Raw genomic sequence first — 245,317 nt, forward strand, 5'->3', positions numbered from 1 at the left:
CTCCTGGGGCTGTCAGCCCCCCTGCACTGTGTGAGTTTGCCCCCAGAGGAAACTGCTTTTTTGTTTAGGGAAGTTCATTAAGTGGCCTGTCAGGTCTGGGAGGAGAATCTCAGGGCACAAGCCGGACCTGAAACCAAACGGAGTCTAAGTGGCCTGGGTGGAGGAGGGGCAGTTCTGAAGGTGCAGCTGTTAGACCTCCCCGCACCCCAAAATGGGCCCTGAGGGCAGCGGGGTGAGGGGTTTGACAATGTGGGGAGGGGTGATTTATACCTACTTTGTGTTTCATTTCTCTAATGACTAAGATGTTAAACATGTTCACTTTAAGAATTTGATTTATTTTACTTACATTGCTTTATCCTAGTGTTTCCCCATTTTCCATCTTATAAATTAATTTTGGAGCTCTTCTGTTGTTGCATATATCTTTTCCTGTTTGTCTTTGGCTTTTAATTTATTGAACATATTTTTATATATAAATGCTAAATGGTATACACTGATTTATCCCTATTTGCCTTTGATGATTCTACCTGTTTCTGCTCAGAAAGTTCTTGTCAAACTGAGAATTGGGACAATATGTACACGTGTCTTTTTTATCAATAGCATGAATCTTTTTGTTTCTCCAATCCCTCTGGGATTAATTTATAGAGATACTTGGCTGTGGATATAACTTAATTTTTTTCTCTGAATAAGTAACCAATTCATCAAGTAGCAGAGTTCTCGGTTGGTACTTGGAGTAGGGTGGACACAGGGTCTGCTCAACGGTGTGGGCGGGGTTTGGAGGAATCTAGGAGGGCTGAGCATTTGCCAGCTGGTGTGCGCCTTGCGACCTGCGGGGGGCATAGAGTGCCCCCAGCCCCAGAGGGCAGCTGCTTGCAGAGAGAGCCCTGGGTAGCACACACAGCCTGCCCGGAGCAGCCTGGCAGGAGAGGACATGAACTCTCCCCGACCTGGCCCACCCCTGCCAGCTCCTCCCTTTACCAGACATGACCTGAAGCGAGAGCTTGGAGCTGATGGAGCCGCTGTAGAGGTGGGCAGGGCGCCCCCTGGCACAAGAGAGGATGATGTCACATCCTAATAACTAAGGCAATGGGGCTCCAACGTGGCGGAGCAATGTCCTCAAAATTCTGAGCCAGAGTTCTTTACCACATTGCCAACAAGAGGCAAGTTGGGTGCCGCATGTATGTCTCCAGCAGTCACCGAGGAGAGGCCATCAGGGGAAAGCAACACACTCTCAGGGATCCAGAGTATGAACTGGCAACAGGTCCCAGAAAACCAAGCCAGCAGAGACTCCACTTCCAAGTCGCAGCCGCTGCCCAGCAGAGCCCCGTGCACGTGGGAGGAAGGGCCTTCCCATGCGTGGCTGTGGCCCGCCATCCCCCAGGACGTTTCCCAGGACGATCCCACACTGGCTCTGGCTGATCATTGAGCCCAGCAGAGAGGCCACTCTGGGAAAAGAGAAACCAGCGAAGGTTCGGAGCCTGCAGGAGGTAAAGGCCAGCCTCCTCGCTAAGCGGCCACCCAAATCCGCTGGCCTTTCTGGGCACATCCACTGAGCTCCGTGGCTCCAGGATGGGACACTGGGCCTCCCGTCGGCTGTCTGCTGGCCAGTGGTCTGACCTTCCAGAGGGCACGTCTCCAGCTGCTGCTCTGAGCTCTTTAGGTTTCTGTTCACTCCTGCCAGCGATCAATAAGCCATTTACAGCTGCAGAAAGAGGGGTGCTCGCGAGTCTGGCCGCCCCTGTGGCATTTTGACAGAGAAGAATTAATCAGCAGCAAACTTTGCGTCTGTCAGCTGCCCGGCCCTCCGTGTGCTCCTCTGGCTGGGCCCTGGCACCATGTCAGAGCAGCCCGCAGGTCCTCATCGGCCGGGAGGTGCTTGGGGTTGCCATCACCCACGGACAGGTCCCCGGCCCACCCCTGTGCAGACAGGCACTCGGGGTCGCCCGCTGCCCACCGCCATGCCTCAGGCCCTCGGGACACGGGGAGCCTGGTTTCAGGGTCCTCCTCGACACCCGCCCTCCTGCTGGCAGCCAGTCCTCGCATGGCTTCCGCTCCTTGCCCGCCCCCAGCCTCCCTCCTCCTGTGGTCCAGGCCTCCTGGGCTGCCGTGCTTCTGCCCTGAGGTACAGCAGCCCCACCCACTTAGCCCTTCCAGCTTCCCCCCGTTCATGTGCCTCTGATCCTGCAGTCCAGTGTCCCTGAGGCCCGCTCCTCCTGGTTCAAGGGGTTGCAGGCTTCACCTCCTCCAGAAAGCCTTCCCCAGCCATCCGGGCCCCCTATCCGCCGGCTTCCCGCACTAGTGTGGGCTCCAGAGCGCACACCTCATCTGGGCACTAGGGACCTGGCACAGTGGAGTGTCCCCCCTGGTGTCCCCCTGGGGTCCTGTGCACTGGGCAGTCCTGCTAGTGTGGACTGACCCTCTCCATCAGAGGTGACCTGGGAGACCCCTGCCCCTCCCAGGGCCCGAGTCCTCTGAGGGGTCAGAAGAAAGCCCACAATCCGGAAAGGACCTGGACCCCCCACTGCCCAGGGGCCCTCCCAGCAGAGGCCGCTCCAGAGCGTGTGGGACCCCATGGACACCAGGCTGCCGAGCAGGGACTGGTGGGTGCTGACGGCCGTGTGGCTAGGGAGGTGTTGGGACGTGCTCGTTCATGAATGCAACAGCCCTAGTAGCCCGGACCGCAGGGCTGTTGCTCAGGGGCAATCGGGGGCAGAATCACAAGGCCAGCCTGGTAGTCCCTGGAGCACAGCAGGCCCCAGACGGCCCCTGGTCATATTTAGGCCTGGAGTGCTCACTGGGGCAGAAGACACCATGACTGCTGTGGCGCGGGGTCCTGGGGACACCCTGGCTTCACACTTCCTGGGCAAGAGGCAGGAGAACCCACTGTACAGCCTCCTCAGCCTCTGGGTCTGAGTGGGGCTGAGGGGTCACCAGTCAAGGGGCCACAGGACCTGAGCTTGTCCAGCTGGGGGTAAGGTGAGCAGAGAGGGCAGGTAACAAGAAGGCAGGTCCCTTCCCTGTCCCCACTTCACTCTCAGGAGGCCCAGATGGCCCTGCAGCCGAGCAGAGAGGCCCCTGGGGAAGGCTGCCCCAGGAGAGCCCTGGGGCCAGACCACCGGGCCAGGGAGGCCACCCTGGAGCCAGCTGCGCCTCTGACCCCAACTTAGGCTCCGGGTCTTGAGCCTCCACTGCTGGCGGAGGGAAGAAGTGGGGGGCTAGAGGGAGGGCAGTGGGCACTCAGCCTCTTCAGGGACTTACTCCTCTGCTGAAAGGGAGGTAAGACCAGCTGCCTGGTGCAGAGCAGCTCTGTGGCCTCATGACCTCATGTGCACACTGCCTTACCCCACAAGCAAATGTCCCCAACCCTAAAATAAGGACGCGCTTGGTGCTGCCTGGCCGGTCAGGCACAAGGCTCATGGCTGTTGAGCATCAGCAGAGGAGGGAGAGCCCGGGCCCACTCCTGGCAGGAGCTGGGCCTTGTCAGCTGATTTGGAGGCTTCCTGGTGAGGGGCCAAGGTGGGCAGGGCCCTCTGGGGGTGGCAGGGGGTTGGCCGTCGCACTGACAAAGATGACAGCTATCCCGAGCCAGTGCGGGTGCCGGGAACGCTCTGTGAAGGACAGAGGAGAACCTTGGTGGAAATGCCCACCACGGGGTTCACACAGAGGTAACCCGAAGCCTGGCAAAGTGTAGATCAGACTAGACCCAAGACAGCCCTCCCCAGGGCTCCAGGTGCCGGGGGTGGGGGCGGGGGGGTGCCCGGGACCCATCCAAAGCCTCATGCAGTGGTGGCCGAGCCGTGACAACTGCCCGTGATGCCCACGTTACACCGACACGAGAGGGAGGGACGCCCGCTCCTGCTGTTGCAGACAGGCTCCTGGAGGGGCCTTCCTGTCGCCCCCAAGCGAGTGTGCACAGAACGCACGAAAAATAACTGATGTCACAACGCGAACCAAAACAGCCAATTTCAGTGAATTGACAATGTACGAATTACATTTTCTGACCAAAGGGAAATTAGAAGTCAAAACAAGATTTTAAAAATAATCTTAATAATTTAAGAAAATAAAAAGTCTTTAAAACTTTTTATTTGGAACATAAAATATGCTCTTCCAAATGATGCATGAGTCACAGAATATATGATGGAAATTAGAAGTACTTGGAACTGGCCTATTATGAACTTCCCATGTCAAGTTTATAGCACTGGAAACACATGTAGACAGAACGCCACAAACATTGCAAAGCGGCACCTGAGGAAATGGAGCTTCAAGAAGAAAAGAGTGAGTGTCCGTGTGGCAAGGATCCGACTTAATCAGAAAAAGAAAAAGGGGCTGAGACCAATACAAGTAGAAAAAGGGTTCAGATATGAGCAGAAGTTACCGAAATAAAAAATGGAAGGCACAGGAGGGAGGATTTGGGAAGACAAGAAATCAATAGCCATCTCTGACGACCGATCAGAGCGGGAAGAGAGCCAGACCAGGGTGAGGCATGGGCAGGGGAGACCATCCAACATGCACAGGGGTTTCAAAAGGAAGCGATCAATTTGGAATCTTACTCAAGATGAACGAATTCCCATAAAATTATGAGTCTAAAAAAATTTGGTTTAAGAGGGAAGAGAAGACCTAATATTTGATGGCCACGAAGGACATTTAACCAGCAGACAAATGTTCCAACGAGAAAACTCAGGCGAGGCCACCGGTTGCACAGACGTGTCCCTCCAAACCCCCAGGAACAGGACACCCCAGCCGCCCACCAACCTCCTCGGAGCGCACGCAGAGGGAGACCTACCCGACGTACTCTGAGGCCGGGGTGACCTTTACATAAAACCAGACAAGAATAGTGCAAAAAAGAATATTTTAGTTCACGCTTGCTCTGAAGTAAGGATGTAAAAACCCTAAACAAATCATTAGCAAGCTGCATCCATAGTGTAGGTTTTTCAAATGTGAGGCTGTGAAATAATTTTATATATATATATATATTAGAACTTGGGAATAAAAATATCTGATTCTTATTTTTCTGACCTTGTAGAAAGGAAGGATTTAAGTGAGACTTGAAAAGGTTAGCCATGAAAGAGAATATTTAATAAAGTGACTGTATTTGCATTTAAAACTCCAACTCACTAAAAGCACCATGTGAAAATACCAGCCACTCATCAGAAGATAGTCTTTGTTATCAGTTTTATTGGGATATAATTAATGTATAACCTTACAGGAAAACGCCCCACTTTATCCTATGGGAAACATAATTAGCAACCCCATTAGCTGGACGGGAATCCGGAGGTCAGACAGACACCGGAAGGCTCCGTCCCTGGGGAGCTGTGTGCCATTGATGGGAGTGTCACCTGGCTCAGCCCAGGGCATTTTCCCATACAGCTGAATAGTCATGAAAGTTTGACCCCAAAAATCGACTCCTGGACACACGTGGCTTTCCCCGAGGCACCCAAGGGCGGCCTCCCTCCCCTCTGGCCTTTGTAAGGCCCTTCTCAGGGAGGGGCCCTGACGCCCTCCGATCCCACCGGCCTCCTGCTCCCCCAGAGCTGCGTCACCACCCAGCAGCCCGCGTTTCCTGTTACTTCTTCAGTCTGACAGTTCCCCCATAATGGAAGCCCTCGCAGGGTCTTGTCTGCCGGGTTGCTGTGGCATCCCAGAGTCTAGGACGGTGCTGGCATGTGGCAGAGCCCTGGTGCATGTGTGGTGAGGGGTGGACAGAATGATGCAATGCCAGGCGCTGGCCAGGCCTCCTGAACCAGGCAGGCCCACCTGTAGTGCCCACCGCAGTATTTTGGGGTTCAGGGCAAGGTACAGCTCACACAACATGTGCCCAAAGCTTAGGGATCGGTCATTCTCGTGCTGCCTCCATGAAGTGACTTAACGGGCATGTGTGGGGAGGTCCCAGCCCCGCTGTCCACAGGTCCCGCCCACCCCTGGAGCCCGGGGGGGCCACTTGGGCAGATGCAGCGCTGGGAGGACAGTCCCAGGGCAGGGCCCCACACAGCCCCTGGTGGGCTCAGGACCACGGGGGCAGGCTTTTGGGGTCCTGGCTGCGGGCACAAGGACTGGAGCTGGGACACAGCTCTGTAAGGGCCATTGCTTGGCCTTGGGCTCTCCATCCAAGGGAAGGGTTGTCACAGGAGGAGGGTCCTTCCAAAGAGGCACTTCTGGGCTGCACCGTGCATGGGATCTCCTGAGGACCTTGTTGAAAGGTGACCCTGGCCTGTCCATCCGCAGAGCCCCTCGCAGGGCCCAGCAAAGGTGGGCACCCCTGCCCATCACTGGGGAACAGGGCAGCCCAACACAGACAGTCTGAGGGCTCTGTGGTCAGCTCCTGAGGGCCCTAGGGGGGTCTGCTGAGTGAGGAGGAAACCCCTTTCCACCCCCAAGCCCCTGTGTCTGCTAGGCTGGGCACAGGGCTGAGCCTAGCTGGGCTGAGGTCTCTCCGTGGGAGCCTCTGGGCCCTGCCCTCCACCTCTGGGCTCTCAGACCCTTCATGTCCACCCCTGAGGGCCACCCCTCAAAGGGCCGCCTGAATGTCCCCCACCCCAGGCCCCAGCCCCAATCAGTCATTGCCCCCCCAACTCTGTGTCCCCTCCTCCAGTGAGTGTCACCCACCCCCACAGCAGCCACAGCTGCTGCCTGGTGAGAAGGACAGAGCCAGGCGCTCGCTGCCCCTGTGCACCAGCGTGGCCTGCGGGCAGCCACTCCACCGGGCCTCCAGGTCGGGGGAGCAGCGGGGGGAGAGGAGACCGGGAGGCGGAGAGGGAAGGAGCCCTCGGGGCGCTGGCAGCTGCTTGGGGTCTCCTGCCCCATCTTCCCTGGCAGGGGTGGGCCACTTTGGACTGTCCCCTAGAGGACCCAGGGGGAGTCCTGAGGGGGCCCCAGGGTGGGCCCGGGTGGGGCTGCAGCGTTCGGAACTTCCTTCCCAGGACTCACGCTTTCCTGGCAGAGCCTGGCATGTGGCCACTCGGCCAGTGAGCAGTACCATGCTTTGCCCATCATGTGCTTTACTGGAGGTCCACTGTGGGGCCCGGGGAGCCCCTCCCCTCCTCAGGGGAGGCCTTCACTGCCACCCCAGCTGCTGCCCAGGCCCCGGTGAGGACACCGACAGCAGGCTGTGACTCACCCCTTTACGATTCCTGGCATCGCGGGGCCTGGAGAGACTGGAGGACTGGGTGGTCTGGGGGCACAAGCGCTGTGTCCAGCAGGCGGGCTCCCTGTTGTCAGAAAGCTGCCACCTGCCCACATCCAGGGGTGAGTGCGCTTGGGCCCCATCAGCCTGTGGGAGCTGCGGGTGGCAGCCCAGTGGGACTTCCCAATGTGGGCAGGGGGCCTGCAGACTCACCCTTCTGCCAGGCATGCAGACTGCCCCACCCCGGCTCCTGGACCTGCCTCCCTCTGGCCCACTGACCTTGGACTGGCTCTGAGCAGCAGCAGGGCCCCTCTGCACCTCCACACTGCTTGAGCACACGTGCCCCGGCCTACGTGAGCCAGGTGCCCTCTGGACCCAGCTTGGCCTGGCCTTGGGTCCTACTGGCACACTAGTTTCTTATCAAAGTGGTGTCCTGGAGGTCCCCCTCAAGGCTCCCTGCTCCCTGGCGTGCCCCTCGAGTCTCTGCTGCCCATGTCCGCCCCTCCCCTCCAAGCCTGGCACTGGAGCTCAGTCGTGTCCCCACACACCCATTCAGCTGGGGAAGCGGCGTGCCCACCCCGCACCACTGCCCCAGCCTCCCACTCGGCCTCACTGTAGCCCCCGAGGCCCCCACAGCAGGCACCTGACTGTCTTTAACCTGCTGTTTACTGGCCCCCACCCAGGCTGGGCTGTCTAAGCCACAAGGCTAGAAGGTGTTTCCCCCGATGGCTATCGGGCTGCTGTTTCTGGAATGGGGCCTTGCTCTGGCTGTCTTCATTTGCTGTTAAGTTTTATATTAAAATGATTTCTGCTTAAAAGTGGTACACCGTACTATAGACAACTCAGAAAATACAACAGGGGGAAGGGAAATCCCTGTGGACTATCCCATGCACACTGAGGTGCCCAGCAGTGCTTCGTGCGAATGTGTGCTGCATGCAGCCCAGCGGCCTGGTGCTTGGACCACAGCGGTCACTGCCAGGTGCCCTTTCCGGTCTTGAGGGTAAAACGTGCACACTGCAGAGGACCAGTGGGCTCCAGGGGGGAGGGGGACTGGGCTCGCTGTGCGGGAGCCCACCACCTGCTGCCGGCTCCCAGGCAGCTCTCCCAGGTCCTCCCAGGGGCCGGGCCCTTCAGACCACCCCCAGGGCGCTGGCTTTAGAGGCAGATCAGCGTAAAAGCATCCATTGCTCCTGGTTGGGGATGAGATAGCGGAGCTGGGAGTCAGATAACCCGACAGTCACGGCCTTTTATTCTTTATAATAAAAATAAGAAATGAGTCACTATCAGGTGTTACAAGCAGGAAACCTCATCAGTCTTTCGCAAGGAGTGCGGACGCTGGCGTTACACGGCAGGGCTGCCGAGGACGGGGCTGTCTGCTGGCTCGGTGTCTCTGCCATGTGGGGTCTCAGTGTGCAGAACGTTGTGCTCGTGCTGGATTCAAGTCCGGCCCTGAGTTGCATAGTCGTCCGAGGGCAGGAGAGGAGTCTGAGGTCTGGGAGCCGTGACCCCGGAGCCGGGCCAAGCGGGGGGCCACGCTGTTTGGGCCACGGGGTCTGCGCCACGCAGGGCAGCAGAGCCCTCAGGGTGGGGGCCTGACTTTATTCACTTTTCAGTGGCCAAGGGCGCTCGGTTAGCATTGGGTCCACATTCCTAGAGTTATTATCACCACTGACATCCTTTGCAAACTAAGACCTAACAAATACATCATTTGGTTTTATCAACAATGAGGCATCATTTTTTACATATCATGTATCAGATAATGACTGTATTTGCGTATTGAATGTGCGATGAGCAATGTTCGCCGAGGAAATACTGGGTCCAGAAGCTCGTTCCAGGGCGTCCCTGGTCCTTCCGCGGCAGAAAGGTGCATCTGGCAGCGTCTGCGGGCAGCTGGCCCCCTGCCCCCGTGGTGGGGCGCTGTCTCCTCGGCTGCTGCGTTCCCACTGCCGGGCTCCGTGCAGTGGGTGCCTGCCTTCCACCCTGGTGTCATTTGGTTTTCCCCAGCCTGGCCTCCATAGCCGTGCCCACATAGCCCCCGCTCCTGCCCTGAGGCTCTGCCTCCTGTTGGTCCTGCTGTCTGCAGTCTCTCTCACCTCCTGTGGACCCTCTGTCACTGTCACGTCATCATGGCGATCCCTGATCACACCCAGTCCCCCGCACAGCTCCTGTCTTTCAGGGGTCTGTCTCCAAGGCCCCTCCTCCCAGTGCGCGGGCCAAGCCTCCTACGTTCTGTTGTAGATGTCACAGGGTTTTCCTCTGTCTCCAAAGATCATCTTCAGAGACAGCTGTTCTAAATCGTCAGAATGATGCTCTTTCTTCCTTATCAATACGCTTTTCCATGATCCCTCTGAATCCCTCACCCTGCAGGGGCAGGCTGTCCACCCAGACTACCGGCGCGGGGCACGGGTTACTAGGGGTCAACCTCTCCTGCCTCCACGCCCCACACACGTCACTGGCATGCCCTGCGTGATAGTCCAGACCCCGCTGGCCCCAGGTCTGCTAAGCTCATGGCCCCACACCTGTCCTGTCCTGGCGGCCGAACCCACGGCAGAGGCAGTGGCCGGCTTCAGGAAGGCTTGGGCTCCCTTTCTGCGGGGTGCATAGGTGTTCCTGACAGTGTGCACACACTCACATGCACACACACACAGTCACATGCACAGAGTCACACACAGTCACACACATGCAGTCACATGCACAGTCACACACAGTCATATGTACACAGTCATATACAGTCATGCACACATACATGCACAGTCACATGCACACACACACAGCCACCTGCTGGGTGATGACTGGGGAGGAACGGGATTCCCTGTGGAGCTCTGATGGCTCCCAGACCCCTCAGGGTCCGAGTTGGTGCACATGGTCCCAGGGGAGGGAAGCAAACCCCTAGAAATTCCTGGGACCAAACGTGCAGCCAGATTTGGAAGCAGCCCAGGTCCATGCTTCCAGCCATGGGAGACCATGTGGTCGCCATGGAGGCCGCATGTCCAAAGGGGGTTCAGAAACCCTGGGAGCAGCCAGGGTGGCCCAGCAAGGGCACCTGCCCCCCTCTCCACAGTCCCAGGTCACAGCCACTGTGGTCTCGCACAGCTGGCTTTAAATCCTTCCGCACAGAAATTCTGAGAAATGTTCTACAGAAAGAACTGGGACATTGAGCTTCAGGTATAAAGTGAAATCCTCAGTGGGGCCAATGCTTGTTCATCCAAGTAACATCCAAATAAAAGGGCTGGTGTGAGAGGCTGAGCCTAAATTTAGCCACAGCCTCCTGAAAGCGCTGCATGAACCCAGAGGAGCCACCTGTCAAAGCCCTATGCACAGAGACCCCAGCTGCTCCAGGGGCCTAAGCTGACCCCACGCACCAGGTGAGCTTGGCACCACAAGCAGGTGGGGACAGGGACCAGGACAGGCACGCCACCCACAGGCCTGGCCCTTGTGAAGTGGCATCACGAGCCAGGACCCCCCAGACAGGCCCTGCAGTGGGGACACACCCCCCAGGAAGCCCTGGTCCATCCTACTGTCCATCCTGAGCTGAGCCCATGTCTACTGAGGTTGGTTGGTTCCCTTCAAATCCCTCCCCTAAACTCCCACATATTGCCCCCAGCTAGCCCTGCGGTGTCCTTCCCCCCACTGGGCAACAGGACCTTTCCAATGTTTCTTTCATCTGAGGACCCTCTTCTTCCAGCCTTGGTTAGAGCGTGTCCACTCCAGGTGTGAAAGTTCCCAGGGGACTGGCCGCCAGCCCAGAGCACAACTGCCCTTGGGAGTGACACCTTGCTGCAGGCCATGACTCCCTCGAAGCCAGGAACGGGCAGGAGTGAGCAGCCAGACATCTGTCCGTCTGTCCTCAGAAGTGTTTTGGCTGAGATCAACAAATTATCAAAATAAATAAATAAAAGGTGGGATGGGTAAGTTTTGCTGGAGAATTCCAGCTTCATTTTCTGAGTCAAGTCTGTCGGCCCACGGACCTTTGCAGATGCCAGAGCTTCCATCACCCCAGCTGCATCTCACTTGCTGGATGGAGGGCGGTAAGCATCTCACGCGCGTTCTTTCTCTAACGCGCCGGCAGTCTGGAGCCTCGGTGCCTGCTGGACGTGGAGCTCTGGGGCCGCTCACAGCCATTGCCCGGCTCCCTCCTAAGGGCCAGGGTGTTTTGGCAGAGGCTCATGAGCACCTGCCTTGATGGGCGGGTCACCCAGGGGTGCAGGAGGAGCACATGCAGACCAGGGGTGCAGTGCTGGCTAGCCGGAGCCCACCCTGCTGCTGAGCTCCTGGCACATTCCTGAGACACAACCGCCTGAACCCAGGACCTGGCCGCCCTGCACAGGGACGGCAGCAGCAGGAGCCAGGGGAGAGGCAGGAGCTGGTCCCAGTGGCTAAATCAGACATTTTTTTAAAGAGCCTTCTCCTGTTCTCTGTCTCCCAGGCAACCAGGACCCATTTCCAAAGGGCATCCTGGTCAGCGTCTGCCCTTTGAGGGGCCACTGGGTGTGGCTCGGGCCGAGCCCTGCAAGACACTGTGGTTTTATAGCCAAATGCACAGCTTGCCCCACAGGATGGCCGCTGCCAAAATAATAAATAACAAGAAGCAGCAAGTTCTGACGAGGATGTGGAGAGCCTGGAGCGCTTGTGCACCTGTAAGATGGAACAGCCGCTGTGGCTAACGGGGCAGCAGCTCCTCAAAAATAATACAGCTGTGACACAGCACAGCACTTCCGCGTCTGGGTGTGCACCCCAAAGAACTGAAAGCAGGGTCTCAAAGAGATCCTTGCACACCCATGTTCACAAGCAGGGTTCACAGGGGCCAAAATGTGGTAGCAACCCCGGTGTGCATTGAACTGGGTGTTGGTTTAGTGAATAAGATGGTGAATTTTATGTTCTATGCATTTTATCACAATTAAAAGAATTTTAAAAAGCAGAAAAATCATGAATGTAAGTTTATTTAAATAAAAAAGGCAAAACTCTGGCTCTTAAGGTTTAAGCTCATACACACCTTGGTATTCTGCCCTAAACCTAGCACACGTCAACACTTTTGAGAGGCGCCTTTGATTATTTGTTCCCATTTGTAAACCTATTTAAACTTCTTTAAACAGTTTAAATGGAAATCATAAAATGTTAAAGTTCCATTTCATTTTGAAATGTTCTATTTTTTGAGAGACAAACCTTCCTAAATACTTACGAGCCCTATCACTCTTAGTAAGCATGCACATGTGACGCCCCTTATGTTTTCTGAAGTGTCCAGAACCATATATCAATTTGGTAAGCTATCTACTTACTAACTGTGTGCTGATGGGCTCACAGTTCTGTCAGGGTCTGTTACCAATCGCCCTGTTTGAGCTGGAATCCCAGGTGACCTGTTACTTAAATAAGCCGAATTCTCTGCAGTACTGCAAAATGAGAAAACCCCAAATATGTACAAAACCCTTAACAAGTATTAAGACTTCGGGTCTGAGTCTCTGAAAACGTGTCTACACTTGGCGGTGCACCTCCCGCGCAGGCACTAACTGTGCACTGCGTGGCCGCAGGGCTGCCTGTCGGGGAGGCCGGCCACGGGCCCTGCACAGCCTGCACCCTTGGGACCCGCCTGCTCTCCCAGCCTGGGGAGGACGGCCTGTCCGGACTCAGGCTGTGCTTTGCAGCCCCTTGGTTTTTAAGTCATTTAAATTACCTCCGGTCTGACTCTAAAGCCTTTGTTAAAACAGCTTTTTTCCTGTGTTTGGACCCCACAATTCAGAGCTGCCAGAGGGCCTGGGCTTGCAGTCTGACTCTCCACTGGGTTTGTGGGTCGTGTGGAGGAGCAGAGACCAGGGGAGAGGCCCAGGGGGGGCGGGCAGAGTCAGGCTTGGTGGGGAGGAAGCCAGCTTGACACAGGCCCACCCCAGCGGGGCACTGCCCACAGCAGGCAGCTGCTGCCTCTTCAGGGCCTGGGAACCAGTGGACCAGGTGTCCAGTGCCCCTCGGGCCTCTGAACCTGTCACAGAAACAGGTCTTTTGTGACATTCTTAACATGAACCTTACTCTCCTTGAAACTCACACAAGGACTCAGTGAGCACAGGAGAGACCAGGCTGTGTTCAGGGACAAAGGCAAAAAAGGCACATAGCCGCAGGGCGTGCGGGTGCGAAAAGCACTGGACAGGCCGCCACAGAGACCAAAGTGCACCAGGGGCTGCTCAGGCCGCAGGAGAGGCAGAGCGGAGCGTGGCTCCTGGGTGCTGGTGCCTCGTGTGCTTACAAGGTGCCCTAAGGTTGACCGTGCTGATGGGCACGCGGTTCTGTGAGCACACCGGACCTGTGGCATGGTACGTTTTGCATTGGCGAAGCGTGCCGCATGTGAACTATGGCTCAAGGAAGCTGTTCTTAAAACAAGATAATGTTCCAGGAGCGTTTCCTCAGCGTGCATTTATCCCTAAGGCAAAGGTGGCGAGGACTGGACCCCAGGTCTTGGCGCTGCGTGCAGCGGGTCTGCTCCACACACCTCTGTGCTCTCACCAGCCTCTCCTGCCACGGAGGGTCCCCCAAACTCCCTTTCCCTTGGCGGGCACAGTGAGGACATGCGGGAGGCCCCACACCACGCTGCGCCCTGGTCTCATCGGGAGGACGCTGATGCCTCCGGCCCGGCCTCCTCGCCCTCTGTGCCATTCTCCATTCCAGTGTGCGGGGCTGTGGACACTAGGCGTGTGAGATATAAGCAGTCGTGGAAATTTCCCACAGTATTTAGGCCAAGATGAGTCAATGACAAAGGAAATCTTTTTTTAGATTTATCTCTTGTAATGATGACTTGAAAAGGTCAGTTTATTAAGGATCTACACAGGTAATGCTTTTAATGAGTCTTTCAATCAGAGTGAGCTTGTTCTCAATGTCAGTACACGGTTGTAACGGGAGAGACCAGGGTGGAAGTTAATCCTTCATTTTCTAAAAAAAAGTTGTCTCAGGAGTACTTCTGAGGCTTCCGGTTTTTCCAGCAGGACTAGCACCCACACTCCTCAGTCACTGGGGAAGCTTCCAGAAAGCAGCCTCTCTGACAAGGGTGCTGTCAGATACTGGGGGGTGCTGGGGGCAGCCTGCCTGTCAGTGGGCATCCCCCAGAGGCAAGGCTGGAGGACACAGGCAGGTCTGTGGTCAGGGGCTCCAAGGCCCTGGGCCCCACAAGTGGGCCCCTGCAGGGTCTCTCGCCAGGTCCAAGGGGTCCTCACTGTGACCTTGAAGACCATCTCTTCATTCGTCTGCCCCTGGTCCCTGGCCCAGGCCCTCCCCAAGGGTCCTGTGGGCTCTAGGAAGGGCCCAGCCCAGGCCCAGGTCTGGGGGACAGACGGCACACCCCACTTGTTGGCCGAGCCAAGCACTAGGAGCTGTTCCAGCCAAAGGGCGCCATGGCCCACGGGGCCGGAGAGCTCAGGGAGGGGAGCCTCCGAGCCTGTGCCCAGCTGACGGCCCTGTTCTGCAGCCACAGCTCCCGGCCCGAGGGCAGCTGCTTCTGCCCCGTGGACTGAGGAGGTGTGCTTCCCGGAGGCGGAGGCTGCCCGTGTCCATGAGCTCAGACCTGGGGGGCTGGCCCCAGCGAAGCCCCCTGCCCAGTGTCCCTGCCAGAAGGATGAGGGGCTGCACAGTGCGGTGGCAGAGACCCCTCAGTTCCCCAGAGTGGAGTCCCAGGTCTTCTTAGGCACTTTCTGAAGGCAGCCGGGCCTCCTGGCTCTCCCACACCCCTGGGGCGCCAGCGAAGGGCCACTCTCCCCAGCCTCCAGTGCCTGCAGGGCACAGGACGGACAGGCCCTACCGAACAGCCGCGAAGGCATGCGTGGGGCTCCAGGGGGCCCTGGCCTGTGTCCCCTCCCCTGTGGTTCACACAGAGGGCTGTCAGCCTGCCCTCCCACCATGCATTTGGGGCTCAGAGGTTAGCGCTCCTGCTGTGGCCCCCCAAGGGCTACCAGCCTTTCCTGACACAGAGACAGGAGTGGCTGCAAGCTTAGGGGTGACATGAATGCCAGGGACCATTCTGGGCCCAGGGAGCTGGTCCTGGGGCAGAGCGTCCTGACTGTAAGTAGGTGGCCCACATTTCAATTTAGTGAGGATATTTAAAAGCCTCCCGGAGGAGGCCAGTGGATGCTGGGCAGGGCGTGGAGGCTCCCTGGGAAACCCTCAGAAAGAGGGCATTTAGGGCCTGCCTCTGCCAAGTGCTACTGCTCCCTGGGGCCTGGGCAGGGGACTCTGGGAGGGGCAGGGGCCCTGGCCTGTGCACCCAGGAGGCCGCTGACGTGGCAACGAGGGGGCTTGAGCCTGTGGCCCAGCACTGGCCTCCCTCCTGGCTGCACTGGACAGGACTTCTGAGTCGTTGGAAGGCACGCTCCCCACACCGTCACGTACCTGCCCAGGTCACACCTCCACCACACCTGGCTGCCAAGGTCACTCTCCTGTCCCCACCCTGACGTGCCTGCCTGGGAGATGCTCCCCCCACCCTGAGGCTCTGGTGCCTGCATCACGGACGACCTGCCTCTCCTCTGTCAAAGAGACTGTGGTCCATGTGATGCCTGAAGCGATGTGAACCGACACTTGCCAGGCCAAGGCAGGAGCCCCCAGGGCCCCTCAGAGCGAGACACAACCCAGCAGGTCCAAGGGCCGAGCCTGGCGATGACCCACGGCTTAGGCCTCAATAGCAGTAGATTCTCAGCCACTGGGCTCCTGGCCCCCAAAACCAGGAACCATGTCAGTGTATGTGCTCAGAACCGACACCGGCAGAGCCACCCCACCTTCCCACCCAGCCATCCCTGGCCGTCCCAGGGGGGTCTGCTGGAGTTTCTGGTTCGCTCTGCCAACTCAGCCTCCCAAGCACACAGAGAACCAGCAGGCCCCCAAGTCAGGCCCCATGGGAAGCAAGCCCCCACCCAGCGCTACCCCTGCCTCACGACAGTCTGCACGGACCGTGCCTCTCCAGGAGACAGGAAGTGGTCACATTCTGGACGGAGCAATGGAAAAAAGCCATTCTTTGCAGAAGTGTCATGCACAGGGCGGAACACACGAGAGCACTTGGCATGCTTGCTTCTCTGTGCCTGTGGAGCTGAGACAGCCACAGGCTGAGTGAAGGCTCCTAGGAAACCCTCAGGAAGAGGGCATTAGGAACCCTGTGCGGGACCGTGCTGGGCCCAGGGGACCCCTCGGCGGGGCTGGGTGCATTCCCAGAGACAGGACTTGGCAGTCACTGACTTTGCAGGACATCGGGGGGACAGCCTCTGCCTTCTCCACGTGGGGAGGGAGCTCGGAGGCTGGTGAGCATGGAGGCCGGGGTGGGTGCATGTGGAGCTACCCTGCTCCAGGCAGGGGAGGAGCCTCTGCCATCTGAAGGATGCCCATGGCTGCGGACACACACCCTCCTCTGAGCCATGCTTTCAACCCTTCCCAGCCCCCAAATGCTCAGCCCTTCCAGCAGGATAGCTCACTGCCCACTGAGCCCCCAGCCCTGCCCTCCTGCCCGCCCCATGGGCACCAGTGGGAAAGTCGTGACCCCTGCAGACACAGACAGCCCACTGTGCCAGCACCAATGCTCAGAGGCCCGGCCCTGGCCACTCAGTCAACTCCTAGGCCCTCTGGGACTCCAGACCTTCTCGGCAAACAGGGATCCAGCCAGCAGCTGTCAACTGCAGGGAGCTGGTTCTCTGTCCCATAGCTGCCAGGAGGGTCCCTGTCCCCATGTGCTCCACCGCAAAGGGCAGGACACCAGGCGTGTGCACAGGGCAGGAGGGGACGTTCTCTCCTGAGCAGCATCTGCTCCTGGCAGCTGGGAAGGCAGTGGCAGGGCCGGGTGGGCATGGGGCGCCAGCGCTGATGCCCCAGGCTCATGGATGAAGACTATTGTCCTTTGGGAACAGACCCCCTCTGGTTCCTAATGTCGACCTGCAAGCCAGCCAGGTTAGGAAGGAGAGGTTCTGGGCCAGGACAGATCCGGGCCCTGCAGGCTTGCTACCCCAGGGGGGTAGGAATCTGCGCTGCTGGGTTCCTTTAGCCCCTGGGGCTGGGGCCCCCGCTCTTCCCCTGCCCCAGGCCCTCACCACAGCAGCCTCTTGTCCCAAGGTCAGGGTCTCCCGAGCAAGGAGACATCCCTCTATCACAGAGACATGTCCCCCCCACCACTCCTGTCGGCCCAGGCGTGGCCCAACCGATCAGGTGACCTACCGCTGTACCCTGACCTTCTGGCCACACCTCTTCTGTGTCCCCACGACTGGGTGGGGCCCTGTCTCATCATTCCCCGCCCCATCACCTGCCTCCTGCCAAGGTCCATCTGTCTCCTGGAGCCCTGCCCTGGGCCCCACCTGGCCCTCTGTGTGGGGTCCGTCTTCATCCAGCAGATAGGCTTGCCAGGCACCTGCCAGCCCCTCTGCCCCCCACCCCCCAGGGTACCTGCCAGTGCTCTGTCCCTCCAGGGCTCCTGCCTGCCCCTCTGCCCCCCACTCCTCCAGGGCATCTACCAGCCCTCTGCACTCCCATCCCCAGGGCACCTGCCAGCCCCTCTGTCCCACCTACCCCCCAGGGCCAGGCACCACCAGTGTCCTGGGTCACACCCCGAGGTGGTAGCAGAGAGGAGGCAGGGGTGGGACACAGGCTGCTGGCCCAGACCTGCTTCACTCTTCCTGTTTTGGAGAAAAACAGGACATGAGCCCCAGGCCAAGGACCCCAGAGTAGAGATCGGCAGGTCAGCGAAGCCAAACATGTCAGGCAGCACTGCCCATGACCTTCTCCCCAGCATCTCCTTGTCCCAGAATCTATGCTGCCTCAGGCTCTCGGTCAGACCCAGGGCTTCAAAGGCACCAAACAATGCCCATTGTACCCTGCCGGGCAGGACCCCTCCCCTGAGACCCCCCAGTGCCCTCTCCTGTGCTCATGCCAGGCCAGAAGCAGGCCCCAGCCAGCCCACCCCCAGGGCTTCCCAGCCTCGGTCGGGCATGATCCCCCCGCTCCAGCAGGTCCCCACCGCCGGAGTGCCTTTACCCTGCAAGAGATGCTGCCCGGCCCACCAGCCACTGCTGGCCAGTGCCTTTCCCCAGACGGCCTCCCTGTGCTCCTCCTGCCCCAGCCTGCTGCCCGGCCCAGCCCCCCAGGCAGACCTCTGGGGCAGGGCTGTGAGGGGGCCCCCTTCATTGTCCTCCACATCCCAGGTGGGCGCCCACCGCTCCGTGACCGTGTTGTAGGTGCCGCACCTGGCCACTTGCTGGGAACTGGGCACTCGGCCCGGCTGTCCAGTCCCAGACGATGCCTAGAGACATCTTTCTCCTTCGAAAAGCTGTCCTGAAGGAGCTGTGGGGGCAGGTCTGGGACTCGGCACAGCCCCGGTACCACCCATTCTCCTGCCGTGAGCAAGTGCACAGAAACCGTCAAGGGCCTCGCTGGGCCGCACATGCCCTGGGGCTGGCTGCCTCACCTCCCTAGGCCTGGGGCACTACTCGGGCAGGGGGGTGCTTCAGGCCCACTGGACAGGAGCAGTGAGGCAACCCCCAAAGCCCTTGTCATGGCCCACAGCACCCAGTGAACACCCCAGGGTGTCAGCAGGGTGTGGTTTGATTTGGGATCTGCCGAGTCAAGCTGGGGGCTTGCTGATCCTTCAAGAATGAAATAATGGTGTCATCACATAGACATAAAAATGGTCAGAATTTTCAGGACAATTTTAGATAAAAGTGGCAAAGCAGACACATCTGTCATGACAAAAGTCTATCACTCTAGACTCTTAATTATAAAAGACAAAAACAACCAAATTAACTTCAAGGGCATTCATTAATTCACATGGCTTAAGATTCAGGTGTGGCTTGATCAAGCAACCAAGTCTGGTTTCTCAGTGTGTGTATCCGGTCTAGCTCACCTTCCTTCTTTGTCACAAGAAGGCTGCAACACCTCCAGGCCATACGTCCCCTCAGGTACAAACTCAGGTGAGGAAGGAGCATTTTTTCTCAGAATTCCCAGCAAAAATCTCTTCATTCTTCACTGTCTATCACTGGGTCACTTGCCCACCTGCAGGGTGGACTGGAGAGGGGAGAAAAGCAGAACACTCCGGGTGCCCTCAAACATTCAAGGTCCACATGGGGCCCCCGCCAGCCAGCCTTCCCAGGGTGGCTCACACAGCAGCATTTTGGCTGCGCAATCCTGCCTTCCGGTCCAGCCTGGCAGGCCGGCAGCTACGCCAAAGGAAGTCCCCTAGCTGACTGTTAGTGGCAGAACTCCACAGGAAGAGCCCCTGACTCCCAGCCACACGGGCCTTCAGCTCTGCCTTGGCGTGTGTGAGATGCCAAGAGCCTTCTGGTATATTCCCTGCCCAGCTCAAGCTGCCTGGAGAACCTGCATGTTAGTGGGGTAACCTCCAGTCTGAGGTCCCAGCACCAACCAGGACAGTCGTCACGGATAGCTACTCTGTGTTGCTCTGTCTCATTCTGCTCAGTGTACTCACGAGTTTGGAATTTAGTGAAAGGATAAGTTTTCTTCTTTGACCTTTGACTCCCAAAGAACTTGTACATTTCTTAAAATTAAGCCATCTTTGCATTCCTGGGACAAACTCTACTTAGACACCATAGGTTATTCTTTCCAAAGTTTCCTGAGTTTGATTTGCTCATGTTCCACTTAGAATTTTTGCATCTGGTGGTCAATAATTTTCTTCCTTGAATTACTGTCAACTTCGTGATCAGAGTGATTGTCTAGCCTCATCAGCTGAATTGGAAAGTATCCAGTCTTTTTACCAGAAATGTGTATATGGCTTGGGAATTGCTCGTTCCTTAAATGTTTGAAAGGATTACCAGTGGAACCTTTATTGAGTGGTAACTCTTAGACAATGTTTTTAAAAAATCTTCTATAGCTTTTGGCCCATCTAGTCTTCCCCATGCTTCTTGAGGCCATTTTGTTAATTTATATTTTTATAAAACAATTTTTGTTGGGTTTTTATATTTTAACTGCATGTCTGTTGTTATATGATCTTACTTATTTACATCTCGGTTCTTTTTCTGGATCCTATTTGCTGTGGATTTCTTTATTTGTTGCTGTTTTTCCCACAGACCAGCAGGTAGATGTATTGAACCACTCGGATAGTTTCTCTGATTTCTTAGTTCTGCCTTCAAGGTGATCGGCTCTTTCCCCAAGTTCACTTTGTATCCCCTCAACTAGTATTGTAGATGACAATTCATAGACTTCATTCTTATTTACAGTGACAACATTTTGGTCATCGCTTTGCCTCTAGGGAGAGTCGTGGGTACATCCCAGAATTCTGACAAGTACCATTTCCAATTTCATTGTGTCCTCAATACTCTGCGATTGTGGGTTTACAAGCCTCTTTGACCCAATAGCCATTTTGGGAGATTTGTTTCAATTCCCAAAGGCTGGGGTCTCCTCGTAAGCCACGAGGCGGTGGGGAGGCCCTCAGCATCCTGGTCTGGAGCCAGGTCTCCCCCCGGAGCGCCACCATGCTTCCCTTGCCACCAGTGCCGGATGCATGAGCCACTTGAGGATCCGCATCACATGGTTGTTAATCGTTTCTAGTGTATTTCATCGAGATGAAAAAATGTGGTCTCCATAAAAATCCTTTCTTGGAATTACTGAGGTTTTATGAGGTCTACTACATGAACAAATTTTAGAAAGATCGAACATGGGCCTGCAAACAAGTGTATTCTTTCTATGACACACAGCATTTTGTAAAAAAATCAGTTCAGCCTTGCTGTTTGCAGCCTTCACCACCGTCTGTCAGAAGCAGGCCCCACATGACCACTGCCCTCACACAGCGGCCTTCGTGAGTGCATCTCAGTGCTGCAGGGTCTGGGCTGCATGCGCGCTGCCTTTTGTGGCTTGAAGTTCAGGACTCCAGGACCAGCCCCTGCTCGTGCTGTCCTCTCCGGTCTGCCCTGTCGGAGGGGTGGGTCCCCTCTCCCACCACGGTCCTCCTTAGTCATGCTGACCCCGGGCTTTCTTCCGTTTGCTTTGTCTCCCAAGAGCGGTTCTAATCTAATTATCAGAAAGATACTTGGTTTCCCTGCCCCCGGACTTGATGGACGAGTTCTGTGCTGTGTGTGCATGGGTAGGGATCCACCCGTGTTTGCTTCCTTGCAAGTCCACCTGGGAGCTGGCAGCACCTCCCCCCCCAGACCCACATCTAGGGGCTCCTCTGTTCTCCTGCCCCCTGTGTCTCCGGCCCTGTGTTCACAGGCCCCTGCCCACCTGCTGGGAGTCTGAAGGGACAGAGCCTTGACGGTGAGAAGCTTGGGACCACACAGCTCCTCAGAAGGCAGTGTCCTTCGGGTTTCTGATGGACGCAGGCTGGGGGCCTGAGTGGGCGGCTGAGAGCGGGCTGGCACGGGGTCGCCCACCTTCCTGGCCTGCAGTCCCCCCATGCACAGCAAAAGGTGGGCTGGCAGACATTTTCCATCCATTTCTGCCACCGGCCATGTCCTGCCAGATCCTCACAATAGCATGTAAGTCTGGTGTCCCAGGGGTTGTGGGTTTCTGGGTTTCTCTCTGTGGCCGGGGCGGGCAGGCAGATATTTTAAATGGAAACCTTTTTCTAAGTGATTTTCAAGTTAATGAAAAACAGTGTAATGCTTTCATTTTACAAAGTGGCTTTTCTGAATCTTTTCATTTTCCCTTACTTTGTTAAAGACAGACTTTAAGAAAGGCACAGGATCAACAAGGTATAATTTACTGTTATTATCCATCTGCAGGAGGCAATTTCTTCTCTAAATATAACAGCTTCCTAGCACTTGAAGCAGAGAAAACAAAGAAAGCCCATCTGAAGGCTGCGATGCCAGGTCCACACCAGATGTGCTGCCTCTCGCGGTGACTTCATTCTGGGGAGAAAGTGACAATGTGCAGCCACCCCTGGGAGGCACTGGACACTCTGTGGGGGAGTCGGGAAGGTGGCGGGGGGACAGATAGGGCACCTGCGGCCTCCCAGAGCGCAGCAGGGTCAGCTCGGGCCACACCCCTTCCTGGTGTCTGCGGCTTGTGTGCGGAGGCCCCGAGGCCCAGAGCCACAGAAGCTTCCGGGAGAGCTGGGCAGGGGGCTTGTAAGAATTGCCCTTCCAAGGGCTTCCGCACAACCAGAATATGCTGAAGAAATGGCGGTTCACCCCAAGGGGACACAGCTCCCACACATACATGTGCATATACACACATTTGTGTACATGTGTGCATAGGAGCACACGTGCACATATATGTGCCCATGTGTGCACTCACACACGTACACCCTGCAAAGCCCTGTGTGCACACATGTTCACACACGTATGCATGTATTTGTATGTGTGCGCACACAGCAACACACAGGCACACATGTGTGCACATGTATATACACAGCTCCCTTGCTGATCCCACACCCCCCACTGACGTCCTGCAGGCACTTCCTCCAGGAGGTGACGACGAAGGGCTTCCGTACTGCCAGGCTGTCTCGTGTTGCAGAGCTGGGACAGGGATCCGCCTGCGCTGCATGCCGTCTCCCCCACCCCAACCCCATGACCCACTCCAGAAAGCCTTCCAGTAACAAAGGGCCCGGCCAGCAGCTCAAAAAACTGGGCTGCTGGGGGCAGGACCACATGGGACATGCTGGGGGCACCTTCAGGGTGGGACCACCTGAGCCAGCCAGGCCTGGAGAAGGGAGAAGGGTGGGTGGCACCAGGGGCACCTACAGGAAAGGGGGACATCCAGGCCCAGCCCTCTGGGGCCTCAGAGCTGCAGCTCCCTGGAAGGTGAAGGTCGGGCCACATTCTTTGCCCACACTGGAATTCTGACATCAGATTTTCCATGCTCGGCTAGGGGAGGGGCTGGGTGCTGCCGGGAGGGAGCAGTAGGGCTGGCGGCGGCAGCGTGTCTGAGGCTGTCCAGGGCGTCACGGTCAGAGGCCTGAGGCAAGAGGGTTCCCCTGCTCCTGGCCTGGCCGCAGCCCTGGGCCCAGGCTGCCAGCACGCAGCCAGCAGGAGCATCCTATCCACCGGCACCGTGTGACTTTCTCAACTCGGCTGAGACGGGGCCCTGCTGAGTCACACCGGGGCTGGGTTAGGGAGTCTAAAAATAGCCTGGCAGCTGGGGCCAGCGCCAGGAGTTATTATTAGGCTGGGACAGAGACCCTGTGCGGGGAGTGCCCCCTCTCGGGGCCCCCGGACAAGTCAGGGATGTGGCCAGAGCCAACAATGCCACCTGGCACTCCAGTCCTGAACACTGGAGCCCATCTCTCCCTCCTCGGGCTGGGACCTGGCCCTTCACTGAGGTCAGAGTGTCCCCCCAGAGAGGCCTCAGACACGGGGGCAACACGAAAACGCGGCCTCTTGCTCCAAAGTGATTAAGAATTTTAAGACAAATAGGGGTCCTTCTGAGCTTGGTGTCCTGTGGGACTGCCTAGGTCACGGCCCACAAAGCGGGCCCTGCACCCCGTTCCTAGAGGTCATTTGCTTACCGGAAGAGAGAAATCATGGCTATGGGCCTGCAGGAGCTTGAGCCACACCAGGGTGCCTGGAGCTCTGAGACACCCACGCCTGCAGCTTGTTTCCATGGGAAAAGCAGCTGCCCGCCAGTACCTCTCAGGGTTACCTCAAGCCTTTCACATAATGCCATGGACTTTGGGATGGCATTGCTTGCCAGTGAAGGAGCAGGTGGCCCCCAGATCAGCTTTCTGTGAGCCAGACGCTGGGTAAGTAAGAGGCCTGTACTCTGGGGCCTCTGGCTCAGAAACTCTTCAGTTAACCTCTGAGCTCCCGGCCCCAGGGCGTGCTTGCTGGAACAGAAGGGTCACCCCAGGGCTCACCCACTGCCATCTCCAGCTTGGCCCTGAGCTTCTGCAACCGGAAGCCTGGTAACTGTGAAAACCCCAGTCCACACTCAGCCCCCACAGCCTGCAGCCCAGCCTGAACCAGCCCCAAGGGCCTCCGGCGCCAGAGTCCCTCGGAGGAGAGCCGGCCAGACAGGCAGCCTCGCACCTGCCCCACTTTGCCCACGTGGGGTCACCTCTGATGTTAGATTTGAGTCCGAAGCAGCGCAAGGAAGCCTTCATGTGCCAGAGTTAACTTCTGGACTCAGAGAGAAAGTGAGCAGGACACTGCCGGGCAAAGCCAACAGGAAGTAGTGAGGCTGGGGCTGGTGGCCAAGGCCTGCCCAGCTCATGCTCCTCAGGGGTCCCCTGGAAACAGGAGGAGACAGGAGCTCTGAGGCCCTGGCCAGGACTTACAGAACCCTCCTGGGACTCACCCACGAGGGCCCGAGTCCAGTTGCAGGAAGGTGCTTCAGCTGTGCTGTCCCCAGTGCTGGGGTGGCTGCTGCCAGGGAGTCAAGACAGCGGCCTCATGGCCACAGACAGCAGGAGTCCCAGAGCACCAGACGGCCCACCGAGTCACCGTCTCTCAGAGCCAGGAGCCCAGGGAGGGGCAGGCAGGGAGCTAGGCGGGTTCTGAGTTGGGCATGGGGCAGGAGGACACGGGAAAGGGGTGCCTGCCACACTTGCCCACACCGCCCCTATGGGGACATGAAAACCCACATTTGCCTTGTGCTCAAAGTGAATGCCGACCTCAGAGGAGAGCTCTGCTCTCCAGCAGAGTGAGAACTGACAAGGGAAGGTGTGCTGCATTTATGCAGCCAAGATTCAGGTCGCAGCTGACACATCGCAGTCCCAGGCGAAGGAGGCTGCCAAGAGGGGAGAGCAGGATGGGGCCAGAGCCACCGCTGCCCGAGAGCCAGGAGGCCTGGGCACCGAGCAGGCCTTGGCACTGCCGAGCAGCCGCGGCATCGTCTGTGCACACGTCCTGCAACTCAGTGACCCCGGGGGTGCCGGCACGCGACGTGGTGAGCACAGGCTCTGGGCCACATCTGGGGCGGCAAGAGCAGGTGGCTGGGCCCCTGGAGCTGGGCTTCTCCTCAAACTGCCCAGGAAAGGGGGGCTTGCACAGTGGCCTCGGGAGCAGGAAGGGTATAGACACGCCTAACACGATGACTGGGGGTTGTGTTCACATGCCGATCTTCCTCCTCAAAGGGCTGGATCATTTTTCAGAAATTCCACGTGTGGACCAGAGCTCCGGGTGGCTGTGTCTCCACCTACATGGACAGCTTCCCCCCTTCCCGAGTACGAGAACCACCACCCCTCTAGGCCCTGAGGGACCGGATAGAGCCCACAGGTGTGGGCGGCAGGAGAGGCGGGACACGGGCCTGTGGTGTCCCTGGACGCCCAGGAAGTAAGGGACCAGAGGTGGCCCACCGAGGAGTGACTGTGGCACGTCCCTCCCAGGAGAGAGGCTGGGTCCCTAGAGCAGGTGACATCCAGACCCCTGTGGGCGCTCTGGGAGGGAGCCGGGCAGATGGGTGCTCAGGCAGAGCCTTCTCCCCACTGGGAGACAAGAGGCCAACAGTCAAGCCCTGACGGGGGGCATTTGATGTTGCGGCAGGTGGTCCCTGGGACAAGCATCAGGGTCCACGGTCCATCCCCGTGTGTCCACTTCGTGAGCACAACCAATGGGAGCATCTGGGTTCGCACCTGCAGGAGCCCCTCAGAAACCAGAGATGGGGCCCTCAGCACGGCCCCGTATCTGGACACGGGTGAGGGTGGTCCTGTGACGTGGTGCCGGGGTCTGCACTGGGAGGGGTTTCTTACCCTGAGCCCCATGTGTCTAGGTGCTCAGCCCCACTGACACTGAACATGGTGAGGCCAACCCGGGGACGCCACTGACCCAACCGGGGACACAAAGGAGGAGAGGGAGGCAGGGGACTCGGACTCCACCTGCCCCACGCACAGACCAGGAGGTGGGGACCTGCCTCTGGGACCGCACAGCTGGCCCCTCCCCAGCACAGGCTGTGGGGTCCGGAGTGGGCTCAGCCCCAGGACAATAGCAGGCCCCAAGCCTCAGCCAGGCAGGCAGGCCAGTGTGGGGCCCACGGGCCCCGCAGAGGCCCATGGCAGCCTGGACTCCCTGAGGCCTGGCTGTGCTCTGCGCGGGAGGCTGGGCTGGGGTGAGGCAGCACCCCGGGTTCCCATGGAGGGCCGCCCAGCCTCCCCACTTGCGGTCACCATGGAAGAAGCCTGTCCTTGTTGAATGCCTCATTGTCAGGGGTGGCATTTAGGGAGTCCCAGCTCAGTCTCTGGGTGCAAACCGCCAGTGCAGAAACTGTTAACTCTGGGTCCACTGGCTCAGCTGCTTGGTCTGCAGGCTGTTGAGAGTTGGGGTGCATCCCAGCAGATTCGCCCCTTCAGCCTGCTCCCCGAATCCTGCCAGAGGCCTCCAGGGCAGGCACCTCGGGTGGCAATGGAATGCTGTAAGGGCCTCCTAGGGCCCTAGTAAGACTCTGGCATGGGGTGGCTGGGGCCACCTGGGCGCCACCGGGCTGGCGCTGAGCAGGGCAGGGCAGGGCTGTCCTCTCCTCTCTGACCGGCCTGTGGTGGCGCCCTGCTGACACACAGCCTTGACCCCAGCCCTGCACCCCCACCCCCGATGAATCACTGTGTCTCAGCACTTACACGGGCCCGCCAGCCCGGGCTGCCTGCCTGAGGCCAGAACGCGCCCACCATGCACAGAGTGGGCCTGGCTGGTGGCAGCCTGGACGCCTAGCTCTGCCAGCAGAGGATTCCGGCTGCTGGCTTCCCATTCCATCACTCCAGGAAATGGAAATGTTCCTAAAACTTTTCACTTTACAGCTGCTTTTACTTTTTAAGTCCCTGCTTAAAATAGCCTGGAGCCGGGCCCTCTGGTCTGCTTTTCCAAGGTTAAAGGCAGTTGGCTGTGCCCCGCAGGCGGCTGGGAATTCAGCAAGGAGGACACTCAGCCTCTTTATGTAATGTTGGGCTGTGATGCTCATATTTTGAGATTCAAGTAAATCCTGGGTTGGTTCCATGAAGTTACTGTCCCATGTGTGGGCCTGAGGGCTGCATGTGAGGGGGCTTGGGCAGGGCACATGGCTGCTTCTCCCTCAGAACCTTCTACCCCAGCTGCTGGCCCAGGCTGGGGACTGCAGCCCCCGGTGCCCCAGCCAGGATCCGGCTGAGACCCTTGTCTGGTGCTGCTTTCCCCTCCACAGCCCTGGGGGCTGAACCTACTGTGGTGCATTGCTCCCCAGTCTGGGAGGTGCTGTTGTTTGTCCAGGGCCGCTCTGGAGCTGAGGGGAAATGCCTGGAGCCCCCACCCGCCGGGCCAGGACCGCATCCTCTGTGAAAAGCCCCCGAAAGAGGAGCGTGGCCGGTCTTCCTGTGGACCTGCAGAGAGCCCCCGTGGCCCCCTCCACCCCACAGAGCTCACTCCCAGGGAGGGCAGTGTCCAGGGCCAGCTCTGCCTTTCTGTCCACAGTAACTGGACAAGACTACATGTGGGGTTCAGAAGGGCACCCAGCACAGCTCCCTGTTGCCCCTCAGACGACACCCTGATCTGGGCAGCCCGGGAAGAGGACCCCTGGGCTCTGCAGGCACAGACCGGCTTCCCAGGGGCAACAGTGAGCACCAACCCCTACCTGCTGGTCACAGCTGCCCCTAGACAATGCCAGGGGAGCTCCTGGGCTGCCTGCAAGTGGATGACCCTGAGGCCCAGGTTAGAGTGGATGTGAGGGGTCAAACAACACTCTGGCCAGCTGGGGGCATGGGGACACCTATGAGGCCTGTGCAGGCCTCACCAGATGCCCTTATGCTACCTGCCACATGGGGCTGAGAGTCTGGTCAGGGTGTCCAAGCGTCTGCAGGCTGGTGTCTTACAAGACCTCGGGGTCCAGGGCCTGGCTGCCCTCCCTTCCTTCCGCAGCCAGAGGCAGACAGCAGCCCGGGTCTGTGCCAGGAAGTTCCTGAGCCCCTCCCCACCTCAGCCCACTTCCCCTTCCTCCCCTGGCCACTCAGTGGCTGTGGGGCTGACCGCACTGAGGTCCTCCCAGGTCATTCTCTGAGCCTGGTCCCTCTGGGCTCTGTGGCGTCACCAGCCATGCTGGGAGCTGCCGACCCTGTGGGGCTGCCCTCTGTGTACACACTGTTCTGCCCTGGCAGCTGTCCCACCTGGCCATGACTGACTATCTCACTGCCCGTGGCCCCAGACTCCCCACTGTGGGCAGTGATCCTGGGCCTGCTGGGAGGAGGCCGTGCTGACCAGGAGCTTGGGAGGTCCCTCCTCTGACCCAGCTGAGGGCACACTGTTGGGGCTGTTGAAAGGTGCCCCAAGGAACAGGATGTCAGAGCGCTGCCAGTGGGCCCCATGACGGGCAGCGCTGTGCAAACCCAGATCCTAGGGAGGGGGGTGTAGCCCCCCAGCTGAGGGAGCTTCTGCCCAGCAAGCAGGGAAGCTGAGGAAGGGCTCGGCTCCAACCCAGGCTCAGCAGGCTGGGGCCAGTGGGGCTGCCGGGACCTGACCCCCGAGGGCCAGGCCATCGCACACCCCATGCCACGGGGACACTCCTGGGCCAGTCCTGGCAAGGTCCCCACTCTCTGGCTTCCTGGTGGAAGGGTCTGTGGGGAAATGACTACACAGACCCTTGTGCATGGAGTTTATCCATCACTGTCCCCTCCGGGCCAACTCAGAGGCTGCTGACCCCAGTGACTCCTGGGAGGAAGGGGGGCCTCCCCAGCAAGGGTGTAGCCTGGCTACCTGCCCCCATGCGAGCCAGACAACTGGGACCCACCTCATTCTGTGAATGCTGGTGAGTGGGTGTCCCCTCCTGGCCTGATCTTAGGGGCCACATAACAGCTTTAGGACCTTGGGGGACAGTGATGCCCATTCTCCATCTGCCCCACCCCTGTGCACCCTCCCACCTCTGAGCCCAGGCTTGCCTGCGGACCTCTACGTGGGCCCAGCCCACAGAGGTCCAATGAGAGAATGGCCCCGGCATTTCCTCCCCGCCTCCCTGCCCTGGGCTGCGTGACATGGCTGTGCAGGCGGTCCCCTCTTCTCACCTTGAAGGGCTGGCCACCTGCACCTGGGGGGCGCCTTGAAGGACCCGAGCTGACATCCCCACTGTGTTGGCCCTGGTGTGGCTCACACGTGGCTCCCCATGGGGAACATCTCCCCTCTTGATTCAAATTCTATTCTCAGGGAGGTTTTCTTTCTGCTCTCCTGCCTATTTAATTAACATCAGTCCTTTGCTTCTGGCTGAAAAGAATCGCACTGCAGCTCACTTGACAGCCACTGGCCCCTGACCCCAGGCCCTCATTCTAGTCCTGATTCTGGTCATCACTAGGAACTCCAGTCACATCACCACTCAGGCGAATGGCCAAGGTCCCTGTCCCCATGCTCTGACTGGCACAAGGAGCCCCCGTGCGCCGAGGGTCACCCCTTACCCCGGGTTGTGTCTTCTGCGGAGGGCTGGGCGTGTGTCTCAGCCCAGAGCTGATGTGCAGGGGCTGCAGGTGAGCCGGCTCAGGAAGCCAGGGTTGCAGGCAGGGCTCCGTGATGTCTTCAGACCCGGGCCTTGGTCTCTGTCTCTGAGACCCCAGCTTTCTAGCCCTGGGCCTGTCTCTCTGACTCCTGCTCTGCAGTCTTTGCAGGCGGCCTCTTCCTTCCTTCTGCAGGCAGCTTCCTCCGTATTGTGGGGAGGTCGGCTGAGGGGCTCCAGGTCCTCTCATTCCCACAGCTCGCCACCCAGAGGCAACACCATCCTGCCATTCAGCTCCCAGCCTGGGCAGCCAAGTGCCTGTACCCTGTACAGCCCTGTAAAGGAAGAGGTCAGTCTCTGCGGAACCAGTAGGTGGGGAGAGGGGCCCTGAGGGAAGAAGTCTGATAGGGTCGGGGTCCCCCCGGCCTTGAGGGGAAGGGTCAAGTGGACCCGCCCCCATTGAGGCTGCAGGCAGAGAGCACAAGGGGGCCCAGCGCCTCCCCCGAAGGAACCCAGGAACCCAGAGGTGCCCTGCCCTGGCTTTGCCCCACTTGGTAGTTGCACTTATCAGGACACCAGCCAGGAAAGGGAGGTGGGCATCCCAGACCCTGCTGTGTGGCCACCGCCACGTCCTGGAGGAGCCCAGTCGCCTCTGAAAGATGAAGGACAGATGCGTCAAGGGGCTGGGCTCCTGAGCCTCTCTCCCCAGGATCAGCAGGAGGTAGAGCCCTGCATGCGTCCCTGGTGTGGGGAGCTCCCTTCCAACTACACCCCAGGGACACAGCTCCGATGCGCCCATGGAGGGCCGGGAACAGCCCCAGGGACTGTCGTCTGTGCTCTGCCACGGGGATGATGAGCTCCATCCGGAACGTCATACTGCAGAGTTGGCGGTTGACCCGCGACAGGACCATGGGCCTCTCTAGTGGTCGTGCGTTCAGAAGTGCAGCCATGGGAACATCCTCAGGATCGTCTGTGGGCTCAGAAGACCCCAGTCCACCCCAATCCTGCCCTATTTGCTCCCTAAGTTTGCCCCAGGCTGAGTCTGTCTGCCTAGCATCTACCACTGGCCCCCTGTCATACAGGTGTGGCCTCCTTGCCAAGGTGCTGGCTGTCCTCAGGTGTCCAGAAGGAAGAAGACGGGGTCCTGGCAACCCCAAGCCCACCCATACCCCATGGAGGGGAGGGGAGGGGGCCGCCTTCTCCCCTGGGCTGGTCAAGCATCACAGAGCAGGGGGCATGGCAGAAAGCAGCTGGTCCAAAGGGAGGCCAGGAGCCCAAGTGCCATGATGGGCCAGGCCGTGGTTCCCTTCCCCCTGAAGTTGCAGGGTCTCCTGTTTCTTTTTTCCCTGGGCTTTGGCTGGAAAAGGCAGAATCTGCCATTACTAAGCAGGCTTTGAGTTTTGAATGAGTCTTTTAATCAGCACGACTCTCCCACCAATTGATCCCAGGCTTATTTTAAGGTTGAAAGGTGAGGGTCCTATTTGCAATTCCACTGTTAAGTTTTGGGCAATTTACTCCCAATCTTGGGTATATCTTAATTTAGCTTTACATAGTCTTAAAACCTTCATTTCAGACATGTTAATGTGATTGTCTGTCTGAAAACTCCAGGAGAGTGGCTAATAAATAATTACATAGAGAAAATCAGAAGTGATGGTTTTCAAATGTTAAATATGTGCTTAGGTTAGTAGCATTTCCATTTGCAACCCACACTAGCTTTGAATATGTGATAGATGACAGTTATTCCTAACAACAATACAAAAGATTAAAATACACAGAAATAAATTTATAAGTACAAATGGCATTAAACAAAAAGGACTTGCACTGAAAGATATTAGAATCCTTGCTTAATAGAAAGGCCTGTTCTTTACATTATGTTTTAATTTTATAATGAAAAGCTAATAAAAACTGCCTATCAAGTAAAAGAATGTATCATATACTATCAGAAACTCTTGTTTAATTGAGGGACTGAAAATCCAGAAATGTGTATAATGAAAAAACAAGATATTTTATTTTTAGTGATTTTCCTTATTAGACTTGAATTACCCTTAGATACGAACAACAGGCAAATTGAAGTAGCCAGTGTAACTGAGTGAAAACATATTCCTGTCTTACTTATAGTTACACCCAAGATATTCTTGTTTTTAGGAGTGAACCTGTCTTAATGAGGTATTACTGGCTAGATAATAAGGAAATACTTTAAATGGAAAGAGATTTGAGAACTGCCTTTGTAATAAAGGTGAGGCCCTGCATCTCGGATCACCCGGAAAGGACAGCCCACCCAGGGGTGACGCTGGGGAGGTCAGCCACGCAGATGGGGTTGAGTAGTGATTCAGGACTTGTCTTTGAGCATGTGAGCCATCATTTCCAAGCTCATGGTGGCCAATCTTTTTCCTCCCTCCCTTCCTTTCTTCCTTCTTAACCCAAAAAACTAGGTCTAAAATAGAGTCAGAGTGACTTGAGTCTGAACACAGAGCACATCTGGGGCCATCATCTGTTGGTAGACATGACAAGGGCAGCCCCGAAAGGACCCGTGTTCCCTTCCCCAAAGGACCGATTTCGTCCCACAGACGTTTCCCACTTGGATTTGGTCACCAGGCAGGAGCCATCGTGACCTTGATGGGCAGCTGATTTGGCGTGTTGACAAGTCTGCCCCCCACGACGGCTTATTTCTCCCGTGACCCCGGGACACTGCCCACCACCTGGACGCTCAGCTGCCCTTTGTGACTCGCCCCCAGGAAGCGGGATCCCTCCCCCAGCGCCCCCGGCTTGCTCTCAGCTGACCTGCCAGTTTCATACTCTCCAAGATCGCCTCCAGCCAGGCACGCCTCCCCACCGCTCCGCAGGGCCTCCTTCCCATCCTCTCAGGGGCCCCAGTTCCCGAGGCACCCGCTACCCGGTCCCCCTGACGCTGCTCTCAACGGACAGAGGAAAGGTCATGAGCTGCCCAAGCTACTGCGTGAAAGTCCTGCCCTGGCCAGGCTGGTCACAGCGCTCGAGCCGTCGCTGACCGCCAAGCCACCGACCCCAACACAGTGTGATTTCTACCACTGTCCTTTAAAACAAAGAAATAAGGACGCTGATGAGTTATTTACGAGGATCCACCAAAGCAAAAATGTAGCTGGTTGGCAAAAACAAATCATTAAAAAACAAACTTTAATATAAATATGTAATGTATGTAAGCAGTGAGATTTAATTTTGAACAGGTCACTGCTTAAAATGATGTAAAAATGTAATAGAATGGTATCTTCTCAGTGAGCCCCTCAGCTCATTTGTGTGTTCACTTGCCTATCATCCATTTGCTACCACTTCGGGCAGAGTCTTCCCCTGTGCAAAGACACTTCGTGCTCTTACACACCAACAGAGAAAGCCACAGACCCACCCTGCGGAGACCCCAGAAAAGAGAAGAGACCTTGGCTCACAAAATACTGTGCATTAAGGGTTGTTTATATACTTGTCGGGGGTTTTCTTTCAAAACAATGTTAGGATAGTTTTGAGGTCATCTGAAGCTTCCGACAACAGACAATGAAGATGAGTGTTTTTTAAAGCTGATTTCATAAATACAAAGTTGCAAAATAGAAATCACAGTTGAGTTGAGAATCTTTGAAAGATGGAGGCTACCGATTGCCAACACCATCAATGATGATACTGGAGCAAGAAGCCACCCTTCTTCAAAACTTGGTTGGTCATCAGGAGAAAATAAAAGCCTCTCGCTCTGCCCTCAAAACCAGCTGGCACAACCCTGGAAACTTTGACAACTTTAGAAGAACACTGCCAACTCAGAGATTTTCCTCGTATCATCTTCCTGTCATTGTGTGTGGTTTGGGATTCTTGGTGATTCTGGAACCTATTTGTCCTTCTGGCCACGAAGGGCCAGTGCCTGGTGTCACCTCAGAGGACACACTGTGGACAGGCCACGGTGATATGGTGGCACTTGCTTGCCTCTGTCATAGTACGTGTCCACACTTGCTGCCTGTATGATTTTCTGTAAACAAATTGCCTGCGTCAACCATCTGCTTCTGACGAAGGAGGGGTGTTAGCTGCCGTTCAGGAAGGGCAGGCTGCCCGTGTTCTCACGTGCATCTGTTTGGAGAGGCAACCAAGACTTTGCAGTGGGAAACCAAAAATCACTTCCTAATCACCTCCAAAGCCAGACATAATGAAACCCCGCAGACGCCCTCACTCCCTGGAAAGGACGCTAGAATGGCCAGCACTCTCAGAGCGGAGGTCCAGAGGTCCAGACTGCCGGCTCAGGCTGGGTGGGTCTGCCTCAGACCTGTTGGGAACAGTTATGGGTGCTATTAGTTTTATGGGGTTGATTAAAAACAAGAAGAGGAGACTTTGAGTCAGGTGAAAGCAGATGGGTGGCCCTGCAGGCTGAGGGCGTGGCCACCCACAAAGGCCCTCTCCCAAACTGCACCTTCTCACCCTATGTGTGTGGTAACAGCACCACAGCTCAGCTCCACGGAATGACCGATTCACTTTCATGCAGGATTATGTCTCACTTGCTACCACCACCCCTAGGTGCCTGGGAGACATGCTGGCTGCTGCTGGAAGGCGCACTGTTTCCAGGCACAGCCCCCTCCCAGGGTGGGTAAGGACCCAGGGTGCCTGCTGCATGCCACGAACTGCCCCAGTGCCCAGTGTGGGCAGGTTCTGATGAAGAAAAGCATGTCAGTCCCCCCAGGGGCCAGGGAAGGATGAAGGGCAGCCCCTTCTTTTGTTTTAAGATGTGCTTTTTCTGAAGAATAATACGTGCATATCTGAATGCTGTCGGCTTTCTCATGCACCCTTACAATTAAAGCTCCACAATCTTTTTCCTAAACCCCTCGGGACCAGATGTAATTTAGGATTCAGAAAGTTTCCCATGGATTTTAGAAAGATGACAGCCCACAGAGCCCATATATTCCATGGCACAACCAGCAGGCCTGGGGGAGACCCTGTATCCAACCTCACATCCAAACATGTCAGTGTTGGGGGACAACACCAAGCTGAGTGAAAGAAACCAGACACAAAAGAGTACATAGCATATGATTCCATTTATGCAATGTTCTGAAAAAGGCCGCTGTGCTCTGTGGACAGAAAGTGGGTCACTGGTTGCCAGGCTGGGTGGGTGGTGGGACTGAGTGTAAGGAGCCCAAGGGAACTTTCCAGAGGGAAGGAAAAATTCCACACCTTGGCTGGGGAGGTGACAGATGGATGTATACATTTGTCAAAGCTCCTGGAATGGCCTGCTTAACACAGGTGCACATTATTGTATGAAAGTTGTCCTTTAATAAGGTTGATCCTGAATGTTTGAAAAAGGAAATGAATTCGTAATGTTTATGAACCATTTCTTATGCACAGTAACATAAGCCAATCCTCTAAAACGGGAAAGTTGTTTTTAAATTCATCTGTTGGCATAACCTGAACTGAAGTGATGAGTGCCGACTTGGTGTGACCTTGTCAAATCCACTGATTCGGCAGCATGTCGTGCACATCCCTCCAGATGCTCACGTCGCCCGAAACCAGAGGCAGTTCTAGTCCTTCCTTTCCTCACTGTGTGCTTTTTATTCCTCCTCTTATTTTATCACCCAGATGGATCTTTGGTCTGACATTGAATAGAGGGAACGAGAGTGGATGCTCTTGCCTGTTTCCAAAACTCGGGCAGCAAGTCGTAAGTCTGCCAGCATGAAATATGACGTTAGCTGTACATTTTCTGTAGGTGCGCTTTATCTGATTTAGGAAGTTCCCTTTGTTTTTAGTTTGTGGAGAGCTTTTAATCATAAAAAGGATGGTTAACTTTTGTCAAATCCATTTTCTGTAACCATTGACCTGCTCACGCAAAATTGGCAAGAACCTGAATTCATAGCAGGAGGGAGGGTGTCTCCAGTTAGGTGAGCTGCATGTATCTTACTGGGGACTGCTGAACAGGCCCCAGACACATTTAGGGAGCTTCCAGTTATACCAGAAAGCACCTACATTACAATGCAGGGTTTTAAAAAAAGGAGTCAAAACTGTGTACAGCATGAAGAGAGGGCGGGATGTGGGGCTGAGCACAGACACTGGGCAGAGGCGCCGTCCTTTACAACCATGCTGGGTTTATCCGGGGTGAAAGTGGCAGTGAGGGTGCCTCCTTGCCATACTCTGTGTACAGTTCAGAGTGCTCCAACATGCTGTGGTGTGCATGCAACTTATAAGGGAAGCTTCAGTAAGCTGGCAGGATGCCCCTGAGTCCGAGTGACCCATGAAGTGCACTCATTTCTTGCCTGGCCTCCTGCTGGAATCTCAGCTTCATGAGGTCACTTACCATCTTGTCTCTGGTGTCTAGAATAGTGCACAGTACAGAGAAGGTGCAGGGTGAATATTTGCTAGATGAACAGATGAATGAGGAGGGGAATGAGGGAATGGATGGAGGCTGAGGCCAGTGCCTTGGGGGCCAGCTGGGCTTGGTGCCCAGGTCCTGTACCTACTGGTTGTGTGAAGTTGTCCAGCTTGGTCACCCTGAAGCCTCCATTTTCCCATCTATGAAACAAAGATACATACCTTGTCAGACCTCTGTGAGGACTAGAAATAAGAATCTTAACACACTTCCTACACAACTGGCACCTTCCAGGTAATAGCTATTACTAAGCTGATGATGGAGGAAAGTACCCAAATAGGTCAGAGGGACAGAGTCCTCCTCTTCCCAGATGATCCTGGGGTCAAGCAATGAGCTGCCATTAATTTACTAACTGCAAAGATGCCTCTGGCTAAAGTGGCCGAGTCCAGCCCCTGACGAAGAGCACAGGGCCCTGGATGCCCATGTGCCCAGCCAGGCTCTGCCTACAGAAAAGTAACTTAAGTCATTTAATGCAGCATTCTTCTACAGTGGAATAAGGCACCTGGCAGGAGTGATGAAAATTGATTATTAATTCCATCCATCTATCTGCTGACTTTTAAGCTGTTGGGGAGGAGGAATCCCAGCTGTGGATCTCTCAACTGTTGGATAATCTGAATCCATAAATAAATTGGTTACTATGTTAACAAAGTAATGATGTGATATTTAGAGGCTAATGCAGAGTCCTTTTTCAAAAAAGCTCACAGCATATTGTTTACCAGATGCTTGGAGAGCACCTGGCCAGGCTGGCTGGACGGGAGCCGACCGGTCCCTCCCGAGGAATCCACGTCACAGCTCCGGCTGTCCCCAGCACTCCTTCTGGGCCCTCACACACTGAGGGCTTGCATCTAGATGCCAGGTGGGCCAGGCCTCCTCTTGAAGTCCTGTAAGTGGGCTTTGCAGAACTTATTTTGGCAAAGGAAGCATAGACATGGGTCAATGATCCAAAGGTGAAGGTCGTTCAGGGGAGGCAAGCCTTCCTCTTGTTTTGGGTTTATGAACATGGCTTTTAACATAGGTGATGTCAGCATCCAAGATCTCTCTGAAAGTTGGGTAGCCCTGGCCCCAGGCTTGCTGACGGCTCTGACATGTCACTGGTTCACATGATTCATATTCGCTGAGTGTTCTGTGTGGCTCTGTCACCCTCCGTCAGACCGCAGAAGGCCTGCCTGCCTTTAGACTGCATCCCTGTGGTGGGGAAGGGGAGGCAGTCAGCACGAGAGGGGAAAGGCCTACTTTCCACAGTGAGATGGGCCGTGTGCGGGGGCGCAGGGAGGCGGTGGGTGGGCCAGGGGGTCTGACAGAGGAAGGGGCAGGTGAGAGGCCTCAAGAGGTACATGCAGGAGGGAGGATCCAGGATTTTGGGTGGAGCCCAGGGAGGAGTCGGCATAGGAGGCTGAGGGGTGCGCTGTGAGGGAGAAAAGTGTGAATGTCGTGGTTGCCAGGGCAGCCCGTTTTGGGGGGTCATTTGGGTCAACCTCATCGGAACGTCTCTGGGGGACTGCACGCTGAATTAGAAGGGAGGCAAAAGAGGAGGATTTACAGTGAGACACTGCAGGGTAACTGCGCTGAGGGCGAGACCCCGGCAGGGGAGGCTCGAGAGGGGATCGGGGAGGCCCAGCGGTGGGGTGCGGCTGGCTCAGCCGGAGACTGCGGGCCGCAGATCCTTCCTTGGAGGGCCCCAGGGTGTCCGCCAGGCAGGAAGGCCTGCTGGTGGTATGGAGAGAGCTCAGAGGGGCAAAGTAGCCCCTGGGTGGTGAGAAGCCAGGAAGGCCCGGGGGCAGGGATGCCCTGCGGTCTGAGGGACGCCGGGAGAGCAGGCCAGGCTCCCCAGTTTCGTTTTCCCTAATTTAGGGGCCGTCTCGGAGGGAGTGGCTTGTGTGTGTGCCTGCCTGGGTGCTGGGCGGGGGTGGGGGTGGGGGGGGTGGGCAGGGAGGTGAGGCGGCAAGGCCACATCCCATAGCTTCCCAGCCTCCAGATGCTCCTGTGGTTGTTTCTACTAAGGGACTGACTGAGGAAGAGGAAAATGAGATGCGGTCGTATGCAGGTTTGGGCTGCCACGAGGAAGCTCTCCCAGACAGGGCAGCCTGAACAGCAGACATTTATTTCTCAGCTCTGAAGACTGACGTCCCAGATCCAGTCCCTGCGGGGTTCTGTGTCCACAGTCCTCTCGCCTGGCTTGCAGAAGCAGCCTTCTTCCTGTGTGTTCACAGGGCCTCTTTTTTGTCTTTTGTCGGGGTGGAGGATGAGGGGAGACAGTGAATGCTCTGGGGTCTCTTCTTATAAGGACACTGATGCTACAGGAAGAGGGCTCCACCTTTATGACCTTCTTAGAGGCCCCATCTCCACATACAGACACACTGGGGGCTGGGGCTTCAAGCTATGAATTTAGGGGTGGTACAATTTCAGCCCATTGCCCACACCTGCTGAATTACTTGGTCATTGGTTTCTAGGTCAGATGCATTTTGGTGGTCTAAGAGGCTGCTGTGGGCAGGACCCCGAGATGGATTAACACCGAGACGTGATGGCCCCCTTAGGGGAACCCCCAAAGCCTGCCAGGATGTCCGTCCCCAGTGCCGCCGCCGGCGGTGGCTGCTGGCCGGGGACACAGGCTGTGTCTTCTCCGTGGCACCCTCTGTACTAGACTGAGCCCGCAACCCCACGTGCCCGGCGTGGCCGCAGCTCCAGACCGGGGTGATGTGACACTGGACAGGACCCCAGCCTCTGCGCGAAACGCTCCCTAGGAAGGTCCGCTGTCGGTGACGCCGCATGAAACATACTCTTCAAGTTCAGCTTGGCGGTCACGTGCTACCTTTGAAAGGTAGCCATCAGGACGTGCGGCCTTTCCAGTGGGGTCCCCGCGGGCCTGGCTCCCAGCTCCGCCTCCGCCCCCGATTCCCCCTAGGCCGGCCGGCCGGCCGCGCGGTCCTGGGACACGTAAGGAAACTTTCCGGTCGCGCCTCCCACTGTCGAGGGTCCAGCGCGGGTCACGCGTTCAGTCCGCTAGCCGCTCCTCGCTGAAGACGTCTGGGTCGAGCAGCGCACCGCCCCTTTAAGACGGGCTTCCCGAGCCGGGCCGTGACGTCACATCAAAGGGCGGAGTCAGAGAGCCGCCTCGGCGCGGGGCGGGGAGGCGCGGGGCCGGTCAGCCTCTGACTGACGGGAGCGCGTCCTGGGAGCCGCCCCGGCCGACGCAGGAGCGCCGGGGGCAGGCCCCGCCCCCAGCGCATGCCCCGCCCCGGCCCGCGCAGGCGTCCTTCCCCAGGCCCCGCCTTCCCCGCCCCGCGCAAGCCCCGCCCCCCGGCTCCGGGCTGGACTCGCCTCGGCTGCGCGGCGGCGGCGGCGGTGGCGGCAGCGGCTGCGGGAACTTTGGCGGCGGTGATCCTAATGGCTGCGCGCGGGCCGCGGTGAGCGCGGGCCCAGAGGACGGGCGCGGGGCGCGGAGCAACAACAGCGAGAGCGCGCGGCCCGACCCGGCCAGGCCCGCCCCGACCCGCCGAGCCCGCGATGCGCCCCGGGGCCGCCCCCCGGCGCAGCTGACGCCGCGGCCCGCAGAGACCCCGGACGGCCGTCCGCGAGCGAGCGCCGCCGCCGGCCGGGCCACGATGGCGGGGAAGGCGGCCGCCTCTGGCACCGCGGTGCTGCTGGTCACGGCCAACGTGGGCTCACTCTTCGACGACGTAAGTGCGGCGGCTCGGCCGACCCGACCCCGGACCCTGGGATCCGGCCCCGGCCGAACCCCGGGACCCCCGACCCTGGCCCTGAACTCCGGGATCTGGACCCGGACACTGACCCCGGTCCCGAACCCTGGGACCCGGACCCCGACCTGTGCCCTGAACCCCGGGACATGGACCCTGACCCCCGGCCCTGAATCTCAGGACTTGGACCCCGACCCCAATCCTGAACCCCTGACTCCAGACCCGGATCCTGTGCCTGAGCCTTGAGATCTGTTCTCGAACCCCAGCCCTGTACTACGGACCCTGGGACCTGGAGGGACCCGGACCAGAACCCAGGCCCTGAACCCCAAGATCCTAAACTTGAACCCGGAATGCCGGGACCCTTGATTCTAGAACCTAGATGCAGACTTCTGGGCCCTGAAACTCAGCCCTGGCCTTGACTCCTGGCCCCCTGGACCTCAGCCTACACTGAGCCCTGGGACCCCGGAACCCAGACCTTGATCCCCATCCCTGACTCCTAAGCCCTGGGATCTGGACTGGCGTCCTGAACCCCAAACCCTGGACCATGAACCCCAAACTCTGGACCCAGACCTTGAACCTTGGTCTTCCAAATCCCAGGACCCCAAACCACAGTCCCCTGAACTTTTTCTCTGAATCCTGAAATCCCAGTCCCTAGCCTTGGCCTCCAAACTCTAGGCTGAATCCCAAACCCCAGACAAGCCCTGAACCCAGGTCCTTAAACTTCAGTCCTAATCCCTGTCCAAGGTCCCCAAATCCTGACCCCAGATCCCTAGTCCGTAGGCCCCGAACCCCAAAGCTGGCCACAACCCTGGTCCCTAAAGCCTAACTCCTGACTTCAGATTCCTGACTCTGACCTTCTGTGGCCCTGGCCCCACTGCTGGCCTCATCTGTGGTCACTACCCAGGAGGTGTAGGCACCCTCATTTTATCTGGTGACTTAGTATCTTTCTAGTTCTCTAAAAAGGACTTCTGTCAAAAAGACCTGGAGGTCTTTAAAGAGAAAGGTGCCCAAAACTCTTCAAGGCCAGAAAAGGGATGTGACTACCTAAGGCCTTTACCTTCTAGGGATGCCCCATCTAGGCGCCCGAGGCGGCCCTTGGGAGATGAGGACCAGGCCCTGGTGCTCGAGGCAGGACAAGGCTGACCTAGTTGGGCACTGCAGCCACAGTGCCACCCCACTGTTGGTACTTACACTGCCAACCCAAATACAGCAGAATGCAGCTCCAAGTGGCGTGCTTGTTTAAGAAAAAAGGGAGATGGCACAGAGGGAGCCTGTGGCAGCCTTGAGCTTCCTGCCCCTTGCCTCACCAGGTGGGCAGCGGGCATGGGCCAGCTTCAAGGTGTCAGGCATTGATACCCAGGGGCCCTAGGTTCCGGAGAAGGCTCTTCTCACGGAGCCTGCCTTGTTGGCAGCGAGTGTGAGTGAAGGGTCTCAGTAGCTAAGTTCACTCTTAAAGACTAGGTTTGATTTTGTTAATACACGGAAGGCGCTATTTTTGTGTTTTTATATTTTAACTTCCAGGCGCCCATGTATTATACTTCCCTGCTGGAGGTGGACTGCTTTTCCTCTGACTTTGTTATGGACAACGTTATCTAGTTTCATGTTTGATCATTTTGTACAAAAGTGCCCAGTATGGGTGAGTGTCTGTATATTTAGCATTCTATTCTCGGCTTTCCAGTAACATGCCTCTGTAACATGGTTTTGCTCAGATGATTCAGATCTGTTAGCTGTGGCTTCAGAGCCTCAGAAATGTCAGGAAAATTAAGCATGGTGGAGCATTTGAGTCTCAAAGGGAAAAGAATTTTGCTGTGCAAACATTCTTTCCAGTAATCTTTGATTCTGAGTTGTAGCATTTTTGTTGTTTCAGGTACATACATTTCTCTCTGTTGACATTAAAATGGGTAACTTAATTACCTGGGTTCAGCAACCTGTTCTCTGAACTTTCCTTTTTCTTAAAGGTGTGTGGGGTTTTTCATTAGGTTTACCTCTGGGGGGAACATTTGTTGAGGTCTGCAGTGCCCATGTGAATTCTGCAAGATGTCTTTTGACTTAAGGGCTGGTAGGGAAGCATCTGTCTATAACCCCCAGGTTTCTTGACGTGTGGGTCCCAGTGTTGAGAGGCGGGGGCCGCCCTCCTGCAGTGGCATATGGGAAAGTAGCTGGGCTGGCGTTTACCAGCTCGCCGTGTTCAGGTGCTGCCTCGCTTGTTGGGGAGAAGCCTGGCTGTTGAGCAGCGGGTTCTGGAGTGAAGGAAGTTTTAATTCCTTGGTTTATAGTAGTTTTTGGAAGGCCTGCTTGGTGACTGCACAACACCTGCCAGTGCTGACTGACCCACTGTCCGCTGGCCAGGGCCTTGGAAGGGGGGCTTTCTTGCCCAGTGTCATCATCACGGAAGCTGGACTCTAAGATGTGGCCAGGGCACTGGCTTCTTCCGGGAGGGTCACAAATCAGAGAAGGAAGGGCGTGTGAGTGGGAAACAGCCCGGTGTGCTGGGAAGACGCTGTCTTCCTTTTGTGTGTCGGGGGAGGGGCACACTTTTGCTTGTGCAGACCTGTGGACCCCCTTGTTCCCCCCACTCCCCGAGGTGGCCACCATCCGGACGCTGGACATGGCTGGAGCACTGGTGGCCGCACAGCCTGCACGCGGGCCACCTCTTGGCAGGCTGCTCTTTTCTTATCAGTGTACCTGAAGGGCTGAGCTGCCTTCATCCCCACCTGGGCCTCCGACGGCTCCCCTGGCGTGGCGTTAGAGGGGCTGTGCCACGTAGCTGCTTCTCACACTTACTCCCTAAATTATTCAGAATCATGGAGGAGCCCAAGGAGTCTCAGATATGTGAGTTATAAGCACCAGTAGGAACCATACCAAGAGGCAGAAACTGAGCAAAGCTGAAACCCAGAAAGTCACCTAAGCTGTCGCATCGGTGCCCCCTCATACATCAGACACCCTCTGGAAAGCTGTCCTGGTCACTCAGGAGACAGCAAGAATGGGGAAGGGAAATCTCGCCTCGTGTTTTGAACATAGCTGTGACCTAGCGAACCCCTGACCAGACAGACCTGGGCCCGCACTCCGAGGCCCTCCGTCCTGGCTGGCGGCCCTTTCTGAACCTGAATGCACATCCTCCTGGCTGGGGGCCTGGACCCGGCCGGGGTCACCGTGGCTTCTCCAGGTTGCCCTCAAAGAGCCCCCGACTGTTCTTTAATCCCCACTGCTCCTGCTGTCACTGCCCATGTGCCTGGTAAAGAGGTGGCTGGAGCTACTTACCTGTTCTGCTCGAGACGGCTGGATTTTTGACCAGTGAGTTTCTGCTTTTGGTTCTTCGCATTGCTGCTAGAAGGGCGCCGTGAAGGTGAATTCTTGCAGCCAGTGGTTTCCGAGCTGGGTCCCACCCTTACATGGTAAGGCTGTTTCTTGGGAAAGAGACTCAGCCAAGTGGTAGGATTCTGAGAGCACAGCCTGCTCTTGGGTGTCTGCCTGCAGGGCCTTTGTCCGGCTGCTCATTCGGAGCTAAATGTCAGTTTCTAGCTGGCTTCCCTTTTTGTTTGGTCAACTCCTGAGCAGCCCTCTCCCCAGGGATTGCAGAACAGTTGTGCAAGTGGGCTCTGCAGACAGTCTGCAGTGAGGCCTGCCATCCAGATGGCAGGTGCCTGCCTGCCACCCGCCCCTCCCCTTCAAGCCGAGCGGGAGGGACGGGAGCTGTGGGTGTGTGCCCCTCTCTCTCCTGTGCGGCCAGGTTTGCGCCCTCTGTCCTCGTTCCTGTCCCACCCTGAAAGCTCCCCGAGCCCTGCGTCCCACTGTGGCTGCTGTGGGGCTTCCTGGCCGTCCACTGCCATGCTGCGCAGGGACTGGTCTGCAGGCTCCCTCCCCCTTCTCCTGCCTGCCAACTCCGAGGCCCTGCTGGAGGGCACAGGGTCGGTTCTGGTACTTCCCACTGTGCGTGGCCTCTGGCCCCGTGGATCCCTCTAATCCTTCAAGGGCTTGTTTGGTGGTGGTTTTATTGAGACGGTGTTCACATGCTGCGTTTCCCCCACTTAAAGTGTTCTCGTTGTATTAACAGAGCTGTGCGGCTGTTACCACAGCCAACTTGGAGCATTTTTGTACCTGAAGAAGACACTGTGCCTTAGCTTCGCCCTCCCCTGGTGACTCTGCGTCCACCTCCCCTGAGGCCCCTAGTCCCCGGTGGCCCAACCTCCATCTCAGGGGTTTGCCTTTAATGGACGTTTCATCGGAGTGGACCCCCCGGCCTCCTGGGTCTGGCCCCCCTCACTCGGCCTGGTGCTTGTGGTGCCTGGTGTGCGGTGGAGCCTTGCTCTGCCCCCTCGTGACCAAGTGCAGTTGTGCGCGCAGGACACACCGTAGTGGGTTATGCGGTCCCCAGTTGATGGACATTTGGGCAGTTCCCCCTCTGGCTGTTGAGAGTGGCGGGGCTGTGAGCATTCCTGGATGGGTCCTTTCCTCCCAGGCACATACCTAGGAGGGGAACTCCTGTCTGACCTTTTGAGGAACTGCGGACCCTGTCGCGTGGTGTCTGCCCTGCCCCTCTAGCCTGCTGGGGCTGTGCTTCCTCCACGCTCTCTCGGAACTCATTGTTGTCTTTGCTCAAACCCTCCTTGGATTCAGACTTCTAAGTACGGGTTCCCTACAACGCCCAGGAGGCAGGGGGCAGGCAGACCCGGAGCCTGGCCTGCAGCGCCAGTGGGCCTGCAGCGCGGGGGGTCGGAGGCCAGCCTGATCGCTCCAGCTGTGCCTGGGAAAGCCCGGTGCGGGAGGCCAGTGCCCTGAAGCTGTGGGGAGTCCCTTCCGTGAGGTCCGGATTTCTGAAAAGCAGTGTCTGCTGTCCCCCCCTGCCCCCAGAGCGGGCCTGCTGTGCCGGGTGCAGGGGTCGGGGCCAGCCGGGCTGGGCCTCTGCACATTTGCCTCTGTGCACCCCCAGAACCCTTGTCCCACAGGTGGCCTGTGTCTCAGCTGTCTTTAGGGGGGCATCAGTGCCTCTGACCTGAGGTCTCCACACACCCTCTTTGTGGGAATTGGGTCTGTTTGCCCGAGTCTGGGGCTCTAGACGGGGACCCACCCATTCCCACAGCAGGAGGATGAAATGAGTCCGTGGTCCAGAGCCCAGCATGGTTACGCGCCGCTTCCTCTGCGTCAGGGCACCATGTGTGCCCCCTGCGTGCCTCCTTTCAGCCCTCACAAACACCATGTCAGGCCTGCCTTTGATGTGGTTTGGAATTTGGAGTGCACGTGGCAGATACCTGTTTGCAAGCCACGTGTGCTGCCCTGTCCCTTGCCCGGGTCCTGGGTCCCGGCAGGCCATATGTCAGTGCCCATCAGCCTGCTCAGCACGGCGCCCTCTGCCCATCCTCATCCTCATCCTCGTTGTTTCCTGTTTTCATCTCTCAAGAGTTGCTGAGGGAGGCTTTAGATGACTAGGGGAGGCCCTTCTTCAGTTCCAAGTGTCCGACCGCCCCGGAGGGCATCACTGCCTCTCCGCCTGGGGTCTCTGAGACGCTGGGTTCTCGGGGATGTGCTGAGAACAGCTCCCCACTGGAGTCCGAGGCCTGTGTGCCAGCACCACGCACACGCCAGCACTTGGCCTGCTGCCCTTTGGGGGCGAGAGAGCAGAGCAGGAGGGGCCTTCGCTGCCCCCTGGGGCCCGTCCCTGGTGGGGAGGGACATATGCTGGGGTGGTTCGTGACAATGGTGGGTCTGATTCGGAAGTTGCAGAAATCAGCCCGACTGCCTCCTGGCCGCTTGCCCTTACAGAGCCCACTCTGCCCAGAGCGGGAGGTACCTGGGGGTATGGCAGGGCTCGCGGAGGGGCTGCAGTGCAATGGCTCCTTCGACGGTGACTGTCCTGGTGGCTGCCCTCCTGGGCGGGTGAGCAGCGAGGTCCCTGTTGGAAGGTGGGCTTGGTTCAGGAATGTGGTCTGGTAGGTGGAGGGTCAGCACAGGGCTGGGGGGCCAGTCAGAAAAGCAGTGGAGAGTCTCAGCCCCCCATCCTTGTCCCTGTCCTCCGTGCCACATGAGTGAATGTGGTCACCTGGGGAGAGGCCGCAGGAGGGTGGCGTGCGTCCAAGGTGAGTGCAGGGGCACTTAACAGGTCTGCCTTCTGTTGCTGCTTCAGTTGCTGGGGGCTCCAGAGACCCCTGCTCCCTGCTCCCCAGAGGTGGGCATGAGGACGTGGGCCAGAGGCTCGAGGCCTAGTTCCTGCCTGGCCAGGCCCTGGGGTACCCTGTGGTGGCTTCCTCTGCGCCGAGGACAGACCCGGGTTGGCCTTTCACTCCCCTCCTCTCTGAGGAGTGCAGGCAGGGAGCTCCGAGGCCATGGCCCCCTCCCCAGGGCCTCCTTTTGGGGGATTAGACGACGTGTCAGTGTGTGTTTGAGCCTGAGAGGTGTTCACACACTGAACCCTTCGGTAGGGGCAGGGGGCTGAGCGGGACTGCTCCCTGGATGGCCTTGAGCTTGTGGGGGCGCTCGGACGCTCAACACATCCTGACACAGGCACTGACGAGAAGCCATTGGGGTTTCTGAGCTTGACTCATGAGTGAGGATAGAGCAACGGTTCATCCAGTGACGTCTGACACATGGAGGCGGCACAAGGGCTGCTGGCTTTCTTCGGGGAGGAGAGCATTGATCCAGAAGCGTGACCGCCTGACGGTCCACCTGACCCTGGCATGGGAGGACCTGGGCAGGTCGGGCTGCACACCCAGGCCTCTGTCTGGGAGGACGTTTCGGGACTTCTGCGATCTCCAGCTCTGCTCGTGGTCTCTGCCTCCGCTCGGCCCCTGGTGGTGAGAGCCGCGGGTACACGTGTGTTCTCTACAATTTCAAATTCGAATCATAAATTTGGTTTGGGAGATGGACTGGCACTGGCATAGCACGTTCACGTGGACCTGCGCCCGTGCAGGCAGCTGGCCTTGGTTGTGGGGGGGCGGCTCAGCAGCCTGCAGGGCTGTGGGGGGCCTGTCTTTGGAGGCCACACAGTCGGGCAGTGTGGGACCTGAGATGCTGTGGGAGCAGCTGGTGCCCTGGCTTGGCTCAGAATCGTGGCCGTCTAGAGTAGATCAGGGAGTGCGGTGCCCACCAGGGCCACTGCCGGCACTCACACAGAGGGGATTTCTGCACGATGTGCCCATCCATCAGGGAGGCACGCCAGTGGGTCAGGCTCAAGGAAAGCCCTGTGCCTGCCATTTTGGGTGTGCATTTATCTGGTAAGAACAAGTGAACCCCATGTGTGGGAGTGTGGCCGTGGGGTCGGCCCGTTGCTCATCCTGACCCACTGACCTCGGCCCTGTTGTCCTCCTGGTCCTCTGCCCTGACAGGGGCCTCAGGCCTTGCTTCCAGGTGGTCATGGATGTGGCCCGCCCTCATGTGAGGGTCGCTCTCTGGCCCCTGCCCTGTTTGAATCCCTTGGCACCGTGGAGCCTTTGCTGAGTCTGTGCCCCTCGTCCGTCTGCATGCCCCCTGCCCCGGTCCCTCAGCCCCACGGGCCTGCCCGGCTCATCTGCTAGCACAGGAGCCAGAGGCTGGGGCTGTTGCTCCCTTGGCAGAGTGCTCCTGGGCTCTGGGTTCACAGCCTGCTGGCTTGGGCTCAGACCACCCTCTTTTTCTGCCCACCTCTCTGGGCCTCTGAACAAGCAGCAGTTACTCCAGAACGGGAGGGGGTTGAAAGCAGAAGGTGGCTTGGGGCCTGGGTCTTGAGGGGGTCCCACCTGCGGTGCTCTGTGTGAGGTCACGCTCCCAGGTCTGGGAGGACACATGGTGACAGGAAAGGGCGGATGCTGCAGTGGCTCTGCCTTGGATCACATGGGACCGTGGGCATGTGACTTCACCTCCTTAGCCTGTCTGTGCATCAGGAAGACAGGAATGACATGTGGCACTGTGGCTGCGGCAGGTGCAGGAGGCAGCAGATGCCCTCGCAGGTGTGAGGCAGGGGCTGGGGCTGCCGGTGTCCCTGGGCACCTTCCTTGCATGGTCTCTGTCCCCTTCCTGCAGCCCTAGGCTTCCCTGGGGTGGCACCTTGTCCTTACCTGTGTCTAGGTCGGTTGGTCAGCCGCCTCCTGAGCGTGGGCTCATGTGTCTGGCTGATGGGGCAGCTTTGCCATGCAGCCTAGCACTGCTGCCAGTTGGCACACCCGCTGTGCCCGCCGCTCCCCTGCCAGGGGCCTGGAGTGCGTGGCACCAGCCCCTTGGTCACCGTCCACTCACCTTGACCCCAGCCCCGTCCTCTGTGGCCTGGACGAGACGTGCTGTTCTGTCTCTGAGCTTCTGCCCTAGCCGCTCCTTCTCTCGCCCAGGCTGCAGGGCTTCACTCTCCTCCTGGGCACAGCTCCTTCCTCCGAGTTAATCACAGGCTTTGTGCTTCCGGCACGGTCTCACCTTTCCTGTCGCTTCCATTGCATTCCATCCGGTTCAGGTGCCCTGGCTTCTGGGCAGCAGCTTTGGGGTGGGACTTGGGGTCCTGCTCGGCAGAGTGGCCCCAGGGCGTCAGGGCTGTGACCCTACTGGATTCCTGGGCTGTGACTGTTCAGGGCCACAGGTGCCCCCTGTCAGAGGGTGGGGGGCCAGGGTCCCTTCAAGTTCTCGGGAAAGGTGAGCACCTGGAATCACGTGTCAAAGCCGCTGCCCATGGTGGGGGCAGGTCTGCAGGCTGCTGGGCTTTCTTTTTCCTCCTGAGTGTCCCGTTGAGGGTGGCAGGCACCACACAGCTCAGTGGATTCAGGACATGCCCGCAGCTGTGTAGTCATGCCTGCTGCACACACGCGGCTCCCGGCCCTCCGGTCCTCAGCCCCAGGAGGCTGCTTTGTCTCTGGAATCCTGCCTTTACATGGACTTGGCTTGGAGGACCTGTGTTCCTGGGTCAGCTTCTGCTGCCTGTGTGGTTTTCCACAGCGGGAGGTGCTGCCGTGCGTCCACTCACCAGGTGGCAGGTATGGGCTGTTTCCAGCTGGGCTGCCGCGAGTGATTGTGTGCATCTGTGTGGACATGGTGCTCATGGCTCTTGGGTCCATGCCCGAGAGGGCAGGGCTGGTCATGTGGTCAGTGAACGTTTGTTTTTTCTGGGACCTGCCCACCTGCTCTCCCGAGCAGCTGCACGTGTCCCATCTCTGCGGGAGCTTGGGGCCCAGCTTGCGGCTGTCCATTTGATTTTGGGTGCAGTGGAGTCTTGTGGTTGTCCTTTGCTTCTTTTCTGCCTTTGCTTTTAAATAATAGGCATCTCACCAAGACGGATAGTCTGTCATACTGATAATAGATTTTGCAAACTCTTGACTGTATCCACAGGGGTGGCTGCTTGGGGCCGGCACACTTCTGCCCTCTCTCTTGCAGTGGCCCACAGGATGCCAGCACTGCCCACAAGGGGAGAGGCCCCTTTGCCTGGACCAGAGCACTGTGCCTTCAGGCGTGGCTGTGCGGTGGGGCGGGAGCAAGGACACTGGTGCTGAGGCCCCCCTGGCTCCCGCTGACCCACCTCTCCCCCCGCAGAGGGCCTGGGCAGCTTTGCAGGGCCGGTGTGATGGCTGAGTCGCAGGCACTGGTGTGCGAGGACCAGCCTGTCGGTATCAGTCCTTCTGAGCGGGGCGGCAGTGTGTGGGCTCCCTGGAGGGGACGCTGGTGCTGCAGCTTCCCCTCCCCTGCCCCTGGATGTGACAGGCGTGCGCCTGACTGAGGGCAGAGAGTGCCTCTCTCAGGGGAATTCTCCGCTCCAGGCCTCTGCGGGATGGTGGCTGGGAGGGGCCTGTCTTCGTCCCCTCCCATTTGCGTTTCTTGTGCCACCACTGCCACTGTCCACACTGCCCCCACCCAGGCACACACCTGTGGGCTGTCATCTCACGGTGCACTCACCTGGCCAGCAAAGGCTGTCGGGTGCAGCAGCCCCATGAACTGGCAGCTATGTCCCGTGTGAGGACACCTGCCTGGGGACAGGAGGTTCAGGCCTCAGGGCTGGTGGGTCTGTCACCCTCCTGACAGCCTCCTGGTCTGGGCTCGCTGGTGCAGGATGTCCAGGGAGAATGATGCCACCACACAGCGGGTACGGGTGTCAGGTGCCCCGTCCCTGACCACTTCATATGAGAAGAGCCAGAGGAGGTGCAGGCCTGGCCCTGCTTCTCCCTTTGGGGAAGGCTGTGTCTCTCGAGAGTGTACGATGCGAGGCTGTGCTCACTGGCCTGGCTGCCCTCCCTCCGCATTGCGTTTGGCGTTGCGGGGATTGTTTGCCAGACCCGCTGGGTCTCTTTGCCTGTCTCGCCGGTCCCTGTGGCATTGGCTTTCAGGAGGCCTTTGGGTGCGTGGCCCTCCTTGCTTGGGCCTGGCCAAGCCAGGTGAGGGGGGGCCGTGTACTCAGGGTCCTTTTGGGCCAGTGCTTTGTTAGCCTTGCTGCTCAGGAGTCCCCGGGGGCTTCCTGGGGCCCACAAAGCAGATGCAGGCGGGCGGGGTTCTGCGGGCGCCTGTGGGGACAGCTGTCCGGTCCCTGTGCGGACCTGGCTCTGCGCACCCTGCCTCACCCACCCAGGCTTTCGGCGACCATCAGTGGGTGCCTGCAGGCTCTGTAAGACGCTGGGGTGGGGAGGCCAGTCAGGACAGCTCTGGCTCGTTGGAGCCTGCGTGTGGGACGAGCACTGGGTCAGTGGCCTTTGGACCATGGCGAGGCCTCCGCCTGCAGAGTCCTGGGAGCCATTACACTGAGAGGCAGCCACAGGCCTGAGGAGTGGACAGACCCCGTCCTCATTTGCCCGAGATGCCCTCTGGATGCCCTCGGAGTCTGTGCTGATTCGAGGCCCCAGGCCTCACTGGGATGCATCCGTGGGTGCTTGCGCTGTCAGCTCAGCCCGAGTGCAGAGCACGCCCTGTGCCTGCTCGGTTGTAATTTGGGGTGCCTGGCATGACTTTCAGATGCGTTTGTACTATGTTCAGGTAGCAAACACATTTGTGAGGACGCAAGCTTTGCTTTTATTTTCTCCTTCATCACTGCGACGGTTTTCAGATCTGTTGCAACTTCCTGTTTTTGCCGTGAGGCGGCGTGGCAGGTAGTCATGCTGTGTGTCCAGGTGGAGGCAGAAGGCTGGGCTGCGTGGGAGGGCCTGTGGTCATCAGTGCTGCCGGCAGAACACGGGCGAGTGGCGGGACCTGACCAGCGGGACCAGCGGCAGCGCCTGGTGGCCAGTCCCCAGTCACCAGGCTGGCGGCTCATCTGCCTCTGAAGCCCCAGAGCTCTGTTCTCCCAGTGTATTGAGGGAGTCCCTGGGGCAGGAGGCCCAGGCCTGGTGGCCTCATGGTTCTGCTGTGCTGTCCAGGGGCAGCCGCAGCCAGACCTGCAGTTGTGTGGGTGACAAGAGCTTGTTGTTAGGGCCCAGCAGCACGGTCCTGGTGGCCTGGCTTTCTGTTCACTTGTATTTAGTGAGTGCCTCCCTGGAGCCAGGTCCCTTCCACGGGGGAGCCCCCAGGCTTGGGGGGCATTCTTGGGATTGGTGCGGGTAGCGGCCAAGTCCTGGGAGCAGCTTGTGGGCCCCTGTGGGGAAGTACACGGGGGGAGGCTCCCCATTTCACACGCCTGCCCTGTCAGTCCTAGTGTAAGATGGGAGGGGTCTGCAGGACAGAGCCTGGAGAGCAGGTGAGCTCAGGGACTGAGAACAGGCAGGGCACTCAGGCTGAGGCCAGGGGGTGAGGGGGCAGGAAGGGCCGGGGAGGGCAGCCTCCTGGGAGACCAGGAGGAGGAGTTGAAGAGGGGCTGCTGAGGGTGTGCGTGTGTGGGGGCCCGGAGCCAGCAGGCCAGCCGGTGGTCTGCCTGGATGTTGTCTGAGGCGCCTCTTGCGTCCTCAGGCCTTCACCCTCTGAGGCAGAGGCTACAGCTCACCTGGTCTGACGGGGGCCAGGCACAGCCCGCCTTCAGGGCAGGGGGCCGTGCCAGGGGGCCTGGCTCACAGCTCAGGCTCTGGTCTCCAGGCCTCCCTGGCTGGCAGGTGCAACAGGAGGTGGACGCAAGGCTGGTGTAGGACACGCAGAGGTACTCTGGGCCTGGAGTCCATAGACAGCCCTCTGGGGCCACTGCGGGGCAGAGGCAGCTGTGTGGCTGGTGAGGGTGTGAGAGGCAGAAGCAGGCACTGCAGGCCCAGGCGGTGAGGGTCGGCGTGTGCGCGAGTCCCTGGGCCAGCAGCACAGGTGGGTGGCCCCACCTCTGTGCCTGTGGGGACACGCGGTGGGGCGCACGGTAGCACTGCCTTGGCCCCGGGGCAGGGGCCTCGAATAGGGCTTAGTCCCCGGCTGGAGCCCCACCCCCACCCATATTTCTTCAACTGCTGATAAGTGAGTCAGTCCGGAAGGGGAAGGGGGGGCTCCCAGCAGCCCCGGGAAACGGGCAGGAGCAGACTGTGCCCTGCAGGTGTGCTGGGGGGAGGCGTGGGCGTCGGGGTGGGCCTGGCCCGGGGCCCTCGGGGATGGTCCCGAGGAGCCAAGGATGGCAGAGGGGCGAGTGCAGGAGCACATAAGCGCCCGCTTCAGTTTTCTCTGTGTAACAGCTCTGCGTGGGGACAAGGTCAGGAACTTACCCTAGTTTCTAGGAGAAAATTGATGTCTGTGAACTTGACTGTCTCAAGAGTTTCAGTTTTTTGTAATGAAAAAGTCACATAGGGCACCCCAGCACAGCCTCCCGAAATGCCTCGTGTTCTGCAGGCCTTTTGAGTGCCCCTGGCACAGCGGACCACAGGATGATTTCAGCGGCTGGGGCAGTTGGTACTGTGAGGGTGGAATCTGTACTGTGGACCAAGAATAAAGTTTTAACATTTTGTGAGAGAAGAGACACACAGTTTCCTACTGGAATTTATAACTTGACTCCAGCAGCTTCTTGCTATTCATGGAGAAAGTCCAGTTCCCAAGTTGGGTGGGGCTGACCTGGGGTCTGCGTGTGCCCTTGGGCCAGTGGGGCTGCCAGGCCTGGGCAGGTGCGCTGGGTCTGCTCCTTCCCCAGCGGGGAGCAATGCCCCCCACCCAGGGAGCTGCCCCAGCATCACGGCGTCCAGGGGCACAGTGGAGCCGGGAGGGGGACCCCAGGAAGACAGTCCGACCCTGTCCCCTGTGCCAGTGTCACTACACGCAGAGGTCCTAGTGGGCAGCGTGCTCATGGGCCAGCGTTGCTGCTCCTTCCCCACCCCAGCACCTTGAGGCCCACTTGGCAGTCCGAGGGCTGTGGAATCTGACACCCAGCACCCTTGGGGAGCCTCTGTGGGCAGTGGCAGTGCCCTGCCTCTTGCTGTCACAGCCCTGAGCCCAGAGTGCACCGTCTCTGGCCCCTGGGCGGGACCCCTGGGCACTGCGTCAGGGCTTGCTCAGGGCTGCTTGTGAGCTGCTGCAGTGTGCCCAGAGGGAGGGCTGAACATGTGCATTCTGTGTGCACCCCTCCTTTGGCACACGCATGACACCACAGACGTTCAGCCACTCCTGCCGCTCCCACCTCCATGACTTTGGGCATCGTCAGACTTCGACACATGGCCACTCATGGGTAAAGTGTGACATCTGTCATGGTTTCATTTGTGTCTTACTGGTTACTTGTAGCGCCATGTTTGAGACTTTTTTCTTGTGTTTTCTAGGATTTTTCCTTTAGAATTATGCAGCCCTTGTGGTCTCGTGTCTAGATTATTGACAGAGCTCTCCTGATAAGGGCTGATCAGGGGCTCAGAGCATAGCTTCTTCTGTTGGCTGCTGACGCGAGTTCCTTAGGGCCCCGTGCCGCTCAGGGTGGCGTTCACACACAGGCATGACCTGCCCGCTTGGCTGGTCCCTCGTGTTCTTGCACACTCCCACACCCTGAGCAAGTTCTGAGGGCTGGTCTGTGCTTCCTGCCTGGAAGCACTTGGATTTCCATGTGATCCTTCCTCCTGGGTCCCGGGCGTGTCGCTGTGCCCCCAGACTCATGCCCCTTGTGCCTCCCATGTCCCCTGTGCTCCCCTGTTTGCCCCTGTGCCTCCATGCTCCGCTGTGCTCCTGTTTGTGCCCCGTGTCCTCCCCCTGTGCTCCCCTGTGTACCTCCATATACCCCCGTGCTCCCTCATGCCCCTCATGCTGCTCTGTGCCCTCTCTGTGCTCCCCCTTGCGCCCCCTGCCTCCCCTGGCTCTGCTGTGCTCTGCGTGGGCTGAGGACTCACCATGGGTTGCCTGCTCCTGGGTCTTGTCGGGTGGGCAGGTGAATGTGCTGGAGCCAGGCTGACTGGGGCTGGCAGCCGCCTCGGGCCCCACCGTGGGGCAGGAGCCGACCCATCCTGGGCTGCAGGGCATGCAGCCTCCCGTTGGCTCGCCTTTAGCTGGGCCTTTCTGCTCCGGGCAGAAATCTGGGCAAAACGGCACCGGTGATTTTCCCAGTCACTCTCCTGTTCAGTGTAGGGCCAGCATTGCCCTCTGCTTGCCTCTTTTCCGAGCTGGTGAGGCTCAGGTGGTGGTGGGGCAGGAGGCCACTCTGCTGGCTTCCACCACTCTTCAGTTCAGAGGTGACCGTGAGTTTGGCTGGTGGGTGGGTGAGGGTGCCTGGCTGTCTGACACGGGCGGGTGTGTGCAGGGTCACAGCCTAAGGTGGGCTTTCAACTCGGGTCTCTGCCCCACCTGGTCCCCCAGGGCCAGCTTGTGGGGCTTGGAGCTGGGCGCCTGGGGCGCAGGCCCTCCGTGCACCTCTTCTCTCCACCCTTCTTAGGGAGTTCCAGGGTCTGCTCTGCTGGTGAGCCTGGTGCTGTCTCTTCAAGGCTGCCTCTCACATTGCAAGGCAGCGGGCACTTGCCCAGGAGTTGCTGAAGCTTAGTTGTGAGCTGGTGGGGCCTGTTAGAGGGTCATCAAGGCAGCCTGGCAGGGGTCGGGAGGCTCCATGCGCTCATCCCTGCGGCATGCATGCCAGGCAGCGCGCTCCTGCTGCGGCTCCCTGATCCCTGGGGGTCGGTGCTCCCCCATACTGGCCGTTGGAGCACCTGCCTCCGGAGGTGGATGCCCTCGCCACTCCTGTGCCCCAGAGGCCCCAGTCCGTCTCAGAGGGTGGTGTCCCACTGTCCGCTCCGTCCTCCCCACTGGCTCTGGTGAGGCACAGGGGTGCCGTGATGTGGCAGCAGCAGCGCTGGTGTTGGGAACATACCTGAGGCACCTGTTTTCTTCCCTTTGCAGCTAGGGAGGGGAGTGAAATGCGACTGTGCTGCATGTCACACGCACGCCCTGCAGGGGATACGCTGGCTGAGCATCTGGACCTCCTCTGCCAGGCTGTGCAGAGTCAGAGCCGGCTGGCTTTTCCAAGCAGCCTGTGGAGCCAGAGGCCGCCTCACTGTGCTCTCCCAGGGCTGCCCCATGCGGGCAGACCTTTGGGGCACATGCTCGCTCCTGTGTGGGAGCAGGCTCCCTCCCAGGCACCCAGTCAGGGTTCTGCCTGCACCCCACATCCAGGAGGCACCTGCCTGTGGACATAGGAGGAATGGTCACTGCAGCCTCCCTGACGTGAGCTCTGTGTGCTGCATCCGTGCCCACCAGCCCCTTCCCACCCAGCACTCCCCACCAGACATGCCCCCGCACCCTGGTGCCGTTGCGAGTGCCCTTCCTCCCAGCTGGTGCACTGAGCTGGCCTCTCACCGTCTCGTGCTCTTCTGACCACAAACTGATGAAGCTACCAAGCTGGTGGGGGGAGTCCCTTCTGGCCTCAGAGGAAGGCCCTCTCCCCACACGTGGGCAGGGCGTTCTCTCCTTTGTACCCTAGGCCAGTGTTGTCACTATGGCTCCTTCCTGAATCTTCTTTAGGACCAGACTTTCTCTCAGGCACCTCCCCGCTGACTGCAGCCACTTGTTGTAAAAACCCCACACTGGGGAATCGGGCATTCTACTTGCAAGTCTGCGTGGGCTCGTTTATTGTTGTTATTTGAAAATTGAGACAAAACGCAGATAGCATGAGGTTCACCCTTTTAGTGTGTACAGTTCAGGGGTTTAGTGAATTCACAAGGTTGTGCAGCCATCATTGCCCAATTCCAGAACATTCCATCACCCCAAAGCAGTTCCCATTAGCAGTCACTCCCCATTCCTTCCCTCGGCCAGACCCCAGCAACCACTGCTGTACTTTCTGCCTCTGGATTTCCTATTCCAGATGCTTCACCTAAGCGGAATCCAGCAGTATGTGTCCTTTTGTGCTTGGCCGCTGCTCAGCATGTGTTCAGGGCCCGCCCACACCGCTGTGTGCGTCAGAGCTTCATCCCCAGGACTGGGCAGCACTGTGTTGTGTGGACAGACCGCCTTTTGTTGGTTCGTCAGTTGGTGGGCACTTGGATCATGAATACTGCCTTTAGGAGTATTCATATACAAGTTTTAGTATGAATGCACATTTTAATTCCCTTGGGCATATACCTGGTGTGGAGTTGCTGGGTCATACAATAGCTTAACCTTTAGACAACCTGCCAGGCTGTTTTCCTAGATGGCTGGCGCATTCCCTCAGTGCGTGAGGGCCCCGACTTCTCCACATCCCAAATCAGTGCTGTTGTGGGTCTGTTTGATTCTAGCCATCGTGGGGGTGTGAGGAGGCTCTGATCTGCATCCCCTGATGGCTAATGATGTGGCGTGTTTTTTATGTGCTTATTGGGTATTTGTGTATCTGCTTTGGGGGAGTGTTTATTCATATCCTTTGCCCACATAAATTTTTCTTTTTAATTATCGAGTTTTAAAAAATGTATTCTGGATACTAGATTCTTATCAGATGTGTGACTTGCAAATATTTTTTTTCCATTCTGTGTTTCACACTCTTGGTGTCCTTTGAAGCACAAACATTTTTAATTTTGATAAAGTCCAACTTACTGTTTTTTTCTTTTTTTGTTGTGCTTCAAATGTCATACCTAAGAAACCATTGCCCAATCTAAGGTCACAAAGATTTATCACAATCTTTTTCCTAAGACTTGTAGTTTGGCTTTTACCTTTTCAGCCTTTGCTGCACCCCGAGTCAGCTTTCACGCGTGGTGTGAGGCACGGGCCCCACGCCGTCCTTCTGCAGGTGGATGCCCTGTCGCCCCAGCCCCTCTTGTCGGGAACACTGTTCTTCCCTGCTGAATGGCCTTGGCACCCTTTTGGAAAACTAATTGACCATAAAGATATAGATTTATTTCAGGTCTCTCGGTCCTGTTCTTTCATCTGTACGTCTGTCCTTGTGCCAGGCCCACGGTCCTGGTGACTGTAGCTTTGTACTAAGTTCTGAGATCAGAATGTGTGAGGCTCTGACTTCGTTGTCCTTTTCCAGGATTGTTGTGACTGTTCCAAGTCTCTCCGTTTCCCCGTGAATTCTGGGATCAGCTTGTCCGTTTCTGCAGAGGAGCTGGCTGGGATTCTGGCAGGACTGCGCCGACTGTGGCTGCTTCCAGGCGCTTCAGCATTGTGTCTTCCGGTCGTGGGCGCGGGATGCTCTCCGTTGACTTCTGTCCTCTGCTCTTTCTTTCAGTCATGTTTTCTCGTTTTCAGCATAGGTCTTGAACTTCTTTCGTTTGTTACTGATCTTTTTACTTGTTATTGGTCTATTTAGATTTTCTGTTTCTTTTGAGTTAGTTGTGGTAAGTTTGTACATTTCTAGGAGTTCATCTTTAACTGAGGTTAGCCAGTGTGTTGGCACACAGTTGTTTACATATAGTAACCCTAGTAACCCCTTACAAGCTTTTTATTTCTCCCAGGGTGTAGTCATGCTGCCGCTTTTGGTCCCAGTCTTAGTAATCTGTGGCTTCCATTGCTGACTGACCCGGCTAAAGGTTCGCCTGCTCTGTCCGTCTCAGAGCGCTACTTTTGGTTTCATTGGTTTTCTCGGTTGTTTTTCTCTTCTTTGTATTGACTACATTTAGGATTAAATCACGCAGAAGCCTTTCTTGAAAATCATGCTGCTGTAACTCCTGGTGAGGGAGTTTCATTCTCTGCTTTCTGCCTTGTCTGTCCTTGTTTTGGGGGACGTTAAACCATCCTTTTGCGGGTTCCTGAGCAGAGGCTGTGGTCTGCAGGCCTGCGTGGCTGCCCTTCTCCTCTGGCAGTGCAGTGATGTGTGGCCCTGGGGTCGGGTCTGTCCTGCAGCACCAGGCTTGGGCAGTTTTCCTCTGCACCAGGCGAGGGGCCCATGCTGCAGATCTGCTGACTTTTCTTGCTGCTCAAATGAATACACAGCAGGTACGAGTCAGCCTCTGGCCAGATGCTCCTCTGGGTGCTCTGGCGTTTCTGAGCATGGTGCGGGCAGCTCCGAGAGCCTCAGGGATGTGGCCGCCAGCAGCCGGAGCCCGTGGCACCGCCTCAGGTCTCACATGCTCACGTGGGTGCTCTTCTCTGACTGCTTGCATCCGACAGTGCTTGAATAGCCTTCAAAGGTGGGGCTGGGAAGGAGTGGCCTTTACAACCTCTCCACTTAGCAGCTCTTTCCTGTAGGCCGTGTCTGTTTGCAGGTGCTCCCGGTTGGCCCGGGGAAGCCACAACTTGGATTCTCTGCACAGTGCCAGCTGGGGTTTACTGTCTGACTGGAGAAGATGACCCAGTGGTCCGTCCTGGTCCTTAGGGAGTGTGGACACTTCCTGCCTTCAGGGCAGTTTCCCTAAAGCTCCTTAGGACCAGAGGTGGCTGCAAGCCCTGGTATCCCCCCGTGTGTCTGCCCGTGTCCCCCACTGCCCTGGTGCGCCGCCTCTCTCGTCTGCTTCCCCGGCAGGTCTGTGGGCCCGAGACTGACTTGAACTCAGTGAGAAGTGTGGCCTCTTGTGGGAAGCACTGACCCCACAGTGCCCCACCCCTTTCTTCCCACGAGGCTGTAGTGACCCCAGTGGCTGGGAGCCCTGGAAGGGCAAGGTCATCTCTCCTGGCACAGAATACCTTTTGGGGGTGGCCTGAGACAGCCTCATCTGTGAGTGGAAGGCTGTGGCTGACACGACACGGCCGCTACACTCCTGGGGCTCGCTGCAGTGGAGGGCTGGTCCCTGCGGAGGCGCACAGCCCCACCTCGCATGCTGAGGTTTCAGAGGGGCACATCTTGGCACTCATGGCAGGCCCAGCATGTCCGTCTGGGACTTGAAGTCCTTACTGGGAGGCCCGCGCTGTGGTGAGGGGTGCGCCCCAGGGAGTGGTAGTCCTTATTGAACCCAGGCTTATTTAACCCGGGAGAGCTGAGGGTGAGCCTTGCCCTTGGGAAGGGAAAGGTCGTGGTGACAGGATTTTATAGCCGTCTTTTCCTGTTTTCTAGCTGCAAGTAAGCAGAACTCCTCTTGTGCGTGTTCATCCAGAAAAGGAAGTTTTAACAACAGGTGGCTCCTCGGAAGGGCCAGGAGTCCAGCTTGGTGAGCCCAGGAGAGGTGTGGCTGGGAGTGTGCCTGCCCCGCGGGGCCTTGGTGCTGCTGTCCAGCAGAGGACCCGCATGGCGCCCTGGCAGCCAGTGTCCCTCCGCCTGCCCCCTCTTGCGGACAGGCGTCCGGATGGCCCCCTGTCACTGGTGCCTGGGCTGGCCGTGCGGGTGGGTCAGGGCTGGGGCCCGGGGGCTCCACAGTGACTTGGGTCCCACTGCCTCGAGGTGCATGCTGGGGGCACCAAGTGTTGTCGCCAGGGGTGAGTCTGCATCCTGCAGCCCTGCCAAGGCCTCCAAGTGCCCCAGTTTGGACTCTGCTTACATGGACGACAACTCTTCTGCCTGAAGTGTTCTTTTCCAGCAGCTTATCATTAATAGTGTCCTTCATGGACATTTTCATCAAAGATGTTACAAAGTCGGGTACGTGCCTCTGCCCAGGAGCTGGGGCAGCTGGGCGGCTGCAGCTGCTCACGGTCTCCTCCACCACCCAAGTCGTCTGCAGCTGGTTTGCCGCGGCACGCGGAATGTGTCTATGTTCCTTGAGACTTTTAAAATTGGTGTTTGTCAGAATGCTTCCAGCTGCAAGTAGACCAAATGAGTGTGTCTGGAGCGTCTGTGTGTGAGTTCAGCACGTGTCAACAGGCATTTTGGTGTGAACTGCGTTACGGTCGTTGCTCCCCAGTGCGCACCGGTTCAAGAGCTGAGGGAGCAGTGGGCTTTGTTTCTGTGCCACGAGGCACGCAGGGCATGTGTTCACCTAGAGGGGCCTCACCTCTGGGCGTTCTGGGACCTGGTGGCAGTGCTGGCCTTCTTCCTGGGGTCCCGTTCTGAGCCCTTGTCCCTGGAGGGAGCGCATCTGGGGCCTCGAGGGGTCGTTAATTCTGGGCTAAATGCGGGCGTGGACTGTCGTGGGTGGCACTGCCCTGGGCTTTTTGCTCAGGCCGTTGATCTGAGCACGGAAGGTCCTGGCTCTGGGCTGCAGGAGCAGGCCCTTCACGATTGTCTGGCCAGTGTCTGCAGGGTGTCAGGCTCCAGGAGGAGGGGTGGAGCTCCTGGTACCCCTGTTCCTCCTCTGTGTCTGGGCTTGTCCCAGAGGCCACCCCAGCCTCGGTAACCCACTCAGCTCCCTGCCCCGTGCCCTGTCTTCTGTACCCCCCCGTGTGCACACCAGCAGACCTTTCCCCAGGGCCCTGCCTGACTCTTCCCACCCTGTCCCCAGCAAGGCACCCTGGGGTGGCCTGACCAGCTCAGAGGCTACAGAAGTCCCACTTAGCTCCTTGGGGATCCTGTGCCCACCCTGGAACTGATTGGGGGGTACAGAGGAGGGTGCATGTGCACTGGCTGGCCTGGCCAGTCCACTGCCCTCCCTTCAAGCAGAGGCAGTGACGCCCACTGCAGAGGAGGGGACAGGACACACCATCCCGAGGAAAGGGCTCTCCACACGGCCATCCCGGCGGCCAGCGTGCTGTCTTGCCCATGCACGCCTCTGTCGCTGACCCTGGGCCTTTCTTCCTGCGCTCTGCCCAGCTGTGAGGCACAGCCTGTGGGCTGGACCTGAGGGTCTGTGGCCCTGGTATCTGGCTGTGTGTGGTGGCCGGTAGGCTGGAGAGCCAGCTGGGAGTCCCCAGAGTTTGGCTGGAGAGGCCGCTGTGGAGATCCTGAAGTCGGGCACGTTGCTTTGTGTGCAAAGAGGATGTGCACCTGACATTGGGACGAGCAGTTGGGGGGGCGGACCTGTGCTTCGCGCGGCCGGCACTCGGGTCCCCTGTGGCTAGACGCACAGTCTGGGGAGGCGCAGGGATCTGGCGTGCCTCCAGGCTGGGGAGGGCGGCTGGGCCGGCCTGGGCACCTCAGCGCTGGCTTCTCCCTAACGTCACTGGGTCAGTTGGCTAGTTTTCCTGCTGCAGGAATCCCGGAGTCGCTGCCGGCCGGCTTGTCTGGCTGCGCCCTTTCTCTTAGCGGACACGTTGGGTGTCCTCAGTTCCGCCTACCTAGCACGCCATCCTGTGGGAGCCCTTCTGACCCCGGGCCAGTGCACAGCCCCCTGCTTACCAGGCCTGGGCCCCTCTGCCTCCTGAGTGTGGCTCTCCCTGCCACCCGTCTCCTGTCCTTAGGCCCTTCTGCAGGGGGTGCAGGGGCTCGTGCCAGGCAGTCCCACCCTGACCCACCACTCCTGGCCTGCACACACCCACGATGCCTGCCTGTAGGCGCTGGCTGACCTCCCACGCGGAAGTCAGCTCACGACCAGCACCACAGTGTGTGCAGGCCGAGTGGTGTCCCTGCATGGGTATCATAGTGCCTTCATCTGCTGGGACCATGGGCTGCCTGGCTCTGGTGCCCGCTGAGACATGGCCGTGCCCTCGGGCCTTTGTGCTCTGTGATAGAACGAAGCAGAACCTGCTGGGATGTTTTCAGAGCAGTTGCTGGCAGAACAACATGCCATGTCATGTGGCGCTGGCCGTGCTGGTCGGGCCCCTTGCGGTGGCATCACTGTGGGCCCAGCTCGAATGCTCAGTCGGGAACTCAGAAAGCATGGGACTGGTTCCAGAGTCACACAGGGGTGAGAACCACCATGGGAGGGCTTAGGGGTGTCCCCACCCACCCAAGGTAGAGGCTGCAGGGTGGAGGGCAGGGTGCGAGGGTGGTTGGAGCGAATGGAGGATGGATGGAGCACGTGGGGTGGCATGTTTACCCTGAATGGGGGGTGGTCGGGAGAGGTGGACTGGGCTGCCCACACCTCGTGCTGATGGCTCCTGTGCACACCCTGGGCATGGGGAAGGGGCTTCTGGAAGGCTCACTCCTGACCTTTGGGCCTTGTGGGGTGCCCAAGTCAGGTCATCTTGTGCCTCCTGGCCCGACCTGGGGCAGCCGCTTCTCCGAGGAGCCTAGTGTTAGAAACAGGGTCTGGGTGCCAGTGTGCGTGTTTGCAGAGGTGTCGCGGCCACTGCCTTCTCAGGGAGGTCCCAGAAGGCACACTGGGTTTCCTGGGTCTTGTCCCCTCTGTCTATTGATCCTCTGATTTCACTATTTCAGTAACAGTTACTTAAAATACATTATTTTATTTTCTTTAAATACAAACTTTCTTGAGGAAAGATTTAACGTGAGTTATGCCTCTACTTGTTTTGAATCATCATCTGGTAAGTTAGTGCTCATTTATAACATCTGGAAAAAAGTTAAGTTTTAGCTGAAATCGTAGTGTCCCTCTGGGGCCATGGTCTGGTGCCCCATCCAGCTAAGGTTCCTGTGTGTGCACATTTGCACAAGCGCTGATAGTAAAGTTTGTTCTAATGTTTCAGAAGCTGTTCCCAGCAGCTCTTTGAGATCAGCACAATTATTAAACTACTTTAATTGAGCTTGGAGCTTTCCATTTCAGAAAAATTGTTAAGAATTTTTGTGGAACAGTTGAAGGTTAGTTAATAAGGATGGAGATTTTATTCCCCAAAAATGTAAGTTCACTATGTATATTTGCAAAAAGGGAGGCAATAAATCAGATTGCATACTATGTTCTTATTTGTATTCTGTTTTTGAAATTCTTCGGAATTTTGGGCATCTGAAAACACATGATTAATTCTAACCACACAGTGGGTAGAGCTAAATCTGATACATCTTTTTCTTTTGGATTCTTACTGATTCTCGCTGGTTAAAAACAATTTGCTTTATTTAAAAATGTTAGGTTATGTGAGGTTAACTCATTAGGAAGCCCTCAACACATCCTCACTGAGGAGCACATTTGCTTGCAGGCCTGGACCCCACCTGACCCAGCAGTTGTGGGACCCCTCTGGGTGCGTGGTGCGAGCTCCAACTCAGGCAACCCTGTGCACAGGCAGGATGGGCTGCAGGGTCCCCCGGGGTGGAGGGAGGGTCTTCCTTCCAGTTTCTGTTGGTGGAGCCTTCCTGTTATCCTGCTCTTCTGTCCCGTGCCACAGGATGGGCAGGGGCTGAGACGCGGCTCTGGGTGTCTCTCTGATCCCTGCCGACCCGGCGCTGCTGGGGAGGGTCGGCTTGGTCCTCCCAAGGAGCAGCTACCACTGACTCTGCATTTTGGGCATTCGCTTTTAATACTCTATTGTATATTCTTATGCTCCTAAGTTCCAACTTCCTTTCATTTATTTTCCCAAGAATTCCAGTGCACCAACAAGAAAACCAAGGGACCAGATAAGCCATTTGGAAGTGGCAGTAACTGCAGTTTGGGGACACCAGGTGGGCAGACCTTGGTGCACAGATCCGGGTGGGCAGACCCAGGTGGGCAGACCCTGGTGCAGAGATCCGAGTGGGCAGACCCAGGTGGGCAGACCTGGGTGGGCAGAACCTGGTGCACAAATCGGGGTGGGCTGACCTGGGTGGGCAGACCTTGGTGTGCAGATCCGAGTGGGCAGACCCAGGAGGGCAGACCTTGGTGCGCAGATCCGAGTGGGCAGACCCAGGTGGGCAGACCCTGGTGCACAGATCCGAGTGGGCAGACCCAGGTGGGCAGACCCTGGTGCACAGATCCGAGTGGGCAGACCCAGGTGGGCAGACCCTGGTGCACAGATCCGAGTGGGCAGACCCAGGTGGGCAGAACCTGGTGCACAAATCGGGGTGGGCTGACCCAGGTGGGCAGACCCTGGTGCGCAGATCCGAGTGGGCCTGGAGGCTGGCCATGAGTATATGTGAGCTGAGGGCGGCTCCCGCACAAGCCTGAAGTCTTCAGCCGAGGAGTTTGCCGACAGGAATATGCTCTAGGTGCAGTGGTGTGCCCTCAGAAGAATATTGTTTTTCTCAGCTGGCGTGGGGTCACAGGTGACATGGGGGAGTTGGTTTACTTCTCGACTGAGGGTTTTTCCCTGAAGTTTCTCTTTGACAGAGAGAGATGTTCGTGTCCTGGAGGAAGCCGAGTTTCTGGGGTCGTCACAGAGAGGGCCAAAGGGTCATGGTTGGAGGGTGGGATTGCGCAGGGCCCGCGGAACTGCTTCTCCCCGGAGCCCACAGGCCTGCAGGGCATTGCATCTCCTAGGCTCTTACTGGTGATTCTGGCCTTGACAAGGCATTTTAATGTTGCTTGCTCTTCTCGAGTTCGTGTGAATTGGCTCATGTATCACCCCTGGCTTTGTTGCTTCCATAACCAGGATGGAATTCAGGCATGGAATTCTCTGTGGAGAGAGCCGAGCTCCGGTAAACTCCCAGCCTGTTGCCCACCTTCCCTGTGGGCCATCTTCCCTCGGCCGTCCATTTGCAGCGGGCCCTGGAGTTCCTCCAAGCTCTGCTGAGGGTTGACCTGTGGAGACCTGATCATAGTACCTTTTGGAAGAAATGCCAGCTGAGCATATTTCATATATGGCTGCTTTTTGCTGAGGCTTGGGCTTTATTGAGCTGCCCTGTGAGGATGTTGTTTCTATTTATGATGTACCCAGGGCTGCACAGGGCAAGTGAATAGAGGCTGGGAAGGTGGTTTTACTCCCTTTCATTTAAGGGGTCCCTGAAGGGGTCTGTAGGGGTGGCTGCTGTGAGGTGCCACCGGAAGCTCTGGGGAGAGCGCAGAGCCCTTGTTCCTGGGCTCGGGCGGGAGGCAGTGCGACACTGTGATTTTCCCTTGGTGAGGTGACTAGTTCAGGAGCCTTTCAGCTCAACAGAAATGGAGTGCAAAGTGTGACTGTGCTTTTGGGGCTCCTGGAAACAAAACGGCGTTCAGCCTGTAGGATGACCGACGGTCTCCCTCGAGTGTGTGTCAGGTAGCAGTTCTGTTCCCTGGAAACCTAAAACCCCATTAAGCAGTTTTAATGATAACCCGAGGGCCACGGAGGTGAGGAATAAGAAGAGCCTGGCTGCGCTGGGGCCCAGGTGCACAGCTGGCTGCTTGGGTTCTTCAGCGTGTTGGGTGGACACCTGCGTCCTTCCTGGCAGCCTGGCGTCTGCGAGTCTCTGAGGTGTTGCCCAGATTGCCTGCTTGCCGGTGGCAGTCCGCTGACCTGCAGCCCCGGGAGAGGCCTGTGCACAGCCCAGGGGCTCATGGTGGGCTGTGCCTGTCCCAGGCGGGATGCTAGGTGGCGAGTGGCATACTTCCCATGAGCTCGCTCGGGTCCCCATGGGTGGGCAGGGGCTGCACAGGCCAAGGTACCATAGGACTTGCGGGAAGGTGCGCCCGCGGGCATCGACAGCATCAGTCGGACCAGCAGTTATAATGTTGGTCACCAAGCAGTCTGACCACCTGCACAGCCATTTGGAGGCCAGAGGGAAGGGGGAGGGCTGGCATCGGTGCACCTCCCTGGAGGGCTTGGCCCTTGGCTGGCTTGCCTCTGGGCTTTTCCTGGAAGAAATTGTTTGTTCGAAGTCTGTACAGGGTTGACTTGGAGGAGGGGCTGGGGTGAGCTTAAACTCGGCCCCTGTGGCCTGGTGGGTCAGGCTCCCTGTGGGCAGGCTGCCGAAGGACTGCCTGACGGGTGACGGTGTGGCTGCTCTCGCACTGCCCCGCGTGCTTTCTGGGGAGACGGTTTCTCCCTGCACCAGCACCCCTGCCCTGCCCCGCTGGCTCTCCAGGCATCCGGTGTCTGCCCTTCTGTGCAGATCCTTGGCCACACTGGCAGAGGCTGGGCTGCATGCACAGCTGTGATGCAGGGCCAGGCTGCGGGGCAGAGGCGGGTGCCCATGGCCCTGTGCTGGTGAAATGGCTCTTTTCCAGGGACAGAGTGGACGGAACCCCTGGTTTGGGGGTTTGGCTGTATTTGAGGGTGAAGGGTGGGTTCAGAGGAGGGGCTCTGTAAGCTCCGAACTGTGCCCTCAGACTCTAGGACCCAGGCCCCTGGGAGCTGTGGGTCCAGCCCTGGGTGCAAAGGAGGAGAGAACCTCACTTCGGCTCCCTGGTGGGCGGTAGCTTCCCAGTGCCTCGGTGGCTGAAGAGGGTCCAGGCTGGGGCACGGTGCTCCCCGCCCTCCACCCGGCCTGCACTCTGCCCTGCCACGATGCAGATATTTACCAGTGTGCATGTTAGGCTATCCTAGATCATCCTGGAGCACAAACCTGTACACGGTACTTTCAGCATCTAGTGTTGGACTTTTAAGTTAGGCGGGTGTCTGGATGAACTCATGGCTCCCCTCTGCTGACTGGAGCACATGCTGTCTGAGAGTCTGGGTTCTGTCCTGAGACCAGAACTGCAGAAGGTGGCTGCCTCCTTTGTGGTGTGGATCACTTACTTGTTTCAGAGCGGCCCTCTGACTGTCCCAGGAGCTAGCTTGGGTTACTCCAGTGTGCATCCAAGATTAAAGTTATGTGAGGTACATGAGGTCAGGAGGTGCCGGGCAGGCCATCTCTGGGTTTAACTCTGCATGCCCTATGTTTATCTGGGGCTGCAGCGTGCCTGGCCTGAGCCCCGTGGCGGATGTGACCGTGGGGAGCCTGAGTTTCAGCAGGTAGAGTGCATGTGACTAAGGGGCCTCAGGAGCAGGTGACAAGAGACACCTCTGAGGAGGGGACCCAGGAGGGGCTGTGGGGCCATGGAGGTATGGCTGGGTGGGCAGGAATGAGCATGGCCAGGACCTGGGAGAGGCCAAGGCCTGGATGGGCACATGGTGGCTGACCGGTGCAGGCACATCTGTCTTGGAGAAGGCCCAGTGTCTGCAGGTGGGGCCGCACGGCGTCCTGAATGCCTCTCCTGGGCCCAGGGGGGCACTGTCTGCCCTCCTCAGGCCCTGCTCACTTGCTCTCTGGCTCCGGTCAGGTTTGTTCCTGGGCAGCCATCGAACTGACTTGAGAGAGAAGCATGGACTCCCGTCCCGAGCAGCTCAAGGGCTGCTCTTAGGGCCATGCTCCCAAGAGCAGGTGGCAGAGTAGCCCTGACACTGAGAGTCCTGTCATATTAGTTGCAGGTGGACTTGCTAAATGTGAGCGGTTTGGCTTCACCAAAAGCTTGTTTTGACATTAGGCCCAGTATTGAACTTGCATTGAAAGAAGAAAGCCAGGATTCTATGATTAAAATATTAGGGAAAGAGTTATTTAACCCTCGGGAGATTTCTGTACCCCTGAAAAAATTGCCAGACTTTGATTTAGCCTTAGTAAAAAAGATAAGAACCCTCACTGTTCTGTGTCTGAAATACTGTGGAGTGTAACCCTGTACGTGACTAGGATTGAGGGGCTCTGCCCATGCCTCCCTCCCCAAAATGTGGCTGTAGAGTGTATGTTATGTTCTGTGGTGTCTTGTAGTGCAAACAGAGCCAGATGAAATGCACATCAGCGCTTCAGCAAGAGCCGGGTGACCAGCCACATGCTCTTCGTCCACTGCGGGTCCTCGGGGGGGACACTGAAGGTGCATGAGGCCCCTGGCTGCAGGCCCTCTGTCGGGGGCAAAGTGGAGGCCCCAGAGGCGGAGGATGGGGTGTGACCAGCACCTAGGAATATGTGGGGGGTGGGGGTGGAGAGCGGGGTGAGGCTTGTTGCCTGGGTGTGCAGGGCTGGGGGCGCTTGGGGGACCAGTGGGGAGGACTGGCATTAGGCTTGGCATCGGCAGCAGTGGGGATGTGTCTGGTTAGGGCAGCCTGGCCTTGGGGCCCACAGGAGGGTCTCAGAGGCCTGCTAAGGAGCTGGGACCCGCCTCCGGCCACAGTGTGTGTGAGGACACCCAGGGGGCTTCCCTGGCCGGCCTGCCATCTCTGTCCCCGTGGTCCTTGTCGCCCTGTGCCACGTGACCCCACGTCCCCTCCCATCCCCACCCAGCCCCCGTCCTGCCTCTGCGTGGTGGAATGCCAGTGTCCATGAGCACAGCAGCCACACGCATCACTCACGCGTTCAGTAGGCACCGTTCTGAGTGCTTCACACCAGTTTGCTCTCTGTGGGAGAGGCGCAGAACTTGGCTTGCTGAGGCGGCCGGACTTGCATGACTAGCCGCACGGGCCCTTGTGCTTTACAGCCCAGAATGGACGGTGGCCTCTTGGTCGTGCTGCACGTCCTTCCTCTTGTAGCTGTCTGAGAGTTTCTTCCTTGCAGGGCCCCCCATATATGCATGAGTTCCTGCCAGCTCGAGCACTGTCCAGCCTGGGCAGTGTCTGACTCCACACCCTGCAGGCCAGGTGACAGTGACCCCATGTCCTATAGGCACAAGTGGGACCAACCCTGGGTTCCTCTTCTAGGCCCCCAGCCTGGGTGCAGGCTATCCACATGCTCACCCCTCGCCTCTCTTCTGTCGCTTCCATACTCTCAGGGTCTGTGCCTGTAGCACGCCCCCATGGGCACCACGTGCCAGGTCAGTCGGCAGCTTCAGGTGAGAGTGGCTGAAGCGGCCACTGGGAGAGGCTGGAGCCCCAGCGGGATCAGCTGGCTCGTGTAACTGTCCCCACGCTGGCTTGGCGAGGGCCCAGGCCGACTTCCTCATGGCTGCAGTCTTGGGAAGCTGAGGCACAGCCCCCACATTACCTGTGGGGGTGGGGGGTGGGGGCAGGGAGGCCGTGGCCCCCAAGTTCCCCTGGCTGGATGGCATAGAGCTGGTCTGTGTGAGCAGCCCAGGGCTCAGGGCGATCGGCTAGCACCCAGGACCCACCCCGCCACAGGGCCCAGGGCTACCCGCAGGCACTCGCACCTCCCGTCCCAGAGCACGGCCATCCCTGCAGCGGGGCACTCTTTTGGGGCTGGGGCCTGCCTCGGGCATCTTGTGTTTCCCGGCATCCTTTGCGGGGATGGCCCGTGGCGTGTGGCACTGAAGCAGGCTGTCCTGCGGGGCCAGCTGCCCCCACCCCCCTGCCTGCAGGCCCTGCCTCTTCCTGCGCCTGAGGTTGGCCGTCCGCCTGATGCACCCTATGCCCCTCCCGTGCTCAGGCTGTGGGGGACGGGTGGCAGAGCTGCCCTGGCGTGGTGGTATGGGGTGGCAGCGAGGTGCCCCCCCAGGAATAGTCACTCGGATGGGCTACAGGGCTGGGGCATGCGGGCCGGCCAGATGCTCTGGGGCCTGACATGTTTTCTGAGTGTGAACGTTGCAGGACACAGATTTGGGACGAGAGGGCCTGCGGTGCGCTCAGGGGTGATGGCACTCTGCTCCCAGTCTGCACCCCTCCCCCCCCAGTCCGTACCTCCTCCTGCTCCCTGTCTACACCATCTATCTGCCCAGAGGTCCCGGGGCTGTCTAGTTGGTCTGACAGGGGAGTTCCATGACCACTTGCAGCGGAAGGAAACCAGAATCTGCTGCCTCTGGGAGCTGGTCGTGCTTCATGGAGAACTCCATAGAAAGGGCCTCAGAGAGTGTCACCTTCAGCCTTTTTAAACTCTTTCCAACGTTTTATTATAAAAACTCAATGTACAGTAAAATTGGAAGAATTTTCTTGTTACCGCTTACTAGCCGCTGCCTTGATTCTGTCACTGATTCTGACTTGTCTTATCTCATACTTGCTGTTCATCCACCAGCCCTTGTTTTCTCCCGTGCATTTCAGACATCAGTGTATTTCCTCCTAAATACTTAGGTAGGAATATCATTAGCTGCAGTTCAGTGTTAGTCTAGATTTCTCTTTAGATTCTTTAGATTTTGATTTAAGATTTACATACAGTGAAATGTACACATTTAAGTATACCTTTGCTGAGTTTTGAAATCAAATGTTGTCAGCGCACAGAACATGACCGTCTACCAGAAGGTTCCTCTGCAGTCAGCCCACCAGCCCCGGGCCCGCAGGCCAGCTCGGCCTGTGCTGGGACCTCTGCCCCGGGGTCCTCCGTCCCAGCAGATGCTTTTGAGATTGGCTCATGTTGTTGCCCGTGGCTGTCTGTTCCTGTTCGTTACCGCTGGTATTCACCAGCATGGCTTTCTGACTGCATCACCATTTGCGGAGCTATTTCCCGCTGATGCACACCTGGGCCATTACCTCGTTTCGGCTATTACGAGCAGAGACACTGAACGTTCTTGTGCGCATCTTGTGCATGGAAAGCCATGGACGTGTTTTCACTTCTCTTAGGTAATGCCACCTGGGCTTGGGATTGGGGGTCGCGGGGTGGAACTTTTTCTGAAGTGGTGATGCAGCTTACATCCCCCCAGCAGCGTCTGGGACCTCAGTGGCCCCCTTGTTCTGTGTCTGGTGTTCTGGTCTCTGTGATCTCAGCCTCCTGGTGGGTGTGGTGTGGCATCTTTGTGTTTTCGGTGTGTATCTCCCTGAGGATTTTTTTTTTTCCCTGAGGATTTTAAGGATCTTTTCCTTTGGCTATTTGTGTGTCTTTTTTGTGTGTGAAGTATTTCTTCCTGTTGCACCAGTTTTTGCTAGGCTGTTTGCTTTTTTATTGCTGAGTTACAGAGTCTCTTTGTACATCCTAGGCCCTGGTCCTTGTGAGGTACCTGCTCTTCCCCAAGGCACGGTTGCCGGCCCATTTTCTCCGTGGTGATTTCAGTAACCAGCCTTCAGTTAGGATCCTTTATGATTCCTGCTCTCCGTGCCCTAGAAATCTGCCTGTTGCTGAGTCCTGAAAACTCTTCCCTCTTGGTAGCATTAGCTTCATGGCTGTACTTTTTATGTTTGCCTCAAATTGATTTTCACAGATGGTGTGAGGTTTGCTCCTGATGTGGACATCGGCTTGTCTCCCGCCGAGTTGATGAGATTTCGTGTTCCCCAGTGGGCTTCTGTGGCACCTTTGTGGACAGTCAGGCTCTGTTCCATCCTGCTGGGGGCTCGCTGATGGTCACCGCAGGGCCACCTGCCTTGAACTGCTGCTTTGTAGTGAGGCTCGACGCCTCCCTGTTCTGGGGATTCCTGTTGCATTTTCACGGTTGTCAGTTTCTACAGAAATCCCGCTGAGATCACTGCCCAGTTGCCCTGGACCCACAGACCAGCGTGGGGAGAATTGGGCCCTCACCCCTCCGAGTCTTCTTGTCACGCCCCAGGCCCCCTGGCAGTGCCGCTGTGCCTGGCTGTCAGAGTGTAGGTCTGCGCATCTCTTGTCAAGCATGTTCCTGTGTTGCATGTGTTTTTAATGCTACTGTAAATGGCACTTTTAGGTTTTGTTTTAATCTCGTGTCCTGTGGCCTTGCTGACGGGGAGCTTTGTAAGGTTGCTGGGGCTGTGTTGTCAGCTGTTGTAAGTGCAGTCGTGTCCTTTCTCTCCAGGCCCTAGGCCTTCTTTTTCTCTGCCCCCTACACAGCCAGGGCCTTCCACACAATAGTTAGTGGTGTGGTGAGCGTGGTGAGTGGGTGGTGAGCAGTGTGAGTGGGTGGTGAGCAGGTGGTAAGTGGGATGTGAACAGGTTGTGAGCAGAGTGTTCAGGGTGGTGAGTGGAGTGTAAGCGGGTGTGAGCAGGGGTGGTGAGCGGGGTATGAGTGGGTTGTGAGCAGATGTGAGCAGTTGTGGTTAGTGGGTGGTGAGCAGGGTGTGAGTGGGTGGTGAGCAGGGTGTGAGAGGGAGGTGAGTGGGGTATGAGTGGGTGTGAATTGGGTTGGTGAGCGGGTGGTAAGCAGGGTGTGAGCGGCTTCTGCTCTTCAGGGGAAAGTGTTCCTAGTTCACCAATAAAGCTGGTGGTAACTAGAGGTTGTTTTTTTCCCTTTGTTTTTAAGATGTCTGTTACTAAACTGAGGAAGTTCCCTTTGACTTCTATAACACTTTGCTGCGAGGTCTTTATTTTTTTACCATGAAATAGTGTTGAATGTTGTCAGGTGCATTTTCTGCATTTAGTGAAGTGATCCCACAGTTCTCTCCTTTAGTGTGTAAATTTGGTGAATTCTATTGGTTTTTTTGATTGTTCATCCAAACTCGTGTTCCTGGGCTAAACCTGTATTTTGTGGGAAGGTTTTTGATACAGATTCTGTTTCCTCAGCAGATGAAAGTTTCCTGTTTCATTTGTTTTCTTTATTTTTTAAGGAATCCATTCACTTCATCTGAATTGTCAAATTTATTGGCATGATGTTCGTATATTCCCTTATTCTTGTAACGTCTGTGTTGATAACCTTTGACTTGTGGCAGGTCGTCTGTGGCCTTCTCCCTTGCTCGTTCTACCTACTTTATTTTACTCATCTGCCCAAGAGCTCCTTGAGGTTTGGCTGATGTCCTCTCGTCCGCCTGCAAGTCCGCCCATCTCCTCCCTGCCTGTGACACGTGCTCGAAGTTGGGCTGGGCTGGGGCTTCTCCCTGTCACTGCGGAGTCCGGGCTGCGGCAGGGAGGCGGTGCTTCAGGGTCACCCCCAGAGCCCGGGAACTGCCTCATTCCTCAGCGTCAAGGCCGGGGCCTGGGCGCGTGCCCCTGAAGCCTGGCTTCACTTGTGTGGGGACCAGTGGTGATGCAGAGTATGGAAGCCTGTCCCCTGAGGAATCGAGCCCGTCGCCCAGGAAGCTGGCAGAGGAGGCCTTGCCTCGTGAGCAGCTGGGCCTGTGTTCTCCCTCCGGGTCCTCCGTAGGGGTGACCTCCAGGGAAGAAACAGGATTCCGACTGCTGTCCTGCTAGTGTCCACGGCCCCACTCTTACTGCATTTGGGTTCATGTCCAGCAGAAACAAGTGTCCTCCGTGAAGGCAGGCAGGGCATGCGCTTGGCTTCTCAGGACCACTGAGGGGGCTGCTGGTGGACACCTCCTTGTGGGGGACATGGGGCGGGCCAGGGGATCCTTGGTGAGCCGCATGCCTTTCCCGAGAAATCCCACTGGGGCCTCATCCTCGAGACACTGTCAGCAAACACCAGACTCTGTGGCTCGTCACGTGGCCCCGGAGCCGCTGCAGTCAGGGTGATGTGGTTGTTGCCCACGTTTGAAGGGGAGTGAGAACCTCAGGGTGAGGGCAGTGTAGGCAGCTGGAATTTCATTTTTGTGCTTCCTCCCGCTGAATTTCCCAAAATGTCTGAAACGAGTATGACTCACTTTTGACATCTGGTGACATGGACCGAGGGCGTGTACAGGCGTTCAGAGGCAGTGCTGCCCAAACCCTAGTGGGAGCCCGTCATCCCATTTCCCCAGCACTGCTTACCATTCCAGAGTTTTCCTCTGGTTTCCCAGTACAAGCTCCTTTCGGGTTTGGGGTTTTGTCTGTGCACGTCTGTACACATCTGTGCAATGTCCTGCCACAAACTCTTGCACTCCCTGCCCCTGCCCCACCTCTGAAGCCCACAGTCTCTGCAGGCCTGACACCCTTAGGACCACCTGCATGTTCCCAGCTGAGCGTGGGGTGGGCACCCACTTGGAGGGAACCAGTGAGAAGGCGGGTGTGGGGACCGTGGGCAGATTTGGAGGGTGGGTGGGAGGGAGGCAATGGCTGGGGTGAAGGCAGCAGGACAAGGAGGGGGAGGGGCTAGACCTCTGTGCAGGGCCACCTGCCTCTGCGCCAGCTCTGGGTGCTGGGCCCTGGCCAGTTTGCTGCTCCAGCCCGCAGTGCTGCAGAGGGAGGAGGCAGTGGTGCCTAGGGAAGCCTGTGTCTGCAGGGAGGGCCATGGGAGTGTGGCTCTGACGGCAGGTGCCAGGTCCCAGGAGGAGGCATGCTTCCATGCTGTGTAGGCTGGCGCCAGATTCCCAGCCTTATTCTCTTGTGTTCGGCATCTGGTGCTGGGAATCCGGCTGGACGGGTCTGCTGAGAAGCGGGCCTGCTGGTTGGCCTTAGCCCGGCTGGGTGGCCTGCACAGGATGTGTCCACATGGCGGGTGATTTCATTTCTTAAAGGCTGTTATTTCAAGTTCAACTTGCTTTGTTTCTTAGAATTTGATCCTGTCTGATGGTAAGTTGTCGTTCTAACTAGATTATGTTCAGGGCTCCCTTTAGGGGAAAATGTTTATTGTGTCATAAAATTCACCAAGCCCTTCTTCCCCATGGATTGAGGTCCCCGGACCATACATTTTCTTGAGAGGGTTCGATGTTCAGTGGAGATGCAAGCCAGCTTTCTCTCTAGTTAGAACGGCCCCTAGGTGCCCTCCCTGGGAAGGGGTCTTGATCTCAATGCCCATTCTCTTTCTAACCGTCTTGCTGTGCCAGGCCAGCCAAGGGAATAACATGTGGAGGGAGAGGTGAGCGGGGACACGCACGCTGCAGGCTGGTCCTTCCCCGCAGCCCCTCCAGCACCAGCCAAGCCTCCCGGCTCTGCTGTGCACCCAGCCAGACGCGCTCTTGGCGCCTGTCATTTTGCTGGGAGGCCCGATCATAACTTCCTTTTACAAGACTATTTTTAGCCTGGGTGTATTTATGACTGCACAGACTCGATTTCCTTGCTCATGAAAGGAAAGGGCTTTCTGCTGGGATAAGCTTGTGTCATGGGGCAGGATTTCCTGAGGAATCAGGCAGCAGGAACTTGTGTCCACCTTGTGGGGGCGTCCCTGAGAGGCCGCACCCTCACTGTGTCTGCAGGGTGAGGGAGCTCTGGGTGCTCATCTGTTTTAAATGGCTCGAGTCTGAAAGCTTGAAGGAAGGGCTTGAGAACAAGAGTTTGTCTCCTAGCAGCCCTTGTCCTCAGCCCCTGGATGCTTCCTCCAGGGCTCCAGAGCTCTGGGTCCACACCTGCCTGGGGTCCAGGCTCTGGCCCAGTCTTTCCTGGAGTCTTTTTCCTGGAAGTGACCCGGTGCCTCCCTGCTGAGGGATGGTGGCTTGGTCTGATGGACGACAGCCCCTGTGTGCTGAGTTGGTGCATAGGCTGGGGAGGCACCATTGGCTTCCTTCCCCTGCCTGCAGGTCTGGGGGCGAAGGGGTCACAGGGAGGGGAGGGTCAGACCGGGGCTCCCTGGTCCCCACCTCTGGCCGCAGGGGCAGTCATCTATAGCAGGTGGTTCTGGGGGCAGGCTTTCCGCTGCCTTTCGCTTCGTGGGCTCCTTCCCCTCCAGCAGCTGCCTCGATGCCTCCCATGGGGTCCTTCACCTGCCTGAGCACCGTCCCTTCCCAGCAGCTGTGCGCCCCAGAGGGGTCATGTGCTGCTCCCCGCATGGGGGTGGTGTCTCTGCATCCAGCATCCCCTCTCTCTGGGGTGCACTCTCCCAGCTGGGGCTGTTGGCCTCCTTACGATGCTGGTCCTTCTAGACCTTTCTCTGGGCTGTACCTACAAACCTGCATCCAGGGGCATACGTCTGAGAACCTGCTGTGTCCCGGGCAGAAAGGTGAAGCGGGCCCCATGTCTTACCCCTCACTGCCGGCATCCCACGTGAGATGGCAGGCCGGAGGGGCCCCTGGTTCTGGCGGTGCTGACCCCTCACCTCCCTGTGCAGCCTGGGTGAGCGCGCAGTTCTTAGGTGCAGGGGGTACTCATCCCGCCGCCTGGGTGCCCTGCAGCCTCCACTGCTGCTGGCACGAGGGGAGTCAGAGTGGGTCAGGCCCTCCAAAGCCCGTCTCCAGATGCTGCAGCACATGCATGCTGACATGCACGCTTTTTACCTTATCTAATGGATTCCAACACCTTTACCACATTTCGTGGATTCTAAGATGTGCACTTCCCACATTTTCAGTATCTCTGAATTGAGAAGGCCCTTCTCAGGTCAAGGTGGCACGTGGCTGGCATAAGCACATTGGGATTCGGGGAGATGGGACTGCCCTCCCTGGGAATGTGGTCTGGATCAGACCTGTGGGAAGAGGGTGCCGTTGCCCCTGTCCCTCACTGAGATGGGTAAGAAGGGGCTGTGCCTCTCTGAGGCCCCTGCAGGGGGAATGGGTACTTGAATCCTGGCCCCCTCGGAGCTGCACTCCCAGTGTACCACTTGCACTCCAAGATTCGTCCCTTCTCTGTAGTGTGGCCCAGCCAGCTGGCCACGGACCCGGTGTTGGGGTGGAGTGCCAGGGAGGGTGCTGCTGGAGCCGGCGGCCACTGTGGCGGCAGGGAGCTGGGGCACGGGTGGCCTGTGGCCTGAGTTCAGCTGGAGGCAGGGAGCAAGGATGGGTGGCCACTTGGACTGTCGGCGTAGGGCAGGGGAAGGGGAGGCAGGAGGTGCCGCCAGCACAGTACTGTCCTGCAGGCTGGCCCCGCCATTGGCCGGGCACCCCTGGGGAGTTGGGTGGGGGCCCAGCCTCTGCTGAGGGTCCAGGCAGCACTCCGGGCACCAGGCAGCTGGGGGCTGGTCAGGGCCACTGATGGGCCCACTGGGGCAGAGTGGGCTGCTGAGGGCTGGCTCTGTCCCAGGACTCCACGGGAAGCCCCCAACCTGAGCATGGCTCCCCAGGCGCCCCCGCCTGCCTTCCCCTCTCCGGCCCTTGGCGACCTGAGCATGCATCTGCCCGCTGTGCTCTAAAGCTGGCGGCCAGGCCTGGCCCACTGGTGGAACGTGGGCAGAGCCCCTGTTTTGCAGCTGTGCGTGGATCTCCATGGGCTGTGGTGAGCGCGGGGAGGCCGTTCCGCCCCCAGGCCTCTGCCCCTCGGGTGGGCAAGGTCACTGCGAATGTCAGACTGCTCCTGTGTGTCTACACACATTTTTCTTTCAGATTTTCTGCCAGTTTTCTTCTACTTTTGTAAGTTCTTCAAATGTTAGCTCTTCCTGTGTGATTCGGTTTCAAGGATGTTCAGTCAGCTCAACATTTGTCTTTTGACTTTGCTTATGTTTTTTTTGCCCTGTTTTTTTCTTAATTGTAGTTGAATATCATTCTTTGTAAAAATGGCATCTGAATTTTGAGTCACAGTTTATTTTTCCACATGAACCTAGAGTCGGCTTACCCAGTTCGGGCCGGCGGCCCTGGGGCTGGGTCTCCCCCTGCGTCAGGAATGCCGCGTTTTCTCTTACTGCAGAATGTTCACACTTTGAAACTTATTCCCAGCTTTTACCTTGTTTTGGACTGCCGCTGTAGGGCGGGTGTTCTGCTCCCCCCACACGCCACCTGGCTGGCGGATGGCTGTCTGCTGGCATCTTCCTCTTTGTCCTGCTCTGCCACCTGCACGCCTTTGCTGCTCTGCCCGCCTGCCCGTGCCCGGGGTGATCTGATGTGCTCTGTGCCACCTGCAGGTGTGGGCTGCTCAGTTCCTCCTCCCCTGGTCCTGCCTCCATCCCTCGGTGACTGTTCCCTAGTGTCTTTGGTATGCGTCGTGGGAAATAACAGCATCTCTTCCTTGTCCTGGCCTGACGCCCCAGTGAGGAAGGGTGAGGTGTGAGTGTGTGTGGTTGCATTTTCAATACAAGCATTCTGTGATAGTCACACTTGTTGCTATTAAATAAATAATTAAAGTAAAACATTTCACTCAAAAAGCTAAAATACAGAACTTTGCCAAAAACTGAAGGAATATAGGAAGATAAAATAAAATATCATTAAATAAAAAAGCAGGAAAAAAACCAGAAAAACGTAAGTTAAGGAAATGTTAAGAGTTACTTGTTTGAATACATAAATGAAATAAATATTTGATAAGACTAATTATTTGAGGAAGGAAGGGACAGTGGGTGGATTGACCTTACAGTAACCCCAGGAACAAGGATCGCTCGTACAGGTTAACAGCTGTAAGATGGGGGCTACCGTTTGGGTAAGGTTTTAAAATTAGATCCTTACTGTGGGCTTTATACCAAAATAAAATCTGGAGCAAAAAGATTTACAATAATATTTATTTTATTTTATTATACACACATACACATATTTCTAGTATTAAGGATATGGACGAGTTTTCTATGCTGTGTAGCAAATTACCACAAAGCTAATGGTTTTAAACAAGCACCCATTATTGTCCCAGCCCCTGGGGGGCGTCTTCCACTCAGGGTCTCTGGACTGCATCTTCGTTGGGGAGCCGCCAGGAGGGGGTCTGCCGCTGCGCTCCCGGGATGTGTGGCACGAGTCATTTCCTTGAGCCTGTAGGGTCCCGGGCAGCCTGCCCGGCGGGGCGGGGCAGCCTCTTCTGCATCTGGACCCTGACCTTTAGATCTTCTTTGGAATGGCTCGCCTGCTCTCTGATAAGGGCAGACCTGCCCCAGATAATGCCTCTTTCTTTATTACCTTAAGATCGGTTGATTTTAGAACTTAATTACATCTGAACAGTTCTTCGATCTTTGCCATGAAATGTCACCTGATCGCAGGAGTGGCGTGCGTCTTCTCCTGCCGACGGGTCCGCGGGGGCGCCTGCAGGGCAGCAGCACCAGGCAGGGCAGGTGGCGGCCCCTTGGAAGCCTGCCTCCCAACGGGCCCCTGTCAGTTTTGGCCTCTTAACGTTTTATCACCAGTGGTTGCTGACTTACTGAAGAGCTTTTCAGTTAACTTTTAACTTCCTTTTTTTTTTTCTCCATTGTTCGTCCTTCTTTATGTAAATCCAAAATTTTGGCCTGTGTGATTTTCCTCCTCCTGAAGAACTTTTTAAAGCACTCCTTGCAGGGCAGGTCTCCTATTGATGAATTTCCTCAGTTCTGTCTGACAAGGTCTTTATTTCTCCTTCACTTTGAAAGGTGGTTTTGCTGGACACATTATCCTAGGTTGGTGGTGTTTTTCTCCTTCGTTTCGCCACTGGGGAGGTTCGCTTCACGCCCCCGCTGCCTGTGCGGCTGTCGGGAGGTTCCCTGGGCCTCCTGTCCTCGTTCCTCGGTAGATGAGGTGCATTTTCTCGGAAGATGTTCTCTGTCTGTGGTTCTCCGCACTTTGAATACTATATGCCACGTGTGGATTTTCACCATGTATCGCACTGGTGTTCTGTAGCCCCCCCGTTTCTCTGCTTTGGGCCTTTGTCACTCGTTCGACAGGTCCTCAGCTCTAGTGCTTCTCCTCTGCTCTTTCTCCACGTCTGGAATTCCCATCATGCGGGTGCTCTGGCTTTTGAAGGCGTCTCACAGTTCTCAGATGTTCTGTAAATTTTTCAGTCTTCTCTGCATTTCGGTTTTGGCTCACCGATTGTTTGCTTGGCTGCGTCCTGGCTGCTGGTGAGCCCGTCGGAGGCCGTCTCCCTCCTGCACGGGGTCACTGATCTGTAGCGTCTCCTTCCGATTCTCTCCCGGAGTTCCCGCCTCTGTGCCCGCTAGTCCTGTTGTTGTGTGCCATCCATGTTTTCCTCTAGCAACTGTAGCATAGTAATCTCAGTTATTTTAAATTCCCTTTCTGATAATTCCAAAATCTGTGTCTTAACAGCATGATGCATTTTTAATGTCTTCAGACCTTCTTGCCTTTTAGTATGCTTTGTCATTTTGTTTGGCAGCTGGGTGGCGGGAGCTGAGGTAGCCTGGCTTTCAGTGTGAGGTCTCATGCTCATCTGTGAGGAGCAGGGCTGCGTCTGCGTGCGCTGTGTCTGGGTGTCACAGGCTCCACAGTCCCTTAGCACCCTCATGTTGTCTCCAGGACCCCTCCTCAGCTCTCCTCTCCCCTTGCAGCTGGAATCCACTGCATTACAGTGGAGCCCTGTTGGGGTGGAGGAAGGTGTGTGGGAAGTGGGGGTGGGGGGCGGGGAAGGCCTGGCGGGGAGACCCTGGAGGTGGGGTGGGGGAGGGCACAGGGCAGGGTGTGTTCTGCCATCTGATAATCACATCTTAGTCTTAGTGGCCTGTATCCCTGGGCTGTGGCCTTCACAGGTGTTTCTCAGCACCCATTGCACCCATCCTCAGGTGCAGAGGAAGGCCACCCTCCCACAGATGGCGAGGCTAGGTGGCCTCTGCACAGGAGCTCTGCTGTGGACAGCACTATGGCAGTAGTTCTGTGCCAGATCCTCCTTCTCAAAGGGGGCCTGATGTCAGTCTTCATAGTCAGCACCTGGGGGGATGCCTGGAGGCAAAACCTGCACAGTGTGGGGTCCCCCTTAAAACTGCGTGCTGAGGGGCTCCTTGCACTCATGCTTGTCTGCCCTGGGCGTCCAACAGTTCATTGACACTATCACTGATGTCTTCCTGCCAGGTCATGGCTCCTGCAGCCTGTCTCCCAGGTGAGCAGATTTGGGCTGAACCCTGTTCATCTCTCTCCAGGGTTCAGGGTTCAGGGTTCAGAACTGGCCACTTCAGTTTTCTGATGGGTCCAAGAAAAGTCACTGTGGAGATGGGGGTGAGGCCTGCAAACTCTTTGCCTGCTTCAGCTGTAACTGGAAGTTGTTTGTTAACTTTTCAGTTAAAGACAATCATTTGATTTTCTTAGCCTTAGTATGATCAGTTGTATTAGTGGTTTTCCTAATAGTGAACCATCCGCACATTCGTGGAAAAGTCCACTTGGTTATGATGTGTGGGTTTTTAGAGTATGGTTGCATCCCTTAATTTGGGGTGTTTGCCCTGATAGTATAAGTGAGATGGGTGTGAAGTCTCCCCCTTCTTATATATGCTGCCTTTATCATGTTTATATGTCAATGTTATGTTTGGCCCATAATAGACACGTTGTTTCCCTTCTTTTTCTATCATCTAGCTGTGCTAATAATGTAGTCACTAACCACAAGTGCCTGTTTAAACTTTAATTAATTAAATTAAATTAAGAACTCAGTTACTTAGTCCCAGCAGCCACATTTCAAGTGCAGGTTTGGTTTCTGCGGAGACAGAGCATTGCCGTCATCATCACAGAAAGTGCTGCCAGCAGTGCTGACCTCAGGCCAGAGACCCTTCCGTTGTTGATGGCAGTGTTCCATAGTTGGTGCTGTCCAATCCAGTGGCCACTAGCACGGGGGCTGTTGGGCAGGTGCATATGTGTGGTGTGTTCTAGTGTGTCAGGCAATGTGTGTGGTGTGTGGTGTGTGTGGGGGGGGCGGGTGGCATGTGTATGTGGTGGTGGCAGACCGTGTGGTGGGTGGCGGACTGTGTGGTGGGTGTTGGGTGTGTGTGGCAGAGTGGTGGACTGTGTGGTGTGTGTGGCATGTGTGTGTATGGTGAGTGGCAGACTGTGTGACAGGTGTGTGTGGCAAGTGGCATGTGTGTGTGACAGGTGGTGGACCATGTGGTGGGTGGCATGTGTGTGTGGCAGGTGGCATGTGTGTGTGGTGAGTGGTGGACCGTGTGGTGGGTGGCATGTGTGTGTGGCAGGTGGTGGACCGTGTGGTGGGTGACGTGTGTGTGTGGCAGGTGGCATGTGTGTTTGTGGTGGGTGGTGGACTGTGTGGCAGGTGGCGTGTTTGTGTGGCGGGTGGCGGACCGTGTGGTGGGTGGCACGTTGGTTCACTGGCTTATTAGCTGCTTCTCGTGCAGCAGACCTATTAGCCCAGTGACTTTCATAGAAGCTGCAGGTAGTTTCCCTGTTTGTGGCTGGCCTTTTATTGTTGCTTATAGTGACTAGTGGTATTTAAAACATTGCTGACGTGTTCTGAGAACTTCCCTTGATTTTCTCTTCCTGGAGCTTTTAAAATTAAGAATTACAAATGGTGAAAGTAATGCATGGTAATTATGAATGCATATTAAGAATGAAGAAAATAGAGGAAAAAATAACCATGGCCTCAAATACAACCACTCTAACATGTTACTGTTTTTTTTTCTCATCTTTTTTTCTGTCCCCCTGGTAACAACGCTTTTGAGAGGGTTCAAGTCAGCTAACCACTCTGGGTGCTGAGTCACACAGGGCTCTGCCATGCGGTCCTGGGGACCCACGTGGGGTGGCTTCTGCCAGTGTGGGTTCCTGGGTGTGGAAAGGGACGCTGGGTGGCCAGTTTCTGCAGGGCTGCCTCTGGTCCGCATGTTGGGGCTGGAGTGTGTGCATATGGCTTATTTTGTGTCCACCCATCTCTAAGGTATAAACTGCTTCCATGTGTCATCATGTGTCTCGGTTTTTTTGTAAACTATGCCCAGTGTAACGCTGATCCCTTTAGCTGTTTGTAAGTGTACACACAGTTCAGCGGCATTTCATGTGTTAGTGGTAGGTACGACTGTCAGGTGACCGTCAGCATGTCTGTGCCCAGACCTCATCACCTGCTCCTTCTGGCTGCTTCCCTCCTCTGTTTTCTTCTGCACACAGACTGTGTAACTTTATGGATGAGCCCTCTGTACTTTTCTGGAGTATTCCATTTGTAGTTCTCCTACAAATGGTGTTGTTATGAACTTTGTGTACAGAGCATTTTTGCTATTTAGAATTGTTCCTTGGAGGATTGACTTCCAGAAATAGAATTCCACATTTGGGAGGAATGAGTATTTTTAACATTTGCTGCCCACATTTTGATCGTTTTGCATTTTTCTGCATAATCATAAGAGCAAACGTGGGGTGTTTAGGAGATAAATAAGGTGAGTACTTTCTGTAAAGCTGGTGGCTGAATATATGCAGAGCCTGGTACGGCCCACACTTTGGGCTGAAATGAGTATCTCTTCAAGATCTAGTTAGGTTTGTGTGTTTAGCTTTTATTCCTACTTTAGTGGATTTAGAAATATCTCTGCATTAGCCGAGCGTAGGCTGTAAGTCGGGAGGCCTCGGGGCCTTGCCTGAGCCGCCCCTGGGGCAGAGCCGTCACTGCAGCTCACGCCACAGGAGTGGACGGTGTGGACAGCAGGGCTGCAGTCGGAATGGCTGTGGGGGTGGTAGGCTGGTGTCGGGAGCACTGGGACACACCTCACAGGCCAGCTCTGGCTCTGGCCTCGGCAGAGGGCCTGCCAGGTCCGTGTGTGAGCGCGTCCACATGCCTGGGTTTCGGTGATTGAGACTGTGTCTTGGATCTGGGACTCTGTTTAGTATCCCATTGTTTCTGCCCTTGTCTTTCTCCCTTTCTTCTCCCAGCGCATCGGGGGATGTGCTCAGGCTCATATTTGTTCTGGCTGTTGGGGGCCCGTCCTGAGATACCCTCCTTGAGGAGCAGGACCCTCGGTAGCCCCACTTTCCTCATGGAGGATGCAGTGGTTTGTGTTGGACTCCCTGCACTCAGTGGGGTGAGATTTGAGGCAAACCCTAGGATGTCACACTGCAATTACAAGTTCAGGAGATCATGTTTTCCACACATCTTCAGGACTACATTCAGAAAGTTAAACTGGAAGGTTATAGGTTGGGTGGGAATATTTTTATATGCTAAGTTTATATAAAAATTACGTGTACACCCTCATTTTGCTGGCATTGAAGAGCATCATCTCTTTGCTGTTTTTATTTCCAGTGTTTTGTGCTTTTGGTGTGTGTTTTCTTCATCAGCTAATAAAATAAGAGGAAAATGTAATAACATACTGAGCAAGCCCGTGGGCATGCCAAGGCACGTGCATGGTCGCACTGCCAGCTTAGTTTAGGTCTGTCCCCTCTTTCACTGTGGGAAAAGGCACAGAACATAAAGTCACCATTATGACCAAGTGCACAGCGCAGGGGTCAGGCGCGTTCACGTGTCGTGTGGCCGTTGCCGCTGTCTGCCCCAGGGCTTTCCCGTCCTCTCAGGCTGAATCCAGCACTCTGGACGCTGGCTCCCCACCGACACCCCGCTCATACCTGCTGTCGCTGTGACTGTCCTCGGCCCCTCATATTCGTGGGGTCACGCAATGTCTGTGCTTCCGTGACGGCTCATGTCATCCAGCGTGACGTCCTCCAGGGCTGTCTGCATCATGGCTCGTGTCAGACCTTTAACACGTGTTCTGGGTACTAGACCTTCATCAGGCGTGAGTCGCCTGAGTTTTCTTACCTCTGCGGGTCGCCTTTTCACTCTATCAGTAGTGCCTTTTGAGGCATAGAAGTTCGTAATTCTGATGTAGTCTGGTAACATAGACTTTTTCGTTGTTGCCTCTGCTTTGGGTGTCCCATCGAAGAGGAAATCATCGCCAATCCCGAGTCCCGAAGCCCCTGTGTTTTCTTCTAAGAGCTCTGTAGATTAGGTCTGTGATGCGTTTGGAACTGACCTGAGTATATGGTGCTGAGCCGAGGGCCCGACTTGATCCGTGAGACCCCCAGTCTTACCACCCCTGTTCTGGGAAAGACTGTTGCCTTTCCCTGGGGGCGGTCTTGGCACCGTCATCAGAAGTCCTATGACCGTGTGTGTGGGCCTGTGGGCCTGTGTGGGTACCAGCGCCATGCTGTCTGGACAACTGTAGGCTTGTAGTAAGTCTGCGTTCAGGAAGCATGAGGCCTCCAGTTTGCTCCTTTTCAGGACTGTTTTTGGCTGCTTGTGGTCCCTTGAATTCAAAATCCCACATGAATTTCAGGGCAGACTTCTCTGTTTCTGCACAAGTGTCTGGACGTTGATGGGGATGACGCTGACTCTGCAGGGGGCCTGGGCAGTGTGGGCCCGGCCCTGGGGCCTCCTGTCAGAGCCACTGCGTCTCCATCGGGCGGAGGCCTTCCCTCCCTCCAGCGGGTCCTGCAGTGCTCAGTGTACAGGCCTCTCTCGCATCCTTGGCTAATGTTATTCCTCGATATTTTATTCTCTTTGATGCTTTTGTAAAACGGAATTTTCTCAATCTTTTTCAGATCGTTAATGTATAGAAACATCACTGATGTGTGTGTGTTGATTTTGTGACCTACCACTTTTCAGAATTTATTAATTATAAGATTTTTTGGTGTGGCGTCTTTAGGGTTTTCTACGTATAAGATCGTGTCACCTCTGAACAGAGACAGTTTTTTCCTTCCGATGGGGATATGGTTTATTTTTCTTTGGCCAGTTGCTCTGGCTGGGACTCACGGGTGATGCTGAGTGGAGGTGGTGAGTGGGGCATCCGTGCCCTGCTCCTGGTCTCAGCGGAAGCCGCAGGTGTGCCAGTATTGGGGACAGTGCTGGCTGCGGGTCATTCGGGTTCTGGGTATTAAGGTCTGTAAGTATTTCCCCCTCAGCTTGCTTTCTTTGCTTTTATGTCTAGGAAGCCTTTCTTTCTACCACAAGGACAGCTATGTGCTTATGTTCTCTTGTGATTATGGTTTCAAGTTTTGTGTTTATCTTCTGATGCCACCTGGAGTGTATTTGTTTGTAAAATAGAGGGTCTCTGGTAGCGGCTCTGGGTAAGTATGGAACTGGTCCTGGTGCTCCTTGTCAGTCAGCACCTGTGCCCTCACCCACCAAGTCCCCCTCTCCTGTGCCTGCCCCGTGCTCCGGAGCAGGAGGGAGGCCCTGGGAGGTCGAGGCGCCTGTCAGCTCGCCTCGGGCATCTCTGGCTTTCCCGGTTTGGATGTCGTCTGTTAGGGGCTCCACCGCAGTGTTCACACCTCCTGCTGAAGTGGACTTGTTTCACAGGGGCACCTTGTTTTTCTTAAAGAATAAGTGTCACGGGAAGGCACAGATCACCCCAGACCCCCCAAACAGGGGCACTGTCCACATGTGTTAGCTGTGTTCCCAGGCGGCCCTTGGGGCCAAGGGAGCTTCTGTGGATGGGACGGGCTGGGTAGCGAGGTTTGCAGCCTCTGCCAACTTAGCCAGACCATTAAATCAAGCCCCAATGAATTGAAACTGAAGGCACTTCTGAACTTGAGAAAAATGTTTCATTGATGCAAAAAGTATGATCTCTCTAAAATCCTTCTAAGAATAAGAAAACTTAAAAAAAGTCTTTAAGAATTTGGTGTTTACAAATGCATTTGAACTTCAGCCTGTGCTTATGAGTCCTGGGCTCTGGGCCTCTTGTCTCCACATCTCCTGACCTTGTGGGCCTGCCGTTTGCCTTTGCAGGGTTTCTCTTGTGCTCTGTCGCCGCGCCCCTCCACGCGCGGCCCCGGCTCTGAACACGACCGGTGCCGCGGCCTCCTGTTTGAGCCCCATGCCTTGACCTGCACCTGTGGCTCTGCCTGGCGTCGCGGAGCCCCGTCTCCATGTGTCCCTTGGGGTTGGGTGTGGCGGGCTGCCAACGCTCTTGCATCAGTTTTCCTGGAATGCTATACTGTCCCCAGCGTGGCCATGTTCCTCCCTTTCGGGGTCTCTGCCCCAGTGTGTGGGGGCTCTCTGCCTCCCTGGCACCTCCTTGCCACCTGGCAGGGCTGAGGTGTGAGGTTGGTACTACCTGGGAACCCCTCACTATGCTTTCTTTATCATTGTGTTAAATTTGGGGTCCAGCTTCCCTTCGCCACCCATGCCCCAGTGTTCACATGGCCCCACGGTGTGCGGGCTGGGACGTGAGGCGTCCTTCTGGAGACAGCGCTGAGGGAAGAGAGAAGCGGTGTGACGCAGCTCACAGCTCAGGGTGGGAACAGGCTGGCCTGGGGTCCCTCTGCCTGGGGCCAGAAGGCCCGGTGACCTGAGAGCAGTGGAGGCGGGAGCACCGGTATCGTGGGAGGGCATGTGCAAAGGCCCTGAGGCCAAGGATGGAAGAAGGCCGGCCTCCCAGAGCCAGTCAGGTGGGTGCAGGCAGAGGTCTCAGCTGGGGCCCTGGGTGCCATCAGCCCTGGGAAGGACTGGCTGTCCTGGCCAGGGCAGTGGGGGGTGTTGGCTGCAGAGAGGAGGAGTCGCGGGCTGGTGGGGGCATAGCAGGGAGCTTCTTAGGAGGAAGAGCGAGGGAGGTGGGCTGGGCAGTGGGGTTTACTCAGCAGGTGTGGGGCACACAGAGCTCACATTTCAGTCTCTGCAGGTGGGATTCACATGCCATTGACAGAGATGCATGTGGAGGGGCTGGGGATAGTGAGCACACAGGTGTGCAACAGAGTGTGTGAGAGCGGGTCAGGGAGAGGAGCATGTTGCCCTTGGTCTCAATGGCGTCTGGAGGCTGTGTTGCTGTGCCTGCTAAGTGCCAGCAGTCCCCAGGTGTGGAGGGTTGAGGCAGGTGAGGTGGGCAGGGTGTGCTCCTGATGGGAGAGGGGCATCCTCTGAATGGAGGCTGGGAGGTGGTGACAGACAGCAGTGAGGACCGAGTGGGGCAGGTGCGGGCGTGCCAGGAGGGGCATTGGGGCCAGTGGTCAGCCAGGCAGGCACGGCCCTCAAGCCAGAGAAATGCCAGCTGGGAACGGCTCCTGGACGGGGGCACTGCACAGGTTGCCACGGCTGTCACAGTGACCCCGACAGGCAGGCCGGCCTGGGCCTGGGGTTCTCTCCAGGGTTGCGGTCCTTTCCAGCGGATTTCCCCTCTGGCCGCTCCAAGGGCGTCTGGCCTTTGCGCTGCTTATTTCGATTTGAGTGTGATTATTCCGCGGCCTCCCAGAGGCCTCTTTCTAAACAGTAAACAGCCACAGATACATCTTTGTTTACAGCACTGTTTTAGGACTGTTTGGGTTTATTCCAGTGTCTGTGCAGTCAGAGTGGGTCACAAACCATATTAGTGGCCTAAATGAGATGCTGGCCCCAGAACTGGGCTCTAGGAACATGAAGTTCCTAAAGCCGCTTCCAAGTCACGACCAGCTGTTCAGTGTTTCCGTGCACGTCTGTGCATCTGGTGGTCCTTAGAGGGTCCCTGGTGGGCCGCCGTCGGTGCGCGGAGCAGGCTGGGCAGCATTGCCCCCAGATCTTGAGGCATGTTGCCGACGGGCCGGGACCTGCAGTTCCCCACAATGGCTTGAGTGGGGTGTGGGGCCAAGGGCCACCGGAGCAGGGGGATGCCTGGTCAGTGTGGGGCTGGTGGCAGCCTGGGTCACAGAGGCTTTGTGGTGGGGCTCCTCTGCCCCTCCTCCTGAGTGGTTGTGCAGGGCTGCCAGGAGGGGGGAGCAGGGCCACGCAGAGTGGCCGTGGTGGGCAGCAGTGAGCTGGGCCTCCTTTCCTCCAAGACAGGGACATGGGCAAGAGGGGTGGCCGTCGCAGGCCGTGGCGTGTACTAGGAGGCCCTGCTCAGCTTCTGTTTGCTGAAGGAGGTCATGGGGTGTCGTGCGGAGGCATCAGAACCAGGCAGAGGATGCCAGCGGGACCTCCCTGTGGGGGCCGAAACACAAGCCGGCATGCTGGGTCAGCTGCCCTGCAGGACACACAGGAAGGGATGCGTGTGGCTTCGCAGGGACACCCGGACACACCAGTGTCACCAGCCTGTCCCCAATGTCCCTGAATCAACCCCTGTCATCGCCATCCAGGGTCATGCAGGGAAACCTGCGTTGTCAGACACAAACCCCAGGCCTGAACAGCAAACAGCAGGACCGGCCCTGCTGGAGGGGCCCTGGGGTCCAGTGATTGCCTCTTGTCTTACTCACATTAGTGCAGAGTCACCGCCAGCCCCCTTTTGTTTAAGTGGAAACCAGTCCTGAGCATGTGCTCAGTTCTGTGAAGTCCGGTTCTCTCTGGAAGGTCACTGTGCATGCTGGTGGGCCCCAGGGTCTTTGCATGCATGAGCAGTGCTGGACGGCCGTGGGGGTGGCCCTCCCACGCCCTCTGTCCTTGTTGGCTGGTGCCTGGGACCCCTGCACCTGAAGTCCTCTTTCTTTATAACCTTAGTGCCAGAGCCAGTTGACGGAGCTGGCGCCTGCTCTCTCCTGGCCATATGCGCCCGGGTCCAGGCGGCGCAGGGATGGGGCTGGCGGGAGGGGGGTACCCATTCCCATGGTTTCGGTGCGCTCGGAACCGTGCGGCCACCCCTGCAGTCTGCTTAGAACATGATCATCATACCCCAGAGAGGCCTGGGGCCGTGGTGTCCACACCTATGCCCCCGCCTTGGCCACAGTCTGCTTTCAGCCTCTGGGATTCCCTTCGCCTGGACACCCCAGGCCTGGGCATGGTGACTGAAGGCCTGTCTCCTGCCCTGTGCCCCAGGGGCCCCTCTGCATTCGTTCACCTAAGGTTCAGCCACCCTGCTTGTCAGGACCCTCAGCAGCGCCTGTGGGCCCGGAGAGCCTGCCCGTGTGGCCAGCGTGTGAGCCACGTGGCTTTGGGGTGCGACGTGTCCCCAGCTCTGGTCAGCCTGGGCTGGAGCTCTGCTCGGGCGGGGTCAGAGGTCAGGCAGCACCTTTGTCCTTGGGGGAGAGTGGCGTTCGCTTCCAGTTGTGGTAAAAACCCAGAACCTTAGCCTCGCTGTCCTGGCATGAGTGCTCACTCAGTGGTGTCAGGGACACTCACGTGGGCAGGCGGCAGGCCCCCCGAACCTCCCCCTCCGCATCCTGAAGCATGGAGCCCGCTTCATGGAGCCCCCCCTCAAGTGGCCCAGTGTCCGCGTCCACGTCCAGGGCTGCCGCCCCCTCCCCGTGCCCTGTCCCTTTGCGTTTGGGCCACGTACCCCTCGGCTGGCCAGCCTGGCCACCGAGGACCCCAGCAGGGCCGCAGTGCAGGGCGGTGCCCCTCCTTGCTGAGGCCCGTGCGCCCCGCACTCCACCCGGTGTTCCCGAGGCCTGTTGGAGGGCGGCAGCCCCTTGGTGCCCCGAGGACAGAGCTCAGCTGGCCCTGCCGCCCTGCGGCTCCACCCCGCCTGCCTGCAGGCGGCCTGTGGGGACACAGTGGGGCTGAGGGTTCGTGCGGGGACCTGCTGCTGCTGGGCTGCCTTGTCTGTGATGACCTGCGGGTCAGCGGCCTGCCCCGTGCCCAGCAGCTGCCCTCCCCCCACACAGTGAGGCCAACGTGGGGCTTCAACCACACTTATCTTCCGCTCGTGGCAGCTTGGGGCCTAGTCAGTGGTCTGACCGTCTTTTCTTTCTTCTTAATTTACAGCCAGAAAACCTTCAGAAGAACTGGCTTCGGGAGTTTTATCAGGTAAGGAGTGCGGTGGCCACGTGATCTTCCGGACGCCTGGCTCCGGCGAGGCGCCGTTTACTTCCGTGGGAGTCCCGTGTCTCCCAGGCGACAGCAGGGCGCACTGCCCGTCCCCCAGGAGGGCCTGGGCGCAGGCTCTGCGTTATCAGAAGGGGGGCCGCTGACAGGTTGGGGGGGCATGAGGATGCCCTTCAGGGGTGCCCTGTGGTTGCCGTGTGGAGGTGGTGGGGCCATCTTGGGTCCCGAGCAGGAAGTGTGGGTGAGGGGCTGGGGGGCATGGGTTAGAGACTTCGGGGGCATGCTCTCAGGACCAGCTGCCCAGCTCCTGCCCGTCCATGGGCAGATGTTGGCTGAGCCCCTCATTGGTGGTGAATTCTGTTTGGGGTGCTGAGGACTGGCCTGAGGCCGGCAGAGGGCCCTCCTGGGGCCTTGCCCTCCAGGAGGTGCAAGCACAGCCAGGAGCAGCAGGTCTGTGGTCCTGGGCCCAGGGTGGGAAATGGGCCTGCAGGTTCCTCAGGCTCCCGCACCTGCGCTGGGCACCGAGGGCGGCCATGTGTTGGGTCTGTGTTCCTCTAGAGGCTCAGGCCCCATGGCAGGACATGGGGGGTGTTCCTCTTCTGGGGTGGTAGGGGGGCCGAAGGAGCAGCCTCGGGCAGCCTTCCTGTCCCTCGTTATCTAGTGCGGGTGTCCCGCCCTCACCCATCTGACCTGTGTGGTCTGCCAGGGATGGGGGTGCTCCCTGGGGCATAGCTCAGGGCAGGGGACAGGGCACCAGGACATCCCTGGAGGAGCCTCCCCTGGGTGGGCCCGTGAGAGTCCGCCAGCGGGGGCTTCTGGCAAGGGGTGGGCTCTTGGCCCTTCCCTGAATTCCGTCCTGCCTGGGTGCAACCCGACGTTAGGGCCCCCTGGGCCTGGCGGGGCTGCTCCAGCGTCAGCTCCAAGTGGGAAGCTGACCGACTGGGGACAGGCGAGGGGCTCCTCCTGCTTGTGTGCTGGCCTGACCCCAGGCTGGCCTGACCCCGCGCCCTCTGGCCCAGCTCCTTGGCCCCGAGTCTGAGCCATCTGGGGCCATAAGAGCTGCCGTCGAGTCAGTGTGTCTGCTGGTTTGCGTCGTGGTTTGTTTCCAAGGATGGGCTTTGGGAGGAGCATGTGGGGCTCGGGCTTGAGGTCATGCAGGGCACACCTAGGGGCCTGGCAGCAAGGGCCTAGGGAGCATGCAGGGGGCCTGTCCGGCGTGGAGCCCCTGGGGCAGTTGTGGGGAGTGGGCGGCGAGAACCCAGACTGAACAGGCAGGACTTGCCGGATCTCAGAGCCGCTTCCGACCTTTCTGCCTGTCACACCGATCCCCTTTGTCCCCAGTGCGGTTTGGGACAGCAATCTGGAATGGGCTCAGAGCGAGGTAGCTGGGCTTTTTGTGAGCTCTGGCCCCTGGAAACCACAGGCCCCCGGCCTTCGCTCCTCCCTGAGCCCCCTCACTGCTCACGAAGCTGTCGGGCTGTTTCCGGAACCCAGAACCTAGAGCCCTGGGGCCGCCTCTCCCCCAAGGTCTCTGTTCCTTTCTGGGACCCTGAGCCTTTGCAGAGAGAATGGAAGCGAGGGAGGCAATGTGCTGGGTGAACATGCAGCTTTTCCTGGTTCGTGAGCAAAAGGAAGAAATTACAGGACACTTAGAGAATTTTCAGTCACAATTTTTAAAAGTTAGATTTTAATGCAAGTGCGCCCTCTGACACTTACAGGCTGACTTGGTCAGCAAGGTGCTCAGCCAGCCCGTGCAGAGGGGACGGTGCCACCCAGAGCCAGGGCTGGCATGCGGGGCCCAGTGCCAGGTGTGGGGAGGCCTCTGGGCAGGGCGACACTGGGACGCTGTCCTTTTTTTTTTAAGGCCCAGAGTGTCTATTACGAAGTTATTTTACTTTGCAAACTAACCTTTAACAAGCTGCTTTTATAAACAGAACTGATCTGACCTTCATGGTTTTTGGAATTCTTGGAGTAATTCAGGCTTTTTTGTAAAACCCAATTACTGTAAAAATGTGAGAAGCAGGGGAAGGTGTCAGTGGTGTTTCCATCCTCAGTTCTGACTAGTGCCTGAGGCCGTCACAAGTGGGATTCTGACGTGTTCGATACTGAACATGGCCGTGGGCCCAGAGCGAGTCTGCCTTCCAGGAGATGCAGGGCCTGGTGTCGCCCTGGCCGCCTCCCGCCGCCCTGGCCTGTGTGCCTTTCCTAGCACCAACTTCTCCCTGAGGGTCAGGCTCCCAGACCCACCACCCCCAACACCACGTCTTCCCCCTGTGGGGAGCCCAGGCCTCAAGGTGGGGCCGGTCCCAGCCCTCCCTCCCCTTCACAGCCCGCACACCGTCTCCTGGGGCCCGGCCACGTCCCATCCTACTCTGTGTCACAGCGGGTGGCTCTCTGGGAAGTCCTGCTGCAGCCCCCAGCCCTGCCCCATGGCCTCGGTCTCTGCTCTGTCCCCAGTGCACCGGGCCTTCGCCCTCGCCCTTCCCTGGGCACCTCCCGCTCTCGCTGGCCCAGCCCTTGTCTGTGCGGCTCTCCCTCGAGGCCCCTCCTGGGCGCCTTCTCAGCCTCTGCCATATTCATACTGTGCCCTGTGGACTCATCACTGTCTGAACCTGTGTTCTGTGTCTGTCGGGCACTTACCTAATCTCTCCCACTGGAAATGCAAGCGCCACGTCTGTGTGGATGGAGTGTTTGTGTCCCAGGCCCACCCGCTGAAGCCCACCCCCCAGTGCGGTGGTATTAGGACCTGGGGCCTTCGGGAGTGATCGGGGTTAGACGAGGCTGTGAGAGTGGGTCCATGGTGGATTCGTGCCCTTACAAGAACAGGAAGAGACCCTGGCTTGGGAGGTGCCAGCGGCCATGCCAGGCATTGGGGGCCAGCAGTGACTGTGCCAGACACCCCCTGCCCTTGGGAGCTTCCCTTGCACTGTAGAGACAGCTGGAAGCTCCCTAGGGTAGCCCAGGGGGCAGTGCTGGGAAGGAAATGAACCTGCTTGGGGCTGGGGGTACAGTGTGCGTGGGGTGTTGGAGGGCTTCTGAGGAGGCTGCACCCAGACCCGAAGGACAGACTTGATGTAATCTCAGTTCTTTCAACTGTGGGCCAGGTGCCAGGATAGCAAGCCTGCCCCAAGTGCAGACTTCACAGATGCACACTTGCGGGCCAGCTCTCGGGGCAGGGCCTGTCCTACCCTGGCTGGGTCCTGAGTGCTAGGGTGCGCCTGCACAGAGCGTGTGCTTAGCACTTCCTGGCTGGATGACAGCCTGAGGAAATTGCACAACAGAGAAGTATAAGTGTCCCACCCCATTCTGCCTCTAGGTGGGTGTGCATGCTGTCTAGCTGTGCCCCTGGTGGAGAAGGACCCCTTCTTTACAAGACTCTGTGAATGTACCTTTACAGCGTCATAGTATTTCACTAAGGGATAAGCCATTGTTTTTCAAAGTTATTTTTCTGTTGGTAGACTGTTAGGGTGTTTCAAGTTTGTTTATAGTAATGCTATAGAATACATTTTAAAATAGATATAATATTGCTTCTCATGCAAATATAAAAAGAGCAATTACTAAAGATGTTTTCACTGAGATAGTACTTACTACTTTTTAGTGAGGGGACCAGGGTGCTGTCAGAACTGTTCAAAGCAGACTCCGAGAGCAAACAGAGCCTCCCGTCAATACTGCTGGTGAATCGGCTTAGGAGTTGCCAGGTGACCGGCAGCCGCTTGCCTCCCAGCAGGCACAGTGCACCGTGGCCAGGAATCCTGTGCTTCGCTGTCCCGTTACGGAGTCATAAGCAGCTCTGGGACAGGTGAAGGTAGAGACAGTAGGGTGGCTGAACAGGACATTCATCCTTTGTGCCCATTTAAGTCTGTCACAATTTTTCCTGTCAATTATTTTGAAAATGTGGGATGAGCAGTATCTGCTTCCAGCTAACATGGAGAAGCAGGTTCCAAATTCACCCTCCTGCCTTAAACACATTAAAACCAGAAGTGTATGTGAAACAGTGGTTTTCAGACAGGAGAGAAGAGGCCGCCCCGAGAGAGGGAGCAGGCAGGCCCTGGGCCACCCTGCTGCCGGCCCGAGAGGACAAGGTCCCTGTTCTCGTGTGCTCAGGACTTACCAGGCCAGCTTGGAGGCAAGGAGGTGAGGCCCGGAGTGAGGAGAGTAAGTCGGCATCACGGCCAGAATCTCATGGATCTCAGTCTCATGGATCTTGGAGAGCCTGCTTCTGGTCTGACAGGTGTCCTGTCTCTCCGTGTTCTCTTTCACAGATCTCTGCTCTGTAGTTTGCCCTTTCTTTTGATTCCTTTGGGTTTAATTTGCTCTTCTATATCTAACTTCTTAAAGTAGGAAACAAATTGTTAATTTCAGGAATTTGACATGAGCCATCATCCCTAAAAATCCTGTAGGCATTAAAAAATAAGGGGCATGTCATGAACAGCCTTCTGCTAATGCATTTGAAAACATATTTCTGGAAAAATAGAGTGTCAAAGCTTCATCAAGAAGAAATAAAGGAACTCCGTAGTCCTCTATCTGTAGATTGAAATTTCCCCAACACTTTCCCACAAAAATCTGTCCGAGGTAGCATTGATGAATTCTGTCAAGCATTTAAGCAGGAAACAATAACACTTCCATGGAAATTTTTCAGGAACATGGCAAATAGGTGGTGCTTCCTGACTTAGCCTGTGGACTCAGCATTTCCGTGGCATCCAAGACAGAGACGTTACGTGGTACAAATAGAGATCAATATCCCCGTGAAATTAATGCAGTTTCATAAAACTTCAGCAAATCAAATACATAAAGCAGTATACACAAACATATGTGACACATGATGCACACATGCATGTGCACACGTGATATACACACAAGCACATAAACAATATATCCCAGAGTTGATGCATCATCACCAAGGAATGCAAGTCTGGCTTAACATCCAAAATCAGTAAATGGAATTTACCGTGCCTACAGATGAGGAAGAAAACCGTATGATCATCTTCATAGGTATAGAAAAGGCATCTGACAGAACTGTAATGCCATGTCTTGAGCGCTCTCAGCTCTCAGCAAACTTAGAACAGAAAGGCGCCCCGCAGTCCAGAAGGGACATCGGCAAGCAGCCGGGCCCCGGCTGAAGGGGATGGACGGAAGCTCAGCTGCCTGGAGGTTGGGCTAGGGCAGCGACTCTCTGGGCTCCCTCCCCTGTTCCCTGCGGCACCAAGGGCCACGCCAGCGCAATGAGGCAAGAACAGAAATCACAGCCCTATAGACTGGAAAGGAGCAAAAAGACTGTCTACTGGGAGGAGACATGATGGGTTGTTTAGAAAATCATGAAGAATCCACAGAAACTTTACTAATATAGGGGATTTACTTAGTTTGCAACATGCAAGGTCAGTGTGAAAACATCTTTTTTTATGTTAGCTATGAACAATTGGAAACCTAAGAAATAACATTTGCAGTAGCGCTAAAATGAAATACGTGGGTATAAAGCTAATATCTGTACACTGAAAACCCTGGAACACTGATGAAGTCAGAGCAGACGGAAGGAAATCGAGAGGTAAGTCACGTCTGTGGGCCGGGAGACTCCATCGTGTCGGTGTGTGACTGTCCACTGGCTGACAGATCGATTCCATGCGGTTCCAGTGATACTTTCATAGAAGTCTACAAGATGGTTCTCAGATGCATATGGGAAAGCAGAGGCACTAGAGTCAGCCGGACAGCTTAGGGCCTGTCTGATTTCAGGATTTATTGCCAAGTTGCAGCAGTCAAGCAGTGTTCTCTCAGCAAAAGGCGGAGAAACAGATCAGTGAAGCAGGAGAGATACAGAAATAAGCCTAGAAGTCTGGGCAGATGACTGACCGAGGCTGACAGCAGTTCATTAGAGAGACAGTGCTGGGCGATTGGACGTCCATATGCAAAAACAGATTTTCCATACTTTGCACCATACACAAAAGTTAAAATAGGCCATACTCCTAAGTGTAAAACTTAAAATTATAAAAGTTTTGTAAGAAAACGTAAGGGAGAGTCTTGGTGACTTTGAGTTAGGCAAAGACTATTTAGGTGCAACACCAGAAGCACATTTCATAAAAGGGAAAAATTGATAAATAGTTCACTGCAGTCAGTAAGTACTTCTCTTTGTAAGACACTGTTAAGGAGAGAAGACGTGTCGGGCTAGAGGGGCAGTGGGGTCTGCAGGTCGTGAGTCTGGTGAGGGGCTGGCATCCAGAACATATAACGGATCCTCCAGGACAATGATAAGAAACCAAAGAGCCCAGTTCCAAAGCAAGCAGAAGATTTGAGCCAACACTTTGCCAAAGATGATGCACAAATGGTGAATAAGCACACGGAAAGATGCTCAGCACCACGGGCTTGTGGGAGACGCTGATCAAAACCGCAGGACAGATCAGTACATAGCCACTAGGTAGGCTGAAATGAACACACACCCAGTGCAGGGAGCCCTCCCGCCCTGCTAGGGGGCTGCACCGTGGCATGGCCACCAAGAAAGCAATCTGTTTTTATAAAGTTGAACACATTCCCACAACATGACCCAAGAATCCCACCCTGTTGACCCAGTTGACACAGAAATGTATGTTGACACAGAAACCTGAAGCAAATCTCCCCGCGCAGGAGCCCAGACTCGAAGGCTGCGTGTGGTCCGATCCCATGGGTCTGACGCCTTGGGCATGGCGTGTGGGACAGGCCAGATGTGGGGTGGGAAGGCCCACTGCTGCCGAGCAGGGTCCTGGGGAAGGCTGCTGCCCTCGGCCCGCTTCCCCTGTGCTGGCGGCGCCAGGCCCTGCAGCCGGGGCCCTGCGGCAACGAGCCTCTCCTCGGAGGCCCCAGCTGACCTGCCCTGGGCTGTGGTGCCAGGGCTCTGCTGGGGTCTCTCCAGATCCCAGCCCCGGGAACTTGGAGCTACCCAGGTCTTTATTTCAAGCCTGTCCTCTCCTCTCCTTCCACACCCTTGGTCCCAGCTGCCAGCCTTACTTGGGACTCTCAGGCCCTCCTCCATCCCCAGCCCCATACCCACGCCAGCATCTCCATTCAGGACAGTGTGGTTCCGGTTTGCGCTCCAGCTGAGGCTTTCCGGAATCTGACTCTCCCCCGTCCCTGCTGCCACCCTGCCCAGGCCTCTGTCCCCTCTCCCTGGCTGCCTGCAGGGTCTTGGCTTCCTGCTTTTGCCCCTGCATCCTTGCAGCGTTTGCACAGAGCAGCCCCAAACAAGGCCTTGTGGAGCCTCTGCGTCCTGCTTGAGCTCCCCACTTGCCCCTGACGGTGGTTGCTGGCTGGCTCGTGTGGTGGCCGTCTCCCCTGCGGGAGCAGGCACTTCCAGGCTGGGAGGCGCACCGTCTGTCCTCCATTGCCCTGTCCCCTGCTGATGGCCTGAGGTCTGTTAGCTCGGTAGCTGCGTGCTAATGGTTGGAAGTGGTGGGTGAGGGAAGCCAGAAGACATGCACCTGCAGGAATCCCGGTGGCGCACGTGCAGGCCGGGGCTCTGGGAAGGCTGAGAGGACGGCGGGCGGGTGCACAGGGCCTGCCCCACCCCCACCCTCACGCCCACCCCCATCAGGAGCTTCAGGCTTTCCTGGACTTGGTGGGGACCACTGCAGTCTGCAAGGGGTGGCGTGGTCCGGTTGGTGAAGCCTGTGGGCTGGGGTACAGTTGATGTGTGGGGAAGGCTGGTGGGTGTGGGCGAGCAGCTCGGGAGGATCCCTGGGCCAGAACAGCACCAGTGCAGGGGAGGTGGGGACCTGCGGGCCAGCAGTGCGGCCCAGAGACGCGCAGTTGACCTGGGTGAGCTCTGGCCTTGTGGACTGGCACCCCCGGCACTGTGCTGTGGCGGGAGAGCTCACTCCTGGGAGCGCCTCCAGCGTGGACGAGAAATTGACCTCAAACCGGAAGCCCTGAAAGCAGAGCTGCCCACAGTGTCTTCCCTTCTGTGAGGCCAGTGTGGCCCTCACATCCTGACGACACGTCCTCTCTTTAGGCAAAGTCTGTTGGCATTGCCTGAAGCTCAGACCCTGTCTTACCAAGACAGTAAGGCGGCGTGGCAGAAAGCCCGTTGTGGGCCAGGGGCCCTGGTGCCGCCCCTCCCGGCCGGGTGCTCCAGGCGAGCCACTTACCTCTCCATGGCGATGACGCTGGAGCCTCCACTGGACATTCTGACAAGGAAAGGCCCTGTTGCTGGTGAATGGCCATGCGCTGCCTGGTGGCGGTGCCACCCAGGACGTCCAGCCTGTGTGCACAGTGGGCGTCTCGAGGTGCCTGCTCGCTGGGGAGGGGCTTGAGCTGCCCTCCCGCCACCCGCCTTGCTGGCCGTGCCTTGGGCATCGGGACGCCGGGGAGCCACCACCTGCCGCTTTCTGTGGGGGGGTGGGGGGGCTTCTCTACGCTGCAGACAGCTGGAGGGTTCATGGAGGAAAGGACTGAGGGATTTAACTCGATAAGAGTGCAGTTTCAAAACTTTATTATAAAGAGCTCTTAAGAATGAGAGAATATGTAAAATTCTATTAGAAAAACAGTCAAAGGCCTGTCTTCTAGAATATCCTAGGAAATACATATGTAATTTAACTTTCTAGGAGCCATTTAAAAAGTAAAAAGAAATAGGTAAAATTCATTTAAATAATACCATGCAATCCAGTATATCCAGAATATCACCATCTCAGCATGTGATCAGTGTGGAACTCGGTGGTGTTCATGTCTTCATCCCGCCTCTGACCCCGATGTCCCGCCCCAGCGTGGGGCCACCTGCCAGGGCACCTCCTGAGCACCCAGCAGCCGCGCGTCTCTGGACAGACAGGAGGGCGTGCAGCTGGCTGAGGGTTTCCAGGACGGGCCCCTTCCGACTCCGCCAAAGCCACGCAGCCGAGTCCCCTCCTGTGCCTCCGAAACAAGAGGGCGGCCCCCTCAGGCTGCTTGCCTGCAGACAGGTCGGCGGGCAGGTCCGGGCTGCAGGGTGGTAGCGCCTTCTGGTCTTTCTCGGGAGCCTCACGGTAGCTCGTGACCCCAGCGCTCGCCCCCGTCCCGGGTGGGTGATCAGGAGTGTACACTCTCTTTCCCAGACCCCGCAGCAGCCCCAGCATTATGTGACCCTCTGCTTAGCTTCAGGCCTGTAGTGCACACTCTCACATCCGTGGGGAGCGGCTGTGGTGCAGCCATAACGATCGTGCTCTTGTGGGCTTTTAATGATCTGGGGGACAAGTGTGCAGTATACGCCCATCACAGGCATTTGGAGGCGGTTCAGGTGGGTGGTGGAGGAAGCGGTGGCTGCAGGACCTCAGGACTGTGGCCCTGTCCCTGCACCTTCCTGTCTCCTTCAGTCTCACACTGTCTAGAGCCAGGGTGTCTGCTGAGCAGCAGAAGCTTGCTGCCGGTTAGGCCCGCCCACCACCCAAACCCACCATCTGGGGGTGTCTGCACGGCCTGACATGAGGTCACTCTGAACCCTTCATTTTACACAGAAAGTCGAGGTGTGAAGAGGTGCAGAGAGGTGGCCCAGGGCCATGTGGCCAAGCCTTGCAGCCACAGCGGGGGAGTCCAGCCAGTGCAGCCCCTGAGGCTGAGCTGGCCGCTGAGTGGGGAAGCAGGGGCTGCTGGGGTCTGTCCTCGCAGGCTGGGTGGGCAGGTCCGTTGGTGGAGAGGAGACTGTGAGAGGGGAGGGCTGGCAGGACTCTGAGAGTCACCAGCAGTGGGATGAAGTCAGAAGGGGCCGAAGGTGCAGGACACTGAGCCCGGAGGGGCCCCTGGCGATGGGGCGGAGGGGCAGCCATCTGCTGCGGGGCAGAGAGTGCCATCAGCGGGCCTCCTGGAGGACGGGGAGCACCCTGGGTTGGCCTGGCAGGCAGGTGGGGCCCGAGGGCCTAGGTGGTCACCTGGGCACTGTGGGGTCTGCGTTGGTGGCCCAACGGGCTGGAATGGCTCCAGGAACTCTTGAAAGGCTGGAAGCCGCCACTCCCTTGGAGAGATCTTGGGACCAGGCAGGGGACGAGGTGGCGTCGTCTGCTGGGGACACTGATGTGAGGTCCAGGGGGGCCCTTTGGAATGTGGGACTGGATGGGGGGTGGGGAAGAGGCAACTGTAGGGGGCCAGAGGGCAGGGCTGGGGCCAGGAGACACTGGGCTCAAGGGCAGGGAGCCAGGTGTGGGCCTCACGGGGCCCTTTAGGTCGGGTGGTCGCAGTCGCTGCAGCGTGGAGTGGCCCCGAGCAGGAAAGGTGGCTTCGGGGAGGCTCAGAGGTGTTGCCTGGTGTCCTGTGCCATGGCTGTGGGGCTGTGGCTGCCTGCTGGCCTGTGCGGTCAGTGTGGGGAAGCAGGTGAGCGGGTGACCAGGCAGAGGCCTCGCCGTGCCTGCTGAGCACCTGACTGATCTGCTCTCCCCTCGGTTGGGGGAAAGCACTTCTTAAATTGGAATGGGTCTGTCCATGAAGAGCGAGGGCGCCCCTGAGCATCAGGTTCTGTTAGAATCGAGCAAAGCTCTGCACCTCCGCCTCTTGGAGAGGAGCAGCATCCTGTCCTGTTCCGCTGTCTGGGTGCCGGCAGGGCAGTCGGTGGCTTTGCGGCCTTGCGGCCGCTGTCTATACCTAGACTCTGGAGCACTCAGCCGGGCCTGCAGCCATCCCGACGGCACACAGCAGTGGCCCTGCCCCACACCGGGCCAGGGAAGCCTGCCCCACGTGGCTGGCTGGCCCTACCTGCTGTTAAGGCCACAGAAGCCTGTGACATCTGACGTGCCGGGCACGAGGAGACATGCCTGCTGCTCACACAGCTGGCTCTGTGCCCAGCCGGCCGGCTGCAGGGCGTGGCCTCAGGGGCGCCTGATCTGGGTTGTGAGGGCTGAGTCTGGGCTTCCTGTTGGGGGCAGGCACCCCATCCTGGCCCCGGGACTTGGGGAGGGCAGTGGGTTTCCAGAGGAGGAGCCCCTGCCTGCCCTCAGAAGGGTGGGTGGGGGTCTTTTAATGTGGGATGTTTTAAGAGCACAGCTGGTAAATAGCAGCACTCTTTTCCACTTCAAGGAATTCTCTGTCCCTTCTGCTCCTTCTCTGTGGCCTGCTCATAGGTGTCATTTCCTGTCTCTCCTTTTTAGGTCCCTTTGATCCCTATGCAGAGGCCTGGCCCGGCCTGGCTGTGTCCGTCTTCAGCGCTGCCTCTTGGCCGCGCAGCACGTGAACTGTGGGGCTGCTGTGCTGGCTTCCCGGAGCCCAGGGCCGCCCCCTGCTCAGTGGCAGGAAGGGGCCTGCTCGGGGTTTGGCTGGTTGGTATGTGTGTGAGCGTTTAATCTCCGATGCTCTTTCATGCCAAGATCTCTAATTCACACTTCTCCAAAATATGTTTCTTGATCTGTCCTATGAAAGAACCCATGTTTTTTAAAATCAGTTGCCTACTTTTTTTTAGTTAGAAGAAGTGCCTTTTGCAGAACGTTGGTCCAGCAAGGGTGCCACCTGTTGTTGCAGGTGAGGGCATGCCAGCACCCCTGTCAGGCAGGATGAGCCGCCGAGGGTGGGTTCAGATGGAATGCCGCATGCATCTGCCCACACAGGTGGCTGGGGCCTGGGCACCTGGGCCCCATCTCGAGGGCTTCTTTACTGACATGCGTTTCCAAACAGATATGACATGAACTTGCTGTCCCACACCTGGGAGGGTCTCTACCTGCCCTTCCTCAGGATGTCTGTGCCATCCATCCTGAAGGAATCTGTCCAGGGTCACCTGTGTCCCAGAGCTCCTTCCAAGAGGCCGGAGGTCTTGCCTCAGGGCTGGGGCTGCTTGTCTGTGGTTGTGTGACTGGCACGCAGCACGGCCTGGTGGCCCTCTGATCCATGTGCATCCACCACAGCCCGTCTCCCTACACCATGCATGCGTGGTGGCGTCAAACTCAGAGCCCCTGTCAGGAGCTCACTGTGTGCGGCCTGTGCCGTCTGACTGCCCATGGCAGGCTGGTAAGGGGGTAGGTGCTCAGACAGCCCAGACTCAGGCACGTGGTGTCTGCTGTGAGGTGGCAGAGCAGGAGCCTAAGGGTGGAAAGCCCACATCGCCAGCCCACCCCACCCTCTCCCACCACCACGCAGGGGTGAACCAGCCAATTGGCTGCTTGCCACGGCTGCTGACAGTAGGTGTTCAGTAGGTGTTGAGAACTGGGGCCAGCTCTTAAATGCAGCATTGTTAAAAACCTAATTCTATATGAACCTATGATTGAGCAAATTATATTAAAAACAGATAACAAATGCCCATGCTCATTCACTTCCCTATTATTTTACCACATTTACTGCTGGGATCCTGGTTATTTACATGTACTATGTCTGAGGGTGGGTATCCCGTGTCGCTGGCATCCCCCCCACCTCCCTGCTCAGCGATGTCACCTGAGGACCTCACCCCGAGCTGTGTGGGGCATTCACACCATGGAAATGGGTAAACATGGCCAGGTGGGGCTTTGCCCCCAGAAGGCCGGTTGTCAGCCACTTGCCAGCACACTGTGCATCAGTGGGCAGCCGCTGTCTCAGGGCCCCCAGGGCAGTGATCCTGGGTTCGTGGGAAACCGGCATCGGACTCTTTGTCCAGCCGGTACCACGTGTTCCAGATGCAGCTGGAATACAAGCTGGGGGGCATGTTCTGGAATCGCCCTTCACGAGGAGGGCCCGGCCCCTCCTCCATCTGCCGCGTGCTGCCAGTGCCTTGTGTCTGGTGCTATTGCAGTTCATGGCTCCATCCGTGGAGGTTGCATTTGTCTCATGAAGTACCCCACGGTGTCCCTTGCTTGCAAAGGAAGTATTTTTTTTTCTGTTAGCAGAAGTTTCCACAGCATGCCACTAAAATAGTCATGTTCTAATGAGCTGTTTGAGTTTTTCTTCTTGGGCAGTAATTAAATCTGATTTAAAATGAAGTCTAGTTTGTGGGTCTCACTCTTCCTTTGATGGTGGGAGTGCAGATGCCCAAACTCTGAGCGGGCTTGCCTCCTAAGCACGGGCACCTGCCCTCCTAAGCACGCAGACAGAAGTGGTCCCCAAGCTGAGCTCCAGAGTAGATGCCAAGAGCAGACGCATCTCTCTGCCCCCTGCCTGGCCTCTGAGGAACCAGGGAAGACAGGCAGGAGGGCCACGTTCTGTCCTGCGGATGCGCTCAGCGGGGTGCCCCAGTAGTGCGGGCCCTGTGGCTGGGAGGACGACGTGCTTTGGGTCTCTGGTTTTCCCACCAGCTGAGCAGTGAGTGTGTTCATCAAGCCGCCCGCTGCCCCATGGACAGTTTGGAGCTCACAGCCAGCTTTTTCCCAGCGCGCTTCCCCCTCTCACTCTGCGCCGATCATTGATGGGAAACGTGGACAGCATCCCTTCACTTGTACTTCAGTGGGTGTCTCTCAAGTAATTTTTAGAAAACCTCATGGTGCTGTCTTAGACCCAACTAGAGATGCAGTCGTTACAGCCCCTCACCAGTGATCCAGCCAGTGTCCTGACGTCCCCTGCCTGTTCGCTGTGCACGGCTCATGTTGGAATGAGCTCACAGCGTGATGGAGGCACGCTGACGCGTGGTGGGCTTTAACCTGTGCCTGCTGAGTCTTCCACATCTGCCTGGGAAGCCACTGTGTTTCCACCCGTGACGCAGGGCCTGGCGCTCTGCTCACTGCCTCCTCGCAGCCCGCCCTGGGCAGCCACTTGTTTGCTTCGGGTCCCTTGCTGTCCATCTGGCTGCCCTCTGCAGTCCTGTATAGCCGGGTCTGTGACCACTCTTGTCGAGCTGCCTTTGCTCTGCTTGGTTTTGGTTCCCAGCAGTCAGGAAAGAATCCGTGTGGTTTCTGTGCGTAAAACTCACAGAGGCTTGTTTTATGGCCCAGCGGTGACCTGTCTCGACGAGTGAGCCTGGGGGAACGTGCTCTCAGCACTGTGGCCCCGGCTGTTCCTGGCGCTCGTCAGGTCAAGGTACTTGAGTGCCTTCCATGTGCTGACTCTGTGTGCACGCCTGTGTGCATGTGTGCGCGCTCTTGTCCACGCCGGCGGAGGGGAGCTGTTGCCATGGGCCCTGACCTGGCTGCTCATGGGAGTTTCCGCTCCGGTGGATCCCTCAGAAAGGGCTGATGGAGACATAATTTCCTAGATTTCTGTATGTCGGAAGCTGTTTTTGTATGTCTTTGATATCTGAAAGACTCTTGGCTGGACGTGGAGTCCTGGGCTGTACCCCCTCACTGAGAGCCTCGGAAAGCGAGCTCTGGGCCGCCCTGACTGGCACGCTGGTGTCGACAAATCAGCCACTCGGGCTCTCTGGACTGCAGCGGCCGACTCCAACCCGGCGGCCTGGAGGGCCTCATCTCCTCTGCGAAGTCATAGTCGCCGGGCGCGTCTGGGAGCTGATTTGTCTCGGGTTGATTTTCTTGGGCTGGTAAACCCCCACGTGGACTTCGGCGCGTTCACTATTCTTTGTAATTTCTCTTGGGTAGGATCTTAGATAGCACATTTAAGTCTCATGGTCTGCCCTTTGTTTTCCTTTTCCAGGGACTCTGGCCGGGCCGCTGAGCCTCCTTCCCTGTCGCGCCGCCTCCCTGGGAGCCTCGCTTCTGCTCCAGCGGGTATCGCTCGGCTGCGGCTCTGCCGGGCCCTCTGTGGCTGGTCCTTTGTTCCTCTGAGGTGGCTCTTCTGTTTCTCTCCTGAGGCTGACCAGCACCCTTCATTTCTTTCTGGTCCACTTCTGACGTAGTTTCGTGCTTCTGACTCCAAGCAGATTTTCATGTTCTCTGATGCTTGTTTGCAAGTATTTTATTCTGTTTGCAATGCAGACTGATTCTATTCTCACGATTCTCTTCCTGGGTCGGGGTCCTTTTCCTTGGTTTATATGTGTGAAATTTGTTCTTACTTTTTCTTAGCCGCTTTTAGGGACCTGCTGAACCCCCTTTTGTTTCTCTGAGTGGTGCTGGTCTTACGGGGTTCCTAGCAGAGTCATGCCCTCTTCTGTCTGTCCCGCCGAGTCCGGGACACGGGGGCTGGTGGGCATGTGCCCTGGCCTGACGGCAGTCCCCACGCTCCCCACCCCATTTCCTGTGGCTCCTCTGTCACCGGTCACCCGAGCTGCCCTGCTGCATCTGTCTCTCTTCTGCTCTAGGAGCACCTTTTACACGGGGCCCTCCCAGTGGTGGTGTGGCCACTCAGTGTCCTGGGGGACACTCTCTGACGTGCGGGGTGGCCCCCAGTATTTGCAACATAGCTGCATGTAGATGTGCCCTGGGCCCTCTCTGGCATCCTGCCAGTGCTCCAGGACCTAATGCCGTACTGTCAGCTATGGCCGCCATGTGTGTCAGAGCCCAACCTGGTTGCCCTGTGACTGTGTCCCGTTTGACACCCACCCCCACCCCGGCAGCCACCACCCTCCACTGTTCCTCTGAGTTCAGCAGTTCAGGCCGAGGGTGCTGACCACACACAATGCACTGGGCCCAGGTGCTGTGCAGCCAGGCGGCCCCCGTGGGGGTGACGCCTTAGGACTGGACCTTGTGGGATTTGTCTCGGTGCTGCTCACCAAGCCTTCCAGGTTGCAGGGCGCTGTGTGGCCAAGGCTCTGGTGCTCACGTCAGCACCCCTGGGTGTCCGAATGATCTCAGCGGCAGCTCCCGTTAGCCCCCGGCTCTCCGAGGGGACACCCTGCATCTCCCTCAAGGATGTGTGTTTGCAGAGCCGCGGCGGCCCGTGTGCCCCACTCAGTACGCCCTGACCAGCGGGGCCCTCTCGTGAGGAACCTCGCCGTGGGGTGTCTGGTTGCCACGCAGTGGCTTCGGAGGGCGTCCGGGCTGAATTACCGGGACCTTTTGTCAGCAGCCAAATGGAAGTTGTTTGTAAGAGGCTCGACCCCCATTTCTCCACGTGGAGCGGAAACCCCAGGTCAGGGCGGCCACCTAGTGGTGAAGGGCGGAGTAACAGCTGCTCGTGATCTCACTGCGCGGTTGTGTTCCGTAGCCGGCGTGGGGAAGTGCGCATGTCCGCAGAGCAGACTCATGCTCAGCCCATGGGAGTGTGTTTGGGGTCGCAGTGTAGAATCCACTGAGATTGAGTGGATGTCATGGAGGTAAAACAAGAAGTCAGTTTTATCTGGCTGTGTATTTAAACTTATCATCGGTTTAGAAAGTCATGGTGATTGCCAATCAAATACATCAGATGTAGGCTTCTCTGCATGAGTAGCCAGGCCCAGTCATGGAGTGGTGCTGGTCACAGAAGGCGTCCCGTGTCCCAGCCTAAGGGAAGCCCAGCAGACCTCAGGGTGAGCTGGCGGTGTGCTGCTTAGCTCGCTGGAGGGGGGCGGGGTCCGTCCAAAAGTCACTGTCCTGAGGGGGTCTGAGGAGTGCGTCGTCCTGGGACAGATGACTAGGCATTTGGGTCTAAGACTGGGCATGGAGGAGGGGGCTGTGGGGAGGAGCGGCTGTGGCGTCTGGAGTTGGCATCGAAGGTGCGCTGAGGCTGGGGCCCTGCATGGTACGGGCTCCCGCACCAGGCTTGCCTCGGTGGCCTCGCCATGCCGATCACCTCAGTGCCCATAACCTTTAGTTTGTAGCCACTGCTAATCTCGTGATGGGGCAGTAATGCCAACGGATGTGCCCTTTTAATGAGAACTATGCATTCCTTGGCAAAAAGGCTACCAAGGGGACTTGGGGCTCCCTCCCTCCAGAGGACACACGGTCATGGCCCGCCAGAGGCACGCAGATGGAGGCAGGCCATCATGTCATCTCCACGCAGCTGGCTGGAAAAGTGCAGCCTGGTGGGCCTCAGCCGGCAGCCGGCACTGCCCTGGGGAGGTCCACCGGGGAGCAAGGGTCAGGTGGCCAAGGTCTGCCGAGAGCCAGCAGACCCGGACGCCTAGTCAGGCAGCAGGTGGCGGGTGGGGCAGGGCAGGGCGGGCCCAGCCTGAGCAGGAAAGTCAGGAGGGCCCTGTGGGCCGGAGAGCAGGTGGTGCTATGTGGCAGATAGGTGCGTGGCTGCTAGGCTGGGGTCTCAGGCCCGGCCTCGGGGCTGACTGCCCAGGGGCTCTGACACTGGGGTCGGCGAGCTGGCTGGAGCTGTCCTCTGCAGGCCCTCTGGCCGAGCTGAGCCTGCCACCAGGCCGTTGTACATGCCTTTAGCACTCGCAGGCTGTGGGCAGAGGCCTCCGGCCCGGCAGGCAGGCTGTCTGCTGACCCCTCCGGGAGCATCCGCAGGCGAGGTGAAGGGCAATGCCTGCTGTTAAGTGCCAGGCAGTCCCGCTCAGTGTACCCCAAAACACTGCTGCCCTGAAGCAGCTGCTGTTCATGCGTGTCCCTGGGTCAGTTTAGGAGTGTGGGCTCACGGAGGCAGCCGACGGGCCCAGGGACTTGCCCCCAGCCCTGGTGCCTCCAGCTGGCCCGTGTGGGGTTCAGAGTGACGGAGCCCTGTGGGGGATGCTCTTCCCCTGGCAGAGCTCTCTGCGGGGTCACAAGTCACGGCCTGCGGCTGACCTGGCAGTGGAGGCCCTGGATGGTGGCTCCTTTGCCTGGCTGGCCTGGTCTGTGGACAGCACTGAGGCCTCCTCTGTGCTCTGAAGATCTGGGCAGTGCTCGAGCCTGGCCCGACCTCCTCCTGCCCTGTGCACAGAGGCAAATGCAGTATCATGCACCAAGGGACAGGACAGCCAGAGCTTCAGCCCTGGCATGGAGAGCTGTCTGTCCTGAGGCCTTTTGTTGTTAGAAGCAAAGCCTGGTGAGCCGTTCTCTGGGGAGAGCATTTGACCGTGCTGTGGAGACGCACACAGGGTGGCCTCGGGGCCAGGAGGAGTTGGCTGTCAGGCCTGGTGCATGCCCGGGTGCTCAAGTAAGTGCCAGTGAAAGGGGTGCCCACCCTGTCGGCCCTGCACCACTGTGAGCTGAGGCAGGGTGTCCGGCGCTGCCTGAGGCAGCACTGCCCCTTCACCCTGCACGCAGTCCCCGCCCAGGCTCTGCCTCCGTGGCTGTGGCTGGGCCCCCGCCCATCCATCTCCTCGGCTGTGGTAAGGGTCATGTTGGGGCTTCTGGTGAGCCCTGCATAGTGTCCCTGCTAGACTGGATCGATGGTGGTGGGCGGGGCGCCCACCGCAGTGACAGATGGCTGTGCCTTCCTCACCCCAGCACACGGCCCCTCTCGGGATGCAGGCAGTGCCATCCACGTGTCAGATTGGTCGGCTGGGTCAGACCCCCGAGGCTCAGGGAGGTGTCCCTGCGGTGGCAGGGAGCCCACTGTGCAGGGTGCAGCCGGTGTCAGCGCAGCCGCAGGCATCGGCACCAGGCTGCTGCTGGGCAGGCGCCGTCCTCAGCCGTGCCCCCTCTCTGTTCCAGTAGACTTGGCGAATTAATGTTACCATAAGCCTTACAAAATTCTGAGCTTTCAGAGAGTGTTAAAAGCTGATTCATATGAGCCGAGGCAAGTCAGAGACCAGGTTTGAGGGATTCCTTCAGTCCCTGGGGTCTAAGAGAAGACACCCCAGGAAATCCTTGGCCAGCCCGCCTCATGCCCGGCAGCTCTTGCCCTGAAGGCCCCGCCCCTGGGCTCCTCCTCGCCCATTCTTTGCTCTTTTAAGGAGCTTCTGTCATAGGAGTGATGCACGCATGCGTGTCTTCTGAAAACATTAAACCTTAACTGAGAAGGCTGAAGTGCCCTTTGACCCTACCTGCCATGTTCATCTGCTGAGAGCAACTGATGTGCCCCCGTCCACCCTTGCCCCGTACCTGCCTTTCCAGACCCTCTGTGCCCGGGCGGCTCGGCTGGGGCCCTTCTTGCTAAGCCATCTGCTGGCACTGGCCGGGTCACTGGCCTGTTGCGTCCTGGAGAAGGCTGACTGAGCGCCGTTTCCCCTGAGATGCCTGGGGCCTTCACCAGGGGCCTGGCACTTGCTCCCTGGCGGGTTCTGGCTGTGGCTCAGTTTCCCCAGTGGGGGCAGCAGGAGGGGTTCTCCTCGGCCCGTTGCAATCACTGGTGTTTTCCTGTGGATTTGCCTGTTTCATCTGAATTTTTGGAGCTCGCCCAGCCTCATTCTGGGTGTGCCAAGCCTGCGGGATGAGGCACCTCTCCTGGGGATGTTGGTGTTTTGCTCCTTCACAGCCTGCCGGGCTTCCACCTTGTCCATCTCCTCAGGGAATGCCTGCTGGCTTTGTCGGCCCCTCCAGCATGCTGCCTGCTGCCACCGCGCCCCTCTCAGTGTCTCTGTCTTCTGCCTACTCTGGGTGAGGGTGGCAGGCTGGCGCAGGCCCTGGAGAGAGCACGGCTTCCCCACGGGTGTTGCAGGCAGGTGGCCCTTGGGGGTCCAGGGCTGCACTGCTGTCCTGGAGTCTGGCCTTGCCCTGCGACCCCTGGGGGACCAACCCCTCCCCCACCTGAGGAGGAAGAGCGGTTGCCCGGGGGCACCTGCCAGGGCCTCGCTCCAGGGCCTCGCCATGCTGGCGGCCATCTCCAGGTCCCTTCCCCCTGGCCTTCGGGCCAGACAGGCCTGCAGCACCCATACCAGGCCCCTTCCCCCTGGCCTTCGGGCTGGACAGGCCTGCAGCACCCATACCAGGCTCACAGGGCACGTGTCTTGGGGCCCGGTGGGCAGCCCCTCACATGTACTCTGTTCCTCCCGCACCTCTGTGTCCTAGCAGGCAGCTCTCCTGGGCCCACGCCCCTCTCTCCTTGGCTGCTCTGCCAGTGGCATGCCAGGACTGCTCGTTTGCAGCTGTGTGGCCAGAAGCCCCAGGGCCTGTCCCAGGATCAGAGCCCGGGGTGGGCCCCCTGCTGCTCCTCAGGGGTGGCTGCCTGCAAAGCTCAGCTCTCCTCCCCAACGTGCTGAAGTAAGACCCTGCCGAGCTGGTGTCCTGTGGCCACGTGCCCAGGCCTGCTGGCCACACCCTCGCAACCACACAGCTCCGCTTCCCTGGAATCCACTCTGCATGGCCCCTGCGGAGCTGCTGTTTTTGGGTCCCCCCATTTCGTTGCAGATCTGTGGGATCAGAGCCAAATGTTTGAGGAGTTTAATTTCAGTATTGAATTCCACACCATAAAAGGCTATTTCACTTTAAACAAGCACCCAAAGAGGGGGGCCGCCACTTGGCATTTAGACGAAGGCAGCTCTGAGGACCGCGGAGGATGGTGTGTGTCTTGCTGCCCAGGTGGCCGTGCCAGCCCTGGTGGTCGGCCGGGTGCCAGGGCCTCGGGGGACACGAGTGCCACGTCTCTGCCCTTGGCCGCAGAAGCTGTGACAGGCGACCCGCCTGCCCTTCCTCTGGGGCTGGCCATGGCTCCCGGGTGTGCTCTCAGCGAGCAGGTCACTTCTCTGTGAATCTGGGAGAGTCGGGATGTGCCGTGAATGCAGCCTCCTGTCTCGGCCCACAGGCTGCAGCGTCCCGTGCCCTGCTCTGGCTGCCCCTTTACTCCCCCTGCTTTAGAACTGGGTAAGAACTACTGCCCATCACAGGAGCTGGCTGCCCAGGGGGTGTTTGCCTGCCATGAAATAGGTGACCATCCGCATGTGGCCGTGAGTCACTGTTTGTGTGAATGGTCATCAGCATCCCAGGGAGGAGGCAGCTCACAGTGGGCGGTTTTCTGAAACAGGAACACTCTGCGCTGCGTTACAGGGGACTGAAAATCTCCTCAGTGAACTTCCCATAAGGCCATTTTAAAAGGGAATGAAGAACCAGCCAGGAACCGCTTACTTCACTAGCCGGCATCCAATGTCCACGCTTTTCCCACATGGCTGAAGTGCGCTTTCTGGCCAGAAGCTTTTCTGCCTTTAAAGGAACATACTCTGAGTTACGTCTGTGTTTTATGGCTGGGAACGGAGAGGCCCAGTCAGTCTCCCCAGTGCTGGGCCACCCTGCACGTTGGCTGCCGGTGCCACTGGGGGGGCCTCCCGAGGGCCCGTCATTCATTCCGTCTGAGACCCCGCCCGGCGCCCACCTCTTGCAGAAGCCCCGAGGCTGGTCCCACTGGTGCTGCCTGGCCGTGGCGGGCTCTTCCTGTGGACTCGGGCAGGCTCAGTCCGAGACACCGCTGTCTTTAGCAGCTGCTGCACAGCCTGTCTCTGCAGCCAGTGGCATGTAGCCTGTGCCTGCCGGGCGCTCTGACCCCGGGAGCCAGCAGGGCGGACATTGCAGCAGAGGCTGGGTTCCAGGTGCTGGAAATGGGGTGTTAGGCACAGGCCGCCTTGTGCAGGGGGCCTGCCTCAAGGATAGTGCATTTGAGGAGAGGGAATGCAATTTTGCAGGTTTTTGATAAAGTTTTCTAGAGCAGCTGCTCTGAGTCAGGAGGTACCTGGAGAGGGTGCAGAGCATGGTGCCCAGGAGGAGCCCAGCAGGTGTACATGGGCAAGCATGGTTAATAGCAGCACCGGCTGGGAGTTGTGGGCATGAGGCCAGCCTGCTCTCAGCCTCCAGGAGCCCCAGGTCCCCCATCCCCTCGTCCTGGCGCATCCCCACCATCACCCTTGGCCTTCTGGTCCTAGCGGCCCCATTGACTGACCCCTCCCGCTCCTAGCAAGCCCTTGTCCTCACCTCTCCACCAGGCTGGGGTGCCCTGGGCCCCCGTGATGCACTGCCCCCCTGCACCCCAGGAGAGCTGGCCCTCCAGTGCCTCACCCCTTTGTGAGCATGTGCTGGTCCACAGCTGCTCGAGTGACCTGTGGGTCACCCCAGAGCCCAGAATCTGCTCACGTGGGTCACCCTGAGATGCCAGCACGGTTCACTGCAGGGGCTGAGTGTCTGGGCTGTGCCCAGGTGGCTGTCAGGACCTCGTGCTAGATGAGGGTGTGGGACGGCGGAGGGCAGCTGAGGCCACCGTGCCTCCTGAGGGAGCTGCCGTAGTGGAGGAGGTTTACCTGCCTTGTCCAGGAGTGGAAGTGTGGGGGCAGGCCATTTAGTCAGAAGCCCTGGGAGGGAGAATGACTCAAAAGTCTGTTCCCCGGGGCCAGGATCCCCGGCTGCATGGGGCAGGCATCTCCGAGAGGAGGTGGGCATGCTGGCTCTGCCCTGAGTGGCCCGGAGGCCTGGCGGCGTCCTCTCCCGCAGTGGTGTGGGCAGGTCCGCGGGAGGGGGTGCGCCAGCCCCTAGTGCGTCGACTTTGCTTACCTCCAGATGGGTCAGCGGGTGTGCGTGCCCGTGTGTCTGCACACACCCTTGAGGCTGTACCTGGGAGTCAGCCGCAGCTCCTTCCTGGGAGGTTGTGACTGTTCTCTGGGGCCCTGCCAGGTGCTCTGTGCTTGACACAAACGGCTGCAGTTGGGAAGCGGTGCCCCTACGTTATTGAAGAGGCTCTAAGGAGTTTACGGTAATGGGGAAATGGAAGGCACTGGAAGCCAGAACAGTTAGAGGCATACAGGTGGTGTGATTCCTGGAATTTGTTAAAGACCACCCTGTGTCATAAAGCCCTGGTCCTGCAGCCCCCTCCACACGGGCTGGCTCTGCAGCTAGGGGCTGACGCTGCCGTGTGCTTCCTCCCCAGGTCGTACACACGCACAAGCCGCATTTCATGGCCCTGCACTGCCAGGAGTTTGGAGGGAAGAGCTACGAGGCCTCCATGTCACACGTGGACAAGTTTGTCAAGTAAGTCCAGCTGGTGTGCGCTATGCTCTCTGCTTCCTGGTGGGGGGCTTAGGTACAGGGTGCCACTGGGTGGGGGTGGCTAAAGGTGACAGCATGCCCCCTGGTGGGGACTCTGGGGTGACAGGGTGCCCCCTGGTGGGGTCAGGGCACAGGGTGCCACTGGGTGGGGGTGGTTCCAGGGGACAGCATGCTGGGTCTCAGGGCTTGGAGACTCTAGCCCTGAGCTCTAGGCAGAGTCCCACCTGTGAGGTCACACCTCATGTGGTCTGGTGGCTGCTGGCCTACTTCTGTGGCTGATGGGCAGGTGGGAAGGTGAACTGTCCATCATTTCGGGGGAAGAAGCCGCAGGCATCATGCCCTGGGAAGTGGACCCACCCACAGGGGTGGGCAGAGCTCACTGGCAGCAGCATCACTCAGCCCTCGGGCTCCCGTGCTGAAAAGCGGGGCAGCCGCTGGGGGTCTTTCCTTCCTTCTGTCCTGCCTCTGGCCTAGTGCCTGGGGCGCCATCTGTGTCCCCTGCAATCCCAGACTCTGGGCACTACGACTGCAGCTGCTGGCGTGGTCGACAAGTGATGCTTCTTGACTTCTGAGACTGGTCGCCAGAACCCGCCATGCTGGGAGGACCCTGGGTGGCATCTGATCTCTGGGTGGTCTCTGCATCTCTCTGCCTGGGGCCCCTCCAGAGGGTAATCTGTCTGCTGTCACTGGCCTCAGACCTGTCAGGTCCCCAGTGTGGCAGGTGGACACAAACCACCTGTTTTCACTTGTTGAATTGTGGGGTAATTTGTTAAAGGGAAAATTTTTAAAAACTGCCAGGTTTCCCCAAAATAATTTATATTTTTAAGGCAATTTCAATCAAAATATTTTCTTAGCACTTAACAAATTAATACCAAAATTAAATGGAAGAGCAGAGGGTCAAGAATAGCTAAAATTCTGGATGCAGGCTCTTAGGGGTGGTGCACACGGCTGGTCTCTGGGGGCGTGTTGGGCGCTGGAACCAGGCGCTGGGTGCCCGCCTGCAGGCCTCCCCGCTGGGGGCTCCGCTGTGCCCCGAGGGAACACGAGGGGCCTACTGCCGTCCTCAGGCTAGTGTAGCTTTGGGGCCGGGAGAGAGTTCTTTTAAAAGGTGCAAAAAGTGGGGCCTGCAGTGGCGAGGTGGTGGGTCTGCCGCGCTGAGATCAAAGACTGTGTTCATCGGAAGACACCATGAGCGAAGGTGAAGCTCAGCCACACTTGGCAAGAGATGCCTGCAACACGCTTCACTGGCGAAACCAGCATTTTAGCACATAAGGAACTGCGGCGGGACAGTGAGAGACGCCCACTGGGAGAAGGGACGCCTCCCGGTGGAGGGGCGGGCGGGGGCGGGCGCGTCGGACAGCCCCCCGCAGCACGCGCTTTGTCGGAGGTGCGTCTGCTCCCGGCCGAGTGACCGCGTGCTTGCTGTCTTTGCTCTGGATGGCCTGTTATATTTTTAAAAGGTTAAGAAGTGAGAGAAGGCATCATTTATTTTTACCAGTTTGTGGCTGTTTCCAGAGCCCCCCCACCATTCTTCGTGTCTATTCAGGGTTCTTTTGTGTCCTTTTCCTTCAGCCTGAGAATTTTAACATTTATCTTAACACAAGTTGCTGCTGATGAATTCTCTCAGCATTTTTTTTTTTTATAAATAATTATTTTTTATTGAAGGGTAGTTGACGCACAGTATTACATTACATTAGTTTCAAGTGTACAACACAGTGGTAGAACATTTATATACATAATTCGAGGTTCCAGCTATCACCCTACCAGGCTGTTACAATATCTTGACTATATTCCTTATGCTATACATTACATCCCGGTTACTTATTTATTTTACCATTGGAAGTCTGTCCTTTTTTTTTTTTTTGTGAGGGCATCTCTCATATTTATTGATCAAATGGTTGTTAACGACAATAAAATTCTGTATAGGGGAGTCAATGCTCAATGCACAATCATTAATCCACCCCAAGCCTAATTTTCGTCAGTCTCCAATCTTCTGAGGCATAACAAACAAGTTCTTACATGGAGAACAAATTCTTACATAATGAATAAGTTACATGGTGAACAGTACAAGGGAAGTCATCACAGAAACCTTCGGTTTTGCTCATGCATTATGAACTATAAACAGTCAGTTCAAATATGAATACTCATTTGGTTTTTATACTTGATTTATATGTGGATACCACATTTCTCTCTTTATTATTATTATTTTTAATAAAATGCTGAAGTGGTAGGTAGATACAAGATAAAGGTAGAAAACATAGTTTAGTGTTGTAAGAGAGCAAATGTAGATGATCAGGTGTGTGCCTGTAGACTATGTGTTAATCCAAGCTAGACCAGGGCAATAAAACATCCACGTATGCAGAAGATTTCTCTCAGAACAGGGGGGGTGAGGTTCTAAGCCTCACCTCTGTTGATCCCCAATTTCTCACCTGATGGCCCCCCTGCGACTGTGCCTGTCTTAGGTTGTTCCTCCCTTGAGGAATCTTACCCGTCTCTGGCTAACCAGTCATCTTCCGGGGCCATACAGGGAAATGTGAAGTTGGTAAGTGAGAGGGAAGCCTTATTGTTTGAAAAGGTTAGCTTTTTACTTCTTTGCATATTTATGCCCTGTGGCTTCTATGCCAGCATTTGTCTTGAGGTATCTTTACCACTTGGAAGAATTATGATACTCGGTAAATTTGATATGAGGCACGAATTCTATTTAAGGGTTGTAATTAGGAAGGAAGAAGAAAAGCTATAGAAGTAGCAGGCGGAAGAAAACATGGGAAGATTGATTATTTCTTTGGCATATCTTCTTGTAGAGTAACTTCAGCATGTATAGGTTTTAAGCTACTACTTAAATTGCGCACACACATTAACATAATAGGAGTATAGTTACATAACCAAAGCATATCTGTAATTACCAGCCATCTCCAGTGAAACCAAGTAAACCAGTTAGGCACCTTAGGCATTTGTGAAAACTTATCTATGACATGGTGGATATTGTCCAACTGAATTTGAACAGTCTGAGAGAAATCAGACAAATTAAAACAACCCATTCCTGGGGACTGTTCACATGCCATATGTTCTTTTAACAGTAAATAGTCTGTAGTTGTAAGACTTTGGAGCGCTACAATTTGCACTTCTCCAAATTCTTGGTTGAGTTCCAACAGTATAGATCCAGTCAAATTTGTTGTTTTACTGTATGCACAGGCCAGCTTAGATATCTCCTTCCTCATTCCCATGGCAAGTCCAGGAACTGGTGGGATGAGTGCATCTACAGCTGTAGCAGTGCGTGCATCTTTGTTGGGGTTTTTTGCTGATCATCTTCTGTCATGAGTCTTCCAGAGAGTGCAGATGTTGGAAGTTCTTTTTCATATCGTATCTTAGTTCATTTTCGGGGTAGCCCAATTAGGCTTTAATCCTCTGTATAGACACAAACAGACCCTTTGCCTACACTTTTATATGCCCTTTATACCCTTGTGTAGAACTCGTTGGAGGTTACCACACAGGAACTGCCCTTTTTTTTTTTTCTTTGTTTTTGGTATCACTAATCTACACTTACATGACGAATATTATGTTTACTAGGCTCTCCCCTATACCAGGTCTCCCCTATAAACCCCTTTACAGTCACTGTCCATCAGCATAGCAAAATGTTGTAGAATCACTACTTGCCTTCTCTGTGTTGTACAGCCCTCCCTTTTCTCCTACCCCCCCATGCATGTTAATCTTAATACCCACCTACTTCTCCCCCCCTTATCCCTCCCTACCCACCCATCCTCCCCAGTCCCTTTCCCTTTGGTACCTGTTAGTCCATTCTTGAGTTCTGTGATTCTGCTGCTGTTTTGTTCCTTCAGTTTTTCCTTTGTTCTTATATTCCACAGATAAGTGAAATCATTTGGTATTTCTCTTTCTCCGCTTGGCTTGTTTCACTGAGCATAATACCCTCCAGCTCCATCCATGTTGCTGCAAATGGTAGGATTTGCCCTTTTCTTATGGCTGAGTAGTATTCCATTGTGTATATGTACCACATCTTCTTTATCCATTCATCTATTGATGGACATTTAGGTTGCTTCCAATTCTTGGCTATTGTAAATAGTGCTGCAATAAACATAGGGGTGCATCTGTCTTTCTCAAACTTGATTGCTGCGTTCTTAGGGTAAATTCCTAGGAGTGGAATTCCTGGGTCAAATGGTAAGTCTGTTTTGAGCATTTTGATGTACCTCCATACTGCTTTCCACAATGGTTGAACTAACTTACATTCCCACCAGCAGTGTAGGAGGGTTCCCCTTTCTCCACAGCCTCGCCAACATTTGTTGTTGTTTGTCTTTTGGATGGCAGCCATCCTTACTGGTGTGAGGTGATACCTCATTGTAGTTTTAATTTGCATTTCTCTGATAATTAGCGATGTGGAGCATCTTTTCATGTGTCTGTTGGCCATCTGTATTTCTGTTTTGGAGAACTGTCTGTTCAGTTCCTCTGCCCATTTTTTAATTGGGTTATTTGTTTTTTGTTTGTTGAGGCGTGTGAGCTCTTTATATATTCTGGACGTCAAGCCTTTATCGGATGTGTCATTTTCAAATATATTCTCCCATACTGTAGGGATCCTTCTTTTTCTATTGATGGTGTCTTTTGCTGTACAGAAGCTTTTCAGCTTAATATAGTCCCACTTACTCATTTTTGCTGTTGTTTTCCTTGCCCGGGGAGATATGTTCAAGAAGAGGTCACTCATGTTTATGTCTAAGAGGTTTTTGCCTATGTTTTCTTCCAAGAGTTTAATGGTTTCATGGCTTACATTCAGGTCTTTGATCCATTTTGAGTTTACTTTTGTATATGGGGTTAGACAATGGTCCAGTTTCATTCTCCTACATGTAGCTGTCCAGTTTTGCCAGCACCACCTGTTGAAGAGACTGTCATTTCGCCATTGTATGTCCATGGCTCCTTTATCAAATATTAATTGACCATATATGTCTGGGTTAATGTCTGGATTCTCTAGTCTGTTCCATTGGTCTGTGGCTCTGCTCTTGTGCCAGTACCAAATTGTCTTGATTACTATGGCTTTATAGTAGAGCTTGAAGCTGGGGAGTGAGATCCCCCCTACTTTATTCTTCTTTCTCAGGATTGCTTTGGCTATTCGGGGTCTTTTGTGTTTCCATATGAATTTTTGAATTATTTGTTCCAGTTCATTGAAGAATGTTGCTGGTAGTTTCATAGGGATTGCATCAAATCTGTATATTGCTTTGGGCAGGATGGCCATTTTGACGATATTAATTCTTCCTAGCCACGAGCATGGGATGAGTTTCCATCTGTTAGTGTCCCCTTTAATTTCTCTTAAGAGTGACTTGTAGTTTTCAGAGTATAAGTCTTTCACTTCTTTGGTTAGGTTTATTCCTAGGTATTTTATTTTTTTTGATGCAATTGTGAATGGAGTTGTTTTCCTGATTTCTCTTTCTGTTGGTTCATTGTTAGTATATAGGAAAGCCACAGATTTCTGTGTGTTGATTTTGTATCCTGCAACTTTGCTGTATTCCGATATCAGTTCTAGTAGTTTTGGGGTGGAGTCTTTAGGGTTTTTTATGTACAGTATCATGTCATCTGCAAATAGTGACAGTTTAACTTCTTCTTTACCAATCTGGATTCCTTGTATTTCTTTATTTTGTCTGATTGCCGTGGCTAGGACCTCCAGTACTATGTTAAATAACAGTGGAGAGAGTGGGCATCCCTGTCTAGTTCCCGATCTCAGAGGAAATGCTTTCAGCTTCTCGCTGTTCAATATAATGTTGGCTGTGGGTTTATCATAGATGGCCTTTATTATGTTGAGGTACTTGCCCTCTATTCCAATTTTGCTGAGAGTTTTTAACATGAATGGATGTTGAACTTTGTCAAATGCTTTTTCAGCATCTATGGAGATGATCATGTGGTTTTTGTCTTTCTTTTTGTTGATGTGGTGGATGATGTTGATGGACTTTCGAATGTTGTGCCATCCTTGCATCCCTGGGATGAATCCCACTTGGTCATGGTGTATGATCCTTTTGATGTATTTTTGAATTCGGTTTGCTAATATTTTGTTGAGTATTTTTGCATCTACGTTCATCAGGGATATTGGTCTGTAGTTTTCTTTTTTGGTGGGGTCTTTGCCTGGTTTTGGTATTAGGGTGATGTTAGCTTCATAGAATGAGTTTGGGAGTATCCCCTCCTCCTCTATTTTTTGGAAAACTCTAAGGAGAATGGGTATTATGTCTTCCCTGTATGTCTGATAAAATTCCGAGGTAAATCCATCTGGCCCGGGGGTTTTGTTCTTTGGTAGTTTTTTGATTACCACTTCAATTTCGTTGCTGGTAATTGGTCTGTTTAGATTTTCTGTTTCTTCCTGGGTCAATCTTGGAAGGTTATATTTTTCTAGGAAGTTGTCCATTTCTCCTAGGTTTCCCAGCTTGTTAGCATATAGGTTTTCATAGTATTCTCCAATAATTCTTTGCATTTCCGTTGGGTCCGTCGTGATTTTTCCTTTCTCGTTTCTGATACTGTTGATTTGTGTTGACTCTCTTTTCTTCTTAATAAGTCTGGCTAGAGGCTTATCTATTTTGTTTATTTTCTCGAAGAACCAGCTCTTGGTTTCATTGATTTTTGCTATTGTTTTATTCTTCTCAATTTTATTTATTTCTTCTCTGATCTTTATTATGTCCCTCCTTCTGCTGACCTTAGGCCTCATCTGTTCTTCTTTTTCCAATTTCGATAATTGTGACATTAGACCATTCATTTGGGATTGCTCTTCCTTTTTTAAATATGCTTGGATTGCTATATACTTTCCTCTTAAGACTGCTTTTGCTGCGTCCCACAGAAGTTGGGGCTTAGTGTTGTTGTTGTCGTTTGTTTCCATATATTGCTGGATCTCCATTTTGATTTGGTCATTGATCCATTGATTATTTAGGAGCGTGTTGTTAAGCCTCCATGTGTTTGTGAGCCTCTTTGCTTTCTTTGTACAGTTTATTTCTAGTTTTATGCCTTTGTGGTCTGAAAAGTTGGTTGGTAGGATTTCAATCTTTTGGAATTTTCTGAGGCTCTTTTTGTGGCCTAGTATGTGGTCTATTCTGGAGAATGTTCCATGTGCACTTGAGAAGAATGTATATCCCGCTGCTTTTGGATGTAGGGTTCTGTAGATGTCTATTAGGTCCATCTGCTCTACTGTGTTGTTCAGTGCCTCTGTGTCCTTACTTATTTTCTGCCCAGTGGATCTATCCTTTGGGGTGAGTGGTGTGTTGAAGTCTCCTAGAATGAATGCATTGCAGTCTGTATCCCCCTTTAGTTCTGTTAGTATTTGTTTCACATATGCTGGTGCTCCTGTGTTGGGTGCATATATATTTAGAATGGTTATATCCTGTTGTTGGAGTGAGCCCTTTATCATTATGTAGTGTCCTTCTCTATCTCTTGTTACTTTCTTTGTTTTGAAGTCTATTTTGTCTGATATTAGTACTGCAACCCCTGCTTTCTTCTCACTGTTGTTTGCTTGAAATATGTTTTTCCATCCCTTGACTTTTAGTCTGTACATGTCTTTGGGTTTGAGGTGAGTTTCTTGTAAGCAGCATATAGATGGGTCTTACTTTTTTATCCATTCTATTACTCTGTGTCTTTTGATTGGTGCATTCAGCCCATTAACATTTAGGGTGACTATTGAAAGATATGTACTTATTGCCATTGCAGGCTTTAAATTCGTGGTTACCAAAGGTTCAAGGTTAGCCTCTTTAGTATCTTACTGCCTAACTTAGCTCGCTTATTGAGCTGTTATATACACTGTCTGGAGATTCTTTTCTTCTCTCCCTTCTTATTCCTCCTCCTCGATTCTTCATATGTTGGGTGTTTTGTGCTGTGCTCTTTCTAGGAGTGCTCCCATCTAGAGCAGTCCCTGTAAGATGTTCTGTAGAGGTGGTTTGTGGAAAGCAAATTCCCTCAGCTTTTGTTTGTCTGGGAATTGTTTAATCCCACCGTCATATTTGAATGATAGTCGTGCTGGATACAGTATCCTTGGTTCAAGGCCCTTCTGTTTCATTGTTTTAAATATATCATGCCATTCTCTTCTGGCATGTAGGGTTTCTGTTGAGAAATCTGACGTTAGCCTGATGGGTTTCCCTTTATAGGTGACCTTTTTCTCTCTAGCTGCCTTTAACACTCTTTCCTTGTCCTTGATCTTTGCCATTTTAATTATTATGTGTCTTGGTGTTGCCCTTCTTGGATCCTTTCTGTTGGGGGTTCTGTGTATTTCCGTGGTCTGTTCGATTACTTCCTCCCCCAGTGTGGGGAAGTTTTCAGCAATTATTTCTTCTAAGATACTTTCCATCTCTTTTCCTCTCTCTTCTTCTTCTGGGACCCCTATAATACGGATATTGTTCCTTTTGGATTGGTCACACAGTTCTCTTAATATTGTTTCATTCCTGGAGATCCTTTTGTCTCTCTCTATGTCAGCTTCTATGCGTTCCTGTTCTCTGATTTCAATTCCATCAATGGCGTCTTGCATTCTATCCATTCTGCTTATAAACCCTTCCAGAGTTTGTTTCATTTCTGCGATCTCCTTTCTGGCATCTGTGATCTCCCTCCGGACTTCATCCCATTTCTCTTGCGTATTTCTCTGCATCTCTGTCAGCATGTTTATGATTCTTATTTTGAATTCTTTTTCAGGAAGACTGGTTAGGTCTGTCTCCTTCTCTGGTGTTGTCTCTGTGATCTTTGTCTGCCTGTAGCTTTGCCTTTTCATGGTGATAGGAATAGTTTGCAGAGCTGGGACGAGTGACGGCTGGAAGGACTTCCTTTCTTGTTGGTTTGTGGCCCTCCTCTCCTGGGAGAACAGCGGCCTCTAGTGGCTTGTGCTGCGCAGCTGCGCGCAGACAGGGCTTCTGCTTCCTGCCCGGTTGCTATGGAGTTAATCTCCGCTGTTGCTGTGGGCGTGGCCTGGCTCGGGCAGCTGCTCCAAGATGGTGGAGTCGCGTTGGAGCAGGAGCGGCTGGGAGGCTATTTATCTCCATAAGGGGCCTCCCTGCTCCCTGCAGCCCAGGGGTTAGGGTGCCCAGAGATCCCGGATTCCCTACCTCTGGATGAAGTGACCGAATTCTCTCAGCTTTTGTCTGAAAAAAGTCTTTGTCTTCATTTCTGAAAGATACTTTTGTTGTAGTAGAATTGGATTTTGTTGGTTTTTCTTTCAGAGCTCTGAGGGTGCCGTCCCATTGTCCCCCCCACCTGGCTGAGGGTTTAGCCATTGTTCTCATCTTAATTTTCTGTATATAATGTGCTTTTTTCCCCCTGACGGCTTGGTTGTGTCTTTCTGGCTGGTTTTAGCAACCTTATAATGTTCCGCTCTAGTTTGATTTTCTTTGTTTATCTTGCTTGGGGTTCTTTGAGCTTTTTCTGTCTGTAGGTTTATAATTCTAATCAAATTTGGAAAAAGTTTTCCATGAGTTGCTTAAATAGGATCTATTTTTAAAAAACTAAAAAACCAAGAGTTTGCCCTCGGGCTGCAGCCTCCGATGTCGGCAGCAGCCTCTATGTCGTCGCTCACATTTCCTTCGGAGCGTCTCTGCACTTGGGCTCCCAGACCGCTGGTCGGTGTTGCAGGTGCTGTAACGCGCGGCTTCCGGGCAGCACCCATACCTTCTTGGACACACCTGTGAGGGGGCAGTGCCTGTGGCTTCTGCATTAAAGAACTCACTTTTTTCCTTCCAGAGAACTGCTCTCGAGTGATGCAATGAAAGAATATAACAGGGCTCGAGTCTACCTGGATGAAAACTACAAATCGCAGGAGCATTTCACAGTAAGTGCAGTTCCGCCCCATGGGGCACCAGGTGTCGGCGGCGCTGCGCTTCCTCCAGGGAAAGGCAGGTCGGTGGGTGGACAGCTCTTGGTCACAGCGCGACGGGAGCATGCCTGTTGGATGGCCCCTCGCCAGCTGGCACAGAGGAGGCCTCATAGGAGCAGGGAGGGGGGCAGCCGAGAGGGAGGCCGGAGCTGATGCCATGTGCAGGGAAGGCGAGAGCGAGGAGTCACACCCCATCCTAGATCGCCTGTGTGCTCAGCGGCCTTTGGGAGCCCAGCAGACCCCCCAAGGGGCCAGCGGCCTCCACAGGGGAGCGCAGTGGGGGAAGGGGGCCCCCATGGGGCGTGACAGCTGTGGGACAGTTCGGGGGCGGAGCGGGGGTTAGGTGGCCCCAGGTGTCGAGCAGCGCTGGTCCAGAGGACCGGCGTTCAGGCCCGCATCTTCCGGGGAGCCCCGAAGCCGCTGTGTCAGGCGAGTGCCCTCTGCTTCCTTTTCCTTGCACCCTCCCCTCGCCTCTGCTGCATGGCCACATCAGGGTGCCTATTTGCTTGGCTTCCCCAGGATGCGAGGCTGGCCTGCAGGCAGCGGCCCGTGGCCCTGGCCCAGGGAGGACAGCACGCAGCAGGTCCCCAGCCGTTCTCTGGCTTCTGGAAGCAGTGGGCACTCTGTGCAGGTGGCTGGGGAGGTGTCCTGCACAGGGAGCACAGAGCAGAGGCACTGGAATGTCGAGGCTGTCCTTTGGGTTAGAGGCATCTGAGGTGGTCAGTCATTAGATCTGGGGCATTGGTGCCAGTTACATGGTATCCTTCCACTGTGGAGATAGCCTGTGACTGAGATTCCTATGTCCACCCTCTGCATGCACAGTGGCCTCACTGCCAGCCTCCTCGAGTGCACCAGGGCCGTGAGCCCACTGTGCTTGCGTCTCCCGCGTTCCCTGCGAAGGGGACACAGCCCCGCCGTCCCACCGACCCACCTGCTCCCTTCTGGCTGCTTCCCTTCACCCTCCCGCTCTCCTGCTTTTCCCACGGGACTCACTCAGATGAGAGGGCAGCGGCTACGTGAGTGTGGCCGGTGGGCTCCCTGCAGCTCAGGTGTTGCAGAAGAGGGACAGCGGCTGGGCTGCACACATAGCAGTGGAACTACCCAGAATAAGCCAGAGTGAAGAGGCCGAGAGAGTTAGGAGGGCACCACGCCTGTGATGGCCCCTGGTCATACATGCATGAGGCTGGGGTCCCAGGCGAGCAGAAGGGGTGTGGATGGGTACTTGAAGAAGTAATGGCTGAGAGTTTTCAAAACTTGGCAAAATGTACAGACCCATAGATGCAGTTATTGTAATGAGTTTCAAGCAGAGTAAACGTCTTGTGCCGTGACACATCGCTGTCAGGTTACTGAGAATGGGGACATGAAGGTGCCTCCTTGCCCCGTCACCCTCAGAGCGCTGGGCTCTGCTCCCCATTGAAGCCCTGCAGCACTCATGGGTCCCCTCCTGGAAACGGCTCAGGTCTTCGCCGCCTCCTTTAATTGGAATACACAGTTATTTTCTCAAAGGATGAAGACAGGTGCAGATGCAAGTTGAGAGTAAGTGGTTGTATTCACATCCAAGCAGACCCCAGAACCGGGCTGCTGCAGGGCGAGGGGTCAGCTGCTCAAGCTCAGCACGTGTGTGCAGTGTCAGAACCCAAGCAAAAGGCGGCAGAGCCGGCAGAAGCACACGGCTGGCCTCTGGCACACTGATACTGGAGGGGGCCGGGGGCCGGGGCCAGCCAGCACGGCCTCAGGGATGCCTGTGGACACTTGGCCTGCAGAGCAGCAGACTCGGCCACAGAAAAGGCTGTCACGTGGTGTGGGTGACGTGGGACTGGGGCGGCCCCACGCCGGGGGCATGTGCCTGCAGGATGGCTGGCAGAGTACCCTTCAGGAAGAAGGCAGGCGGGCTTGGAGGAAGACCTCCGACCGGCTGGCTTCCCAGCCGCTCCAGAGGGTGTAGAAGCTCCAGCTGGGGTCAGCTGCACCTCTGAGGGCAGCTGTTCCCAGGACTCTGCCTGTGCTGGATTCTGGGCCACCCCCAGGCCTGGACAAGCCTCAGAGCTGCCCAGTGGAACACTCCCCAGGAGGCACTGAAGTCCGGCCGAAACAGGCCCAGTCGGTGTGAGGTCGACACTGGACCACATGTGTTCTGACCACAAAGGAATTAAACAGTTCTGGAAAACTCCTAAATCTTTGGAAATAAATGACAAACTTGTAAATAACCCATAAGTCGCCAAAGAGAATTTCACAAAAGAAATTAGAAAATATTTCCAGTTATTTGAAAAATAAACTGAAAACCTTCAAAATTTGTGAGATGCACCCCAATGTAGTGCTCAGAGGGATATTTTTAGTATAAAATGTTTACTTTAGAAATTTAAAAATGAAAAGCAAATAGAGGAAAGGAAATAATAAAATAGCAGAAATTAGTGGAAAATAAAGGAGAATAGTAGAGAAAATTAATGAAACCTAACTGGATCCTTAAAAAGGTTAACAAATCTAATAAGCCTTTCTCAGTGGATGAGAATGTGTGTTTGGGCCTGTTTGGGCCAGAGACCGAGGCGGCGACGGGGTCCCCCAGGCTGAATGCCCGCCAGCCTGAAGGGCTGCTCAGGTGCCCCCACCTTGGTGCTGCGGCCACAAGGGGCGTGCGGGGTGCTGTGAGCAGAGCCAGAGGCCACCAGCTCCCGCGCTGCTTGTGACCAGGAGCTGTTCGGAAGGCCTGGGTCCACAGCTGCCCCTCCCTCTCCTCACACGCACCCCTAGGAAGTTTTCCATGTTTTTGTGAGGCTCTCCGTTCTCCGGTTCTCCGTGGTCTGCTTCGTGTCCCATCTTTGCATGGTGACATAGTAGTTCCCTCTCTCTTCCATCGGAAATGTTTGGTTGGCTGCAGAGAGATGGCAGAAAGGGGGAGGAACAGCAAGGCCGAGAGCTCTGTTATAATTCTTCCTCATCCCTTGAGATTTACCTCAAAATGTCACTTGACGATTTGCAGTAAAAAACAAAAACCTGAAAAACCAGCATTCCCCCAACACAGCAATTTCATGGAACAACCAGCCGTTTTAGTGAGAGAGGAAGCCCACGTCCACGTAGCTTTATTACATGTATTGTAATTGTTCCGTTTCATTACTGGCTCTTGTTGTGAATCTCTTGCTGTGCCTAGTCTGTCAATCAGACACGGCCAGGTGTGCACACAGTGTGTCGGGTCTTGGTGCTGTCCTTGGTTTCAGGCCTCCGCTGGGGGTCTCGGAACACGTTCCCCACCGATGAGGGGACTGCACCCAGGGACAGAGGCCAGTGCACGGTCCACGGCCCTGCCGCGGCGACCTGTAGCCACTGCAGACCGCGGGCCTGGGGGACTGGCCTCCATGGCTGCGGGGGTGCAGTGTGGAAGCGGTGCTGCAGCCTGGCGTGTTGACACGCTGAATGGCAAGATGGTGCCGTCTCTGTGCCCCCTAGCCTGGCACTGCCTGCCATCTGGCTTTTCCTCCTGGCCGTCCTCCGGGGCCTCCCCCACAATGGCAGTCCTGCACGGGGTGCTCAGCGGCGGTTGGATGGGACAATCGTTTGGCGGGTGGGCAGTGGTCAGGGTGCTCGTCCCAGAGCTGGCACAGGGCCATGCCCTTGCCTCCCCTGCCCCATGACGGTAGTTTGCAGGAAGGACCTGCCTGACCCTGGGCCCTCGTGCTTGGGGTCTCCCCTCAGTGTGACATGAGGAACCTTCTTACTGCTGGGCGGCCTGGGGTCCTGGGCGGGTTGGCCCACATGCAGTCCCTTCCCACCCACACCTGGCGGCTCTGGCTGTCAGAGAAGGAAAATTTAATTTTTGCAAGATTAATGGTATTGGAGCAATATTTTTAGCTGAGTATGGTTCAAATAATAGGCCATTAATTGAAAAAGGAAATTGAAATGAATTTATCTTTCACGTAAATGCTGTCATGGGTATTAATAGGGATCAGACAGTAGTGGCCTGTTCCCAGAAAGAAGTTGAGTCTGAAGCTGCACCTGGTGCGGAAATGTGATGGTGGGAGGCTGCTGTGCACACGAGTCAGGGGGGCTGCATTTGGGGGGCTGTGGCCTGGGGGGCTGTGAGCCTGGGGGGCTATGGCCTGGGGGACTGTGAGCCTGCATGGGGCTGTAGGCCTGGGGTGCTGTGGCCTGGTGGGAGCTGTGAGTCTGGGGGTCTGTGGCCCCAGGAGGACTTTGCAGGGTGCTTAGGGTGGAGGCAGGAACCTGCAGATATGTGCTTTCACCAGGAGATGGCGCCAAAGCAGCATTTTATGTCCTGAGCCTTTGGTACAGGAGATGCTCGTATGTTTTTAGACAAAAAAAGAATTAACCATTAAACTTTGTTTGCTTGTAAGACTATCCTGAGTGGCCATTTACTTAAGCAGGAGGCTCATCTGGTGTACTAGGGGTCTGAGAAGACAGGTCCCACTGGTGCAGACCCCTGGGCCTTGGTGCTGGCCGGGTCACCGCCTGCCTGCACGTCCTACGGGACTTCGAGTCGGGAGCCAGCTTCACCAGAGATGCCGCCGGTCTTGCTTGGTGACTTTGGCACTGAAGGAGTGGCTGTACTGTCACAGGAACTGGGTGAAACGCCCGTCACGGGGTGACCGAGAACCTGGGCCCCTGGTGTTGGTCAGTACAGCCGTATGTGAGCCGGACAGGAGATGGGGACTGCGTGCTCCTCAGAGCCCCTGGTGCCCCGGGCCCTTTCCTCTGCGCAGCAGCTGCACTACATTGGAGCTCTGAATACCCTTGTCTTCCTTCCTGAATTCAGGCTCCTTAAGGGCAGCCACTTTGATTCCCGCTCTGGCCTGGAGCCTGGAGTCGCGCCCGCACATACTGAGAATCCGCCAAACATGCTCCGAGTCTGAAGGAGTGGGGATCCTGGGGTGAGAGGCCAGGACTCAGTCGTGAACTAGACATGAACGCCCCTCCCAGTGAGAGTCCAGAGGCTGTGGCGGCACCAGGGTGAACTCACAAGAGAATGCCAGCCCAGAGATAGAATTTAAGGTCATTGGAATTCAGATTCATTTAAGACCACATGCTGGATGAGACCCCATGGACGCAGGCTGCAAGAGGGTCTGACTAGGGCCCCTGAGCTTGGGGCCGCATATTTGGCGATTGGGAATATGAGGCAGGGACAGGGGTGTGCCAGAAGCCATATAGCAGAAAAGAACGATCCCAGGAGAAGGGGGACCCGAAGACTTCTGCCCTCCCAGGCCTAGTCCCCTGCCGGAGCTGCCCATCTGAGCTCTGGCTTCCAAGCCCCATGCCACATAGGTGGGCATGCAGCAGATGCCCCAGGTGCCCTTTCCCTAGGGAGTGAATATGGTGTTATCAACAGCAGAATGTTAAGTGTTCCCACACCCTGGCAGACTTGCTGTTTAAACATCCCATTTATGTTTTTGCATTTGCCCAAGAAGAACCAAGATGTTCCAGTTTTAATCACCAGCCTGTTTCTAGGCTCTCTGGTTCTGCTCCCATTACACAGGGAACAAAGCTCGGGTCCTCCCGGAGGAGAAGGCAAGGCTCTGTGGTCCTCTTTTGCAGTGGTGTGGCTGCACAAGGGCACCAGGGGAGCCCTGGAAGTGTGGCGGGACCCCTGCTGCACGCCCTCCCTGTCCCTGGAGGTGTGTGAGGCCAGCAAGGCAGACAGCCTGCCACCGGCTCCCAGCGACACGGAGCACGCTCCCGGATGGGGCTCATGGTTGTTGGGGATGCCACAGTGTCAGGTGGGAAGCCAGCAGCTGCTGCTCTGCACACCTGGCTGATCCTCACTGTCCAAGGGACACCAGCTCCTTGTAGAACAGTCACAAAGCACAGTCGGGCTGAATGAAGCCCCGCCATTGCTATCATTCTGTGGTCCCCCCTTGAGGACTGTGCTTGTGTTATGTTCTGCCAACACAGCAGTGGCCCTGCTGTCTCAGGAAGGTGGCTGCCACCCTGGCACACCATCTGTCCCCAGCCATTCCTGCTCTTCCCTCACCCCCACAGGTACCTGCGCCACCTTTGTGCCACTGGGTAGGCCTGCCTCAGGGCCTTTGCACCGGTCTGTCCTCCCATGTGCTCCTTCCTCCCAGGCGCCCCCAGCCTGACTCCCCAGGAGAGCCCTGCCTGGGTCCCTGTGCCACCCTCACCTCCTCCTGGGGATCGGCCTTTCCTGAATGCCTGTCTGTGTGGCATGCTCCCCTGCCACCCCCCAGCCGCTGTCGTCCTTGCTCCGTGAGGCCAGAGTCTGAAAATCGATGGAGTTAGGCATTGCGTCTGTATGAAAGGGCAGCGGTAACCGGCCACATGATGTGAACTGTGACTGTCAGAAAAGTGACTTGGCACAAGGACTTAGGGAACCTGCAGTTATGAGGAGGGCTCTGAGGCAGGTTGTCTCTTTGCTAAACCACGCAGCTTCCTGGGACCCAGATGCCCAGGTCCCCCCACTCCCAGCTCCAGCCCCAGGAGCTCATGGAGGAGTCGGGGCCCTGCCTTGGTGTGTGCGTGCAGCGTGCCCCGCTCGGGGAGGAGGGTCTCTGGAGGAAACACGAACTCCATGCCTGCATGAGGGATGCTGAGGCGCCTACTGAGCATCTGTCCATCGACCCAACCCCTTGGAAAATGCGTCCCACCCTCAGCTTTCCAGGGCCTGCCTCTTGAGACCTCCCCGTGGAGGGACCTCATTCCCCAGCACGGTTTTTGCTAAGGCAACTGCAGCGGGGGCGGCCCTGAGGAAGCAGGCAGTCTCCCAGGCTTCCGTGTGTCTACGGATCAGGCCCTGATCGCAGAGGACTTACGTCTGATTTCACTAGAGGAGTGGAGAAGACACACTGCTTTTCCGTGAAAACCCTGAGCATCAATGAGGACATAAAGGTGATGGTTTTCCTACATTCTGGCTTCAAGAATGGCCAAACGAGGAAGAAATAGTCACTTTACTTCCAAACGGTGCCATCTATTTCAGTGTGGAAGAAAAGCTTCAGCACAAGGGCCCTCAGTGTCCCTGGGGCCTTCAACCCACCTGCCACAGGCCCAGAGGGAGCAGGTGGCCACGCCTATCCAAGGCATTCCGTGCTGTGGGGCTCACGGGCAGCCTGCCCTGGGGACCCCCTCCTCCGCTTCCTGGGTGCCCTCTCCCCCAATCCTGGGGGCCCAGTCCTCCTCCCAGGTGATCCCATCCTCCCCCTACCGGGTGACCCCACGCCAGGCTGCATATTGTGGGGCATGAGGGGTGCCAGAGACAAGGCCCCACAGAGCCTCCCAGACTCACCCGCACTCAGACGGCTGGGTGGGAAAAGTGAGGTCGTTCACCTCAGAGTGCGGGTGGCGCAGCCTGCCCCTGAGGCACAGACCCCCCCGCAGCCGCCCCCACCTGGCCGGCCTCAGCTGCGTCTGCTGCGGGAAGGCAGTCGGGCAGCCCCTGCGCCGCTCCTGGCTCATGAGCTGTGGGCCTCAGAAGCGCCTGCACGGCAGCTGTACCTGGAACCTTGGTCGCCACCCACCAAGCAGGTCTCAGGAGCCCTTTGGGTGCGGCGAGCGCAGGCCCCATGGGCTGGGAGGCTGCCCTGTGCTGTGCAGGGCTGGGGCCTTGGCAGCCAGCAGTCCCGGGAGCAGACCCCCGTCAGAGCAGGACTGCGAGCTCCCCTCTGTGTGTGAGGGGTGTGGCCACTCATCCAGCTCTCCCTGCCCACACCTTCACCCTGGGATTTGATTTGGTCCCTGGAAAGAGGCGCACGGCGAGCATCGTCCGTGAGGCCAGAAATACAGCCTGACCGGAAAGCTGGAGGACGCCATAGTTTCCCTGGAGCATGGACTTGCTCCTCTGGGGTGATGCCGAAGCCCAGGAGAAGTCGCTCCCTCTGCTTCAAGAGAACAGTCGGTCGGGGCAGCTGCCCTGCCTGGCCCCAAGCTCTGCTTTGCAACTGGCCCATTCAGCACATTCCTGTTCCCAGCAAAGTGCAGCTCCTGCACGGTGCAGTCCACAGTGGCCCCTGGGCCCGGGGATGGGTCTGTCCACTTGGGAGCTGATGGTCCCTCTGCTCCCGCCTCCGTCTGTGCTGGTGGCTCCTGGCCTAGGACAGCTTGACTACTGGTTACCAAGGAACTGGCGCCTTCCTCTTCCTTCCTTCCCTGTTCGGGGGCTCCTCCTGTCTGCTCCCCCACTCAGGGTGCTGGGAGGAGGGGCCTCCTGGGGGCACAGGCGGGAGGGCTCTGTGCAGGCCCTGGTGCCTGCCTCTCCAGGTGGGCCTGAGCCTCCCTTTGGCCTGGCCAGCGGATCTGTGGGAGGGTAGGCGGGTTGGGGGTGGGGGCAGCTGTCTTCCCTGGGGCTCCAGGGCCCCTCCCACCATGGCCCCAGTGCCCATCGTTGGGGCAGGTAGCCAGAAGCTCCTTCCGAGGAGGTGCCCTCCTTCCTCCTCTGTCGCCTGTCTCTGCTCTCCTGAGCAAGATTTTAGGGGAAATTCATGGAAAATTAATGGAGTTTACTGATGTTCTTTGATCCAAGGTGGGGAGGCAGGCAAATGCGTTTCTGATGAGAAAACTCATTTGCTCTGGGGGCGGCCCCTCCCTGCCAGCACCCTGCCTGTCTCCTGGTCCTGCCCGCGGGGCCTAACAGGCCTGATACAGTGAGGGAAGCAAGATTGGTTTTCTGGGGGCGCCAGGCCCTCCACGCTCAGCTAAATCACGCTGCCTGCTGTGCTGGCGGGCGGCGCCCCCTCCCCTCTCCGGCACCTGCAGCCCCAAGAGGCCATGATGCGTGGGCGGGCGGCGGGCAGCGGGGCTGCCGTGGAGGTGAAGCTGTCATATCGATCTTTTTAGCGCTAAAATATGAGCCACTCTGCTCTGCTCCCCGCTGCTGTGATGTGAAAAATAATAACTTGGGTCCAAATTAAAAATATTGATCTTGGGAAGGTGCTGAAAGTAAATAAACACCTCCCGAAGTTTTGGGGTCAGCCAGGAAGCGGTATTCAGCAATAAATGTGTCGGCACGTCAAAGCCCAGGGTTCTTGATCTGTTTTTTCTTTGAATTGATTTTTCATTATTTACTTCCTAAAAGTGTTGGAATTTGGTCCTCCACTGTTAAATCCCAGTGTTTGGGCAAATTATTTCTTTGGGGCTTATGAGGTGCTCTAATCCACTCACTCATTGATTGATTGATTTTTGACTCAATAGGCTTGCAGCCCCTGCCTTATTTAGGGCTTCCATCATAATTTTTTATACATTTAAGCTTGACTTTTTTATTTCCCGCTAACAGATGAGCTGATGTGGGGCTGCCAAATGGCGGGACAGCTGCTGCAAGGTTAATGTTATCTGGCTCCCAGTGTTCTGAGGAGATGTGGGGTGTGTCTTGGCCTCGGCCGGGTGGTGAAGCGGGCCTTTGTAAATTTATCGGCCTCTGTAAATCCCTTTACCCAACAGGGCCACGACCCTGGAGGTCTGAGAGGTGCCCACGGCCAGGCCAAATGGAGGGGGCTGGCTTGCGTCCCAGATGCTGTGGTTCCCTGTGGCGCAAGGACACCCTCGACTGTGTGCTTCTGGAGAGAGGCTTTCAGGGGCCCCTGAAGGCTCGGGGTGAGCCTCTGTCACTCATGGGTCCATGTGACCTGGCAGGAAAACTGGAGGCGTGGGTGCCAGGGAAAGCTTGGGAAGGACAGAGGAAAGGGTGGGATGGCTACTGCTGTGTGGTTGTTTGTGGGATGAAAACTCACTGGAAAACCCTAGGACTCACCACATGGTCTGTGGCCAACAGCGCATCCTGCTGCCCCCGAGAGTCAGGGTTTTGTGACCATTTCCCATGCATGATGTCTGAAGTGGGAAGCTGCCAGGCATGGAGGCTCCCTGGGTCTCGGGATGTCCCAGGCTACCCCATGCTTTGTGTTCTGGACGTCAGGAAGGCCTGGCATGCACCTGCCAGTGGCCTGCTTTCACGCCATGAGAAGCAGCAGCCGGGTGTTTTCAGTGTGTGCCATCCATGGTTGACGCTGCATCGCAACACGGCAGACGTGTGTGCAGTGCTCCATGCTGACTCTGGCGAGAGCACCTCACAGAAGGCGTCTCCGGGAATCCTCCTGTGTCTGTGGTCCCCCCGCCGGACGGAGGAGGAGGCCAGGGCACGTGGTGGCTTCTCTGTGGCCACTCAGACTTGAACCCAGGGCAGCGGGTCTACCTCAGTGCCTCACACAGCAGCCTGGGATCTATCAGGAATCCCTGTGATCAGGGGCTTTACCAGAGGAGCAGGTGCCAGGATCCAGGGAGCTCAGGAATCAGGCTTGAATGGACCAATCCCTTGAGGGCAGATAGCGATTCAGGAGTGTGTGTCGGCTGCCTCCACCATGACCAGAGGTCTGCTGGGCTCCTAATGAAGGACTTGATCTGGCTTCTGGGCAGGAAAAATGGCTGCCCTTTCCATCCAGCTCTAGAAACATTGGTGTGTGCTGGGCATGGTTCCCAGCTCTCAGGGGAGCCCCGGGTTGGCAGGGAAGGGGTGCTCGGAGGCTAGTCATATAACAGGCATGAGAGCAGTCATATGGCTAGTTCAGTTTCCAGGAGGGTCTCCAAGAAGGCAGAATTGGTAGGTTGTCTGATGTGTTGAGATGAGATTTAGAGGATGTGTAGATGAACAATGATAAATGTAGATTAAAGAACTTAGTTAACACAAAAAGAAGGCAATAATGAACTCCAGGGAGAACAAAAAGGCATTCAGGGAGGAAAAGCAGCCATCATAAATGGTTCCATTTTGAGAATATTTTCAAAGTTTTCACAACATAAATACTGATCCTTAATTTTAAGTAAAAATTTGTTCATATCCCAAGGATGGGGATTAGGGATCATGTGTGTGTGTGTGTGTGACCTGTGCCTGCGAGGGAAGGTGGTGTGGGCTGAATCGTCACCTTCCACATGGGAGAATCAGTAGTCAGTGCCGAAAAACTGGAAAATTAAGAAGTGGCAACATGAGCTCTGGAGACTCGGAGGTAAACAGCAGAGGGACAGGGCAGGGGGGGCAGGGCCTTCAGGGGAAGAGACCAAAAGGATCGGGGACGGTTCTTCACGAACCTGTAGAACTGTGGTTTTTCTCAACCAACTTGAAAAAAGAAACAACATAGGGTGAAGAGAATCCTTCTAACAACGCCCTTAAGAAGGCTTCTGGGAGGAGGCTGGCACATGGATTTGTGTGTTGGTACACTGAGGCACTGGGGTGGCGGGCAGGGGTAGTTCCTGCCACCTGAGCTGAGACCACAGGCAGGGACAGAGGGGCTGGATCCCTGACGGTCCTTTGAACATCAGGTGAAAGGGTCTGAATGTGAGATGGTCATCGGGGAGCCACGGTGGAGTTTAAAGGAAGGTGAGGCAGTGGGCGCCATGGAAAGACAGAAGGAAGTGGCGGGTTGTTCCAGTTTTGAGGGGCTGATCAGCTGTAGCTTCCGTAGTGATCTTCTTTGCTTTACTCTCTTGACTCTAGTCCCTCCTCCTCTCTAAGCTCTAACCATCCAGGGAGTGTCCCCTAGTGAACACTAAGGAGAAATAGGGTCAGACCCAGGGGGGTGAAAGACAGCGCAGCTCTCTGCCTCTCAGGGAGGCGAGGAAGCCCTGTGGAGTGCGCCTGGTCCTGGGGTGAGGCTTGCCTTTCACCTACACCTGCATCTGCTCCCCCAGATCACACTGTGCCCCCAGTGCGTAGCTCTGTCCCTGCAAGCTGTGGTTTTGAAAACACAGTCCAGGGCCAAGTGTCAATTATTTGAAGCGTAAGATCAACTTTACTGAATTGACCACCTTGAACTTAATGAGGACAATGTCTCCTTCAGGGGAAAGAAAAACAAAATGAGGTGCTTTTATGAATAGTCAGAATGCATTTGCTAATGAAAAGTGTTTTCTTTACATCATTAAAGGCTAGTCATGTATTTATGGCTTGTAAGCTTTCAAGTTGTAAAGGATTTAGTTGGAAATGAAAATTTAAATAATGCTACCATTTATAATAGCATACAGATCTGAAATATTTCTGAATAAATTAGGCCAAAGATACGTACTGAGCACTGCAGCATATTGCTGAAAGAAATCAAAGACCTAGATAATGGAGAGACGTACCATGTTCATGGATAGGAAGGCTCAATATTGTAATTTCTCCCAAGATTGAGATGAAGACTGAGTGCAATACCAATCAAAATCTGAGAAGACCCCCCTCTACGTTTTTTAGAAACTGACCAGCTGTTTCTAATATTTACCTGGAAATGTAAAGGACCTGGATTAGCCAAAACAACTTTGTAAAATGAACAAAGGTGGAGCACTTGCACTACTGGATTAAGATTTATTATAAATTGCAATAACCAAGACAGTGACGATGATATTGGTGTGAAACCCTGTGCATAGATCATGGGCCAGGATGAAGAGTCTAGAAATAGGCCCACTATCAGTCATGGACAAAGCACCAGGCAGCTCAGTGGGGGCAGGATGGTCTTCCCGCAGGTGAGCTTGTGTGCTCAACCCTTCAAAATTTATACAGATTTAATTTAGAACAAATAAAAGACCTAGTGTAAAACCTAAAACTATAAAACTCTATAAGAATGTATAGGAGAAAATGTCAGGGACCTTGACTTTGACAAAGATCCCTTAAATATGACACAAAGACAAAATACTACAAAAGAAGAACTCTATTGTACTTCATCAAAATGAAAAACATTTGCCCCTCAAAAGATACAAAAATAAGCAGTTCATAACCAAAGAGAAAATATTTGCAAAATATATCTAACAAAGAACTTGTATATAGAGTACTATATATAAAGAACTCTTACAACTTAGTAGTATTAGATAAACAACAGAGTTTTTGAAAGGTCTAAAGAGACATTCCATCAAATGAGGTACAGAAATGGCAGACAAGCCCATGAAAAGATGAACTCAACACCATTTGTCATGAGAGCAATGCAGATGAAGACTCTATTGTCTATTAAAGATGACGGGTTTTCCGTTATTGGCTAAAATTGAAAAGACTGACCATACCCATGTTGGCAAGAGTTTGGAAGACAGGACATCTCAAATGTTGCTATAGTGGAGCGTCAGTTCACACAGCCTCTTGGTAAAACACTTAAAAAGTTGGAAATACTCCTACTCTATGAGCTGACCACCCCACTCCTTTCTACCTAAGAGGAGAGACAGCGCTTATCCGCACAGGGCCAGTACTTGAGTGCCCATGGCAGTTCACCCAAACTGCAGAGATCCCCCAGGAGGGGAGCAGACACCCACCATACTCCCTCTCAGCACTGCAGGCAGGCTCTAATCAGCAGCGCGGTGTCGGGATGGCGCTGAGCGAATGAAACCAGGCAGGGGAAGGACACATTCTGTGTGATTCCAATTATTGAACATTCTTGAACACGCCAACCAGTCTATAATGGCAGAAAGCAGATGAGTGAAGGAGGGGCTTATAATTATGGACAAAAGGACACTGGGAGAGTCCTGGGGGCAGGGGACATGCTTGTCATCTGAATTGTGGGGATGGCTTGGCAGGTGTGTAGATACATCAGACCTCTTCTAATTGCATACTTCAAATCTGTGCTGTTTTGTGAATGTCAATTATAGATTAATAACACTGTGAGAAAATCTGTTCATGTGGCTAATGGCTGATAAGTGGTCAAACTTTGATTTAACTGAAATGGGAAATGTTTCCATTACAAGCTAACTTTATGTGAAAGCTATAGAAATTGCTGTGTATATCTTGCAAATAAGGAAACAACATTCCCCAGAAATAATGCAGAGCATGAATAATTTCCAATTTCATATACACATGACACAGATAATATAAAATTGAAAAAAGACCTGGGTGAGCAGCACCCCTCGGTACCAGGAAGGCAAAGCCATTGGCTGGGAGGGCTTGGCTCCCGGCACACAGGGCCACGTGCCAGGGCCCCGCGAGGCAGGAGCTCGGCCACAGCCAGGCGCATGCTGGGCCCCCAGGGATGCCTCCAGGCCCCAAAGTTCACAGGTCAGAACAAGATTACAACTTAGGTGCATGGATCAGAGGAGGAAGCTCCTGGTACCGGGGGTCTGCAGATCTGACTCATTCAGAAGGGGAAGCAACAGATGGGAAGTGCAGGACTCAGTCCTGTAGAAGTGGCCCCACTTGGGCACAGAGCCATCTGCAAATCGGCTGGCCAACTATAACCCAGAGGACAGCACCTGCCTGCTCAGAGAAAACATGCACTGATGTTAACCAAAGTTACTTCTGTTAAGCTGGAATAATACACCTCCAAAAGTGATAAAGCCTCACTTAACCTAAGAGAATGTCAAGGTAGCATATGAAATGGCAGTAGGTGAGCTTTCAGCACTGCTCTGACAGCTGGACAGTGGCCCCAGGACGCCGCGCTGATAGGACCCTGCGCTCTGTGCCTCTGTTAGGAACCTGCTTCTGGGTGATACTGAGAATTCCTCCTAAACAGTGCTGGAAGCCTGTTCTCTGCATGTGCTCCCGGCCTCCAGGAGAGGGTGCTGTGGCCAGGCCACGTGACGGGCTCCTGCGGCTGATCTAGGCCAAGCTGCTTTCAGCACAGGAGTGGGGGCCCAGGGGTTGGGTGCCACCTAACCCCCTGAACGAAGCCAAGTGGATGCCCGAGGGGGGCCAGCCTCACCTTCCACACTGCCCTGGAAGGTGTGTACTGAGGCTGCTCGGTCAGCTGCAGAGCCAAGCCTGGCGATGGAAGCAGTAGCACCTGGGGCCCCCTTACAGGTCCCACAGGAGGAGGGCCAGCTGCAGGCAGGCGCCCCAACATCCGCGGCACCTGGGATCTGGACCCGCGCCTGTGCTGGGCGCTCGGCGGTCAGGGCCGCTCTGACAGCCCTACCCCTTGCCTGTCTGCGCGGTCCTGACCGGCCCCCTCGGGCTGTGGGGGTGGGGAGGGAGCCCTGTGGGGCAGTGCCCATCACAGGCTGTGGCTCAGCCACCTGGGTCTGGCCACTGCCCCCACCCCGTCTGCCTGTGCCTCTGTCATATGCTCACGGCTGCGGGGTGGTCGTGGTGCTGTGTGTGCCTCCTGGTTAAGAGGCTCTGCCCCTGGGCAGCACTGAGTTCCTCTGCATGGGTCAGTTCTGGCCTCAGTGGCTGGTTGTCCTGGCTCCCTTCCCGCTGCCTCGGGCCTGCCCACCGCTGGGCACCCCAGCCTGCCACCTGTCCCGTGGGGCCCTCCTCTGTCACTCATCCCCCGGGCAGGAAATCCCGCCTGCCCTCGGCGACAGCAAGAGCCCAGGCAGAGCCGAGGAGCCTCGCGGCAGCCGATCCGTCACTGCAGGCCGGTGTGATGGAGGGCCGTGTCACGCGCAGCCCGGGAAACAAGTACACCGCTTGAGATGTATTGGAGAACAAACTGAAAAACTGTAAAGCTCTTAAGGACTTTCCCGCTTGTTAGCATTTTTTGACAGAAAATCAGTGAAGCACTGAACATAAAAAAATAGCCACGGCTGATTCGCGGCTCAGCTTGCCATTCTGTTCATTTGGCCCCGAGTGCCGTCCGTCTCGCTCCCGAGTCCCCGCGGGACTCCTGCTCCCCGGCCCTCCTTCAGGGGCCCTCCTTTGCTGGGATCCTCACGTCCCTGGGCTCCACTCCAGCCAAGCCCTGGCTCCCTGCTCCCAAACCAGCTCCCGGTGAGCTGCCCCCTGAGCCCAGCAGGTCGCATGTGGACGCGGGTGGGTGTGGACCTGGGAGTCTGGCAGGCGCTTGTGCTGCTAGAGCTGAATGCACAGAAGGCTCTGGTGTCTTTGGGAGGCAGGCAGTGAGGGGAGCGAGTGTGCTGTGGCCCTGCTCCCGGGTGTCGGCCGCACCGGACCCCAGGGACCCATGGGCCGTCGTTCTCAGGCAGGGGAAGTCTTTGCCAGCCTTCTGTGCTGACGACTCTGGCTTTTCCGTGATGCATTCAGGGTCGTCGTGGAGCAGGCTGGCCAGGTGCCTGCTTCAAGACCGCCATAGCCCCATCCTGGAGACGCATGTTCCCCTGTGAGAGGACGGCCGCCTGTCGTGGGTCACCCGCGCATTCCGTGCCCAGGGCCCATGCAGAGCTGCATCCTGCTGTCCGGGAGTCTGTGTCATCAGTGCTGAGTGGTGGAGGCTGCCCCCCTTGCCTGCAACTCTCTGAAGTGCTGGCTGGGCCAGTGCCTCCAGGCTCATGAGCTCGGGGCGAATCCCCCACCAGGCCTGTTGGCGCAGCAGGCCACTGGAACGGGGAGTGGGGAGCGGGTTAGGATCCGCACCCTGTTCTTGTGGGTGTTGCGGCGGTAACAGCCGACAGTGCAGAGCCTCAGCACTTCCCTCTGGAAAGCGCCCTTCCAATGTCTCACATCCCGAGGTGACACGGGCCCCAGAGCACAGGTGAGCCATCTCTTAGGTGCATAAGGTACTGTGCTTAAGTTGCCAGAGCCCACGTTGCCCATCGATTTTGTATCTGTTGCCTTTCAAGAGACCTAATTTTTAATGACTACTGTGGAAACAAGCATTGAGATTTGGGATTTTGCTCATCATGTAATTGTTTTCGTGGTTAGAGAGCAGGAGTGTCATAGCCACAGTATCCCATACTCCCATGCTTGCCTTAAAATTAAAGAATGGTGTGCCTGGTTTTATTCACTGTTTTCTTCCATGTTGTGATTAACTTTTAATGCATCATGTCATCATAGTTCCCACCTGTAGGCGGAATAACCGGAGCCCCAGGCTTTTGGTCTAGAACGCCCCACGCAGGCACACCTCTGGGAATGTGCAGATTTGTGCCGTCCCTGCCGGGCTCTCGAGGGCCTGGGGAGGCATTACACGTGACCAACTGTTAGGCCCTTTCTGTGTGCAGGTGGCATAACTCCCTCCTTTACAGAGCACGTCAGACTTGGACAGTTGAGCACCGAAACACCTGTGGGTTCTCCCAGAACGAATTAGCCAGCGGTCCAGCCCTTTGCCGTGGCTCCCCCCTGCCTCCTGGCCACTGTGCAGAGTAGACCAGTGTCCCGAGTCCCCAGAAAACCCTGAAAGGCCTGCCACACAGCACTGAAGCATCTTTCAGACGGAAATTGTTACACTGTGCTCTTCATCTTGAAATTAATGTGGGGTTGTCGGTTTTTATTGCTGGTCTAATGGATGAGGTCCAGCCGTTGCAGCTGCCCTGCGGGTGCTGTGCAAACCATCTGCAGCGGGTCCCCCATTGCAGGTAGGGTCAGGTAGAGAAATACCTGTGCAGAGTCGTCACACGTACTGACCTAAGTCGTGTGCTCAGTGCGCTGGGGTCATCAAAGGGCAACGGCGATTTTTTTGGTGTAATTTTTTATTAACCTTCAGTCCCACCCTGCCACTCAAAAAAAAAGTCTGGGTACAGCTTTCCAGGCTGGGGCCGAGGTTCCCTCTGCCGCTGGCTGAGCTTTGTGTGTCTGTTTATGAGACCCAGTAATGTAAGGATGTGGTCGGGCTTGTCTAGTAGATGCCGCTGGACAAGCCCAGGACTGCAGACGCTCCCACTGCGACCCGGACGGTCACACTGCAGCCCCTCTGGATTGAGGCAGGGCTGTTTAATAGATGTCGGCTCTTCTTCCAGCCACTGTAATTCTTTAAAGGGTTTTCCAAAGAGAGAGAACAAATTGAATCAAACCATAACTGTTGTATCTCATTCTGGAGTTAAGTGTATTTTTTAAAATGTGGGCCTTGTTTAGAGGCTCCTCCCAGTTTTCATCTATTATCACAATAATTGAGTTTGTAGCTGGAATTAAATTTATCAAATTGTGTTATCCTCTTTAGAAATTGGATAGGTACCCTGGCAGGGCAAGGCAGAAGCTAATCCGCTTTGCTGAAGCCTCCAGGGGCACCGCACAGCAGGACCGAGGCGCTCAGACACCTTCCTGTCACCCTGGACACGATGTAATTTCTCCTCAATCCCTTGTGCAAATAATGACATTTGAATCGAGCATTAACAGGCTTAATTACTTTAAAATTGTCATTTTAATTTACACTGATATAGTATTGATCATACAAGCAGAGATTAAGCTGTTCAGTGGAGCGGATGATGGGGAATTAAACATTAAAGGGTCCTCGAGGGGCCGCGCGCTGCCCCACGAGAGCCGGAAGAGGAATGGTGTTTCTCGGTAATGAACTGGCGGCATGCGGGGACATGAATCTTGGGCTCTTGGAAAGGGGGAAATAATGGGGTTTGGGAAGCATTTGCAGGTCATTCATTCGCTGCCATGCGCCAATTCTCCAGTGATTCATCCGCCTCACCAACATTTATTTATCCAGCAAATTCCGCGCTTTGACCTTTTGCTAAGTACATTGAACATAAGTTTGAGTGGAGATTTTTCAGGTGTAACTTTTGTAAGTATTTGTTATTTTTTCTTATTCTAAGTAACAGCAAACAAAATTACTCAGTTTTTCTAATGTTCTTGTGTCTAGAGGCCCTTGCGGGGGTCAGTGGGGTGCTGAGCAGGAAGTGGTGAGGGCCGATGGGTAAGCGTATGCACGGGGCAGGGGTTTCCTAACAGCTCCTGGAGCAACGGCTCAGAAATTCCAGAGGCAAGTTCCAGGTTTAAGTGTCACTGGTCCCCTGTTTAGACAGAATGAACAAGGGCCATGGAAACGTGGCCCTTTACCTCTCCTTTTGGCTCCTTTGACATTTCCTTGTGATCATTATGCAAAGCTACCCCTGTAAGTGTGCAGATGGCCAGGTGGGGGAGGCCGCAGCGAGCAGCGTGTGGCACGGTCCTTCTGGCTGACGTCAGAGCACATCACACCGCCTCACTCTTCAGAGGCTGTGTAATAAAACTGAGGTGATTGAGTTTATGGCTCAGTAGGGAATGATGACATTCTTGATCAGTGTCCATAATGGCTTTATTTTAAGCAGCAGGCTAGAGGTTTAATTAAAGCATGATCGGGGAAATGAGAAATGCTGGTATTTCTCCTCAGGTGAAGCGTAAGGGCTTGTCATTTCTCCTCAGTGTGACTTAAAAGCTTGTTGTTGTTTTATGTGCCCTTTGAATGGCTCGGGGATCCCCAGCCCCCAGTGGCAGCTCCTCGGTTTACTTGATTTCTGTTCACTTCCTTAGAAACAGCTGTGCTCTGATGTCACCACCTCAACTTGCTTTTTGCCAGGATTGTTCTAAAACCCCAGCCGTCATTTCCCCATTTCGTAGCTGGGGAACCTGAGTCAGCGTGAGGGTGAGAAGCGGCCGGGAAGCAGGGCCAGCTGGGGGCTGCATTGGCCAGACAGCGGGCACCAGGCGCAGCCACCTGGCTCCCTGCCGCCCACGCAGATGGTAATGGGGAGACGCACATGTGTTCTGTTCATCACCTGCAGCTTTAGCCTGGCTGGTGCATCTTCACAGAGAATAGGAGCGGGCCTGAGGGCCTCTTCCAGAAACCAAAAGTGCCGGGTCCTAAGGGGGACAGTCCAGGGACAGAGGGCCGTGCCCCAGGAAAGCAGGGGAGAACCGCGGCTGGTTCCTCTCACGAGCTTGCGAGCGCCTGCAGGGTGTTGTCAGCGTGATGGTTCCCCACTGGGTGTCGTCTGTGTGGGACCTGCCAGTGTGGGCTGACATCAGGGGGGCCGCCGTCCCTGAGGGGGAGAGTGTGGCCCCAGCATTTCCGAGAATCATGGGCAGTGAAGTTTGCGAGGAGGCAGGATTTCAGTGCTGGAATCCTGGATGCTGAGCCCAGAGCGGCTTGTCTGCCGCATCCTGTCCCCCCACCCTAGTCATGTGGTTTTCCCGTGGGCATCCGTTATTTCACGCGGCCCCCAGCTCTGGCCCTGCAGTGTTCTTTGCCAGCTGTAGTTGCTGGCACTCCCTCAACGGCTCCCGTCAGGGAATACTCAGGCCCCAGCCCCTGTGGAACCCTGGCCTCTGTTTCCACCCAGCAGTCTCACCATCCCTGCCGTCTCTCCATGCAGCGTGGCTCAGCCTGCCCTTCCTGGCCCTTCATGGTCAACCCTCGAGCCCCCTGGGGTCCTCTGGACCCTCCTCAGTAACCCCCAGGCTCACAGGCCTCCTCCCGGAAAATCCCTTCTCTCCTGAGCCTGTCATCGCCCCCTGCCCTGTCTGTGCCCAGCCTTCTGCAGCCCACGCCCCCGGCCAGTACTGACCCAGTGTCTCTCCTCCCCCGCTGCACTGCATGTGTGCTGGGCCCCAGGCTTGCTGGTGTTCTCTCTTGCACAACTCTGTGGCCAGCAGGTAGGCAGGACGCCCTGGCGTCCCCAGGCATGGAGCGGGGTGGGGGGGCCTTCCCTGTGCCGTGCCCCTCCCTCCCGTGGCCTGGGAGTCATGCTGTCTGTTGTGGGGACTCCGCATCCCCACTGGCCTTTTGGGAGCGCCCACCACTCCTCCAGTTTTCCCTGGGTGCCTTCTCATCCCCAGCAGCAAACACATGCCCACATTTCCCTCTTTTTATGGGAAAACCCCGTCGGCCCCATACCTCCCCTATATTCTTGGTCCTGTGGAAGCACTGTTTCTCTTCTTTCTTACGGGAAATGATGGACACTCACGGTCAGGATAGCCTCGCCAACGTGGTGGGTGTGCCCCCGCTGCGGGCTTTGTCGGCAGGCCTCATTCCTCTCCAGGCCGTTCGTGGGAGATGGGTTTTCCTGAAAGCGCTATCTGTGATTTGGCCTTGGAAGCCAGGTGAGGAGGAGGAGGGCTTTCCTCCAGCCTGTGGGAAGCGTGAGGCAGCCTGCCGGCCTGCCTGGGATGTGCAGAGAGGGGCAGTGGTGGCTCGTGGTCACCTCGGGCGCTCAGTGCAGTGACTCCTACCAGATCACTGGGAGTCGACTGAGAAACAGCAGTGGAACGCCTGCATCTCTGCTTCCAAGGCAGTGAGTCTTGGCCGGGACGCCCTTCCCTCTGCGTCTTCATTCCAGGATCGGCCCAGGCCCCATTCGAGGTGCTGCTTGGTTCTTGGGCCTGGCCGGGGACTGGGGGCGGCAGGAACTAACGGCTGACGTTGCACTGCCAGCACACTGTCCTGTGTGCTGTACACCTGCCTCCATCGAGGGCACAGGTGACCTGCAAAGCAGGTCCTGCCGTCAGCCTCCCATGGCACCACTGAAGACTTGGGCGCCAGGGTTCGGAAGGGGCGGGTGGGGTCTGGCTCTGCAGGGTGGCGTTGAGGGTGCCATGTGCCCTCTCAGGGCGCAGGGCCAGGGGAAGGTCAGGGTTGGGTGAGTTGACCTGGATGCTGGTCCTTTGTGCTGGTTTTCCGGCTGCACACAGACGTTCTGGGGGCTACTTCCTGGGACCCTGGACCAGTGAAGGACGGATGGGGGCAGTGGCTCTGACAGGCAGTGTGTGTGCGGTCTCTCGTCGGCCTTCTCGCAGGAGAACTGATCTGTGGCCAAGGGTTACGGACGGGGTAGCTGAGGCCGTAGCACTTCCTTGATCACGTGGCTGAGACGGTGGCACAGGGGCCGCATGGGGAGCCGAGCGTGGGTGGGCCGGGGAAGCACGCGTGCCGCTGAGCTGAGAGGAGAGCCCACAGACTGGGAGCCGCTCTTGAAAAGCTGACAAGTGACAGTTTCCAGCGTACAGAAGGCCTCGGCACACCCATGCAGGACTGCCAGAGCGCTGCAGACCGGACGGGACAAGGCCACGCCCAGGCAGGGGGGAGGGAAACTGAACGAACCACAGACGAAGAGAATGTTTTAAGAGCTGCTGTGGGAAAGGGCAGGATCCCTTCAGCGGGCAGCAGTTACCCCGGCAGTGGGAGCGGGGAGAGCAGAGCCGCAGGGCCTCAGCCCTACAGGGAAGCTGCAGGGCAGGGCTCTGCGTGCAGAGGCACCTTCCACGCGTGAAGGTGGAATGGTTCCACTCACACGGGACCAAGAAGACGTGTCACCACAGATCCACAGAAAAGCCAGTGAGTGGTCTTCATGCAGAGGTGCAGAGAGGGCGGAGGGCAGTGAGAATGTGCGTGTGTGCGCAGAGCGAGGGCCCCAGGAGGCCCGGACCCACGGCGTGCGGGTGGGGGCGCAAGGCGGCCCGGCTCCCCCGCCCGACGGGACCCTGGAGGCGAGCACGGGACCCGGCTCAGGCCTGCCTCGGAAGAAGGCTGCTGCTCACACTTCTGTGGACCGGGGACTGAGTTAAGTTACCTGAAACAGGTAGCGGGCAATTTCCCATTATACCTGAAATTCAAAAATCAAGTAAATCTTTTCAGTAGCAGGTTACGGTGACCTGAGCTTCCCAGGGGCAGGAGACATTTGGTAAACAGCTTGAGTTCAGTGTTAGCCGTCTCCTAAAGTACTTTAATTATCCTGTGTCCATAATGCATATGACCTGTCTCCCTAGAACATTTGTAATTGAAAAGCTAATGATTTTTGGAAGACAAAAGAGCTATTTTAATTATGATGCAAACTCTCCACATAATTTAATTGACATTAAAGTTTATTGATTTACTTTTGAAATCATTTAGACGTGGAAAAATGACTTAATAAATTTCATAATTAAAGCTAGTTATTTTAAGACTATTTTCCTGTGCTCATTACTGAAAATTTCAGTTTGCACAGTATGTGTTATTGAGAAGAGCATTCACAGTGCAAGTGAATCTAGCCCCAAAGGTGCTGCCAGCTAAGGAGCGACTCAGGGTGCTGGCAGAGGGACCCTAACCCCAGCTCTGTGTCCCTTCCTGTTGTTGCCTGGGCCAGGGTTTGGGGCAGGAGGCTCGAGGTGGATTTTGTGGTGTTGGGCTTCTCTGCCTGCTGTCCCTGACAGGTAAGCTAGGCCCCAGGAGCTGATTGGTTCCCATCTTGTTGTCAGGTGCCAGCTCCTAAAATGCACCAAGTCAGGTAAAAGTGACGTTTCACTTTGGAAAAGGAAGGTCCAAGATAATGTATTGAAGAAGAGCAAGCAATTGCCCGGGTGGAGAAGAGGCCTCTGGGGTCATGGGCTGATGCCCCCCGTTCCCCGGCTTGGCCCCTGAGCGGCGGTGGGACTGCCTGCCAAGCCTGGGCAGCAAGCAGGACGGCGGGAGACGGTGGCATTCCCTGCTTCCTCTGCACAGACAGTGGCATCTGCCCTCTGGCACCTTTAATTCTGTCACACATGTGCCGTTCTCCACACCTGTGAGGAGAGCCAGGCATGTCACAAGCCAGAATCCCTTCCAAATTGACCACTGGTGGGATCCCGGCCCCCATTAGCACTGGCGCCATGTGCGGGATCCCGGGGTCAGTCCCCATGCACCCCATGTGCCAGGTGAGGCCCCATGGCCACTCGCTCCTCCCCACCCCCCTGCTCCTGGTTCCGTCCTCCCTGGCCACCTTTCACCCCACTGGCCCCTCCGTGTCCCTTGGCCACCCCTTGGTGGCCTCTGTGTCGGCTCTTCTGCCTGCTCCCAGCAGCTTCCTGGTGTGGTCCTGGGTTGGCCCGCGGCCCTGTCCTTTGCTGTGTGGCTCCAGTTCTTTCTTGGTGAGCTCAGCGTCCCTGTGTTGAGGACTGTCCATGTGCTGACTGCCCAGACCTTTGTCCTGGACTCCGGGCCCGAATGTCTGGCTGCCCCCGTGTCTCTGCGATGTCCTACACCGTCTGACCGCCAGCCAGCCCAGGGCCGGGCGCACCACACCCCCCACAGCCTTCCGGCTCAGGTCCCTCTGAGCTGCCCTGCGGGTACCTGGGCTGATCTGGAGTGTTTGCCCCATGCTCACATTCCTCCTGTCAGGGCGTCCTGGGAGCAGAGCCCCTGACTTCAGGAGCTGGCCCTTGGTGCAGAGAACCAGGTCACTGTCCTGCATGCCCTCTCTCAGGACACTTCCTGGAGGCCTCGGGCGCCTGAGACTGCGGCACCGAGCAGGTGCCGGGACCGCCCGTGGGGTGGCTGAGTCCCCAGGAAGGCTGCCTCCTCAGCCAGCAGTGACCTGCTCCCCGGCGAGGCGCCCTGTGACGAGGTGTGGCACAAGGTAGGCCGGAGGGTCTGGCATTCTTGCTCGTGACCAGCACCCTCGAGCTGACGTCCCTCCCCGGGGGCTGTGCTCCTCTCCAGACAGACGGCCGCGGCCAAGGCCATGGTAACGCTGTCTGGTCGCATCGCAGTCGCTCCTCTCTGTGGTCATATGAAATGTTAACAGGCATATTAATCTGGTGGATTTATTGCAGGCCACGAAAGACGTTAAGTGGCTGTTGCGTGGAGTGTTTACCCTCCCTGTCAGGATGACTTGTGCCTGGCCCTTCGCTGGCTGCCTAAGTGGGGACACGACAGCCAGGGGTTCTGACAGGGTTCAGCGCCCCAGCGCACAGCATGCCAGCTCCACGGAGCACGCTTTATAAAATGCTCTTTAATTCAGGGGCAGAATAGCATTAACTTTGTAAGTAGATGAACACAATGGACAAGCAATTTAATTAACTTATAATGCCGGCTGTTGGACGGGAGACAAAATGAAATTATATGTGCATCTCTCCAGCAGGCAGCCAGCCTGGAGAGGGGCTTGTGGTGAGGGTCATACCGGGGGACACCTCTGGCCGTCACTTCATGTTTAGCCCCAGAAGCTGAAATTGAAAAGTCAGTGCTTCGTAAATAAGTCAGCTCTCATTTCAGATGGTTACAGGGCTGCTCCGAGAGGCAGGACAGCTCTCGTGACAGTGACATGCTAAATGCAGGCTTGCCCGCCGCTCTCCTGGGCGATACCGGAGGAGCTGGCAGCAGTGCCGCCTCATCTAATTAGATCGGTCGCCCGTGAGTTTATTATACAGGAAAAGATCAATGAAACTCTACATTGATTTTAACAAAAGCTTTGTTTCATTTATTATTGTTTATAATCTAATGAATGTTATAGTAGCTTTGCTTTGATTTATTACTCAATCTATTAAATTGTTTTAAAACCAGGAGTCTTGGGGCTTACTCTTGTGAAATAGTTGTTCCCCTTATTGGTAAAAAGTGCATGATTTTTTGCAATCCATCTTCTTGGAGGCACCGTTAAGATGCGCGGAAGGTGGTCCTCTGAAGCCTGGGTGAACGGTCCCTCCCTGTGGGTGCCTGCAGCCCCCGTCTCCCTTCTTTGACCAGGAGGCTGAGTCAGATGCCTGCATTGTACCAGACCTTGTGACCAGATCACCTTCAAGGAGCTTCCCTCCCCTCCCAGTAAAGAAGGCAGACGGTAGGAGGGAAACAAGCATGTGGCCAAAGTGGGCTGCCCCCCGAAGGACCGTGCTGGGGCTGGGGAGGCTCTGCACAGAGCCGCCGGGACGCTGCCAGGAGGAAGCGCATTTCCATGGAGACTCAGTGGCGGGGGTCATGTGAAGCTGAAAGACAGGCATGCCCCCCTGGCATCAGTGGAGAGGCTGAGGGGCGGTGGCAGTGAGGAAGCGGGGTGCCTGGCCTGGAGCAGTGGGAAGAGAAGCGGGTGGTGAGGGGTAGATGGTGCCTCTATAACCCGTGGCGTTCATGCTGGGGTGGAGGTTTGGGGCAAGGGCCTCGTGGTGGCGGGAGAGCAGCCGGAGAATCTGGAGATGCGGTTTCCAGTGGGAGCAGGAGGGTGGAGGATGCAGCAGTGTCCCGAGTGGGAAGAGCTGGGACTCCTCATGCGACATCCACGTGGGCACTGCGCACCTCTGGGCCTTTAAGTGGAAGCCCAGCACTGAGCGCGTGAGAGCCGTCCGCTGGAAGACTGCAGGGGCGAGGCCACGACGGGAGCGGGGAGGGGAACCTAGCAGATCCAGGGTGCCACTAGGTCACCTGGCAGAGGACAGATTCCAGAGGGGCAGGGCGTAGGGTACAAAACCCAGAAATACAGGTGCCAAAGTGGGAGGGAAGGGCAGGTGTCCTGCTGCCACTGTGAAGGAGAGGGTCATGAGATGTAGCCTTTGGATTTGCAACTGGGAGGCCACTGAAGACTTGGTGGAGAATAATCTCACCAGGGTGGTGAGGACAGATGAGATCGAAAGTGGTGAAAGACTCTGAAATGCAGAATTAGTGAACAGAACCCAGCAAAGTATAAAAACACGTCATGCTATGATCCAGTTGGGTTGGTGTCAAGAATGCAAAGCTGGCTGAACATTTTTAAATCTCTAAAGCACTACACAACTTTAACCAGATAAGCACCAGAAATGCCCTACGATCCTCCCTGCACCTGGGCAGCCCTGCCCTCTCCCCAGCACAGAGCCCCTGGCTCAGACCTCAGACTCCTGTCCCGTGGTGCGCGCACAGCCCTGATGCCCACCTTCACAGGCAGCTCAGAAATGTCTCTCCTGCCCAGGCGTCAATCCTGAACTTCAGACTCATGACTCCAGCTGCTTGCATGGCACCCCTGTGTGGATGGACAGCGGACATCCCAACAGGACAAGCCTGTCGTGCTTCCTCAGTTTCCACCACGTCCTACCCCTCCTGCAGGCTCTTCTGCCTCAAAACATGGCTGCTCTCTCCTCCAGTGCCTCTGGTCAGGCCCCGAGAGCAGCTTTGACCCTCCTGTTCTTTCATACCCTACTTCCAGTTTATCAGCAAATCCCATTTTCACTTACACCGCTGCTCCCCCCTCGCCCCTGCACTCTCCTTTCCAGCACCCATAGTCTGTTCTTAACACGGTCGGGTGCTTTTGTCAGAACAGAACCAGAACTCCCAGCAGTGCAGCAGGACAAAAAACAGAAGGGAGGGCAGAGGGTAGGCACGGTGACGGAGAAACGAGCTGAGGCAGACAGTCCTTCCTCGGGATTGTAGGGGAGGGTCTGCGGTGATCATGACTAGAAGTAAGCTGTGTGCAGAGTTGCTGGATATAAGATTAATGTACAAAAGTCAATAGAATTCCTGTTCACTAGTGACAAATAGCTCTAAACCAATAGTGGTTTAAAAATATTTTCTAATAGCAATGAAACTAAAAGATACCCAAGAATATATCTAACCAAAGGATCTTTAAAACCTTTATGGAGAAAATTATCAAACTTTATTAAAAGACGTTTTAAGAGACCTTAATATATGGTCACAGATACATCATGTTTATGGTTTCCCCAAGTCAATCTGTAGAGTCCCTGTGTGTATAATCCCAGCCCCGGCGGTCTGTTCGGGTATAATCAGGCAGTGGTCATAAAGGTTCACGTGGAGATACAAAGGACCAAAATAACAAAAGCAGTTATGAAGAAAAACAAAATGGGGCACTTAGGCTACGAATGATCAAGAGACTATAAAGATAATATAGGAAAACTGTCATCAGACAGAGACCCACGGAGCGGGGTCAAGAGCCCAGAGAATAATCCCCAAATAAACGGAAGTATGACGACATGAATAATGGAACACTTGACAACCAGCTGTCCGTCAGGAATGAAGTAACCAGATTTCACCTTGTGCCATACCCACAAATAAGCCCTGTTACTGTAAAAAACCTAAATGGGGAAACCACAATCTTACGGCTTTTACACGGGAATATGGAGAATATCATTGTGGGGTCAGATTAGGAAACTATTTCCAAATAAAATATAAAGGCATAAACCATAAAGGAATATATTGATTAATTTCACTACTTTAAAAATAATAATGTTTATTTAATGCAAGATACCATAAGAAGATTGATGAGACAAAGAGGGGGAAGTAACAGATGAATAAGTTAATTCCATATTAAAAAATTTTTTTAAATTAAAATGAAAGGAAGGTAAATAGAAAAATAGACAAAAGATATGAACAAGGAGTTCACAGGAGAAATCTAAATTGCCAAGAATGTTAAAGAGATGCTCAACTGCCCTATAATGAAAATGCTAATCAAAACAACAATGATGTATAATTTCACTCCCATCCAACTGGCAAAGATCAAAGTCTGCTGCCACTGGGTCTCAGCAAAGATGTGGAACAACAGCTATTGTCCCTCCGGCTGGGGAGCTGTGGGTCATCACGGCAGTAAGGAGCACCCACACTGTGACCCAGGAACTGTGGCCACACATACATACATGCAAATCTCATACATATGCGCATGCAGGTTTGTATCTCACACGTGTGCTCAAGGACACCATGTGAAGATTTCGATTCTAGCATCAGTTGTAATAGTGAAGATGTTGGAAACAGTCTTCACGTCCAACAGAGGAATGGGTAAAAATTACAGTGCTTTCTATATTGGATCGTTATGTAGCATTAAAACTAAGCTAGACCTACATGTCCCAACATGGAGGGTCTCCAAAGTGTAAGTTGGTTGGAAAACAAGTTTCTGAGGAGGAAGGGAACAGGCACTGTTAGTGCCGGGCTCTGAGCCTGACCACACCTGGCCTCGGACCTTGGTCATTGCTGTTCTATTCGTGACAGCAGCCCCCTCTGGGGAGAGAGGACAGTGGACGCCTCTGAGGCCACCGTGCAGCTAAGGGTCATTCTAGGACGTCAGCTTCCAACTGCCGTGTGCACTGGCCCCAGCCTGTCCCCCGTGCTTGTTGTCCTGCCCTCCAGACAGCCCCTGTTCTGAATCTGCTTTTATTATGTTTCCCCTTTTTTGATGTCCGGACATCACATTGTTCTTTTGTTTTTACTCCATTTGGTTGTGTTTTTGTCACCTTGGCATCGTGCCGTATGGAGCTTGCTCGGCATTGCCTGTGAAGCCCGCCTGGGGTTTGCTGAGATCTCTTTTCCTTGCTGCACAGTATCCCATTGTAGTGCTAGTTCAGATTGTATTCACCCACCTTCGTGCCGTCAAGCATGCGGTCGTTTTTAGTCTGTGTCTCTAAGTGCCGGCCCTGTGTTCCTGTGTGTGTCCTTGGAGTGCCGGCTTCTCCGAGCGAGGTCTGTGCAAGCATATGCTGTGTGTCGGTCGGTGCAAACTAGCCATGAAGTCGTGGGGTCTGCATTCCTGGGACACACCCCACCCCCCTACTGCCCGTGTCCTCAGTGCCCCCGGGCCACTGAGCCTGACCTCTCAGCATCTCTCTCTCTCATTGTGAGGGGGAACACAGTGTACGAGAGCAGACTCGTGCGCAGTGTGCCCTTCCCGTGGCTCAGCCTCTCTCCTGGTTCTGGAAGTTGCTCTCAGAGTGGGGGTGTTTGCAGCCGACCTGAGAGGATGACGGGGCGCCTGCCGGGCATGGCTGGTTCTCGGTCTCCACCATACTGACCGCACGTTCCCATGCCAGGCCCGTCCTTCATCCGGGGGTCCTTGTCCGAACAAGCCAGGGACAGAGCAGGGGGAGTAGAGCGTGAGGAGCGTCATCACTCTCTGGACTGAGAGGCTCCTGGCTGTGGCTCCTTCAAGCCTGCTGAGTCTGACTGCTAACAACTGTCCCTCTCTGTGCTGTTCAAACTGGAAGGTTAGTTGTCAGCAAGGTCTTAAGAGGTTTGGCTCTGTTCATCAGTCCATTTATTTTATTTATTGCAACAGTAACAAGTTGCAAACACTTTATGCATAGAAACAACATAATGCTGTCCCATCTCAGAGGAGCCAAAGGCCACCGGACCCTGTGCTGTGTCCCATACCTGCAGTTGGCCTTCCAGGTGAGCAGAAGTCCTCCGGACTGCGGGCTGTGCCCCCATCCCTGCAGCAGCTGGCTTCGCAGGGCCCCCCCAGCCTAGGTCCCCTGAGAGACACGTGGGTCTGGTCCTGGTGCCCTTTGCAGGGAATGCACTCGCCCTGGGGGCTCACAGCTTTTAGCAGCGGTGCTGAGAGGGTTGGCAGCCGACGCTGATGCGGCCTGTCACCACTGTGGGGTCACACGTGAGAAGCACTGTGTGCTTGCCCCTTTCGTGGCATCTGGGGAAGGAAAATGTGTCCCCTTGTGCCTCTCAATGTGCAGTTGATTTGATCTGAGTGTCAGAACTTTCTGTTTCATGGAAAAGCAGGCCGGATGCAGGAGGCCGGCAGGTTAATGATGTGTGCTTTGGCTGCTGACCATATTGCAGGAGTGACAAATTGCTGGCCGCTGATTGGTCTGCAAACAGGGAGTGATGGAGGCCTTTCTGATGACTAGCTTGTCATTTTTCCCCGTCGGCTCTGCTCCGCTCTGAGTCGCCCCCAAGTCTTGGGGCAGCTCCATCAGGAAAGTGGGAGCAGGTGACATCTACGTGCTTGGCAACTACAGGGCATTTGCAGCGACCTGCTGCTTCCCGTTCACATGTGTGAGGAGTGGGCTGCACCCGTCGTCGTCCTGAGTCGGCTGTGTTTGTGGGGTGGGCTCACTCTGTCAAGCTCAGCTCTCGGACACAAACTGAGGGACCAGGTGTGGCCGTTCATCGCAGTAGCAGATGCCTGCCGAGGCTGAGAGCGGGTTTTAATAGTGCGTGCAAACACTTGGTTCTCACCAGGCTCCCGAGGCAGCTGGAGTGGGTCCTTCCACGGTGGGTGCTGATCGCACGTGTGCCCGGGTGGCCGTGGCCAGGCTGTGACCGTGCTCCTAGAGACATGTGCTGACGTGGAGCCTTGACCCTCCCAGGCCGCCACACACTCCGTTCCTGGTCCGCACCCACCCCGCTCTTTGTCCTGAGGGGCTCGGCTCTGTCAAGTGAATCCTGGCTTCTCAGAGTCCGTCACTGCCCCAGGAGGCCCCAGGGCCACCCTGCCACGGAGGATCAAGGGCTGCGGCCCTGCCTCAGCTGTTCCAGCAGAAACGTACCTGCGACTGGACTACGTGTCACTAATGGAGAATTAATAGGTACTCTTGACAGTTGGGTTTATAAATATGTAGAGACTATTTTAATTGTTTTTCCAAAACAGGCCAAGAGTCGATATTCTGAGACACGACAAACACTGTAGACGGGTGCCGTGGTCGGGGCGGGCAAGTGAAGGCTTCCAGTCGGCAGGCCCACTTTCTCCCCAGACGTCGTCCAGCCTGTGATGAATGAATGGGTGCCCGGACCGTACTGATACTGTAGGTCAAACACCGGACAGCCGGGGCGGGACTCTGACGTGAAGTATTCATCAGCGCTGATTCTGGGCTCTGAGTCCGTCGCAGCGCCGCCCCGCCCTGGCAGCCCCTTCTCCACCCACCGACTGCAAACTCATGCTGGTGCGTCGCCTCACCCCAGCGTGTGCAGCGCCCTGCTGCTTCCGAATGCTCCCTTTACCTGCGTCAAGTGCCAAATACCTTCCGGAAGGGCTGACGTCAGGGGAGCAGCTGTTGGAGCTCGCCCGTGGGGTGCAGACCCGCCGTGCCCTTTCTCGGGTCTCTGTGCCACCTGTGTGCCCCCCGTCCCACCCACTCGGGGCCTCCACTGTGCCTTGTCAGGAAAGAAGCTGACACGGCTGTGAAGAGGCCTCAGCTCCCCTCCTGAAACAGATTCAGAGCAGATGCCTGACAAGGTGGGCAGGCGGTGGGTGACAGGCAAGCGGGCAGTGGGTGGCATGGGGCAGGTGGGCAGGCAGGTGGCAGTGGGAGGTGGGTGGTGGCCTGCCCATGGCCCCTGCTCCTGCTCTGTGGTGAGCCCACCAGCCCTGAGTGGATGCCTGAGTCCCCACTGTGTATTTTTTAAGACCTGGTGGCATTACGGATCACTCGGTCCTGGGATGTAAGGTACAGGGTGCTGACCATTGCTGACAACACTGTTTTATGAATTTGAAATTGCTGAGAGAGTAGATCTTATGGGTCCTCATCATACGAAAACAAAATTTTAGCAGGGTGGAAGAACTGCCTCATCATGGCAATTGTTTGCAGTGCACGGAGACACCCCAGACCTCGTGCACCTGAAACTCATGCACCTGAAACTCATGCAATGATGTGGCTTGGTCATATCTGAACAGTGCTGGGAAAAGGATGTGGGAACGATATTTCCATTTTGAGTAAAAGACCGGATGGCAGCTCCCACCTGGGCCGAGGCACGGAGGAGGGCTGGGGATGGTTGGGCCTGGGGCCCAGGGTCAGGCCCGTGAGCCTGCAGCCCCGCTTCCCAGGGGCGGCGACCCCGGGTGTAAGTCCTCGGCCTGCATGCAAGGATGTAGACTCCATGTTCGTCTGGAGCTCCTGTGTCCCTCCAGAGGCCCCGTGGCGTGGCAGCTGCCCGAGCTGCCTGCATCCGGATGGTGGGCAGGATGCAGGGCAGGAGGCCTGTGGCTTTGGCACTCCCCTTCCATCAGGCACTCAGCTTGTGTGCACATGTGTGTGGGTGTGTGTACAGGGGCAAAGTGTGTGGCCTGGTTGGGGGCGGGATGTTGTGAGCTGCTCAGCTTTCCCCACACCATGCAGCAGGGTCAGTGGGGTGGAAGCCACAGCCCAGCAGGGGCTTGAGTCCAGGGCCAGAGCAGGCAGGGCCGATCTGTGTTGAGGCTGGCTCTGAGAACACCCTCAGGCACATGGCCAGGGCCAGCCAGGGTCCCTAGGGTTCACCTCATATTTTCTGGTGAGGTGTCCTTATCGTGAGCCCAGCACCCTTCTTACCCAGACCTGCATCCCCAAGGCCACACATGTGCAGGCCCAAGGTGAGCAGTCCCTGGCTTGTGCCTCCGTGGGTCCTGCTGGCCCTTCATCAAGTGCACCTTGCTGGCACAAGAGGGCCTTGTCTCTGGAGAGCCAGGATGGGGCCTGTGCATGCTCCTGTGCAGGCCAAACTGGCTCCTGTGTGCCACTGCTCATGGGCAACTGTGCTGCCCTGGAAGGGGCAGGAGGCCTTGGCCCTTTGCTGGCGTCGGCTCCCTTGTCTGGCTCCCAGGGGGTGACCTGGCTGTGGCTGACCCTGTGGATCCTCAGGCACTGTACCCGTCGTGGGCACCTGAGATTTGCCAAGTCGGTGGGGGAGGTGGTCTCTTCTGGCTTTTCACAGACATGTTTTTATTAATCCTCGTGTGGTAAAACCATGGTTGGAACCGAGGACACTGTTGCCTCTGTGCCCACGGCATTGCCAGGAGGAAGTAGGCTGCCCAGCTGCCAGGGCCGGGCCTATGGAGGGGCCACAGGTGCAGAGACAGGCAGGACCTTCATCCGGCACCTGGCCGGGCCCCTGCCTGGGCACGAGGGTGTTCTGAGCCCCGGTCAGCTGGGCACAGCAGATGCCAGCCTTTGCCCTACTGTTGTTCTAAATGGAGGAGCTCTTAGCCTGGTCAGAACACATCAAGAATCACAAGTGTCCATGCCCTTTGACCTCTGACTTGCAGCATTTGGAGTCGAGCCTAACAGAAGGCCAAGGGTGCAGCATCATCACGGGAGACACCACAGTGACAGCCAGCAGCGGCAGGGGGCACATGCTGGAGTCGGGGTGCATGGGGTTTGCACATGTGCCTTAGGTCATTGCTGTGCCACCCCTGTGGGAACATGTGACACTGCCTCACTCCCCACCCACCATCTGGACCAGCTGGCATCATGGGCATTAAGCAGGGCCCCGCATGTGATAGCATGCCGGTGGTGTGTGCCTGGCAGGCAGGAGCCAGCAGCGCAGGCCTCCGAGTTTGGGGACCACAGAGAGCCCCACAGCAGGCTCTCACTAGGAGCCAGAGGGGTCCCTGGGGCTTAGGGTGATGTGCGTGCACTGGCCGCACTGTGCACAGGAACTGTGGCTGCTCTGAGGGAGTGGATGGTGGGGAGCCAGACCATCGGGAAGCCCTGGCACCTTCGGAGAGGTGGCAGTGGAGGAAACAAGCAGGGGCTGCATTGTAAGGTGGGCTGGGAGGCGCTGAGGTCCCCGGCGAGGGAGAGAGGACAGGACACAGACTACTGCCCATCCCTGGGGGTGGGGGCCAGGGTGCCCAGGACAGGCAGTTGGCTACGTGGGCCCGAGGGAGCAGCAGAGACCGCACAGACTCACAGCCATGGGAGTGGACCCCCGCGCAGGGGCAGGCCGCAGGTCCCTGCATGGCGTAGAGCTTGATAGCCAGTGTGGGCAGCAGTCCTCGAAGGTGGGCGCCCGTGCTTTTGGCAGTTGACCCGTCTGCTGCCGACTGCGCCTTCATCAGGAGGAGGCAGCGTCCGCCCTGTGTGAGGCGCGAGCCACGTGTACTCACACCTGCCCCGGGGCCTCTGCCTTCGGGTGGACTGTCCTGGTAAGTGTGGCCTGGGCCAGTCCATGCGGGGAAATGACCCGTACACTTTGAGACAAGAACTGACTGATTCTAATACATTGTTTTTAAACCTATAATTATTAAAATAAGTTCATTTCCCATCAAAATTCATGCTGTGGTAAATTCAGTTTTGCCTGCATAATGAAACGTTTAACATGGGATCAGACAAATGGATTATCAGAAAAATGGAAGTTGATCTGCCACAAACTCCTGGGAGAAGTGGGCACGGCCCCCGTGGTGAGGCCACAGGGCTCGGGGGCTCGGTCGGCCTGAGCACCACGCAGGGCTGTCCCTGTGCAGAGGCTGGAGAACACGCACACGTGGACAGAGTCGTGGACTTTGCCGGCGCAGTCCTGCCCGGAACTCTGTCCCCGAGGTCCTCCTTCTCAGGGTGGAAGACTTCCTCTACTTAGGTTGCTAGAATGCCTTTTCAATGAAACACCGAAGGAAGTAAATATTGCAGATGGTTCTGACCCAGCATGTGGCTTGAAACTGGCCTTTTGAGGAGCCCTGACCCAGGGAAGGAGGTGGGGGCCACATTCTTTTGCAGTGAGCTCAGCAAATTCCCAAGTCCATCATGGCTGGTGCCTTAGCAGGAGGTGGACAGACGCTTCTGCCTCTGGGGGTCCCTGCGGGGGAGGCCGTGTCACGCATCTGTGGCAGGCATCCCTACCCAGAGGCCTCCAGGGGGTTGTGGGCACCGACTGAGACCAGGCCACAGTCACCGGAGCCTCGGCCACCCCTGCTGCCTGGCCGTGCAGAGCATGCCTCGAGCCGGCCGGTCCCCCAGTCCCACCGCGGCCCTAGGCGGCGGGGTAAACACAGCAGCCCCTGACTTCTCTGGGTCTCATTCCTGCCCTCGCAGCCCTTCCCCCTCCACACCGACTGAGCAGCCCTTCAGCACTTAAGCCAGCCCCCCTCCAGGCCCCAGGCCCTCCCTTGATGGGCAGCACAGGAGACGTTTGTATGGGGTTCGGGGAACTTGATTTGGGCTTTGGTATTGGCAGTCCTGGCATCACTGCTGCTTTTGTTCAGGGAGATACTAGCTCTGCTGTTATGGAGGAGGATATTCTTACAGGAAGTCCACTCGGAGGTGCTCGGACACGGAGGTCACGGTCACAGCTACTTGCAAATGATTCTGCCAGAAACAAAGCATGTGTGTGTACATGAGCATGGATGTGCATTGGGTGTGCGCACGTGTATGTGTGTGTGCATGTGTGCCACCCGTTGCACAGTGAAGCCACAGGCAGGTGGGCCTGCCTTGCAGCCCATGACAGAGCTGAGTGCCCAGGCACGTGGCAGCAGTCCCGCTCTGCCCACACTCACCCACAGCCAAGGTGAGACATGCCGGACCGCACGTCTGTCGGAGGAAACGCCTCCCTCGCCCTTGGCTCTGTGGGCTCGGTGTCCAGGTGTTTGTAGAAGATGCGTGACCAAGCCTCGTCTCAGTGACTATGATTAAGTTACAGTGACTTAAATTCTTACTCAGCTTCAAAGGAGCTTCCTATTTGTTACTCAGAACTGCTTCAAAATGTCTCCAGTGTGACTCTGACCTGATTCTCTTTTTGCTTTGCAGGCTTTGGGAAGCTTTTACTTTCTTCATGAATCCTTAAAAAACATCTACCAGTTTGACTTCAAAGGTAAGACTCCGTGCCGTCCGTGGCCATTCTCTGGGACGTCGTGCCTGGTGGTCTGGCTTTTCCAGTCCCTCCGCCCAGTCCCTCTGAGAGGTCCGGGGGGTCTGGGTTTGATTGAGTCATTCGCCAGCCATCACCCACCAGGGACCTCATATGAAAGCCTGGCTTTCTGGCTTCTCTGATGTTGAGATGACCAGCCTGGCCTGCTCCCCTGCCCACCCCTAGCCATCCCCCCGTACTGCCCGCCCCTGTCACCCCCACTCCCAGGACAAGGCTCGGCAGGCAGCTCTGGTTTGCTGCGATAGAGCCGGGAGGGGAAGGAAGCCGCCCCCTTTGCGCTCCTAGTGAGTGTGGGAGGGTGGAGGGCGGGAAGCAAGGGCAGCACATTGCCAGCATGCCTGTGGCAGTGGAAAATGTCCCATGTCAGTGGGCACACATCACGTGTCTGTGCAGGGAGGATGCACCCTGAGGTGCTCTGGTGACACAGCCATCGTCTCTGGGCCTTAGGGGCTTTTGAGCCTCTTACCCCAGATCTGCGTCATCCCGACATCCGCTCCCTTCAGTCCATGGGGTGTCTGTGCATTTATCTCCCGTTGGATATCTCTTCATGTTACGTGCAAATTTTTCTGAACAGCACTTAGGCTATTGAGCCAGATCACATTAATTTGAGATGTCATTAAAGTTGTAATAACTGAGGAGAGCAACTAATTATGTCACTTTGTTCAGATTCATTATCTTTGCTCACTTGGGAGACAGATCACTTCTTACGGAGCTGAGAAGCACAGTCCTCTCTAAACTGCCTGAGCAGCGATTTTATCAATATCGAGGACGAGACCACAGCGGCAGGATGGCTTTTCACGAGGCCTGTGGCCTGAGGAGTCTTTGCACACGTTTAAGCACGAGCCTCTGACTTTCCCATGAAGGGACTTGGTGGTAGCAGCCAAGCCTGGGGAGGTGGGCCAGAGGCCAGTCTCCCCTTGGTCCCAGACACCAGCCGTGAGTGCGTTGTGCCCTCAGGCAGCAGAGCTGTGTGTGGGGCAGGCAGAGGGAGGCGCTGAGAGGGGTGCTCCAGCAGCCAGGCCCCAGGGGCCCTGACCTTGGGCGTGGACCTCTCCCCTTTCTAAGCAGTGCTCTGCAGGCACATCTTATTACTTAGTCTCTCATCAGCCCTGAAGTACCGGCTAGCCCGTGGCTCACTCCTTACTGCAGCTTTCGTGTCCGTTTGACTCTGGAACCTTACCGGGGCCTCTCTGTGAGTGACAAGGGCACCAGTAGTGGCAGACGGCAGGTGTCAGCCCTGGGGGTGCTGTGCCACACACAGGCGCATGCGGGCAGGGCCAGGCTCTTGGGCAGGGTAGACTGCCCCCCCCCCCACTCAGCAGCCCCTGCTTTTCAAGGATTGGTCTTATAAGCCTCGAATTGAATTGCAGCAAAAGCAGTCTAGGCTTTGTGAAAAGTTTGAATAAACTTTTAAAGAAGAAATAGCCTGAATTTTAACAAGTAAGTACCTAGTCAGAAATCTCAGGATTCCTAGAAGGTACAGATGAAAAAGGGTGTGAGAGGCTCTGGTTTCTGGTCCGGCATGTGGAGACCTTGGGGGTCACTGTTCCCATCTGAACAAACTAAGACACATGACTCTTCTTAGGCCCCTCAGAGAAGCGAGGCCACGGGCTGACCGCTGCCCCGCCCTGCGGAGACGGGCAGAGCCGGAGAATCCCAGCCCAGCGGGAGCAGGCGGCTGGGGCGGGGCAGGCAGGAAGAGGCGAGGCTGGTGGGCCACGTGCAGAGGCCGGGCCACTGGCCTGAGAACCCGCCGGGCACCCTGCCTCGCGGAGGCCCACAGCACGGGGCTCACCACCGGAGCCCCGCCCGCTCATCGTGAAGATGAGGGGAAGCCCCTGTGCTTCCGGCAGCCGGGGGAGAGAAGCTGTTTTTTTAAATGTGCCCAGAGCACTCTGTTCTTGACAGCCTGTCCTCAAGGGAAACCACTGCATCAGAGCCCAGCCCCTTGCAGTGGGAGATAGACGACTCCAGCCCCCTCCCCCCTTCCCGCCACACCCAGGGGTGCCACATGCAGTGGCCGCAGCCCAGAGCATGTGGCAGCTGCAGGACTAGGACCCAGTCCTCGGACTCTAGGTCCTTGTCTTCCCACACGCGCATCAGCACACCGTCATGGTGAAGTCCCAGGGCGGGTGGCCCGTGAGGCGGAGGCTGTCTGAGAAGGAGCCTCGGGGCAGCCAGACAGGAACAGGGCATCGGAGGACGCATCAGCCTCCGGCCCTACAGGAACCGCAGCCACCTCCTTGCCAGGAAAACAAGGCCCCACCCAAAAGGCACAGCACCAGATTGTTCATGTTCTGCTCTCAACAAGGAGTTACAAGGCTTGCTGAGGATGAAAATACTGTCTGGAGACAAAAAGTGTGCGTCAGAACCAGACTGTTTCATAGATTTAGAGCTGTCAGACTGGGAATTTGGGGTAGCTATGATGAATATGCTAAGGTGCTAAAGGAAAAAGGGGACAGCATGCAAGAACAGGGGTAACAGAAATGCCGCAGGGGTGGGGGAGAGGGTTGTAAGCACCCTGCATGCTTGTGAGAGAGAGAATGACGCTTGGAAGCGGGCTTGGATTCACTATAAATGAATACTGCAAACTGTGGTGACCACTAAAGGTTTTTAAGTGAAGTACAGTTGATGCAGTAACAGAGGAGGGAAAATGGAGTCTTGAAAAAAGCCCAGTTAAACCTGAGAAGGAAGAAAGAGGGCAGGAAACAGAGAAACAGAAGCAAGGCAACAAATGGGGAGGCACGTGTGTGGACGGCACCGCCCTGGGCCTGCCAGCCACTGTTTTGGTGTTGGTGGTGTGAGTGCACAGAGACCATCAGAGTGGTTGACAAACAAGAGCCAGCTCTGCTTTCTGCTAGAAACCCACTTAAAACAGACACACACAAAGATTAGAAGTGGAGGGATGGAAACAATAGGCCATGCTCACACTGATGAAGAGAGAGCTGGAGTGGCACAGTAACCTCGGACAGAGCAGACTTCAGAGCAGAGGACCTGCCGGGGCTAAGAGTGCATCCGTCCCCTGAGGATCAAGAGGACAGTGGCCCTTCGTGTGTGTTTCCCTGACAGCACAGTGCCAGCATACCTGTGGCACGGACCAAATGGGCTGCCGGGGGAGAGGGGAGTCCATAGCCACAGGTGGAGGGGACGTACTTGAGCTCTGCACCGTCCATCAGCTAGACCTGATTTTCCTCTGTAGGCCACGTCACTCAGAACCACAGGACACGCAGTCTTGTCAAGTTCACGTAAGCATTCGGCAAGGCAGGCCACATTGTGGTCCCCAAAACCCCCTCAACAAATTTAACAGAATAGAAACTATTCAGACCACAGTGGAATTTAACTAGAAATCAGTAAAAAAGATAGCTGGAAAAATCCCAAAATACTTGGGTCAAAAAGTTCAAGAAGTTTATTGTGCTCACACCAAGAAGAGAGTTTGCAGACCTAGAGCACCCGAACCAGGGAGTGGGATTCATCGTTACAAAGCTGCCCATCTGTGAGGAGGCAGGAGGGATCAGCCGCCTGGCAGACCCCCTAAGAGGCAGTGGCGACCTCCTGGGCACGACCCCAAGAGCGCAGTCCGTGAAGAAAAGAGTTGGTAGGTCAGACTCATTAAAGTAAAGAACTTATGCTCTGCAAGACACTGTAAGAGGATGAAAAGAGAAGGCACAGACCAAGAGGAAATACTCGGAAGTACCGTAATTGATAAAGGGCAATTACCTGAAATATACAAAGAACTCTTAAAACTCAACAGTAAGAGAACAGTCAGTTAAAGAAACAAATGTCCCAAAGAATTCGAGACATGTCACCAATGTCACCCAACAAGACGTCAGGGGCGTCTGAGTCGGCGGTGCCGAGATGCCACCGCACACCTGCTGGGACGGCTGGCAGCCCCACCCTGACACTCACAGCAGCGGGCGTCGGCAGAGACGCTGAGCAGCGGGAACCCTCGCCACTCACTGCAGGTGCAGGTGCACGTGGCGCTCCCGTCGGAAGACGGTTTGCGTTTCTTACAGAGCTGAACAGTGTGACTGTCCAGCAGTCATAGTCCAGTTATTTACCCAAATGAGTTAAAAATTTATGTCCACACAGAAACCTGTACAGAGGTGTTTATAACATCTTTATTCATCAGTCACCCCAAACTGGAAGAAATCAGAATATGTCCTTCACAGGTGATTGGATAAACAGATTGGTGCATCCGTATGATGGGATGTTATTCGACAATAAAATGAAATGGACACTGAAGCCACAGAGACATGGAGGCGATGGCAGTGGCTGCGTACAGTATATTGCCAGCAAGTGACACTGGGGACAGTGAATGTACAGAGACACTGAAGTCGGTGGCACAGCAGCAGGGGAGGGGGTAGGGACTGGTGGGGCAGTGGGCAGTGAGACCGTTCCGTGTGCCACCCAACGGTGGATGGATGACTCTGTGCATTTGTCAGGCCCACGGAAGGACGGCACACATTGGACCCTAATGTAAAGTATTGGCTTCAGTGAAAAATAGTGTATTAGTATTGGTTCAGTTGTAACAAATGTGTGGCACTAACACAAGACGTTAATAATGGGAAGCTGGTGGGGAGGGCGGGAGGGATACATGGGAACTCTTTGATTTCTGTTCAATTTTTTATAATGCTAAAACTGCTCTGAAAAATAGTCTATTTTTTTATATAAAGTCTATTCATCTCTGGCAAAATTGCCTTCCTGCCAAGCCCCCTCCCCGTTCTTCATTTACATGAAACGGCGACCCTGAGCTGTGCTGCCACCCTGTGACGACAGCACGCCGCCAGCCTTCCTGCACCTGCACGGACCTGGGTGCACGAGGGCTGGGGACGCTGTCTGTGTGTCTGTCCTGGGGGTCCTGTCCCATGTGTCTGTCCTGGGGGCCCTGTCCGTGGTCTGTCCTGGGCGTCCTGTCCATGTCTGTCCTGAGGACCCTGTCCTGTGTGTATGTCCTGGTGGTCCTGTCCGTGTGTCTCTCCTGGGGACCCTGTCCATGTGGCTGTCCTGGGGGTCCTGTCTGTTTGTCTGTCCTGGGGGGTCCTGTCTGTTTGTCTGTCCTGGGGGCCCTGTCCGTGTGTCTATCCTGGGGACTCTGTCCATGTGTCTATCCTAGGGGCATCCATTCTGGGGTGTTCACCCCATTGCAGCTCATGAGTTGGGGCTCCTGGCTGGCTCTGTGATGATTCAGGCTTTGATGCAGGGAACCCTGTACCTGGACAGACTTTGAGAAAGAGTGTGTTTCTTGATTGTCGGGTATTGGAGAAGCTGCCACTGAGCCAGGGCTGCTGGCCAAGGGCCCTAGAGAGACCAGCAAGTGGATCGGCCCTCTCGCCTTGTGACAGGCACCCTCGTGTCCGGTGCACCCAGGTGGGCAGGCTCCTGCTGCCCCTCCGGGAGGTCAACGCAGTCTGAGAACCAGGTGTCGGGCTGCCCCGCCCAGTGTGGCAACAGCAGTAGCTCCACGCCTGTGCGCCAGGAGGGCTCAGAACCACCAGCAGAGCTGGCGCCCTGGGGCCCCGCCCGCCTCCAGGCCTCCCGGCCCAGCCCCTGTGCCTGGGGCTCCCCCCTCCCACGGCCGCTGTCTCCCGACGCACCCTGGCTCCTGCCTCCTGATTCCGCCGCCACCTCCATCCAGACAGGCTTAGGCCTCAGCCGGCGGCTGTGCTACGAGCTCTGTGAGGGTCCTGCCAGGACGAGGCTGACCCAGACGCATCCCCTGCCCATGTCCTGCCTCCGTGCCCCATGGCTGTCCCCTGTCCGTGTTTGTAGCCCAGCCCCTTGGCACCCAGTGGACATCCTGGTGCCAGTAGCACAGAAGCCCAGGGGAGCGCTCTGGCCACACGGGGATGCTGAACCGGGCCTTGTGGGCCAGGGAGTGGGGGGCATAGGGACTGGGGCGTGGCGGGTCAGGGAACCCTTGGTGCAGGCTGAAACCACACAAGAGCCATCAGGTTGTCAGCGGGGCGAGCCTGCCCTCCACAGGGTTGGCGAAGGAGAGGGCAGCCGAAGTGGCCTGTGGCCAGGCAGGCATGCTGCGAGCCTTCCCCCGGCTGCAGGGTGCCACGTGGTGAAGGCTGTCCCCCTGCAGAGATGTCACAGTGAGCGCCACCTGCTGCACCTTCCCAGCGTGGTTGGTGTCAGGGATGGGCTCACAGCTTCTTCACGGTCACTTGTTTCTTATGTAAGTCCGTGTCCACCCGCCCTGGGGCACAGGCCTCCTGGCTTTGAGGGTGTCCCCGTTCCCCCTGCTGGCCTTCAGTGATGACGCTGGCTGATCAGGGTTTTGGGGGACCAGCTTCAGATCCAGACACACCCACAGATGCCATGCTTGCACCCCACAGTTTAGGAAAGGACCGAAGGAGCAGCGGGCAGAGTGCATGGCTCTGCGTTTGGGGACCGTGTCACTGCTCTGCTCTGTGCTCCCTGTGTCACCTCTCCTGGGCCGGACCCCAGGCTGCCCCCAAGGAGTCCGCTGCCTCTGTGCTTCGCTTTCTCCTGGACTTCACTGTCCAGGCTGGGAGGGGCTGGGGCTTTGCCCAAGACACTGCACTCCTGTCCCATTGCCAGTGTCCCAAGTCCACAGGGCAGGTGGTGCACCAGGAACTGCAAGCGGGAGCTGCTCACGGGACCCCCCAGAAACTGGCCTCACAGCCGCCGGTTCCGAAGCCTGTTCCGGAATCCCCAGACCCAGGAGCGGCCTCTGAGTCAGGTGCTCCTGGCAGGGGCTAGGGGGCCATGTGAGGCAGGCTGGCCTGGCAGGGGGTTGGGCGGCATCCGGGTCTGTGCGTGCCGCCCAGCTCCCTCCCAGCAGCCCTCCACCCACCCAGGCCCTGGGGCTTGAGGAATGACCGTGTGTGTCCGGCAGATCCCGGCGTGGGCAGGGCCTCTGACCATGGGGGGAAGCACCCCCGGGCCTGGTGGACGGGGAGTCAGGTCGCGCCCTCTGCGGGGGCAGCATGCGAGGCCCACGTGCTGTGCGTAGCAAGGTGAGGGGCACAGCCCGGGCCCCCGACCAGCGTTCCCCGTCTGTCTCACATAAAAACTGCTCCTCCCCGGACATGAGTGATGCTGGCGGATGCCGGGAGGAAATCAATGACATTAAATAAATTCATATTAAGGTGTGAGTGGCGATTCCACAGCCCTCTTAAATGTATTCACAGCTTTTACGGAGGATGCCAATTAGCCCCTGTAAATCTGCAGGCGGGGGCTCCTAGGGGACAAGGAACCGACATGTCAGAGCTCAGCTCAGGGAGCAGGATTCGTGAGCCGTGGGGTCCTGGGTGGGCACCCCCTTCGGGGCTCCTCCCGGCCTCCCTCACATCCCATGGGCGGCACCAGAGCCCCGGGGGCAGGCCATGCAGTTACTCACACCCTCCTGCTGTCTCTTCCAGCCAAGAAGTATAAGAAGGTCACTGGTAAAGAGATCTACTCGGACACACTGGAGAGCACGGCCATGCTGGAGAAGGCGAAGTTCCCACAGGACTACTTTCCCGAGGTGCGTCCCCACCGTGCTGCGGGCCTTTTCAGAGCGGTCGTGTCCCAGCAAAGTTCGGTCTTCGCAGTTCCCACGAGCGGTCCCACCCTGCCTGCCTGTGTGCTCCGGTACTGTCTTTCTGGGAGGCCGGCACCCTCGTGGGCTGTCCTAGGTGAGGGCTCAGGGCACCTGCGCTGCTTGTCTCACACCAGCCAGGATGTTCTCTGATCGTTTCCAGGCCAGGGAGCTTCCGTAGAAACGTAGGAAGATGATAATCAGTTCATTGGGCCTGGAGTGCGGCAGGGCCTCCCAGCAGACACAGGACACTGCCGTGGCCGCACTGTGCCCGGGCCAGGGTATCTCCTTTCGGAGATAAAGCCTTGGTGGGGTGGTCAGCGGGAGGTACAGCCAGAACCCGGGAGCCCGGGAGCCAGCAGGAGTGCCAGCGCCAGGGGCTCAGAAATTAAGGGACGTGCCAAGGTTACTGATCACCCACTGCTCAGACACGATGATCAGGAAGTGTTGGTATATTCCTGTGGGTTTTAGTGCATTTCTGTGTAGTTTTGTTATTTTTGTGCAGCCATGACACTGCACGCCTAATTTTAGGTTCTGATATTCTTTAGTGAACATTATAACGTGCATTTTAGGGGTTCTTACTCCATGTAATTAACATGTTGGCCCAGAGTGGTCACCGCCCTTCCCTCCTATTAAATCACGAGGGGACGCAAGGCTGTGAATGAGGCACCTGCAGAAATCGAGGAGCCAGCACCAGGCTGCCAGCAGCATGCCCACCCCGTGACAGGGCCTGCTCTGCCACAGGAAGGACTGCCCGCTGCTCGGCGAGGCACCCCGCCCGCACCGGCCCCGACTTTCAGCAAGGCCACGGCTGCGTTAACTTGCTTTATGGCCCGAGCCCCGGCTGAGGAATCGTGGCCGCCTGCTTGACGGATGGTGTGCTTGTCACACGGGGGCACGGCTTCCTCATCCATCGTCTGAGCCAAGGACGTGCAGCTTCCCCTCCTGGCCAGCCCAGTCCTAGCCCAGCCCTGCTCCTTGCTGGGTGGAGGCGGCCTGGGCCGGAAGCTCTGGGAGCCTCAGTGCCTGACCGCCCTGTGTCTGCGTCCTGGGTCCCTCTGAGCGTCAGCCTGGGAGCACGGGGGCAACGCTAAGGGCCGGGAGTTGGCGTCAGAGCCTGGTCACGGCCGAGCCCCAGCCTCCCTCCCCTGCAGCCCCTCCCCTGAGGGTGACCGGGCGCCCCAGGAGGCCCTGTGCCCTGGAGGGGTCTGCGGTGGGGCCTGCAGCAGCCTCATGACGTGGGTCTCAGCTCCTTCCCGGTGGAGGTGCCTTAACCGCGGGAGGGCAGCCCGCTCACCCCTCAGGCCCCACGTGGGTGGGCAGGCAGGAGTGTGCCACATCGTCTCCACAAGCAGACGCAGCTCTCTGTCGATGACCCGGACCCCTGGGTGAGAAGCCCAGGCGCCTCGGGCCCACCTCTCCCCACCGTCTTGCTCAGTTGGCACACTGGCCCCACGGGACTTGTCTGGGGACCAGGGTTGTCTCCAGCTCTTCCCTCAGCCTAGGGTCTAGCCCCAGCCCAGGAGGACACTCACCCCCGCTTGGGGGTAGGCCGAGGGGTGGCACCTGATGGGCTGGACTCTGGCAAGGCCAGCCAAGGGAAGCTGGAGTGGGCCACAGGCCCTCGGTGAGGAGTGAGATGTGGCACTGAGGCCCTGGGCACCACACGGGCCTGTGCACCTGGCTGGGCAGGAGGCTGCCTCACCCCGTCAGGGCTGAGGGTGCTGGCACGGTAGACACAGCACTGGACGTGGCACGTGTGGCATGGCAACTGGGGGGCCAGAGTCGGGGCGCTGGTGGCAGCTCCCCCTGAAGCTCAGAGGCCTCACAGCTCCCCTATGGCCACGCCTTCGGAGCTCTGAGTGGGGGCACCTGTGCTGTGGCATGCGGGTGCCACAGCCCGCCGGGGAGCTGCTTGGCTGTGCTCCTGGTGGCAGACCCGGCCCTGAGATGGCCCCGTGTCCTCCACAGCCCTCCTTCCATGGGAGCGCCCTCGCGCCCATCTCCCCGGGGCACATGCTCTCCAGCAGGGGTCTAGGCGTCTGTTGTTCCTGTCCAGGTGGACCCCCCCAGGGCATGGCTCCCAACACCTCCGGCATCACCCCGGACTCTCGGGGCTGCCCAGCCCTTCCCTCCCTTGAGCTGGGTGCATGGGGTGAGGAGGCTGGGAAGCTCAGGTGGAGGTTGCGTGTGGGTGGGTTGGGGTGAGCCACCCCCCAGCATGGCGGTCAGAGGGCAAGCACCCCGGGGCCCAGGCTCAGAACTCCCAGCCTAAGGGCCCATGTGTCATCTGCCCTGAAGTGTTGGTGGGCCGCCCAACCACTGCCCCCATGGGAGCCCGCCCTGGGGCAGCCCTGCTGTCACACTGCAGGCCGGGGAAAGCGTGTCTCTGGGAGAAAAGGGTGCTGGTGCTGCTGGTGGGCCCGCGTGTCCACTGGAGAGCATAGCGCTGCTGGGGCCGGGGTGTCTGCACTCCAGGGGCACCGGTCCTCCCAAGCTGCCACCCTTGGGCTGCTGGACCTGATGTCACCATGTTGGACGCCATCCACGCAGGGCCTCATGGTCTGACGTGGTGGCCAGTGAGGTCACATGCTTTCCCTTCATGCAGTAATTAACAGAAGGAAAATCTTTAAAAAAGCCAAACCCTTCCAGTGTTCTGTTCGTAACGTGGTATTTTTCAGGTGTATGCAGCTCCGCCAGCCATCCGTCGCATGCTGTGGGAGTCCCCAAGAGGCCCCACCCCAGCCAGGCCGTGTGACCCCCAGGTGACCCGGGTGCCATGCCCACGTGCGCTGGGGCAGCTGCCCGCCATTGGGCCTTCAGCCAGTCCTTCAGCTTTATCTGAACCAGTGTGGAATTAGTTTAGGCTGATTTCTTTCTTTTATGACCATCACTTAAGGGTAATCTAAATGCAATCACCGTGATGAACGCATCATACAATTCCAAATAATTACAGCCCACTGCATAGGAAACTAACAAAACTCTCCGTGTTGATTTATGGGAGCTTTTGGCCTGGCATGAATCCCCAGTGCTGCCTCTGGGAGCAGCGCTCCAGATAACGCGAGGCCGTTTTTAAAAGGCAGATTTGTGTAGACAGTCGGGGCCAAGGCATTTTTTTCTCGTGCCCGTAGTGAGAAATTGGTTGTTACCATAGATCATAGGAGCTGACCAGGCTCTTATGAAAGATGGATTAATTTCACTAATGCTCCAAAGCGGGCCTTTCACGGGGAAGGCTGTGTGGTGATAACCTTCCCACAGCCTCTCTTTTCTCGGCCGTGATTTATGCTATCTTTTAGTAGATGAAACCGCCTGTATTTGCCATCCATCTGCTGGCTAAAGGAATCCTATTAACAGGGGATCTGAGCAGAGACTTAATATTGCAGGTGACCGATGTGGCACCCCGAGGGTGTGGCGTGTGTTCATTCTGTGATGGTGGCCTCTGTGAGAGCCCGGCGCTGGGCGCCCTGCCTCTGCTGTCACCCGTCCGCGCGGCCCCAAGGCCCTGATGGAGGTTTCAGGAGGTGACCAGTATCTGGAAAGTTTTGAACACAGCCCAGAATGAAACAGGCCTGTCGGACACTTGAGGCCCTATCTGCTGTAGACCCCTGCTTCCTCTCGCACCAGCGTCTACATCTAGAAGCGTCTGTCAGTCCCTGTGTTGCTCCTGAGCATGTGGGCCTGTGACAGAGGCCCCAGGTCTCCCACCTCCCTACCTCCCTGGGGCAAGCACTTCGCAGGCAGGCAGGTGGGGGACAGCTGGGCGTGTGCGTGTTTGAGTGTGCGCACAGGCATGTGTGTTGCAGGTAGGGGCTCTGTGGGTGGCCTGGGTGGGGCTGGAACCCCCCATGGGAAAGCCCTGCGTCCTCTGGTGACAGGTGCGCTCGCTGCCCTCCCCACCTTATGTGCTGGGGCGGTGATCCCTGAGGGCTCGGATCAGCCATCATAGGGAAGTGACCAGGCCCAGGAATTAGGCAAGTCCTGTGCCTTCTCCAAGAGCTGGCGTCTTGGGCACAGGAAGGTCTTTGGCCCTAATTCCTGCTCTGGGAATGTGGCAGTGCTGGCTGTGACCCTCCTGGACGCGTGGTAGCTGTTCTGGAGGACGCACCAAGCAACCCAGCTGCACCCAAGGACAGGTGGCCACAGCTGGAGCCGTGCCTGTGACATGCCAGCATGCTGCTGGCTGTAGCCCCACTTCCTGCTGTGAGATTGTTTGGAAATGCATGTAAACATGCTTGTCACCACAGTGTGGAACTTAACTCAGAAGGATTAAATTGTCCACAAGTATTTCAATCAAGGTATTTGGGTATTACAACATTGTACTGTTAAACTTGCTGAGATTCAATTACAGTTCAGTTAGAAATGTTGAATCTAGTTAGAATTATAAAATTAGTACAAATCTGTTATACAGAAAAGTAACACAGTATCTTTTGTTTTGTGTATTCATACTATTAATAATGTTGAAAACAATGACCCATCATGAAAATTTAAGTCTAAAAAGACAAGATATACACACACACACACATGTTGAAGGTGTGTGCACACACAACACCTTGGTCAACGCAAAAGACTGAAAACTGAGAGGACCAATAATTACCTTTTGGTTAACTAAATTCACAAGTGCCTTCCATTTTTCATGGCTGTAAAATTATTGGTGGTTATATTAAACTCCATGTGGAAACACACGCAGATTTTACGTGGGTTCCCTGTGGCACCTCTGAGCTGGGAGGCGGGGCTCAGGATTCTGTACGTGAAGGTGTATGTTCTGGCCACACTGCTTGCGGAAAAGCCCTCTGGGAGCCAGGTGGGTGGGGGCCTGGCATGCACGGCCGCCCCTCGCTGTGGCACACTGCCCTCCAGGTGCCCCGGGCCGTCTCTGCGGTTCTGCACGTGTGCACTGGCGCTCTGGGGGAGGAACAGCGCCGTCCACAGCCGGCTGTGATGGTGCACGAAGAAAGCAGTGTCGCAGGGACGACTGCTCCGGCTCCTCGAAGGGGCTGAGGTGGCACCCAGATGGGACACTGTGCTTGGGGAGGTGCAGGAGGTGCCAGGCAGGGCTCTGTGCACAGGCTGGTGTCTGGTGAGCAGGGCCAACAGGGAGGAACCACGGGGAGGCCTGGAGAGCTGGGTTTGCCAGTGAATTACTGAGAAATACCTCCCCTCCGGTGACCTGTTTTGCCAAAGGAAGGGCCCATGAGTGGTGTGCAGGCTTCAGGACCAGCCCTAGTGATGCAGTCTGCTGGGACGGGTGCCGTGGCACAGCCAAGGCCACGGCCTCCAGCCCTGCAGGCTTTGCAGAGCTCACGTCCCAGCCAGGGGTGGGCAGCAGCCGGCTCAGGCTGCTCGGTGCAGGGCCTCTCCGCTTGCTGGTGAGGACAGCCTGCCACGTCACCGTTGGGTCCACATATCCTGATGGGGAGCCCCTTGCTGCCCAGTGCGCCCACTGCCCCGTAGCATGCCGTGCTCCAAGGGGGCTGGTCCTGCTCCAGGTGGCATCCTCAGGTGCTCAGTATGGCCCAGAGAGGAGACGACAGGCTCTCGGTGCCCACGGAGGGCACCTGTGTCCTGCCTCTTGCCTGGTGCTCTCTGTGTGTTGGTGCTGACCATCCGGGGTTTTTGGGTAGGCTCTTGCTAGGGCCCAGCTCACACCCCAGCTCACCCAGGCCTTCCCCAGACGTCCCGCCCTGGCCGTTGGCCAGTGTGAGGGCTGTGCGGTGCTGTGGCCTGTGGTTTCCGGACGCTTGCCCCTGCAGGGTCACCGGCATCTCCCACTCTCCACAGGAAGCATCATGGGTTAGAAGGTGCATGGCTGGTTCTCCTGAGGGGCCTACAGGGTAGGAGGGCATGCGAGACCTTGCTCCCCCTTAGGCCACGTGGCTGTCCTCCTCTGAAGAAACGTCACTGCCTCCTCCCCTGGAAGGATGGGTCTATCTGCAGCCCCACTCCTGGCCTGGCCCTGCTGTGCTGCTGGGGGCAGGAGGAGTCAGGCTCTGGGGCCCAGTGACCACAGCCTGCGTCGGGCTCTGCCATACATGCGCCGTGTGGCTTCAGTGCAGTTCTTGACTCCCAAGCCTCAGTGTCCTGGCCCATAAAGGAGCAGCAGCAGAGCCCACGACAGGCTCCCAGGCGTCGGGTGTGCAGCCCCGGTGGGCACTGCAGCCCCTCAGCACAGGCTGCTGCAGCTGAGCTGGGGACCTCCCCTCACCCAGCAGCCGGGGCCAGGGGTGCTGTTCTCACCTGCCCTGGGCTTGGGACCCGACCGCTGGCTCTGGTCTTAGCCAGCCCTGGGCCGCGCATTCGCTCCGCATAGAACTGTGTGCAACGAGCCGACAGATCTGAAGTGCTTGCGTTCAGGACACCCAGAGGGGTTCAAGGAATGAAAGTCATTAAGAGCAAGAATGCAGTTAAGTAAAATAGGGAACAGGGAGAAGAGCGGCTCAAAAGCAGTCACGAGAAATAACAGCCAGGCCGGCCAAGGAGAAAATCCTCACCCCAGGTGGGCTGTAAAGGGGCTCACCCAGAGCGTAGCTACGAGCTGGCGATTTTTGTTCAGTCAGCTTCTTTATTTTAATTTTTTTATAGAAAAGATCAGTTAAAAAGCATGGTCACTTTGACAAGCTCCAGTATTCAACCAAAAGAAATACCAGAAAGAAACACTGGGGAGATAGGCTGGAAAAGATAAGAGGGGAGATTTCTCCAGAATTCAAGACCTGAGTTCTCAGACTGAGTGTGTCTTGAGCACAGAACACCTGGACGGTAGGGAAGGTTCAGGACATGACGAGAAGGAAGAAACCCACGCGGGAAGCTGGGCTGGGAGCCTGTGCCGCTGTGTGCTGAGAACGCCGAGGGCCCGGGTAGGCGCCGGAGGACAGCGTGTGTCCGTCCCGCTCTGCCCGTTTGCCGACATGGTGTTTATGACCGGGATGCAGGGAGGCCTCCCAGGGCCTCCTGGGATTTGCTGGGGTGCTGGGCGGAGCCCCGCTCCCGAAAGGCTACAAAGCCACCCAGGTCAGCGTGGCTATGTGAACGGGCATCGGCTGAGCCAGTGCTGCGGCATCTGGCACCGTCACACTCCTGGGTGACTGTGGCCCCCGTGTCAGGCAGCGTGACCCAGCTGTGTCCACCGCCTTCCCAGCCCGGTGTGAGCACAGTGGACAAGATAGTCCTGGGTGCCGGACAGGGCGGGGCTTACGTTTGAGTGGCAGTGGATCTGGTATGATGCCTGCCCTCCCACTCCCTGTCCTCGCGTCACCAACAGCAAGAGAGGGACCAGCCTTCCCCAGACTCCAGAACAGAGACTGGTGTGGGGGCGGGGGGCAGAGTGCATCCCAGCAAACACTTTCCAAGGTCCGACACATCCCTCGATAGGCTTCACACGGGGGCGTCTGTCCGCCAGGGCCCTTTGTGGCTCTCAGAGGACACGGCACAGGCCCCGTGCTCCTGTGGCCCCTCTGGTGGCTGGCTCCAGGAAGCAGCAGGCCGGGCTCTCCAGCCCGTCCTGGAGGTGTCTGTGGCTCCCACCCAGGGCTGCCTCATCTCATGGGTCTGGGGTGGCGCACAGTGTGGCCGCCAGGCCTCTGCCTCCCCACAGCCAGTGCACAGGCCAGGGAGCTCTGTGTGTGACACTTCGCCGTCAGAGCCACGCAGAGGGATGGGCGGCGAGTGTCCCTCCAGACACGTGCTGCCTGTTCTTCGCCTTCCTCTTTGGTGCTCACATGTGCCCTGTGTATTTTTCAGTGCAAATGGTCGAGAAAAGGCTTCGTTCGGACAAGATGGTGCATCGCGGACTGGTACGTCTTTGGGTTCAGAATGTTTTCCCTGCTTTTGTATTAAGGGCTTGCGCTGTGTGGCCAGCACCCCCTCGGTGGCTGCCCTGAGCTGGCCGGCCTGGACCCTGCCACTGTGCTCTCAGTGACGCCGTGCAACATGGGGCACGGCCATCCAGTCCCCGTGAGGCCGGCCAGTGTCCAGGCGCACGTGCCAGGGGCCCCCACTGCCTTTTCCCTCACATGAGGCTTCCAGGCACCCCCACAGAGCCACATGGGGGCCCCCGCTGGCAGCCCCCCTGCTGGTCCCACTGCAGCCACACCCACATGTCCAGCCGCACGTGCTGTCAGGCGTCCACACACAGCTGACTGGAGCCCCTCTAGCTGGGTGGCCTCAGGCTGGTGGCTGGTGGCATATGCCCCACCCTTTCTGCTGGGACAGGAAACCTCTGGAAACCCCTGACCTACTTCCCAGCATGCCAGAGGCCGGCGTGTCCCTCCTGTGATGCACACTCAGGCCCTGGAGATGGAGCCGCGCAGGCCCGAGGGTACTGGGCTCTGAAGCTGAGGCTGCAGGGGGGGCCTGGGGGGCGGCAGTGCATGAGCCAACCCTGCCGAACGGCCTGCCAGGCAGACGGCATGGACCCCAGCCCACCGAGCTTGAGTGCCCCCTGGGTTCCCAGCTGTGCTGTGAGGCCAGGACTGCCACGGCCCAGACCTCAAAGGACGGCAGGTGTCTGGCAGTAGAGGCACACCCCCACCCAAGCCTGGAGGGGCCAGCACTGCCAGGCAGGGCAGGCCTGGGGCAGGGGCAGCTGGTTCCTCAGCCTCCCTTGTTTCCACGCAGGCCTTCTGGGGCCCTTCGTGTCAGAGCATCCTGGGCAGGGTCCCAGAGCGCAGGGGAGCACAGGAGGGCTGGAGCCCCAGGCAGAGCCCGACTCTGACCTAAGCCAGGGAGTGGCAGGCCCCCACTTTGGCCCCGTGGCGCGGTGTGGGAGGAGCCCCCCAGGGTGGACAGCAGGAAGCAGTCGCTGTGGCTGTGGGAGGTCATGGTCTTTCCCTTTGCCCCCAGGAGCTGCTGCCAGGTTGGCATAGCGGTCCCGGCTCTGTGGACAACTGTGGTTCTCACTCCAATAGCCAACCGCATTGCCAGGCCTCAAGCCTACACTGGTGCCAACAGGCCAATGGCATGGGATGGCTGGTGGGAGTGTTCTGGCCCACCGACCATGGCCCCTGGGCCTCCCCCAGCTTTCTTAGGGCCATGAGCTTGGGGGCTCTTGGGAGTGAAGCAAACCACCCAGTGCCCACCCGCCCTGGGTCATGGGGCCCTCAACAAGCAGCTGCCCAGCATGCACAGAAGGGCTGTTCGGGTGACCCGCTGCCCCAGCCCTCTGTCATGTGTCCTTTCTCTGTCCCACAGCACCTTTGACTTGGTGAACATCCATCTTTTCCACGATGCATCCAATTTGGTTGCATGGGAGACAAGCCCCTCTGTGTACTCGGGGATCCGGCACAAGGCCCTGGGCTACGTGCTCGACAGGTAGGTGCTGCGCTGCGCCCCTACCCCACACCTCCCAGGACTGTAGCTTGTTCTTGTAAGCCACTTTCCTTGTTTTTTCCCTTTTGCCAAAAATACAGAACTTACAAAGGTTGTCCAGAGGCACGGCACAGATCCCGACCCCTATCCAAAGGCTTATGTGGTCCCCACCAGGTGCATGGAGTTGGTAGCCTCACTCTGTCCTCTGTGCTGTCAGCTGAAGTGCCTGCATCCGGTGCTGACGTCTGGCCATGTGCGCAGTGCTGGAGGCTCTGGGGTTCTGCTGCCTGGTGGTGCCTCCCAGCTCTGGCCGCCCACTGGCCCTCAAGCCACTAGGCTTGAGGTCTGGGCACCTTGGTGCAGCCCCGGGTGTGCATGGTCAGCTTAGTGAGGCCAGTGTGGCCCAGCCTGGTCGAGTGCCACCTCCCTCCTGGCTCTGGCCCACTGGTCTTCAGAGCAAGAGCTGCCCATGTCCTGCCCAGGCTCTCCGATGGCCTCTCTGCACTCTCCCCTAGGTACCACGTGGCCCCCCCAGTCTGTCGGGATGGTTTCATGTGACCTTTCACAGGGCCAGAGCTGATGGCTGTCATTTGGAAAGGTGGCCCCTGCACCCTGAATAACAGGATGCCTGTGGTCTTGGGACCAGCACCCTCTTGACTGGCAGGTGGCGCCTTGTGTCTGCCAGCCTAGTGGCCCCCGTCCGCCAGCGCTTCTCCTGCCCCATCCTCAGGTTGACGTCCCCTACCCTCGCGTCCTGTGGCCTAAGTGATGTCAGTGGTCAGCTTTGCTTGGGACAGTGCCACTGTGGGTGGCGCCTTCCCCATATCGACCTGATGACCTGAGATCTCCCCAGGACCCTGCGCGCTGCACCAGAGCCCGAGTTGTGCATCCATGTAAATGCGCAGTGGTCCTTTGTCACGAACTGGCCTTTCTGGCACTCTGCAGATTGGCCTTTGACCCCTCCACCTGTACCCAGCCTCCCCCAGGTTCTGGGCACCGCCAGCATGGAGCACTGCTCACCTGCTACACATGTGTTCCACATCTCTCCCAGGGCTCGTCAGGGACGCGCTCTGGATGGGGAGTCGGCATGTGGGTTTGTTCCTGTGCTGCCTCAGCCAGGGAGTGGCCATGGCTGTCTGTCCATCTCGGGGCCCTGGGGCCAACTTCCTTCCCCTTGAGCCCCTGGTCCTGCTCCACCTGCCAGGCCCCTGCTGAGGACCCACAAGCATCCTCTGCCGTGTTCCAACGTGGAGTGCCCTGCCCTCAGCCCCGCACATGGCCGGGCATTCCTCACTGGCCTGGGCTCGGACTGCACAGTGGTCTGCGGATGGGGGCACAGGGTGGGCCTGGACCAAAACCTGAGCCTGCAGCCTCCACTGGGGCCAGGGCTGGGTCCCAACATGCTGACCCATGACCTTCGGCCAGGGCGCCTCATCTCCGGCCAGCTTGCCTGCTGTCCTTTCTCCCACGGACTCGCCCAGACCTGCTCTGGGGGCCCCAGCATGCGTGCCATGTTGCCGCTCCTGTGCTGAGGAGCCGGTTCGAACATTCAGGCAGGTGGAAACACTCTGGCCGTGCTGTCAGCACCCAGCCTGCGACAGGAATCTTGATTTAGGATGGGGCGGAGAGGACAGGGGGTGTGGTTATACCAGACTCGGGGGCACCCCTCCTGGACCACGGGCCGGCCTCCCCAATGCTGCGTGGCTGGGGCCCTGGGTGTAGAGCCCCCGCCCCCATATCCTGAGCCCACAGCCTGGGTGCAAGGGCCTCATCCAGGGCACGGCCCTATGCAGGTCTCCCAGCCTGACCTGGGCTCTGTGTCGGCTGCTCAGACTCTGGCTGGGACCTCCCCTCAGAGCCGGGGCCAAGCCAGACCCATGAGCAGGCTCGCCTTGGGGGCTGTGGTCAGGTTGTCGGGGGAGTAGGGCATTGAAATGTGTCATTGCCCCAAATGGCCATACCTCTGCAGCTGCGGGGAAGGCAGCACTGGGCCTGGGGCTCTTGTCTGCAGCCTTGCATTCCCATGGACTGCTTCTGTGGGGCGCGCAGCCAGCCGCAGATCCGGACCTCCGCTGTGCGGGGCCGGGCCGCCGGCACAAAGGGCGGCTCTGTAGCACGGTGAATAACGGCTGCCCTTTCATCAGGGCTGCTAACCTTTTGGCAGCCACCAGCAGGCTGCATTCTGCTCTGCCACAGGGAGGACAATGCTTCACTGGCCCTGTGAATGGACATTGCCACCAACAGCGGCCCATTCACGGCATTGGGAGCCTCTCGGAGCATATTGTCTGCCGGCCCCACGCGGACACAGGGGCACAGAAGAGGCTCAGAGAGGGCAGCCCGCGTTTCCTGGCTTAATCTCCCCATGAAGCTTCACAGGCCCGTGTTTCCACTGGGGTGCTGGGTGTCAGCCGGAGGAAGGTGGCCTATAGCCCCTCCCAGGAGCTGGAGGTGGGGCCCTGTTAAAACTGATGTCCTATAAATCTAAGATCATCTCAAATGGAAACTCACTGTAAAATCAGAGGGACAAACTCCGACTGCAGCGTGGCAGCTCCTCGGTATTTAACCTCCCCACAGCACCAGCTGTGCTGGTCGGCGTGAGCCGGTGACCCAGGGTGGGCATGCTGCCGTCCCCGCCCCAGCAGCCCCCCCAGCAGCCCCGTCCCAGTCCGGGCGTGACTGGACAGGATTCCCATTCGAGATGTCCTAAAATAGGGTTTCCAAAGTAGCAGTGCAGCCAGCGGGTTCCCCAGGGTCTTTATTAACATGATGATCTGTGTGTGCAGTTTATGAATTTTTTGCTCTTAACTTCTCATTACAAAGTGTTAAAGAAGAAAAAGCCCGGTTAACAAAGAGTGTGAGCAGAGACTGGGAGCCGAGCAGTGCACCGGGTTTGGCGGGTGTCGGGGCCGCTGTGTGGGGCCTGGGATCCCCGGCTCTGGAGTAGGCCCGGTGCTGGGACCCCCAGGGACGGCCATGCATGCATCTAGGACACCTGCATCTTTGACCACCGGGGGTTAGTGTCCCCAGACACACAGTGCAGCTCTTTGGGGCGTTTGGGGTTAACCAGAAGCAGGGGCTTCAGCTAGCCCAGCCCTCCCGAGGGGCCGTCCGACCCTTCCCGAAGCCTCCGGGGCCCTTGGCTGTGAGGTGAGGTTTTTTCCACAAGTGACAGGGCCTGTCTATCTCCCCTTTGAAATGTGGCCTGGCTTGGCTCAGCAGAAGCACTTTTACATTACAACTGTGAAATCTGGGCATGAAGCGCCCCTTTGTCCCCCATTATTTTCTCACAAATACAGTCCATTGTCACAGTGCTGAAGTTAATTTGATCAACATTGGGACATTTAACTTTTATGTCCAGTCAAAAGAGTTGTTTCATGCTCATTTTGGGCATTCAAAGGAAATGATTGCCAGAAAAATAATGTTGCTCGAACAATTCAGAGCAATTAGTTTCCCAGGGCGAGGCACTGTGATGCCCGCCGCCACACAGCTCCCTTTGTCCCCGAGGGGTGGTCATCTGTCAGCTGTCAGCCGGCTCAAAGGCCCCTCCGATCTCAGTGTCTCTCTGTAGGCCGTTCCCAGAACTTGCCGTGCTGCCCAGCAAGCAAAAGAAAAGCTGCCTCGTCCCCGGGCAAAGGAACACTGGTGCAAAGGTCCCAGTCGTTCCACCACTTGGCGTGGTAGCCAGAGAGCTTCCCTTTCAGCCTTCACTTCTGCTCCGACTGCCGCGGAGCAGAGGGCCTCTGTCCTGGCTGTGAACACGTGCGCTCAGGTGTCCTGCCGCCTGGAAGTGCCGGTGGCCCTTGTCATGTGTCCGCCTGGAGCCCAGGGTCTCAGCGTGGCATCCCAGAGCTGGGCGGGCTGGGCCTTGCTGCCTCTGCCCCCTTCAGGCCTAGGGTCTAGCCCTCCTGGCAGTCTACACGCCAGGCAGGGACCTGTGATGTCTGGCTGTGGCCCAACCCGCGAGCCCGCTGCTCACCATGCCTCAGATGATGTTCAGCCCATAACGTACCCTTCACTTTGTCACTGAAGCGATCTCAGGTGCCCACAGGTGTGCCAGGCAGTGGGGTGGTCACTGTCCCTCCACTTGGCTCCGTCACATGCATGGCTCTTGTTGCCTCACGGGTGTCCATTTGTTAAAGAGCAGGACATGGAGCCCCTCACACCCACACTTCCTCCGCTGCAGGCCGGCCCCCTGCATGCACCCTTCCACACTGTCATCACGTGTTAGCAGGCATGCAGGCCTTTATGTCTCTGCACGTCCACATTTGTGTGTGAGCATCTGTGAGCCCCTGGAGGCGTCCCTCTCGCAGCCGTGTGACAGGTGACCTGCTGCACCTCCTCCACGCCGGGGCCTGGCTGCCACTGCTGTGGCCCTCTCACCACACCCTATGCTCACCCACAGTCTCACTGGTGCTTGTGCCGTGTCCTCGGGGCTTTGCTCACATTTGGGACCATCTCGGGATGTGCTCATCTCTGCTGCCCACCGCGTGTGCCGTGCTGGGCAGCACTCAGGCCCGTGCCAGTCTGGGCACTCAGGATGGCTTGACATCCACACCCATGAGGCTGAACGTTGTGTCTGGTGTTCCCTGATGTGGAAGGTCATAGGGGTTCACTCAGCTTTCTGAGATTCTGGCTCATTTTTACCTCCAGACACGTGAAAGTCGCTCCTGCCTGGAGGCCAAGGGTCTTCGTGCCCCCATGTGGCGCTCAGGCAGTTCTCAGTGTGAAAAAGGCATCTTCAGTGTGCAGTGCCACTTAAAGAAGAGGTGGAAGTCACTGCAGGCTGGAAGCTTAGCTCTGTCCTGGAGACGGATCTGCCCGGGGAGAACCTGTCTGAGGGGTATGGGGGTCACGCAGCGACTGCCAAGTGCCGGGGTGCTCCTGGGACCTGGGCCCACCTGCCCCCGGCTCCCCACCTCCAGCCGCACGTGCTGGCAACCGTCACTGCATGCAGCTGGGGGGACCAGGGCGCAGGCCTGAGCGGGGAGCGGCCCTGGCAGGCACCCGGTGCACCATGAGGGTTAAGCAGTCCTCCCCTGCCCCATGGCCTGGTGGTGGGACCGAGGTTGAGGGCACCTCTTGCTGGGTGCCCTGTGGAGACCACCACAGTCTGCAGATCAGGGCCCCCCTCCCCACATTCGCTCCTGAATGCTGGTCACCCACACTGTCCCTGGGGCACCAGGGCTTTGACACAGAATTTGGGGGACACAGTCAAGCGCATAGCAGGGCCTTATGGCCTCATTCTGACAGCTGAGTTCAGGCCTCGGGTTGGCTGAGGTAGGTGGCATCTCAGAAACGTGGCAGGGCGTGGGGAAGAGTGGGATGTACCTAATGCCTTACCACCCAAAACGTTAGCTGGCCTGGCCCCTTGAGGCCATTGCTTCCCAGGCCGACCTCAGGTGCTGGAGTTCTTGCCTGTGACTGGCAGCTGTTGGCTCCGCTCCGGGCCGTGGTGGGCACCTCAGCCTGCCTGGTGGCCAGCAGTGTGCGCCACGGCCTCGGAGCATCGCTGGCTTGAGACCAGCGTCCTGGAGGAGCTCTGGACCACGTGCGGTGCGGACAGGGAGGTGCCCTGGCTGGACGCAGCGGTGGGTCAGCGGCCGTCAGGAGGCCCCTCAGCACAATGCTGGCGCTTTGCCCAATGCCTAAGGGGCATGGGCCTCTTGCTGACCTGGCACCAGCTCGGTTCTCTGACCAGGTTTTCCCACATCTCCACACATGACCCTCTTCCCTGCCCCTGCCAGCCCCACGGGGCAGAGGTCCTCGGCACAAAAACCACAAAAAGTGAAGTCATGGAAAACAGTACATGCATTTCCAGGAAGGAGAAAATAAATCAGTCAGTTTTTTAAAAAACAACTAAAACACATCATTAATAAGCCATTCAAGTAGATGTTTCAAGATGAAGGGAACCCTTCAAAGAGCTCTCAGTAGGCCACTGTCGTTGGTTCTCTGTTGCCTGGTTTGCTGGTCGGAGTTGTCCGGGGAGGAACGTCTCCACCAGCACCCGCCCTTCGCCCCCTCCTCTCACCCCAGCTCCAACGTTCAGGACTCGGGAGAAAGAGCCCAGCAGCTCTGCCTGTGCCCGTCTGCCCTCCGGGTGACCTTGGGCAGGGCGGGCGGTTGCCCGGCCCCACAGGCGGCGCAGGCACAGTCTGGCCTGTCTGCTCCCAGGTGGGCCGGTAGAGACACGGCGATTTCCGAGTTGCGTGTCCACCCCCTTTAGAGATGTCGCCCCTCAAAAGAGGCCTTTGCACCATGTCTACCCGTTGTCAGTGGACATGAGTCTGCAGCCCCCGTGCAGCCTCTGGTGCCACGTGTCAGCAAGGTTGGTCACATAATGAAATCGCCTGTCAAACCCCAAAGAGACTCTGTTTTCAAGGCCTAAAAAATTGATTTTTATGGCTCTTCTTGTAATTCTCTTTCTGAATTAGGCACACGATATTGATGTGGGCCTACTTTTTAATCATAATAGCTACTGACAGGGTAATTAATTTTAAACAACTCTCTCCTGGCCCAAATGGCACTGCGCTGGAATGAAAAGTGGGCGCCTGGCAGGGCAGGCCTGCACTCGGGCAGCTGCCCCAGCACCACAGCCCTGCTCTCGCCTCGGCCTTTCAAGACGGCGGTTGTGATTGATGGGCTCAGGCCATTATATCAGGAGGAACAGGCCACAGAAATATGATCGAGTTTGGGTCTTCATGACGGCGTCACAGGATTCTGGACGTGCTGCCAGAATCGCTTTGCTGGCCCCACAGGCCACCTGCCTGCCACCAGGTGCTTTTCTGTGGAGGAGGGCCGGCCACTGTCCCTGAGTGCACAGCGGCCTGAGGCGGCGGGCCAGGGAGGGCCCAGGCCTCCCGGGGACGCGGCGGGAGGGCAGCACCTTCCCCCTGTACACTCCAGCTTCTTGGGCTCGTTCAGTCAGATGTTAAATCTGAAATGTCTTAGCTTTTTTAAAAAAGGAGTTTCCTTCAAAATGGGTTCTGCCATTCATCCGATAGTTGTCTGCCCCCTTAGTTCAAACCCCGGGCGTCCGCTGTGACCACCTGTGCATCGTTCATCTCCCCGCCAGAGGCTGGGACAGTCACTCAGTAAGCCTGATACTTCATGCCGGATACGTAAACAGGGCTCCCAGCTCGCCTGAAGCCCTGGTGGGGCCTCGTGGACGGCTCCGTGGTGTCTTGTGAACTCCCTCGTGGCTGTGTTCTTACACGCTTGGACCCCAGGCTCAACCCCAACTCCCTGGCTTTCTGGTCCTTTCCTCTGGGCCTGTGGGGCCTGCTGCCTCCCAGCGCTACTATGTGTGACCCCTTGGGGATCGTGACCTCTGGATGTTCATCGAGGTGTTCCAGGAAACTCGTGCCTGCCTCGGCCATCATGGAGCCTCCGTGTGATTTTCAGCGTAAAGATTTCATGTGAATGTACTGCCTCACAAAACAGCTGAAAGTTGGTGTGCACCTGTTGACTGTCTTTGAGGCTTTCTGTCCATCCCTCAGCCACGCTGTTGCTGGTCTCCTACAGCCCATAGGACAGAAGAACGCTAAGAACTGGACACACACACCTGACGTACAGACACGTCCATACGTGCCACACGTGTGTTCGGCTGTGTCTCTCAGAAGCATGTCCCCATTTCTGCAACTGTGTCAAGGTTGGATCAGCCTTGGTGTTGCCGACGCCGAGACGGGCACGGAGAGAAGGGAGTTTTAGCCTGTTTCTCTTTAGGCTTCCGTCACCTCGGATGTCAAGTTCTCCGAAGGAACGTGAGTGCTCCCAGGCTTGGCAGTAAACAGATATTGACAGATGATTAAGGTAAAATGGGCAGATCTTTAACAAAGTACTTCTTCTGCCCAGGGGCCGTGGCAGCTCTTCGCCTTCTGGGAGACCAAGCTGGAGCTCGGCTTTCTTTTCATTTCTCTTATGAAAAGAAAAAGGGAGGAAAGAAAAGGGAGCTGTCCTGCTGCTTGGAATGAGGTCCCGTGCGCTGGGAGTCCGGCCTCGCAGAGCATCAAGGGCGCTGTTCCGGCCCGGGAGCAACATGGCACCTGAGAGCTGTGAACAAGTCCCCGACCCGCGGCCACCCGGCGATGGTGCCACAGGGCCCTAACCCCTCAGGGCCTCATGGTGGGGGCCTGGACGGGCAGGCCAACGGTGTTGCCCTTGCCTGTGAGCCTCGCTGGTCTGTCTGTGTCCCTGAGGACCAGTTCCTCACAAGCCCCTGCGGCCTATGGAAGCAGCCAGAAACCAGTCGGCATCGGGCTGCAGGCGATGCCACTGTGGGTCACACGGAAACAGGCTGCCCAAGCCCAGGGCTGCCCCCTCGACCGCTGGCATCTGGAAGGCGGCCCCCACGTCCCCGTGAGTGCAGAGCGCCTCCCCGGCCTCTCATTTCCCACTGGAGCTTCTGCACGTGGGAGCCGGACCCCCGGCCTTCACGAAGGGGGCCTGCACCCCGGGTGTCATGAGGGGCGGACCCTCCCGCTCTCCTCTCTGCACAGGCTCTCTGAACTGTCTTTCCTTCTTCTGAAGACATAGAAGCACAGGAAAAGATCCGTTGTTTTCAGGGTGACCAAGTAGCTGGCTTCCTGCCGACAGAGTCCCGTGTGGGGCAGTGGGGGGGGGGGGAGCGGCAGTCGTGGACCCACTACAGACCCCTGGGGCTGAGTCCACGGGGCACCCCCGCCAGCACCCCTGGAGTCTCCTTTCCTGAGTGCAGGCTCCTCTGGAGAGATTCAGTTTTTAAACAAGTGAAATTACTGGTATTTCATGCTATTAATAACAATCTATTAAAGTACTTTCTTTCTGTTCAAATTAATGTATAAATTGAAAGTTCCAATTAAAAAGGAAAACAAGACTTTTCACGGAATTACCTAGATGATACAGCAGTTAATATTCAAGAGGCAGAAGAGCGGAGACAATTTGAAAAGAATTGTTGATAAGAAGGGCTTCTCTCTAAAAAGTCGAATTAATTAAAACTGCAGCAGATATGGGCCCGCAGGAAGGGACCGCGTCTGAGAAGAGCTGTGTAACGCAGGGATTTCGTGCTGTGCAAGCACAGGGAGAGGGGTTGAATGTTTAACGATGGTGCGGATCGATTGACTTGGGAAAATCGATAAACCCAGATCCCCACTTCACACTGTAATTCCAGAAGGATTAAAGGCTAACCACAAACACTGTGCCTTAAAGATGAGAAAGGGAACCTGTTCATGAATTGGTCCCAGGAGGCCTTCAGTAGGAGACACAGCAGTTACAAGGGGAAATCGACATATTTGCAAGAAAATTAAAACTTCTGCGTGAATGAAGATGGCAGAAACGCGATGCAAGACCAGCCACAGGCTGGGAGAGCTTTGCCACGTCTGTCTCAGAGGTTCATGTCACAGCCCACAGGGAACTCCTGGAATTCAGAAAGAAAAGGGCAAGGAGCTAAAAGACAGGCCGCAGGTTCCAGTAAGTGTTTAAAAAGATGGACCCCAGCAACAGCAAATTAAAGCCAGAATGAGGTTTTTCCCTAGGGGACAAGCTGCACACAGCCTTGGTGAGCTCGCACACTGCGCCCTGCATGGGGCTGGCAGCACCGCCGGGCAGTCAGGAGCCCTCAGCGCCCAGGCAGCCCTTGTCCACGCTGCGTGCTGTCCTAGGTCCATCTAGGAGTTTCTCAAGCTAGTGAATCAAGTTGGAAAGGCCGAGTTGGTGATAAGCAGGCGGCTCACAGCACCAAGTGGCTGTGTCCAGGCTCTGCACCGCCCAGGGTGACAGGAAGGCCTGCTGCCATAGCGGGTTCCTTGGTGACAGTTAGAGGTTGTGAGTTAATCTGGCTTTTGCCTGTCTAATACCATTGAGTTTTAAAAGCCCGTTTCAGGATGCGGTCTGTGTGAGTGCCACCCACAGCCACGTCATGGCACATGGATCGGGGAGGTTCATCTGGGCAGCGGGCTCAGCCTGTCGCCAGCCCTGCCCGTCCCGCCCGCCGTCGGGCAGCAGCGGCTCTCATTCTGCCTTCCAGTCCTTCTTGGCCCTGCGCTTTGTGCGCCGTGAGTGGTGCTGGGTCGCCGAGCTGCCTCCACATGGTGGGCGCCTGCGGGACCTGGGGTCCGAGCAGCTGCTGTGGCTCTCTTGTTACAAGGATGACGTGTGTGCACGGCTGCTGATATCGTCACTGTCAGACATGTGCCATGTGTGCGCCTCAGTGGGCAGATCATAATGAGGTGCATCGTGATTAATTTAAAATAAGTGGAAAGATTTCAAGCGTAGCAGCACCAACTTAGGGAAAAGATGCGGTTCCTTTTCCTTGGTGAATTTGAAACATCCAGATGTGACAATAGGTAAGCGATCCCGCAAGCTGAGGTGCAACCAGCCACGTGCCACGAGCCAGGGCAGCTGCTGGCACAAGGGGCCCACGGCCGCCCTCCCTTGCTGCCTCCCGGCCTGGTCGCCGGAGTCCTGTTTCCCTCTGTGAGCCTTTCTCGCTTGGCCCTTCCCTTCCCCAGTGCAGGCTGGGGTTTTCTGCTGAGTGTGTGGTGTGGCCCCTGCCGGCGGCATGCACACTTGGGGGCACGCACACTTGGTGGCACCCATGTTGGTGTTGAGAGCATGCCGTTGAGAGAGTGTGTGTCGGCCATGGTTGCCATGCAGTCTGGGGATACGAGTGCCCTCAGTGGAGACGGTGGAAAACGTGGTGGGAGCGGAGAGAGGCAAGCCCAGGGCGTACGAGCCCCCCTGTAACCCTGTCTCCTTCTCCCCTGCAGAATCACTGACCCGCGGTTCGAGAAAGCAGCCTACTTTGTCTTTGGTGACTTCAACTTCCGGCTGGATGCCAAGTCTGTGGTGGAGGTAGGCACCTTGGCTGTGGCCTGCCTAGCCCGTGCCACACTCAGTCGGGCAGGGCAGCAGATGCAGGGCCGTGGATGCAGGTGTGGGCAGCACCCTTGTCCTCACCGGCCACGTTCGAGGCAAAAGCTCATCTGAGGAAAGTGATTCGCATCAGCGAAGGGGCCATCAGTGGCCTAGGGATGCCAGCGCCCCAGGCTTGTGTGGCGGGTGGTCAGCTGGTGAGCTGGTGCAGACCCCAGAGCCAACGCTGTGTCTCCAGGGCCCTAGTGCCGACTGTTGAAGGGTAAAGGAAACAGCTTCGCAGGCCTGTCAGGGGAGATGGCCTGACGAGACCAGCCCCTACTCGGGCGGCCCAGCCGTCTGCTCCCATGGCATGTCCGCAAACTCATTACTGCGTCTCACTTAGTAACTCAGTGCCACTCAGTCTTCGGGAGCTTGGAGGCCGTGTCGTCTTGGGGGCGCCCACAGGGCCCTGGAGTGACTCCCCCACTGAGTAGGAGGTGCAGGTGGAAAACCTTGGCTGGCATCTGGCCATGGGGTCATCAAGCCGGAAAGTGGGTGTGTGCCCTGCCCAGTCCCAGCTGTGCACCTTGGAGGGCCCCTCCTCAGCCGCGAGGGTGGCTCTGGCACGGGGGCCCGCCTCTTGGAGGTGGGATGAGGTCTGCTGCAGGGGCCCCGGTCTCACCCCGCAGCTCTGCCAGCACCCACTTCAAGGGGAGACCTCCACCTGCCTGGGGCAGGCATGGGAGCCACCCCTGGGGGGAGGCAGGCAGCCGTGCCCCAGGAAGCCTTCTGAGGGCTAGTCCCACACTGGCTCAGGCTGGATGTGTACGTGTGGCGTCTGCTCTGGAAGTAGCAGGAAAAAGTGCGAGTCCTCCTGATGCCCCATCCCGAATGCCACCACACATACCACACATACCCGTTCTCCTCGGTACGTCGCTTCTCAAAGACAGACCGACAGGTCCTCAGTCATCCCACAGCTCCTTGGGTGAAAGAAATGAGCAATGTTGGATCGAAAACCTTCTTCTTTTTGTCATTTAATTAAGCTGACGAGGCCTCACCAGGGAGCCTTACAAATACACATCTGTAACTGGTCGGGCGTGTGGTGTTTTTGCGGGCTGCCGGCTAGCACTGCCACGCTCCCTGCACCAGAGGGAGGCCGTGCAAGGAGCGCTTTCAGAGACGAGTGTCTCTGTGGGGGCCTGTGGACACCCTCAGTTGGTTCTGCTGATACTTCTTTCCTCATTTTGTGGGGGGAGAGCTAATCACTGGGTGCAGGGGTCCCATCAAAGTCCGCGCTCTGCGTGGGGCCCCTGCCCGCGGCCGCCTGGTCGGTGCTGCCCTGTGTCTGACACTCGGACACGTGAGCCAGACCCCCCGTGGCTCAGGCTGCCTCCGCCACTGATTCCAGGCCCCTGTGGGATGAGGAGCCACATTTTTATGAGGGCCTGGCTCCAAGCTGGGTGTTCCTGCCTGGTGTTGGGGACCCACGCGCTGCCCTGCTGGGAGAAGCCCCTCCACCCGCCAGGGCCTCCTCCCAATGGAGCAGCTGCAGGAACACGACGAAAGCCCTCCGAAGACCTGAGCTGATGAGCCGAGGGCTGCCCATCAGCCTTCATGTTCAAGGAGGCTGAGAAGTTCAAAAGTGGCCTTTTCTTCCCCATAGAACAAATATCACAAGAAAGGGCAGCTGCCCTGGTCTCCACGTGGGAGCAGAGCTCGCGTCGGTCATGAGGGCTGCTGCCGTTGGGTGCGGGTCACGTGCCTTGGGGCCGGCTTGTCTGAAGAGCCCGTGGCAGTGGGAGAGCCTGCAGAGGCCTGTGTGCTCAGGGAAGACGGCTCGGGCGCTCCTTAATACGCTGCATGTGTGGTCGTCACAGCCCTCCTCGCCTGGCATCCCCAGTGCCCTTTCTGCGGATATGTCACCTTCAGCAGCCCGGCTTGACCTTGAGAATTCGGCCAGCTCCCGATAGGGGGCCCCACCCCTCAAGTGGCTGCAGCAAGCAGGGTCATGCTGGCGGGTCCAGCTGGGCTTTCTGTGCCTGGACGCAGTTGCGAGGCACCACCTGAGGCTGGCCCACTAGGTCCTTTGCATTTCAGGTGAGGACCCACACACTCGTGGGAAGTTTCCCAGGTGAGGGGGAGGCAGAGGCAGGGACACAGGAGGGCACTTGGAGACGAGATGGGTGTGAACAGCCCAACTCTTCATCCTGCTGCCGGAAGGAGGGCCGGGCACCTGAGTCCAGAGCTAGCTTACTTGCTCATTAATAAAGGCATGAAGTCTTTTCCCAAAGCAGCCTGCACATGGGGAAGTGACATGCAAGACTACGAGAGGGTCAAAGTGCTTATCCCGCGCTGAGCGGGCTGCTGGGGAGTCGGCTTCAGTTCCGCCGGGAGCCGAGGCGCTTTGCTGAGAACGGCTGAGCCCAGAGAGCTTGGGGTCATGAGGGTCAGTGTCTGCTGGGCTCCTGAACACGCAGTGAGTTCCTCCAGCCTTCTCCTCCTCTTCCTTCAGGACGTAAAGGGGACCTTTGTTCAGGTCACCTTGGCATAAAAATTAACCGACACAGATAAGGAATTTGGAAGGCTGATTTCAAATAATCCAGCTGATTTTTAGAAGCGGAACAGTACACAAACGTCTCCCCACCCACTGACCCCAGCAGGATCCTGCCCTGGCCTCCCCGGCCCTTGTCTGCAGCCCGTCAGCCTCGCTGCCCTGGCACCACGGCCCTGGCCCTGCCCTCCCGGAGCAGGTGGTGCCGCAGGGCAGGATGTGGGACCGCGTGCACTCCTCGAGGTCGGCAAGCTTGCAGCAGCCACCGGCCACATCCCTGCCGGCTCTTCCTGGGGCGTGTGTGTGCTCAGGTGCACAGCGCTAGGGAAAATGACACGTATGAGTTTACATGACCCCTTCCTCCAGAGCTCAGTCAACAGAGGGCCGCATCAGTGTGCCCGAGATGAAGCATTTTGTGTCTTCATCTAAACCTGCCGACTGCTTTGCTGAGAGGTCCCATGGCGGACAGGAGGCCCAGAGGGCTGTGTGGGTGGTTGTGGGTCCCGGGGTCTGCAGGGCCAAGCAGGCAGGCCGCCTGCTGCAGGGAGGGGTCGGGGTGCTGTGTTTCCAGGGATCCCAGCACCCCGGGCAGTATTTATAAGCACGTTTTTCCCATTGCTGCCTGGTGGTGGTGTCGGGCTTAGCAGGGCAGAGATGTCCGCAGCTGCGAACTGGGAGGTGCAGGGTCCTCACTCAAGGACCAGAGGCATCTCCTGGGGCATCTGTTCAGTCTCCAAACAGCTTCTTGTGTGAATCCTCTGGGAAGTGAAGGCAGATGGACCCAAATGCCACCATGGGGCCCTTTCCCAGCCCAGCCCGCATGGTGGCAGTGCCTGGCAGGTGCCTGGGCTCCGTCACCCCGTTCCTGGGACGCTGACCCCCTGGTGTGCCGCCCCCGCATGCGTGAGCTTCTGCCCCGCTTCTGTGCACCCAGGGGCCGGGCTCCGTGGCCTGGCACAGTGAGCCTGCCACCTTGTAAGGGTCGGAGGAAAATCAGCCGCTCTTAACTGAATTACATGCTTGATAAATGCAGATGTGCCTGAGGTCCATGCGTTAATTTGGGGGCATTTTCATGTCTGTTTGGCTCTTGAAAACCCTTGGATAGGCGACTGTTCAGTTGACAAACAGGAACTTTAATTACATTTTTGCATGGTTTCCTACATTAATAAAACCTTTGGGAGGTGATTTTTATTCTAAACGTGTGGAATGTGATCTTGAGCAGAGTCTCTGGGGGACCATCTGGTCAAGTGGAGACTTCAGCTCTGGAATCAAGATTGGTTTCCCCTCGGTGACATCATCAGCATGAGCATTGACTGTCGAAACAGGTCTATGGGTCCCAGGAAGCTGGAGGTGGCGTGGAGGCCGAGCACTGGGCCTCACAGGAGCAGGGATGTCCTAAGAGAAGGTCACTCCTGAGATTTGACTGACAGTGGAAAACCGGTGTCCACGTGCGTGACCTCCCTGACCGCCAGCCCGACGCCCAAAGTCCCAGCCGCCCCCCTCGATGGCCCCGGCCACGTCGCTCACTGTCAGCCTTACACACGTGCAGCCTGTCAGGAAAATTGCAGTCAACTCCAAATGGGTCCTTAAGTTAACACGGAAGACCCCGCCGGCGCCGCAGCCTTCCTGTGTGGCTTAATGCCGCCACACGTGTGTGGGCCGCAGTGGCGACCACGTGGGGGGCCAGACAGCAGAGACACGCTGGCCTTGGAGATGCCCCTGGGCCCGGAACCGCTCGCTGTGCGGCACCACGTTCCCCTGCCGACGGGCTGAGCGCGGAGGGAGCGCACGTGTTCGTCGGCAGAGGTGTGTCTGGAAGCGAGTCTGACCGAAGGGACCAAATGTCCTCTGTTGGCAATTAGTCTCAGTAGTGTTAAAGCTGTCTGTTAAGCTGCTGAATTTTAAAACACTGTAGCATCTCTGGAAAAATCAGAATCTGCTCGTTCACATGGCATGACTTGGCCTTTTAAAAAGTTTCGAACTATAAAAGTGATTAACAGAAATCTGTGGAAACCAAAGAAAATTTCTTGAAATTTCCCTGAATCAGTGGTCTGCAGCGGTCAGGTCCTAGAGCGGGCGGCTGAGGACGGATGTCCAGGAGTCCGTCCCTGCGCTGACCCCGGCCTCAGGGAGTGTGCAGGCCCACGGCCTGGGCTGTGGACCCGAGCTCCAGCAAGCCCCCTGGCCACTCCGAGGGGCAGGGCTCCCGACCTGGCCGCCGCCGCACTTCACTTCCCTTTTACTTTTCTTCCCCATTAAGTGCTCCTCCAGGCAGGCCGCGCACCTGGGACCCCACCCTGAGGCTGCCGTGACAGCGCTGTGCTCTGGGGGCGCTCCTGGAGGCTGCTGCAGCCCCATGGGAGGGAGAGGGGGCAGGCCTGTGGCCTGCATGCCAGCCCCCTGCCCCAGCGCCTCTGCTCACATGTCTTTGTATTTCTGCCTCCTTTCTGGGTAGTTGAGTGATACTTGGGAGGGCCTAGAGCTGGAGTAGGCCTGTGTCCCTGGCAGAGCACGGACCTAGGGTTCTGCCCAGCAGGCCTGTGGGCACACTACCTCCCAAGGGACCTGTGGGGCCTGTGACGCAGGAGTGTGCCCGCCTGCACTGCTGGCTGCTTCGACGTGCCAGCGTCTCCACCATTTGTCCTGCGGATGTGTCCTGCACACCTGCTTGGGACCCAGGGTGAGGCAGGGCCCGGCCCCCACAGTGGGGGCCCTGGTGGCAGGAGTGCCTAGGGGTCTTCCTGGCGGGCAGTGCCACCCTGCTCCCCGGCCAGTGCAGGGGACAGTGTAGGGGCCTAGGCTGGAGTCCCCAGCACCCAGTCTGTACTTAGTGTTGGCGTCTGAAAGCAGGTGTCCTGAGAGGGGTCACTGCTGAGGGGTGCACCTGCTCACAAGGGTCAGGGGAGGAGGGACAGTGCCAGCAGCGGCCCAGGCGGGAGCAACGCTGGCCCAGCCCCTGTACCTTATCTGCTCTTCTTGACGCACCTGCAGGCGCAGGCTGACTCCCTGGAAGTCTGAAAAGTGACACAAGAAGAATGTCCTGTGGTGTCCAAGACACCCCGTGGCAGCTTCTCAGAAGGAAAGCCACCTCTGGGAGCCTGCTGCAGCCACAGGCCAGCAGGCCATGTTTTGGGACCAGGCCTCCTGTGGGTGAGGCCTGGCTGGGGTCCTCACAGGCGCTCTGACTGTGGTCTTTGGGCATCACAGGACTGGCAGACAGTCCGTGTGGCCTGGGCACTGGGTGTGGGCAGCCGCAAGGAGGAGGGACCAGGATGGGGTCCAGGCCCCCTGCCCAAGGAGGTACAGCCTGTTCCTTCCAAACAACGCCACAGCCTGGGAAGCAGTCGGGCCGCGGGCCCCATGGGGCTGGGCCAGCGCTGCTCCCGCCTGGGCCGCTGCTGGCACTGTCCCTCCTACCCCGACCCTTGTGAGCAGGTGCACCCCTCAGCAGTGACCCCTCTCAGGACACCTGCTTTCAGACGCCAACACTAAGTGCTGACTGGGTGCTGGGGACTCCAGCCTAGGCCCCTACACTGTCCTTGGCCAGGTCTGTGCCCTCAGCTCAGGTGAGTCACCCCACAGGCAGTTTTCAGGGGTGACTGTGAGGGTCCTGGACAGAGCACAGCCTTAGGGATTTTTCTCAGCAGGCATTACCACCACTGCTGTGGTGGTGATAAGAAGGGAGCACAGGCCCTCCGCCCAACTGTGCCTCCTGGAAGTGACCCAAAATCTCGTCTGGAGGTGGCACATGACTTCCTGCTGGAAGGTCCCATTAGAAGCCACAGTTTTGCTCTGTGCCTGTTGCTGAGCCTCCCAGAGCAGCAAGTCCAGCCACCCTGCTCTGGGCTCGGGACTCCTCTCAGGATAGCCCTGCCCCTGGGGCTCACGGTGCCACAGTACTTCGGTGCCCCCGGTTCCTGCAAGAGTCTTCAGAGGTCAACAAAATCTGTCTCCAAAACCACGAGGGGCCCATGAGCCAAGCTGGGCCAGCAGTGAATGAAAGGCCACCTCCACCCTGCAGGCGCAGTGGGCACCGCACCCCAGGAGGAGTAGAGGCAGGCCCTGGAGCTCCAGGGAGGGGGGAACCTGCTTGTCGTTTGCAGGGAGGGAGGGCTTGAGCAGAGGCACTGCGTGCAGAGAGGAGCCTGCCCCCGGACTAACAGCTTCACGTTTCAGATGCAAATTAGTACAAACATGCTTGCAGAGCAGAACTGAGAAGATGATACTGTGATCAAATTTGGCCGCTTAAACCATAATTAAAACATACACGAATTAAACATGATTATTCTGTGCCATCTAACGGGCCGTGTGTTGTGAAACTAATTAATAATGCAGCCTCCTGCTGGCGGGATTGCTCAGAGGGTATGTTTTATGCCTTGCGTGGTGGCAACTGGCAGCTGGGGCATTCAGCTGTCCACAGTGACAAAGAGCGACAGCAGTGCCAGGCTGTCCAGTCTCCGCGTGGCCCTGCGTGTGCCCACCTGCCACCCGTCACTGCGCCACGGCCGTGGTGATGCATGCGCCTTGGGGGCTGGCGGCCGCTTTTAAAAACTGTCGCCAGTTGCTGACAGGCACGTGTGTATTAAGGTGTCAGGTGGGCTTGCTGGAAATGGGTCCTTTGCACACCTGTCCAGGAGGCACGCACTCACAGGAGGGGTGCCCGGGCAGCACTCCAACAGCCAGACTTCCTGAGGACACTGCTGTCAGATGGCAGCAGGCGGGGTCCCCGCACTCGCCACGACAGCCTTGGGAGAGAACGGAAGGAGCCACTGCAGAGTCCGCCCCGCATGTCGTGACGCCATAGACAGACCCTGCCGGCAAGAGGGAGTGGCCGGCCCGGGATACCATGAGCCCATTCCCAGATCACAGGCACTCCTGGCACCTTCCCTCAGGGGTGCACCTGCGGCCCGGGGAGGCCAGGTACCCACTCAGGCTGGAAGGGGCGTTGTGCCTGGTCAATCCCTGTGCCAGCCCCTCAGAAGGCCATTGAGGAATCCGCCCCAACCGGGAAGGTCACCACCGCCCTGCTGGTCAGCCCCGGATGGAGGGCTGCTTCCCATCTGGTTTCCGATTGCCTTGCTAAAGCAAGCCTCAGCTGCACCTCCGCACTGTGGATGCGGGACGCGGGATGCGGGCCAGGCAGGGCCCCTGGCGTGTGCAGTGTGTGCATCTGCCGCCGCTCAGCCAGGGCTGCGCCCTCTAGAAGCCCCCCTGCAGCTGTAGCGTTTGGCAGTGCTAAAGACCTGAGCGGTGGGCACCGGTAGGCCCGGGCCCTCCAGGCAGCTTGCCTCCCGGATCAGAGGACAGGGACGGGCCACCCACTCCCTAGGTCCCCTGGAGGAGCTGTGCTCACAGAGCGGCTTCAAATGACCTCCTCAGCGTGTGGGTCCACGCACACGCACAGCCCGTCCTGCCTGCCCTCGGCTTGTGTCAGCAGTCTGCACTGTATCTGTGCTGATTTGGGAGCCCGTGTAGACAGGGCTCTCCTGACCCCGCCGTGGCCCGACCCACCTGTGGAGCACCCTGCCTCTCTGGACACACCGCCGTCCGCGGGCATGAAGCTGTGACTGTCCTGGCGACGAGACAGGGCTGCCAGAGGCCCTCGCCTGGGTGCACTAGCCAGGCCACACTTCCTGGTCATTCACTTGGCTTTTTCTAGGGAATCCTGGCTTGCGACAATGGAATTACCGATTTAAATCATTGAATTAATTTTTAAAATTACTGTTTTTAAAAAAGAGGCCCTTATTTAGTCTGTTTTGATATAGGGTCTGTGGCATCATCCGAAGGTGAACTTTAATGCTGCTTAATTATGATGACCATTCAGGGTTTTATATTCAGGGGACTTTGTCCCAGAAAGTTTGCTTTACGAACATTAGGTCATATTTCCAGCTATTTCCAGCTGGCAGATTGATATAAAAATAACTATTCTCATGATTATAGAAAAAGAGGGAAAAGGCAGAAGCAGTGTGGCTCCCCTCAGCCTGCCTATAACAGGAGTGGGGTTTCTGGTTCCTGGCCAGGCTGGCACTGCCCCCTGCGCCCTGCGTGTTTGGCCAGATCATCCTTTACAGCTGCTTGCTGCCTTCAGGGCTCACAGCCCTGTGGGGATGTCAGTCCTGGGGCATGGGCCAGCTCTTCTGTGCCAGGCCTGGGGGCAGGCCCTGCGAGCCCACCACCCAGGCAGAGTGCAGTCGGCCTTGCACACGCCCGCCGCCGCTCGGCTGCTCGTCCGCACAGCGAGGAGGAGCGGCCTTGGCCTCTCCGGAGCCTGGCAGCCAGTCGCTGGAGGGGACGGCCGGGGTCCATGATGCCTTCCCCCCCCGCCCTGGGTCTGGACCTGGTGGGTCTGTGGAAGGTGTTCTCACCAGGTCCCCCGGCGGGCAGAGTGCCCCAGCCAGGCCGCCAGGCTGTCCTGGGAGTCAGCCCTGGGCCGAGCTGTGGGCACCCAGATGCCTGCTGGACACAAATCTGAGGAGCCCATACTGCTTCCCCCTAGGACCATAGGGTGGCCCAGTGTGCTGCGTGGGCACTGCGGCTGCTCCGTTGCCGCCCACGTGCTTCACCAAGCTGGCAGGGAGTCAGCGGGAGCAGCCTTGGGGGAGGAGATGAAAGGCTCTTTATGTCATGTTGTTGTTCAGGATGGACAGTGGACAATGCGGAGCAGGGGGAGGAAGGCCCGGACACTGATGCAACCCCATGGCAGTGCCTCCTCGCCAGCTGCCGCGGCTCGCCTGCTCCCGGTGGTGGTGCATGGCCGTTGCCCTGTCCGTGTTGCTCTCTCCCCGGGCCCAGGGCTTTGCCAGCAACATCTTTGAGAAAGATGGAGCTGCCTGGGGTCCTCTCCAGGAAGTCAGAGCTCATGAAATGCTGGGATGTTCTGGGAAGCTCTGCAGAAGGAGCAAGTGCCTCTGCGGAGTGAGGACAGCAGGCCCCGCAGTGCTTCCTGGCAAACCCCTGATGGGGTCGCCTCCACTGCCCAGTCCTCAGGCCCCACCAGGATGGCCCTTTCTGTCTCAGGCAGGAGACCCGGTCCTGAGAATCCCGGAAGAGCATCACGCCGGCTCCTCTGAGGGTGGTGCTGATGACAGATCCATCTCCCTCTTGCTGCTCAGCTGTGCATAAGTGTGCGTGCATCCACTGAATGTGTGCACACATGCATGTGTGCAAAAACATGCCTGTGTGCATTTTCATGCACCGTGTATGCACATGTACATTGCAATTTGTGTGTGTGTGTATGTTTAGTGAATGCATGTGTGCTGTCTGGTGTGTACATGCGTGTGTGTGCGTATCACAAGAGGAGGAAGGCTGATGCACTGGCCAGGGCTCTCCTGAGATTGTGAGCACAGGTCATTGAGTCATGCCGTTTCCAGTGCAGATGGCATGTGGCACCCGCGCCATCGTGCTGGGCACGCAGGCTGTTCTCCTCTGTGCACGTGGGCCATCGTCTCCAGGAGCACCGCCTTCATCAGGCGCGCTGGTGGCATGGGTCAGCTCTTGCTATCATATCTGATGAGCTCTTATTTTGGGGGTGCAATGTATACTCCCCAGTGGGGCCAGTTAGAGAATTGGATGAGACCCTCATGTCTGAGCACTCTCCCCCAGACCCAGTCCCCAGTGACCAGGGCAAGCGGTAGGCACTGACTGACGTCCATTCCTGGGTCATCAGTCAGGTGCTTTACTGGCTCTTTCTCCTCTTTGGATGATACATTTTGGAGCTGAAATGATGTAGGTTACCCGTTAGGTAAGAGCTGATCGCTTGGGACCAGCTAAGCTTTCCTAGTGTTTCTGGAACTGAGGGAAGCACCCGCCTGGGGGCCTGGGCTGTGTGAGGTCAGAACCAAGCGTTTTCGTGCTGCCCCCACTGCACGGTGACCCAGTGTTTAACCTTGGACCTTCGGTGTACCGACCATGAGTCCCAGCAGTAGTCTGAGGTGCACCTTTCAATCTCTTGGTTCTGAGAGTGCGTCTGGGAAGCCTGGTGTGAGGCCCACGTGTATGCGCACAGTTGAGTCAGCACAGCACAGGGCTGGCGCCAGCGCCCCCAGAGCTGATGGGGTGCTAGTCTGACACACATTTACATTAATGCTCCTGTTCCTGGAAGATTATTTGTAGCAGAAAAGATCATGTTTATCCTGTAGAGGCCTATTTTCTAGAGTCATTTGAAAAATTTAAATTTAAAAGGTAATGATTTTCCATTAACTTGTTTTAAAGGAAAACCTATGTAAAGTACTCAGGTCTTTGTAAACCATTTTTTATAAATCCTTTTCTACTGCTTTCTTAATCACTACATGAGAGATGGTAGGTCAACTTTTATTTGGCCCTTTTTTATTTTTAGACATTTTATGTCTGTAATTTAACCAAAACTAACAGGGTAACAAGAGAAACAGTGGTGAATGTTTTACTGACATGCCTGTGGTCAGCTGGTTGTTCAGTGAAGAGCTTTCTCCGCGTCGGCAGAGCCCATCTCACGGCCCTTACTGCCGAGGGGCGGGTCTCTCTGACCTCAGTGATTTCCTGGGGGAGGAGAAAGGCGCCCCGAGAATTTGGTGACAGGGAGAGGATCACCTTGGGGCAGCTGAGGTGGGCTGTTCGGGGCCCTGCAGCCCTGTGCCAAGGGCCTGAGTGCCCACTGCATCTGATCCCAGTGCGCATGCAGCACAGGGCACGCGGGAGCCCTGCGCCTGGGAACTCAGTGCCCATCACACCTGACGGTGCCTGGGGGGCAAGGACAGGCTGGCTCAGGATTGCCTGGGCCCAGCAGCTGGCACTGCCACAGTGCCAGTGCCTGCTTGCTTCCACCACAGGCCCCTGTAGAGAGGGCTTGAACCCCACCTCCACTGGCCTGGTGGGGGACGGCTGTGGGGCGTGCTTGTGGGAGGAGGTCTGCTTGGTCGCAGGGGCTCCGGGGCTGATGGAGAAGCCCTGATCCCGGAAGGGGTCAGGTGCCAGCTGTGTGCCTGGAGCCTGCCGCTGAGAGCGATGTCCATGTCCTCGTCACTTAGTGCTCACACGGGGCAGACAGCCGTCTGCTGGTGGGTGGACCCAGGGCCACGGAGGCCCGGAGAAGGCTGTGTGTGGCACCGGTGTGTCCCAAGTTGGTCCAGGCCCCCAGAGGTACGCGCCCAGCCACGGCCCTGCTCCCCTCATGAGCTGCAGAGGCCGGGCCATGCCTGACTGCACAGCCTCTCCGCACACATGGCTCCTCGCTCTGCAGGGCTGGACAGGGCGGATGCCTTCTGGGAGGCAGAGCCCCGGGCTGACCTGCAAAGGGGCCTCCGGCCGACACCCGGGGACAGCCAGGCGTGACTGGCCGCACCCGCATGCTGTGGTCCACAGAGCCCACTTTGGTGTTGTGGAACTGCTGCTGTTTCTGGAAGGGTGATGGCAGCGAGGCTCTGACTGAGGGCCGTCCTGAGAAGCAGCAGGCGGGGCCGCGCTACTCGGCCATGGCCATCAGAGCCACCACAACGTCCTTGACCTGCGTCTGGAGTCCAGCATGGACGCAAGGAGGGTTGGCCAGCCTCAGAGAAACATCACTGACACTGATGACGCTGATGTGTCCAGTGCTGGGATTTGTCATGTGCAGGTTTGCTGCTTCCCTGGCCCCCCGTTTAAAGCTGAGGACGCTGCTTTGAGGCCCATTTCTTTCACAGGCTGCTGCTTGCAGCTTTCCAGGGGCTGGGCCCTACAAACATCTGTTGGTGGCTGGAGTCAGGAGCCATCCGGCCACGTCCCTGTCACCTTCCTTTGTCCCCTCGCCTTTGTGTTTGATTTCATGCTATCGGGGGTGTCCATGTTGTTCCATGTGAAGATGTCAGAGGGATGAAAGCTCGGGGGCAGGGTCACGTCGAGAGGAATGGGCAAGAAGGCCAGTGAGATGTCTCTCCAAGCCCACCCACCAGCCTAGGTCCAGCCCCAGCAGAGGCCCAAGCGCAGCCACAAGCCACGCGTCCTGCAGAGCACGCGCAGGGGCAGCACTCGGTTCCTCCCCTCCCTCCTCCTGCCACGGGTCAACTGGACATCCGAGAAGTGCACGGCGGATGCCCTGCTGAACAGTCACACTTTCTTTAAGACTGGGTACTTCTCTTTCTCAGCTGAGAAGGAAGCTTGTAAACCTCAAAGATTGGGGCTCAGCGCACATCTGCCCAGCGCTGACCCCATCTGCCCATGGGCGGCCCCTCTAGTCCCCAGCATGGCCTATCGGGAGAGGCAAGGTGGGGACAGGGCCCCCAAGCAGCACCCAGCTGCCTGGCTCTGGTGCGTCTTCTTAAACTTGCGGCATGGGGCAGACCGCAGCCGAGCGGGAGGGGTGTGGCAGGCCACTTCCTTCCTTCCTCGTGAGGAGGCCCTCCTGCAGCAGGCGGAGTCGTGTCCATCTCTTCGAGGTGTGGCCTGCAGTTGCTGCCCTGCATCCCCGGGGCTGAGTGGCTGTCCACACGGGTGCAGGAGCATGCTGGTCACCCTCCACGACGGCCAGGACCGTAGGTGGGGGTGGCCACGGTGCCGCTGCTGGGACCAGGGCTTGGGGCCTCACAATCTCAGAGAGCAGGCGACATTCTGTTAATTTGTTGTTTTAAGACTGTTTTGATTTGATGGAGTGCCCAGAAGCCGAGTCCCTCTGAACAGGATGCCCTGGCTGGCTGCTGGAGTTCCACTTTGCCACCCAGAGCCCTTCGCAGGAAATGCCCCTCACCCCGGGCAGAGCGGCCCCCTGTCTGCATCAGGTGGCCATGGGGATGCCAGAGCTCCCAGGTGGGGCTGGAGTGCCCTCAGTCCTGGCCTGTTCCTGTGTTCTGGGGGCCTGTTCCATAAGAGAGGTTCTCCTGGGGGTGTCTGAGCAGAGAGGGGGCACGGGTCACTTCCTCCAGGAGGTCTCATGGAAAATAAAAGTCTGATTCTCTCAGTGATAATCTTAATTCCTTAAGAATGTGCTAGAACATTTCCCCCAATAGCTGCCTGTAGTGTGTATCTAAATTTGGGGGTAAACTGACTTTGTAGTTCATTTCAATTTTGTCTGTGTGCCTTCTGCTCCCATGTGGAGGGAGAGGAGGCACAGCAGGGCAGCTCCAGGAGGCCCTGCAGTCACCCTGCTGCAGGCCTGGGTGGCTTGGGGATGCAGCCTGCGTGTTAAACAGGCTGCAGACGTCTGGCCTGACGGTTTTTGTGTGCTGACTAAAGTCAGCACACCTCTTTGTGCAGCCATTGAGGAGTGACAGTGGCCCTGCCCACCCCCAAGAAGCACTGCTCTGGCCCGGGCATCTGCGCCCTCAAGGTGCAGGCCGTATCAGGGGCCCCTTCCCCCTTGGGGCGGATTTGGGATGGGGTGTCGGCACCAGCGGCCCAGGTCAGGAGCCACGGCAAGGGGTTCAGACGTGCGGCCCTGCTCCCCGAGCCACTGGACAGCTCCGGCGGGGACAGCAACATCTGGACCTTTCAATCCGGTCAGGTAGCTCTGCCTACCCGCACGGTGGTCTGGGGGCCTGTGTCCCCCTGAAGGCAGGCTCCTCAGAAAGCTTCAGGCCAAGACCTGTGGACCGCCTGCCGTGACTGTTCTGGGCACGAGTGGCTCAGCACTGGCGGGCGGGCTCGAGTCACAGAAAGGGCACTCAGGGCTCCACCAGCCCACAGATGGCTCATCCACATCGAGATGAGTGTGTCCGCACCAGTGACCGCTAGCGGATCAGAAGCCACTGCCACACCAGGGTGCTCTCCCAAGGGGATGAAGCGCTGTGGGCCCCGCCGACTCCTCAGCACCCACGTGGCACCCAGTGTCCTGCTACCTTGGTGATTCTTCACAGCAAGGGAGGGGCTGCGAGACTGGGGTGTCCTGGGCCCCAGCAGGGAGCGAGCTCGGGGCAGGAGGGGCAAGGCCGCAGGCTCACCCCAGCGCGGCTTCTCGCAGGACATGCTCCTGGGGACCTTGGTGTCACCCGGAACCTGCCACGTGGTGCCTGCACACAGGCCGTGGGCCCAGCGGGCCCTTCGGAGCCCCGCGGGAGCCTGCAGGCCCGGTGCGCCTGCGCATCCTGACCCCGGCGGAGAAGGAAAGCGCGCCCAGTACACACAGGGCTCTGCAGGCAGAGGGCTGGGAGACTTGTTGTCCGTGTTCAGCCAAGCCGTCTGTAAATGCAAATGTGCGTCGCTTTCTGTGTGTCGGGTGGAGGGAAAACGGCACGACGGCAAAGCCTTGTGATGCTTCCCTCCCCAGGGGAGAGGAGGAGCCCACGGGGCCTGGGTGGCGCCTGTGCCCCTGGACTGGGGCTTTCCTGAGACCCCTGGGGCTTCGAGAGGCAGGGCCAAGCCCCCTCAGTGTCCTCCACAGCCCAGGGCTCACCCCGCTCCAGGGACGTGTTCTGACCTTGTACCCTCTGCCCTGCCTCAGAGACGGGAAACAGCTGCTCCTGTGCCCCCAGCCCTGGCTCTCAGACTGACCAGCCCCAACCTCTCCTGGCCTCACTGTCCTGTTCTCCTGCCAAGAAGCCTGTGTTATTTGCTTCCCATCACCTTGCTAGTGACCCCCACCCTGACACCCCCATCACCTCCAGGCATGCAGGACCGTGCCCGCCTGGCTCTTTACTGACCCGGCATGGTGCCCATCTGGGCTGGCATGCAGAGCTCTCTGCAGAGTGCTGCCTGCCTGGTTGGACTGTGGTGGTCCTTTGGAAACTTCTGGTGTCAGGCGGGGCCTATCCTGGAGTCAGCTGCTGTCCCGGGTGCTCCGTGGCTATGCTGCTCCTGGTGCAAAGGGAAATTTGCTTTCAAAAATCACAATTATAAATGGACCTGAAGCTTTCAGGCTGTTGGTAAATGCAAATTGAGATGCTTTTTAAAATACCTACTGCCTCTCGAAGTGGATACACAGGAGATAGAATTATGGATCTTACTGACCGTTTAGAAACTTAGCAATTAAATGAGAAGACTTTGCAAAGTCTGTACCGTTTGCTCTGTGGTTAAAGCTGCCTTACTAATTCCTGTTCCTGATCATAGAAATTGTTAGATCTGTTTATATGTGCTTGCCTGATTTCTCTCACCAACACAGACCAAAACTCACCATGTAGAGTTTATGAACATGCTTTCTGAAAGATGCATCCCCCAAATCAGGCTCTGTTCAGGAAGGCCCAGAAGGAGATGTGAACTTGGAACTTTCCTACCAGTTCTGTCCAGTCTCAGGACTAGTTTATGTTTCAGGAAGCCAGGGGCTCCTCAGCCACCTGGGCTGTCACGCAGGTGCTTGCCCTGAGGCCTGGGCTAAGCCCCACCTGCTCACTGTCCTGAGGCCCAGGGACCACCTGGCCCTTGTGTCAGGAGCAGAGCATGGTGAGAGTTCTGTAAGGCTGCTCTTGGGGTCCAGAGTAGAGTTTTAAACGTTGGGGAGAGTTTGTGGCAGTTGAGAAGGGGGCTTGGGACAGACCTAGCTCCTGGTATGAGTAGGGCTAATTGTACACAGACACCTCTGACCACCAGTGGCTTTGTGCAAACCAAATGGGCCATAAACCTGCGTCATTGGCAAAATGCGCTGGAAACAGCCTCTGTGGGCTGAGTCTAGGGCTCTGGGTACCTGTGGGCGCCCCATCCAGCAGCACGCTCCCTCAGATCCAGACTGAGAAGAAACGCAGAGATGGCCTACACACAGCCGAGGGACAGCCTTCAATCCCCAGAGCAAACCAGGCCCCAGACGAGGTGCTGGGCCCCCTCTGTGTGGTGCCAGTGATCCAGCACTGGCTCTCCAGAAATAGCATGCTGGTTATTTTTCTCTACCTTCTAAAGAGAAAAATCCCTGCCGAGTAGGCGAGTGGGAAAAGCTGCCCTGCGCGTTTCTGCACGAGTGGTCAGGACCACCAGCCAGCTCAAAGGCCGGAAGAGGCCCGCCCCGCGCCACCACTGCTGACCCTGCTGAATGAGGCGGGGGTGGGCGTGGGAGCTGACGGGAAGAGACTCGCAGGCAGCCCCTTCCGCACAGGCTTTGGGAGCCTGCCTGGAGTGGTCAGATAAAGCACTGGTTTTTTAAGTTTTCAGCAGAGCCTTTGGGAGAACCATGAATTTCCTGAATTGTGCCCTGGGGTGGCTACAATGGCTGTCTGCCCGCCAAGCTCTCTCCATTCATGGGAGCCTTAAGCCACTTAGCACATTAGCATCTGGATGGAGCAGACCTCCTGGGGTCGCAGGGATGAGCAGGGCGGCCACGCTGCTCCAGATTGTTCGGCGCTTGTCCCAATACCAGACGTTTGAAGGCGGCCAGACTGATTTGTGACACATGAGTCCAAAAGCCACTTTAGGGGGCTTGACCTGCTTAGCTGATCTGTGCCCAGAATGTCAATGGCCTGTCCCGGACTGTGCTTTGGGGACGGCAGCAGCCACATCCCCTGCACCCTGGGCTGTGCGTGTCCCTCGGCCCCAGCAGCCCCAGAGGGGGCCTGCATCCCAGACTGCCGGGAGTCCCAGACAGAAGGCCTGCCCTGAAAGCCAGGCTCTGGTCACACGGCTAGCTGTCCCCAAGGGTGGGGTGCCTCTCCACAGCACCCTACACAAAGACACATGTGAAGGAGTGTTTGTGAAAAGTCAAAATTAGTTGTTTTGCTGCAGTGGTCTTTTTTCGAAATAAAGTCCTTTATGAGAGCCTTTTTACAGAACAATGTCACTGAGGTATAATTTACACACACCCCAACATCCAGGCCGCCTCGCCCGCCCAGCCCAGCCTGCCCCACCTGGCACTGCCTCTGCCTGCCATCTGCACTTCTGGGCATTCTGTGCAGAGGGCGCCTGTGGAGTGTGACCTGTGCACGGAGAGCGGAGAGCGGCCCCTTCAGCAGCAGGGTGGGGCCCCGGTTACCCCACGTCCCCGCCGACTTGCGAGCTGGCCTCACAGCCTGGGCCGAGCCCTTGGCTCCCTGCGGTGCACCATTGGGGTGTTTGTCTTGCTCCTTCGCCATGTCCCCGAGCACCCTGGCCACCCTGCACCTCCTCCTGCTCTGCAGGAGGAGCCCTGTGGACAGGCCCACCACGGACACTCTTGCTTCCGTGCGGGCGAATTGGTGGCCCCGCCGTCTCTCCTGATGTGGAGATGAAGTCCATGGAAGTGGTGAGGGAGCCGCCCGGGAGGCAAGGGGCACGCTCGGAGGCTGAGTGGGCCCAGGCCTGGCGGCTGGCGGGAACAGCACTGCGGGACTGAGTTCCTCTGTGTCTTCCCCAGACTCTCTGCACAAAGGCCACGATGCAGACAGTGCGGGCCGCTGACACCAACGAAGTAGTGAAGCTGATATTCCGTGAGTCTGACAATGACCGGAAGGTAAGTGCCCCTGGGGCCCGGGCCTGCCGCCGTGCCGCCCCAGCTCCCCCCGGCACTGAGGACCCTCTCCTTCTGCAGGTCATGCTCCAGCTGGAAAAGAAGCTCTTCGACTACTTCAACCAGGACGTGTTCCGGGACGACAACGGCACAGCGGTGAGTTTGCTGCGGGAGGCCCTTCACCCCGGGACGCGCCCCCCACACCCTCGGCCCCTGCCACCCGGTTCCCCCGCCCCACCCCCGGCTGTCACAGCCCAGGACCTGCTCACCAGCTCCCACCCTGGGGCCGTCTCCACGGAGACCCTTCCAGGGACCTGGTGATGGGCAGACAACCAGCCTGGCCGGCAGCTTCGGGGACCTGGGACCCGCAGGGTGCTGGGTGCTTCCCCTAGCTGATGGGGGGCCTGGGTGTTGATTGGATGGGAGACACAGGTGCATTGGATGAGGTATGCCCGGCACCAAGTGTGAGTGTGCTCCTGGGGGCACACAGTGTGAACATATAGCTCAAAGCCCACGGCCTAGAACTGGTCCCTCCCAAGCAGCCACACCCACCGTCCTGCACGGTGAGGGCCGCATGCAGAGGCGCAGGAGGTTCCTGGGCTGTGCCACAGGCTCTTACAGCGGTCGGCTCGGGCCTGTTTTCAGTGACTTTACCAGATGTGTGTTTGGGCAGCCACAGTGACCCTGGAGTTGAAAAGTTGACATGTGACATGTGCCAGTCTCCGTGGCAAAAATGTGCCTGCTGTGGCCAGTTCCGAGCTGTGACATCACAGCTCCAAATTCCTGGAAACATGAGAAGCCCTGGAGCTGCTCTGAGGCAGCTCCGTCCCTGCATCACCCCCAGGGCTTCCATATGGGAGGCGGGCCCTGCGAGAAGCCACATCCAGTAACGCACCAGAGAAGCATGAGGGCCCCGAGGGTGCTCAGGGCAGAGGCACCCCCCTGGGCATGCGGCCTGGCTCATCTCAAGGGTTGCCTTGCCCTGTCTGTGCTTCCCGCACTGGTGGGGGCTGTCTGTCCTGCTGTCCGCATGTCCAGCTCCCCATTCCTGCCCCCACACCCCTGCATCCATACCCCTCCTCCCAGGTCCCCTCTGGGCCAGGCTTCCTGCCCAGGGCTCCCTCCTCTCAGCCTCCCTGGCTTGCTTTTGCCCCATTACTGACCTGATCTTCCCACCAGCCTGGCCCCCAGTGGACGCACCCCCCACTCCACCCTGGCCCATTCATGTCTCACCACCTCGGGCAGCTGCAGGCCCTGGCAAGGGTGCCTCTGCCGTGACCCCTCAGTGCACGTGCTCAGCCACAGACCCCAGGATGGCAGGCCCCTGAGCGGGGACTGAGTCCTGCTTGCTGTCTGTCCTAAAGAGGTGGCATCCTGGTGACGTTGGCAGGACGTGGGGCACTGGGGCAGAGGAGGAGCCCAAGGGGCAGGCTTGGGGACAAGACACATTTTGAGGTGCCCAAGAGACTCACATGCCATCCTGTCCCTGAGCAGCAGTGTGACCGTCTGAGCTTGGAGGAGGCCAGGCAGGGTGGTCTCTGAGGTCCGGGCAGAGCCACCAGGGCAGGGAGAAAGTGGGGGCTCCCTGGGAGGAGGTGGCCCTGGGGCGGCCAAGGGCCAGAAGGTCCCAGGAGGAGCAGCAGGTGCGGAGAAGGACGCTCCCTCGGTGGAGGGGGGATCGGGCCCGAGCCAGGCAGCGGCATGCTGGCGAGGAGGCAGGCACTCCAGACTTGGGCACCACCACTGCTTTCGTCTTTCATGTTCAGACAAAGGATGTGGTTGGACCTGGAAGTACATCTCTGTTGCTGTGTTTATTCAGCGTATGAAATGTGTTTTTTAAGGGGAAAGAAAATTAGTTGGAGCATTCAGTGTTTAGGGGAACTCGTGATTCTGATTCTAAGATGAGAAAATGTGGCAGAGTCAAAGTGGAGAGTAGACTCCGCGTGGCCACTCCTGTGTGCCTTCCACACCAGGAGCCTCCGTGGGTCAGGGCCTGGTGCAGGGTCCCCAGCGGGCGCCCGCTCTGCAGATCCGGGTTCTGTCTTGAGGCAGCAGTGCCTCCAGAACTGCCCGTGGGCTCACACTGGTGAGCGGGGCCCCCACCAACCCTGCCCGGCTGCTTGGCCCTTTGGGAAGTCGGCCTGTATGTTGGTCGCACAGAGGAAACGGGTCATCCCCGTCAACCAAGGGGCCAGAGGAGTGGGCGGGTGAGCCACTCGCCACCTGGTGACGCGCAGCCCTGGCCACCGGGACAGCGGCTGGCGGGTGGGCCCCCGGACGCGGCCCCAAAGCACCACATCCTTCATCAGCCAGCGGTCTTGTACCCGTCTGACAGAAATTTAATTCAAGCTGGCTCCTGAAAATAATTATTGTATTTTAAGAGTAGTAATCATTGGCCGGGACATGATTGAATGTGTCCATGCCTATTGACTTTTTCTATGATTTATGGCTTTGTTTAGTCGATATTCCCATCGAAATTGTATAATTAATTGTAAGTGTGGCTGTCAGGGCTGCAGGATGGAGTGCCCTGGTGAGGATCTGGGGAGATTAAATTTTCCTCGGCTGTCCCAGGGCAGGGCTTGGGAATTTTCTCAGCACTTGGCCTGTTGGATAGAGATGTTTTCTGTGTGTTTACCAACTGCTCTAGCTCAAGGCGCATTGATTTTCTGGGCTCTTTTTTCTTTATCAGCGTGGTGTCTCTGCAGTAACAGTGGAATTTGTGCAGCTGGGACAGCTCCTGACAGATACATATGATCAGCCAGCAGCTTTATCATTGTCCACACACGCCCGCGCTGTTTTTCACTTTGTAATCAAAAAGAATGTTTAAGATACATGTGGTATTGGTTATCATGTTGTGAAAAATCTCAAAGAGATACAAATTATCATTTCAACAGAAACACAGGGTCTCTGTAATCAGAAGCGCCTCCCTGTCTGGGGCTCTGTGCCAGCACAGAGCTTCTGCTCCCTGGATGGGGCGTGAACGGTCCCCATGGAGTTCTGGGTGCTGTCTCCATGCTGGCCCAGCAGGAAGGGTCCCGCCAACCCGTCAGAGCCCTGGGCAACAGGGACAGGTCGACCCCATTTCCATCCTTCCCGGGCAGCCGGGCCTGGGACCTGATGGGCCCACTCAGGGTTCATAGGTAAACGCCCCAGCTGCCAGCACGTGGGTTTGCATCTCTTTGTGGATGTGGGGTTCGCCTCTGCCTCCCCCAGACCAGAAGGCCCGGAAGGCACGGGCCAGCCTGGAGCTGCCCAGCCTTTGCTGTCATGTCCAGCACAGCCCAACACGCAGAGGTTCCGGAGCTCCTGCCGGGTGGAACACGCCAGTGCTCACATCACGTCACAGCAGATGGGTCCTGTGCGGGCGGCACCACCCAGAGATGCAGGGTGAGGGCGAGTGCCTGATGGTCCATGGCAACAGGCAGGGGACTGGCGAGGGCACGTTGCTGATAGAGACCGTGGGGTCCGAGCCCCCCAGCTTGGCGCTGTTAACTGGTCTAGCAGCTGGAAGACCCAGCTCATCCCAAACCAGATCTTTATTTGCTTTTATTTTCACTCTGTTCCCTTACAAGTGGGAAAGTGGCAAGACTCATGTGGCTCCATCTCTAAATGCTGCCCCCCGGGAGGAGCCGGCCACTGGCAGGTCTTATGCAGTCGTACTGGGATCAGAAGCCATCCTGCCCGAGCCCCAGCGGGTCCCCCTCCCAGGGTCCGCCGGCTCCCCAGAGTGTGTTAGCGGTTTGCTCCTTCACTGAAAGTCCTTGCAGAGCCCTCCACATGGCAGCTGCGGACCCCGCCCGTGTGGGCACCCTCCGGGCGGTTCCAACCACTGAGAGCTCACGGGGACCCAGCCAGGCGTCGTGGCCTCTTCTGAGGCTGCGTTAAAACGGAGTGTTCAGAACGTGGCACGTGTGGGCACATTCATGGGGGACGGAGGCTGCGAAGGAGGCGGCGGCATCCTCGTCGTGCACGTAGGGGGAAGAGCCCTCTTTCAGAGAATCGGGCACCTCTGCATAGTCCCCATCCCCCGAGGGGCCTGACAAGAAGACTTCGCACGTGTGAGACCAGCGCCAGCCAGGCCTACGCTGCTGCCCAGCCGGGCCATGTTCTGAGTGAACAAAGGGCGCAGTCTGCGAGGACGGGCTGGCAGAGGGGGCCAGGTGGTCAGCACCACATGCACTGGGGCCGCCGTCAGGTGGGGGGAGTGGGAAGCGGCCCGCCGAGGAACAGGCCGTTTCGGCGTGGGAGGCTGGAGCTGGCAAGGACACGGCTGCAGCCAAGGCCTGGCTGTGTCTGCATCCTTGTCCAGAGCGGAGGGCTTGGGAAACCGTCACGGTGGTTTCGGAGCTTCCTGCAAAGAGTAAGGAAGAGAATTAAGCTTCTGTCCCCACACCTTGTAACCTGTGAGTTACATTCTGAGTACTTGTATTTAACAGCCTGCCTCATCTGCTGTTGCCTGAGTCCAGACGGCATCTCTTTAGGGCCGGCCCCACATCCATGTCGCGGCCTAAGGCTCCCATGATGAGGAGCCCGTGGATGTGCCATAGTTCCAAGTGCAGGAGGAGTTAGGAGGCGTCCGACTGGCCGGAGTCCAGAGGCGGCACTGTCAGGGCGGCCCCTCAGAACACCAAATAGTGGGGTACTTGATGGAAAGTATCAGGTGGGAGCATTGAAACCATCGTTAGCACGGAAGAATCAGACACGTCAGTAAGTACTGCCCCCTGGAAAAACCGGCAGATGGAAGACAGGGAACTTCTGGAAGTCAGGCCACAGGGGACGGTCTCCATGGGTGGGGTGAGTGGCGGCGCAGACCCAGCTGGACACGCTGCGGACAGCAGAGGCACAGGGAACATCTGGGGCACGCGAGCACCTGGCCTCGTGGAGAGGACCCGTGAGCAGCCCCAGGGGAGGCCAGGCTGCCCTGCAGGAGCAGCGCCCACAGGAGGCTGGAGCCGGTGGTGGTGGAGCGGCAGGGTGGAAGAGCTGAGACAAGCACAACCCCCGTGCTCACGGACGCGGGCTCTGCACACCGGGACTGAGCGTCGGCCGCGGGCGTGGAGGGACAGACGTGGCGTGGAGGCAGAAAGCAGGGAAACGCCGCCAGGCGCTCTGCGTCACAGCCAGGAAGGGGTGGGCGAGCGGGGGCTGGGTTGTCTTTGAGGGTCTGAGTTAGATTTGGGACAAATGATATTTGGCAGCTCCAGTGGGTGAAACACAGGTGCTCCCCGCCTGTCCTTTCCGCATGCTTGCGAGGCATCACCGCGCTGGCAGGAAGCCGCGGTCGGCGTTTTGACTCAGTGGCCGACTAGCCGTGACTCCTGGATTCTCCGTGGTCCTTCTCCAGACTCCACACTCCCACCCTTCCCAGAAAAGCTGAGCTCCTGGGCTCTTGGCGGGCCAGCTCTTCTTCCTGGTCACAAGGGCGTCAGCACCCATGCAAAGCCAGCACCCCTCCTCCAGCCCACTGCTGCCGCCCAGGGCCCTCTCCCGGCAGGAAACCTGTCATTGCAACCCTGATCTGGGAAGAGCAGGGATTCAACCTCTGGCATGATCCAGATAAGAAATTTGCTCATAGGTCTACGTGTGTGTGTGTGTGTGTGTGTGTGTGTGTGTGAGGGAGATTGTGAGTGTATCTGCGAGCACAGATGTAAGCCCACAGGGAAGTGCAGGGTGGCCCAGGCCCCACCCGTGAAGTGACCTCCCTCCCTGGAAACTTCCTCTCTCTCCCAGCCACACTGAGGAGGTGACCTTGGAACATTCCAGAAGCTGTCTGGCCTGGGGTCCTCCCTAGAAGGGGAGCCACTCTGTGCTCCCCACCCGTGGGTTCCCCACACCCCCATGGTCCCCAGAGCCTCCCTCGACCCCATGCCTTTGTTCCCACCCTGCACCCCACACTGGGCCCTGCACCCCACACACACAGGTCTGCCAGCCTGAGTGGGCAAGGTCTGTTTGGCTACAAGCGTTTCACACCAGCACATGTTGGTTCACATGTGGCACCCATGGGGTGCAGGCCCCCACCTCCCATGCCTGAGCCTCACCAGGCAGGATGTAAGGTGTGAGTCTGTTCTGTCCAGGATTCTGCAGGAATGTACCTCATGAGGTTGATACCGGGTCCTGTTTGTGCAAAAAGGGCGTTGGTTTATTCTCCAAGACCACAGACACCTCATGGCTCCTTCTGGTGGAAATGCAGCTGTTTACCCCTGGCCCACCCTGGAGGTGCTTGGGGAGGGCCTCGAGCAGGTGGCTCAGATAGCAGCCTGGCCTGTGGGTTAAATGCCATGCACACGGCACTGCAAGTCACACACTTTGGGAGTGATGGATGATGTGGCGGGGAGGAGAGGGCCATGGTGGCTTTGGGGGGAGCCCCTGCACGATGCCATGGTCTGCACAGCTGTGAGGATAAATGATTAACGAATGCATCCCGAGAGAGTGCGTGGCAATGGCTTGTCACAGCCCAGTGTGGTCAGACGCTGCTGTGGCACCTCTTCCCTCCTGGGGGCATGATGCCCATGCAGTCTGGCTCTAAAGAGGCCTGGGGTCCAGGCTGTTCCATCTCCTCTGCGTGTAGAAACCAAAGCTTCACACCCAGTTTGCTCCTGGAACCCCAGTGTGTGAACTGTTTTTATCATCTTTCCACGCAAGGTGGGCAGTGATTACTCTCTGACATAATTTAGGTAAAACGGGCGCCACATCCCCTCTGCTGGGTGCTGCGCGGTGTCGGCAGGGTGAGGTGGTTCCGCACGGCTGGTCCGTAGCTAGCAGTGCAGGTTACCAGCGGCAGGCTTGCTGCAGACCAGGACGTGTTCTCACAGGCAGGAGGGGCAGCTCTCAGTAGAGCAGCCTCAACATGGACCAGGCCGTTTGCCAGAAGCAACAAGGGCCCCCCTGCAAATACACCACACCCCCAGGGGCTTCTCAGTGACCCCAGGAAAGCAAACCAAAGTGACCATATTTTCTTGTCTCTTTTGTTTAGCTCTTAGAATTTGACAAAGAGCTGTCTGTCTTTAAGGATAGACTGTATGAACTGGACATCTCGTTCCCTCCCAGGTAAGAAACAGCAGCTCCTGCTGGACAAGCAGGGCTTCCTCCTCCCGTGCGTCGGCCTGGGCACACCAGGCCTTCCTCCTGCCCTCTCCACAGCCACAGCAAAAAGACAGCCAGATGAGAGCAGCAAATGATATTTTTCTTCTCTTTGAAAAGATGTTGTTTCTGCTTTCCAAAATATGGCCTCAGATTAGCATCCTAGGGCTCACAGAGGCAGCTCCATGTCCTGGGTCCTTCTGGGACCACCAGGACTGACCACAGCGGGGTGCCTGGGTGGGTTTTTGGTTCTGTTTTTGTCTTTCTCAGGCATGTAAGCTTTTGCTGTGTTTACTCTGATGTTTATAGAATCTTGAAATTTGCAGGAATAGTAATCCAGCCCAGGGGATGCAGCCCAGACACACACCCAGGGCCTCAGAGGGGAAGGGAAAGAATAGAGAAGGAGAAACAGTTCTCAAAAGTGGCCCGGGAGGCTGTGGCCGGGCACTGGGCCTGCAGGACTCAGCCCACCTTCGGCCACGCCGGAGGCTGTGCCCTGAGATGCGGTGATCGTTGCGGATACCTCCCGCGGTGCTCCACACGTGCCTAGGGCAGACTGTGTGCACAGAGAGGTCACCCTACCCTCTGTCAGGCCCGCAAGGCTTGGGATGCGCCTGCTGAGCATAAATCTTTCGCAGAGCTTGATTGGTCCCTGGGGTGAGGTCACAGGACACCTGGGAACGCCCTTTGTGATGTGGCAAACCGGCTTTGCAGGTGCGATTAAGAGAGTTCCCTCAGTGGGGATGTGGTCCCGGACCCGGGGCCCCGGACCCAGGATCCCTCACAGCAAGCTGTCTGGTGGAGGCAGGAGGGGTGACAGGAGGTGGCACCGGCCTGAGCTGGCTTTGCAGATGCAGGGGGAGGGGCCGGCTGGCTGGTTTAATTATCAAATACTTAATCTTTATTTTGGAAATAGCATTGGAAGTTTTCAGAGATGGACATGTGGGGAGAAGAAACAAAGGTGTCCAGACTAAAACACTGGCTTTGAAGCCTGGGAGCCCAGCACACAGTGAGAAATACCCCAGCCTTTCCATGCAGGCACAGCCCCGGGCTGCACAGGGACCCCCCCAGACAGGGCTGCTGTGTGGAGTGCAGACAGGGTGTGAGCAAAGCCTGTGCTGGGAAGAGCAGGGATGCTGGGAAGGCTGTCAGTGCCTGGTGCCGCCCAGGTGTTCCCACTGTGCTGTACAGTAAGGGCCCCGGGCATGCTGCGTGTGTGCACGCTCATGCAGGGGTGTAAGCTCACACGCACACATGTGTAGTTGTGTGTATTTGCTCCTGTGCACCATGTAGGTGCCTGTGCATATCTGTGGGCATTGCATGAGCGTGTGTATGTGGGTATCCATGCATAGGTGTGGGGGAGTTGTGAGTGGGTTATGGACTGCACACGTGTGTATGTGCAGTGCATGGGTTTGCATATGTGTATACAGGGTTCTCACGTGCATGGAGGCGTATACATGGTGTGAGTATATACATGGTGGGGTATATGTGTATATGCAATGGGTACACATGCATGGGTTTATGCACATACATGGAGGTGAGGGTATGGCGTGTGTCTGTGCCTTTGGGGGCATGGAGGCTGTGGGTTGTGTGTGCATATGTACGTGTGTGTACACGTGGGCCTGTGTGGCGTGTGCATGTTGTGTGCAGGGTTGTGTTGCCCGGGTGTGGGTGTGTATCATCTGTGCACCACTGTCAATAAAGCGCAGTCCGTCGCTGCTGGAAGTGGGGGGACCTGACCTGAGGACTTCCCCACAGGCACTCTCAGGGCAGAGCCAGCTGGGTGCGGTCCCACCCCCACCTGGGGAGGCAGCGTGGCTGAGCCCCGCAAATGGAGAAGCACGTGGTAAGGGGACACGCCCTCTGTCCTCTTCAGAGGCTCCTCCCTGTCCCACGCACCCAGCGCCCCCTCTGCGGGAAAGTAGTCTGAAGAGGGGTCCCCACATGCCACACCCAGCACGGGACACCCCAGGTCGACTGCGGGCATTCACCACCTTTCTGAGGCCCATCTGGCGGCTGGAATGTGGGCTGCCCCAGGGTTCCGTGGAGGTGTCTCCCGGGGCTGCTGTCCGCCAGGGCCAGGGTACCGGAGTGGGGCGAGCTTGCGGTGCCCACAGACCCCCAGGGCTGCGTGGGGAGGGGGTCCTCAAGTCGCACCAGTGCAGCTTCCGCACGCTGGGTCCCTTCGGGGGGCACTCTGCTGCCGCAGGCAGACCCTGCTTGGCTTCTGTGTCTGCAGGCTTGGCTGGGCCCCATGGGGGTCCTCCCAGAGGCCGCCCCTGGCAGTGCGGGACAGAGCCCGGCCTGTGTCCTCAGGGAGACCCACAGGGTCAGGGAGCTGCCGTACCAGGTGCCCCCGCGGCTCTCGGAATGCATTCCACCGTGTGCTTCTGGGTGTGAGAGCAACTCTCCGCTTCCCGAGCAGCTCCCTGTTGGCCAGGGGTCTGGACAGGGTGCTCCTTGTGCCCCCGAGGCCGGCCATTGCCGTCCCACAGTGTGGCTCTCAGCGTCCGTAGAACGCATCTGTGTTCCCTCATACTGCCTGGCTCCTGGCACTTTCTGGAAGGCTGTGAGGGCTGAGCCTGTGGGTCAGCAGCCCACAGTTTTCTACTCAGTGTGCCTGTGTCTGCTTCAACGACTCACAGATGGGATCGTGGCACCTGTGGGCACTTGCTGCTCCTGGGGGCGGCACATGGTGCCCTGAGTGTGCCACTCTGTGGCTGTGGCTTCTGGCACCCAGAACTTGTCTGGTCGTTGGCCTTCGTCACACAGATGCTGAGCACAGTACAAATGGGCGAGTGGTCTCAGCCCTTGCCCTGAGGGACAAGGGCCTCCTGGGCGACAGCGTGGCCAGAGCTGCCCCACGGCCCGCGGTCACCGCGTCCTCTGTGCAGAGTGTGGGCACGTCTGTGTCTGCTGTGCTCCCTGCAACTCAAAGCCATGTGGACACCATCACACACCCGTGGCAGACCTTGGAGACCTCTCATCAGAAGACAGGCCTCGTCCTGAGAGTGACCAGGGTTTCTTCTGCAAAGGCTCTTGCTGGTGTCTCCATGGATGAGGAACTCACTCCTAATGGATGATAACCTAGTGCTGCCTGTCATCTTGCTGGAAAGTGCTGCATTTCACACATCAGTAGAGCCTCTGTATCTCATTCTTCTCAACTAAGGGCACTGGTACATGGCACCTTTGTTAGGAACAGCTGTAGAAGTGACCAGTTGCAGGTGGCAGTTAACAGGCAAAGCGTGCTGTGGGCAGGCAGGAAGGCTGCTGGACAGGACGGGTGCTGCCGGGCATGGCACATGGGCCCCATGAGGCGTCCCCGTGTGCCCGAACATAAAAGGCTCTCGTTGTGCTTGGGTGATGGGTGCTCAAAGAGCACAGCGCTGGCATTTGTCCTGAGCTGGGCCCATGCTGGCTTCTCTGTGTAAACTGGCTGGCTTTGGATTGATGCAGGACCTAGCATGATGCCAGTGGTGACTCCGTGGGGATAAGCTTTCCTCATTCCGTGCACTCCAGCTGCTGGGTGCCCAGGACCCTCAGAGGGACAGGTGGACGCCCACCCTCCTGCCCTCTCCCATGTCCACTCACAGCTCCCACCGCTAAACCAGGTCTGGGCCATACAAGCCTGTGCTGGAGCCGCACCTTACCTGGGAGCGCCTGGTGTAAGTGGCAGCAATTGGAATATGCCAGGTAACCACCAGGCCTGTCTTCTTATGCAGCCGACACAAGTGGAATTTCTGACTTAAGCTTAATTCTGAGAGTGGCTGTCACTGGTTTTAAAGCAAGGAGATCGAAGTGCAAAGATAGGTGATTTAGCCGCTCCCACTAATGTGGCACCGCCCGTGGCTGCCGCTATCCCTGTGGCTCTGTGGACCCAAGGGGTGGGAGGTGTGGTGGCTTCTGGATCCGAGTCCCTGTGAGATGGCATTGTCCTCTGCAGGCACTGAGCCTTCAGAACCAGACCTGCCCAACAGGGACCCGCCCTACCCTCAGGACAGCCACTCCGAAACCGCCCTTCGCCAAGGCCCAAGAGCTCCGTTCCCCCAAGTCACCGCAGCAGCAGAGCCGGGAGCCTGCCTGCCATTGTCCAGACGGCTTGGCGCAGAGGCAGCCATTTCCGGTGTGTGAGCACGTGCGTGTCCCCTCCTGTGTTCCGTGTACTGGCGGCAGAGGTGTGTTCTCCATACCTGTGTGCGTGGACTCTTCATGTGTCAAAGGTGTCAGCTGTCACGTCATCGCACTTGGGTCCACTTTAAAAGCATTTGTGTAAGTCCTTAAGCAGTGAAGAGACTGGGCCTTACCACTTATTAAGAAGAAAAGACGCGTCCCACCATCACAATGGCTGCTTTGGGGCAAATCCCAGAAAACGGTGGCTCTCCTCATGTGGTCTCTCCCCCCTGCTCTCCTACAATTACTGGGGGCCCCAGAGAGCTATTCTACACAGGGTATATCTATTGATAGTTACCACAATTTAAAAAATATTAATTAATTCAGTTTAAAATAACCATAAAATGGTGTTAGGAAAACTAGACAAATACATGCAAAAGAATGAGACTGGATCAGTCTTATGCCATATGCAGAATAAGCCCAAAATGGATTTTAAAACCTAAATATCAGACCTGAAACCATAAAACTCCTAGAAGAAAACTTAGGCAGTAAGTAAGCTCTTGCACATCGGCATTAGCAGTTCTTTTCTGGGCACGTCTCCCCAGGCAAGGGAAACAAGCAAAAATAAACTGGTGGGATGATGCCCGGCTAAGAGGCCCCTGCACGGCCACGGACGCCAAGTGCAGAACGGAAGGCGCCTTCTGAACGGGAGAAGATACTCGCAGATGATGTATCTGATAAGGGGCTGACACCCGAAATACATAAAGAACTCCTGCAACTCAACCCAAAAAAATAAACAAACCAATTAAAAAATGGGCGGAGGACCTGAACAGACACTTCTCCAGAGAAGACGCCCAGATGGCCAAGAGGCACATGGAAAGGTGCCCCCCATCACCAGTCATCAGGGAGAGGCCGGTCAGAACCGAATCACCACCTCACACCTGTTAGAACGACAAGTACCAGCCAGACAAGGGAAGTGTGGGTCGAATGGCCCCCTGTGCGCGCTCGGCGGACCTGTAAATCGGTGTGGCCACTGGTTCCTCAGAAACTAAAATACCGTACGACTCAGTAATTCCATTTCTGGGGATTTACCAAAAGCAATAATTCAAAAAGATACATGGACTCCTATGTTTATTGCAGCATCATTTACAATGGCCAAGATATGAAAGCAACCTAAGTGTCCATCAGCAGATGACTGGATAGAGAAGAGATGGTTACATATACACTGGAATATTATTCAGCCATAAGAATGAACGGAACTTCCCATGGATGGAGCTGGAGGGCGTAATGCTAAATGAAATAAGTCAGACAGAGACAAATACCATGTGACTTCACTTACATGAGGAACCTAAAAACAAAACCAAACAAAAAAGAAATAGACTCCTAGATAGAGAGAGCAGACAGATGGTTCCCACTGGGGGTGGGGGCAATGGGTGAAATGGGTGAAGGGGACAATCAGAATGTTTGATGTCTGGTCTGGGCAGGGTTGCGTGAGTGTACACACACATGTCAGAATTCATCAAGATGTGCACTAAAATGTGTGTATTTTATTGTATGTACCTCAGTAAAAAAAAGAAAAAGAGTTAATTAATCTCTACAGAGCCCTGACAATTTGTTTACTATTCTGTATGACAAGTTATATGAAAAAAAAGACCATAATAAAACCCATCACATGTTAACATTTTTATGAAAAAAATAACTGTTTCCCCCACAAAAAAATTGCAAGAATGTGTATTATTTCACATTTAAGAGTGTTTCTGAGTTGGGCTTGGTAGAGGACAGCTGTTCCAGACGGGGCTCCGGAGCCACCCTCACCAGGTGGGCCTGGAGTGGGTCCTTCTGCGCAGACACTGGGGCTCCTCTGTGAACTGGCAGCCCCTTGGCCACGTCGACTGTATGAGCTGACCTGCAGAGCTGAGCAGCTGTCCACACGCTGGCCTGTGCCCCTTGCAGTGTCAGCCCTTCCCTCAGGACCACGGAGCTCAGCAGAGGGCTGTTGATGCCGGGGCGAGTACAAGACACCGAATACTGGGTTTTTCTTGAAAGCTCGAGTTTTGTCATTGGCAGCAATACCCGCGGCTGTCTCCCTGGACAGCAGGTTCGTGTCATCCCTTGCCTGTCAGATGCCCAAGTCTGCCTTTCTAGCAGAAACACATGTTCACAGCAATGGCTGAAACGACATGCAGGCCTCTGTGCCCTGTCGCGTCCCCACGTTCCGAAGCATCTCGGCCCCCGGCTCTGGGTTCGAGAGCATCGTTGTCGTGCTGCTCCATCGAGGGCCTTCTGTCTGTGCACGTGGTGCTGAGGAGTGCGACAGCCCCCAGCACCTTGGGTCCACTTCCTGGTCCCCACTGACACCCCACGCTTCTCCTGAAGGGCCAGTGGCAGCACAGAGGGCGGCAAATGTGGGAGGGGGCTCAGCCACTGAAGTGAGGGCACACGGCACGGAGGAATGAGGAAGTGTGCTCACAGCTCAGTGAGCGGCCAGGCCTCGGCGTCATGGTGCCCGTGCACGGGCCTGTCTGTGTGCAGCTCACTGCAGGCGGCCTTGCTGGGGTCACAGCCCTTGGCCTTTCAGGCAGTGACAGCAGGGCCTGGGGGCTGCTGGCTGTGGGCCAGGCTCTCCCTGGATGTGAGGGGGGGCTGGTGCTTCTGGTGTTCAGCCCTTTCCATGTTGCCACAATCCCTGTTTCCATGACTTTATTTTTGTTTATCTTTAGTTAACAGCTGGTTGTTTTCGAAACCAAGTATTTGAGGCCACTGTTGTCACTGGGCCCTCGGGGCCCCCGGGAGCATGCAGAGACCCCCACAGTGATGCCCCGTCGTGTGGCCATGACTGCACCATTTGCTGTGTGGCAAGCCGCACGTTGTTGGTGCCGGACACCTTTGACGTAGCTGCGTCTGCCATCACAACGCGTGGTCATCATTTGGGAACAGGTGCTATTTTGCCAGGCAAGGATCCGAGGAGGGGCTCTGTCCTCAGCACCCAGCAGTGCCAGGTCGCACCCCACCTCCCGCCCTCCGCCTCAGAGCTAGCAGGGGTGCCTTGTCTGCCTGGGCCCGGAGACCCTGCTCAGCCACTTCCACCCTCCAGCCAGCCCTGCAGGTCCCGGCTGGAAGCACAGTGGGGCCCTGCCTCCCCGTGTGGCGTCAGCCTCGGCTTACTGACACCACCACCAGCCCAGCCACACAGGTGGGGACCTGAGCCCTGTCAGCAGGGCCAGTCACCAGCTGCAGCCACAGGCCCACTGCCCACATCCTGAGAGTGGGAGCCCAGGGGCAGGAGGAGGGGAGGCCTGAGCCAGGACAGGTGAGCAATTGTTAGCTTATCACATGCCGGTAATTATGGCCACTCCGCCCTCCACGTGGGGGCACAGGCGGCCAGCTTGTCCCGCATCCCCACCCCTCGCACTGTTTGCTTTCAGATAAGTCTGCAAGCTCGGTGAGCTGCATTAATCATCATCAGCTCTGGAGGTGCACAGGTGCCCTGCCGCCCAGCCACCCTCCTGGGCAGCCCTCCTCCTGCCCTTGCGTCCGACCCAGCTGGTGGGGGAAGGAAGGGGCTCCCTGGCTGGCCTCCCCAGCCCCATCCAGCCTGTGTCACCCCATTTGCTCTTTGCCTGGCCCTGGGGGTAGCCAGGCTCCTTGTTGGGTGTCAGGTGCCATGGGGCACCCCTGGGCTGTGGGGTAAGCCTCTCCTCCCAACAGGGCAGCCCTGTCCACCCCGGGACACCCGTCCGTCAGGAACAGCTTCCTTCTGTGAGTCACCTGGGGACATGCCCATGGCAGCGAGACCTCTGAGCACGTGGGATCCCAGGGTCCTTCTGGGTGCACTGGGTTAGGAACCTAACCAGAAGCTCACCACCAGAGCCTTCTTGGCCATGTGCCCCTCCTAGCCAGAGCCACTGGCTGAGCACGGCAGGCTGTGGGACCCCTGCAGGTGAGGGCCGGAGCCATCGCCAGCAAGGTGTGCACAGAGCACCACAGACCTCGTCAGAAGCCACCCTCTGTGGGCTGCTTCAAACCCAGGACCCATATTTCCAGTGCAATTTTGGGGTGCACCCCTGTGGGGATCTGTGGGCCCTTGGTGCAGCCTGAGATGAGACCCTGGGATGCCAGGCGCTCCGGGGTGGCCGGTGGGACGGCGGCGTCCGGATGCAGAGGAGCCCGCCTGGTGGCCCTGAGCACGCCGGCTGCAGTCCTGCTCCTGTCCGCCTGCCTCCCTGGGGGAGGCTTTCCAGCCCCAGTGCCTCTGCTGAGCCGCGCTGCCCCGGCTGACGTGCCCCGTGGTGGGCTGGGGCCAGGGCCGCAGGGAGGGTGACGGTGGAGTGCCCAGAGTGTCCCGCCCACGTTGGGGTGCAGAGCCACTGGGTAGCGCTCACCTGAAGTGTAGCTGCCGCAGCGGGTGCGGACTCCCTGTCCCTGCGGATAAACCTGCGCCACCTCCTCAGCAGAGCCCCTCGCACTGCAGCCCAGCCCTGGGTCACACCTGCAGACCGGCTCATATGGGCCTAGAGCGCGCTGGCAGCCGCACCCCGACCTTTGTCCCCGGCCAGGGACTTGCTTCGGTTGGGAGTGACTCAGCACATTGTGCGATGGAAGCTTGGGCACAGCCGTGCAGACCCCGGTTCCCGCAGCTCACAGGTGACGCGTTCCCTGGGCACAGCCACAGGCCTGCGCGTCCTGCTTGTGTGGAGCCCATCGAGGGCCAAGGCGCATCCCCCGGGCACCTGGGTCAGCGTACGTGGGCCCACACGGGCAAACGTCGTTCCTTCATCATCACCGCTGAATGAAACTCCCAGACACGGGGACCCGTCGTTCGAGTGCGCGGAAATAGGACCGGCCATCGGCTCGCCGGGTTTCCTGAAAAGGACTTGGGGACACCGGTGTCCTTTAGCAGCGTGAAGCTGTTAGCAGGAGGAGCTGTGTGGGTGTCGCTGGCCATCTCCCTCAGGGCTGGGCCCGCGCCCCAGGCTCCGGTGGAAGTGCTGGGACGCCTCGGAGGACGGGGGGAGGCCGCGAGCTGTCGGACGCTTGGGGCAGAAACACGCACAGAGGCCCCAGCACTCTTCAGACGGTGCAGATGCAGGCCGCGTGGGCCAGGCGCCCGCCACAGGAGCGGCCCCAAAGCCCCTGCACTCCTCTTCCGGCTAAAGCGGCAGGAAGACGCAGCAGAGGCTAGGGCGCACTCACAGCAAGTGCCCGGTGACAGTCTGGAATCAACCCGGAAAAACACAGACTTGCCCAGGAAGTTTTAGGCCCCTTTGAAGGGCATGCAGGTGAGCGGCTGAGCGCCCACACGAAGCCCGTCTGCTCCAGGTCAGACCCACCGTCACATCGCTGCCATCCGAGTCAGATGCCCACGGGGGGTGGGGTCAGCGGCTCTGAACGGACTGAGGCAGGCCCCCTGGGCACAGAGGCAGGGCTGCCGGTGAGTCTGCAAATGGGAAAACCTCCGGCAGGCACGGGCACAGCCCAGCTTCACAGCTGTGCACTGGTGGCCCCTGAACGACGGTGCTCAGCGGGTGGCACCCCACCCGCACTCGTTGGCCAGCTGCAGTGGCTCTGTTCCTGAGGGGCCCCCTCTATGGACTCCCGTGGCCAGGCCCCGTCAGCAGGCAGGAGGAGGGGGCTGTGTGGCCACCACGGCCAGTCAGGGAGCCCTCGCCCACTACAGCGACCCTGGGGCCACAGCCTAGGCCAGTTCCTGAGATGGGAGCGCCGGGGCAGGCTGTGGCTCCTTGTGACCCGGAAACCCGCGCATCCTCCTGGCTGGCGCTGCCACTCCAGGGCCTGGGGGTGGAGGGCTGCGCCGGCGGCTGACCCGGCCTTCTTGTCCTGCCCACAGCTACCCGTACAGTGAGGACTGCAACCAGGGCCAGCACTACATGAGCACCCGGTGCCCCGCCTGGTGTGACCGCGTCCTCATGTCCCCTTCTGCCAAGGAGCTGGTTCTGAGGGTAAGTGCTAGAGTCACCCAGCACCTGGCACCACCACACAGGGACCCAGGGTGCCAGGGCCAGGTGGGGCCCCAGGGCCGGGGAGTGTGCCTTCTGCGGAGCCCAGGGTGACCCTGACCTCCCACGTCATAGGCTCTCGGTCACTTCAGAGCCAGTGCCCAGGGCTGGTGGCTGGGGCTGGAGCCAGGTTTCCATGCGCTGTCATCCCTGATTCAAGGCTCACGGGAATGGTCACCAGTTTGGGCCTAAAAACATTAGTTTAACATGTCCTTGGGAATTAAATGCACTCCTGTCCACAGAAGGGCTCGTGAGCCATGAAGTGTGGGGGAGATGTGTGTCAGCATCTCCTGAAGTCGTACATTAGAGCCAGGATGACGTGTGGGCTCTGTGAGCCAGAAACATACAGGGCTTCCTGGGGCCTCCTGACCTTTTGGGATTTTCTGGACCTCTTTTCTGAGATTGTGTTAAAATGTCCACATTTTAACACAATATTGAACTGGTTTTGTCAGCCCCATCAGTAAACAGATGTAATAATGAAGTGCACTGACTTATCAGGGGTTCTGAGCTCAGAGTGGACAGCCCATCAGTGTGACCTGGGCAGCTGGCAACAAGCTACCCCGACTACTGGTGACTCGCAGCAGCCCTGCTCCTGGGCCCGCTGCCCTCGCCATCCCTTGCCCCGTGGGCCCCCTGGCTAACCAAGAGGCCCTGTCTATGCCCCTCTGGCCTGACCCTAGGTCCTCACCTGGGGATGTGGATCACGTTGGGCGAGAGGGGTCCCCACACCCTCCGCTCAGTGGGCCCCTACAGGCCCCCTCCAAGAGGGCCTGCTGGCTTTTTTGGTGAGGTTCTGGGGCACCTGGGCAAGTGGGGAGGAAGCCCACCAGGAGCCTGGGCTGGAGGCAGGGGGCTCAGTGCTCAGTGGTCTGCAGCAAGATTGCTCTGATGGGGCTGTGGGCTGTGGGCAGGGCCTGCACCGTGCTGTGACACCCTCTAACCCAGGGCCCATCACCAAAGACAGCCAGGTGGGGCCACTTCCCCACGAGGCCACCTTGAATGGAGCTACAGGGGTCGTTGGCCATGAGTATATAGACCTAGGGCAAGCCTGCCTAGGGCCCAGCCTTGGACACAGCCCTGTCTTCCACTGGGCCTGCCCTCAGCGCCTGGACATGACGCGCGAAGAGAGAGATGGGTGGGAGCCGTGCAGTCACACATGATCGGTGGGGGCTCACACCTGCGCCTCTGAGCACATGAGGTGGACCGAGAGTAGGTCTGCAGCCAGAATGGGTGCTCCCAGGGACTCCAGGGTGCATGGAACAGACAGGGGTCATCTACCAAGGAAAACACTGGTGACCAAGAAAACAGTGTCTTGTGAACTTACGAGTGTCAGATTGCAAGCAAGGCCGGCCGGAGCCCAGCGCGGACTCCACGCCACATGGCCCGGGGCTTTCGGGAGTTCAGAGGAAGGCAGCATTTTAGCCTATTGTATGTGTGTCTTCACGTCTTCTATGGTGTTTGGGCCCAAGACGTGATGCTTCCGAAGAGGCGTGAACAGAGCTTGGCTGGGCAGGCGGCCGCCAACCACAGAAATGCAGGCGCTCCTCCCCGGGGGCCATACGGTGGGCGGTGGGCATCGCAGGCTGAGCAGACGCGTGGTACGCCGCCTCCGTGGCTCATCCATCATGCCATGCTCGGTTGGCCCGCCCTCGTGTTCGTTCTGCTTCCCTGGTCCCAGATCACTGAAGGCAGGAAGGCGGCGGAGCGGCCACTGCCGGGAGTCACGGTGCTGAATGCTCGGCCGAGCATTTCTGTGCCGCTGTAATGTATTTACCTGTCCCAAGATTATGCAGTTGAAAATCCACAGTTGTATGCTGCCTCTGTAAATTACCACGCCACTCGTGATGAATGTCCCCCCAGGGCACAGCATCACACCGCTCGGGACGGGAGGTGCTCGTCCTGCCAGAGAGGTTTCCACACCTGCTGGCAGGAGACCATGCCGGAAAGGAAATCTGACTTGAAGCTTCCTACCGTGTTAAAGATAATTCAGTTTAACTTTATAGCCTCAGACTCTGCCGCTGTGGGTCTAAAATTCTGGCCCAGCAGGAGCTGACTGATTGCCAGGAGCAAGCCATTCATGTTCCCACCCACCCACCCATAATAAAGGCCCTGCCAGGCTGGCAGAGACAGCAAGTGGGTAGGCAGCCTGTATGCCTGCATCGGTGGTCACTGCCCAGTGCTCAAGCTGCGGAGGGGTTCAGGGCACCCCACCCCAGCCCGAACAGAGTTCTGGGTTCGCAGAACTGGCGGTCAAACAAACGTGAGCAGGGAAACCGGGAGCTGGACCGGCAGCCTCAGCCGCAGGCCGCTGGAGACGTCCATAGCTACACTGGTGGCAGTGAGCGTGGGGCCCCGTGCCTCCCCCAGAGGCCCAGGGGCATGTGTCAGGGAGTTCGGAGGCCCAGCACCACACCACCCTTCCAGGAGCAGAGCTTCTCGGCAGGAGGAGCCAGGGACCAATGTGCCAAGGTGCTGCCATGCCTGCCAGAGCCTTCTGCCCACCAGTCGGCCACCCCCTCATAGGGGCTGGCAGTGCAGCGGCCTCAGGCCGCAGGCCAGAGCCCCACAGGAGGGTGGGCGGGCACACCCACGGGACCTGTCAGGCCTGTCTCCCACACCATTCCCTGTCGGTTGCTTCTAGTCGGAGAGCGAGGAGAAGGTCGTCACCTATGACCACATCGGGCCACACGTCTGCATGGGGGACCACAAGGTACCGTGAGCCGCCCCGGGGTCCCGAGGGGCGGGTGCTTCCTTTCCCTCAAATCCAGAGCAAGCCAAACCAGTTCTTACTTAGTTCTAATAAAACACCAGAAGGCAGGTAGATAAGGCGGAAGTAACTGGTCACGATAAAATAAAATAAAGGGATCTCACCATTTGTAAAGCGCGTCTGCACCCGAGTGTTTCTGAAGTCTGCTCTTCAGCGTGCATCAGTAGCTTAGTGGCCTCGTGCCGAGCACAGGTGGTGAAGGTGCTCCGGACGCGTCACTGCAGGGGAACCCCGGCATCGCACGTGTGACTGTCCCCACCGAGGGCTGGGCTGCTGGAGCCTCACCTCCAGCAGCTGAGAGCGTCCGCGCGTGCGCACCTCCGCGGCCTCTGGGCCAGGCCTCGGCCTGCCGCCCACCTCGCTCGGGCTTTTAGCCAGCAGCTCTGCACCCGCTTCTCCCGAGTTTCCATCTGGAGATGCCACCCTCAGCAGGACACGAAGGCGCTCGGCCGTATCACTGGGCGCTCCACACACGTGCCCGGGAAGCAGGGGCCCTTCGCCCTTGCTGACCCCCGACTTCCGCCGCAGCTCAGGCGGCCCTGGGCTGGGGGACGGGCAGAGCCGGGAGGGGCTGGGGAGAGCGGGGAGCCCCCGGGGGGCGGGGATGGACGGCGGGGGGCTGGGCCGCCCCGGGTGCTCACAGCTCTTCTTCTCCCGCCGCAGCCCGTGTTCCTGGCCTTCCGAATCGCGCCCGGGGCAGGTAAACCTCACGCACATGTGCACAAGTGTTGTGTCGTGCAGTGACGTGGTGGTAAATATGACTCCTTCCCTCGAGTTCACCTTTTCTGAGCTTTTCCTGGTGTGTTTGCTCCTTTAACGAACGGCTGGTTCCTCGGCAGGGAAGAGGTGGCAGCGGCCCGGGAGGGCCCCCCAGGAGGCCCCCCTGCAGCAGGAGCCCCCGCCGAAGGCGCAGGCTACGCGGCACACTCGGGACAGCTGCATCGACGACTGCCCGCGCGCCGCCCGCTAGACGGCCGGCCCCACACTTCGCTTCATACTCCGGACCGTTCCGGAAAAGCCTCACATACCTCACTGTCTTGTCTGTTCATGTGACATTAAGTAGAAATACTGGGTTGTTTTAATAAGTCACAGTCCTGTTGCCAAAACTCTAATAGACAGCAAAGAGATCCTGTATTTCAGACTTCACAGTTTTCCATTTTTAATAATTGTCAGCGTGGATGAGCTTCTCACAGGTGTCAGAGGCCCCCCTCTGCCAGCTGGAGGTGTGCCCAGGGCTGGGGAGACGCAGGGACTCTGGGCGGGCTTGGGCCGCATGGCGGCTTTTGGAGAGCGGGGCCCCCTCTGTGTCCTTTACTCTGCTGCCATGTTTCATGGTTTTGGAATCACACTGCAGCTGCTTTCCATTTTTATACATATAAATATATATATAAATATATACTTTTTAAAAATAATTTATAAGTCTTACCAAAACTTAGGCTAAGTATACTGTCCAGAATGAATGCTCAAGAGTCGTCTCAGCAGGTGGAACCGAGTCTAGGAGTTCAGCCGTGGCCACCGCAGCTGGAAAGCAGGCGCGGGCCGCCCCGCAGCCGCCCGCACCACACCCCGGCGGCAGTGTGGCTCCTGCGCCGGCCGTGGTACCGAGAACCGAACGTGAGGTCGATAGCTAGCTCGGTGTACCTTTTAAGAATTTTGTAAACTGTCTGTCTTTTGTTACTGTTCTATGGTGCCAAGTATCCTACATGAAACCATAATACCACGGGATAAATAAAAATAGCCTCGTCTGCTTCCCATAGAAATCGCTTTAACATGGGCTGTATATAAAAACATTAAGAGGAACAAAACTAAACTTCCTCGGTCGCTCCGCTACAACCCACGATGACCTTGCTGCGGATATCCCCTCAGCACTAAGCACGGCGTTAAAGGGCGACGGCAGAGCCTGTGGAAGAAACACAACGTGCGTCTCGCCGATCTGCCCAGGAACACTACAGAATTCCTGGACCGGGCCAGGGCACCAGATGCTTGCTTTTGGGTGAATCACCACCATTGCAAGCGATCTGGTGTCCACTCGCCGAACCTGTTCTTGACAATACGACCGGGGTCTGTGTGCTCTGCTCTGTCCATGTGCCACACGGCCCTTCTGTTAACCGGGTTTCAGCTGTTGGCCACTGTGGAGGCCTTTGGAAATGACGCTCCGGTTCCTAAGCAATAAAATGGATCATGGGGAAGAGTCTGGTTTGCGGTGTTTTTCCGCCCTGCTCTGTGCTTTGACGTGCCGAGTGACGAGCGCGCTCCTCTGCAGGCCGTTTCACACCGAGCTCATTAGAAATGCTGGAATGTTGTTCTATCTGGTTATGTTACACAGAACTAAGCCGTCAGTTGAGAGCAGAAAAGTAATCTTTTGGACTTTTTTTACTGTAGTGGTAACTAATGGGATTTACCCCTCAGCATTTTTAGATGAGCTTATAGAAACACATTCCTGTCCTCAGAACTTTAAAACTGGAAATTCCTTTGCTCTCAGCTTGAGCTGAAAGAATAGTTCACTCACAGAAATAAAACAAGTGTTAACACTTCCATTAAATAGAAAACCAGCCAGTGGCTCAGAAGAAACAAACATGTTTTTTAAATTGATGGTACAGCCATATGGCAAAAAGCCCAGAGAAAACATCATGTTACCTGTCTGTCTACCATTTTCAAAACTGCCTTCCAGGAGAAATCTTATATGATCACGTTAATGTTTTAAGTTAAAATTCAACAGTGACGTCTATTCAGGTGCAGCCACGTGGAGCACCTGCCAGCCTGGAGCCGGTGGGTGGTCTTTGTTAACCCACGCAGAATCCACGGTGCCCAGGTGGACCAACCCATCCGTGGGAAAGGGACCGAGGCCCACGCACGTGCCGTCCCTAGGCCGGCAAACTTTTGGGTTTCTCTTCCTAGTGCCAGTATGGATTAAATGGCGCTTTCTCCCAGTGAAAGATCTATGAAATCGCAGTGCCAATCAGCTTAAAACCTGACTAACCGCACTTGGTGAACGTAGAGAAGGATACTTGGCTGCTAGGCTAAAGGCGTTTTAAACCCGCACAATCAGATCACAGCACGTTGGCAGGAGCCTGGCACTAACCTGAGGTTCGGTGCCCGGGAGGGAGGGAGGGAGGGAGCGCCCCTCGGCCGCTCGGGGCTACGGAGAGAACGCGCGGCACTGGGTGGGGTCGGTAATACTGCTCACCTGCCCTTTCGGGTCTCCCAGAAGTACTTAAATCTTCCCCAAATCTCATCCAGCGGCGCCAGCACAACAGCGGGGGTCCGTGGGCGCGGCGGCCGTACCTGCTGGCTCGCGGCACACCTGCGGCGCCGAGGTGCCGGGCCCGCTCCGTCCGGCGCGCGGCGCGCTCCTCGCGGCTCCTTCCCTTGGGCGGCCCGAGGGATCGCGGGACCGGGGCCCCCTTCCCTGCACCGGGCCTCCGCTGTCCCCTGGCTCCCGCGAGCGGCCGCCGCCCCGGGGCGCGGGAACACGGAGACGGGGTTTCCATCGCGCCCCGCGCCGCGCCCGCCCCGGGCGATCCTCGGGCCCGCGGAGGACGCAGACTGGGCCGGGGGCCGGGGCCGGAGACAGGAACCAGCCCCACCCTCGCCCGCCGGGGCGTCCGTACGGAAGAAACACGCGGGGCAGCCTCGGGAGCGGCGGCTCCGTCGGGACGTGTTAAATAATTTATTGATCGTACAAACGGATTCCGTCCGGGGCGCACGGCCCGAGACCCGCGCGGCGGCCCCTGCGCCCCGCGCGCACGCCGGGCCTCGGCCGACCGCTTATAACTTATTCTGTAAAAATATATATACACGCCCGGGGCGCCGGCCCGCGCCCCGTACCCTGGTTGCTCCGGCCCCGCCCGCGCTCACGAGGCGTCCCCCGCGCCGCCGCCGCCGCCGCCGCACGGGCTGACCAGCGCCAAGTTCGAGGGCTTGTGCTTCTTGAGCAGCCGCGCGATTTTCTCGTCGTCCGAGTTGGGGTCCAGGGGCCGGTTGTACTCGTCGTCCTCCGCGTCCGAGCCGCCCCCCTTCAGCTTCTCGGCGTCCGAGTCCTGCTTCTTCTTGGCCGACGCCATCTCCGCCGCGTGCCGCTTGCGCCATTTGGTCCTTCGGTTCTGGAACCACACCTGCGGCGGACGGCGACCATCAGGCGGCGCCTCCCGCCGCGCCCGGCCGGGGGCAACGAGACCCCGCCGCGCGTGGACGTGGGGGGGCGCCGCGGCCGGCACCCCAGCCCCGGCCGCACCTACCGCGCCGGAGCCGGGCCCGGCGGCCGCCCGAGGGCCGTTCGCAGGACGCGGGGGCCGCGCCTGCCCGGCGCTGCGGGACCCGCGGGGGCCGCCCTGCCCGGCGCTCACCTTGACCTGGCTCTCGGTCATGCCCAGCGAGTAGGCGAGGCGCGCGCGCTCCGGCCCCGCCAGGTACTTGGTCTGCTCGAAGGTCTTCTCCAGCGCGAAGATCTGCTGGCCCGAGAAGGTGGGCCGCGAGTGCTTCTTCTTGCCGTCCTTGTCCGGGACCCCGCCGGCCTGGGCTGCAGAGGGGGGACGTGAGCCCGGCCGCCGCCCCGCCGCCCCGCGCCGAGCCCCGCACTCGCCACTTACCCGGGCCGGCCAGGCGCGGGTCCCTCCAGGGCGAGCCCTGCACCACGCCGGGCCAGAAGATGGGCGCGCGCCCGGGCAGCTCGGCCAGCGGCTTGGGGTAGCCGCGCGCCACGGCGGCCGCGGGCCCGAAGTAGACGCCGGCCGACGAGGCGAGCCCGTTGAGGCGGGGCAGGCCGCCCAGGAGGCCCCCGCCCGCCGCGCCCACGGGCCGGCCCAGGATGTCGCTGATGCCGTGCGGGGTCCCGAGCGGCAGCTGCGCGCCCAGGCCGCCCAGCGCGGGCGCCTTGAAGCCGGCCGGGCCCTGCAGCGCGTAGGGGAACAGCGACGTCTTCATCTCGGCCATGTTGTGCAGCGCGGCCAGAGGCGCGCTGCTCAGCACGAACGCGCCCGGGCGGTTAGCGTCCATGGGCGCCGCCGCCGCCGGCCCGGGAGCCCATCCGGGCCCCGCCGCCGCCGCCCGCGCCCCCCGGCCCGGGAAGTTTGCGCGAGGCTCGGGGGCGCCGGCTGCAGCGGGGGCGCGGGGCGGGCGCCGACGGCGCGGGAGGCGGGCGCGTGCCGCGGCTCCGGGGCGGGTGGGCGGCGGCCGGCGGGGCGCGGGGCGGGCGGCGGCGGCGGCGGCGGCGGCGGCTCCGGGGTCGATCGGAGCGGCGCCGCGCGGGCCGGGCGCGCTGATAACCGCGGGGCCCCGGCGCGGCGCGCGCGTTGATTGGCTGCGGGCGCCGGAGGCCCGGCCATTGGCCAGCGCCCCGCCCGCTGCGCGCGCCCCCGCAGGCCGCGCACTCCATGAAGGGCCCATTAGCGCGGCGGGGGCCTCCCCGGCCGTAAATTCGCCCCCTGATTTATCTCCCCCGGGACGAAATAAATCCCGTTGGATGGGAGTTTAGTTAGGCAAAGGTTTTAATGGGAAATCAGGAAAAAATACGAGAACATATTTTATCGTCCGAAAGAATGCAGATTTGAGGATCCACGCGGCACGCTCCGGTCTCCAGTTTACGTGAAGCCCGAAGCGCGCCGGAGCGGGCAGCCAGCGGTCGCCGTCGGGGAGCACGGCCAGAGGCCCGCCCAGCGGCGTCACGGTTGCCCCGACTCAGGCTGCGGACGGAGCGCAGACGTCTCGGGGAACAGGCTCGGGGATGCAGACAGCCGGGGGGCGCGGGGCCTCGGAGCCCGCGGGCCGGACGGCCAGGCTTGGCCCGCGCGAACCTGCTCCGGTTTCAGCGACAGACGGCGCGCGTGGCGGCGAGGCCTGTCCCGGGCCTCGGGTGAAGCCGCCGACCCGCGCGCGCGCCGCTGGGCGGGGGGTCCCTGCCCCTCCCCGCCGGCGGAACTGCCCTCCGCAGGGTGGAGGCGCGGGGCTTGCCGGGGCCTTCCTGCCGGGCGTTCACCGGCCGCAGAGTCACAGCTCTCCTCCCGGGAGGCGACCCGAGCCCGGAGCTTCCAGCGGACCCCGCACCCCAGCCCGCCAACGGATCCCCGGTAAAGCTCGGCCAGAGCCGCGAGAACGGGGACCCTAGCTGGCTCGGGGGCCCCGGAAACCCAAGGCCGTGGGGGCCAGGACCGCGGCCTCAGCAGGTGGGCGCCGACGCGCAGAGGGCCTGCAGGCGAGCGTGCGGGGCCCATGGCGGCCTCCTCTGGGTACAGAACGCGCCGCCGCCACCCCCTTGGAACTGGCGTGGGGGCTCAAATAAGATCACGGCAGACCAGGTGCCGGCGGAGAGCGGGCGCGGAATGCTGGGCGGCGTCGCCTTCGTCCCTTGGGCCATGTCACACGTTAGTAAGTGGCGGCCATTCCTTTATTCGCTTCCCACTGGGACCCGCGACCCGAAGGTGCGCGGACGGACGGCCCTTTGGCGGCGGAGGGCGGCCGGCCTTCGGGCCCCTTACGGTTCTTTGGCAACGACTTTCCTGTTTCACCCCAGCCGCCAGGGACTCTGTGGAGCCGATGAAAACGACCTTTGCGACTCTATGCAGGAGCCCGGCGTGCCCTCGCCCCGCGACCCCCGAGGGTCCATTTTCGTTTTGCGCAGTCAGTGGCGGGGGCTGGGCTCTGCGAGTCCCTACGCCAGACCGTGGCTCGGACGGCCGTTGGTCTCCCAGGGCTGGGCGGTCCGGTGGCCGCCCCTGCCTCGCGGGTGCGCGCACAGTGCTGCCCCAGGGGACGCGGTGCAGCGCGTGGGCCCCCCGCTTCCTGCGGTGCAGCCGGGTGCCCGCGGCGCTCCTCTCTCCCCGCTTCCGCGGCCGGGGCAGCACTCGCGGGACCCAAGCGCGGCCGCCCTGCGGGCGACCGGCCCCGCCGAGCCAGGGCCTGGGAAGGAGGTTCTCCTCTGCGCTTCCCGCGCTGCGTCTGGCGCGAGGCCCGCTCGGCTTCGCTTACGCCACACTTCCTCGCAGGAAACGGCAGTGTGTGTGACCCCGAAAGCCCGGCCGCCGGAGGACCCTCCCCCAGGGCCTGGGCCCCTGGACTCTCCGTAGGCGGCGGCCTGGGTGGCCCCTGCCCGGGCTCCGGTGGGGGCGCAGCCGGCTCAGCGCGGCCGACCCTCTCTCCGCGTCACCCAGCGCCCCGGGCGGACTGGAGGCGAGCGCCCGCGCGGGACGGCAGGGGCCCACTGCCCTCCAGAAGGGCTCCCGCAACCGCGGCTGGGGGACACGAGGGGCGCAGGAGCTCCGGGCGCCCCGCCTTGGCCCCTCGCACACCCAGGAGGCGCCCCCCAGCCCTGTCTTCCCACCGAGGAGGCAGAGGCCTCGAGTAGCTGCCCTGCCCCCAGCGACCCCGGGTCTGCCAACGCCGCCGGGACCCCTGGGCTGCGGCCAGACGCTTGGGGTCGAGGCTTGGAGCCGCACGCAGCGCGCGCTGCTCTGCCGGGAGCCGGCGGCAGGGGTCGGGTATGGGGCGCCAGAGTGCGGTTTGGGGGACCGGGATGGGTTGGGGCGCCGAGAGTGCGGGGTAAGGATGGTCTCTCTTCCACGCTCTTCTGGCCGTATGCGTCTCGGTGCGCGCCCCGGGTGCCCTTTCCTGCCCCGCGCGCCGCGGTTCCCGAGCCCACCCTCCACCCAGCGGCCCCAGTCCCGGGAATGAAGGCCTAACTCCTCGCCGTCTCGCCGCCTTCCCTGCGCGCCCCGGGCCCGCGGCCTCCCCCCTACGCCGGGCCCCCCCCTCCGGGGAAGGTCCCGGCGCCGCCGGCGGGATTGGGAGCCCCTGGATCGTGCGCGGGGGGCCCGCCGAGCGGCGAGGTTCGCGCGTGCCACCTCCTGGTCTTGAAGGAGACCTGCTGGGGGTCGCGGAAGGCGCTTCTCCGCGCGAGCTCAGAAGGGGTCGGAGGGCCGGGAGTGCGGAGACCTCCATTCACTCCCCAGACCGGGCACCTCCTACGTGCCAGGCGGGACGCGGGAGCGCTCCGCGGGAGAGCCTGGGGGCGGGGGACAGTAAGCAGAAGGGGGCCGGGCCCCGACGGTTAGGGCCGGCCGGCCTGAGGGGAGGTGGTCCCTGGGGAGTTCAGACCTGGCCTGGGGGAGGGAGAGGGGACAGGCGGGTGCCAGGGGGTTGCGCTCAGGGAAGGAGCTTGGCTTCTGTCTCCGAGCGCAAGGGAGGCCCTCGAGTTTGCAAAGACCTCACCCTGGAGTGGGGGTCCGGCCCTGGGCTGGTCTCACCTGCCCCGGCTGCGCTTCCTCGGGGCTGGGGACTCTGGGGAGGCTCCCTGCAAAGCGCCCCGGCGTCGACCCCGGTGTGACAAGTTTTCAGCCACCCGGAGCTCAGGGAGACACCACAGCCGGTACTGACTCCAGGGGTCTGTGCCCAGAGAGCACGAGGGGCCCCACCGCGGACCCCAGGGTGGGGAGGCTCACGGGCGCGCCTTCTGCTGGGGGCCTCAGAGGAGGCCGGCGCCGCGGGTCCTGGATTTGCGGAGGGAGGTGGAGGCTGGGGCAAATTCCGCCCCCTAGCGAGCACACACCCCTGGGGTCCCAAGACCCCTGCCCTCCCGTTCGGCCCTCCCAGGAAGGCAGCTTGCAGACACAGTCACTACGCAGGTGGGGGGGCGTGGGGACTGAGCTCGCCCGCCGCGGGGAGCTGGGGTTGAGGGGATGGAAGGGCGGGTGGTGGCAGATGAGGCCCCCCGCAGCCTCTCCGCCTGTTCCATTGCCTGTGCCTCCCTGCTCCACCCAGTCTGCTCGTCGGTAATGAACAGGGCGCCCTGAACCAAGACCCCCAGTGGCTTCCTGACCCACGCTGCTCGCACCGCCCCTCTGGCCCGCACTGGGACCCTCGCCCTCAGCCTTCTGCCCCTGACCTGCCCCTCACACAGAGGCACCTGCTGAATGCATTTTTGCTGCCAGGCCTGACCATCTTGGAGTGTCCCGCCCAGCCGCAGAGCTCCCAGCCTCCACCAGGCTGAGCAAACACCGTGAGGGAGCGTGAGGGATGAACAGGCGCCGAGTCCCAGGCCCCAGAGGGTTCTCAGGCCCCAGGGAGCAGCCACCACTGAGGGGCTTCCAGGGCTTCCCGGTTGTGGGGAGCCCCCTTCTGCAGGAAGACGCTGGCAAGGCCCTGGGAGGTCTGTACCCTCTGCAGGTGGGACGAGGCCCCTAAGGGGTGCTGAGGAAGGGGCGGAGGGCCAGGGAACTCCAGTTGTCCACCCTCCCTGCGAGGAAGCCACCTGGATGGCCCTCAGGGCCCAGGGCTTGGGACCTAGGCAGCAGGAGGCAGGTGCTCCCCAGCTCTCTGGTGACCCCCCCATCCTCTGCAGACCCTCTGGCTTGGCTGGACCTGAAGCCTCTCCCCTTGTCCCCCAGCCCCCTTTTATCCATCTCTTCCATTTCTTTAAAAATTACTAAATTTGATTAATGTGACACCCAGGGAAAAGTGTGCAGAATTACCCACACGATCTTATCCAAACCTGAGGTTCTTTCATCATCTTGCCCCTGCTGGACTCACCTCGCTTCCCACAGCAGACATGCCGTGGCAGGCCAGTGCAGAGATGGCACACCAGGGTGTCTGTGGGGAGGCCTCTCCTCCTGCCCTGCCGAGGGACGAGGGACGTCTGCCAGCATGACCTCCCAGAACAGGCAGGTGCACAGCCCCTTCCCAGGCAGGATGGGCTGCGACTCCGGCTGCCTGTCACGACTCCGGGTCATTCTCTGCTTTAGGGACACTTGTTCACAGGCCTTTCTCTGCTGCCGAGGGACCTTACACAGCAATGTGTCCACGCTCTGCTGATGCGTATCCAGCTTTGTCTATATGCTTCTCAGGCATGTTTCTCGGCCAGCACACTGCGTGCGGTCTCCCAGGGCAGCCCCGTCAGATGGGCAGCCTTGGGTCTGGGCCACCGAAGCCCTGCAGTCCCAATGACCCTGGCCGTGCTCCCCAACCTCTGGACAGTGCGCACTCTAGGCTGCTTCCTGGGGACACACCCCCACCCACGGGGGGGTCCCACAGGCACCAACCTGCGGAGGCTAGAGCTGGAATGGGTGGGTGGCTGGTGACTGACTCTCCAGCTGCCACTGGAAAGTGGTCAGGAGTCACAGGACGGTCCCCTGTGGGTCTGGTCCAGGCCAAAAGCTGAGACAAACCTGCCCCTGTCCCAGGCCCCCGGTCCCCTCTCCCCCATTTCTGGAGCCTTTTCTGGCAGCTGCCCCTTTACTCGGCTTTCTCGCCTCTGACTGGTGCCTGTCTCTCTGCTGGGGACCTGTGGCTGCCGGCCCTGCAGCCTCCTTCCTGCCAGCTGGCCCAGGAGGGCGCCCACCTTACAGCCCAGCGTGCAGGGCGCCGCCCCGAGGCCCTCTGCAGCACCCCCACAGGGAGGGCCAGGCAGGGTGTGTGCCCAGAATGTCCTGGCCTGTGCTGGAAGCCATCCCCCCTCCACCCCTTGCCCTGTGAGAATGGGAGCCAGGTCTGGCGATGCGACAGTTCCCTACATCACGGGGAGGCGCTCCCAGCGCAGAGACCCCGGCCCTCAGGCCACAGCCCGCAGAGGTGCTCTTCCCGGGCGGGCGAGCCCGTCTCCTTCAGGGAAGGACAAAGAGAGGTGGCTGTAAATCACCGCTCAGAGCTAATTCCCCAGGGCCCGGCCGGCACCAGATGTGCAATCCTGGGTAATGAACACTCTCCAGGGGCTGCTCTCCGGGGGTGCTGACCGCGTGCCAAACGCACTAATTGAGGGCCAGTGAAGGATTTGTGTCAGGGCTCTGCTCTGGCGCCCCTGCGGTGTTCCCGGCATGGAAGGGACCAGCGCTGGCCAGGTGGAGGCTTCCGGGAGGGCTCTTGGCTGCAGTCCAGGCTGGGCCTGGGCCCCTGCGCAGGGGATTCCTGGTGGGTGAGGGGTCACCATGTGCCATGGTCGGCGCCTCCCTGGGGGTGGGCAGCCTCCCCTCGTCGGGCGCACCTTCCTGACCACATCTGGACAGGAGCCCAGGCCCTGGGTGTCCAGTGGCCTCAGCCACTGGGGGAGAGTCTTTATTAAGGGCCTATTGTGGGGTGGGGGACGGGGGGCAGGGGTGCTTCCCATGAGGGAAAATTAATAACTGAGTCTGACAATTGTGTGTACTGTACTAGTTACCCACACCACTGACCAGTTCGCTCCCCACAGGGCACTGCCAGCAGGGCCCCTGCCTCCAGCGAGGTGCTGGCTCTGGGTGCAGTGGGCCAGTGGGGGGCCCAGGGCAATCCTGGGGCTCCCTGACGTGGGCACAAGCACCTGGCTCTCCAGGAAGGTAGGAATTTCTTCGGGGCCATCACTCCTCCCAGTGAAGGGCTTAGCAGACCCAGGAGGTGGGCTGCACAGACCAGCAGACCCCCACTGCAGTCTCACGGGCCCTGGAGCCCACCCTGGCCCCTGGATGTTTCTGTCGCTGCAGAGGCCCTGAGGGAGCGGTGACCGGGGCTGGAATTGTCCAGCCGCCCAGGAGGTGGGGGCACCACCAGAGTCAGTCTGATCAACCTCATGGGGCCCAGCCACAGAAACCAGTGCCACTGGGGTCCGTGCTGGCAACACCGTGTGCAGCTGCCTTGGGGCTCCTGGGCCTGGTGCATGCTGGGGTGGCAATTCTTTAAAATGCTTAAGGCCCCAAAGTAAGAAAAACAGAACCCAGAAGGAAAGGCCACCGCATGTGGGGCTGGGCAGCTCCCACCGTCTCAGGGCAGGTGCACTGGACTCGGAGAAGGTGTGGCCAGGCTTGGTTCCTGAGGGCCGCAAGCACGCTCGCCAGGTGGTGGCCCCGGGTACCTGGATCCAGATTTCGAGGGTCCCCCTAGAGCCCCATCTAGAGGATGTGGGCCGCTTGGAGGCACTCACACAGAGGGGACATGGGCAGGGGTGTGGGCCCCGTTCCGTGCCCAAGGTGGTGGGACAGGCCCTGCCCCTGGATCCTGGGGTCTTCCTCTGTATTTTTCTCTGGGATTACACTGGAATTTTCCTCTGCAGCCCCCTCACCATGACCCACAGGCCAAGGGAGAGTGCACACCCTACTTGGGCCTGGGCACGCAGGGGTGTCCTGGGCAGGTAGGGACATGGGCTGGGGCTCCAGCACAGGTGACGGCTGGCCGACTGCAGTCTGGGCTGTGGCTTCTGCCCACCCCGGGCGTCCTCCTGGCCTAAGTCAGGGCAGCATTCTTGAAGTGTTTGGTGAAGTAACAGTTGTCAGAGACTTGGGTGGAAAGCAATTTTTTTTTAAACAAAACTTTATTTTCCTAGTTATGAAGATGACAGACACCAATTGTAAAACATTGAACAAAGGGGAGAAAATCATGTTCCCCCACGCTCAGTGCCCTGAGATGCCCCCAGGTGGTGTGGTGATCATCCCTGCCCACCTCTCTCCACTTACCCATTCACACCCCTGCTCGCGGCCACCAGGTGCCAGCACAGCCCCTGGCTGGGGACAGCAGCCTCCACAGACAGGGCATGGGAGACCTGGAACAGCTGTCTCCCTCTGCAGGCGGCACCTGCGTGCCCGCCCTCCCTTCTGCCCTCCACTTGGAGGCGGCGGCCGCCTGCTGTGACCCTGGCTGCCGCCTGGGCCTGCCCTGTCCTGCTCTAGGACCGGCCGCAGTTCCCACGCCCAGCGGGCTACTCCACTTCCTGCTTTAGCAACCCTTCCACAACATGGTTCCAGATGCAAAGCCACTGACTGCCTGGTCAGGACCCGACCTAAAGCTCTTCCCACCGTGTGGGCACGGCAGGCGGCCCAGGGCCTGGCTCCTCTAGTTCTCATTGCTTGTCAGCTGTTGCTTGCTTTCCTGTTTCTTTTCCAGTATGTGTAGAGGGGGACCTGGGAGCTGTCCCCCCAGAAAGTCCTGGGAGGTCCAGGTGAGGCAGGTGATGTGTCCCTGCAAACAGGTGGGGGGTGTGTGTGACACACACACACACACACATATCAAAAACGTGGGCCAGACAGCAGGTCCTTAGGACCGGACTCGGGCATGCCTGCCCTTCCTTTACTGCTGGGGAAGGCTGCCAAGGCCTCAAGTGGGACCCGCCATCGTCCACGCCCAAGTCTGTCTCCAGGGCTGCTGATCCGGCAACTCGGAACAGGACGCAGCTGGTCTGAGTCCGCACTCGGGGTTCACAAAGGAAATACTGCGAGCTTCTCCTAGCCGAGGCCACCCATGTCCTGGGGGCCCATCTGAAACAGGCCACCCAGGAGGGTCGGCGCTGCTGGCTCACCTAATGTGACACCATTGGGAACAATGAGCGTCACTCGGTAAAAAAGGGGGAGGCCACTGCCTCATCAGATGCATGGACATCTCCCAGAGGGACGGCTGCAGGGGCCACGCACGCCAGGCCCTCTGTGTTCTCTGTGGCACTTCGGCTGCTCCCCTCAGGGGCGTGATTACTTTTATCAGTAAAAAAACAGTAGAGGCCCACGGTTCCGGAAACAGGTGTGGCCGTTCCCTCCTCACTGATGGGGCCACTTCTGGGCTAAATTCAGAGCAGCCCCCTGGCTGTCACCAATCCGCCCCTTGTGCATGGGTGCAATGGGAAGGGTGCACAAAATTAGCAGGAGAATCTCAAATAATACCAAATCTGTTGGTAAAACTGCAGACACGGGGGGACCAAGTGAACAGGCAGGACCCAGGCGGCTGCGGGGTTGCCAAGGCAGGGCGCTGGTGCAGATCCTCCACTTGGGAGCAGCAAGTGCGGTGAGGGCAGCCAGATGCTTCTGACCAAACTGGGGGCCCCTGGCACCCCAGGACTTGAGGGATAAGTCCTCTGTGCAGCCGTTCTGTGTCCCAGAGCTGCAGGTCTATCACAGTGTTGGGCCGCTCCTGGCTGGTACTCCCACGCCGCTTCTGTTTGCTGAGTCTGTGGCTCAGGACTACCCCGGCTGCACCCGGTGCCTGCGCAGCACTCCAGGGCCTGTGTGGGGGCCCACCGTGGGTGCAAAGGGTTCAGGGCTGGCCCAGGAACTATGGCCCACCAGGTGGCAGTAGAACCCACACACTTTGCCAGGGGCACATGAGCGGTGCATCGGGAGAGGTCTGGCATAGCAGGGCGGCTGCCGCAAGGATGGAAGGTGAGGGGCCCTGGGTCAAGAGCTCAAGCGCCTGTCCTGTCCTGTCAGTCAGCAGGCGGCACGCACCGTGCTGTGGTGCCTGCCAAGCAGGCAGACAATCAATGGCTAAACAGGCCAAATGGGGCTATGTTTAAGCAAATGGTGGGTAGAAATTTGAGTCCAGTGCTGGTAGGTCTTTGAGTGAACAGGTCTGGTGGCTGTGAAGAAGTGGACAGGTCATCTCTGGCTCACTGAGGGATGAGGCTGGGGCCAGCCCACAGGCCCGGGCGCCTCTGCATTGACCATTACCTCTGGCGACCAGCCTCACGGGATTCATCTGCCCGTTGCTCCTGGTTGGCAGAGCCCAGCTGAAGAGGCTGGTCTGTGGGGCTGGTTCTCTGCAGTCTCCTTCCTGCTGACCTTGGTGCAGGCAACCCAGGAAGGCCCTGCTGGGGAGTGGCTCCAGCCAAGGCCACATGGAACCCTGAATTGGTCACTAGCAAATCGGTGTTGTGGGTTACCGAGCAGGCCTGGTGGGCCCGCTGGAGACAAGGGACGGAGGGCAGTCACTGTAGGGCACAGGGCACTGCAGGCTGTCTGGGCTGGGGAGCAGGCAGGACAGTCCCCGCAGGATGCTGACCCCCTGCCAGCCAGAAGCAGGCTGGGCTGCTGCCAGACACAAAATTGTATGTTTTCCATTTTAATTTCTGAGCACATCAAAACGGTTTCCTACCTGGCAGATCGTGTCATGATTCTGTAGCTTCCTGGTCATTAGCGCAGTCGGGCAATGGGGTCAGCTGCGATGGCTGACACTCGGGAGAGTTCCTGCGATGGCCAGCCTCAACCCAGACCACTGACGGGCTCCAGCGGCAAACAGGCCTCCCCACCTTTTACACAAAGGCCAAGACTTAGACTCTAAGGACAGCGTCCATGCTCAGCTTCGGGGAGCCCAAATAAGCCTCTGGGAGCGGTGGCCCTTGCAGAAGGCGCTCCGGGAGGTGGCAGCCTCGCAGACAGGCGGCCCCGGGAGCTCCTCGGTGGGATGGCGCACCTGTGGCCGCACCTGGGTCTCTGTGTCTGTCCTGGCTTCCGAAACTTGTCCCCATCACCGAAACGGAGTCAGAGGGCAGGCTGACAGGTTCCACAGCGACCAAACATGGAGGCCACGGTCCCTGGAGGCAGCTGGGGCCAGGGGTGTGGCCCAGAACCGCCTGCACGTCCAGCTTAGGTTTTCCCGAGCGATGCTCCCGAGCGCCGGGCAGCCAGATGCCCAGATGGCAGTGGCTGCTGTCGGGACTCTGAGTGATGGAATCCTTCCAAATTATGCCACTTCGGGACTTCTGGAAGAAGACTGAAGAAAGGGGTTCTGTCGTTCTTGTACATGACAGGGACAATGAGGGACAAAAGCCCTTCCTGCTTACATGCAGAGGGAAGTCACAACACTGCTCGGACTTTTAATGACGATTCTTCCACGAAAGACATAAGGACGCTCAGTCCTGTGTGACTGGTCCGCGCTCTGCCGAGACCCCAGAGCTCTGCTCACACCTGTTCCATTTAATGAATTTAGCACACTTCCAGATCAGACTAATTGACATACTCTGGGGAGAATTAAGCAGATTATTCTAAGGTCTATTAAAGTTTTATTGGTGTGATGTAAGAACTTGTTCGTTATGCTTCAGAAGATTGGAGACTGTTGAGAGTCAGGCTTGGGGTTGATCAATGATTGTGCATTGAGTCCCCTGTACAGAATGTTATTGTTATTAACAACCATTTGATCAATAAATATGAGAGATGCCCTCTCAAAAAATAAATAAATAAATAAGGGAGAAATGTGGGATTCACATAGAAACCAAGTATAAAAATCAAATGAATAATCAAAAAAAAAGTTTTATTGGTGTGAGTTCCTTTTCCAATTGGCTCTTAGGAATAACATTAATCTTTTATACCTGTAGAAGTAAGAATATTTTTAAAATAAAGAATACATCGTGGGCTGTAAGTATGTTAGCTCTTTGGTTTTTTTTTTTTTGCTACAACTGTACCTCAGAAAACAGTGTCACTGTGACTTGAATCAATGACCTTGGATACTAGGTTATAAGGGGCAAAACTTACTATTAAACAAAAAAGTTTTAATACCTGTATGTACTTGTAAGGAAAAAGTTCATGTTCAGTCTTTGGACAGATTGCACTAATTGAATAATATTGCTTTTAAAAATACTCTGTCTTCCCTTCCATCTACCACCATGTAGAAATCGTATTGGTTCTGCGCTGGCTTATGCATGTTATTTTTTTTCTTAAGAGCCCCATTATGTGACTCCCCACATGTCCTCTGCTAGAATAATGTATGGGATGATCCTGTCAGGAAATGTGCTACATGATGTGTCCATAGGACAGAAGTGCTGTGTTTCTCCCCCTAGGAATTCAGGACAGTGCAACTGCCTAAGGCCCCTGCATGGGGTGCCAGTATTTGTGGGATTCCAGACTGGGCATGTCTGGGAAAAGGAGGCCTGGTGCACGTGGGAGAGAAGGGGAGAGGGCTGGGTACTCCAGATCAGAGGGGAGTGGGGGACACGCAGCACTAGGCCTGAGCACAGGATACCTGACCTGTGCCCGGGACACCCCACCTGAGACAGGACACCTCACCTGTGCCCGGGACACCTCACCTGAGCCCAGGACACCTTGTTGCCCCTGCCTGTACAGAGTTGGGCCCAGTGTCGGGGCCTATGAGGCCCCTGCCTTGTGCGCCTTGTTACAGGGCTCTGTTCTGCAAAGTGGGCTTTAGTGGGGGCTCCTGGGACCCCTCCAAGGAGGAAACAGGGGGATGGGTGGAGAGGCCCCAAAGGGGCCTCTGTCTGGGTGCCTGTCCAGCCAGGCCCTGCCCTCCGCAGTGGTGTGGACCACAACACAAGTATGAATCCGTCCTGGGGAACCTGCTTTCCAGCTGGGCTCTGAGTGCAGGCTCAGAATCCATAGACCAGGCCTCAGGGGTACCAGCCTTGCTGGGCATTCAGGGAAAATGCCTCATGGAACTGGCTGGGGAGCTCAAGAATCCCCCCAATGCCCCAGGCCTGCCTGGGCCGCAGGGTTACCCACGCTGTGCTGCCCACGCTGGGTCATGCCTCTGTCATCCTGGATTATCTTGAAACGGGGTCTGCTTTCACTCCCATCGGTGGGGGGTCCACAGCCCCCACTCCCCCGAGACTGGAGCTCTGGCCCCCCTGTGGTGCCCCCAGGAAGCGTGGGCAGAGGGAGTGGGTACTGGGGATGGCATGGAGCCCCCCAGCAGGTTTTGGCCCAATGGGGCAGTGCTAAGAAATGCCCCCAGAACCTTGGGGTGTGGATGGAGGAGGTCACACCCTCTTCCACCTGACCTGGGCCACCCCCCGGCCGCGGCTCCATCCTGTGTCCACTTCCTGTCTGGAGGCACTGATAAGGCCTCCGTGGTGGGCCGGAGGGCCAGCGACAGCTCAGGGAGTCGGAGTCGCTGTATCACTTGGGCGCCAGCAGCTTCTGTCTACAGAGAGGTCAGGCCTGCCCCATCACCGAGGGGCCCGGACCGTGTCCCTTCCCTCGTCCCTCTGGCTTTGGCTGTTTGGGGGCCAAGGATGCAGGAGAACAGACACGGCCTCACACCCGGACACCTGCCCCCCGTCCCTCCCCTCAGCCTGCCTATGGGTGCGGGTCTCTCCACCTGGGAACTCGGAGCGTTTCCCTGGGACATTCCGGCCTGACCCTCCCTCTGGGGCGTGCCATGGTGGGAGTGGGGGAGAATGTTCGCAGTGGCGTGACAGAAGAAAGTCAGTGTTCATACTATACAAAGAACCAGAAATTAATGATCAAAGAGAAAACAAGCAACCAAAGAGGAGGAGGAGAAATAATGAGAAATTCACAGAACTGGATGACCCCCTGCCTGTGGGGAAGGTCCCTTCAGCAGCACCTGGACGCTGGGCTGTCGCCTGGGGCAGCAGCTGGCCTCACTCCGGCCGCCCTGCAGCTTCCTGGGGGTGGTTGTGAGACCCAGAGCACCATTTCAAAGAAGTTCCATGGGGGGACCCAGGGCTTTGGCAGGATGGCCCCTTGTCCCCAGGTGGGCCCACGTGAATGCCCCCGAAGCCCTGCAGTGGCCCAGCCCAGGGCCTGTCTTGGAGCAGGCACCCCAGAATGTGTGGGGCGCCGCAACTCCAGGGCATCCGGTGGAGGACGGCTGCCCCCACTTTATTGTCCTAACACCATCTCCCGTCTCTTGTCACAAAGAATTAAAATCTATAATAAGAAAATGTAAGCGCTCCCCCGTAATTCGGCCCATCAGCTCCATCCCGGCCATCAGCCAACGCTAACAGAGGGTATTAATCTAGTCATCCCCCGCTGGTCTCAATGAATTGCGATGGGAATGTCAAACAATTAGATTATATTGGCCGACAGTGGCAGTGATTGAGTAGCGAGGCGGACGCGTCCCCTGAATCACCCAACAAAGGGAGCCCCCCCACACTCCTTGATAAATCCCCTCCACACCGGCAGGGGCTCTGCAGGGTGGGCCGCTGGGAGGTCTGCGCGTCCTGGGGCGGAGCCACACCTCGGCAAGCCCGCTGCTGGGGGTTGGGGAGCAGGCAGCCCAGGCTGAGACCCCAGGGGCCAGGGTCCCAGGCCCCTCAGAGTGTCTGTTGGTCCTACAGGGCCTTGGCAGGGAAACTCACAGCCAGGCTCTGCAGAAGCCGCTGGGGTCCCCCCCTCCAGCCCACGGCCTCCGGGAACCCGTCCACCCAGCTCCACCAGCCGGGCCAGCCGTGGCACCTTGCCCTTTGCAGGGGCGAGAGCGCTGGGAAATCCATCTCCCTGTTGGAATGGGGTAATCAGACTGGTTGTCTCTATCTTCATCAGAGCCGCGATAGAACGAGACGACGGCACGGCGTGAAGTGGCGCGGTGTCCTGATGCAGGGGGCATTAATCGAGTACAAATGGCCTTTCTTGAAGTTGCTGAGTTATATTTCAGAGATATGGGATAATGATGCCAGTTAATCATTTTTACAAGATATAAAATTACTGGCTTCTCTAGGAAGATCATTAAGGGAAACAATTGTTCACAGAAATTGAAAATAGAGTTTTAATTATTAATACAGAAATTAAACTATTAGAGACCAGTGTTGGATGAGGGAACTTAATAGAAATTTATATACAAGTATCTATGAACATTTTAGTTTTATTAACCCACTGAATTTCTTAGTGATTCTTCCAAATCAATCTGGAAGGCCTATTTTAGCTGTGGCTGTGAATCAACCATGTGGGGACGTGGCCAGGCCTCAGCACCCTAGGCCCGGCCGCCAGGGGAGCCACTGGAGCTGCCAACCTGCTTTTCCGGCAGGGGCGGGGTGGTGGGCATGCCCAGAGCACCCCGCTGGGAATACCAGGGAGGGACCCAGGAGCCCTGAGTGCCCAGGCCAGCGCACACTCTGGGGGCAGTCAGGGCTGGAAAGGCAGACCGTGTGATGGCTGCACAGGGTGGGGCGCTGGGTTTGTGCCTGGGTGATGGGACCTACTAGGCACGGATGTCAGCATTGGCACAGAGCCTGCGTCCACCTTACAGGTCACACAAATATGACCTCCAAGTGGCCTGGCTGGTCTGGCTCCAGAGCCCACGTTACCTGCCCCTTCACATCTGCAGCCCCATTTCCCACGTCCGGGAGGGCCCGTCCTGAGGCACGGGGTGCTCCGGGTTTGCACCGGCCTGCTTATGCTTTGAGTGAGAGTTCCAACTCAAAGATCTTGTGGTGGGAAATCCTTCGCCGTGTAAGTGAGAGAACACAGGGTCCGTGACCGCCCAGACTGCTGGCTATGGAAGAGCCGGCACATAATTCAGGCAGTCTGTTGAGACACTGACCTCTGGTGCGGGCTGTGAGGGCTTGGTCCCTTTAACTCTAATTTTCCCAATTTCCTGCAATAAAACATCTTGTTTAAAAACCTCATTTTAAAAATATGGACATCGCTGTTTTCAAGACATAAATGGAGAAAACAAACAGAAAAGGTGATTGACAAGCAAGAACCGAACACAGAGGGTCTGCAGGTTGTCACAGGTGTAGAAGGGCCAGACCTTGTGTGGACACAGGGCTGGGGCTGTGGGTGGATGCCTCCCTGACCCTGTGTGGGCTAGGAGCTGGGGGTCAGGCCCTCCTGGGTCCCTGGGCTGCCTGAGTCCCACAGGGCCTGTGCTTTCCCAGAAGAGCGTGAGTTCCTGAGGGACTGGCGCACATCACAGAGCCAGCCTGGAGCTCGGCTGGGCTCCCACCTTGCCCTGCACATGTGGGCCACATGGTGTCAGGGAGGCCAGAGGCTGGGTGCTGGTCACCTCCTGCATCCCAGGCCCCTTGCGCCAGGGTGCCCATCACAGCCTGCGTCCTTTCTGGGACACAGTCAGAACACGCACGTCCAGCCTGCCTTTCTCAGCGGGCTGCCCACCATTTGCATTACATTCTGTCTCCTATTATTACCAATAAATTCCAAGTGATCTTTTTTCTCCTTTTAGTTTGTAGGGTTACATAAATTTCACCTACGCAAGTTTTTCATGCTGGAATATATTACGGAATGCCACTTGTGTTATAGAAGCTAATTGATAATGTGATTTGTTATGTTGCTGGGACATAATTCAGAAAGTTATTTTAAAGCCTTTGATACATGGAATAGCACTCCCCGTTTAATCTCTCACACGAGTAGACACGGTGTAAGGTAAAAATGGGATGCAGCACAGATGAAATATTTCCAGAAGCTTTTATTCTTGTTGTTTGGGTGTGTGCCAACATCTTTCTAGAAGAAAGCTCATATTTCCAATACTGCTCTGATTTGAATTTATTCCCTGGTCATTAGTTAGGTTTTTAAAAAAAAACTGGAACATGTATGTGTTTAAAAAAAGGAAAAAAATGAAATAAAAAAGAGGGAATCACTACCTTTCAGTATTATCAAAGGTGAGATTTTTTTTAACTTCTTATATTGAAGCAATGATACATTTACAGGAAGTTGCAAAAATAGTGCAGGCAGTACAGAGTCCCCCAGGAAACTGAAGTGCACGGCCGACCGTGTCCCACGTTCACCACCCTCTCCAGGCATGTGCACCTGCATGCAGCTCTGTGAGGTGGACGTCTGTGTCACTGCCACCATCAAGGTAAGAACTGGCCTGTCACCAAGGCCCCCGTGTGCACAGGCCAGCCTGCGCCCTGGCAGCACGCACCCCTTCTCCATCTGTGCAGTCCTGGTGCCTTGAGAACGTCATGTGACAGACCACACAGAGCCTTCTCGCTCAGCCAGGGGTCAGTAGCTCAGCCCTTTTCTGGGCAGAGTCCCACTGATAAATATACCGGAGTTCAGCCATTCACAGGCAAGAGACATTTGGGATGTCTCTAGTTTCTTTTTTGCCCTAATGGAATAAAGCTGCTAGAAAAATTCATGCATAGGTGCTCGTGTGACGTAAGTTCTCATTTCCCTGGGATGAGTGCCCAGGAGTGCAATGGTTGTTAATTGCATGTATAGTTTAAAAGAAACTGCCGAACATTTTTCCAGAGGGGCTGCCCACTGTACATTCGTACCAGCAGTGTCGGGAGACCCAGTTTCTCTGCATCTCTGCCAGCATTTGGTGTTATCACTGTTTTTTTATTTTAGATCCTTTAGGAGGTATGTGGTGGTGCCTCATCACAATCGTAATCTGTGCTTTCTTTTCGGCTATTTGACTGCCGTCCATCCTGACCCAGGAAGCTGCAGTACTGCCCCTCTGCACCTGAGGGCAGAGGCTGTGCTGCTGTGGCTCAGCCTTGCCAGCAGATAGTGACCAGGGCTCTCTTGGCCTGGGGCCTGGCATCCTGTGGACTTTTTGGACAGCTGCTGCTGGCTGCCAGGCAACCTCAGAGCTATGCTCAGAGGCAAGGGAAGTCTCCAGGTGAGGCGGGCAGGAGACTCAAGACTTGCTGTACACGTGTGGACACCCTTTGCCCAAGGTCTGCAGGACAGTGTGGGACAGGGCAGGAAGAGCCCTGGGGGCTCCCGGTCACCCTGCAGAGGTGTGTCCTGGCCAGGCTGCTAGGTCCCTGGAGACCAGGGCTCTGGGAACTAGCCAGGCAGATGCCCAAGGGACTGCCACCAGGACCCAGTGCCAGCAGGGGCCTTGACCCTCACTGCAGCCCAGGGACCCTCTAACCAGGGTGGCTCCAGCCCAGAGATCTGTCCTTTGGCCACAGGCATGTGAGACCCTTCGGCACGGTCCTGGCCTCAGCCTCCTGCCCTGACCTCACAGGGGCCAGGCTGGCTTGGGGAATGGGGCAAGAACCTTTCCTGGGGGCTGTAGTCTGTCCTTCCTATGGCCACCCTCAGCTCTGCTGAGTGACCACTTGTGAGGACAGTGGCTTTGGGGGCTCACCTTGTCTGTGGTATGACCACAGGTGGTGCCTGGACACCCTGCCCTGGGGGCTCTGAGGTCGGGGACAAGCTGCTTGCCCCCCCTAGCCCCCCGTCTTTCGGAACCCACCCACCTGCTCACTCTGAGTCCACACCCAGCTTCCCGCTGGCTTCCACGGCTAGACTTTGTCCAGTCACTCACTAAACATTTGCCTGGCATTGGGCAAAGTGCCCCTAGGAGGGACTCACGCCTACTCACCAGAGGTGGCACAGACCACGAAGAATCGGGTGCTCACTGCGGGGCAGGGCGGACATGGGCTGTCGACCCTAAGGGGTCACTTTGCCATGTCCAGTCCCTGGCCTCAGGGGAAATGAGGTCCTGGCCCAGTCTCCTGGCTTTTCCACCAGCCCAGTGGGAGGTGGGGCCACCCAGGGAGCAGCGTATGTCCAGTCAGCACCCCAGGGCTGCCACGGGATGGGTGGGCACCCATCATGTCCTCTGGGCCCATTGTCATGTAGGTCCCAAGTGGGCCAAACGTATCTAAGGGTCGGGGGCCAGCAGGGTTGGGGGAGGTGCTGACCGGAGTGTGTG

General features: G+C 57.5%; 3 protein-coding genes across 4 annotated transcripts; 2 read left to right on the forward strand and 1 right to left on the reverse strand.

Moving 5' to 3' along the window:
• The first annotated feature begins 39,023 nt into the window (after positions 1-39,023).
• INPP5A (inositol polyphosphate-5-phosphatase A) lies at positions 39,024-224,477 on the forward strand. Of its 2 annotated transcripts, none has more exons than XM_036923441.2 (16): positions 39,024-39,415; positions 88,872-88,913; positions 111,330-111,430; positions 121,139-121,226; positions 156,676-156,739; positions 164,188-164,291; positions 172,080-172,132; positions 173,529-173,648; positions 184,388-184,472; positions 202,217-202,312; positions 202,391-202,465; positions 209,283-209,356; positions 219,348-219,459; positions 222,158-222,226; positions 222,947-223,034; positions 223,123-224,477. In XM_036923441.2, exons 1-15 carry the CDS (start codon positions 39,341-39,343, stop codon positions 223,025-223,027), a joined length of 1,239 nt encoding a protein of 412 aa, XP_036779336.1. In that variant the 5' UTR covers positions 39,024-39,340; the 3' UTR covers positions 223,028-223,034; positions 223,123-224,477. The 2 variants fall into 2 exon arrangements, with proteins under 2 accessions (XP_036779336.1, XP_036779355.1); XM_036923460.2 differs by lacking the exon at positions 39,024-39,415 and adding an exon at positions 40,974-41,069.
• A 1,458-nt stretch (positions 224,478-225,935) lies between these two features.
• Positions 225,936-227,361, reverse strand: NKX6-2 (NK6 homeobox 2). Its single transcript, XM_036923426.2, has 3 exons — positions 226,873-227,361; positions 226,630-226,802; positions 225,936-226,398 (listed from the first exon to the last, which is right to left on the reverse strand). Exons 1-3 carry the CDS (start codon positions 227,276-227,278, stop codon positions 226,138-226,140), a joined length of 840 nt encoding a protein of 279 aa, XP_036779321.1. The 5' UTR covers positions 227,279-227,361; the 3' UTR covers positions 225,936-226,137.
• Positions 227,277-229,948, forward strand: LOC118931513 (collagen alpha-1(I) chain-like). Its single transcript, XM_057505401.1, has 4 exons — positions 227,277-227,739; positions 227,862-228,099; positions 228,213-229,340; positions 229,429-229,948. Exons 1-4 carry the CDS (start codon positions 227,277-227,279, stop codon positions 229,946-229,948), a joined length of 2,349 nt encoding a protein of 782 aa, XP_057361384.1.
• Positions 229,949-245,317: the final 15,369 nt, after the last annotated feature.

This window comes from Manis pentadactyla, chromosome 8 (genome assembly GCF_030020395.1).
Source record: "Manis pentadactyla isolate mManPen7 chromosome 8, mManPen7.hap1, whole genome shotgun sequence".
Lineage (NCBI taxonomy): Eukaryota > Metazoa > Chordata > Mammalia > Pholidota > Manidae > Manis > Manis pentadactyla.

Coding starts and splice junctions, on each gene's coding strand:
- INPP5A (XM_036923441.2), top strand. CDS start 39,341: ATGGCGGGGAAGGCGGCCGCCTCTGGCACCGCGGTGCTGCTGGTCACG. Junction 164,292..172,079: donor CACAGGACTACTTTCCCGAG/GTGCGTCCCCAC, acceptor TGTATTTTTCAG/TGCAAATGGTCGAGAAAAGG. Junction 173,649..184,387: donor CTGGGCTACGTGCTCGACAG/GTAGGTGCTGCG, acceptor TCTCCCCTGCAG/AATCACTGACCCGCGGTTCG.
- LOC118931513 (XM_057505401.1), top strand. CDS start 227,277: ATGGGCGCCGCCGCCGCCGGCCCGGGAGCCCATCCGGGCCCCGCCGCC. Junction 227,740..227,861: donor CCCGGGACGAAATAAATCCC/GTTGGATGGGAG, acceptor TCCGGTCTCCAG/TTTACGTGAAGCCCGAAGCG. Junction 229,341..229,428: donor CCTGGGCCCCTGGACTCTCC/GTAGGCGGCGGC, acceptor CGCGTCACCCAG/CGCCCCGGGCGGACTGGAGG.
- NKX6-2 (XM_036923426.2), bottom strand. CDS start 227,278: ATGGACGCTAACCGCCCGGGCGCGTTCGTGCTGAGCAGCGCGCCTCTG. Junction 226,803..226,872: donor CCCGCGCCTGGCCGGCCCGG/GTAAGTGGCGAG, acceptor CCCCCTCTGCAG/CCCAGGCCGGCGGGGTCCCG. Junction 226,399..226,629: donor TGACCGAGAGCCAGGTCAAG/GTGAGCGCCGGG, acceptor CGTCCGCCGCAG/GTGTGGTTCCAGAACCGAAG.